We start from the raw sequence: 288,358 nt of genomic DNA, 5'->3' as shown, positions 1-288,358 counted from the left end.
TGCTGTGTCCGTCCATCCCCCCCCGCCCTCCCTGCTGTGTCCGTCCATCCCCCCCCGCCCTCCCTGCTGTGTCCGTCCATCCCCCCCCCCCCCTCCCTGCTGTGTCCGTCCATCCCCCCCCCCCCCCTCCTGTGTCCGTCCATCCCCCCCCGCCCTCCCTGCTGTGTCCGTCCATCCCCCCCCCCGCCCTCCCTGCTGTTTCCGTCCATCCCCCCCCCGCCCTCCCTGCTGTGTCCGTCCATCCCCCCCGCCCTCCCTGCTGTGTCCGTCCATCCCCCCCGCCCTCCCTGCTGTCTACGCCCATCCCCCCCCCCCGCCCTCCCTGCTGTCTACGCCCATCCCCCCCCCGCCCTCCCTGCTGTCTACGCCCATCCCCCCCCCCGCCCTCCCTGCTGTCTACGCCCATCCCCCCCCGCCCTCCCTGCTGTCTACGCCCATCCCCCCCCCGCCCTCCCTGCTGTCTACGCCCATCCCCCCCGCCCTCCCTGCTGTCTACGCCATCCCCCCCGCCCTCCCTGCTGTCTACGCCCACCCCCCCCGCCCTCCCTGCTGTCTACGCCCATCCCCCCCCGCCCTCCCTGTCTACGCCCATCCCCCCCCGCCCTCCCTGCTGTCTACGCCCACCCCCCCCCGCCCTCCCTGCTGTCTACGCCCATCCCCCCCGCCCTCCCTGCTGTCTACGCCCATCCCCCCCCCGCCCTCCCTGCTGTCTACGCCCATCCCCCCCCGCCCTCCCTGCTGTCTACGCCCATCCCCCCCGCCCTCCCTGCTGTCTACGCCCATCCCCCCCGCCCTCCCTGCTGTCTACGCCCTCCCTGCTGTCTACGCCCTCCCTGCTGTCTACGCCCATCCCCCCCCCCGCCCTCCCTGCTGTCTACGCCCATCCCCCCCGCCCTCCCTGCTGTCTACGCCCATCCCCCCCCGCCCTCCCTGCTGTCTACGCCCATCCCCCCCCGCCCTCCCTGCTGTCTACGCCCATCCCCCCCCCGCCCTCCCTGCTGTCTACGCCCATCCCCCCCGCCCTCCCTGCTGTCTACGCCCATCCCCCCCCGCCCTCCCTGCTGTCTACGCCCACCCCCCCCGCCCTCCCTGCTGTCTACGCCCATCCCCCCCCCCCCCGCCCTCCCTGCTGTCTACGCCCATCCCCCCCGCCCTCCCTGCTGTCTACGCCCATCCCCCCCCGCCCTCCCTGCTGTGTACGCCCATCCCCCCCGCCCTCCCTGCTGTGTACGCCCATCCCCCCCCGCCCTCCCTGCTGTGTACGCCCACCCCCCCCCGCCCTCCCTGCTGTGTACGCCCACCCCCCCCGCCCTCCCTGCTGTGTCCGCCCATCCCCCCCCCGCCCTCCCTGCTGTGTCCGCCCATCCCCCCCCGCCCTCCCTGCTGTGTACGCCCCCCCCCCCCGCCCTCCCTGCTGTGTCCGCCCACCCCCCCCCCCGCCCTCCCTGCTGTGTCCGCCCATCCCCCCCCGCCCTCCCTGCTGTGTCCGCCCATCCCCCCCGCCCTCCCTGCTGTGTACGCCCATCCCCCCCCGCCCTCCCTGCTGTGTACGTCCACCCCCCCCCCCCGCCCTCCCTGCTGTGTCCGTCCATCCCCCCCCGCCCTCCCTGCTGTGTCCGTCCATCCCCCCCCCCGCCCTCCCTGCTGTGTCCGTCCATCCCCCCCCGCCCTCCCTGCTGTGTCCGTCCACCCCACCCCCCCGCCCTCCCTGCTGTGTCCGTCCATCCCCCCCGCCCTCCCTGCTGTGTCCGTCCATCCCCCCCGCCCTCCCTGCTGTGTCCGTCCATATCCCTGCTGTGTCTGTCCATCCCCCCCCCCGCCCTCCCTCCCTGCTGTGTCCGTCCATCCCCCCCCCGCCCTCCCTGCTGTGTCCGTCCACCCCCCCCCGCCCTCCCTGCTGTGTCCGTCCATCCCCCCCGCCCTCCCTGCTGTGTCCGTCCATCCCCCCCGCCCTCCCTGCTGTGTCCGTCCATATCCCTGCTGTGTCCGTCCACCCCCCCCGCCTTCCCTGCTGTGTCCGTCCATCCCCCCCGCCCTCCCTGCTGTGTCCGTCCATCCCCCCCCGCCCTCCCTGCTGTGTCCGTCCATCCCCCCCCCCCCCTCCCTGCTGTGTCCGTCCATCCCCCCCCCCCCCCTCCTGTGTCCGTCCATCCCCCCCCGCCCTCCCTGCTGTGTCCGTCCATCCCCCCCCCGCCCTCCCTGCTGTTTCCGTCCATCCCCCCCCCCGCCCTCCCTGCTGTGTCCGTCCATCCCCCCCGCCCTCCCTGCTGTGTCCGTCCATCCCCCCCGCCCTCCCTGCTGTCTACGCCCATCCCCCCCCCCCCCGCCCTCCCTGCTGTCTACGCCCATCCCCCCCCCCCGCCCTCCCTGCTGTCTACGCCCATCCCCCCCCCGCCCTCCCTGCTGTCTACGCCCATCCCCCCCCCGCCCTCCCTGCTGTCTACGCCCATCCCCCCCCCCGCCCTCCCTGCTGTCTACGCCCACCCCCCCGCCCTCCCTGCTGTCTACGCCCACCCCCCCCCGCCCTCCCTGCTGTCTACGCCCACCCCCCCCGCCCTCCCTGCTGTCTACGCCCATCCCCCCGCCCTCCCTGCTGTCTACGCCCATCCCCCCCGCCCTCCCTGCTGTCTACGCCCATCCCCCCCCGCCCTCCCTGCTGTCTACGCCCATCCCCCCCCCGCCCTCCCTGCTGTCTACGCCCATCCCCCCCCGCCCTCCCTGCTGTCTACGCCCATCCCCCCCCGCCCTCCCTGCTGTCTATGCCCATCCCCCCCCGCCCTCCCTGCTGTCTACGCCCATCCCCCCCCCCGCCCTCCCTGCTGTCTACGCCCATCCCCCCCGCCCTCCCTGCTGTCTACGCCCATCCCCCCCGCCCTCCCTGCTGTCTACGCCCATCCCCCCCCGCCCTCCCTGCTGTCTACGCCCATCCCCCCCCCGCCCTCCCTGCTGTCTACGCCCATCCCCCCCGCCCTCCCTGCTGTCTACGCCCATCCCCCCCGCCCTCCCTGCTGTCTACGCCCATCCCCCCCGCCCTCCCTGCTGTCTACGCCCATCCCCCCCCCCGCCCTCCCTGCTGTGTACGCCCACCCCCCCGCCCTCCCTGCTGTGTACGCCCACCCCCCCCGCCCTCCCTGCTGTGTACGCCCACCCCCCGCCCTCCCTGCTGTGTCCGCCCATCCCCCCCCCGCCCTCCCTGCTGTGTCCGCCCATCCCCCCCCCCCCGCCCTCCCTGCTGTGTCCGCCCATCCCCCCCCCCCGCCCTCCCTGCTGTGTCCGCCCATCCCCCCCGCCCTCCCTGCTGTGTCCGCCCACCCCCCCCGCCCTCCCTGCTGTCTACGCCCATCCCCCCCCCGCCCTCCCTGCTGTCTACGCCCATCCCCCCCCGCCCTCCCTGCTGTCTACGCCCATCCCCCCCCGCCCTCCCTGCTGTCTACGCCCATCCCCCCCGCCCTCCCTGCTGTCTACGCCCATCCCCCCCCCGCCCTCCCTGCTGTCTACGCCCCCCCCCCCGCCCTCCCTGCTGTCTACGCCCATCCCCCCCCCGCCCTCCCTGCTGTCTACGCCCATCCCCCCCCGCCCTCCCTGCTGTCTACGCCCATCCCCCCCCCGCCCTCCCTGCTGTCTACGCCCATCCCCCCCCCGCCCTCCCTGCTGTCTACGCCCATCCCCCCCCGCCCTCCCTGCTGTCTACGCCCATCCCCCCCCCGCCCTCCCTGCTGTCTACGCCCATCCCCCCGCCCTCCCTGCTGTCTACGCCCATCCCCCCCCGCCCTCCCTGCTGTCTACGCCCACCCCCCCCGCCCTCCCTGCTGTCTACGCCCACCCCCCCCGCCCTCCCTGCTGTCTACGCCCATCCCCCCCCGCCCTCCCTGTCTACGCCCATCCCCCCCCGCCCTCCCTGCTGTCTACGCCCACCCCCCCCGCCCTCCCTGCTGTCTACGCCCACCCCCCCCGCCCTCCCTGCTGTCTACGCCCATCCCCCCCCGCCCTCCCTGCTGTCTACGCCCATCCCCCCCCCGCCCTCCCTGCTGTCTACGCCCATCCCCCCCGCCCTCCCTGCTGTCTACGCCCATCCCCCCCGCCCTCCCTGCTGTCTACGCCCTCCCTGCTGTCTACGCCCTCCCTGCTGTCTACGCCCATCCCCCCCCCCGCCCTCCCTGCTGTCTACGCCCATCCCCCCCGCCCTCCCTGCTGTCTACGCCCATCCCCCCCCGCCCTCCCTGCTGTCTACGCCCATCCCCCCCCGCCCTCCCTGCTGTCTACGCCCATCCCCCCCCCCGCCCTCCCTGCTGTCTACGCCCATCCCCCCCGCCCTCCCTGCTGTCTACGCCCATCCCCCCCCGCCCTCCCTGCTGTCTACGCCCACCCCCCCCGCCCTCCCTGCTGTCTACGCCCATCCCCCCCCCCCCCGCCCTCCCTGCTGTCTACGCCCATCCCCCCCGCCCTCCCTGCTGTCTACGCCCATCCCCCCCGCCCTCCCTGCTGTGTACGCCCATCCCCCCCGCCCTCCCTGCTGTGTACGCCCATCCCCCCCCCGCCCTCCCTGCTGTGTACGCCCACCCCCCCCCGCCCTCCCTGCTGTGTACGCCCACCCCCCCCGCCCTCCCTGCTGTGTCCGCCCATCCCCCCCCCCGCCCTCCCTGCTGTGTCCGCCCATCCCCCCCGCCCTCCCTGCTGTGTACGCCCCCCCCGCCCTCCCTGCTGTGTACGCCCCCCCCCCCGCCCTCCCTGCTGTGTCCGCCCACCCCCCCCCCGCCCTCCCTGCTGTGTCCGCCCATCCCCCCCCGCCCTCCCTGCTGTGTCCGCCCATCCCCCCCGCCCTCCCTGCTGTGTACGCCCATCCCCCCCGCCCTCCCTGCTGTGTACGTCCACCCCCCCCCCCCGCCCTCCCTGCTGTGTCCGTCCATCCCCCCCCGCCCTCCCTGCTGTGTCCGTCCATCCCCCCCCCGCCCTCCCTGCTGTGTCCGTCCATCCCCCCCGCCCTCCCTGCTGTGTCCGTCCACCCCACCCCCCCGCCCTCCCTGCTGTGTCCGTCCATCCCCCCCGCCCTCCCTGCTGTGTCCGTCCATCCCCCCCGCCCTCCCTGCTGTGTCCGTCCATATCCCTGCTGTGTCTGTCCATCCCCCCCCCCGCCCTCCCTCCCTGCTGTGTCCGTCCATCCCCCCCCCGCCCTCCCTGCTGTGTCCGTCCACCCCCCCCCGCCCTCCCTGCTGTGTCCGTCCATCCCCCCCGCCCTCCCTGCTGTGTCCGTCCATCCCCCCCCGCCCTCCCTGCTGTGTCCGTCCATATCCCTGCTGTGTCCGTCCACCCCCCCCGCCTTCCCTGCTGTGTCCGTCCATCCCCCCCGCCCTCCCTGCTGTGGTCCGTCCATCCCCCCCCGCCCTCCCTGCTGTGTCCGTCCATCCCCCCCCCCCCTCCCTGCTGTGTCCGTCCATCCCCCCCCCCCCCCTCCTGTGTCCGTCCATCCCCCCCCCGCCCTCCCTGCTGTGTCCGTCCATCCCCCCCCCCGCCCTCCCTGCTGTTTCCGTCCATCCCCCCCCCCGCCCTCCCTGCTGTGTCCGTCCATCCCCCCCGCCCTCCCTGCTGTGTCCGTCCATCCCCCCCGCCCTCCCTGCTGTGTCCGTCCATCCCCCCCCCCGCCCTCCCTGCTGTGTCCGTCCATCCCCCCCCGCCCTCCCTGCTGTGTCCGTCCATCCCCCCCCCGCCCTCCCTGCTGTGTCCGTCCATCCCCCCCCCCCCCGCCCTCCCTGCTGTGTCCGTCCATCCCCCCCCCGCTCTCCCTGCTGTGTCCGTCCATCCTCCCCCGCCCTCCCTGATGTGTCCGTCCATCCCCCCCGCCCTCCCTGCTGTGTCCGTCCACCCCCCCCCGCCCTCCCTGCTGTGTCCGCCCATCCCCCCCCCGCCCTCCCTGCTGTGTCCGTCCATCCCCCCCGCCCTCCCTGCTGTGTCCGTCCATCCCCCCCCTGCCGTGTCCGTCCATCCCCCCCGCCCTCCCTGCTGTGTCCGTCCATCCCCCCCGGCCTCCCATCCCCCCCGCCCTCCCTGCTGTGTCCGTCCATCCCCCCCGCCCTCCCTGCTGTGTCCGTCCATCCCCCCCGCCGCCCTCCCTGCTGTGTCCGTCCATCCCCCCCGCCCTCCCTGCTGTGTCCGTCCATCCCTCCCAGCCGTCCCCAGACGCAGCACCTGACACTCACACGGACCTGACACACACGCACACATTCACACGCAGCGCCTGACACACACAGTCGCGCAGCGCCTGACACACACAGACGCGCAGCGCCTGACACACAGACGCGCAGCGCCTGACACACACAGACGCGCAGCGCCTGACACACAGACGCGCAGCGCCTGACACACAGAGACGCGCAGCGCCTGACACACACACAGACGCGCAGCGCCTGACACACACACAGACGCGCAGCGCCTGACACACACAGACGCGCAGCGCCTGACACACACAGACGCGCAGCGCCTGACACACACAGACGCGCAGCGCCTGACACACACATGCGCAGCGCCTGACACACACAGACGCAGCACCTGACACACACACAGCAGCACCTGACACACACAGCAGCACCTGACACACACACGCAGCACCTGACACACACACGCAGCACCTGACACACACACTCACGCACCTGACACATGCACTCACACGCAGCACCTGACATACTCACACGCAGCACCTGACACACACACACACACACACACATGCAGCACCTGACACACACACGCAGCACCTGACACACGCAGACATGCAGCACCTGACACACGCAGCACCTGACACACGCAGACACGCAGCACCTGACACACGCAGACACGCAGCACTTGACATGCAGCACCTGACACACACACACACGCAGCACCTGACACACACACACACACAGCACCTGACATTCAGACATGCAGCGCCTGACACATACACACACGCAGACATGCAGCGCCTGACATGCAGCACCTGACAGACACACACACACCCACACACACAGACATGCAGCACCTGACACACACACACACACACAAATATGCAGCACTTGACACACCCACACACATACAGACATGCAGCACCTGACACACACACACACAGGCAGCACCTGACACACACACACACAGACGCAGCACATGACACTCACACGGACCTGACACACGCACACACTCACACGCAGCACCTGACACACACACACAGACGTGCAGCGCCTGACACACACAGGCACGCAGCACCTGACACACACACACAGACGCGCAGCACCTGACACACACACACAGACGCGCAGCGCCTGACACACACACACAGACGCGCAGCGCCTGACACACACACAGACGCGCAGCGCCTGACACACACACACAGACGCGCAGCGCCTGACACACACAGACGCGCAGCGCCTGACACACACAGACACGCAGCGCCTGACACACGCAGCGCCTGACAGACACGCGCACTCACACGCAGCGCCTGACAGACACACGCACTCACACGCAGCACCTGACAGACATGCGCACACGCACTCACACGCAGCGCCTGACAGACACACGCACTCACACGCAGCGCCTGACACACACGCGCACTCACAGGCAGCGCCTGACACGCACACACACTCACACGCAGCGCCTAACACACACACGCAGCGCCTGACACGCACATACTAGTGATGAGTGGGTTCGGTTCGTCGGAATCCGGACCCCCCGAACTTCACCCCTTTTACACGAGGCAGGTTCGAACCTTCCCGCCTTGCTCGGCTAACCCAAGCGCGCCCGAACGTCATCATCCCGCTGTCGGATTCTCACGAGATTCGGATGTCTGCATTCGTGGAAAGGGGTCCCATGTGTAAACATGGGACCCCTTTCAGTCCGTCTGGTCCGGGTGTTCGGTTTGTTGTTTTGCCAAGTACGTGGATTTAATCTGGAACCTGGATCAGGTGAGTATAATTATCTTTTATTTTCAGGTACCCGTGGATTCTACTTGGAGAAGAGGACCGACTGCTTCGTGTCAACATAGGTAAGTATGTGTGTGTCGGCAGGTGTGAAATAAAGTTATACTTTCACGGTGTCTGTGTCCTGTTTTTATTTGGGTATTTTTTTCCCAGTAGAACTACAGGTACCAGCGGGCCCGTTTTTCTCCCGCATGCTGGTACTTGTGGTTCTCAAAGTACCAGCTTGCGGGGGAGGCTTGCTGGGACTTGTAGTACTACTGGAAAAAACAATATTCTTTCAATTTTCTCAAGGCTATCAGCCTCCCATCCGCAGCCCTTGGATGGGGGGGGACAGCCTCGGGCTTCACCCTTGGCCCTTGGGTGGCTGGGGGGGGGGGGATCCCTTGATTGAAGGGGTCCCCACTCCCCCAGGGTACCCCGGCCAGGGGTGACTAGTTGGATATTTAATGCCACGGCCGCAGGGCACTGTATAAAAGTGACCCCCGGCTGTGGCATTATCTGTCCAGCTAGTGGAGCCCGATGCTGGTGTAAAAAATACGGGGGTCCCCTACTCTTTTTGTCCCCCGTATTTTTTGCACCAGCACCAGGCGTAGAGCCCGGTGCTGGTTTTAAAAATACGGGGGATCCCCTGTCCGTTTTCCCCCCGGATTTTTAGAACCAGGACCGGCTCGAAGAGCCCGAGGCTGGTTATGCTTTGGAGGGGGGACCCCACGCAATTTTTTTTTTCCGGGTTTTTTACATTCCATTTAAAAAATAATAATAATAATCTTTTAAAAAATATATAAATAATACTTGTGCCTCCAAAAAAGAGAAACCAAGTACCTAATCCCTTCTAATATAGATATGCTATTACCAAAAAAACAACAACTTTTATTTATTAGATTCCGCCTGCAAAGTGTGACGGATTGAAAATGACGAATTTACTGTTTAAAAGCACTGTTGTCGAATTTACAAACTTCAATTGAATATACTTTTGTCGAATTGCTGCATTTGTACCATTGCAGAAAAGTCGAATTTGTCAAATGACGAATTTTAAAAAGTCGAATTTTGAAAGCCTGTAAGAATAGGCCCCCGCCCCCTTCTTCACATCAGCCGTCCCCTTCTACCCCTGTACCTTGCTCTCTCCTGTCTGTGTTCTCTCCCGTCTGTAGGACTAGGCCCCGCCCCCTTCTTACCCTCCAGTGACTGCTCTCTCCTGACAAGTGGACCAGGCCTGCCCCCTACACGCTGCTGGTGTCTTCATTGTTACTTGGTCTGGAGCTCCGTTGGGGAGAGAACTCACGTGAGCTCATTAAGAATGAGGAACTGGGATGTGCACCTGACACACACGCACACACGCAGCACCTGACACACACGCAGCACCTGACACACACGCAGCACCTGACACACACGCAGACACGCAGCACCTGACACACGCACACACACACACACGCAGCACCTGACACACACAAACACGCAGCACCTGACACACACACACACACGCAGACATGCAGCGCCTGACACACACATGCAGCACCTGACAGACACGCACACACAGACACGCAGCACCTGACACACACACGCAGCATTTGACACACACACGCAGACACGCAGCACCTGACACACAGACATGCAGCGCCTGACACACGCAGACATGCAGCACCTGGCACACACATGCAGCACCTGAAAGACACACACACACACACAGACATGCAGCACCTGACACACCCCCACACACACAGACATGCAGCACCTGACACACCCACACACATACAGACATGCAGCACCTGACACACACACAGGCAGCACCTGACACATATATACATGTGGCATTTAACGCACGCACGCACAGCACCTGACACACAATCATATACACACGCAGCACCTGCTACTCACACATATATACACATGCAGCACCTGCCACTCCCACATACATGAACAGCACCTAACACACACATATATACATGCAGCACCTGACACACACATACACGCGCAGCACCTGACAGTCGCACACATGCAGATGCGACACCTGACACAAACACATACACTCTCAACACCTGACACCCACGTGGCAGCTGACGCATACAAATGAAGCCCCTGAGATACACACATATACACGTGCAGCACCTGAGACACACACACACACACATGTATGTACACGCGCGGCTCCAGGCACACACATACGTACGTACACGCGCGGCACCTGACACACACGTACATACACGTGTGGCACCTGACACACACACACACACACGTATGCACACGCGTGGCTCCTGACACACATACACACATGTACGTACACGCGCGGCTCCTGACACACACACATACACATATATGTACGTACACGCGCGGTTCCTGACACCCACACACATGTACATGCGCGGCTCCTGGCACACACACACGTACACGTGCGGCACCTGACACATACACGCGTGTACGTACACACATGCACAGCACCTGACATACACATGTAGGTACGCGCCACCTGACACACACACACGTACACGCACGACACCTGACACACGTACGTACACGCACGGCACCTGACACACACGTACGTGCACGCACGGCACCTGACGCACACGTACATACTAGTGATGAGTGGGTTCGGTTCGTCGGAATCCGAACCCCCCGAACTTCACCCATTTTACACGGGTCCGCCGAGGCAGGTTCGAACCTTCCCGCCTCGCTCGGCTAACCCGAGCGCGCCCGAACGTTGTCATCCCGCTGTCGGATTCTCGCGAGATTCGGATGTCTGCATTCGTGGACATGGGACCCCTTTCAGTCCGTCTGGTCCGTGTGTTCGGTTTGTTTTGCCAAGTACGTGGATTTAATCTGGAACCTGGATCAGGTGAGTATAATTATCTTTTATTTTCAGTTACCCGTGGATTCTACTTGGAGAAGAGGACCGACTGCTTCGTGTCAACATAGGTAAGTATGTGTGTGTCGGCAGGTGTGAAATAAAGTTATACTTTCACGGTGTCTGTGTCCTGTTTTTATTTGGGTATTTTTTTCCCAGTAGAACTACAGGTACCAGCGGGCCCGTTTTTCTCCAGCATGCTGGTACTTGTGGTTCTCAAAGTACCAGCTTGCGGGGGAGGCTTGCTGGGACTTGTAGTACTACTGGAAAAAACAATATTCTTTCAATTTTCTCAAGGCTATCAGCCTCCCATCCGCAGCCCTTTTATGGGGGGGACAGCCTCGGGCTTCACCCCTGGCCCTTGGGTGGCTGGGGGGGGGGGACCCCTTGATTGAAGGGGTCCCCACTCCCCCAGGGTACCCCGGCCAGGGGTGACTAGTTGGATATTTAATGCCACGGCCGCAGGGCACTGTATAAAAGTGACCCCCGGCTGTGGCATTATCTGTCCAGCTAGTGGAGCCCGATGCTGGTGTAAAAAATAAGGAGGACCCCTACTCTTTTTGTCCCCCGTATTTTTTGCACCAGGCGCAGAGCCTGGTGCTGGTTTTAAAAATACGTGGGATCCCCTGTCCGTTTTCCCCCCCGGATTTTTAGAACCAGGACCGGCTCGAAGAGCCCGAGGCTGGTTATGCTTTAAGGGGGGACTCCACGCAATTTTTTTTACGGGTTTTTCACATTCCATTTAAAAAATAATAATAATCTTTTAAAAAAATATATAAATAATACTTGTGCCTCCAAAAAAGACAAACCAAGTACCTAATCCCTTCTAATATAAATAGATATGATATTACCAAAAAAGAAAACTGCAAAAAAAACATGTTTTTACATTTTTTTATTAGATTCCGACAGCAAAGTGTGGCGGATTGAAAATGACGAATTTACTGTTTAAAAGCACTGTTGTCGAATTTACAAACTTCAATTGAATATACTTTTGTCGAATTGCCGCATTTGTACCATTGCAGAAAAGTCGAATTTGTCAAATGTCGAATTTTTAAAAAAATCGAATTTTGAAAGCCTGTAAGAATAGGCCCCGCCCCCTTCTTCACATCAGCCGTCCCCTTCTACCACTGTACCTTGCTCTCTCCTGTCTGTGTTCTCTCCCGTCTGTAGGACTAGGCCCCGCCCCCTTCTTACCCTCCAGTGACTGCTCTCTCCTGACAAGTGGACCAGGCATGCCCCTACACGCTGCTGGTGTCTTCATTGTTACTTGGTCTGGAGCTCCGTTGGGAAGAGAACTCACGTGAGCTCATTAAGAATGAGGAACTGGGATGCTTTAATTTTATTGTGAGTAGTGTAGTGTGGTGATGTAGTATGTTGTATGGGGGGTATAGTGTAATTATGAAGTGCAGCATATGGGAGGGCTATAGCATAGTGATGTAGTGTGGCATATGGGGGGTGGTAGCGCATAGGCGTGCGTACAGGGGGTGCCTGGTGCGCACAGGCACTCCCTAATGTCCAGCACCGCTGCACGCCACGCTTGCTGTAGCACAGTGATCACTGAGTGTGTGATCGGTGGAGCCTAGCCTGCAGCTCATTTCCGTACCTCCCACCACCGATGCGCCCGCCCCCCCTCTGCCTGCTGCTAATACTATGCTGAGTGCATTAGTTGGCGGCCTCACTGGGGGGACTGGCGTCACCTTGCAATGTGACTTGGTGATGTCCGCCCATGCTCTCCTCCCGCCCACCTGTGCTTTCCTCCCGCTGCGGTCTCTCAGTCCTAGTGTGCCGCGGCCGCCACACCACTGGGGACTGGGAGCCGCCGGCAGACACATTCTGCTGAGACTTACTTGTCAGTGCGGGTTCCGGACGGCAGGCGGCGGGTGGGAGGGCAGACGGGGAGCAGGTGTCACAAGGAGTGTGTGGGTAACTAATTCACAATACTTCCGCTCAACGTGGCACTGCTGGTCCTTCATCTCCCATGTCTCTTCACCAGGTGGCGGGCGGCACGGAAATTAAGTGATGTGTTGTGCAGCAGTCAGTGTGAAGTGACTGTGAGTAACACTGGTGGTGCTGATGATGCTGCTGCAGAATCGGGAAGCAATTAATTCATAAATATAATGTACTCTATCAATGTATTATACATACATAAACATGGACATACGTGTATTTGTGTATACATGTATATACATGAGTGTGTGTGTGTGTGTGTGTGTGTATATATATATATATATATATATATATATATGACTTGGGGTTTGTTTTATTAGATAGAGCATGTCCCAGTGAAGTGCCTTTTGGGGTTGTGGTTTTTCAGAAAGTTACAGGTTTTTTTTAATTAAGAGAAATATGCCCCATTAGAGATCGGGCATTTCAATTTGTTGCGCCTGCACAGTGGCCGCCAGCAGGGGGTGTATTAGAGTGCCTTCACTTGAGAGCCGCAATATGGCCGCCTTCTCCCCGGTTATTCTGTAAATAGGAAAATAACCTCACAGGTTCACATAGGGCAGAGTTGCCACCACTAGTGCAGGGCTGTAACGTACAGTACTAAGGAAAAGCCATATACTAAAGCGGCACGGTGACCTCACCCCTCTCAGAGATACCAGGGCGCAGCACACTGTACGGGGTACACTTGGTACACACACCTGTTAGCTCAGGGCAGCACTATAGGACCCTCCTGTAATGCTGTGCTGGAGGCGTGTAGTGATCAGGGCACTGGGAGACTGGCTGGCTGGTCTCCGTCTCTGCTGCCTATAGAACTTCCACCTCTGTTATATATCAGGGCTGCTCTCCTGTGTGTTCTCTTCCTCTCCTACTTCACACTGGAACTAGCCGCCCAGAGAACGAGAGGGCAGCGGCTGACATCAGAGAGGGTGCAGCAATCTGTGTGGGCAGAGCCCCTCACAGCAAGGTGTCCTTTTGCTGTGCCCCATGTAATCACTGTGATCCATACAGACTCTCACCCTGGTAAGCTCTCTATTTATTATTTATTTTTGTACACTGCAGCATGCTCGAGGGAAGGGAGCAGGCACCCCCCCACCCCCACCCCACCGCCACTACTCCTCCGCCAGCATCACTGCCGAGCCGGTCAGTGTTCCGGTGGCAATGAGCAGTAGGCAGCCACCAGCAACAACAGCCAGGAAGCTGTTACTCCCGGCAGCAGTAGCGTCAAGCTGCAATTCAGCCAGCGGCACGATGATCCGGGAGACAGTGGCAGCACAGGGAAGCAGTACCCCCTCCAATCGCAGCACCAACCTGGAGACTGAGGCAGCAACCCACCCCCAGCAGCAGCACCACCCTGATGATAGGTAAGATGCATTTTGGGGTCACAAGAAGGTGGCCGGAGTAGTGGCTGGCTGTGGTCACACCCCGGGCAAAAGTGATAGTGATTTCAGTGTTCCCTTGCGCGGGGATTGGATGTGTAGATGTATGGAGGCTATGTTTGTATAGATGTGAGCGGCAGTGTGCGGATGTATGAGAGCGGCAATGTACGGCTGTATGAGTGCGATGGTGTGCGGCTGTAAGAGTGCGATGGTGTGCGGCTGTAAGAGTGCGATGGTGTGCGGCTGTAAGAGTGCGATGGTGTGCGGCTGTAAGAGTGCAATGGTGTGCGGCTGTAAGAGTGCAATGGTGTGCGGCTGTAAGAGTGCAATGGTGTGCGGCTGTAAGAGTGCAATGGTGTGCGGCTGTAAGAGTGCAATGGTGTGCGGCTGTAAGAGTGCAATGGTGTGCGGCTGTAAGAGTGCGGCAGTGTGCGGCTGTAAGAGTGCGGCAGTGTGCGGATGTATGAGAGCGGGGTTGTACGGATGTATGAGAGCGGCAGTGTATGGATGTATGAGAGCAGCAGTGTACAGTTGTGTGAGAGCGGCAGTGTATGGATGGCAGCATCATGGGGAGGGATGTCAGAATGCTGTTATAGGGTTCCTAATACAAAATGGAATCCGTATAGTGGGCGGGGCTGCACCATGGCACCACGTTGGGCATGATGGGCAGGTAGTGCGGCAAGCACACCCAAATTGGCGTCTGACGTCGCCCGCAGTCCACACTGTTGTGAGGAGTCAGAGTTAATTTTGACTGTGTAGTGTACTCACAGAGGACCTACCGCCCGTCCCCTCCTCGCATCTGAGCAGCAGGTCAGTCTCTTATTTTCTTTTTAATCAGGAGAGGCCGAGTGAACTCTGAGCAGGGGGGCAGAGCTACATGGGACCCAGAGGGGCTGCTGTGCTGTCAGAGAGGAAGAGAGAGATGAAGCTACTGCAGATCCCCAGCTGATTGTGAGGTGCCGGGTTGAAGGGTGATGTGATCACCCTTCTCCCTCGCTGCAGCTGGGGACCGCATCTAGGCTTCCTCCATCGAGTGCATGCGGCGCAGCAGTGGGCAGCGTGTAATGAGTTTGTCTGACTCATTATACTGCTGCCTGTTGTGGACACCTCCGTCCGTACGGACTGGTGTACATGCCCAGCACAGAGGTGACAGTGTTGGTAGAAGTGCTGCCCAGCTCTGACCCTGCAGGCCTCCCTGATCTGGCTGCGGCCGCTGCTGCTGTGGCCTGAAACCCCTGCCGGTCCCCTCCATAGACTTCCGCCTGGCCAGCGCTGAGGTACTAGGGGTAGCCCAGCTGCGGGAAGGGTATGTCTCTGGCTTTCTCTCCGGCAGGGGAAGGTGACAGCGGCGGAGGAAGTGCTGCCCACCTCAGACACTACAGGCCTCCCCGATCCAGCTGCGGCCACAGCTGATGCTGCCAGAACCCCCTGCTGGTCTCCTTTGTTGACTGCCGCATGGCCAGTGCTGAAGTACTGGGGGTAAGCCAGCTACGGGAAGAGTGTCTCTGCCTCTGGCTCTCTCTCTCTGGCAGGGGAAGGAAGGGCTGATTCTCTGGCACAACAGGGAGGGCTGGGCTGCAGGAACACAGCACTGGAAGAAACAGGAGGCCGAACTCATGACCAAAAAGTGAGCAGTGCAGTGATCAGCCCCCTAGTCTTTCCCTCTCTCTGGGTGCAGAGCTGTATTCTACAGAGAGAGCTGGGATGGGAAGAAGGGGAACGGCACTTGACATACACATACACGCGCAACCTGACACACACATACACGTGCGGCACCTGACACACACACACGTAGCATCAGACACAATAAAATAAACATGCAGCACCTGACCCACACATACACGCGCAACACCTGACACACACACATATACACGTGCGGCACCTGACACACACACGTAGCATCAGACACAATTAAATAAACATGCAGCACCTGACACATGCATATACACGCAGCACCTGACACATACATATACACGCACACCATCAGACACACACATACACATGCAGCACCTTACTCACACACACATAGACACGTGTAGTACCTGACGCACACACATGTACACGCGCAGCACCTGACGCACACTCATGTACACACGCAGCACCTGACGCACACTCATGTACACGCGCAGCACCTAATGCACACTCGCAGCACCCGACGCACACTCATGTACACGCGCAGCACCTAATGCACACTCATGTACACGCGCAGCACCTGATGCACACATGTACACGCGCAGCACCTGACACAGACATACGTATTCATGCACAGCACCAGACCTACCCTTGTACACACGCGGAGCACCTGATACTCACACACATATACACCCGCAACACCTGACACACATACACGTGCGGCAGCTGACGCATACACACGCACCATCAGACACACTCGTATATACACGCAGCACCTGACACACATACACACACACACACAGGAGCTGATACACAGGCAGCACCTGACACACACACACACACACACACACATATACACGCGCAGCACCAGACACCACGCACTCACACGTACAAGCAATGCATTTCACGCCTACCTCCAGCCTCAGTCACAGGCTGCTGCCGCCTACCCCCCTCCCTGCATCAGCTGCAAAGGCAGCAAAATATTTTGACCAAAGTCTAAAGGCCCATACACATTAAACGATGTCGCTCTGTGAGCGACATCATCTAATGTTTCCCCCGGCCGGCGGCCAACTGTACACGCTGAGCGATATGACCGCTCATATCGCTCAGTGACGTCACGCCCCCGCCAGCCCTGCATGAAGGTCGTGGACGACAGTCCACATCCTTCATGCATGACCTACCGACAGCGACGATTGTTGCCGACCCGCGGGGCCGCGCATCGTTCGTCGCTGGCGGCATACACACTTAACGATAAAACGAGCGACATCGCTCAAGGAGGGGGAAAATGAGCGACGTTGCTCATTAAATCGTTAAGTGTGTATGGACCTTAAACAATTCGGTTTGGTTAATAAAATAATTTTGCACAGAACAGTGATGTTATACGAACATTTTCATTAAACATTTAAAAAATCAAATGTTTATTCTTACAGTGAAATTTTACATTTCTGAATAAAAAGAATAAATTTAAAAAAAGCGATGAAATTCCATAGACAAAAAACCTTACGGTTTCACATGTCCCATTAAGGCTTCTTAGACATGATCGAAATTTCAGAAACCTGTTGTAACTCTTCCACTCAAACTCCAAAAAGCAATGAAATTCCGATCATTAAGGCTGACGCCTTAATGGACGTGTTCCTTGCGCAATACAGATATGGTATGCCATCACAGCCTGTGGGTAAGTGCAGATTCAGCACTCTCACAGAGTGAGATTGCTGTCACTCACACAATGGTGGAGCTGCTAATTCACAGATTTGTGTGCTCATTGGAATACACACATGCAGTCTATGCAACTGAAGGTCTGAGCGGAAGACAAAGCTGCTCAGATGAGGTAAGAGTGTTGTTGATTGGAGGGAGGAGAGCGGTGTGGATGGGGGAACAGAAGTGTGTGGATAGAGTTGAACACTAAGCAGCACTGATGGGGGGGACAAAGAAACACAGGGGGTAATTCAGACCGCAGCAGCAGCAATCGCAGTCTGAATTAGTTTGTGAGGTGCGCACGTGCAATGGCCGCACTGCGCGTGCGTACCCCAGGAGCCCAGTGAGATGCTATCAGCATCTCACTGGCTGCGATCACCCTGCCTGATTGATAGGCAGAGGTGGTTGCGGGGAAGGAGGGGGGCGTGCAAACAGCGTTAGCATGCCATTGGCAGGGCATGGTCTGCACAACGGAGGCGTTTCCAGACCACTGGGGGGTGGGCTGTAGCGGTTATCCCCCTGCCAAGAGCACATGATCCACGAAATTTACCTTCAGGATGTCAGCTACATGAATGGGGTAAGAGTGGTGTGGATAGGGGGTAGATTAAGCAGCAAGTATGGGAAGGGAGACAGAGCGGTGCAGATGGGTTGAAAACACTGGCATGGATGGGTAGAAAACTGGTGCAGATGGGAGAGAAAATAGTGTGCCATGTACTGAAGGAGGCAGAGTGACGTTGAAGAAGGAAACACTGAGCAGCACAGAGAGAAGGGAACGGTGGTACAGACAAGGCACAGGTGGGGAAAGACAGATGGTGCAGATAAGTTAGTACAGACTAGCACAGATGGGAGAACACAGCAGTAGGGATTGGGGAAGACAGGGCAGCATGGGGGTGTATAGGGGAAGTAAGTGTAGATGCATAGACCGTAGATAGGGTATTATAGTTTTAGCAATTAACCAAGATGTTTGAGGGAGCTAAATGTGTATACTATGTGAGATGGATGTATGGAGTCAGAAGGATGTTGTAACAAGGTGGGATGGTTGTGACCGAATGGGATGGTTGTGGGCACTGTGTGGGATGGGAGCACCACAAAACTGCTCAGACCTTCAGTTGCATAGACTGCATGTGTGTATTCCAATGAGCACACAAATCTGTGAATTAGCAGCTCCACCATTGTGTGAGTGACAGCAATCTCACTCTGTGAGAGTGCTGAATCTGCACTTACCCACAGGCTGTGATGGCATACCATATCTGTATTGCGCAAGGAACACGTCCATTAAGGCGTCAGCCTTAATGATCGGAATTTCATTGCTTTTTGGAGTTTGAGTGGAAGAGTTACAACAGGTTTCTGAAATTTCATTCATGTCTAAGAAGCCTTAATGGGACATGTGAAACCGTAAGGTTTTTTGTCTATGGAATATATATATATATATATATCTGTCAATAGAACATATATAGGGGGCGCTCCATAGTGCATAAACTTTTTTTATTCTAAAAACACACAAAGTGCTAAAACAACTGTTTCTCTAACGTCCTAAGTGGATGCTGGGGACTCCGTCAGGACAATGGGGAATAGCGGCTCCGCAGGAGACAGGGCACAAAAATAAAGCTTTAGGATCAGGTGGTGTGTACTGGCTCCTCCCCCTATGACCCTCCTCCAAGCCTCAGTTAGGTTTTTGTGCCCGTCCGAGCAGGGTGCAATCTAGGTGGCTCTCCTAAAGAGCTGCTTAGAAAAAGTTTTTTAGGTTTTTTATTTTCAGTGAGTCCTGCTGGCAACAGGCTCACTGCATCGAGGGACTTAGGGGAGAGAATTTCAACTCACCTGCGTGCAGGATGGATTGGATTCTTAGGCTACTGGACACCATTAGCTCCAGAGGGAGTCGGAACACAGGTCTCACCCTGGGGTTCGTCCCGGAGCCGCGCCGCCGACCCCCCTTACAGATGCTGAAGATTGAAGGTCCGGAAACAGGCGGCAGAAGGCTTTTCAGTCTTCATGAAGGTAGCGCACAGCACTGCAGCTGTGCGCCATTGTTGTCACACACTTCACACCAAGCGGTCACGGAGGGTGCAGGGCGCTGCTGGGGGCGCCCTGGGCAGCAATATTTTATTACCTTAAGGCAAAAGAATACATCACATATAGCCATTAAGGCTATATGTATGTATTTAACCCATGCCAGTTATCTAAATCCACGGGAGGAAAGCCCGCCGAAATAGGGGGCGGGGCTTATTCTCCTCAGCACACAGCGCCATTTTCCTGCTCAGCTCCGCTGTGAGGAAGGCTCCCAGGACTCTCCCCTGCACTGCACTACAGAAACAGGGTAAAACAGAGAGGGGGGGCATTTTTTGGCGATATACTGGATATATTTAAGCTGCTATAAGGAACAACACTTATATAAGGTTGTTCCCATATATATTATAGCGCTTGGGTGTGTGCTGGCAAACTCTCCCTCTGTCTCCCCAAAGGGCTAGTGGGGTCCTGTCTTCGATAAGAGCATTCCCTGCGTGTCTGCTGTGTGTCGGTACGTGTGTGTCGACATGTATGAGGACGATGTTGGCGTGGAGGCAGAGCAATTGCCGATAATGGTGATGTCACCCCCCAGGGAGTCGACACCGGAATGGATGGCTTTGTTTATGGAATTACGTGATAATGTCAGCACATTACAAAAATCAGTTGACGACATGAGACGGCCGGCAAACCAGTTAGTACCTGCCCAGGCGTCTCAGACACCGTCAGGGGCTGTAAAGCGCCCTTTACCTCAGTCGGTCGACACAGACCCAGACACAGACACTGAATCTAGTGTCGACGGTGATGAAACAAACGTATTTTCAAGTAGGGCCACACGTTATATGATCACGGCAATGAAGGAGGCTTTGCATATCTCTGATGCTGCAAGTACCACAAAAAGGGGTATTATGTGGGGGGTGAAAAAAACTACCTGTAGTTTTTCCTGAATCAGAGGAATTAAATGATGTATGTGATGAAGCGTGGTTTAACCCAGATAGAAAAATGCTAATTTCAAAAAAGTTATTAGCATTATACCCTTTCCCGCCAGAGGTTAGGGCGCGCTGGGAAACACCCCCTAGGGTGGATAAGGCGCTCACACGCTTATCAAAACAAGTGGCGTTACCGTCTCCGGATACGGCCGCCCTCAAGGATCCAGCAGATAGGAGACTGGAAACTACCCTAAAAAGTATATACACACATACTGGTGTTATACTGCGACCGGCCATCGCCTCAGCCTGGATGTGCAGTGCTGGGGTCGTCTGGTTGGATTCCCTGACTGAAAATATTGATACCCTGGATAGGGACAGTATTTTATTGACTATAGAGCAATTAAAGGATGCTTTCCTTTATATGCGAGATGCGCAGAGAGATTTTTGCACTCTGGCATCGAGAGTAAATGCGATGTCCATATCTGCCAGAAGGAGTTTATGGACGCGACAGTGGTCAGGTGATGCGGATTCCAAACGACATATGGAAGTATTGCCGTATAAAGGGGAGGAATTATTTGGCGTCGGTCTATCGGATCTGGTGGCCACGGCAACTGCCGGAAAATCCACCTTTTTTACCTCAGACCCCCTCCCAACAGAAAAAGACACCGTCTTTTCAGCCGCAGTCCTTTCGGTCCTATAAGAACAAGCGGACAAAAGGACAGTCATATCTGCCTAGGGGCAGAGGAAGGGGTAAGAGAGGGCAGCAAGCAGCCCCTGCCCAGGAACAGAAGCCCTCCCAGGGTTCTGCAAAGCCCTCAGCATGACGCTGGGGCCTTACAAGCGGACTCAGGAACGGTGGGGGGTCGACTCAAGAATTTCAGCGCACAGTGGGCTTGCTCACAGGTGGACCCCTGGATTCTGCAGGTAGTATCTCAGGGTTACAGGTTGGAATTCGAGAAGTCTCCCCCTTGCCGGTTCCTAAAGTCTGCTTTGCCAACGTCTCCCTCAGACAGGGAGACGGTATTGGAAGCCATTCACAAGCTGTTTGCTCAGCAGGTGATAGTCAAGGTACCCCTCCTACAACAGGGAAAGGGGTATTACTCCACGCTATTTGTGGTACCGAAGCCGGACGGCTCGGTAAGGCCTATTCTAAATCTGAAATCCTTGAACCTGTACATACAGAAATTCAAGTTCAAGATGGAGTCACTCAGAGCAGTGATAGCGAATCTGGAAGAAGGGGACTTTATGGTGTCCCTGGACATAAAGGATGCTTACCTGCATGTCCCAATTTGCCCTTCACATCAAGGGTACCTCAGGTTCGTGGTGCAAAACTGTCATTATCAGTTTCAGACGCCTCCGTTTGGATTGTCCACGGCACCTCGGGTCTTTAGCAAAACTGTCATTATCAGTTTCAGACGCCTCCGTTTGGATTGTCCACGGCACCTCGGGTCTTTACCAAGGTAATGGCCGAAATGATGATTCTTCTGCGAAGAAGAGGCGTATTAATTATCCCTTACTTGGACGATCTCCTGATAAGGGCAAGGTCCAGAGAACAGCTGGAGGACGGAGTAGCACTAACCCAAGTAGTGCTGCAACAACACGGGTGGATTCTGAATTTTCCAAAATCTCAGTTGACCCCGACAACACGTCTGCTGTTCCTGGGAATGATTCTGGACACGGTTCAGAAAAAGGTGTTTCTTCCGGAGGAGAAAGCCAGGGAGTTATCCGAACTTGTCAGGAACCTCCTAAAACCAGGGACAGTGTCTGTACATCAATGCACAAGAGTCCTGGGAAAGATGGTGGCTTCTTACGAAGCGATTCCATTCGGCAGATTCCACGCACGAACTTTTCAGTGGGATCTGCTGGACAAATGGTCCGGATCGCATCTGCAGATGCATCAGCGGATAACCTTATCGCCACGGACAAGGGTGTCTCTTCTGTGGTGGTTGCAGAGTGCTCATCTGTTAGAGGGCCGCAGATTCGGCATACAGGACTGGGTCCTGGTGACCACGGATGCCAGTCTGAGAGGCTGGGGAGCGGTCACACAAGGAAGAAACTTCCAGGGAGTATGGTCAAGCCTGGAGATGTCTCTTCACATAAATATACTGGAGCTAAGAGCGATTTACAATGCTCTAAGTCTGGCAAAACCCCTGCTTCAGGGTCAGCCGGTGTTGATCCAGTCGGACAACATCACGGCAGTCGCCCACGTAAACAGACAGGGCGGCACAAGAAGCAGGACAGCAATGGCAGAAGCTGCAAGGATTCTTCGCTGGGCGGAAGATCATGTGATAGCACTGTCAGCAGTATTCATTCCGGGAGTGGACAACTGGGAAGCAGACTTCCTCAGCAGACACGATCTACACCTGGGAGAGTGGGGACTTCATCCAGAAGTCTTCCACATGATTGTGAACCGTTGGGAAAAACCAATGGTGGATATGATGGAGTCCCGCCTCAACAAAAAACTGGACAGGTATTGCGCCAGGTCAAGAGATCCTCAGGCAATAGCTGTGGACGCTCTGGTAACACCGTGGGTGTTCCAGTCAGTGTATGTGTTCCCTCCTCTGCCTCTCATACCAAAAGTACTGAGAATTATACGGCAGAAGGGAGTAAGAACGATACTAGTGGCTCCGGATTGGCCAAGAAGAACTTGGTACCCGGAACTTCAAGAGATGCTCACGGAGGATCCGTGGCCTCTACCTCTAAGACGGGACCTGCTTCAGCAAGGACCGTGTCTATTCCAAGACTTACCACGGCTGCGTTTGACGGCATGGCGGTTGAAGGCCGAATTCTAAAGGAAAAAGGCATTCCGGAAGAGGTCATTCCTACACTGGTAAAAGCCAGGAAGGAGGTGACTGCACAACATTATCACCGCATTTGGAGAAAATATGTTGCGTGGTGTGAGGCCAGGAAGGCCCCCACGGAGGAATTTCAACTGGGTCGATTCCTACATTTCCTGCAAACAGGATTGTCTATGGGCCTCAAATTGGGGTCCATTAAGGTTCAAATTTCGGCCCTGTCGATTTTCTTCCAAAAAGAATTGGCTTCAGTTCCTGAAGTCCAGACTTTTGTAAAAGGAGTACTACATATACAGCCCCCGGTTGTGCCCCCAGTGGCACCGTGGGATCTTAATGTAGTCTTGGATTTTCTCAAATCCCATTGGTTTGAGCCGCTCAAATCGGTGGAGCTGAAGTATCTCACATGGAAAGTAACCATGCTACTGGCCCTGGCTTCAGCCAGGAGAGTATCAGAATTGGCGGCTTTATCATATAAGAGCCCATATCTGATTTTCCATTCGGACAGGGCAGAACTGCGGACGCGTCCTCATTTTCTGCCTAAGGTGGTGTCAGCGTTTCACCTGAACCAGCCTATTGTGGTGCCTGCGGCTACTAACGAGTTGGAGGATTCCAAGTTGTTGGACGTGGTCCGGGCATTGAAAATATATACTTCAAGAACGGCGGGAGTCAGAAAGTCTGACTCACTGCTTATATTGTATGCACCCAACAAGATGGGTGCTCCTGCTTCAAAGCAGACGATTGCTCGTTGGATTTGTAGCACAATTCAACTTGCACATTCTGTGGCAGGCTTGCCACAACCTAAATCTGTCAAGGCCCATTCCACAAGGAAAGTGGGCTCATCCTGGGCGGCTGCCCGGGGAGTCTCGGCATTACAACTCTGCCGAGCTGCTACTTGGTCAGGGGCAAATACGTTTGCAAAATTCTACAAATTTGATACCCTGGCTGAGGAGGACCTCGAGTTCTCTCATTCGGTGCTGCAGAGTCATCCGCACTCTCCCGCCCGTTTGGGAGCTTTGGTATAATCCCCATGGTCCTGACGGAGTCCCCAGCATCCACTTAGGACGTTAGAGAAAATAAGAATTTACTTACCGATAATTCTATTTCTCGTAGTCCGTAGTGGATGCTGGGCGCCCATCCCAAGTGCGGATTGTCTGCAATACTTGTACATAGTTATTGTTACAAAAAAATCGGGTTGTTATTTGTTGTGAGCCGTCTGTTCAGAGGCTCCTACGTTGTCATACTGTTAACTGGGTTCAGATCACAAGTTATACGGTGTGATTGGTGTGGCTGGTATGAGTCTTACCCGGGGTTCAATATCCTTCCTTATTGTGTACGCTCGTCCGGGCACAGTATCCTAACTGAGGCTTGGAGGAGGGTCATAGGGGGAGGAGCCAGTGCACACCACCTGATCCTAAAGCTTTATTTTTGTGCCCTGTCTCCTGCGGAGCCGCTATTCCCCATGGTCCTGACGGAGTCCCCAGCATCCACTACGGACTACGAGAAATAGAATTATCGGTAAGTAAATTCTTATTTTTACATTCGTACCAGACGGCAACCAGTGTGGGCTGGTTACCACGTGATTCCAAATAATGATCAATGAGTGAAGCTGGAACAAGTGTCAGTCAGTCGCAACAGAAACCTCCACCCGCCGGCAGCTGATTTCCCTGGGACTCACGGGCAGGAATCACATACGTCCGCGACTCCTCATTCGGCAATAACAATGATCCTCAACGTCACTAGACTCCGCCTCAACGCGTTTCGTAATCGACTTCGCCCTCTGACGATGCCCACACTGGTTGCCGTCTGGTACGAATGTAAAACAGTTGTTTTAAGCACTTTGTGTGTTTTTAGAATAAAAAAAGTTTATGCACTATAGAGCGCACCCTATATATGTTCTATTGACAGATATCTTTTCTCCGGAGGAGTTCGGATTGTTTGGAGGGGAGCCGCGGTCCTGAAAGTTACTAGGTATAAGTATATATATATATATATATATACTAGCGCTAATACTCCGTACTGCATTAATCAGCGCTATATCATACATGTTTTTATATATATATATATATATTATATATATATATATATATATATATATATATATTTATACACACCAACAAATATAAAACCACAGCACTCACCACCCCAGAAGCGGGGTGCAGTGTCTGCACTCACCACTCATAGGGTGTGGTGCATGTAGCCCATGGCCACCTACTTAAAAATATACAAACAGAAAGTTCAGCACTCACCAAAGCAAGCTCACTTGGTGGCCATGGGCTACATGCACCCCACCCTATGAGTGGTGAGTGCAGACACTGCACCCCGCTTCTGGGGTGGTGAGTGCTGTGGTTTTATATTTGTTGGCCACAAGCTTTGTTCATGCACCCCTATGCAAGCCCAATTATCTTAAACCTGGGTCAGCTGTTCCTTAGTACTTTATCAGCCAGTGTCAGGTGACTAGTGTACCTTTAAAAGCCATGGAGTATATGGCAGATACACATTAAACCAAGTGGGCATATTTGCAGTTATATTATGTGTGATACAGTCGCTAGGTTTTAATTTTTGAGACTCTGTGATAGTGTAGGACCTGCATGAAGGTGGGGTACCTTGGCGAGCGGTTTGCAGGCTTCCGTGCATTGGCCAATTCACTAACTAAACCCCCATCATTTATTTATTGATGTTGTGAAAATAAGTGAGCTTGCTTTGGTGAGTGCTGAACTTTCTGTTTGTATATATTTATTTATTTATTTTTTTAAACTAAAATCATTTTGGATAAGGTTAAATTAATGTTCTTCACCTAATTCACTCATATAAAAACCCGACAATTTCGGTGCAGTTTTTGGGGAAGAAAATCGTCAGTTAAGTGGTGAAAAGAATGGTAATACAAAATAGTAAAGCCATCCGGGCCTGGATTCTTCCCAGAAGGCGTTTCCTTAAGGGTCTGTTTTAATTCTGGAAGGGAGAACGGGGAATCCAATCGGGCACTATCATTATCAGACAGCCTTGGAAGTCCCGAGTTGCAAAGATATTTATCCACCAGATCTATGGTAGCCATCAAGGTTTCCGGGGACTTGGGGTCCTGGAGGTTATACAGTTCAGTGTAGTAGGAGTGAAATGTATCGGCGAGTCCAGTGGTGCAAGTAGAAATATTTTCTTAGTGGTACTGAGTGCCAAAAAATGGGCACGATCATGTGTTGTGAAAGGCGTGGTCACATGCTGCTAGTGGGAGTGGCTACATGACACTAGCGGCGTGGCCACACGACACAGCCCTTTTTTGGGGGAATCTGGAGGCAAGGCTAAAAATATACAGTAATGCCGCCAGTATAATAGAAATATATAGTGATACCTCCAGTATATTAGAAATATATAGTAATGCCCCCAATTTAATAACAATATATAGTAATGCCTCCATTATAACAAGAAAATACAGCCACTGTCGCACTCCCAGTAACCATGACAAAGTGGGAGGAGCTGTCATGCTGCCAAGTACCATGGTCTTGTTGCTTTGTGGCACATTATAATTGTGGAAATGGCAAAGTGTGTGGCAGGTGGTACTGCGTACCCGCTGCCAAATTCTTAAGGGTACTCCGTACCCGAGCGTACCCGCATACTTGTACCACTGGGCGAGTCCCTCCCGTGTCTGCTATCGTTTGAATGTGTAGGGTAGCTCTTTGTGAACACAGCGCTCTAGCTAGTAATTTCTCCAGTTTGTTACCCCGTTGAAAAAAACGGTTTCTGCATATCCTATAGTCCAGTGATCTCCAACCCGCAGCTCGCGAGCTACCGGTAGCTCGCCGTAGTATTTTCGGTAGCTCACAGAGCGCATGGGCTTGGGCAGCCACTGGCACTCCTCCTCCCTTCATTTTTAATATGGTGCCGGTCGTCAGCCAATCAGAGCTCGTGGACCGGCAGTGGCGGCACCTGATTGGCTGCCGGACCGCGAGTTTTGATTGGCTCACTTACCGACCCCATATTTTAAATGCCTGTCGCCACCGAAGACTGTCACCCTCACCGCAGCCGCTCTCCGGACTTCACAGGAGAGGCGCGCGCTGCACTCTCCCCTTCCGTCCCTCATACAGGAGGAGCAGCATCGGCGGCAGTAGAAGAAGCCAACAAGGGTTAGCACTGTGTGGGGCACTGTATCGGACACTGCGGGGGTGGGGGGGGGGGCATTTTATCTGGCGCTGCGGGGGGCATTTTAAATGGCTATGTATCTGGCACTGGTGGGGGCGTTGTATCTGGCACTGCTGGGGGCATTATTTGTGTATCTGGCACTGCTGGGGGCATTATTTGTGTATCTGACACTGCTGGGAGGCATTATTTGAATATCTGGAATAGCTGAGGAGCCTTATTTGTGTATCTGGCACTGCTGGGGGGTATTATTTGTGTATCTGGCACTATGCGCAGGAGGGCATTACTTGTAGTTGTGAGGCACACCCACTTTTGTGAGGCCACACCCACTTTCACAGGAAAGCATGCGCATTGGGGGGAGGGGGTAGCTCCTTCAGAGGTTTTATTTTCCGAAAGTATCTCACACCCCAATTAAGGTTGGAGACCACCGCTATAGTCCTTCCTGACATCCTCAAAAAGCAAGGCGTTAAGGGCTGACCTCATCTCATTGAGCTCAGTTAGGAGGTGGGGGGGACGGGTCTGTTTTATGAGCAGTCTCAAGGTCTTTCAGCTGCTGGAGCAGGGCGTTTTTTTCCCTAGTTTTTCCGTTTTCCTCAAGGATCCTAATTGGTTTCATTTACCGTGCAGGACGCATTTGTGTGCCTCCCACACCATGACTCCGGAGACATCCGGACCCTCATTGATCTCAAAATAATCTTTGATGGCCTCAGTCAATTGAGGCATAAATCATGAGTCCATTAAAAGTTGCTCATTCTGTCGCCATGTACAGTGTTTGAAATAAGGGTAGGATGTCTCCAAAGTCAGGGAGACAGGAGCGTAGTCTGACCAGATGATCAGCCCAAAGGCCCTCATTCCGAGTTGATCGCTCGCTGACGTTTTTCGCAGCGCAGCGATCAGTTTACTACTGCGTATGCACCGCAATGTGCACGCGCGTCGTACAGGTGCAAACAGCATCGTTGATGTACAATGCTTCTAGCGACAAATCCATTCGCACAACCGATCGCAAGGAGATTGACAGGAAGAGGGCGTTTATGGGTGTCAAACTGACCGTTTTCTGGGAGTGGTAGGGAAAACACAGGCGTGTCCAGGCGTTTGCAGGGCGGGTGTCTGACGTCAATTCCGGGACCGGACAGGCTGAAGTGATCGCACGGGCTGAGTAAGTCCAGAGCTACTCAGAAACTGCAAAAAACTTTTTCATCCCTCTCGGCTGCACAAGCGTTTGCACACTTGCAAAGCGAAAATACACTTCCCTAGAGGCAGCGACTATCTGATTGCTACTCTGCAAAAAATAGCTAGCGAGCGGTCAACTCGGAATGAGGGCCAATGTCGGTATCCCAGATTAAATGCAAAAACCGATGGGGCTGTAAAAAATAATCCACTCTGGAGTAGATAGCATGTGGCCAAGAATAGAACGTATAGTCTCTATCCCCCGAATGCTGGAGCCGCCACGTGTCGACTAACTGGTGTTCATGAAACACGCGGTGGACTTTGCAATGCGAAGCTAGTGATGGCCTGACCGGTGAACCAGAGATGTCCATCTCCGGCTGAAGAGACCAGTTTAGGTCACCACCCAAGATCGGGATACCCTCAACCAGGGAGGCAACCCGATTCAGAACTTTCGACAGAAATTGAGGTTGTGATTGATTGAAGACATACATTTTGATAAAAGTATACAATTGTTCAAACAGTTTACATTTACATTTAACTAGGAGTGTTCCGTCCTCCTCCAGGACTTTATCGTTTGGATAACAGAATAGAAACCTCCAGAGATTTGCTTTTGCTATTATTATTATTATAGAAAGAAAATGGTTAGTTGCGGTATTTAAGAATAGGGGCAGCTCCGGCTTTAAAGTGCGTCTCCTGAAGAAATGCCACATCAGCCCTGAAGACAAAAAGGTCGCTGAGTACTCTAGAGCATTTCTCAGGGACGGGAAACAAATTTAATGGTCGTTGCCTTAGAGTCAGCCACCATTGTCTATAGTGCAGAGAGCAAGACGAAGGTTGTCAAATAGGGCATCAACTCCGCTAGAGCAAAGGATAGCACAAGGGGGGCAGGGGGAAGAAGAGAAAAGGAAAAGAAAAAAAAAATAGCAGAAAAACGAGTCAAAAAATCTACCATATTCAGCAAAATACAATACAAAACAACCTGCAAAATACAAGTACAACACACAACCGCCACTCAGGAGTTCGGACGTGCTAGACACGTCGGAGACCAAGAAAACTAGGGCAGTGAGGGGGTAACTGGTGGTCGGTGACGACACCAGCCCTAATATCGAAATTTGTATAACCAAGATAGAATTAAGTAACTTCTCAAACATGTAACAGGTGGGAGACACGGGGTCAAGCAATTATTACAAGACCCTTCCACCTCAAGTGGGCCAAATAAATGGCCAACCAAAAACCATTGTCAGGCCAGCGAAACTTAGCTTAGGACAGTAGAATCTCTGTAAGAAAGGCAGCAGATCTCTTGATACTATTGGGAGACCTTCACTTTTATGTTGCCGTGGAAGGTATGCGTTGTTCCCTAAGTGGTTTTGGATTGCGCTGGACAAGGTGCCAATCATTGTCGGGGTGAGAAAGTTCCGGTGGGACAGAGCGGACCAGGGGCTCCTGCCAGTCTGGGAGGGTGACTTCCGGAATGTCGAGCGTTCGGCAAAAAGGGGGCAGGTCTGAGTCTTTAAGTGTATGGAGCTTCCCATTATGCAAAACTTGCAGACTGAATGGAAAGCCCCATCTGTACTTAATTCCCATCTTACGGAGTTCTAAAGTAAGCGGTTGCAGAGCGCTACGTTTTTGAAGCGTCGACCAGGAAAGATCTTGGAAAATCTGGATGCGTTGATCGTCAATCTCTACGACATACAGACTGCGAACCTTGCGGAGAATATCCTCTTTCTGTGAGAAGTAATGTAGGCAGCAAATTATATCCCTTGGCCGGTAAGAGGGAGCCCCCCTGGGACTTAAGGCCCGGTGAGCCCTGTCAAACTCAATTGCGGAAGAAGGGTCCTGGCCCAGGAGCTCATTGAAGGTCCTTGTAAAGAAATCGTTAAGTCCCTGGGGTGGGATGTCTTCTGAGACCCCTCTAATCCGTAGATTGTTAGGTTTTCCACGATTATCCAAGTCGTCAAGGCGCTCTTGAAGTTGTTGGATGTCGGTCGCCTGTCTGACGACTGTAGTTCTGAGAGCATTGTGGGCTGCAGCAGAGTCAGAGGAGAAACCTTCCAATGAGGTGAGTCGAGATCCAATGAGAGATACCTCAGACTGAACAGATGCGATCTCCGAGCGAACTGTTTCTCTGAGACTGCTCTCCAGGCAATCAAAATCTTGCTTTGTCGGCATGAAACTGAGTAGGTGCAGGATCTGTGAAACAATCGCCGTCTCTGGCGTCATATGAGAGACCACCACCTGATCACCGTCCCGAGAGGGCAAGTCCGAGACAATTGAAAGGCGTGGGGTGGAGGTCACAGAAGTATCATCAGCAACATGGGCAGAGCCCTGAGGGAGGAGGAACTGCCTCATGTCAGTCGAGGAAGGGGTTCCCATTAAATGTGCAGGAGATTCCTTGTGCGAGGAATTCCCCACCCCTTGTGGGCCTGTCTTTTTAACGCCCCTTACCATGAGGCAGTAGGGTACCACCGAGGGAACATCTGTATGTGTTACGTGATTAGAGAAGCATGAAGTCAGGGCCAACCTCAGCACATTCCCCCAGAAAGAATCGTGGCTAGCTGGGCATCATACGTAGGCAGATGCTCCTGGAGAGCGAAATAATCACAACTTGTCACCAGATGGCATCAGCGTGACATATATGAGAAACTGTGGCAGAAACAGGGAGACCTCCAGGCTGCATTAGTGCACAGAAACAGAGGCGTACCTGGTGCAAGGGTATATACGTGCCATACACAGCAGGAGAGCAGAGTATGTATATGGAACTGCCTGGGGAATGGGGAAAAAGGGGAGGGGGGGTCACAAGCTGGCAATACAGGAGGATGGGCAGCCAAGCAAGTTCTGTGGGCAGGAGGAGAGGGTGGGAGAACAGGGGATATGGAGTTTGCACTCCCTGACTCACCACCCACCGTTCTGGCTGCTGCAGAGGCACATACAGGCTGCAGGTGGTGGGAGGTGCTGGTCACGGCCCAGCCAGTGACCGCTGCACCTCTGAAACTGCTCGGCCGTACAGCGAGATGGAGCCGGGAAACCCAGTCAGCAGAGGACAAGGTGTCCGCCTTGCACCGGTCCTCCCTGCGGGGCGGCAGCGCAGGAGCAGAGAGAGATGGGAGCCGCTGTCCAACTCACGGCAGTCTGGAGAGCCGGACCCGCAGGAGCACTTCAGTTGCACGCCGGGTCTTCTCCTACGGATTCCCACCCACAGCCGCACGGAGTCTAGGGAGAGACAAGATGGCGGCCACCGCACCTCCCCGGGAGTCCGGCCGCTGGGAGTATTCTCATCTGTGGGAAAGCACAGCAGGGGTGATTGGCAAGAGCACCCGAGGCAGACAGGGCCGCCGACCGTCTAGGAGCCGTCGGAGAGCAGGTAGTGGGGCAGCCAGGTGGTGTAGCGAGAGGGCCGGCGGAATAGGCTAATCGAGGACCCGGCTTACAGTAACGGGGTAGGCCGCAACTTGCCGCAACTTGCAGAGAAACCTAGAGCTTCTTCCGGCTCCCCGGCCCCTATTCCGGTTAGAAGAGTCAGTGCAGGACCCTATAGGGCTGAGGTAGGCACACTATACGCGTGGCTAGCAGGGCAGGGGAGATTGTTATATTGCACCTGTATCAGGAGCTCCAAGAGTGCACGTCCACTCCTGATGCCTGCCAAGCCATGCCCCAGTCCTCCCGGCTCCCCCTGTGTAGCGTGACGTGAAGAGGTCACACTGTCCACTCCTGATGCCTGCCAAGCCATGCCCCAGTCCTCCCGGCTCCCCCTGTGCAGCGTGACCTGAAGAGGTCACACTGTCCACTCCTGATGCCTGCCAAGCCATGCCCCAGTCCTCCCGGCTCCCCCTGTGCAGCGTGACGTGAAGAGGTCACACTGTCCACTCCTGATGCCTGCCAAGCCATGCCCCAGTCCTCCCGGCTCCCCCTGTGCAGCGTGACGTGAAGAGGCCACACTGTCCACTCCTGATGCCTGCCAAGCCATGCCCCAGTCCAGCGTGACCTGAAGAGGTCACACTGTCCACTCCTGATGCCTGCCAAGCCATGCCCCAGTCCTCCCGGCTCCCCCTGTGCAGCGTGACGTGAAGAGGTCACACTGTCCACTCCTGATGCCTGCCAAGCCATGCCCCAATCCTCCCGGCTCCCCCTGTGCAGCGTGACCTGAAGAGGTCACACTGTCCACTCCTGATGCCTGCCAAGCCATGCCCCAGTCCTCCCGGCTCCCCCTGTGCAGCGTGACCTGAAGAGGTCACACTGTCCACTCCTGATGCCTGCCAAGCCATGCCCCAGTCCTCCCGGCTCCCCCTGTGCAGCGTGACGTGAAGAGGTCACACTGTCCACTCCTGATGCCTGCCAAGCCATGCCCCAGTCCTCCCGGCTCCCCCTGTGCAGCGTGACGTGAAGAGGTCACACAGTCCACTCCTGATGCCTGCCTAGCCATGCCCCAATCCTCCCGGCTCCCCCTGTGCAGCGTGACCTGAAGAGGTCACACTGTCCACTCCTGATGCCTGCCAAGCCATGCCCCAGTCCTCCCGGCTCCCCCTGCGCAGCGTGACCTGAAGAGGTCACACTGTCCACTCCTGATGCCTGCCAAGCCATGCCCCAGTCCTCCCGGCTCCCCCTGTGCAGCGTGACGTGAAGAGGTCACACTGTCCACTCCTGATGCCTGCCTAGCCATGCCCCAGTCCTCCCGGCTCCCCCTGTGCAGCGTGACGTGAAGAGGTCACACTGCACAAACAAACAGATAATTACAGAGAAATAACTCCCTGTAAAAAAGGAAGCGCTGTCTATACCAATCAAAAGAGACAACTCAATATAGAAATGTAAAAACTCTATATTTATACAATATTTCTTTTATTCATAAAAAAATAAGATTTTACTTACCGATAAATCTATTTCTCGTAGTCCGTAGTGGATGCTGGGACTCCGTAAGGACCATGGGGAATAGCGGCTCCGCAGGAGACAGGGCACAAGAATAAAAGCTTTAGGATCAGGTGGTGTGCACTGGCTCCTCCCCCTATGACCCTCCTTCAAGCCTCAGTTAGAATACTGTGCCCGGACGAGCGTACATAATAAGGAAGGATATTGAATCCCGGGTAAGACTCATACCAGCCACACCAATCACACCGTACAACTCGTGATCTGAACCCAGTGAACAGTATGATAGAACGAAAAAGAGCCTCTGAAAAGATGGCTCCCAACAATAATAACCCGAATTTTTGTAACAATAACTATATACAAGTATTGCAGACAATCCGCACTTGGGATGGGCGCCCAGCATCCACTACGGACTACGAGAAATAGATTTATCGGTAAGTAAAATCTTATTTTCTCTGACGTCCTAGTGGATGCTGGGACTCCGTAAGGACCATGGGGATTATACCAAAGCTCCCAAACGGGCGGGAGAGTGCGGATGACTCTGCAGCACCGAATGAGAACACTCCAGGTCCTCCTCAGCCAGGGTATCAAATTTGTAGAATTTAGCAAACGTGTTTGCCCCTGACCAAGTAGCTGCTCGGCAAAGTTGTAAAGCCGAGACCCCTCGGGCAGCCGCCCAAGATGAACCCACTTTCCTTGTGGAATGGGCTTTTACCGATTTTGGCTGTGGCAGGCCTGCCACCGAATGTGCAAGCTGAATTGTACTACAAATCCAACGAGCAATCGTCTGCTTAGAAGCAGGAGCACCCAATTTGTTGGGTGCATACAGGATAAACAGCGAGTCAGATTTTCTGACTCCAGCCGTCCTGGAAACATATATTTTCAGGGCCCTGACCACGTCAAGCAACTTGGAGTCCTCCAAGTCCTTAGTAGCCGCAGGTACCACAATAGGTTGGTTCATGTGAAATGCAGAAACCACCTTAGGTAGAAATTGAGGACGAGTCCTCAATTCTGCCCTGTCAGAATGAAATATTAAGTAAGGGCTTTTATATGATAAAGCCGCCAATTCTGACACACGCCTGGCTGAAGCCAGGGCTAACAGCATCGTCACCTTCCATGTGAGATATTTTAAGTCCACAGTGGTGAGTGGTTCAAACCAATGTGACTTTAGGAAACTCAACACAACATTGAGATCCCAAGGTGCCACTGGGGGCACAAAAGGAGGCTGTATATGCAGTACCCCTTTTACAAATGTCTGAACTTCAGGTACTGAAGCCAGTTCTTTTTGGAAGAAAATCGACAGGGCCGAAATTTGAACTTTAATGGACCCCAATTTTAGGCCCATAGACAGTCCTGTTTGCAGGAAATGGAGGAAACGACCCAGTTGAAATTCCTCTGTAGGGGCCTTCCTGGCCTCACACCACGCAACATATTTTCGCCAAATGCGGTGATAATGTTTTGCGGTTACATCCTTCCTGGCCTTGACCAGGGTAGGGATGACTTCATCTGGAATGCCTTTTTCCTTCAGGATCCGGCGTTCAACCGCCATGCCGTCAAACGCAGCCGCGGTAAGTCTTGGAACAGACAAGGCCCCTGCTGGAGCAGGTCCTTTCTTAGAGGTAGAGGCCATGGTTCGTCCGTGAGCATCTCCTGAAGTTCCGGATACCAAGTCCTTCTCGGCCAATCCGGAACCACGAGTATAGTTCTTACTCCTCTCCTTCTTATGATTCTCAGTACTTTGGGTATGAGAGGCAGAGGAGGGAACACATACACTGACTGGTACACCCACGGTGTTACCAGAGCGTCCACCGCTATTGCCTGAGGGTCCCTTGACCTGGCGCAATATCTGTCTAGTTTTTTGTTTAGACGGGACGCCATCATGTCCACCTTTGGTTTTTCCCAACGGTTCACAATCATGTGGAAGACTTCTGGATGAAGTCCCCACTCCCCCGGGTGAAGGTCATGTCTGCTGAGGAAGTCTGCTTCCCAGTTGTCCACTCCCGGAATGAACACTGCTGACAGTGCTATCACATGATTTTCCACCCAGCGAAGAATCCTTGCAGCTTCTGCCATTGCCCTCCTGCTTCTCGTGCCGCCCTGTCCGTTTACGTGGGCGACTGACGTGATGTTGTCCGATTAAATCAATACCGCCTGACCCTGAAGCAGGGGTTTCGCTTGACTTAGGGCATTGTAAATGGCCCGTAGTTCCAGAATGTTAATATGAAGAGATGTTTCCATGCTTGACCACAAGCCCTGGAAGTTTCTTCCCTGTGTGACTGCTCCCCAGCCTCTCAGGCTTGCATCCGTGGTCACCAGGATCCAATCCTGAATGCCGAATCTGCGGCCCTCTAGAAGATGAGCACTCTGCAACCACCACAGGAGGGACACCCTTGTCCTTGGTGACAGGGTTATCCGCTGATGCATCTGAAGATGCGATCCGGACCATTTGTCCAGTAGATCCCACTGAAACGTTCTTGCATGGAATCTTCCGAATGGAATTGCTTCGTAAGAAGCAACCATTTTTCCCAGGACCCTCGTGCACTGATGCACTGACACCTGGCCTGGTTTTAGGAGGTTCCTGACTAGCTCGGATAACTCCTTGGCCTTCTCCTCCGGGAGAAACACCTTCTTCTGGACTGTGTCCAGAATCATTCCTAGGAACAGAAGACGTGTCGTTGGAATCAGCTGCGATTTTGGAATATTTAGGATCCACCCGTGCTGACGTAACACTACCTGAGATAGTGCTACTCCGACTTCTAACTGTTCCCTGGACCTTGCCCTTATCAGGAGATCGTTCAAGTAAGGGATAATTAAGATGCCTTTTCTTCTAAGAAGAATCATCATTTCGGCCATTACCTTGGTAAAGACCCGAGGTGCCGTGGACAACCCAAACGGCAGCGTCTGAAACTGATAATGACAGTCTTGTACTACAAACCTGAGATACCCTTGGTGAGAATGGTAGATTGGGACGTGGAGATAAGCATCTTTGATGTCCAGAGACACCATATAGTCCCCTTCTTCCAGGTTCGCTATCACCGCTCTGAGTGACTCCATCTTGAATTTGAACCTTTTTATGTAAGTGTTCAAGGATTTCAGATTTAAAATTGGTCTCACCGAGCCGTCCGGCTTAGGTACCACAAACAGCGTGGAATAATACCCCTTTCCCTGTTGTAGGAGGGGTACCTTGATTATCACCTGCTGGGAATACAGCTTGTGAATGGCTTCCAGAACTGCCTCCCTGTCGGAGGGAGACTTTGGCAGAGCAGACTTCAGGAACCGGCGAGGGGGAAACGCCTCGAATTCCAGTTTGTACCCCTGCGATACTACCTGTAGAATCCAGGGATCCACTTGCGAGTGAGCCCACTGCGCGTTGAAATTCTTGAGACGGGCCCCCACCAAGTCTGAGTCTGCTTGTAAAGCCCCAGCGTCATGCTGAAGACTTGGCAGAAGCAGGGGAAGGCTTCTGCTCCTGGGAAGCGGCTGCATGGTGCAGTCTTTTTCCCCTTCCTCTGCCCCGGGGCAGAAAAGAGTGGCCTTTTGCTCGCTTGTATTTATGGGAACGAAAGGACTGAGTTTGAAAAGACGGTGTCTTTTTCTGCTGATGTGAAGTGACCTGGGGTAAGAAGGTGGACTTTCCAGCCGTTGCCGTGGCCACCAGGTCCGAAAGACCAGCCCCAAATAACTCCTCCCCTTTATACGGCAATACTTCCATATGTCGTTTGGAATCCGCATCCCCTGACCACTGACGCGTCCATAACATTCTTCTGGCAGAGATGGACATAGCACTTACTCTTGATGCCAGGGTGCAAATATCCCTCTGTGCATCACGCATATATAGTAATGCATCCTTCAAATGCTCTATAGTTAACAATATATTGTCCCTATCCAGGGTATCAATATTTTCAGTCAGGGAATCCGACCACGCGACTCCAGCACTGCACATCCAGGCTGAAGCGATTGCTGGTCGCAGTATAACACCAGTATGTGTGTATATACTTTTTAGGATATTTTCCAGCCTTCTATCAGCTGGTTCTTTGAGGGTGGCCAATCAGGAGACGGTAACGCTACTTGTTTAGATAAACGTGTGAGCGCCTTATCTACCCTAGGGGGTGTTTCCCAACGTGTCCTAACCTCTGATGGGAAAGGATATAGTGCCAATAATTTATTAGAAATTAGCAGTTTTTTGTCGGGAGAAACCCACGCTTTATCACACACCTCATTCAATTCATCTGACTCAGGAAAAACTATTGGTAGTTTTTTCACCCCCCACATAATACCCTTCTTAGTGGTATTTGTAGTGTCAGAAATGTGCAATGCCTCCTTCATTGCCGTGATCATGTAACGTGTGGCCCTACTGGACATTACGTTGGACTCATCACCGTCGACACTAGACTCAGTATCTGTGTCTGTGTCGACCCACTGAGGTAACGGGCGTTTTAGGGCCCCTGACGGTGTCTGAGACGCCTGGACAGGCACTAATTGATTTGCCGGCTGTCTCATGTCGTCAACAGTTTTTTGCAAAGTGCTGACATTATCACTTAATTGTTTAAATACGATCATCCAGTCAGGTGTCGACTCCCTAGGGGGTGACATCACTAACGCAGGCAATTGCTCCGCCTCCACATCATTTTCCTCCTCATACATGTCGACACACACGTACCGACACACAGCACACACACCGGGAATGCTCTGATAGAGGACAGGACCCCACGAGCCCTTTGGAGAGACAGAGGGAGAGTCTGCCAGCACACACCCAGCGCTATATATATATATATATATATATATATATATATATATATATATATATATATATATATATATATATATATATATACACACAGGGATAACCTTATATAAGTGTTATTCCCTTATAGCTGCTGTTTATATTGTCATTTGCTGACAATAGTGCCCCCCCTTCTCTTTTTTACCCTGATTCTGAAGCAGGACTGCAGGGGAGAGTCAGGGAGCCGTCCTTCCAGCGGAACTGTGAGGGAAAATGGCGCTTGTGTGCTGAGGAGATAGGCTCCGCCCCTTCACGACGTCCTTATCTCCCGCTCTTTTGTGTAAAAATGGCAGGGGTTAAAATACATCCATATAGCCCAGGAGCTATATGTGATGTATTCTTTTGCCACCTAAGGTATTATCATTTATATTGCGTCTCAGGGCGCTCCCCCCCCCCAGCGCCCTGCACCCTCAGTGACCGGAGTGTGAAGTGTGCTGAGAGCAATGGCGCACAGCTGCGGTGCTGTGCGCTACCTTAGTCTGAAGACAGGATTGTCTTCTGCCGCCGATTTCACCGGACCTCTTCGTCTCTTCTGGCTCTGTAAGGGGGACGGCGGCGCGGCTCCGGTGACCCATCCAGGCTGTACCTGTGATCATCCCTCTGGAGCTAATGTCCAGTAGCCTAAGAAGCCCAATCCACTCTGCACGCAGGTGAGTTCGCTTCTTCTCCCCTTAGTCCCACGATGCAGTGAGCCTGTTGCCAGCAGGACTCACTGAAAATAAAAAAATAAGATTTTACTTACCGATAAATCTATTTCTCGGAGTCCGTAGTGGATGCTGGGGTTCCTGAAAGGACCATGGGGAATAGCGGCTCCGCAGGAGACAGGGCACAAAAAGTAAAGCTTTTTCAGATCAGGTGGTGTGCACTGGCTCCTCCCCCCATGACCCTCCTCCAGACTCCAGTTAGGTACTGTGCCCGGACGAGCGTACACAATAAGGGAGGATTTCGAATCCCGGGTAAGACTCATACCAGCCACACCAATCACACCGTACAACTTGTGATCTAAACCCAGTTAACAGTATGATAACAGCGGAGCCTCTGAAAGATGGCTTCCTTCAACAATAACCCGAATTAGTTAACAATAACTATGTACAATTTATGCAGATAATCCGCACTTGGGATGGGCGCCCAGCATCCACTACGGACTCCGAGAAATAGATTTATCGGTAAGTAAAATCTTATTTTCTCTATCGTCCTAGTGGATGCTGGGGTTCCTGAAAGGACCATGGGGATTATACCAAAGCTCCCAAACGGGCGGGAGAGTGCGGATGACTCTGCAGCACCGAATGAGAGAACTCCAGGTCCTCCTTAGCCAGAGTATCAAATTTGTAAAATTTTACAAACGTGTTCTCCCCTGACCACGTAGCTGCTCGGCAAAGTTGTAATGCCGAGACCCCTCGGGCAGCCGCCCAAGATGAGCCCACCTTCCTTGTGGAGTGGGCCTTTACAGATTTAGGCTGTGGCAGGCCTGCCACAGAATGTGCAAGTTGGATTGTGCTACAGATCCAACGAGCAATCGTCTGCTTAGACGCAGGAGCACCCATCTTGTTGGGTGCATACAATATAAACAACGAGTCAGATTTTCTGACTCCAGCTGTCCTTGCAATATATATTTTTAATGCTCTGACAACGTCCAGTAACTTGGAGTCCTCCAAGTCACTTGTAGCCGCAGGCACTACAATAGGCTGGTTCAGATGAAATGCTGACACCACCTTAGGGAGAAAATGCGGACGAGTCCGCAGTTCTGCCCTGTCCGAATGGAAAATCAGATATGGGCTTTTGTAAGATAAAGCTGCCAATTCTGATACTCTCCTGGCAGAAGCCAGGGCTAGAAGCATGGTCACTTTCCAAGTGAGATATTTCAAATCCACCTTATTTAGTGGTTCAAACCAATGAGATTTTAGAAAGTCCAAAACCACATTGAGATCCCACGGTGCCACTGGAGGCACCACAGGAGGCTGTATATGCAGCACTCCCTTAACAAAGGTCTGGACTTCAGGGACTGAAGCCAATTCTTTTTGAAAGAAAATCGACAGGGCCGAAATTTGAACCTTAATAGATCCCAATTTGAGACCCATAGACAATCCTGATTGCAGGAAATGTAGGAATCGACCCAGTTGAAATTCCTCCGTCGGAGCACTCCGATCTTCGCACCACGCAACATATTTTCGCCAAATTCGGTGATAATGTTGCACGGTTACTTCCTTCCTTGCTTTAATCAAAGTAGGAATGACTTCTTCCGGCATGCCTTTTTCCTTTAGGATCCGGCGTTCAACCGCCATGCCGTCAAACGCAGCCGCGGTAAGTCTTGAAACAGACAGGGACCCTGCTGAAGCAAGTCCCTCCTTAGAGGTAGAGGCCACGGATCTTCCGTGATCATCTCTTGAAGTTCCGGGTACCAAGTCCTTCTTGGCCAATGCGGAACCACTAGTATCGTTCTTACGCCTCTTTGCCGTATAATTCTCAATACTTTTGGTATGAGAGGCAGAGGAGGAAACACATACACCGACTGGTACACCCAAGGCGTTACCAGCGCGTCCACAGCTATTGCCTGCGGATCTCTTGACCTGGCGCAATACCTGTCCAGTTTTTTGTTGAGGCGAGACGCCATCATGTCCACCATTGGTCTTTCCCAACGGGTTACCAGCATGTGGAAGACTTCTGGATGAAGTCCCCACTCTCCCGGGTGAAGATCGTGTCTGCTGAGGAAGTCTGCTTCCCAGTTGTCCACTCCCGGGATGAACACTGCTGACAGTGCTATCACATGATTCTCTGCCCAGCGAAGAATCCTTGCAGCTTCTGCCATTGCACTCCTGCTTCTTGTGCCGCCCTGTCTGTTCACATGGGCGACTGCCGTGATGTTGTCCGACTGGATCAATACCGGTTTTCCCTGAAGCAGAGGTTCTGCCTGGCTTAGAGCATTGTATATTGCTCTTAGTTCCAGAATGTTTATGTGAAGAGACGTTTCCAGGCTCGTCCATACTCCCTGGAAGTTTCTTCCTTGTGTGACTGCTCCCCAGCCTCTCAGGCTGGCGTCCGTGGTCACCAGGATCCAATCCTGTATGCCGAATCTGCGGCCCTCCAATAGATGAGGACTCTGCAACCACCACAGAAGAGACACCCTTGTCCTTGGAGACAGGGTTATCCGTAGGTGCATCTGAAGATGCGACCCTGACCATTTGTCCAACAGATCCCTTTGGAAAATTCTTGCGTGGAATCTGCCGAATGGAATTGCTTCGTAAGAAGCCACCATTTTTCCCAGGACTCTTGTGCATTGATGTACAGACACCTTTCCTGGTTTTAGGAGGTTCCTGACAAGGTCGGATAACTCCTTGGCTTTTTCCTCCGGGAGAAAAACCTTTTTCTGAACCGTGTCCAGAATCATCCCTAGGAACAGCAGACGAGTTGTCGGCATTAACTGGGATTTTGGAATATTCAGAATCCACCCGTGCTGTTTTAGCACTTCTTGAGACAGTGCTAATCCCATCTCTAGCTGTTCTCTGGACCTCGCCCTTATTAGGAGATCGACCAAGTATGGGATAATTAATATGCCTTTTCTTCGAAGAAGAATCATCATCTCGGCCATTACCTTTGTAAAGATCCGAGGTGCCGTGGACAATCCGAACGGCAGAGTCTGAAACTGATAGTGACAGTTTTGTACAACGAACCTGAGGTACCCCTGGTGTGAGGGGTAAATTGGAACGTGGAGATACGCATCCTTGATGTCCAAGGATACCATAAAGTCCCCCTCTTCCAGGTTCGCTATCACTGCTCTGAGTGACTCCATCTTGAACTTGAACTTCTTTATGTACAGGTTCAAGGACTTCAGATTTAGAATAGGCCTTACCGAGCCATCCGGCTTCGGTACCACAAAAAGAGTGGAATAATACCCCTTCCCTTGTTGTAGAAGAGGTACCTTGACTATCACCTGCTGAGAGTACAGCTTGTGAATGGCTTCCAAAACCGTCTCCCTTTCGGAGGGGGACGTTGGTAAAGCAGACTTCAGGAAACGGCGAGGTGGATCTGTCTCCAATTCCAACCTGTACCCTTGAGATATTATCTGCAGGATCCAGGGATCTACCTGCGAGTGAGCCCACTGCGCGCTGTAATTTTTGAGACGACCGCCCACTGTCCCCGAGTCCGCTTGAGAAGCCCCAGCGTCATGCTGAGGCTTTTGTAGAAGCCGGGGAGGGCTTCTGTTCCTGGGAAGGAGCTGCGTGTTGTTGTCTCTTCCCTCGACCTCTGCCTCGTGGCAGATATGAATAGCCCTTTGCTCTCTTATTTTTAAAGGAACGAAAGGGCTGCGGTTGAAAAGTCGGTGCCTTTTTCTGTTGGGGAGTGACTTGAGGTAGAAAGGTGGATTTCCCGGCTGTAGCCGTGGCCACCAAATCTGATAGACCGACTCCAAATAACTCCTCCCCTTTATACGGCAAAACTTCCATATGCCGTTTTGAATCCGCATCGCCTGTCCACTGTCGCGTCCATAAAGCTCTTCTGGCCGAAATGGACATAGCACTTACCCGTGATGCCAGTGTGCAGATATCCCTCTGTGCATCACGCATATAAAGAAATGCATCCTTTATTTGTTCTAACGACAGTAAAATATTGTCCCTGTCCAGGGTATCAATATTTTCAATCAGGGACTCTGACCAAACTACCCCAGCACTGCCCATCCAGGCAGTCGCTACAGCTGGTCGTAGTATAACACCTGCATGTGTGTATATACTTTTTTGGATATTTTCCATCCTCCTATCTGATGGATCTTTAAGTGCGGCCGTCTCAGGAGAGGGTAACGCCACTTGTTTAGATAAGCGTGTTAGCGCCTTGTCCACCCTAGGAGGTGTTTCCCAGCGCTCCCTAACCTCTGGCGGGAAAGGGTATAATGCCAATAATTTCTTTGAAATTATCAGCTTTTTATCAGGGGCAACCCACGCTTCATTACACACGTCATTTAATTCTTCTGATTCAGGAAAAACTATAGGTAGTTTTTTCACACCCCACATAATACCCTGTTTAGTGGTACCTGTAGTATCAGCTAAATGTAACGCCTCCTTCATTGCCAAAATCATATAACGTGTGGCCCTACTGGAAAATACGGTTGAATCGTCACCGTCACCACTGGAGTCAGTGCCTGCGTCTGGGTCTGTGTCGACCGACTGAGGCAAAGGGCGTTTCACAGCCCCTGACGGTGTTTGAGTCGCCTGGACAGGCACTAATTGATTGTCCGGCCGCCTCATGTCGTCAAACGACTGCTTTAGCGTGTTGACACTATCCCGTAGTTCCATAAATAAAGGCATCCATTCTGGTGTCGACTCCCTAGGGGGTGACATCCTCATATTTGGCAATTGCTCCGCCTCCACACCAATATCGTCCTCATACATGTCGACACACACGTACCGACACACAGCAGACACACAGGGAATGCTCCTAACGAAGACAGGACCCACTAGCCCTTTGGGGAGACAGAGGGAGAGTTTGCCAGCACACACCAAAAGCGCTATATATATATCAGGGATAGCCTTATAATAAGTGCTCCCTTATAGCTGCTTTGTTATATCAAAATATCGCCATAAATTTGCCCCCCCCCTCTCTGTTTTACCCTGTTTCTGTAGTGCAGTGCAGGGGAGAGACTTGGGAGCCGTCCTGACCAGCGGAGCTGTGAGAGGAAATGGCGCCGTGTGCTGAGGAGATAGGCCCCGCCCCTTTTCTGGTGGGCTCGTCTCCCGCTATTTAGAAAAATCAGGCAGGGGTTAAATATCTCCATATAGCCTCTAGGGGCTATATGTGAGGTATTTTTAGCCTTTATAGGTATTCATTTGCCTCCCAGGGCGCCCCCCTCCCAGCGCCCTGCACCCTCAGTGACTGCCGTGTGAAGTGTGCTGAGAGGAAAATGGCGCACAGCTGCAGTGCTGTGCGCTACCTTTAGAAGACTGCAGGAGTCTTCAGCCGCCGATTCTGGACCTCTTCTGACTTCAGCATCTGCAAGGGGGCCGGCGGCGCGGCTCCGGTGACCATCCAGGCTGTACCTGTGATCGTCCCTCTGGAGCTTGATGTCCAGTAGCCAAGAAGCCAATCCATCCTGCACGCAGGTGAGTTGACTCCTTCTCCCCTCAGTCCCTCGCTGCAGTGATCCTGTTGCCAGCAGGAATCACTGTAAAATAAAAAACCTAGCTAAACTTTTTCTAAGCAGCTCTTTAGGAGAGCCACCTAGATTGCACCCTTCTCGGCCGGGCACAAAAATCTAACTGGAGTCTGGAGGAGGGTCATGGGGGGAGGAGCCAGTGCACACCACCTGATCTGAAAAAGCTTTACTTTTTGTGCCCTGTCTCCTGCGGAGCCGCTATTCCCCATGGTCCTTTCAGGAACCCCAGCATCCACTAGGACGATAGAGAAACCTAAATTAAACTTTTATTCTAAGCAGCTCAGGAGAGCCACCTAGCCTGCACCCTTCTCGTTCGGGCACAAAAATCTAACTGAGGCTTGGAGGAGGGTCATAGGGGGAGGAGCCAGTGCACACCACCTGATCCTAAAGCTTTTATTCTTGTGCCCTGTCTCCTGCGGAGCCGCTATTCCCCATGGTCCTTACGGAGTCCCAGCATCCACTAGGACGTCAGAGAAATGTATATAATGCTGCAGCATACAATAAAATACATTAAATCAACACATGATCAACATACTTTTACATTTCATTGAGGCTCATAAATATGGATTTTTAGTCCCACTTAATAAAACATGTCCACATTGGTAACTTGATGGATCGTAGCATGAATTTACTTTTATCCAATATATACTGTATGGCCACTGTTTCAATGTCCAGTAGACTGAATATAGGACAACTTGAGACAACTTAATGGAACTCTATACTCACAAGTCCCAATTCCAATTTGATTCCTATTTTAAATGTGTGCACACATAAATAAAACGTCGTGGTAATTACCATACAATTGGCCCTACCATCACATCCGGATAAATGGTGCTTGTATTAATCCAGAATCAGGCTCCCTCTGCTGGTGCTCTGCCCGGCATGCAGAATATCTGGAGTCCTCTCTATTACATCTCACTCAGATCACTCACAGTGTTTGGGCTCCCTCTGCTGGTGGTTGACCCATATTGCTGATACACTGGATGACTGCTCCGTAATACAAGCTGGTATATTTCAACAATTTCAGGGGTGATGATCACAGGCTCAGTCACTACGAAAACGCATTTCTCCACCTTATAATCACCTCAGCGGCTTCCTCAATTCGCACAGCCAGCCTCCCGCCACCCTCTGCACAGACCTCACCGCACTGGAGGAAGTAACCTACCCACCCTCCCAGGTACCATGGTGGTCAGTTATGTGTGCAGGGAGGGGCGTGGGACACAGGAAACAAACCAATCCCGGGTATCCCGGAAATCCCGGGATTGACCAATTTTTAATCCGGATACCCAGGATTGAAAGAATGGCCTGTGACTGGCCTCCTACAACAGAGCCTTTGTGATTAATTTCACATAACAGGAAACAAACCACACCAAGGGGCTGATTCAGTGGTGGGCGCTATAGCAGAGCAGCTGCGCTATATTGAATGCAGCATCTTTACAAAGTATGCTAGACGCATAGGTTCTCTAATCCACTATTGTGTCCGAATACACAGCATCGGATCAGCTGCTGGACCACTAGATATCTAGGTAACCGTCACGTCCCGCCAAATCACGCTGCTGGGGTCAGTGAAGCTGCTTCCTAGGATGTAGCCACTTTCTTCTGTACACCCAGAAAATGCTGCTGACATACCAGTTTTCTGGAACTCTCCCCGTTGCCACCATAAACACCAGCAGCATGTAATTCATACTGCGCATTTTTGGACACTGTGTGACAGTGCGACATCATATCCCCAGATCTGCACGTGCAGAGTGCGGCTCCTGCACTTGCGCAGATCCACACCCATTATCCAACTGGGAAAATACTCAAAGTGGCATCCTCTTAATCGGCCCCAACGACCTAAAAAATAATGTCTTCATTTTTAGAAATAAAATAAGCAACTTTTCAGTTGAATTGCTCATCATGGCATGTAATTTTTTCCAATGTAATCTCTGCTCACATTACGATTCTGAAAATGATCCACAACAAACTGATTGACTGTCTTTGCCATTTGTTAGCGGTGGAAAGAGAGACTCCCATTAGAAAGGGCAGTACAGGTTGTCAAATCTGTAAACCATGCAACGTCTCTGGCCCATCCCATGAAAAAACTTAAGCAGCACTGACCATAAGCACACATAAGACCTGATTCAGAGCCACACAACTACGTCAAGGTTCACAGTTGAGAAATATTTTGCAACTGCACAAGCACAAACATTTCTAAGACGTCCTACACAGAGTGTACACACAAAGATGCTGTTGTGAACAGGACAGACGGCATCAGAAATGTTGTGGAAATGTGATGGGCATTCCTGGGCAAGAGACTGGGAGGTGGCTAGAAATTCATGCTAAAATGGTCCATTCAGTGGGCGTATTATGTGGGAGCTGTGGTTGTGTCAAGGGGGGTAATTCCAAGTTGATCGCAGCAGGATTTTTGTTAGCAATTGGGCAAAACCATGTGCACTGCAGGGGAGGCAGATATAACATGTGCAGAGAGAGTTAGATTTGGGTGTGGTGAGTTCAATCTGCAATCTAAATTACAGTGTAAAAATAACGCAGCCAGTATTTACCCTGCACAGAAATAAAATAACCCACCCAAATCTAACTCTTTCTGCACATGTTATATCTGCCTCCCCTGCAGTGCACATGGTTTTGCCCAATTGCTATCAAAAATCCTGCTGCGATCAACTTGGAATTACCCCCAATGTTCACTGGTGCACAGCCGCAGACATAGATGGCCATAGTCAAATATAGAAACTTCACCTGTAATAGGGCAACAGATGGTGGTGTATAAGCAGAGGTTAAAGTGAGCCGAACAGGGCAGAACTGTGTTCCGTCAGCTCCATTTGGAGACAGAACCAGGTCCGCCTCCTCCAGCCCATCTAACCCAGGAGCCGGTGAGCAGGAAGATGCCAGGTGCTCGCTGAGATTGTGTTACCAGTGGGCACCCGGCTCCTTCCCTACAGCAGCAGCCGGAGCGGCTGTGTGAGAGATGTCTTCCATAATTTTGAGGAGCGGGCGGCAAGGAAGGACGGCAGCGGTCAGAGGCAGGAGTGGGGCTTGGTGATTATTGTATTTTGTTTTTCTCTAACGTCCTAGTGGATGCTGGGGACTCCGTCAGGACCATGGGGAATAGCGGCTCCGCAGGAGACAGGGCACAAAAGCAAGCTTTTAGGATCACATGGTGTGTACTGGCTCCTCCCCCTATGACCCTCCTCCAAGCCTCAGTTAGGTTTTTGTGCCCGGCCGAGAAGGGTGCAATCTAGGTGGCTCTCTTAAAGAGTTACTTAGAAAAAGTTTTTAGGTTCTTTATTTTCAGTGAGTCCTGCTGGCAACAGGCTCACTGCATCGAGGGACTTAGGGGAGAGATTTTCAACTCACCTGCGTGCAGGATGGATTGGATTCTTAGGCTACTGGACATAGCTCCAGAGGGAGTCGGAACACAGGGCTCGCCCTGGGGTTCGTCCCGGAGCCGCGCCGCCGACCCCCCTTGCAGACGCTGAAGATGAAGAGGTCCGGAACCAGGCGGCAGAAGACTCTCAGTCTTCATCAGGTAGCGCACAGCACTGCAGCTGTGCGCCATTGTTGTCAGCACACTTCACACAGCGGTCACGGAGGGTGCAGGGCGCTGGGGGGGGGCGCCCTGGGCAGCAATGTATAATACCTGTATGGCGAAAAATACATCACATATAGCCCTTGAGGCTATATGGATGTATTTAACCCCTGCCAGATATCTAAAACTCCGGAGAAGAAGCCCACCGAAAAGGGGGCGGGGCCTATTCTCCTCAGCACACAGCGCCATTTTCCCTCACAGAAAGGCTGGTGGGAAGGCTCCCATGCTCTCCCCTGCACTGCACTACAGAAACAGGGTTAAAACAGAGAGGGGGGGCACTGATTTGGCGATATGTATATATATTAAAATGCTATAAGGGAGGAACACTTATATAAAGGTTGTCCCTGGATAATTATAGCGTTTTGGTGTGTGCTGGCAAACTCTCCCTCTGTCTCCCCAAAGGGCTAGTGGGTCCTGTCCTCTATCAGAGCATTCCCTATGTGTGTGCTGTATGTCGGTACGTGTGTGTCGACATGTATGAGGAAAATATTGGTGAGGAGGCGGAGCAAATTGCCTGTAATGGTGATGTCACTCTCTAGGGAGTCGACACCGGAATGGATGGCTTATTTATGGAAATTACGTGACAATGTCAACACGCTGCAAGCCGGTTGACGACATGAGAGGGCCGGCGAACAAATTAGTATCTGTCCAGGCGTCTCAAACACCGTCAGGGGCTGTAAAATGCCCATTTACCTCAGTCGGTCGACACAGACCCAGACACGGACACTGATTTCAGTGTCGACGGTGAAGAAACAAACGTATTTTCTTTTAGGGCCACACGTTAAGGGCAATGAAGGAGGTGTTACATATTTCTGATACTCCAAGTACCACAAAAAAGGGTATTATGTGTGAGGTGAAAAAACTACCTGTAGTTTTTCCTGAATCAGATAAATTAAATGAAGTGTGTGATGATGCGTGGGTTTCCCCCGATAGAAAATTATTGGCGGTATACCCTTTCCCGCCAGAAGTTAAGGCGCGGTGGGAAACACCCCTCAGGGTGGATAAGGCGCTCACACGCTTATCAGAACAAGTGGCGGTACCATCTACGGATAGGGCCGTACTTAAGGAGCCAGCTGATAGGAGGCTGAAAAATATCCTAAAAAGTATACACACACATGCTGGTGTTATACTGCGACCAGCGATCGCCTCAGCCTGGATGTGCAGAGCTGAGGTGGCTTGGTCGGATTCCCTGACTAAAAATATTGATACCTTTGACAGGGACAGTATTTTATTGACTATAAAGCATTTAAAGGATGCATTTCTATATATGCGAGATGCGCAGAGGGATATTTGCACTCTGGCATCAAGAGTAAATGCGATGTCCATATCTGCAAGAAGATGTTTATGGACACGACAGTGGTCAGGTGATGCAGATTCCAAACGGCACAAAGATGTATTGCCGTATAAAGGGGAGGAGTTATTTGGGGTCGGTCCATGGGACCTGGTGGCCAGGGCAACTGCTGGAAAATCCACCGTTTTTTACCCTAAGTCACATCTCTGCAGAAAAAGACACCGTCTTTTCAGCCTCAGTCCTTTCGTCCCTATAAGAGTCATATCTGCCCAGGGATAGAGGAAAGGGAAGAAGACTGCAGCAGGCAGCCCATTCCCAGGAACAGAAGCCCTCCACCGCTTCTACCAAGTTCTCAGCATGACGCTGGGACCGTACAGGACCCCTGGATCCTACAAGTAGTATCCAAGGGGTACAGATTGGAATGTCGAGAGGTTTCCCCCCTCGCAGGTTCCTGTAGTCTGCTGTACCAATGTCTCCCTCCGACAGGGATGCAGTATTGAAAACAATTCACAAGATGTATTCCCAGCAGGTGATAATAAAATTACCCCTCCGACAACAAGGAAAGGGGTATTACTCCACACTATAGGGTGGTACTGAAGGCTAGGTGAGACCTATTCTAAATCTGAAAAATTTGAACACTTACAAGGGTTCAAATCCAGATGGAGTCACTCAGAGCAGTGATAGCAAAGAACAAGGGGACTATATGGTGTCCCGGGACATCAGGGATGCTTACCTCCATGTCCCAAAATTTGCCTTTTCTCACCAAGGGTACCTCAGGTTCGTGGTACAGAACTGTCACTATCAGTTTCAAGACGATGCCGTTGGATTGTCCAAGGCACCCCGGGTCCTTACCAAGGTAATGACCGAAAGGAGGATTCGTCTTCAAAGAAAATGGACGACCTCCTGATAAGAACAAGGTCCAGAGAACAGTTGGAGGTCGGAGTAGCACTATCTCAAGTAGTTCTACGACAGCACGGGTGGATTCTAAATATTCCAAAACCGCAGTTGTTCCGACGACACGTCTGCTGGTCCTAGGGATGATTCTGGACACAGTCCAGGAAAGGGTGTTTCTCCCAGAGGAGAAAGCCAGGGAGTTATCCGAGCTAATCGGGATCCTCCTAAAACCAGGAAAAGTGTCAGTGCATCATTGCACAAGAGTCCTGGTAAAAATGGTGGCTTATTACGAAGCGCTTCCATTCGGCAGATTTCACGCAAGAACTCTTCAGTGGGATCTGCTGGACAAATGGTCCGGATCGCATCTTCAGATGCATCAGCGGATAACCCTATATCCAAGGACAAGGGTGTCTCTCCTGTGGTGATTACAGAGTGCTCATCTTCTAGAGGGCCGCAGATTCGGCATTCAGGATTGGATGCTCGTGACCACGGAGGCCAGCCTGAGAGGCTGGGGAGCAGTCACACAAGGAGTGTGATCAAGTCTGGAGAATTCTCTCCACATAAATATACTGGAGCTAAGAGCAAATTTATAATGCTCTAAGCTTAGCAAGACCTCTGCTTCAAGGTCAGCCGGTATTGATCCAGTGGGATAACATCACGGCAGTCGCCCACGTAAACAGAAAGGGCGGCACAAGAAGCAGGAGGGCAGTGGCAAAACTGCAAGGATTTTTCGCTAGGCGGAAAATCATGTGATAGCACTGTCAGCAGTGTTCATTCCGGGAGTGGACGACTGGGAAGCAGACTTCCTCAGCAGGCACGACCTCCACCCGGGAGAGTGGGAACTTCATCGGGAAGTTTTCCGCATGATTGTGAACCGTTGGGAAAGACCAAAGGTGGACATGATGGCGTCCCGCCCGAACAAAAAATGGGACAGGTATTGCGCCAGGTCACGAGACCTTCAGGCGATAGCTGTGGACGTCCTGGTAACACCGTGGGTGTAACAGTCGGTGTATGTGTTCCCTCCTCTGCTTCTCATAACCAAGGTATTGAGAATTATAAGACATAGAGGAGTAAGAACTATACTCGTGGCTCCGGATTGGCCAAGAGGGACTTGGTAACCGGAACTTCAAGAGATGCTCACAGAGGACTAATGGCCTCGGGAGCTAAGAAGGGATTTGCTTTCAGCAAGTACCATGTCTGTTCCAAGAGGAACCGTGGCATCGGCCTTTAAGAAAGGACCTGCTCCAGCAGGGACCTTGTCTGTTCCAAGACTTACCGCGACTGCGTTTGACGGCAGGGCGGTTTGAACGCCGAATCCTAAGGGAAAAGGCATTCCGGAAGAGGTCATACCTACCCTGGTCAAAGCCAGGAAGGAAGTGACCGCACAACGTTATCACCACATGTGGTAAAAATATGTTGCGTGGGTGAGGCCAGGAAGGCCCCACGAAAAAATTTCAACTAGGTCGATTTCTGCACTTCCTGCAAACAGGAGTGTCTATGAGCCTCAAATTGGGGTCCATTAAGGTTCAAGTTTCGGCCCTATAGATTTTCTTCCAGAAAGAATTGGCTTCAGTTCCTGAAGTCCAGACGTTTGTCAAGGGAGTATTGCATATACAGCCCTTGTGTGCCTCCAGTGGCACCGTGGAATCTCAACGTAGTGTTGGGATTCCTCAAATCATATTGGTTTGAACCACTCAAATCTGTGGATTTGAAATATCTCACATGGAAAGTGACCATGCTGTTGGCCCTGGCCTCGGCCAGGCGATTGTCAAAATTGGCGGCTTTGTCTTACAAAAGCCCATATTTGATTTTCCATTCGGACAGGGCAGAACTGCGGACTCGTCCCCAGTTTCTTCCTAAGGTGGTGTCAGCGTTTCACCTGAAACAACCTATTGTGGTGCCTGCGGCTACTAGGGACTTGGAGGACTCCAAGTTGCTAGACGTTGTCAGGGCCCTGAAAATATATATATATATATAATTCCAGGACGGCTGGAGTCAGAAAGTCTGACTTGCTGTTTATATTGTAGGCACCCAAAAAGCTGGGTGCTCCTGCTTCTAAGCAGACTATTGCTCGTTGGATTTGTAGTACAATTCAGCTTGCACATTCTGTGGCAGGCCTGCCACAGCCAAAATCTGTAAATGCCCATTCCACAAGGAAGGTGGGCTCATCTTGGGCGGCTGCCCGAGGGGTCTCGGCTTTACAACTTTGCCGAGCAGCTACTTGGTCAGGGGCAAACACGTTTGCTAAATTCTACAAATTTGATACCCTGGCTGAGGAGGACCTGGAGTTCTCTCATTCGGTGCTGCAGAGTCATCCGCACTCTCCCGCCCGTTTGGGAGCTTTGGTATAATCCCCATGGTCCTGACGGAGTCCCCAGCATCCACTAGGACGTTAGAGAAAATAAGATTTTACTTACCGATAAATCTATTTCTCATAGTCCGTAGTGGATGCTGGGCGCCCATCCCAAGTGCGGATTGTCTGCATTACTTGTACATAGTTATTGTTACAAAAAAATCGGGTTATTATTGTTGTGAGCCATCTTTTTTAGAGGCTACTTCATTGTTATCATACTGTTAACTGGGTTCAAATCACAAGTTGTACGGTGTGATTGGTGTGGCTGGTATGAGTCTTACCCGGGATTCAAGATCCTTCCTTATTGTGTACGCTCGTCCGGGCACAGTACCTAACTGAGGCTTGGAGGAGGGTCATAGGGGAGGAGCCAGTACACACCATGTGATCCTAAAAGCTTGCTTTTGTGCCCTGTCTCCTGCGGAGCCGCTATTCCCCATGGTCCTGACGGAGTCCCCAGCATCCACTACGGACTATGAGAAATAGATTTATCGGTAAGTAAAATCTTATTTTTTTTTTGTGTGTAAGCGGCGCAAATCTACTAAGGGGGCATACCTACTTGGGGCTAACTACTGAGGGGGCATACCTACTAAGGGGGCATACCTACTGAGGGCGCATACCTACTGAGGGGGCATACCTACTGAGGGGGCATACCTACTCAGGAGGCATACCCACTGAGGAGGCATACTAACTACTGAGGGGACATACCTCCTGGGGGCATACCTTCTGTGGGGGCATGACTACTGGAGGCATACCTACTGAGGGGGCATAACTACAGGGGGCATTATTACTGAGGGGGCATATTTATTGAGGGCAATACTACTGGGGACACTACTAATGAGGGCATTGCATAGGGGGCACTTAATGAGGGGTGTCACTCCTGGGGACATAAAGGGCACTACTATTGGGAGCACTACTACTATGGGCTCTACATAAGGGGCATTAGCACTGTAGGCACTGCATAAGGGGCACTACTACTGTGGGCATTATGTGTATTAGGGGTGCTACTACTGTGGGCTTTGTGTATAAGGGGCACTAATGTGTGTCATAACATGAATAAGGGACACTACTATGTGGTGTAATGTGAATAAGATTGTGCTACTGTGTGGCGTAATTTGAATTGTGGATACTATTGGGTAACCATGCCCCTTTCGTTTTGCGTCCACGCCCCTTTTTATGGTGGTGCGCACCTGCAGCACTTGCAAACCCTTTATTGCACAGGCACTAGGGTGGGGGGTGTGATGAGTTCCACCACCGCTCTAGGACCACTTTAAGCACTGCACATAAGGATGCACCAATCAATATTACAGCATGCACAGATGCTAAAAGAGGGTATTCTCAGACCTTGCACATTCGACACAAAGGCTGTGTACACAAGGGAAGGAGTATGTAGCAGCATTTGCATAGAACTGCAGGTGGGTATACGCCAATGGATGCTGCTGCGTGCCACTCAAAATCAGGTTCAAGAGACTCTATAAAACATGAGGTCTAAACAAAATACAATAAAACATAAAAGTGAACAGACTGCACTTTTACACATAGCCACATCCATAGTACTTGTTTTATGGAAATGATTAACTGCTTCAGAACACTTTCTAGTTTCTACATACAAACATGCCAATCATAGTGGGAAACGCACAGTTGTTGAAAGGGAATAATCCAATGGTATTTCAGAAAGTAAATGAACGCTCCTTTACTAGTTTATAGCATACTGAGCTGTTCAAATATGCAATAAGGGTTTGGTCTTACTAGGTAAATTCTGACTTCAGTTTACAATATTCCCTTTACATTGTGCTCCTGATCTCTGTACATTAGTCAGAGAAATAAACAGTATTGCAATTCCAGAAACAAAATGATTATGTCGCCGCTGCGTGGGTAATCCCCCGCAATACTCATTCTGGTATCTCTCTCTTAGAATGACCATCACAAACATAAAATAAAAAAATAAAAAATTATTACTATAATGCATTTTAAATGGTAAATTTATACTTTTTCTTTACATTTCCCCAATAACTGTAATCTTCTTGTTATATTTTTACATGTAGTGGAAAGTGAAGTCTTCATATGGTCCTTCAGTTTCACATGACATGTTCGAGGTGATACAAAAAATAGGGACCAAATTGTGACTGACATAGGAGACGTGTAAGCAGCTCTATTTGAAGGACATCCCTCATCTTACCTAAAGGCTTAAATAAACAAGTAAACATAAAAAAATCACTGAAACAATGTAAGACACCCATGAGTGGGAATAGCTGTGGCAGCGCTGCTGGCATTCTGACGGTTGGGATCCCAGAGACAGTATTCTGACTGCCGGGATCCCGCCAGCATCCTGACTACATCCCGAAATAAAAATATATATACGATACGGCTTGACAGACTAAAAGTAATAATAATTTAAATAACTCCCAAGTGTAAACCAATGTACAGATAAAATCTTAAAGGGAAGACATTCAATTAAAACAGCACAATAGATGAATAAATGTCAACCACTGGTATAGCAAGCAATTTGTGTAGGTCCCCAATGGTCGAGAAGTACAGAATCTAATTGATCAACTAAACAATATAAAATCTCAGAAATACAATGAACTGAATAGGTGGTGTATAGTGGATATAAAATAACCATCTAACTGTGTCCTGTTAATATCAGATAACATTGTTACTACTGATAGTCCTGTACAAAACCATTTAGAAAGAAGATTCTTGCATAAAGGCCCTCATTCCGAGTTGTTCGCTAGCTAGCTGCTTTTAGCAGCATTGCACACGCTAAGCCGCCGCCCTCTGGGAGTGTATCTTAGCATAGCAGAATTGCGAACGAAAGATTAGCAGAATTGCGAATAGAAAATTCTTAGCAGTTTCTGAGTAGCTCCAGACTTACTCAGCCATTGCGATCAGTTCAGTCAGTTTCGTTCCTGGTTTGACGTCACAAACACACCCAGCGTTCGCCCAACCACTCCCCCGTTTCTTCAGACACTCCCGCATTTTTCCCAGAAACGCCAGCATTTTTTTGCACACTCCCAGAAAACGGCAAAGTTTCCGCCCAGAAACACCCACTTCCTGTCAATCACAGTACAATCACCAGAACGATGAAAAATCCTTGTAATGCCGTGAGTAAAATACCTAACTTTTGTGTAAAATAACTAAGCGCATGCGCTCTGCGAACCTTGCGCATGCGCAGTAAGCGACTAATCGCAATATAGCGAAAATCGGCAACTAGCGAACAACTCGGAATGACCCCCATTGTTCGTGCACTGCTGACGGTGTCACCTCCTGGTTAGATGAAATCTTTGCAACAAGTACTGGTCCAAATAGGTATGGTAAATCCAAAAGGTCCAATGGGTGGTCCAAATTATGTGTTTAGACCAATTCTGAGGAAACATTTAAAACACCCATTCCAACAACTTCACTTGGACCAACCAAGAAGCAGTACTGTTATTTTGTTCATGCTCACCTGGTACAGACTGGCCTGACAAGTCTCATCAATATGCACATCAAAATAACACAAATTATATAAAAAAAATATGGGAAATTATATATAAATTATTTGATTATATGTTGTGCACATATACCTTTCTTTTAATGGTAGAACAGTGGTGCCTCAGAGCTCTGTCTGTGGTAGCCAACTGATGGAACGGGTGCTCTGCCTGTGGGTGTTGGTTGCACATGGTTTTTCCTCCAATAAATGTTTATTAGTTTTAACATACAAAGACAAAGATGCCAGGCAGGCATTATAAGTTAATACAAAACAAAATGTTTGTCGTCATACAGAGAGCAGAGATATACAAAGCAAACCAATATAGTCTCAGCAGAGTAAATTATCTCAAGTAGCCCAGATGGAATGCCATTCAAACATCAATGTCAACCAATACAACAGTAAATGCAAACATACATAAAAAGAGTAGGAGAAAATCCAAGATAAAGGAGAGAAGAAAAAAAAGGAAAGGGGAAGTCAAAAGAGGGTAAGAAGAAGGTTGGGGGTATGTGGTGCCCCTGAATGTTATTCAAACAATTAAGAGGATAAACCTCCCAGTGCAAAAATCGTCCATGTGAGACCATCATGGCAGGGTGTATTTTAGAATTCAAACCTAAGACATATTCAATAAGTACGGTGGGGAGGATTTAAAGTCAAGCCATGGATACCATGTAGCTGAAAAAGACTGAAACCTCTCCAGCGTCACTCTTAATTCTTCCATTGACATATACATGTCAAGTCTATTAAACCACTCCTTCATAGTAGTAGGGGTAATAGATCACCACCGAAATGGGATGACCGCTTTAGCATCACTGTTAAAGAACTTTAAGAGGGACTTCTTATAAATTGTCATAAAGCCAGGGAAAACATTAAGAAGCCAAAACACAGGTTCAGAAGGAACCTCTGAACCCAATATCAACCTAGAGATGGAGATAACCTTATTCCAGAAAGGGCAAAGTGAACAGCAATCCCACCAAATATGTAATGGTGAACTAGAGATGTGCGGCGGGCACTTTTCGTGTTTTGTGTTTTGGTTCCATGCTCATGTTTTGGATCTGGATTGGTTTTGCCAAAACCACCCTTTTGAGTTTTGGTTTTGGATCTGGATGATTTTTGAAAAAAACATAAAAACAGATAAAATCACAGAATTTGAGGGTAATTTTGATCCTACGGTATTATTAACCTCAATAACATAAATTTCCACTCATTTCCAGTCTATTCTAAACACCTCACAATATTGGTTTTAGGCTAAAAGGTTGCACCGAGGTGGCTGTATGACTAAGCTAAGCGACACAAGTGGGCGGCACAAACACCTGGCCCATCTAGGAGTGGCACTGCAGTGGCAGACAGGATGGTGGATTTAAAAAATAAGCCCCAAACAGCACATGATGCAAAGAAAAAGAGGTGCAATGAGGTAGCTGGATGGCTAAGCTAAGCGACACAAGTGTGCGGCACAAACACCTGGCCAATATAGGAGTGGCACTGCAGTGGCAGACAGGATGGCACTTTAAAAAAACTAGTCCCCAAACAGCACATCATGCAAAGAAGTAAAAGAGGTGCAATGAGGTATCTGTATGACTAAGCTAAGCGACACAAGTGTGCAGCACAAGCACCTGGCCCATCTAGGGTTGGCACTGCAGTCCCACTGCATTAATGGCGGATAGCGGACGCACGTCTAACACCAACATAGCTGTCAAGGCCTCAGTTATCCGCTTTGCAACAGGATGACTGCTGTCATATTTCATCTTCCTCACAAAGGACTGTTGTACAGTCATTTGCTTAGTTGAAGTAGTACAAGTGGTCTTCTGACTTCCTCTCTGGGATGACGATCGACTCCCAGCAGCAACAACAGCATCGGCAGCAGTAGGAGTAAGTGCTTCTTGATCTTTCCCTATTTTATCCTTCAAATTTTTGTTCTCCATTATTTTTCTGGAGTTATATAACAAAATGCAGCAAAGGAGAGCGTACCTCTACACCACACAGGGCAAACCCTGTAAAAATTATTTGGATTAAATATTAATAACCCCTTTATATGGAGTAAATAATATACAGCACAGGAAAGCACCACTGAACTTATATGGCAGCATCACTGGACTGGATTTATACGGCAGTACCACTGGACATATACGGCAGTATCACTGGATTTATACGACAGTATCACTGGATTTATAAAGCAGTATCACTGGATTTATATGGCAGTACCACTGGACTGGATTTATACGGCAGTATCACTGGAATTATACGGCAGTACCACTGGACTTATACGCCAGTACCACTGGAATTATACGGCAGTATCACTGAAATTATATGGCAGTACCACTGGACATATAGGCAGTATCACTGGATTTATAAAGCAGTGCCACTGGATATATACAGCAGTATCACTAGACATATACAGCAGTATCACTGGACTGGATTTATACGCCAGTACCACTGGACATATACGGCAGTATCACTGGACATATATGGCAGTATCACTGGACTGGATTTATACGGCAGTACCACTGGATTTATACGGCAGTACCACTGGACATATACAGCAGTACCACTGGAATTATATGGCAGTATCACTGGATTTATACGGTAGTACCACTGGACATATACGGCAGTATCACTGGACTGGATTTATACGGCAGTATCACTGGACATATACGGCAGTACCACTGGACATATACGGCAGCAAAGGGACACCACCACTGGACTGATGCAGGACAACACAGCACCACTGCAATGGACTGGACTTATACAGCAGCACTGGACATATGGCAGCAGAGGACACCAACACTGTGACTGGACTGATGCAGCACAAGACACTACCACTGTACTGATGCAGGACAACACAGCACCACTGCACTGTACTTATACTGGAATCACCACCCCACTTTCCCTCCCGCACAGGCACTGATGATGGAGACACGTCCTCTCGCTACACTCTCCTATGCCGTCGACGCCCGCCTCCTTATATGGAATCCAAAACCCGCCAGCGGGATGCTGTTTTGCCTCGTCCTGGTTTCCAAGTCAGGCGGGAAAACCCGTGCTGGAATCGGATCCGGGCTCGGGTAGTGAAGTTCGGGGGGGTTTGGTTCTCAGAGAACTGAACCCGCTCATCTCTATGGGGAACCCATGTCACTGTTACAGCACTAGCAAGTATCCGGTACCACAGTGAATATTTTGTTCAATGTGAGTGGACATCTGTACCAAAAGGAGAACACTTTAAATTTGGAGAACACTTTATATTTGAGTCTCTATCACGGAATAGCTAATTGAACTAACAAAAGTAGCCTGGAAACTCCTTTTCCAATCTGCCTCTGTTAGGTCAATCTGCAGGTCCTGTTCCCATTTTCTCGTGTATTTGGGGAGATCCGAAAACTGATGTTCAATCAGATGCCTGGAGCATCTTGAAAGAAAGTGTGGCAGACGTGAAGAATCCAGGCACATGGGCCAGTATTTACTAAAAATCCGAGTTTGGACGATTTGTGTTTTTTTTTCTAAGTCCCAATCCGGGAATTCACTAAGCAGAAAACTTTGCAGTGTCTGATCTATTCGTAATGGTTTGATTGGCAAAGTTCTGAAATACGAATGAATAGACCATCGGTCAAACGCGGCTGTTATTTCATACAATACGGGCATTCACTATTCATTCGTATTTGGGTGTTAGTCTCTGAGTGCTCAAGTGCGGGTCTATTTTTTTTCGATTCGTTAAAAAAAGCTGCAAAAAAATAGACCTGCTTTTTCCAGTCGAGTTTGGATAACTATGCACGGATCAGTGAGATCTGTGCATGGTTATCTATGGGAAAGGGTTTGTTTAGTGTAAAAACTGAAAAGAAAATTGCGTGGGGTCCCCCCTCCTAAGCATAACCAGCCTCGGGCTCTTTGAGCCGGTCCTGGTTGAAAAAATATGGGGGGGAAAATGACAGGGGTTCCCCCATATTTAATCAACCAGCACCGGGCTCTGCGCCTGGTCCTGGTTCCAAAAATACGGGGGACAAAAAGCGTAGGGGTCCATGGATGGGGGGGACAGCCTCGGGCTTCACCCCTGGCCCTTGGGTGGCTGGAGGGGGGGGACCCCTTGATTTAAGGGGTTCCCACTCCTCCAGGGTACACCGGCCAGGGGTGACTAGTTGGTGATGTAATGCCAGGGCCGCAGGGACCTATATAAAAGTGTCCCCCGGCTGTGGCATTATCTCTCTGACTAGTGGAGCCCGGTGCTGGTTCAAAAAATACGGGGGACCCCTACGCTTTTTGTCCCCCGTATTTTTTGCATCAGGACCAGGCGCAGAGCCCGGTGCTGGTTGATCAAATATGGGGGAACCCCTGTCAATTTTTTCCCCATATTTTTTCAACCAGGACCGGCTCAAAGAGCCCGAGGCTGGTTATGCTTAGGAGGGGGGACACACTTTAAAAACCTTTTTAAGGTACACAATGAAGCCCTGCACGGATCTCACAGATCCTGCCGGGATTCCTTGTGTTTTGTCAGGCAGTGTTTTACTCATCACTCCCGTAAAACACTGCCTGATATTACGAATCACATCGACATCGGAAAATACGAATTGTGAAAAGTCGGCAGCTTAGTGAATGACCATATCAGGATTCAAAAAGTTGCAGTAAAATGCACCCAATACCATTCGAGTTCAAACACCCTTCAAAACGGCCAAAACACGAATCTTTGTAAATATACCCCATGGTCTCAAAAATGGTCAGGGGTCTAGTGGCAGCCATTCATAGTCTACACCCAGTTACAAAGTGCTTCAACTGCAAATACCTCCAAATCTCTGAAGATGGTAGGTGCCATTTAGACTGCACTGTAGGGAAAGGGAGAAATTCACCTCCATCCACCAGCTGGCCGACACGTGTCACACCATGTAGTTTCCATAGAGCAAAACGACCTCCAGATATTCCCAGGGGAAAGTCAGGATTGCCAAATAGCAGAGTTAATGGGGAAAAATTTTGAGGACACATACGGGAAAATTCACGATCTGTTCCAACAAGCTAATGTGGGCCCAATGGTGGGGTGAGAAATGACCGGGACCTTAGAAGTACAGGGGTATTGGCCTATTAGTGTCGGCAGGGTTTCATTTTCTATAATGACCCATTGTTTGATATCCATCTTCCTAGACCATTCCATAACCCCACTTAGAATATTGGCATCGTAATACAGTGAGAAATGAGGTAACTAGCCCTCCCATATGTCAGCGGCGGAAAAGGATGTTATGCTGGAAGCGTGGCCTTTTATTGCCCCACACAAATTCCCTAACTGCATTATGTAAATCTCGAAACCATGTTTTTCAGTAATCAGGTTAGGGATGGATCCCAGGTGTCACAAGACCCCTCCATGAAGACCCATATAATCCTATAAAACGCCTTTTCAGCATCAGTAGACAGCATCACTATTGGGTTGGGACCTATAGAGGCTAAGTGTATTAGATCAATTATTGTAGTTGTGTTGTCACGTGCCTCTCTCCTGGGCACAAAGCCCACCTGGTTAGAATGAATCATGTTAGGGTGTAGCAATTTCAACATATTGGCCATCAATTTGGCATATAGCTTAATATCTGTGCTGAGAAGGGAGATTGGGCAACAGCTGGCACATTGTGCCGGGTCTTTGCCTTCTTTTGGAATGACCGTCATGAATGCTTCCAATGCCGGGTGGTCTTCAGTATGCCGAATGTCGGGATCCCGGCGCTCAGTATACCGACACCGGAATCCCGACACCTGGCATACGACAGCTATTCTCCCTAGTGTGGCGCAGCGTGGCAAGCGCAGCGAGGCCGCAAGGGGCTCCTTTCCGCTCACCCCGCTGTCGGTATGCCGGTGGTCGGGCTCCCGGCGCCGGTATGCTGGTCGCCGGGAGCCCGAGCGCCGGCATACCGTACTACACCCCCAATGCCTGAGGTGAAAAACTACTCACTTGAGTAATGGCATTGAAAGCAGCCAACATTTTGGATAGGAGAGAGTCTTTGAAAACTTTGTAATAGGAAATAGTGAACCCATCGGGACCCGAACTCTTCCCAGATGGCGTCTCTTTAAGGGCCTGCTCTAACTCAGGAAGGGAGAAAGGAGAATCACATTTTTTTCTTTTTAAGTGACCTAATGCTGTAGTCTCAGCTAATAGCAGGAGTGCTAAAAATCATCTGAAATTAATTTCACACTATCATACTCCTTCAAGTTCTGGCCTAAGTATACCCAAGGCAAATGAATTATAACATTTCCTACACACAACAGTGTATGGTTTTATGCACATGGTATTTATCCAAGTCATATTGAGGTTTTAACTTGCTCTTGTCTATCCCTTATTGTGTTTCCAGTGTGTGTTTCAGTACCAATATAAACCAGTTTTAAAGAACAGTTTTCAATAGTGCAACATATTTTTAATTTGTTGTATGCGCCATCAAGCCTATCTGCGCCTCGAGGATTGGCAAGGCATTATCTCTGAGTAGCTCTACCTAACATGAGGGTGAATGTGTGTGTGTGTGTGTGTGTGTGTGTGTGTGTGTGTGTGTGTGTGTGTGTGTGTGTGTGTGTGTGTGTGTGTTGGGGGAGTTCCATCACACTCTAGGAATACTAGAAGCCCTGGCTTTCAACTTCTTAGCATGTACTGTCGTCCTTTATTATTGCCATCTCAATGCTGGATCAAAAATGAGCTAGAAGGATCCCAAGTGGGCAGCAATGCTAGAAGTCTATGCCAACTGCTGCTGCCCAGTATCTCCGGGGCAGGGCCGGCTCTACCATTAGGCAGCTTTAGGTAGCTGACTAGGGGCACCGTCCTCTGGAGGGCACCACTTAATTCATCTAACAAAAAACTGAATGACATGAAAGTGACCTCCTCCTTTTACACTGCGCTGGCCACTGCTGTGGGTCTAGTCAGGTACAGCCGCCACTATCAGGCTGCACCACATAATGTCTCAGCATTTCCTCTGTGCTGACACATGTAACATAAAGTCATGTGAAGGCACATAGGGGAGGATGTAACTGTGGATCCCGGGGGGCACCCCTATGTCCGCTTCTCATAGCCCTGATGCACCTCCTCCAGGCCCCTAGATCCCGGCTCTCCATCAGCAAGCAGCATCTGACTACATGTCACCTCACAGCAGCGTTGCTGTAATACTGCTGCTGCCTGTAAGAGGAACCAATTATCAGGGAAAACAAGGAAACAACTTTTAGGTAAGTAACCCATGGGGGTTCTGCAGGACCACAGACAGTGCAGATCTTACAGCCTGATGGGTGGTTTGCACTTGTAAACAGCATAATAGGGAAAACACAGGCACTAGGGCACAATGCAATACATGTGGAGGTAGGGGGATCAGTAATGAACTTACATATGGGGAATGGAACACAATAAGGAGCAAACAACTATATATATGTGTGTGTATGTATACTCATATAATTACATATCCCCACCAGACCACATATGCGGATGCATATCTCGGCACTTAGCGAAAATGTGAAATTGTCCTCAGTGTACTATACAATCCTTAACATGCCGGCTAGCGTGTATACATAGGAAGAAAAAATGGTCGCCACTCAAGGATTTGAAAGTAAAAGTATACTGCGAACAAAGTCACAAAATGTTGTGACTTCGATTACAATATACTTTTTCACCTTAAAAGTCCTTGAGTGTTGTCCCTTTCCTCTGTATATGTATAATGATGCAATTCACCCCAGCCCACCTAGTGGCAACCTGCATCTACCCTCCGAGAGGTGGTGGTGTTTTGTTTTTTTGCAGGTTAGGGGGCGCCAGGCTGAAGCTTTGCCTAGGGTGCAGAGAGACCTTGCACCGGTTCTGCTCCGGGGAACTGAGCACAACAGTGAGCAACAATTCAAAATACTGTAGGATTCTTCAGGGCAAGTTCACAAACAGACCGGAAATAATGAAATGCCTTTGCTGCACAAAACATGTCTGATCCCTATTTATAAAGATAGGGAACATAGTTTTCAGCACGTCTATCAGATTTGGAAACATTTCATAATCTACAGCCATGGCCAAAAGTTTTCAGAATGACACAAGTATTGGTTTTCACAGAAGCTTGCTGCATCAGTTTTTATGATGGCAATTTGCACATACTCCAGAATGTCATGAAGAGTGATAAGATGAATTGCAATTAATTGCAAGGTCCCTCCTTGCCATGACAATTCACTTAATCCTAAAAACAACATTTCCACTGCATTTCAGATCTGCCACAAAAGGACCAGCTGACCTCATGTCAGTGATTGTCTCTTTAACACAGATGAGAAGGAGGACAATGCTGGAGATCACTCTGTCATGCTGAATAACAGACTTTAAAAGGGTGTTGCTTGAAATCATTGTTCTTCCTCTGTTAACCATGGTTACCTGCAAGGAAACGTGCAGTCCTCATTACTTTTCACAAAATGAGCTTCACAAGCAAGGATATTGCTGCTAGTAAGATTGCAACTAAATCAACCATTTATTGGATCATCAAGAACTTCAAGGACGGAAGTTCAATAGTTGTGAATAAGGCTTCAGGGCGCCCAAGAACGTCCAGCAAGCAACAGGAACGTCTCCTAAAATTGATTCAGATGCGGGATCAGGGCACTACCAGTGCAGACCTTGCTCAGGAATGGCAGCAGGCAGGTTTGAGTGCATCTGCACGCACAGTGAGGCGAAGACTTTTGGAGGATGGCCTGGTGTCAAGAAGTGCAGCAAAGAAGCCACTTCTCTCCAATAAAAACATCAGGGACTGACTGATATTCTGCAAAAGGTACAGGGATTGGACTGCTGAGGACTGGGTTTAAGTCATTTTCTCTTATGGATCCCCTTTCAAATTGTTTGGGGCATCTAGAAAACACGCTTGTCCGGAAAAGGAAAGGTGAGTGCTAGCATCAGTCCTGTGTCATGCCAACAGTAAAGCATCCTGAGACCATTCATGTGTGGGCTTGCTTCTCAGCCAAGGGAGTGGGCTCACTCACAATTTTGACTAAGAACTCAGCTATGAATAAAGAATGGAAACAAAACATCCTCCCAACCATCCAAGAACAATTTAGTGATGAGCAATGCCTTTTCCAGCATGATGGAGCACCTTCCCATAAGGCAAAAGTGATAACTAACTAAGTGGTTTGGGGAACAAAACATCAACATTTTGGGTCCATGGCCAGGAAACTCCCCAGACCTTTATCATATTGAGAACTTGTGGTCAATCCTCAAGATGGGTGGATAAACAAAAACCCACACATTCTCACAAAGTCCAAGCATTGATTAGGCAAGAATGGGTGGCCATCAGTCAGTATGTGGCCGGAAAGTTGATTGACAACATGCCAGGGCGTATTGCAGAGGTCTTGAAAAAGAAAGGTCAACACTGCAAATATTGACTCTTTGCATAAACTTGATGTAATTGTCAATAAAAGCCTTTTGTCAGAATCTGTGCGACTGCTGGACCCGGACTAGGGTTGGTTTCAGGGATTACTCTGAAGCTGTGGAACGGATTGAGGTTTTTTAATATAGTTTCTCCGCATACAAAATATGGCAGTAATATGGCTAATGGAATATTAACCACTTGCCTGGCATGGTCGCATCAGAAGCGACCATGCCTGCAAGTGCTTTATCTGACCTGTTCGCACAGGATATGGCCAGTCAGATAAATTGTGTTAGCAGCGGCAGGGAAACTTCCCTCCACTGCTGCTGTCAGAGGGACCGGAAGGTCCCTCTGCCTTCCAGCACACAGTGTTGCTGTGCTGTTAATCATTGCTGATTGGTCAGCACGGCAGGATCCCCCACCCCCAGAGGCTGCAAACAATAGCAGCCGCTGATAAGTGTAAATCATCGCACCCAAGCCACCCCCAGACCCCCCTATGTACCTAGCAGCTGTCCGGGATCTTAAAACTAAAGTCGCAATGTTACCGACGATCGCTATGTTCTCGATAGATGTTTCAATGTTTGAATGAAATATTATTATTTTTTAAACTAATTTTTTTTCTTTAACTAAAATCATTTGGATAGGATTAAATTCATGTTCTTCACCTAATTCACTCATAAAAAGCTCCGACAATTTCTGAGCGTTTTTTTTGGGGGGGAAAAAATCATCAGTTAAGTGGTTAAAGAAACAATAATAACAATAGCAAGGAAGTCAGCTGGATGCTTGTCCACCGATGGAACTGAGAGATGGATATTCGATTACAGATGCTGAGATCTACTTGCTGTTGGGGTTAAGATGGTGATCTGAAGAGAAGATGTATAATTGTAGAAGCTGTGGTTTCAGAGCTGGTATACAGCAACCTGGGATGACTGTGAATGCATGAACACTGAAGTTCAGCCGGCAATGGAGCACAGATGAGTTAGCGTTCTTGAAGAACAAATAGAAGTAGAAGAAGAGGAGCCAGGACTCGACTAATCCTGGAGCTCTGGGATGCTGAAGACTTGGAGAGCTTGCGGAAGCTGTAAACCCGAGGTATGGCTTATCCTGAGGCACTGGCGTGCTGAAGACTTGTAGAGTTTGTAGAAGTTGTAAAGTTGGGGCATGGCTTATCCTGAAGCACTGGCGTGCAGAGACTTGAAAAATTGCCAGAAGTTGTAAAGACGGAGCACAGCTAATCCTGAAGCACTGGCGTGCAGAAGACTTGAAGAAAATTGCCGAAACTGGGAAGCCGGGACACGGCTAATCCTGAAACACTGGGGTGCAGAAGACTTGATGAAGCTTGCAGAAACTGGGAAGCTGGGACATGGCTAATCCTGAAGCACTGACGTGCAGAAGACTGAGAAGCTTGCGGAGAGTATGAAGCCAGGACACGGCTATCCGAAAGCACTGGACTGCAAGCAGGGCAGAAAAGCTGGTGACCAGGACTCAGCCACAGCCAGAGTCAGCGAGAGTAGATGGAGTTACTCTGATGTCTTTAAAATGCTGAAACAGGAGTCTCTGTGGGAGCCCTACACAGGCTGAGGACAACAAAGCACTGACAAAGATTCAACTCAGGTTCACTAGCTTTTTACCTGAGCCAGGCAGAGGATTGGCTGGTTCACTCACGTAACTGCAATCAGGCTCCTGTTTGGTCCGCAGTCTGATCCGCTGACCGGACCACTATGGCTGCTCCTTGGAGTGGCATCTGTGGAAAGACTAGCACCGGTGACGATGGCGGTCGCTGCGGAGGATCACGGTCACCGCGGCCAGCAATGAGGATGCGTATGAGGGCATGAGTCCAGCTCTGAGATGCCCGGATGCCGCAGGACAAACGGACCAAAGCAAAGCCTGGGAGATTGGTAAGACTGCATTTTGTGACACCTTTGACTTGTCATTTTACTTCAGTATAACATAGCAACATCTGACAAAAAGGTCTAAAAACACTGAAGCAGCAAACTTTGTGAAAACCAATACTTGTGTCATTCTCAAAACTTTTGACCATGCCTGTACATGTAGAAGTAAAACTGGCCTGTAGTATAATATAATGAGTCCCTGTATTATTATAAGTAATATAAGTTCTAAGCTGTCCTTCATTATGGCATTAAAAATGTTTGTAAGGTTTCACAATTATTATCAGATAACTGTTGAATGAAGGCTCCACATCGGCCATCTGAGCCTGGTGCTTTGAAGGTTTAAGCAATTTTAAAGATTTGCATATTTCTCCAATTATTATAGCTTTACGAGCTTCTGCTTACTGACTCATTATTCAAGGAAGTTGCGTATTATCTCAGAAGTTATCTTTTGTAATATTAATAGGGGCCTGTTTATTATTATTGTTACCTTTAAAAGTAATTTCTCATTATGAAACAGCTCTACCCGCTTAATCCTCAATACTGTAATACAACTCGGCTTCCTCTAGCCCTTTCCAACTTATAGCCTCTGTTAAAAAAAATATTTTAGATTTGTTGAACAGCTGTTCACTGCCTGCAGTATTGTTTTCAAACAGAGGGGGAGCTCTATCAAACCATCGAGAGAAATAAAGTGAAGTAGTTGCCCATAGAAACCAGCTTCTGTCATTTTATACTGTACTAGATAAATGATCAATAGAACATGATTGGTTACTATGGGCAACTTCTCCACTTCATCTCTCTCAAAGGCTTGATTTATCTTCCCTAGAGTTTTTTTTTTTTTTTATATATATAGTAAGTTCCATATTGGTTGATGGGCTCTAGTATGTAAAAACAAATAAACTACCCTGATCACACTATTGGCGTACAAGATCACATAGCTTTTATTAATTGGAAGTAAATCGGGAAAGGGGTGGTCAGGAAAGCATTGTCATCTGTAGCCAAGGGCGTAGCTACCATAGGTGCAGGCAGTGCAGCTGCTGTGGGGACCAGAGCTGAGAGAGGCCACCTTCCCTGTCACAGTTACATGTGTCATATACATTTTTCTAGTGATGAGCGGGTTCGGTTTTACTCGGTTTTACTCGCTTTTACTCGGTTCTCAAAACGGCATCTTATTGGCTCACGGATGTCACGTGTTTTGGTTAGCCAATAAGATGCCGTTTTGAGAACCGAGTAAAACCGAGTAAAACCGAGTAAAACCGAACCTCGCTCATCACTACATTTTTCACCATTGGGTGGTACGTAATGGTCCTTTCAAACTTTTTCCTTGGGGCCTGCAATATAGGTATGCCCCTGGACCTGCTCATTGTAGTGTGGTATAAAATGAACTGGAGGGCATTTTAATGTTATATAATATGAACTGGGGCACTGTAATGAGGCACAATATGAACGGGAAGCACTATATATCATAATGTGAATTGGGGGTACTGTGCGGGATAATGTGTACTAGCAGCTCTGAAATGTGACATAGGGTGAACTTAAGTATTACTGCAATTCATAAAAGAAACTAGGGCACTACTAATGGGCGTAACAGTAAATAAGGCTCTACTATTGTTCAGAAAATGAACTAGGGCACTATAATAGGGCAGAAAATTAACAACTGCTGCAGAGAAGTGTCTCTCTAGAAGCATTGGGACGGGGGCCCCTTCAAAATGTTGCTATGGGGCCCACAAAGTTCTGGCTATGCCCCTGTCTGTAGCCACACATTCTTATATAGTGCAGCACATTCCATGGCGTTTTACAATTGGAAACAACAGTGATAGAACAAACCGGGTAATAAAAGACAGACAGAGGTAGAAAGGCCCTTATTGCAATCTTACTATCTATAGGGAGAATAGACATTGATACACAAGGCCAGGTGCTATCTATTGCAAAGGTTCTTGGTGGGTTATATGATACTAGGTGATTCATCGCGCCCTACGGGCGCTCTTCACACCGTCGTGAGGGGCTATGCCCCCTTAACCCTTGCATGCTCTTGGGGCGTGCAATAGTTGTATTATATGGAGTATTACCTCCAATCATAATTGTGTGAGTAGTTAAATATTGCAAGAACAAAGGGTGTGCGATGGTTAAGGGGTTGTAGCCCCTTGCAACAGCGTGAACAGCGCATGCAGGGCCTGATGAATCACCTAGTAGGTGCTGTGGTTGGGGGAGTGGTGGGTGCGGGGGAGACGCGGATGGGGGAGGGAGGCCGGGAGAGCTGTCGTTCGGGGAGAGGTGGTTGCGGGGGTGGAGCAGGTGGGGGAGGGGCTGGTGCGGTGGTGGGGGAAGGGCGGGTACGGGTCTGGAGCCACCGCGGGTGGGGGAGGGGTGGGTGCAGGGGTGCTGCGGGTGGGGGTCCGGAGCCACCGTGGGTGCCACGGATAGGGCCCGGAGGTACTGCGAGTAGGGGAAGGGCGGGTAATGCTTCTCCTCCTGGAAGCAGCTAGGCTGCTGTCCTCCCTTTGGCAGTGGCTCTCCCGGAGACTCGCACAGCAGCCAATCACTATTGTAGCGCCGGTGTCCCAATGCACCGCATTACAGGTAAGAAGATGCACTCAATAAACTACAGCTCCCAGCAGCCCTTAGCGCCTGAATGCTTCGGTGCTAAGGGTTGCTGGGAGCTGTAGTTTATTTAGTGCGTATACTTCCCTGTAATGCGGCGCGTTGGGACGCCAGCGCTAACAATAGTGACTGGCTGGCAGAACTGACTGACTCGCTGAATCAATGTAAAAGGTGAGAGTGCTGTGCAGTGTCAGTGTCAGCGTCCAGACATTACCCTCCGTGATATCTCCCACTCTATCCATTACATTAGCCATCTCGGGGCTTCCAGGCCGGCCGGCCAGGTGCTGTGTTGCGGAGTCAGGGCCTCTGGGGATCTGTGCGCGGCTGTGGCGGGAAGGCACTTCTGTGACATCACCCGCAGAGGAGGCTCCGGGGCTCAGAGAGTATGCTTTTTTACTTGAAGAGTAACTCCCAGCCAGCACAGCTCCTGCGGCTGGCCGGGAGTTACTCGTCGCTGCCTGGATGCAGTGGCTGTGTGACGTCACACAGCCACTGCGGCCCGCCCATCTCACACAGCCGGACCGCGGCCACAAAACCGCGGGCAAACGCTGCCTTGCTGCCCCCTTCTGCCCAGCAACCGCCTCTGCCTATCAATCAGGCAGAGGTGATCGCTAGGCAACGACAGCCGTTGGCTGTCAGCCATCTGCCGGCGCACTGCCGCGCCAGTGCAGTTCTGACCTGATCGCTGCACTGCGATGAACTGCAGCGAGTGATCAGGTCAGAATGACCCCCATAGGATGCTGCAGTAAATGTTTTTTCCCCCCTATCTACAGTGCAGAGACTTGCTGCAGACGCAGTGACATACACTCCAGCTGTACCTTTTTGGCAGGTACAGGACCTTTTTTTTACGGTCAGTACCAATTTTTGGCTCTCCAAACTTCCATTGAAAGTATAGGAAAAGGGGAGTGGTCACGCCACTGTACCCGTGGCCACGCCCCTTTTCGAATTTGTAACAATTTTTATGTGTAAATTGTCGGGGGGTATGTTGCTGCAGATGCAGTGGGCCTATTTTGGGGTGTGGAGCAGGAGCTGCAGCTCCATCAGCCCCACTGTTAATCCTGCTCTGGGAACACACAGCAAAGGGACAGAGCCTCCCATTGGATGTAACCTGTGTAAGAGGGCGTTTCTCGCCCAATCAGCTGTGGACTGGGTGTGATAGACCTGCTGCTAACCCAATGAGAGCTCCTAGCCACATACAGTCACAGAGTGACAGATCTGGGCAATTATATAGGAGATAGTCACACAGCATATTTGGCTCGAGTTCAGGAGGATGTGAAGTGAATAAACACAAAATGTGTGAGGTAATGTGAGGACTGCATAGAGGGGATGTAATTGAGTATGATAGCTTATGAAGGCTACAGTATGTGTGTGGTTCTATGATTCGATAAGCTTGCCGGAAGAGGTGATTTTTCAGGGAATGCTTAAAGATTTGGAGACACCGGGCCGGATATAATGAAGTCCGAGTTGACCAGAGGTGCGGGTTTCCAGCCGAACTCTGACTTTTTTTTTTTTAAATCAGCAATCATTTACAAGGTATGGTTTTGCCTTGTACGTCATTGCCAACTCTGCTACCAACTCTGAATAACACCCGTGGTTTGGTATTCTATAATTAGATGAATAAGAGCATGATCTGACTATCCTCTTGATGAGAGGGAGGGTGAGCAGGAGCTACTTAACCAGGCCCGGGCTGGCAAGAGGAGCCTTGTGGGGGGGCCAGGTCAATAGCACATTTGGCAGGGAGGGAGAGGTGTTACGCACACCAGTGCTAACAGGAGTATACCGGTGTATGAACAGAGAGGGATGCGAGGCAAAACGAACTCACAGACAGTATAACACAACATACACAGGAGGTGATGGAATAACTAATAAACACAAAATGAACGGGGAAGCCCAAAGGCTCAGGAATTGGGTGTCTCCCTAGTGTCAGGAATGCTCAGATGAAATAGAGCGGACAATGAAGCGAGATGTAGTGATTTAACATGTGGAGCACCCAAAATGATGTTGCTAAGAGCAACAGGAAAAACCCCAAAGGGTTACCAACGGGTGTGGGAATAAACTCCTTGGTCAGAGATAGAAATATAGACACAAGGAGAGTATCCACAATCCTAACCCCCACTTGCAGGGCACAGGTTCAGCTTACTGCCACTAAACTGACACCTGGACGCCCTGCACAGTGAGGGAGGATTAAGCAAGCAGGTCTGCGAGTACAGCCACAAACCTGCTGGGTTCACAGAATAGCAAAAGAACCCCAGCAGGTTAAACAACTGACTCCAGTCTTACTGCTAGGTCCGGATTGGCAGAATGAAGTGCCGAATCCCAAGGCCTATTCGCAGTAAGCAACAAGTAAATACAAAGTCACACAGTACTAGCTAACTCTCTGGAACTGACTAACAAACAAAGATTCAGCAGCATTTGCCTAGCCTGAGAGGATGGTTTATATAGCAAGTGCTGTCCACGCCCCACTCAGACCTCAAAGACTGTGAGCACAAAACCAGCGCCGGATTCCCTGCCGTGCACAGAGCCTGTAACTACTACACAGTAAAAACCCGGACCGGAGTATCAGCTGCGCTCAGGTTACTTCGCTAACACTTGCCTCCCGGTTGCCATGGCGACGTGGCAGTACAGAACAGGAGATCCTAACAAGAGGACAGCAGCAGTATCTTTTCTTCCAAATCCCCCCACCCCCTCCCGTGGATCTGCCCACTGGATGGGGATGTCATTTTTTTTTAAAAAATGATTTTGGGGAGGGGGCTTGTCCACGCCTCCCCTGATTTAGCTTTTGTTCCCACAGTACTCAGGTCTGTCTCTGCACTTGATGGCCCTGAATGGCTTAATGCTTACTTCAATTATGTTGGTTATTAAAGCAACAGATACCAACACAATCAATTTGTAAAAGCAATATGCATCTCTGATAAGGAAGACAATTCAACATCTAGTGGAGGTCTGGCTCTGTTCTACAGTTGTGTCTAGGCAGAGCTGACAAGAAATCTATAAAGCCCCTGTACTACAGATGCAGCCAATTATGTTGGGGTATAACAAGCCCTCTTTACATGCTAAGACAACAGCTGGAGGGGGAATGGTCCTGTCATCATGGGGTAGTGGCAGCATGGGATCAGTAGAAATAAATTGATTCTAAGCAACTTCCATTCTATGTATCACTGTATTTCCACTAGGGCAACTCTGCATAACTCACCCTTCCATCGACATGCCCTCACTGAGCACGGATTACTTGAGAATGCCGCAGTGCACTCCAGTTATGCGCCTTCAGTTGCAAATCCCTTTCATAATGCATCCCCCATAGGTGCATAGGCTCCATTCTGTGGCATGTACAGTGTAAAAGCACCAGATATGCTTTGCAATCGGGTGTATGTTCAACTCTGCTTCAGCCTCTATGGCAGTGGTTCCCAAACTTTTTTGAATCATGGCACTCTAGAGTATCTGATTTTTTTTCACTGCTCCTCTAGGCCGCAAGTTTCTTATTGAGAAATTTAGAAAAAAATATTAAATGAAGTAAAGCATGTTTAAATGTCATCCTTAGGGTCAGTTATGTGGTGAGGGACAGGATTCACTTTTGTTTGTCCACATAGTTTATGATTGGCAGCCACAAGCACTAGTATTGCCTATTACATTGACAATAAATAGTTTGAATTGGTCCTTGACCACAAACCTGAGGCACCCCTGCAAGTGTCCCACGGCGCCCCAGGGTGCCACGGCACACAGTTTGAGAACCACTGCTCTATGGGGTTGATTAGTGGATGCATCTGTGGCCGCTTTCTGTATAGATGTTGCAGCCTGCATAAGAGTTTATGCTAATGGAAGTCTCATCATTTGCATACTACAAATCTGTGTGACTGCATGTGGAAACCTATCCCGAGCACTGTGTTCGCAGCCATCATCATAAGCATAATAATAAAAATAAATGATTAGCGTAGGGACCTACACCAGCACAATGGTGTGTGGAAGAGATCCGGCTGCAACAGACATCCCCTCTGGACACCACAATTGGCTTACACACCTGGGACACCGACCACGAGACAGAAAATATTTGTGCTGACAAGTTACTGCCCATTCCACGGGTAGTGTGGCCTCCCAGCAGATGGGCCAATCTTTATGCACAAGCGATAGCCATCTGATTGTGGATACCATATCCGGCACGACCACAGAAGCAGATGCCTTATTGTTGGTGCATGTGCAGTATGCTGAAATCCTCGAGATTCGTGGGCATTGCGACTGAGAACTGGCCTAAGTGATAAGCAATAATCAATTAGGAAATACAATTCAGGTGCATGAAAGGGAGGGGATAGTCTGAGCTCTTATATTACCCAGAAGGGTTGTTATCATTATTATTATTATTATTATTATTAGTAGTAGTACCTGGGGCGGGTCTGGGGTGCGGTTCCCCCCGGATTGGTGGGACTGGGCTGCTTTGGGGTAACAAACTGCAAGATCTTATTTAGCACCCCCTTAACACATTTATTAATCCTTCTGGTCTTTTAATTACATTTTCACTAGTATATTAATTTTTGTATATAGATTTTGTTTTCCTTTTATTAACACATACTAACACTTTACCTTCTTGCATTGTGCTGTCCTGGGGTAGCTGGCCTTTGCCGGTTTGTGGGGTTCTACACCCCAGACCTAGAGTTAGGGACCACCAGCATCAGAGGAGCCTTGTCGGGGCCTGGTGGCTTATCATACGTTTGCAAACTGTATGTAACTAAGACCTCTGGATTTCTATTATATGTATATATATATATATATATATATATATATATATAATTCCACAGATAACTGGCACTCATGGACTAAAAAACGGACAATACTCAAGTACAGGTGGTCTTGACAAAGGGAATAAAATCCCAAAACGTTGACAGCAAGTACTTGAGTATTGTCCGTTTTTTAGTCCATGAGTGCCAGTTATCTGTGGAATTCTATGCTATTGAAAACCATGGCACCGTGGCATTTACAGCGGAGTGCCGGACACAAGTTGCATTATATATATATATATATATAGTCTTTCATGTCTTGGTACAGGTACAGCTTGGTGTACTGGGGGACACCAGGGGTTTATCCCCAATGTATTTCTAGCTCAGACTACCCCCTCCCTTTCATGCACCTGAATTGTATTTCCTAATTGATTTGAGCAACTTACATTTTGTTCCTTTAATGATTCAGGAAGAAGCATTATTCTGAGTTTCTTGTACGGTATCTGTTCTCCAAATCATCTGATTTACTCTGCATCTGCTTTTGTAACATAAGGCAACATCTTCTGACATACAGAAACTTTCGGATATTCCTCTCCCACTCTGTGCTAGAATTAACCTGCATGGGTGGCGACTTCCGGTTCCAGCTCCCATGTGATCGGGTGCCTGGTGTGAGAGCTCCGCTGCTACCCCGGCCAGCACAGCACGCAGCTCCGCGTTCGCGGCTCCAATCCCGCCGGTTCCCGCAGCCTCGGTGAGGGGAAGGTCTCCTCCACCTTATAGAGAAGTTTCTCACTTCTCCCATGCCGGCAAAGCAGCAAAGATCCCGCTCTGAGCGGCGCCGGGCAGAATCCAACATGGCCGCCGCACCGGACACACTGGAGGGCACACAGCAGCTGTATGATAGATCTCGGCCTGCCTCTCCTGACCCTGCAGCCCCAGTTTCATATGAGGATGTAGTGAAAGCAATCCAGGTTACAATGGGGCCCCTCATGGACGCGCACGCTGCTAAGCTGACGCAGGTGGCACAGGACATTAAGTCTCAGATGAAACAGCTGTCCCAGAGGGTATTATCCGCTGAGCAAAGATTGGGGGAAGTATTCCAAGACGTGGCAGAATTTAAAACGAATGCTGACACTATGCAGAAATCTCATTACCAAGTTAAGAATAAATTAGACCACCTGGAAAACAGGTCGAGGAGGAATAACCTCAGGATCATGGGCCTAGCAGAATCTCTTAAAGGGCCAGACCTATATCGTTTTTTACAAGTGTCCCTCCCGGAGTTGTTGGAAATCCAAGACACATGTGCAGACATGATAGTGGAGAGGGCCCACCGCTTAGGACCGCCCAGGTCGGGTCAAAACGTGAGGCCACATGTGGTGATCTTTCGCTGTTTAAACTTTCTTCATAAAGAAGCTATTTGGTCTGCTTCCAGGAGACACAGGACTCTTGCATGGGATGGTGGGGACATTCGTCTCTTTCAGGATTACTCTGCAGAAGTGTCCCGAGCTCGCAAGGATTTCTCCCAGATTTACTCTCGCCTGGTCCAGGAGGGCAGGAAGTTTGCACTGTTGTACCCTGCACGTTTACGGCTCTTTGAGGGGGACTCCTTTCGTGACTTTTCTAACGTAGCTGACGCAGCTGGTTATCTGTCTGAAGGAAGGAAATCGGGACATTCGTCTTCTCCTACTTCTCCACATTCCACATCATAGGCCCTGAGATGGGGGTTGCATGCGTTACTTGATGGATGGCCTGGGAGTTCCGGCCGGGACTGCTCATATGCCTGCTATATGTATGATACCCAGGAACGGAGAATAACTGCCTAAATGATTCTCATCTAGTTTATAAGTACCAGACACCCTCTTTTTATTAGCCTCAGTTTAATTTGTTTAGTTGGGCTGGGTGGAATCTGGGATTCTCATTTATCTCTTTGAATGTCGCTATTGGCCGGAGTGTGCTAGGGGTAAGCACGCCATGTTTGAAGTTAGCCTTACAGATTCTTATATGGCTGGAATTTCTTATTTCTTGGACGGTGGAGGCGAGATGTTGCCTCTTGTCCGGTTTTGTCTTTTTTTGGTTTGTTGTTACCCTCTTTGTGTCTTGTCTTGTTGCCCCTGTATGTCTGCTCAAGCGTCGCGGTGAATGGAGCAGTGGTGGCTGGACCACCACTTCCTTTATGTACTCGTCATCACTTCATTGGGTCTATTTAGATTAGCTGCATGTCGTCTCTAACAATTAGCACATGGAATGTGGGGGGTATTAACTCCCCGGCTAAGAGGAAAAAATTCTTATGTATCTGAACAAGCTCCGCATGGATATAGCATTCCTGCAGGAAACGCACCTCCTCCCTCTAGAGATAGCCAAACTTAACACACTTCGGTGGACAGTGTTGGCCTCGGCCCCGTACTCCTCTAAGGCATGGGGGGTGGCCATACTGATTAGATAGTCACTATCTCATACTGTTCATTCTGTAAAGGTTGACCCGCAGGGTCGGTATGTTATTGCAGACGTCACAATAGATTGCACACACTTATTGCTATGTAACATATATGCTCCGAATAACCGCCCCAAAGTATTTTTCTTAGATATGCTGAGCAAACTATATGGTCATGTAGATTCCAACATTATGCTAGGGGGGGATTTCAATGTGGTTTCATCTCATGTTTTGGATAAGAATGTGGCTTCGAGTTGGGGGATTAGCACCCCGAAAGTGGGTATTCAGTATTTAACACGCCAGCTGCGGGTGGTGGATGTGTGGAGAGCGTGCTATCCGCTAGAATGGGATTATACATGCTTATCAGCGGCGTATGGTACGCTCTCCCGCATTGACTACCTGTTGTTGTCAGAACATATGTTCCCTAAGGTTATGGATGCTGGGATCGACGCTATTAGTATTTCGGATCATGCCCTATGTTGGATGAAACTGTCGGTGCACGTAGATAAGGGCCCGGTGAGGCAGTGGCGGTTCCCGGCACATCTGGCTAATTCATTGAAATTTCGTAACATGTTGGAAGCAGCATGGCTAGACTATAAGAGTAATAACGCTAGTTGTGAGTCAGAGAAGCCTCTGACGTTCTGGCAGGCGTCTAAGCCCGTCATGAGAGGGGTTATTATGTCTTACTGTGCACACAGGGATAGGCAATTAGACGGCTCATACTTGGAAGCCCAGGCGAACTTGACGACTTCCTTTCAAAGGTTTAAGCAATCTTCAACCCCAACTAATAGGGCTGATTATAATAATAAAAAGGCCGTTTTTGATAATATTCTGAACCACTTGGAAGCCAAGCACACTTTTTATAGGAATGCCTCCTTTCATAGATATGGTAATAAACCGGGTAAATTAATGTTCTTCCTATTGAAAGGGCGTCACTCTTCTTCGGTAATTAAATCCCTCCGCACTAGTGACGGTACTAGAGTCCGGACTAATGCCAAGATAACAGAGGTGTTGAGTTCTTTTTATTCCCAACTGTATTCTCAGCCTCCTAGTAACTTGCTCAATAAAGAGGCCTTTTGGGCTAATATGAGTTTACCTCAGATGACTGACAGCCAGGCCTCTTCCCTTAAGGCACCCGTCTCGGGGGAGGAGGTGGAGAGGGTGATTAAGGCATTGAAAACTGGAAAGGCGCAGGGACCGGACGGCCTCTCCAATGATTACTACAAAATCCTATTGCCCCATATCCGGGACACATTGCAGGTATTTTTTAATGAATTGCTCTCAGGTCAGGCCCTGCCTAGTTTCTTTAACTCAGCGTTCCTTAGGGTGTTGCCGAAGCCAGGTAGGGATCCGGAACTCCCGGAATCTTATAGGCCTATCTAGCTGCTTAATATGGACTAAAAGTTGTTTACCAAGATATTAGCTGACAGGTTGAAACTTGTATTGCCCTCTATTGTCCACCCAGATCAGTCGGGATTCATTTGGGGCCGTCAGGCGGTTGTCAATATTAGAAAAGTTTTAACAGTAATGCAGAGGTTACAGTCTTCCTCGGATATGGGCTCCAATGTCATCCTGTCACTCGACGCCGAAAAGGCATTTGATATGGTGACTTGGGACCATTTATTTGATACCCTATATAGGTTTGGGGCCCCGTCTGCCTTTGTAGAGGTGTTGGTACGCTTATACAAAGATCCTGCCACGCAGGTGTTAGGAAATGGCTATATTTCTTCCCCCTTCTACATCCAGAGAGGCACCCGTCAGGGCTGCCCCCTATCCCCACTGCTATTCGCTCTGGCCCTGGAGCCACTGGCGATAGCCCTCCGTGACGTGTCTTCCTTTAGAGGCATTTTTGTGGGCAGGCTGGAGGTTAAGATAGCACTGTTTGCTGATGATATGTTGCTATTTATCGCTGACCCCAGCAGATCAATAGGACCTATAGTCTCCATCATTGATAACTTTGGATCCTTTGCGGGTTACAAGGTTAATCTTTCCAAATCGGAACTAATGCCTCTATCGGGAGATGCTTCTTCTTTCAATATGCATCCAGTTCTATCCCAGTTTCCTAGGACCCAGGGGCTCTTAAGAATATGGGGATAATGATCCCCACGTCATTGGAACTGTTATATACAGTTAATGTTGCACCGGTCCTGACGGCTGTCCGTGTTCTCCTAGACAAGTGGGTTAATTTGCCTCTGTCCTTGCTGGGGAGGGCCACGGTCCTTAAAAGCGTGGTGTTCCCGAAACTCTCATATGTATTGCAGATGCTGCCATTTTGCCTTACAAAAAAAGATTGTAAATCTGTAAACTCCATGTTCTCTAAATTTTTATGGGGAGGGAAGAAACCTAGGATTTCTTATGCTAAACTTCAGTTGCCAAGGGCGGAGGGGGGGCTGGGGATTCCAGACTTGGAAGCGTTTAGTAGAGCAGTGATATTCCGTTATGTCACGGACTGGTTATGGCAGCGTTCCTGCTTTACCAATTATACATTGGAGGAGGAACTGTTTGCCCCCAACTCTCCTAGCGCCCTCCTTCACACCCCAAAGAACAAACTGCCGGCATCACTTAAGACGAATATTATCCTTTCTGACACTCATGGAGCCTGGCACTATTCCAATTCCAAATTACATAGACACCCGACCTCCTCCCGTTACACAACTTTCTGGGGGAACCCTTGCTTCAGCCCTGGGCTGGAAAATGCTAACTTTAAGCAGTGGCGGGAGCGGGGAATTTCGTCTATTGGAGACGTATTTGACCCTGGAGGACGACATATGCTGTCCTTTGAGGAATTGAAGTCCAGATATGGTATAGCGAATTCAAATTTTTATATGTACCTGCAAGCCCGACATTTTGTCACTACTATGGCTGTCCCTATGTCCTCGCCAGACATACAGGATCCGATAGCCACTCTCCTCACTCTCACGAATGCCTCTACTTATCGTCTATCATATTATTATGATCATTTACGGGTGGGGAGGGCGGAAAAACTATGGAATTGTACGGTTTCTAATTGGGAGAGGGATATACCAGATTTCCCGGCGCAATCAATCCTACTGAAATCCTGTCAGTATACATTTAAATATTTACACTCGGCTCAGCTCCAGGAAGTATATTTTAAGTTACTACACAGGGCTTATATAGCCCCAGCCCAAAGAGCACATATGATCCCGGATGGGACTAGTGAATGCTTAAAATGTCATGTGTCAAGGGCCTCCTTCTTTCACTGCTTTTGGACCTGTAGGAAGATTGCTACGTTTTGAAACAAAGTTATTGTATTTATTAATAGAACTCTCTCATTGGGGGCTGCCAGAGACCCCATAGCCTGTCTATGCAACTGTTTTGAGGGCTGGCCTCTTGGCCCAGATAGGAAGCGAGTCACGCCCATTCTCACGGTCATTCTCACGGTGGCTAACAAAGTTATTCTGAATCATTGGACGAAAAAGTCGTCTCCCTCTTTAGGGGAATTAAAAAATGTGCTTTTACGGGTTCTCTATTTCGAGCGCCAAGCCACTTTGCCAGACATTGAGAGGGGTGTTGCTTGCTTTTATTCGAAATGGGAGCCTTACATTGACAGTCTAGACATTGATACACAGGGCCATATTGAAAGGCTCTTTGAAAATACCTCCTGGATTCTTTATAAACGTGTGGATGCTAATTGATATAAGTATATAGGGGGTCATTCCGAGTTGTTCGCTCGCAAGCTGCTTTTAGCAGCTTTGCACACGCTAAGCCGCCGCCTACTGGGAGTGAATCTTAGCTTCTTAAAATTGCGAACGAAAGATTCGCAATGTTGCGAAGTTGCGATAAGACATCTCTGTGCAGTTTCTGAGTAACTCGAAACTTACTCGGCATCTGCGATCAGTTCAGTGCTTGTCGTTCCTGGTTTGACGTCACAAACACACCAGCGTTCGCCCAGACACTCCTCCGTTTCTCCAGCCACTCCCGCGTTTTTCCCAGAAACGGTAGCGTTTTTTCACACACACCCATAAAACGGCCAGTTTCCGCCCAGAAACACCCACTTCATGTCAATCACATTACGATCACCAGAACGAAGAAAAAACCGTGAGTAAAATTCCTAACTGCATAGCAAATTTACTTGGCGCAGTCGCAGTGCGAACATTGCGCATGCGCACTAAGCGGAAAAACGCTGCGATGCGAAGAAATTTACCGAGCGAACAACTCGGAATGACCCCCCATACTTTGCTGTTTTGAGGTTGATGAGTTCATAGGTTGTTGGTACTGTATGAACTCCACGCGACTACAGAGTGAATTGTCTTGTCTTGTCTCCCCTCTTCCCCTCTCCCTTCTTGTCTTTCCCCTTATTATTTTATGATGTTTATAGATGGGTGATAATAGCTTACAGCGTACAAGTACAGGATGTGCGGAATTAGGAGGCACGAGTTGCAAGGCACTACGATACCCGCAGATCTGATATTGCGGGGATGTATGTATGTATTTTTGCCCTTTCTATACTTTTTCATTATGACTTACCAATGTATGTAACTCTTTACATTATGAAAATATGAAAATAAAAACAGTTTTACAAAAAAAAAAAAACCTGCATGGGTGGCTCAGATTAACCTGTAGCCCTTTGATGGTTTCCGCAAAATTATTTGGCTTGTGCCAACATGCATAACCCCATAGTCTCCTGCGTGACCTTACACATCGCGGTAGCAATGTGATTGACAGCGGCAGGCATCATCATTGCGGCGATTGGGGAGGCAGGCCGTCCTGAAGGAGGCAGGCTGCACTGTCAAGGGTCAACCTTAGTTTCGATGGGTCCGCAGTCTAATTGAGGATGCATCGGGAGGCGGGCTCACTCATGTTGGGTGGCCTTGCCCTGTGCTGGGCAGCCCCCAGCATGTGAGATGAACGCAGACCTGGCTGCGGATGCAGCGATCCGCGTTCATCTCTGAATAACCCCCTTGATCACCAAGACCAGCGAGCACTTCTAAGTGTTGTGAACATACCACCTAGGTGCATCAGGGCAAAATCAAAACAACTTGAAGAGCTCACTAAGTATTCTGCATATTAGTGGAAAGTTAGGGAAGATACATGCCACAGTCTAAGTGACAGTCTTATAAGCACTGCTACTTATGTGGTAACTTACATTATCAAAAGCACAATAACATAACTGAACACGTGCAAACACATAAGCTGATACTGGCAGATCAATAACAATCTGAGACAGATATTGGGGTATATTCAATTAGGGTCAAAGACAGCAGTTTTCGACTTTTTAAGGTCGAATAGTGATTCGACCTATTCAATCCCTGCAGTTTTTATTTGACAAGTACTTTTGAGTGAAACGGGGCCAAATTCGACAGGAATGGACACTGCCGTGAGGTCTGGCGGCTGTGAGACATCCTTCTGCAGCGCTGCTCTACTCTGTCTGCCCGCGGCTGTCCCCACTGGTCTCCCCCCTCTCCTGTCCCTCATCTCAATTTGACTTTTGAAAAGTCGAATTGAGATGAGATTGAATAGGGGTTGTTGGATCCATTCCGACAAATGCATACCAGAATGGATCCAACCGTAATTGAATATACCCCATTATCTACTGGATCCTGAAATCATGTCCAAATGACCACAGATTTATAGAATGAACAACATTCCATTTAACTAAGAATTATGGCTAACTCAGTCACTGATCATCGCTTTTCCATTATCTACTAAAACCAAACTTCTTGAAAGCATATTTAAAAGAAACCGTCTCCTACCACAGCCAGAATTCATACAACTGTAAGGGGTCTATCCAATTACAGTATATGCCAGTTTGTTTTATGAAATGCACATAAATCATAAGAATGCGCATACCCGAGAAACATGAGATGCAATTAGAAATGCCAATTTGCGGTAGTCGCGGCAAAGCTGTGTGACTTTTCTTCAAAATGCGACCTGGGAGAAGTGCATGAAAAATTGGGGAATCCACCCCACAAAACTCACATGTTGACCCTGCCAAGTGCTTATTTATTCATTAGGAGGGGCATATCAGAGGTTCTACACTGTGGGCCTAATTCTTATTTGTACATGAATCCGATGGTTGTGAGAGCGACGTTGAAGAACTCTGATTGAAGAAAGGAAATGATGATTTGAGAGCGATGTTGAAGAACTCTGAATGAAGAAAGGAAATGATGATTTGAGAGCGACGTTGAAGAACTCTGAATGCTGGAGACTGGGAACACGCTTGTAATGCTGGACTGGGAACACACTTGTATTGCTGGAGTCTAGGAGCACACTTGCAATGCTGGAGACTGGGAACACACTTGTAATACTAGAGAATGGGAGAACATATGGAACGCTGGAGAGTAGGAACACAGAGGGCTTGAGAACACTCCTTCCTGAAGCAGCAGCGTGAGCCTGGGGTAGCTGTATAGCGACGATACTCAGGCGCTGGAGCTTTGCCCAGCGCCTCCTTTTGAACTGCCCGCCCTGCAGCCGATTGGTGGGGGGAGTCTGGGTCACCATAGGCCCGTCCCGCTCATGTGGACGTCAGGCACAATGGCGGCGCCCATGCCACGGAGAGCCGCCGGCCGCCGGAGCCTGCCAAGGGGACTGCGCCGGAGAGACAGCACCCGGCGGTGAGGTAAGCGCGGCAGCCGCCGCTTACCGCTGGTGACAGCAGCCATATGGGTCTGAGAGCTAAATTGTGCAAGTCTGAGCTTCTGTAAAGTGTGGCAACACTCGTGGGGACAAAAATATTGCCCGCAGTTGGATTGACCCCTATAATTGTGAATCAAACTACAGTTCAGAACACTCATGCATAAACGTTTGATCTCCCTGTAAGAGACAAAACTGAAGAATAGCCAGGCATATAACTGACACAAAGGCAGCTAGAGTCCCATACCAATAAATAAAAACAAATACACACACACACTTTTGTTATACCAAATCATCATGTATTCTGGGAGGCAATCAATTTGTCGGGATCCCGGTGGTCAGGATACCGATGCCGGAATCCCGACAGCCGGCTCACAGGGGCTATTCCCACTCGTGGGTGTCCACAACACCCATAGAGTGGAAATAAATCCTGTGGCAGGCGCAGCGAGCCGAGCCCACAGCATGGCGAGTGCAGCGAGCCCGCAAGGGGACTTGTAGTGCTCGCCCCACTGCCAGCATTCTGGCGGATGGGATTCCACTGTCGGTATACTGACAACCGGCTTCCCGCCCGCCGGCATTACGTTTGTACAGTATTCCTGGTACTTTAATTTCTATTGGCCTGTGTGCATTTCCTACACGTTCCAATTACACTGCTAATAATGCTAGAAAACCTGCGTCTCTATACACAACAGGGTACGGTGCCAGTCTCTTGCAGTGATTTGTGTCCAGCTATCAGTGGAATATCCAGCTGTATCTCTTGTGTCAGTCTGTGTGCATGGCTGCGAGTCACTGTCACTGCAATGGTCTTTGTGTGACCGTGGGTGTGGTATGCTTCTAGGTTGCAATATAGTTGAATTTCCAGTTCTGTGCGAGTTGGTTGAGGGGACAGGAGTGACAAGGAAACAGACTTGTACTGGTGGAAAGGACACTGCATGGTTCTGGTGAGCCTCTTGTTGTTCCTATATTACTGTATGTTATACATTTATTGAGGGTTTCAATGCAGAGGGGATGATAGTGTGTATGTACTGTACAATTATCACTTACAAGTAGTGTGATAAGGGATTAGATCTTCTGTTCTGAGCACGTTGTTAGTATTCTACAGAAATGTATAATAGTATATATATAGACACAGAAAAGTTCAGGAATAGTTTCCACAGCACACACAATGCCCATCATATCTGGAATTGTAAGGCTCAATTGTGGATTTTCTTAATTGTGACAGAGTTCTCTCCTTAGTATCATAGGTTGTATGGCTGTAATCATCTTGGGGCTTTTACAATAATCTTATGGCCGCTGGCTTGTACAGTACAGTTGATGTATATGTTACTTTACTGTCCATGAATAATATAGAAATAATCTGGCATAACAGTACTTATTTTTCCATTTTACTTTTCTACAGTCAGCCATTGAAACTTCTTTTTTTTTGTTTTTAATTGGTTTTAAACTGTTTTTAAAAAAAAAATATATATTTTGGGTAATCACAGTGAGTATTTTATACCTAAATAGTTTTTTTCTTAATACATAGCTATTAACGTCATAACAATAAGTCTAACCGGTTCAGCTGGTAACTACATTACACCTTGAGTCAACAGCAATAAGTGACTGTCTATAAGTTTGCTACACATTAAATATGTTTACAGGTGTTAAAATTCCACTGCACAAAGTGTACAAAGGGAGTATGGACCTCATACAGTAAGGATTGCAAAATTGTAATTCGCAATCCGGCCATTTATCGAATGACTGTGCATACTCAGCGTTCGCATTTCGCATGCGCAAGTAAAAATAGCGACAGAAATTGCATAAACATCGTAATCGCAATGCAGCCGCTGTTTGACTGACAGGTAGCCGGCATTTCTGGAAGGAATTCTGCCATTTTCTGGGTGTGTCTGAAAAAACGCAAGCGTGAACCATGCGTTTTTAAGGAGGACCTCTGATGTCAGCGATGACCACTTCCAGTCTTTTGTGTCGCAAGAATTGTGGATGACCTTGCCTGGCGCAGATAGGAAAAATCTTTGATGTTCCGGGAATTGTGTATGGTTTTGCGATCAGCGCGCATATTGCGATGCATTCACAATTTCTACAATGGGTGTTTTTTCACTATTTCTGGGCGGCAACTAATGTATTTGATCGCAGCAACTGCTTTTTAGCAGAAATTGCAATCCTTACTGAATAAGGTCCTATGTACGTGCATGTGTGTCTCTTTCCTAATCTATCTATCTATCTATCTATCTATCTATCTATCTATCTATCTATCTATCTATCTATCTATCTATCTATACACACACAGTCAACATTGTTATTGTTTGGAAATGTCCACAAAGGAGCCTATTTATGATGCCATGCAATTTTGCTGATAACTATAATTTCTTATTACCACATATTGCGACAATGAGTAATTACTTTTTGGGGCAACTTTTACTGGGACACAGGCGTCAATTTCATTTCGTCCCATCAAAGAATAAAAAGTGAATTGCTAGCTAGTACCATGAATTTACTGCCAGATTCTGACCCGTCTGGCCTAAGCAGCATGTGCAGCCTTTGGGAACTGCATTAAACTAATCAACGCCTAGTAAATTGGGCATTTTAGCAGTCCCAATGGAAATCCATTGTGAATTGTAATTGGTAACAGTGGAACTGCAGCATCTATTTCTGATATCTGCAGTGGTACCCCCCTTGTTACATAGCCTCATCCTATATAAAACGTTAATGGTGCTCTTCAACTGTATGGGGGGAATTCAAGTGTTTTGCATGCCGGTGGCCACTAGATGGTGCCTGATGGAGCAATTCAAGTGTTTCTCCGTTCAGGCACGCACAGCCGCCGGCGCTGACATTACTGCTATATTGCTGTCATTTTGACGGGCTGGTAACTGCTTAAATATTGTGGATGTTCAGCAAAACGAGTTCAATAATAGGCCTCAGGTATTCCATGCAGCAACTATCTACTTGTTTGTATTTATATAGCATCATATATAAACAAGAATTGGGTTTAGGTGCAAAAATGCATGGTACATGCTAACCTGTGTATCTTATAAACAGTCATTTTTAATGTGTCTGTGTGCCTAGTATTTACTAGAAAACATATGATGGCAATGTGAGTAAAGAAAAAAATACAAGCAAACTGACTCTACAATCTACATGTCAAGTTTCTTTCACAAATGACATTGGGGGTCATTCCAAGTTGATCGCAGCAGGAATTCTGTTAGCAACTGGGCAAAACCATGTGCACTGCAGGGGAGACAGATATAACATGTGCAGAGAGAGTTATAGGCCCTACACACTGGCCGATTTTCTGAAAGATATGAACGATCTCGTTCATAAATGAACGAGAACTCGTTCATATCTTTCAGTGTGGAGACTCCAGCGATGAACGATGCGCGGCCCCGCGCTCGTTCATCGCTGGTCTCCCGTCGGCTGTGCATGCAGGCCAATATGGACGATCTCGTCCATATTTGCCTGCACTTCAATGCAGCCGCGTGACGGGGGGAGTGAAGAAACTTCACTCCCCCCGTCACTGCCCCCCCCGCCGCCGGGTCGCTCGTCGGCCGTATCCGCCGTCGGGCAGCTCGGCGGCGGGTCGGCCAGTGTGTAGGGCCCTTTAGATTTGGGTGTGGTGTGTTCAATCTGCAATCTAATTTGCAGTGTAAAAATAAAGCAGCCAGTATTTACCCTGCACAGAAACAAAATAACCCACCCAAATCTAACTCTCTCTGCAAATGTTATATCTGCCCCCCCCTGCAGTGCACATGGTTTTGCCCAACTGCTAAAGAATTTCCTGCTGCGATCAACTTGGAATTACCCCCTTAATGGACAGATTGCACACTGGTTAGCATTCCTGCCCCACAGCACTAGGCTGAAGGGTTCAATTCCAACCTGTCCTTACCTGTGTGTGAATTTACATATTAGCTGCCGTCTAATGTACACTAACACGTGTGTGTGTGTGTGTGTGTGTGTGTGTGTGTGTGTGTGTGTGTGTGTGTGTGTGTGTTTGTGTGTGTTAGGGAATTTTAAGATTGCAAGCGCCTTTGGACCAGGGACTGTTCCATATAAATCTTCCTTTAAAGCATTGCATAATATATAAACACTGTAATTAGAAAGGTTAATAAATACATTGATAAGCAAGAATGTAACACTACAAGATTTTATGATCACCCCAAATATCCTTTCTTGAGAGACAGGTTTCCTATCAAATATGGTAATAATAGCAAATCACCGAATTTTGCCAGATTACAGGAAATATTTATTAAGGGCTTTTTTTTTTTAAATCTATATTTTTATTGAAGCAATGTATACATCATAGTACACTGGACATAATGCAGCATAATGTGTACATACTCATAGCTAGGAAGGCCCAACATGGTAGAATACAACAGACAAATTAAGCATGAGTGTTATATTGATAGATGGACATATTGTCATTCAGTCAGAGAAAAAAGCAAACATAAGTAGGCCCAATAGATGACAAACTATACTAACATTCCAGGTTGTCGTCTAGGTAATTCACCCAATGTCTAGAAAGAAAGTGGATTGCTAAACTTGGAAAGCGCCATAGGGTGTTCTACCTGCCTGTACAGAGTGAGTAAGGGACAGCGAGACTGGGGCATGGTCTGAAATTAAGATATTGTGGATATCTGTATGGTGTACCAAGGCAAGCTTGGAGTCACTTAGTATATCTAGTTACAATTAATTAGACTTGAGAAAAAAGCATACAGCTGAATAAGTAATCTGTAAAAAAAAACAGTGTGCAACCATTATCCTGAATTATTAGTTTAGTTGGGCACATCAAAGCAAACCTAGTATTGTTGTCATGTAGTAATTTGCAAAAATGAGAGAACCCCTTACGCTTTTGGGACACGGAAGCCAAAAGATCCTGAAATATCAGGATACAGGTGTCATTAATAGTGAGATGTGGGTGTTTGCAATAAGCACCAAAATGTTATTTTAGCAATAAATTTTGCTATGGGCTTGGAGGCTGTTATTAGGGTGGTCAGGGCCAATGCGAAGTGCTCGTTCAATGTGGGTGAGCAATGAGCCTTCTTGTGCACTAATTGCCCATAGAATAGTAGTAGTAGAGGGAAGAAACGGATAACTGAGCATCCCCAATGAGCTCTGGAATACTATTATTATTATTATTACCAGTTATTTATATAGCGCACACATATTCCGCAGCGCTTTACAGAGAATATTTTGCCCATTCACATCAGTCCCTGCCCCAATGGAGCTTACAATCTATATTCCCTACCACATGTACACACAGACACATTCACGCTAGTGTTAATTTTGTTGGGAGCCAATTAACCTACCAGTATATTTTTGGATTGTGGGAGGAAACCGGAGTACCCGGAGGAAACCCACACAAGTACGGGGAGAATATACAAACTCCGCACAGTTAGGGCCATGGTGGGAATCGAACCCATGACCTCAGTGCTGTGAGGCAGTAATGCTAACCATTACATCATCCGTACTGCCCCAAATGTAGTGTATTGTAGATGAAGAATGCGCCTGAATGTGCAGTGATCACATAGCACCATTATTATCGTATGCAAAGCTGCTCAGTGTTGCGACTGTTTATGTAAAAGTGTAAAAGTGATCGACACCTCCCGTCTTCTAGTATGTAGCTCTTATGTATTTTGCTATGGCTACAGAGCTGATATAAACATAACATAATAAACTATATAAACCAAATAGGGATAGTGCATTGTTTATATTAGATTACTAACCAGTGTCAGACAGGGCACTTTGTGTCAGGTGTTTTTTTTTTATTATGTGGGCAGAAATCTAGCATAATGTTCAGTGCATGTACAAAACAAAGTTACCTGACGGCGCACAAACTATTTTAATCAGCAGCACTCAAAGAGGTACATTGTCCAGCCTGTTCAATTGGTGATGGCAGCACTGCAGATGTGACATGCCAGTGACAAGTCTGTGGCCATCCATACAATAAATGCTAAGAATTGTCAATTATTTACAAAATGATCACAGCTACTGGCTTATAATAGAACCGCTTGTATCAATCCATGTACATAAGATTACCTTATTAATGGCCTAATCTAATTTTTACATCAGCCTCTGCCACTTGCTTAAAAGACGGGAAATATTTACATGGAATGTAAAAACAACGTATATCCCTCATTTGTTGACCTCATAAACATCAGCTTAAATACATATTTTCCTATGACAGAAGGTAGTAAATGACTATTTAACAGTCCGGATATTTGATAGTAACACACAAGAAGATTTGCCTGCAAAATGATTTTCAAGTTCCTTTTTCTATATACATATGTCACAGCCCATCAGTAGTACCATGTGTGAGGCTAATTGGTGACATCTGCTGAAATGATCTACTTAAAATACTAAGGTGTGGGCTATTTCACTGCAGTGATGTGTAGCATATGATACAATACGCATACTGTGTACGTCTTTTATGAGACACTATAACTGATATAAAAATATCACTTGTATTGTTGTAAAAAGTTTTAATCTCTCAATATTTAGGGGCTCAATCAAAATATGCCCAGTGTTTAAACAGGAAAGTGTTACTTTTTTGTCACATGACACAGTCACCTGCACACAGGGAGGGGGGCAGGAGGGGGGTGGTGGTGGGGGAAGCTTTGCTGTGGGCTGAACACACTGGAATACCAATGGAACATAAGTTATTTCACCCATGCCTACTTTCCAAGTCATCAATCTTGGCTTGTAAAGCCTAGAGAGCTGCAGCTTGGGTGTCAGAGATTTGAAGGGTAACTGTAAGAACATTCGATATGGGGGGAAGGAGCGGTATTAGCGCACATACGCTTCCCACTCATGTATGACAGCCACGGTGTGTGCCCAGTGATCTTATAGATGGCATGCCGATATGTGAGGGCAATGGAAGAACAATCAGCAGCGATGATGGTTCTGACAGCTGCAGGTGGTGATGCCCTATCTCCACAGCAGGGACAGAGCTGTCCATGGCTGTGGCGGGTGCCAGATCCAGACTGCAAAGGCGCTCTTGGGTGAGTAGCGAGATCCCGCAGATGCGCAGAGGAGCTGGCCAGGCAGGAAAACGCATCGAAATCAGCACTGAGCTGATGCGCTGTGTGCTCAGCAGGCACCGCTCAGCAGACACGATGTTAAAACATATTGTCGATATCCCTTTCTGCTTCATCTCGGTAATGAGGCAAAGCAGAAGCATTATAGCAGCATGATCTGAACCGCTATAATACATTGAAGGTATACGTTTAATTTGCCAGCTGTCGAGACGCCGGAATCCCGACAGCTGGCATTGGCGGCAGCCGGAATACCGGCACAACTGGACTATTCCTACTCATGGGTGACCACCACACCCATAGAGTGGTATTAGAACCTGTGGCGAGCGCAGCGAGCCCACAAGGGGACTCTTTCCATGCTGCTGGCATACTGGCGGCTGGGATGCCACTGTCGGTATATTGACGGCCTGCATTCCGGACACCGGTCATCATACTGAACCCACATTTACACCCGAATTGCTTGGAACTGATCTTCAGAGTCGCTAACCCTCTGTTCTAGCGAATCTAATAAATAATATTTATTTCTCTATCGTCCTAAGTGGATGCTGGGGTTCCTGAAAGGACCATGGGGAATAGCGGCTCCGCAGGAGACAGGGCACAAAAAAGTAAAGCTTTACTAGGTCAGGTGGTGTGCACTGGCTCCTCCCCCTATGACCCTCCTCCAGACTCCAGTTAGATTTTGTGCCCGAACGAGAAGGGTGCAATCTAGGTGGCTCTCCTAAAGAGCTGCTTAGAGAAAGTTTAGTTTAGGTTTTTTTCTTTACAGTGAGTCCTGCTGGCAACAGGATCACTGCAACGTGGGACTTAGGGGGAAAGTAGTAAACTCACCTGCATGCAGAGTGGATTTGCTGCTTGGCTACTGGACACCATTAGCTCCAGAGGGATCGAACACAGGCCCAGCCGTGGAGTCCGGTCCCGGAGCCGCGCCGCCGACCCCCTTGCAGATGCTGAAGCGTGAAGAGGTCCGGAAACCGGCGGCTGAAGACTCCTCAGTCTTCATAAGGTAGCGCACAGCACTGCAGCTGTGCGCCATTTTCCTCTCAGCACACTTCACTGGGCAGTCACTGAGGGTGCAGAGCGCTGGGGGGGGGCGCTCTGAGAGGCAAATATAAACCTTATACAAGGCTAAAAATACCTCACATATAGCCCATAGGGGCTATATGGAGATATTTAACCCCTGCCTGACTGGAAAAATAGCGGGAGAAGAACCCGCCGAAAAAGGGGCGGGGCCTATCTCCTCAGCACACGGCGCCATTTTCTGTCACAGCTCCGCTGGTCAGAACGGCTCCCAGGTCTCTCCCCTGCACTGCACTACAGAAACAGGGTAAAACAGAGAGGGGGGGCACATTAATGGCTATATATATATATATATTAAAGCAGCTATAAGGGAGCACTTAATATAAGGATATCCCTTGTATATATAGCGCTTTGTGGTGTGTGCTGGCAGACTCTCCCTCTGTCTCCCCAAAAGGGCTAGTGGGTCCTGTCTTCATTAGAGCATTCCCTGTGAGTTTGCGGTGTGTGTCGGTACGTGGTGTCGACATGTATGAGGACGATATTGGTGTGGAGGCGGAGCAATTGCCAAATATGCAGATGTCACCCCCCAGGGGGTCGACACCAGAATGGATGCCTTTATTTGTGGAATTACGTGATGGTTTATCTTCCCTTAAACAGTCAGTTGAGGACATGAGGCGGCCGGACAATCAATTAATGCCTGTCCAGGCGCCTCAAACACCGTCAGGGGCTGTAAAACGCCCTTTGCCTCAGTCGGTCGACACAGACCCAGACACGGGCACTGATTCCAGTGACGACGGTAGAAATTCAAACGTATTTTCCAGTAGGGCCACACGTTATATGATTTTGGCAATGAAGGAGACGTTACATTTAGCTGATACTACAGATACCGTAAAACAGGGTATTATGTATGGTGTGAAAAAACTACAAACAGTTTTTCCTGAATCAGAAGAATTAAATGACGTGTGTGATGAAGCGTGGGTTGCTCCTGATAAAAAGTTGATAATTTCAAAAAAGTTATTGGCATTATACCCTTTCCCGCCAGAGGTTAGGGCGCGCTGGGAAACACCCCCTAAGGTGGACAAGGCGCTCACACGCTTATCCAAACAAGTGGCGTTACCCTCTCCTGAGACGGCCGCACTTAAGGATCCATCAGATAGAAAGATGGAAGTTATTCAAAAGAATATATACACACATGCAGGTGTTATACTACGACCAGCTATAGCAACTGCCTGGATGTGCAGTGCTGGAGTAGTTTGGTCAGAATCCCTGATTGAAAATATTGATACCCTAGATAGGGACAATGTTTTACTGTCGTTAGAACAAATAAAGGATGCATTTATCTATATGCGTGATGCACAGAGGGATATTTGCACACTGGCATCTCGGGTGAGTGCTATGTCCATTTCAGCCAGAAGAGCCTTATGGACACGACAGTGGACAGGCGATGCGGATTCAAAACGTCACATGGAGGTTTTGCCGTATAAAGGGGAGGAGTTATTTGGAGTTGGTCTATCAGACTTGGTGGCCACGGCTACTGCCGGGAAATCCACTTTTTTACCTCAAGTCACTCCCCAACAGAGAAAGGCACCGACCTTTCAACCGCAGCCTTTTCGCTCCTACAAAAATAAGAGAGCAAAGGGCTTGTCGTACCTGCCACGAGGCAGAGGAAGAGGGAAGAGACACCAACAGGCAGCTCCTTCCCAGGAACAGAAGCCCTCCCCGGCTCCTGCAAAAACCTCAGCATGACGCTGGGGCCTCTCAAGCGGACTCGGGGACAGTGGGGGGCCGTCTCAAAAATTACAGCGCGCAGTGGGCTCACTCGCAGGTAGACCCCTGGATCCTGCAGATAATATCTCAGGGGTACAGGTTGGAATTAGAGACGGATCCTCCTCATCGTTTCCTGAAGTCTGCCTTACCAACCGTCTCTTCCGAAAGGGAGAGGGTGTTGGAAGCCATTCACAAGCTGTACGCTCAGCAGGTGATAGTCAAAGTACCCCTATTACAACAAGGAAAGGGGTATTATTCCACTCTATTTGTGGTACCGAAGCCGGATGGCTCGGTAAGGCCTATTCTAAATCTGAAGTCCTTGAACCTCTACATAAAAAAGTTCAAGTTCAAGATGGAGTCACTCAGAGCAGTGATAGCGAACCTGGAAGAAGGGGACTTTATGGTATCCTTGGACATCAAGGATGCGTATCTACACGTTCCGATTTACCCCGCACACCAGGGGTACCTCAGGTTCATTGTTCAAAACTGTCACTATCAGTTTCAGACGCTGCCGTTCGGATTGTCCACGGCGCCTCGGGTCTTTACCAAGGTAATGGCCGAGATGATGATTCTTCTTCGAAGAAAAGGCGTATTAGTTATCCCATACTTGGACGATCTCCTAATAAGGGCAAGGTCCAGAGAACAGCTGGAGACAGCTTTAGCACTATCTCAAGAGGTGCTAAGACAACACGGGTGGATTCTGAATATTCCAAAATCCCATTTAATCCCGACAACTCGTCTGCTGTTCCTAGGAATGATTCTGGACACGGTTCAGAAAAAGGTTTTCCTTCCAGAGGAAAAAGCCAAGGAGTTATCCGATCTGGTCAGGAACCTCCTAAAACCAGGAAAAGTGTCAGTACATCAATGCACAAGAGTCCTGGGAAAAATGGTGGCTTCTTACGAAGCAATTCCATTCGGCAGATTCCATGCAAGAATATTCCAAAGGGATCTGTTGGACAAATGGTCAGGGTCGCATCTGCAGATGCACCTGCGAATAACCCTGTCACCAAAGACAAGGGTGTCACTTCTGTGGTGGTTGCAGAAGGCTCACCTATTAGAAGGCCGCAGATTCGGCATTCAGGATTGGATCCTGGTGACCACGGACGCCAGCCTGAGAGGCTGGGGAGCAGTCACACAAGGAAGAAACTTCCAGGGAGTATGGACGAGTCTGGAAAAGTCTCTTCACATAAACATTCTGGAACTAAGAGCAATCTACAATGCTCTAAGCCAGGCGGAACTTCTCCTGCAAGGAAAGCCGGTGTTGATTCAGTCGGACAACATCACGGCGGTCGCCCATGTAAACAGGCAGGGCGGCACAAGAAGCAGGAGTGCAATGGCAGAAGCTGCCAAGATTCTTCGCTGGGCGGAGAATCACGTGATAGCACTGTCAGCAGTGTTCATCCCGGGCGTGGACAACTGGGAAGCAGACTTCCTCAGCAGACACGATCTTCATCCGGGAGAGTGGGGTCTACATCCAGAAGTCTTCAACATGTTAATAGACCGTTGGGAAAGACCAATTGTAGACATGATGGCGTCTCGCCTCAACAAGAAACTGGACAAATATTGCGCCAGGTCAAGAGATCCACAGGCAATAGCTGTGGACGCACTGGTAACTCCTTGGGTGTACCAGTCAGTGTATGTGTTTCCTCCTCTGCCGCTCATACCAAAGGTATTGAAGATCATACGGCAAAGAAGAGTAAGAACAATACTAGTGGTTCCGGATTGGCCGAGAAGGACTTGGTATCCGGAACTTCAAGAGATGCTCACGGACGAACCGTGGCCTCTACCTCTGAGAAGGGACCTGCTACAGCAGGGTCCCTGTCTTTTTCAAGACTTACCGCGGCTGCGTTTGACGGCATGGCGGTTGAACGCCAGATCCTAAAAGGGAAAGGCATTCCAGAAGAAGTCATTCCTACCTTGATTAAGGCACGGAAGGAAGTCACCGTGAAACATTATCACCGCATTTGGCGAAAATATGTAGCGTGGTGCGAGGATCGGAGGGTTCCGACGGAGGAATTCCAACTGGGTCGTTTCCTACATTTCCTGCAATCAGGATTATCTATGGGTCTCAAATTGGGATCCATTAAGGTTCAAATTTCGGCCCTGTCAATATTCTTCCAAAAAGAATTGGCCTCTGTCCCTGAGGTCCAGACTTTTGTCAAGGGAGTACTGCATATACAGCCTCCTGTGGTGCCTCCGGTGGCACCGTGGGATCTAAATGTAGTTTTAGATTTCCTCAAATCCCATTGGTTTGAACCATTGAAAAAGGTGGATTTGAAATATCTCACATTGAAAGTGACTATGTTACTAGCCCTGGCCTCTGCCAGGAGAGTATCTGAATTGGCGGCTTTATCTTATAAAAGTCCTTATCTAATCTTCCATTCGGATAGGGCAGAACTGCGGACTCGTCCGCATTTTCTCCCTAAAGTGGTATCAGCATTTCATCTGAACCAACCTATTGTGGTGCCTGCGGCCACTAGCGACTTGGAGGACTCCAAGTTGTTGGACGTTGTCAGAGCCTTAAAAATATACATTGCAAGGACGGCTGGAGTCAGAAAATCTGACTCGCTGTTTATATTGTATGCACCCAACAAGTTGGGCGCACCTGCTTCTAAGCAGTCGATTGCTCGTTGGATTTGTAACACAATTCAACTTGCACATTCTGTGGCAGGCCTGCCACAGCCTAAAACTGTAAAAGCCCACTCCACAAGGAAGGTGGGCTCATCTTGGGCGGCTGCCCGAGGGGTCTCGGCATTACAACTCTGCCGAGCAGCTACGTGGTCGGGGGAGAACACGTTTGTAAAATTTTACAAATTTGATACCCTGGCAAAGGAGGACCTGGAGTTCTCTCATTCGGTGCTGCAGAGTCATCCGCACTCTCCCGCCCGTTTGGGAGCTTTGGTATAATCCCCATGGTCCTTTCAGGAACCCCAGCATCCACTTAGGACGATAGAGAAAATAAGAATTTACTTACCGATAATTCTATTTCTCGGAGTCCGTAGTGGATGCTGGGCGCCCATCCCAAGTGCGGATTATCTGCAATACTTGTACATAGTTATTGTTAACTAATTCGGGTTATTGTTAAGGAGCCATCTTTAAGAGGCCCTTTCTGTTGTCATACTGTTAACTGGGTTTAGATCACAAGTTGTACGGTGTGATTGGTGTGGCTGGTATGAGTCTTACCCGGGATTCAAAATGCCTCCCTTATTGTGTATGCTCGTCCGGGCACAGTACCTAACTGGAGTCTGGAGGAGGGTCATAGGGGGAGGAGCCAGTGCACACCACCTGACCTAGTAAAGCTTTACTTTTTTGTGCCCTGTCTCCTGCGGAGCCGCTATTCCCCATGGTCCTTTCAGGAACCCCAGCATCCACTACGGACTCCGAGAAATAGAATTATCGGTAAGTAAATTCTTATTTTTTTTATATAGAGTTAGCATCAATTTTGACTAGTGCTTTATCAAAGAGAGTTTGTATACTTTCCAGGTTTTTTTTAAATCAAATGTATAATAATTTTAGAAAATTCCTATGCCATTTCCGTAGTGGAGGGGTGGCTAGGGGATACATCTTCAAATGGAGAATTGGCAGAGGGAGGAGGATAGGATTTCCCTGCGGCTTTAGTGGTCCTGCTCATACTGGGTGTTAGCAGAAGGAGTTGATGAATTATTAGCCGTGTGCTTATGGATGTATTTGTCCAGACCACGCCCCTCGGAACACAGTTTTGAGTTTAGGGATGGGGCGATGGGAGAAGTTGTACAACAGAAATAATTACTCATTCTATAGCAGTATAGCTATGTAGCAAAGGGGGTAATGAAAAGATAGGAAGCTACTCAAAGAAGGTATAGCATTACAGTGTTACAGATAATACAATGCCCAAGGAGGAAATGAGCAAATATAAAGCTTAAACAAGTATCAGAAAAAGGAACTAAGCTTAATATAATAACCAGCACAATAAATGTCTCCCTAAGCTGTGTAGATGAAGGGGAGCACAAAGTGAGTAAGCCATTAAACAGGCAGATGGTTAAGAATTTGATGCCTGCTGGAGGGAGCGGAGCAAAAAAGCAGCCATACTGGATGGCCCGCCCACCGGAAGTTTTTTTATATAGCGTAGCATACCATTGCGCTTTACAATTGGAACAAAAAAAAAACAGAACAAAGCTGGGTAATCACAGTCATAGGTAGAAAGGAATGAAATAAAAGGTGCCTTGAACTTTGCACCAGCTTAGAACTGCCAGTCTTGTTCTATATTGTTAATGGGACCAGTATTTCACCTCCATGATGCACATCAGAGAAGATAATTTCTAAGAGAAATTCCAGCATTGTATAAAAAAAGCTTCACACACACTAAACTACCACATAATGAAGACAGTCCTGATGTCCACTCAGTCGCACTAAATGATTAATTTAAGTAATAAATTAGGGTAAAAAACTGAAATGTTATTTTCATTGCAAGGGATATTACTAAATGATAGGGGTCGAACTTGTGTACAGTAGTCCTCTGGAGATCTGCTACCCTTGTCTCACACATACTGTAGGTGCACTTCAAGTCTATACAGGCTTTCCTAATAGTGGATTGTGCGCTTTTAAGTGAGCTGGGTGAACAGACATATTTTATGGGGTACATTAAGAGTGCTTTGTAAAGGGCGCATTTGAAAAGAGATGTAAGCTAGTTATAGGGGCGGGTTAAGAGAGGAGAGGGCCAGTATGCAGGCCCCATCCTCTCTGGGGGTGGTCTTCAGTTTGCCGGCTGTTGGGATCTCGGCACACAGTATACCGGCGCCGGAATCCCGACACCTGGCATACCGACACCTTTTCTCCCTCTTGGGGGTCCACGACCCCCCTGGAGGGAGACTAGATAGCGTGGCGTGCTACCGCAGTGTGGCGAGCCTGCAAGGGGCTCATTTGCGCTTGCCCAGCTGTCGGTATGCCGGCGGTCGGGATTCCGGTGCTGGTATGCTGGCCACCGGGAGCCCGGCCACCCGCATATCATACTACACCCCTCTCTGGTACTCTACGCATGTGCAAGTAACAAAGGTTACACAACTGACATGTTTGATCTTGGCATATACTGATCTAATTATGTTTGTGGAGTCTGAGGAATGTGAGACTCTAAAGATAATCTCGTGCAGATTCACCATAGCCATCTGGTAGTCACTTTAAGAACTTTCCACTCAAAACCGCCAGATAACTAACAAGCTTCTTTAATTAAGCTGTGCGTTCTACCGCCAACATGGAATGGTCTTCATTTTATTCCCTAGCTGCCAACTACATGGCACTCGTCAGAGTCCTGGTACCTGAGGCACCTAGCCATCAGGCACTGCATACAAGTGACTGAATTGGGACAATTTGCCAATATTGCTGCTGATGGCTATGGGACTGATTTGGAGTTGCACGCTGTTTTAGCGTCTTTTGCCAGAGTAGCGTCTGCAACTTTATGCTAATGCTAGAACACACTCTTTCCCTGGTGTACAACTGTGCATCTGAATGTGCGCATCTCCTTTACCCTTATGTGCCGATATGGGAGTCTGGCAGATCTCGTGAGGGTGGCGTTTTTCTGTCTGGAATAAAGCAACGTTCTAATAGTGCGGATGTACAGACTTCCCTCTATGTGTTTCTATTAACGGAGTGTGTCGGAATATATGTTTGGGAACTGTTCCAATTTCAAGGTTATTTTTCAAGTAATAAAAAAAAAATGGATTTCTTAGGTGTTCCAAAAAACACTCTGTTCAATTAAAATAACAAATTATATATATATATATATATATATATTTATTTATATTCCAGTTGACCTTTGACAGACAGTAGTTCAGAAAGAGAGCATTACTAAACAAAAGGCCAAACGAAATAAGCTGGAGTACACTAAGCACAAAGGAATTTAAAATGGTATAAACAGTAGAATAAGATGATCACGCCTATTTACTAATGACGTGCAAATATGCATAAAGTGCAGTAACCCACCAGCAACAATCAGGCATAAGCTTCATCAGTCTAATGCAGTGATGGCTAACCTTGACACTCCAGCTGTTGTTGAACTACACATCCCAGCATGCCCTGCATCAGTTTTAGCATGGCCAAATAACAAAACTGTAACAGGGCATGCTGGGCTATGTAGTTCAACAGCTGGAGTGTCAAGGTTAGCCATCACTGGTCTAATGCAAGCCTGTGTCTGATTGGCTGAGCTAGATTTCTACACGTTTTTGTAAATTAACCCTTTTGTCTGATCTCTGCTTTAATTAATAAGATATCTCCCTTGACATTGTTGTTAGAGAGTGGTGATACTATCTGTCATAATAGCTCAACTTCAACTTTATTGTAAAGGAGTGTTCATCTGTATTTATATATAATAACTCAGTGGCGTAACTAGAAATTTTTCTCCCCCAAGCCAAAAAATTCTTCGGCGCCCCCCCCCCCCCCCCTCCTTCATGCTACATAATTGGGAGCAAGAAAGGGATAAATATGCGCGCGCCTAAGGCGCGCGCGTCAAAATAAGGGGTGTGGTTTCGTTGGAATGGGCGTGGTTTCGCATAAAGGGGCGTGGCATTGCAGGAAAAGACTACCTTATACCCCAGTTCTGCAACCTGCACGCCCATACGTTGGCCACCACAGGAAAGAAAAATAATCCTGATTCATGCCCCTTACATTATTTGTCATTTTTCCTCATTATAGTAATGCCCAGTATACATTATGCCACATACTGCAATGCCCTTAGACATTATTCCACACACAATAATGCACGACACAATATGCACACACTGTAATGCCCCCGACACATTATGCCACACACCGTAATGCCCGTGACACATTATGCCACACACCGTAATGCCTGTGACACATTATGGCAGGAATCGCAATGCCCGTTATACATTATGCTACACACTGCAATGCCCCTGATACATTATAGCACATACAATGTCTGTGACACATTATGACACACACCACAATGTCCGTGATACATTATACCACAATGCCCGTGATATAGTATACCATACACCGTAATGCCTGTGACACATACCGCAATGCCCTGCCCGTTACACCCTATGCCACACACCGCAATGCCCGTTATGTATTATGCCACACTGCAATGACCCTGAGACATTATACCACATACCACAATGCCCGTGATATAGTATACCACACACCGTAATGCCTGACACATTATGACACACACCGCAATGTCCGTGATACATTATGCCACACACTGCAATGACCCTGAGACATTATACCACATATCACAATGCCCGCGATATAGTATACCATACACCGTAATGCCTGTGACACATAATGACACACACCGCAATGTCCGTGATACATTATGCCACACACCGTAATGCCCATTACACATTAAGTCCTACAGTAAGGCTTCTAATTACTTTTCAATTACCTGCTCGTTGTCAGGGGTTTCATGCACTGGGTGTCATGCTCGTTGCCAGGGGTTTCATGCTCTTGGTTCCATGCACGGTGCCAGGGGTTTTCATGCTCAGGGTGTCATGCTCGTTGCCAGGGGTTTCATGCACTGGGTGTCATGCTCGTTGCCAGGTGTTTCATGCACTGTGTGTCATGCTCGTTGCCAGGTGTTTCATGCACTGTGTGTCATGCTCGTTGCTAGGGCTGTGCTCCCAGTGCCACATATGTCCCCAGTGCCAGATATTCCCCCACGGTGCCAGGTACTCACATGCCCCAGTGCCAAATATAGCCCCCCCCCCCATGTGCCAGGTACACATATACCCCCCCAGTGCCACATATGCCCCCAGTGCCAAATATTCCCCCCCAGTGCCACATATGCCCCCAGTGCCAGATATGCCCCCAGTGCCATATATTCCCCCCCAGTGCCAAATATGCCCCCAGTGCCATATATTCCCCCCCAGTGCCAAATATGCCTCCAGTGCCAGATATGCCCCCCCCCCAGTGCCATATATGCCCCAAGTGCCAGATATCCCCCCCCCCACAGTGCCATATATGCCCCCGGTGCCAGATATTCCCCCCCTCAAGTGCCATATATGCCCCTAGTGCCATATATGCCCCCAGTGCCAGATAATGCCCCAGTGCCAGATATCCCCCCCTGCCAGATATTCCCCCCCCAGTGCCATATATGCCCCCAGTGCCAGATAATGCCCCAGTGCCAGATATCCCCCCCCCTGCCAGTTATTCCCCCCCAGTGTCATATATGCCCCCAGTGCCAGATAATGCCCCAGTGCCAGGTATCCCCCCCCTGCCAGTTATTCCCCCCCAGTGTCATATATGCCCCAAGTGCCAGATAATGCCCCAGTGCCAGATATCCCCCCCCTGCCAGATATTCCCCCTCAGTGCCATATATGCCCCCAGTGCCAGATAATGCCCCAGTTCCAGATACCCCCCCCCCCCTGCCAGTTATTCCCCCCCAGTGCCAGATAATGCCCCAGTGCCAGATATCCCCCCCCTGCCAGTTATTCCCCCTAGTGCCAGACATCCACCCCCCCCGCCAGATATTCCCCCCCAGTGCCAGATAATGCCCCAGTGCCAGATATCCCCCCCCCAGTGCCATATATGCCCCCAGTGCCAGACAATGCCCCAGTGCCAGATATCCCTCCCCTGCCAGTTATTCCCCCCAGTGCCAGATATTCCCCCCAGTGCCAGATATCACCCCCCCCCCCCCCCGCCGCTTTTTGGAGGGACACGGAGGGTACAGCCTCTCCTGTGTCCCTCCTGCTGCATCATCTCCGGCGGCCGCGGGTCTAATAGGGGGAAGTGCCGGTTCGTGAGCCAATTAGAGCTCACGGACGGCACTTCTCCCTATCAGACCCGCGGCCGCCGGAGATGATGCAGCAGGAGGGACACAGGAGAGGCTGTACCCTCCGTGTCCCTCCAACAAGCGGCGGAGGGAAGGAGAAAGCAGACTGACATGCGGACGCTCATCCGCATGTCAGTCTGCTGTAAATCAGTGGCGCCCCCGCAGCCCTCGCCCCCAAGCCACCGCGAGGACTGCGGGGGCAGTAGTTACGCCACTGTAATAACTACATAAACATATGAGGTGGAAAGAAGCTCACTGGGCAAGGGCAGAAGCCAAAAGCTAATTGAGGTGCGAGGGAATTAAAACATCAATCTCTAGATTATTGTTACATTTATAAACATGAATAAATGCTGCCAATTTGTGTCACGCTCTTGCATTGATAGAAACCACACTGTACATACACTTACAGTGTCCCCGGGACCGGGCTCTGTGACAAGAGGCCATACAGGCGATGAGAAAGAAGTAATCCAATACACAGTGTACTTCTGGGATTACATCCATCTGCCTATTGGTTAATGCGGTTACTCCAGCCCACCAGAGAAAGAGCACAAAATCCCTCTCGGCTGGGATTGCAGTTACTGATATAGGCCCTCATTCCGAGTTGATTGCTAGCTGCTTTCGCAGCGCGGCGATTAGGTGAAAAAGCTGCATTTCTGCGCATGCGTACCGGCCGCAATACGCACGCGCGAAGTACCTTCACACAAAACTATGCAGTTTTACACAAGGTCGAGCGACGCTTTTCTGTCGCTCTGTTGATCGGTAGTGATTGACAGGAAGTGGGTGTTTCTGGGTGGTAACTGGCCGTTTTCCAGGAGTGTGCTAAAAAACGCAAGCGTGTCAGGCTAAAATGCAGGAGTGCCTGGGGAAACGGGGGAGTGGCTGGCCGAACGCAGGGTGTGTTTGTGACGTCAAAGCAGGAACTAAACTGACTGAGGTAGGGAGTAGGTCTGGAGCTGCTCAGAAACTGCATGAAAATTTTTACGAGCAGTTCTGCTAACCTTTCGGTCGCACTTCTGCTAAACTAAGCTACACTCCCAGAGGGAGGCGGCCTAGCGTGTGCACTGCTGCTAAAAGCAGCTAGCGAGCGATCAACTCGGAATGAGGGCCATAGACCAATAGCAACTGTTCTATATTTTAGTGAGGAATGTGGATTAGGAACAATATGGGGCAGATGTATGAAGCCAGGAGACGTGATAAAGCAGTGATAAGTGCAAGGTAATAACGCACCAGCCAGTCAGCTCTTGTCATTTTTCAAATCCGTAATGATTGGCTTGTGCGTTATCTCCTTGTACTTATCACTGGTTTATCACTTCTTTATCAATTCTCCAGGTTAACACATCTGCCCACATGAGCTATCCATAGCTTTCTCTTTTTAACCCCAAAACCACTTGTTGCTCTTTCTTCATATCTGCCCTCTTTTAGGGTCTCTTGTACAGCTCTGAATTATGCACTCCTTCGAATTGTCTTCAATTGGTGTCTGTAATTTATAGTAACATTCTCATGCTATGCACAGTGAGCTGTTTATGGTGTTTATCTGTGAATTATAACTTGTGTTTTACACAAAATGTGCCTATAAATGAAAAATTGGATATTTGGCTTTGCATTAGTTTGCTGGTCACACTAAGTAGGTCATTGTTTACTGGGGCTGGTTTACTAAAAAAAAAGTGCAAAAGTGAAGTAACAAATTTACCTACTGCTTCTGTGACTTCACATGTAATTTATTTGCAAACAGATCCCATGATTGTATAGCACTGGATGGTTGTGGCATACGTGACCGGCGGTCTCAGCATACGGTCGCTAGTATCCCGGCAGCAGAATGCCGGTGGGGGTCGAGTGCAACAAGCCCCTTGCGGGCTCGGTGGCATTCTATTCCCACTCTATGGGTGTGGGAATAGTCCCTGTTGGTTGGCATGCAGACCGTCAGGATCGTGAGGGGGTGGGATGTAGGGGGAGGTATTGTGAGACCGCTGGATAATATATTGGTGAGGTAAAAAGGGTCAATAATTCCAATTTGATCCACCTACAGTAGTACAAGTTAGACTGATGGAAGTGAATGTCTGGTTGTGTACTACGTGTCAAGCTGTGTACACACTATACAATATATTGGGCAATCTCACCATCCGCAATGGATCGCAATGAAAATCTGATAGTGTGTACCCCTGATTCATCCTTTGATGAACTGTATGGCTGCATTTTCCCACCTGATGTGCTGCACGCTAGATTGGACAATGCAACGTACAATGCAGTGCGGTAATATTAATCCTGTAACTATACATTGTGTCATCATACAGCAGAATGTGTATTCTGTATGTGCACCATAGCAAGATTGCCAGGCTATTCAAGACTGTACCCAGTTTTAGACGATCATTATTTTTATTATGATAGATATGTAAGGCAACACAGCTTCCAGCAGTGCCAGTCAGTAGTTACTTAGGACATACATAAAAACACAGATATACAAGGAAGACAAATAAATACAGACATGGAAACAAAGGGTAGGGAGAGCCCTGCTCAAGAAATTACATTCTAATAGCAAGAAAGCACAGCTGAAATAAAAGAGGAGCAACTGTGGCTAGTGAGACAGGTGCGAGTGTGCATTAGTATGGGTAGGGTAGCTGGGCTTAGGGTAAACTCTAATAGACAGGTCTTCAGAGAGTGTGCAAAGATGTGAATGCTCTAGTATGGGTAGGGTAGCTGGGCTTAGGGTAAACTCTAATAGACAGGTTTTCAGAGAGTGTGTAAAGATGTGAATGCTATGGGAAACTGATCGGGCGCTGTAAGAATTCCATCACTGGGTTGTGGCATGGGAGAAGTCTTACAGACGAGACTGAGAGGTGGTTACCGGAAGTTGGAAGGGAACAGGGTCAGATTTTATTTGGCTGGAGACAATAAAGTGAGGGTGGAGTGAGGACTGTAGGAGAAAGTGGACAGAGTGTACAGAATTTTGTCTTTGGCGTAGGAGGCAAAGCCATTGGCTGTGAGGGAGGATGCAGGTAGGCAGAAGATGGAAAAGTGGCAAAGGTGTTTAGAAGACAGGGTGGAGGATGTTTGCTTTGCCAGTGAAAGAGCAGTGCTGTAAGTGTAGAGGAATCACTTCTACTGTAGTAAGTCATGCCACAAAACAGATGATGATCTCCGCATATATTAAAAGGCAGCAGCATCGCCCCTCTACAGATGTGTCCTTCCTCATCTAGCTTCTGTACATAATGAGTCAGGGTACATCAGAGCCAGCAGTTCCTGTGCAGGTCTGCCAGCGCGAACAAGACGCACAAGTAGACTTTGGTGATTAAAATGATATGCGGCGTAACTATATTGTGTAATGTAGCATTTCATATGCAGATACAGCTTAAGTCGTACACAGAATATAGTCATACCACATATCATATTAATCAGCATTGTCTGCTTGTGCATTTTATTTACATAGTGATGCGAATAAGACGCCTTTTCAGATGGAAAAATGCACAAAAAGTAAACGTGCTCATGACTAGAAGGGCTGTTTAATGTGACTGCAGCAACAATGAGGGAGGACACATCTGTACATCCGCTATGGAGAAAAGTCGTCATCACTATCTGTGGACATTTGTGCCACCCATATCCTTTGCGCAAAAGATCCATCTGAAATCATAATATCTCTGCATACGCTCACCTCTGAACAGCCCGCAATCCCATCTACATACCCACGGCACTATCATCCATGACACTGCTCAGCTGCCACCCAGTTACATCCGTTTAGCAAGTGGAGATGCGACTGACTTCGCACAAATATAATGTATATCCGCAGAAACACTTGGACCCATGTGCAGTGAGAAAAATCGCGATGTGGATGCTGTGTGCGCCAATCTGAATCAGGCACTATGGTACTGATTCAGATTAGTATGTAAATCAGATGGTTTACGTACTAAGCCGATATTTGCGGGTCTACGCATGTACAAAACGGAATTGCTTGCAGCCCCCCTTAGCAGCAATAAGCGTTTGGGGGTGGAGTAGTGAGGGCGGCGACTAGGTCTATTTTACAAAACAGGGACAAGTCTAGATTTTCTTACTGGAAGAAAATGGACTTCATAGACCTGACTGATGAGAAAACTCCAGCTTACGCAGACTGGATGAGTGCTCGCACATCGGAAGCAGCACACGAATCGCAGATGCATGCAGGTGTCTGTTTCCTACTGCTGCATTTGCATTTCAATCGCATGGTATTGCTGTGTGGCTTCCTTGCGGCTGTGCAATAAATGAGAAATGTGAATACGACCCTAAGTGTGGTGGTCGGAGCTGCAATGTCTGTTGCTTAAGTGAATGTTTTGCTGTAGAACAAGGCAGCCTGATCAGTGCAGGGTAGGGTAGACATAGGAGAAAGTCATTTTAATTAATATGAGAAGTGGATCAGGTCATGGGTCTGTATTTAAGTGGTGCTGCGAATGTGTGGATTTGGAGTAATTCAGATCTGATTGCTGGGCTGCGCTTTTTGCAGTCCTGCGATCAGATAGTCGCTGCCTATAGGGGGAGTGTATTTTCGCTGTGCAAGTGTGCGTTCCTATGTTTTAGCAGAGCTGCTAAAAATCAGTTTGTGCAGTGTCTGCGCAGCCCAGGACTTACTCTTCCTGTGCGATAGAATCCTGCTGATCGGGGCCGGAGCTGACGTCAGACACCCTCCCTCAAAACCCTTGGTCACTCCCTGTAAACGGTCAGTTGCCACCCATAAACGACCTCTTCATGTCAATCACCTTGCATACACCCGTGCAAATGGATCCTTTGCACCATCCCGTTGCTGACCGGCGATGCCCGTTGTAGCTGTCCGACGCGCCTGCGCATCGCGGTGCATACGCATGAGCAGTTTGGACCTGATCGCCCGCTGTGCAAAAACGCACAGCAGCGATCAGATCTGAATTACCCCCTTGGTTGCAGAGGGGGTAATTCAGGCTGAAAAGAAGAATGTGGTCAGAAAACAAGAATGTTAAGTTGGAGAAAAGAAGAGATGATGCAGAAGTGGCCACACAAGTTCTTCATTGAGTGGAATGTGAAATCCACTGGGAGAGACCAAAGTAAGAAGTGAGCTAATATTAGAGACAGTGGGTTATTAATTATTAACTGGAAGGATCGCAGGCAGGTCAAAGGAGAAGGAATAAGTGATGCAGACAGTAAATTGTCAAGGAATTAAGAAATGGGGATATGGCTCCCTATGTCTGTAATGTAATGTATGCACCATGTAACATGTGCAAGGAAAAACCTGTCCGGCAGCAAGTCATACTGGGAGTTGTAGTTACACAATAGCTGCAGAATCACAAGTTACCAACCGGAGGTATAAGAAATATTTCCTAAGTTATTATACAGCCATAGTAGTGCAGTTCATCATTATCACATTCTCAGGAGTTAATGTTTCTCTGTGCTGAAGTCAGTAAATAGTGACTGACTCATTACAGTGGTTACTTTGATTATGGTTCTCAAACATACTTGCCTACCCTCCCGGAATGGCCGGGAGGCTCCCGAAAATCGGGTGACCCTCCCGGCCCCCCCGGAAGAGCAGGCAAGTCTCCCGATTACAGTGGTCCCCCCCTGCCCGGCTGCCCACTTAGCGAGTGAAGTGGGCGGTCCGGGCAGGCGATGACACGATTCTTGTTGAATCGCGTCATGCAAGCCACGCCCCCACTGTATAATGCCGGTAATTGCGGCATTGCACAGTGGGGGGCGTGGCTTGCATGACGCGATCCAGCAGCCACGCCCCGTCCCTCCTCTGGCCCCCCCTCATGTCCGCCTCCGGCGCGCCCCCCACCTCACATCAGCTCACTGCCCGGCGTGCCCGCCCCCCTGCTAAGCCGACTGGCTGCTCTCTCCCGGAGAGAGCAGCCCAAAAGTCAGCAACTATGTTCTCAAACCTTCAAGGCACCACAGCAGTCAAGGTATTAAGGATATCCATGGTTAGGCAAAGGTGACTTTAATTCATATCTTAGTCAGTTGATAATACCATCTGTGCACAAGCAGTGACATCCCTAAAACCTGGACTATTTGGGTGCCTAGAGGACCGCATTTGGGCATAGAGGAAAAGTAAATAAATGCTTAGAGAATTATGAGATTTCCTGCAAAACCAGCACACAGGAGGGTGTGAGAGCTGCAGGTCCGGCTGTGTGGGTAGAAGGTGAGAGCAGATATACTGTGATGTCTGCATCAGGAAATGGGAACATTTGGTATGTTTTGTGCTGTAACCAGTACTGTGGAACATTACCCATGAGTCTCAGCCAGCAACACAACACTGAATGCCATGCACAACTATGGGTCATAACTTGCTGATAACAGAATTTATTTCTGCCGTCATCAAATGTGCCCTCATGGATCTAGCCCATACCTCCCAACTGTCCCGATTTTCGCGGGACTGTCCCGCAGTCTTACCCGCGGGCCGCAGCGTCCTGCACTGGGGGGGGGGTTTGTCAGTTGGGAGCCTCCTGTCACAGCTGCTCTGCTTAGCAGACGTCTGTTCAGTGGAGACAGGGGGACTGCCCCCTCACTGACAACAACAGGGGTGTGGCTATCGATCTGCCGTGAAGCCATGCCCCCTTTTTCATAGGCTATGCCCCCTTTTCAGGCGCGCGCAGAGGTCCATCTTCGTTGATTTCAAATGTTGGGAGGTATGATCTAGCCGCAAAACACCATGCAGCGGGAGATGCCTGTCACTAGTGACTGACAGATCCGGTGCAACTCCACTAATGGGCCTAATTCAGACCTGATCGCTAGCAGGCGATCAGATAGTCGCCGCCTACAGGCGGAGGGGGTAATCGCTGTGCAGGTGTGTGATCGCTTGTGCAGGAGAGCTGACAAACAGAAGTTTGTGCAGTCCTTGCACAGCCCAGGACTTACTCTTCTGCTGCGATGATCGGGGCCGGAATCCTCCCTCCAAACACCTGGACACTCCTGCGTTTTCCCAGACACTCCTCTAAAACGGTCAGTTGCCACCCACAAACAGCTGTCAGTCACCTTGCGATCACCTGTGCGATCGCATTTTTCGCACCATCCCGACGCTAAATGGTGCTCCACGTCGCTGCGGATCATTGCCCCTGTGCATTGCGGTGCATACGTATGCGCAGTACAGACCTGATCGCCTGCTGAGCAAAAACGCACAACAGCAATCAGGTCTGAATTAAGCTCAATGGGGGTAATTCCAAGTTGATCGCAGCAGGAAATTTTTTAGCAGTTGGGCAAAACCATGTGCACTGCAGGGGAGGCAGATATAACATGTGCAGAAAGAGTTAGATTTGGGTGGGTTATTTAGTTTCTGTGCAGGGTAAATACCGGCTGCTTTATTTTTACACTGCAAATTAGATTGCAGATTGAACACACCACACCCAAATCTAACTCTCTCTGTACATGTTATATCTGCCCCCCCCCCCCCTGCAGTGCACATGGTTTTGCCCAACTGCTAACAAAATTCCTGCTGCGATCAACTTGGAATTACCCCCAATGTACGCACATTCAGAGACTCATTTTATTTTAGTGTAGATCTATAGTACGAATACCATGTTGCATCTGGTAGATACAAAAAGATGCCCGATGCTAGCATAATCTAACGGTACCTGGCATGCCAAGAGGGGCTGTTTTTGTCGCGACTGCAGTAAAGATATATGAGGACACATTTGCAGGAAGGGGTGGTCTTCAGTTTGCCGGCTGTCGGGCCCTGGCGCACAGTATACCAGCTCCGGAATCCCAACAGCCGGCATACCGACACCATTTCTCCCTCTTGGGGGTCCACGACTCCCCTGGAGGGAGAATAGATAGCGTGTGTAGCGCGCCACCGTTGCCGCAGCGAGCCCGCAAGGGGCTCATTTGCGCTCGCCACGCTGTTGGTATGCCGGCGGTCAGGATTCCAGCGCCGGTATGCTGTGCGCTGAGACCCCGACAGCCGGCATACCATACTACACCCGCAGGAAGTATTTACTCCGCTGAATGCAGCAATAAAATGGTGTTTTTTTACTACACTTACACCCATCACTGGTTCATAATGAAACTACATATCCCAGCATGACTTGACACAGTTTCAGGATGCCCTAAAACTAAACTGTGGCAGTGCATGCCATGCTGGGATGTGTAGTTCCACAGCAGCTGTAGGGCAGCATGTTGAATACCCCTGGTGTAGTGGGAGGACTTATACTGACAGCAAGTCTTGGCATGGGGGAAAGGTGGCAACATTTTCTCCACCTCCTAAAAGAGGTAATTCAGATGTTTCCAGGAATAACCAAATGCATACATAATGCTGTACATAGCAATTGTGGGAGGAAACATGCCAATGACTTGGTAACAAAGCAAAAATAATAAAGTTGTTTCTGAGTTTGCATAAGGGCTTATGCTCAGTTTTAGGACAGATTCCAGGAATACTTGTCCACTGAGCTGCTGCATATAAGCACGGCATGTATTATTACTGTGTTCCCCAGAGCACTACAACACAATCATGTCATGTCATGTTTACTCTACTCTATTATAAAACTCTTTATTGCCTTTCCAATGCACCCATAAATATCTCCCGACTATTTGTTGAAGCTGGAGTGGGCTGTCCCTATTGGGAAGGAGGGACAGAGCCTCAAACTAAGACTGCCCTGTCCAAATCAGGATAGTTGAGGAGGTAAGTTCGTCTTACAGAAATATTTACTTAAAAACATAAGCAATTAAAATTGGTGGTAAAAAGTGCATCTAATAATCCAAAGGCCAAACTTGTGGCCAGACATGAGTACAGATGGAAGGAATTGTGGGAGAAAACTGCACCCCATGGGGCCTCGAACATTCATTTGCACACATACGGATGCAGTCATCATCCCATCATTTTTACAGCTCTGTCTGATTGGATGTTGTCATCACCACACACTACATTCCAATATCAGTTGGTCAAAAACAACACAACTGGGGAAATGTAAAGGTGCTTTGAGCTGGAGGCATCCTGTCTCCTTTTAGAAAAGTGAGGGTGCATGGTTGCTAAAGTACTGTATGTCAACTGAAGGTAGATCTTAAGATACAGATGTGGTGTTCTTGTGGTAAGAAAGACATAGTCAGATGGTGTTAGTAATAATATAATATACTGTTTGAGTCTCACTGTGTGATCAATATGTGAAGGGATCCCCTTTTCAGTGGACTTAGCGATGTCCCGCAATGCAGATAACTGATGCCGGTTGGTCAGTGCAGTCTTCTCCTGAGATCACACGTGTGCCCAAAAGGTCAGGAGATGGTGTTTCCTATGGGTTTCAGCCTGTGGGGCAGCTAGCCCTGTGTGGTGATATGATGTGTGTGTGCTCGTGCTTGAGAGAGCTAAAGCACCAACCAATCAGTTCTTGTCACATTTCAAACACAGCTAAAGTCCCAACCAATCAGCTTCTAACTGTCATGTTAAAGGCTTTACCCAAGCTTTGATAAATCCTCCTCTACAAGGTGTAGCACAAAATCCTCAAGTGCGTCTCGATCTTCAAAGATCATAGGTTTCCTTCTTTTCGTACACCTAGATACACTTGTTGCATGCAGAGGTGTTTCCCTAGGGAAAGTTGCTGTGATTGCTCAAGCGTTTTTTTGTGTGTTTTTTTTAGCCGAAGTCGTGTCTGTGACTTAAGGCTAGGACCAGGACTTCCCCTGGTGTACAAGCGGGCCTCCGAGTGTGCAAGGACTAAGACGCCCGCTTCATGCGTCTTCAGATGCTACTATCAGGGGTGGTATTCATGTGACCGGAGGTCGGGTGACCGACAGTCACATGACCTCCTCCACCATCCCGACCGCTCACTATCCCGATGGTCGACCAACAGGGACTATTTCCACTCGTGGGTGTCCACGACACCCATAGAGTGGGAATAGAACCCGTGGCGACCGCAGGTCGCCACCGAGCCCGCAGCGTGGCAAGCACAGCGAGCCCGCAAGGGGTTTGCTGCACTCGCCCCTCCCCGCCGGGATCCCGGCGTTGGTATGCTGGCGGGATCCCAACGTCGGTAAGCTGACCGGCGGTCTCCTGACCGCCGGTCAGCCGTACTACACCCACTATCAGACGACACCAAAACTTACACCTGCCCAATGCTAGTTGCTTGTCCACCATCAGAGTATGGCCTACAGTGTTAGAAGATAAGCATCTCAGTATACAACCACTTTGGCATCACACCCACGACACTCCCATAACACACTATAGGGGATATGTACTAAGCAGTGATTAAAGTGGAGAAGTGAGCCAGTGGAGAAGTTGCCCATGACATACAATCAGCATTGACGTAACATTAATACAGGTTGAGTATCCCATATCCAAATATTCCGAAATACAGACTATTCCGAAATACGAAATTTTTTGAGTCTATGATAATGAAACCTTTGTTTTCTGATGGCTCACTGTACACAAACTTTGTTTAATACACGTTATTAAAAATATTGGCTAAAATGACCTTCAGGCTGTGTGTATAAGGTGTATATGAAACATAAATACATTCTGTGCTTAGACTTAGGTCCCATCACCATGATGTCTCATTATGGTATGCAATTATTCCAAAATACGGAAAAATCCGATATCCAAAATACTTCTGGTCCCAAGCATTTTGGATAAGGGATACTCAACCTGTAATTTGCATACTTTAAAAGTATACAGAGCAGCCGATTGGTTGCCATGGGCAACTTCTCCACTGGCTCACTTCTCCACTTTTATCACTGCTCAGTACATGTCCCCCTATAAGACACCTAGGGGTATATTTACTAAGGTCCCGATTTTGACCGAGATGCCGTTTTTTCATCAAAGTGTCATCTCTGTAATTTACTAAACTCAAATCACGGCAGGGATGAGGGCATTCGTAATATTTTGGAAGTCCTAGGAAAAAATCACGAATCAATACACCATCGGTCAAATACGCCTGCAATTTGCTAGAAATCGGGAATTTACTGAAAAGTGCAAAACACAAACACTGCCGACAATAGCCAAACACTGCCGTGATAAAATACAAATCGTGAAAAAGTGCTAAAAAAAACCAGACCTGCTTTTTTATCCCGTGTTTGTATAGGCATGCACGGATCCATGAGATCCGTGCATGTTTTTCAGTGGGAAGGGGGGGGAAATGTTCTACATTTTCAGAAAAAAAATTGCATGGGGTCCCCCCTCCTAAGGCAAACCAGCCTCGGGCTCTTTGAGCCGATCCTGGTTGCAGAAATATGGGGGAAAAATGGACAGGGGTTCCCCCATATTTAAGCAACCAGCATCGGGCTCTGCGCCTGGTCTTGGTTCCAAAAATACGGGTGACAAAAAGAGTAGGGGTCCCCCGTATTTTTGAAACCAGCACCGGGCTCCACTAGCTGGACAGATAATGCCACAGCCGGGGGTCACTTTTATACAGTGCCTTGCGGCCGTGGCATCAAATATCCAACTAGTCACCCCTGGCCGGGGTACCCTGGGGGAGTGGGGACCCCTTCAATCAAGGGGTCCCCCCCCCAGCCACCCAAGGGCCAGGGGTGAAGCCCGAGGCTGTCCCCCCCATCCAATAGGCTGCGGATGGGGGGCTGATAGCCTTTGTGAAAAGTGATTGATATTGTTTTTAGTAGCAGTACTACAAGGCCCAGCAAGCCTCCCCCGCAAGCTGGTACTTGGAGAACCACAAGTACCAGCATGCGGCGGAAAAATGGGCCCGCTGGTACCTGTAGTAGTACTACTACTAAAAAAATACCCCAAAAAAGACAATACACACACACCTTGAAAGTATAACTTTAATACATCCATCCACACCTCCATATACACATACTTAACTTATGTTCACACGCAGGTCGGTCCTCTTCTCCAGTAGAATCCATGGTGTACCTGTAGAAAAAATTATACTCACATAATCCAGTGTTTTCGGCTCCTCTGTAAATCCTTTTGTAATCCACGTACTTGAAAAAATAAAAAAACGGATACCCGACCACGAACTGAAAGGGGCCCCATGTTTTCACATGGGACCCCTTTCCCCGAATGCCAGAAACCCACTCTGACTGATGTCTAAGTGGGTTTCTTCAGCCAATCAGGGAGCGCCACGTTGTAGCACCCTCCAGATCGGCTGTGTGCTCCTGTACTGTCTGACAGGCGGCACATGGCAGTGTTACAATGTAGCGCCTATGCGCTCCATTGTAACCAATGGTGGGAACTTTCAGGTCAGCGGTTGACCGAAAGTGACCTCACCGCTGACCTGAAAGTTCCCACCATTGGTTACAATGGAGCGCATAGGCGCTACATTGTAACACTGCCGTGTGCCGCCTGTCAGACAGTACAGGAGCACACAGCCGATCAGGAGGGTGCTACAACGTGGCGCTCCCTGATTGGCTGAAGAAACCCACTTAGACATCAGTCAGAGTGGGTTTCTGGCATTCGGGGAAAGGGGTCCCATGTGAAAACATGGGGCCCCTTTCAGTTCGTGGTCGGGTATCCGTTTTTTTATTTTTTCAAGTACGTGGATTACAAAAGGATTTACCGAGGAGCCGAAAACACTGGATTATGTGAGTATAATTTTTTCTACAGGTACACCATGGATTCTACTGGAGAAGAGGACCGACCTGCGTGTGAACATAAGGTAAGTATGTGTATATGGAGGTATGGATGGATGTATTAAAGTTATACTTTCAAGGTGTGTGTGTAATGTCTTTTTTGGGGTATTTTTTTAGTAGTAGTACTACAGGTACCAGCGGGCCCATTTTTCCGCCGCATGCTGGTACTTGTGGTTCTCCAAGTACCAGCTTGCGGGGGAGGCTTGCTGGGCCTTGTAGTACTGCTACTAAAAACAATATCAATCACTTTTCACAAAGGCTATCAGCCCCCCATCCGCAGCCTATTGGATGGGGGGGACAGCCTCGGGCTTCACCCCTGGCCCTTGGGTGGCTGGGGGGACGGGACCCCTTGATTGAAGGGGTCCCCACTCCCCCAGGGTACCCCGGCCAGGGGTGACTAGTTGGATATTTGATGCCACGGCCGCAAGGCACTGTATAAAAGTGACCCCCGGCTGTGGCATTATCTGTCCAGCTAGTGGAGCCCGGTGCTGGTTTCAAAAATACGGGGGACCCATACTCTTTTTGTCCCCCATATTTTTGGAACCAGGACCAGGCGCAGAGCCCGATGCTGGTTGCTTAAATATGGGGGAACCCTTGTCCATTTTTTTCCCATATTTCTGCAACCAGGATCGGCTCAAAGAGCCCGAGGCTGGTTTGCCTTAGGAGGGGGGACCCCACGCTATTTTTTTTAACATTTAAACTTTATTTTTTTATTTAACAAAGTGCACAATGAAGCCCAGCACGGATCTCTCAGATCCGGCCGAGATTCATTGTATTAAAGTCGGCAGTGTTTTACAAGTCACTCACGTAAAACACTGCCTAAAAAAACGAATGACATCGACATCGGAAAACCCGAAAATGCAGAATACGGCAGCTTAGTAAATTAGTTGTAATCAATTCAAAAAGTTGCATATTTACACTTTCGATGTCATTCGTGATTGAACTTTGACCTCAAACGGGAAAACACGAATCTTAGTAAATTTACCCCCTAGAATCTGAATAGTCACTGCCCAATAAATTCCCAATACACTGACTGGGCTTGATTCAGAGATGAATGCAATGTCATACGATGTGAAGCATTTACCACTATGCATGTAATGTTGCACTTAGCATGTTCCATGATGACGGTAGCAGTGAGGATTTATTTGCAAAGTCAGAGAGCATTTGTGGGGGGTAACAGGGGAGGGACCTCTCAGATGCAGGAGTGACTGTTTTGGTGGCATGTCACAATGTATGACTGTACTCCTGTATGCACTTACAATGGCTACAGCTACTTACTTCTGACAGCCATGCTGCGTGAAGGTTGATTATCGACCGATGTGCATCCAAAGTCTGCTTCCTTATACGTATGCGGTGGATCTGAGACCCCTCCAGTGGGTGTTTCAATGCAAATTCCAGTAGCTGCAACATTGCATATTTCTGCACAGCTGCTGCATACTAAATTGCAGCACAGCATTTACGTACATCTCTGAATCAGGCCCTCTGTGCGTCTCAATCGCTATTGCAACTCTGTGCATATACACACTGGGACACAAGCACTGTGCAACTTTTTAGCTACTTAGTTGCATGCGCATTTGAAAAACATTAACCCTTAGGGATTAATTCCGTATTTCCCGAATTGCACAGCAGCTGCGACTGTTGTCCATTTGTTCTGAGCCACTATCTGGACTGGGACAATGGGGGTCATTCAGACCCGATCGCACGCTGCCTTTTTTCGCAGCCGTCAGGTCGGGTCTGAACAGCGTATGCGTATGGTCCGCAATGCGCAGGCACGCCGGCTAGCAGCAACGGATTGAACGTAGAAAGCATTCGCAGCGGCAAACGCAAGAAAATTGACAGGAAGAGGCCATCTGGGGGTGTCAACTCACCGTTACTGCGCTGTAAGAACTAAAGCTGGCCTGGAGGTGGTCGTAGGGCTCCCCTAAATGACCTCAACAGGTCAATAAACGTGAAATGAGATAGGACCACTCCCACTTGGCGCTAGTCTGTCACATCAAAATTCATAAATTAATATATGAATATAGCTCCACTATATTTATAAAATGAAGCATGTACAGAGTGTTATATTAAAAACAAACAAATGTTTAATTATGACAAACACTAAGGGGTATATTCAATTGAAGTCGGATCCATTCCGACATGCATATGTCGGAATGGATCTGACAACCCCTATTCAAATCTCATCTCAATTCGACTTTTTCAAGTCGAATTGAGATGAATGACCCAGAGGAGGAGAGGGACGGGGAGCTGCGGGGAGACCAGTGGGGGACAGCCGCCGGCAGCCAGAGGAGATTAGCGCTACAGTAGCACTGCAGAAGGATGTCACACAGCCGCCCAAGCTCACGGCAGTGTCCACCCGGCTCCAGCAAGCTTGCTGGAGCCGGGTGGACGCTGCCGTGAGCGGCACGGCTGTGTGACATCCTGCTGTAGCGCTGATCTCCTCTGGCTGCCCGCAGCAGTCCACCATCTCCCTGCGGCTCTCCCCCCTCTCCTCCTCTGGGTCCGCATCTCAGTCCGACATCTTTTGATGTCGGACTGAGATGGTCGAAAAGGGAGCTATTTTCTGCCGATCCACGTGCATTTCAAATTTTTGAACTTGGTTGGAACCCCTTCCGACCTAATAAGAGTCGAAAACTGCCGTCTTTTCGACAGACGGCAGTTTTCGACTTCAACTGAATATACCCCTAAATATAATTGGTCAAAAATTCAAATGGTGAAACAAATCCTACCAAGATGGAGATGGGAGCCGCAAGTATAGCATGCAAGGTATTCCCGGGAAAAACACCCTGCATATGGCTCCGTGGGGTTTGTTTCCCAATGAAATGTTGAGTCCAAACGTCCTTGGAAGTCCGGGGGCACTGGCAGGCAAACACAGACGCGTTTCGGGGCATCGCCATCTTGGTAGGATTTGTTTCACCATTTTAATTTTTGACCAATTATATTTAGTGTTTGTCATAATTAAAACATTTGTTTGTTTTTAATATAACACTCTGTACATGCTTCATTTTATAAATATAGTGGAGCTATATTCATATATTAATTTATGAATTGTGATGTGACAGACTAGCGCCAAGTGGGAGTGATGATACTATAATGTCTATGGAGCAAAAAAAAATTTATACAAATCAGCGATGTATGAGAACATACAGTACATTTCACATGCAGGTGCAGTACAGAAATATAAAACATGCACAAAAGACATACAGTAACCCCACCAAAAAAAATTCCAAATCAAAATGAACACTCTATCAGCTGTATTCTCCTGGTATATATATTCGTTTCCCCACACGGTCTCAATGATATGATCCCTCTATCTTGCTTCAACTAATCACCAGTTTCCCCACACAATTCTTTTGAATTAGTTAGGTCTACTTATATGGGTTAACTGTATATGGTCATTTACGTACAGCTATGACTTTATGGTTCTGTAGGCTTTCAACATACACTCCTTTCTTATGTCAATTGGTTCTTAATATGACAGATTAATATGTAGTGCACTATGTAATACATTATGAGCTCTATATCGTGTGGTTAGGCGCTACTTCTCATGCTCCCCCGCTCCCCGTGTATACACTCCCGGGTTACCATGGTGATGGGACGCACGGACGTCAGCCGCTTTTGCGGTGACGTCACTTTCGGGTGCCGCTTCCGGACCTCCGGGCCGATCAGCATGCACACCTGGACACAATTGGTGAGGGTTATAAGGTGAGTTTCTTGCAATGTTTATCTGTATCCTGACGAAAATTCTCCTGAATTGAAACGTTGATACGTACTGCTGTGGTATTGTCTTCATTTGAATCCAGCCGTGAGTGCCGCTTCTCCTTTGCATATGTGTCTGTGATTTCAGTTGCTGAGGGCACCGGGCCAAATGTGTGTGATTATGTGAGTGCCGGTCCATGACTCTATATATATATATATATATATATATATATATACACTGCTCAAAAAAAATAAAGGGAACACTAAAATAACACATCCTAGATCTGAATGAATGAAATATTCTTATTAAATACTTTGTTCTTTACATAGTTGAATGTGCTGACAACAAAATCACACAAAAATTATCGATGGAAATCAAATTTATTAACCCATGGAGGTCTGGATTTGGAGTCACCCTCAAAATTAAAGTGGAAAAACACACTACAGGCTGATCCAACTTTGCTGTAATGTCCTTAAAACAAGTCAAAATGAGGCTCAGTAGTGTGTGCGGCCTCCACGTGCCTGTATGACCTCCCTACAACCCACACAAGTGGCTGAGGTAGTGCAGCTCATCCAGGATGGCACATCAATGCGAGCTGCGGCAAAAAGGTTTGCTGTGTCTGTCAACGTAGTGTCCAGAGCATGGAGGCGCTACCAGGAGACAGGCCAGTACATCAGGAGACGTGGAGGAGGCCGTAGGAGGGCAACAACCCAGCAGCAGGACCGCTACCTCTGCCTTTGTGCAAGGAGGAACAGGAGGAGCACTGCCAGAGCCCTGCAAAATGACCTCCAGCAAGCTACAAATGTGCATGTGTCTACTCAAATGATCAGAAACAGACTCCATAAGGGTGGTATGAGGGCACTACGCCCACAGGTGGGGGTTGTGCTTACAGCCCAACACTGTGCAGGACGTTTGGCATTTGCCAGAGAACACCAAGATTGGCAAATTCGCCACTGGCGCCCTGTGCTCTTCACAGATGAAAGCAGGTTCTCACTGAGCACGTGACAGACGTGACAGAGTCTGGAGACGCCAAAGAGAACGTTCTGCTGCCTGCAACATCCTCCAGCATGACCGGTTTGGCAGTGGGTCAGTAATGGTGTGGGGTGGCATTTCTTTGGGGGGCCGCACAGCCCTCCATGTGCTCGCCAGAGGTAGCCTGACTGCCATTAGGTACCGAGATGAGATCCTTAGACCCGTTGTGAGACCATATGCTGGTGTGGTTCGCCCTGGGTTTCTCCTAATGCAAGACAATGCTAGACCTCATGTGGCTGGAGTGTGTCAGCAGTTCCTGCAAGACGAAGGCATTGATGCTATGGACTGGCCCGGCCGTTCCCTAGACCTGAATCTAATTGAGCACATCTGGAACATCATGTCTCGCTCCATCCACCAACGCCACGTTGCACCACAGACTGTCCAGGAGTTGGCGGATGCTTTAGTCCAGGTCTGGGAGGAGATCCCTCAGGAGACCATCCGCCACTTCATCAGGAGCATGCCCAGGCATTGTAGGGAGGTCATACAGGCACGTGGAGGCCACACACTCTACTGAGCCTCATTTTGACTTGTTTTAAGGACATTACATCAAAGTTGGATCAGCCTGTAGTGTGTTTTTCCACTTTAGTTTTGAGGGTGACTCCAAATCCAGACCTCCATGGGTTAATAAATTTGATTTCCATTGTTAATTTTTGTGTGATTTTGTTGTCAGCACATTCAACTATGTAAAGAACAAAGTATTTAATAAGAATATTTCATTCATTCAAATCTAGGATGTGTTATTTTAGTGTTCCCTTTATTTTTTTGAGCAGTGTATATATATATATATATATATATATTGTGACAAGAACACTGGGATAGTGTTTGAGGGCAGGTATATTTGTCCCAGGTTCTTGTCTTACATGTTTTAGAAAATGTTAACTTCTAGGAAAAATGCTTTTTGTTTTGTCTGAACCTTTTCAGTTTGCTGTAAAAGCTGGGTAAAGGCTCTGAGAGAGAGATAAGGCGAGTTCTAGACATTGGGCCCAGTTCGGGTCTTTGGCCTCACAGAGGGCTAATCAGGGTTTCAGCTGTGTAAGTGTGTTATAGTGCTGCTAACCTGATTAGTATGGGCAGACTGCCTGGGAAGGCTGAGGGATCTGTGTGTGAGAGACACGCTTTCTGATGCAAGTAAGCTATACAGTATGTACTGAAGAACTCCGTGTTTTGTTTAGTGACAGTTAGGAATATCTTATGTTTAGTTAGTGCCGGACAGGCAAGGTATTTTTATTTTGGGGTTTGTTTTATTTTCTGTTTCAATAAAACTGGCCGGGGTCAGTTGTACCAGAAACTGGACTTGTGTTGTTCCTCAGCTGCTGCGTGCTACCATATTCCCCAGGAAAAGGCGCCTTGCACCCCTACAGTGTTACAACTTGGTGGAGAATGCGAGCAACCCCGTTCTGCGCATAAGTGAAAGCAGCAGCTTTGTGAGGCCTGCAGAAAACGGTGGTTTATGCAGATACAGCCCAGTGTGAAGTTACTGAGACTCACCCCTGAGGGTTTGATATATGTCTTGGGTGAAAGCAGCTACAAAGCCGCCTGAAAAATCTGTCGACATGGAGGATCTGCTTAAAGCCTTGCTGCAAGCTACAGCGGCTCAGCAGGAGGCCAACCGACAGCAGCAGGTGGCAATGGAGGAAAATAGGAGACAGCAGCAGGTGGCTATTGACGAACTTTACCGGCAACAGCGTCAGGATAGAGAGGCCTTAACAGAAGTGGTGCAGAGCCTTGCAGCCCGGATTGGAGATGTGGCCGTCAGTGCTCCGACCAGCTCTAGTTCTATACGGGCCAGTCACTTCTTGCAGAAAATGACAGAGGCTGACCGATGTGGAGGCCTACTTGACCACGTTTGAAAGGACTGCAGAGCGTGAGAACTGGCCAAAAGCACAGTGGGCCAGTCTGCTGGCACCTTTTCTGTCAGGTGAGCCCCAAAAAGCGTACTTTGATTTAAGCCCTGCTGAGGCTCGGGACTATGATAAACTAAAGACTGAGATCCTGACCCGCCTGGGAGTCACGCTGTCAGTACGAGCACAACGGGTGCACCGTTGGGTGTACGCCATGGAGAAGCCTCCGCGCTCTCAGATGCACGACCTTATTCAGCTAACAAAAAAATGGCTACAGCCAGAGACATTAACTGGTCCCCAGATGGTTGAAAGAGTCGTCATGGACCGCTACTTGAGATCTTTGCCCATGGTCCTGCGCAAGTGGGTGAGCCATGGAAACCCGGGTACTGCTGACCAATTAGTAGACATGGTAGAGCGGTATTTGGCAGCAGAGGAACTACTGATGACCACCCAGCAACCCATAGATCCTCGACAGCGCCCTTCAGTAAAGACTGGTAAGACTGTTCCGTGGGAAAACGTTGCTGGGCGGTTAAGAGAACGCAAGGCTGGAGAGACTGTAAACACTGGCCCTGGAGACAGGCCAATGGGGCTAGAACGGTCTATGTTGCCCAAACGGGTTGATAATCGTGTGGTTAAATGTTTTAGATGTGGTATGCCAGGTCATGTTGTTGCCAATTGCCCAGTCATGCAAGAACCCATGCAATGTGATGCTGCCTTTGAATGTCGCAGAATGTCTTTCTTTGCTAGGTTAGCCTGTACTGTGGTACCTTCACCTGAGCTGGAAAAACAAATGTGTGATGTGTTCTTAGAGGGTAACCGGGTAGAGGCCTTGCTAGATTCAGGAAGTTTAGTTACCCTCGTGAAAGCTGGGTTAGTGAACCCCTTAAAGGTCCAGCAAATACCTATTGGGGTAACTTGCATACATGGGGATACCCAACATTATGCCACTGCTGAGGTGAATATAGAAACTTGTTGTGGGTCAGCAATGGTTAAAGTGGGACTGGTCCCTACCTTGGTGCATGAGGCCATAATAGGGAGGGATTTTCCTCATTTTTGGAAACTGTGGGAATCACGGTTATCAACAGATGTGAGAAGTAAAAAGCCAGTTGATAATACCGGTGATTTTATGGATGTACGTGGGTCTTCGGAACTTTCTGGCCCTTTGCCTTTTGCTAGTTTGGCTGGGGAAGTGACAGATGGGGAGTCCAGTGAGGACCCTCTTGCCGGGAACAGAGACATAGTAGTTAGAACTGAAAGCGTGCCTGACCTGGAGGTAAAGAAGGATCTGTTTGCGTCTGAACAGTTAAAGGATCCTACCTTAATAAAGGCTAGAGAGAATGTTAAGATTGTTAATGGGGAACCTGTGGTACCAGGTGACAGGGTTACGTATCCCCACATGGCCATCTGTAATGAGCTCTTGTACCACATTGTCAAAAGGGGTGAGGATGTGGTAGAACAGCTGGTAGTTCCCCAGCCTTATCGGAGAACGGTACTAGATTTAGCTCATAGTCACGTTACCGCAGGACATTTAGGGGCAGAAAAAACCACTGAAAGAGTTTTACAAAGGTTCTTTTGGCCAGGGGTTTATAAAGAAGTGTCTGAATATTGTTCTTCCTGTCCTGAATGCCAGTATCATGCCCCTAGACCCCATTTCAGGAGCCCACTAGTTCCCATGCCTATTATAGAGGTCCCGTTTGACAGAATAGCCATGGATCTCGTGGGGCCCTTGTTAAAGTCTGCTCGGGGCCATCAGTATATCCTGGTAATTATGGACTATGCCACTCGATATCCTGAGGCTGTCCCTTTACGCACTATCACAACCAAGGCGATAGCTAAGGAGCTGGTGCAGGTATTTAGTAGAGTGGGAATACCAAAAGAAATTTTGACTGACCAAGGTACTCCATTTATGTCAAGGATCATGAAAGAATTGTGCAAGTTATTTAAGGTCACTCACCTCAGGACGTCCATCTACCATCCCCAAACTGACGGGTTGGTGGAAAGGTTTAATAAAACATTAAAAAGTATGTTAAAAAAGGTTGTTGAGAGAGATGGGAAAAACTGGGATTGTTTGTTGCCCTACTTGTTAATGGCCATCAGAGAAGTTCCTCAGTCCTCTACGGGGTTTTCTCCGTTTGATTTGTTGTATGGTAGACACCCCAGAGGGTTGTTGGATATTGCCAAAGAGACGTGGGAAGGACAGCCCACTCCTTATAGAAGCGTTATTGAGCATGTAACACAAATGCAGGATAGGATTGCAGCCGTGGTACCTGTTGTCAGAGAGCACATGGAACAGGCCCAAAGTGCTCAACAGAGGGTCTATAACCGGAGTGCCAAGATACGGGAATTTGCTCCTGGAGATAGAGTTCTTGTTTTGGTACCCACTGTGGAAAGCAAATTCCTAGCTAAATGGCAGGGTCCATTTGAGATTAGGGAAAAAGTGAATGAGGTTAATTACAAAGTATACCAGCCGGGAAAGAGAAAACCCGAACAGATTTACCATGTTAACTTAATCAAACCCTGGAAAGATAGGTTGTCTCTGTCAGCGGAGCCTTGCCCTTCGGTGTCTTCACCCCGGTTGCTTCCCGCAGTGAAGGTGTCAGAGACATTATCAGCTGATCAGAACAATCAGGTTAAAGAATTTCTCATCCAAAATAGGGAGGTATTTTCAGAGCTGCCTGGCCGAACGACCATAATAAAACATGACATTGTCACAGAACCAGGGGTCAGGGTTCATTTAAAGCCATATAGGATTCCTGAAGCTCAGCGAGAAGCTATTTCTAAGGAAGTTAAAACCATGTTAGAACTTGGAGTCATAGAGGAGTCTAACAGTGAGTGGTCCAGTCCCATAGTGCTCATCCCGAAGCCCGACGGTAGCATACGCTTCTGTAATGACTTTCGTAAGTTAAATGAGGTGTCCAAGTTTGACGCATACCCCATGCCCCGTGTGGATGAGCTTGTAGAAAGGCTGGGAACAGCCAGGTTTCTCACCACATTGGACCTGACCAAAGGTTACTGGCAAATACCTTTATCTGATAGCGCCAAAGAAAAAACAGCCTTTTCGGTTCCGGAGGGGCTGTACCAGAATAAGATGTTACCCTTTGGGTTGCATGGGGCTCCAGCAACCTTTCAACGGGCGATGGATAAAATTTTGAGGCCCCATAGAAAATATGCAGCTGCCTATTTGGATGATGTGGTAATTCACAGTACAGACTGGGGGTCCCATTTAGTTAAAGTACAAGCAGTACTGGACTCAATCAGAGAGGCAGGGTTAACTGCTAACCCAAAGAAGTGCTGCCTCGCAATGGAGGAGGTCAAATACTTGGGCTTCACCATAGGCAGAGGTCTGATTAGGCCCCAATTGAATAAAGTTGATGCTATTCAAAACTGGCCTCGTCCAGTGAATAAAAAACAGGTAAGGGCTTTTTTGGGAATTACTGGGTACTATAGACGGTTTATTCCTAATTTTGCGACCACAGCGGTGCCGTTGTCAGACCTTACCAAAGGGAAGCAGTCAAATGTGGTGAAATGGAACCCTGATGCAGAAAAGGCGTTCCAAGCGTTAAAAGTGGCTTTGTGTTCACAACCGGTGTTGATAACACCAGATTTTTCAAAAGAATTTGTGGTACAGACAGATGCCTCAGAGGTAGGGATAGGTGCTGTGCTGTCCCAAACCAGAGATGGGGACGAACACCCTATCATTTATTTGAGTAGGAAACTCAATGAGCATGAAAAAAGGTATGCCATTGTGGAAAAGGAGGCTTTGGCCATTAAGTGGGCACTAGATACCTTGAGATATTACCTCTTGGGTAGACAATTCAGACTAGTGACAGACCATGCCCCTTTAAAATGGATGTATGTAAATAGAGGCAAGAATGCTCGTGTAACTAGATGGTTTCTAGCGTTGCAGGACTTTAAGTTTACTGTCGAACATAGACCGGGAACACAATTGGCCAACGCAGATGCATTGTCTCGCATCTTCTGTTTGGGGGCTACAAGTGTTCCGGCCCCTAGGTCGAAACAGGGGAGGGGGATATGTGACAAGAACACTGGGATAGTGTTTGAGGGCAGGTATATTTGTCCCAGGTTCTTGTCTTACATGTTTTAGAAAATGTTAACTTCTAGGAAAAATGCTTTTTGTTTTGTCTGAACCTTTTCAGTTTGCTGTAAAAGCTGGGTAAAGGCTCTGAGAGAGAGATAAGGCGAGTTCTAGACATTGGGCCCAGTTCGGGTCTTTGGCCTCACAGAGGGCTAATCAGGGTTTCAGCTGTGTAAGTGTGTTATAGTGCTGCTAACCTGATTAGTATGGGCAGACTGCCTGGGAAGGCTGAGGGATCTGTGTGTGAGAGACACGCTTTCTGATGCAAGTAAGCTATACAGTATGTACTGAAGAACTCTGTGTTTTGTTTAGTGACAGTTAGGAATATCTTATGTTTAGTTAGTGCCGGACAGGCAAGGTATTTTTATTTTGGGGTTTGTTTTATTTTCTGTTTCAATAAAACTGGCCGGGGTCAGTTGTACCAGAAACTGGACTTGTGTTGTTCCTCAGCTGCTGCGTGCTACCATATTCCCCAGGAAAAGGCGCCTTGCACCCCTACAGTGTTACAATATATATATATATATATATATATCTTGTTCAGAAAGGTGCGGCACTCCAATGATTTGCACTCACGGTACACATATGATACAACGTTTCAATGCCCTTTATTCATGTGGCATTTTCGTCAGGTAAACAACTGAAAGAACATACATCTTACCTTAAATAGATATCACCCTGTGAAACACGAGGACGCCGTAGCGGGACTCCACGCCCGCCAACAGGCGCACTCAAAATGACGTCATGGCGTCCAGAGAGAGACGCCAGGCAACTAGTGTGAACCCGTCACCATAGAAACAAACAACATAAATAAACAGCAGCACAATGTAACACAGTTTGCTTCGGTTATTAGACTAGCCAAATAAAGTGCATAAAATGCATAAACAATGTCACAAATAAGAAATATAATCAAACGGATACATATACTGTAGTAGCGCTCCCATTAAGAATTACATAAGAGCACAATTACATATTAGTACACCTGTAAAACAAAATAGCAGAGCAGCAAGCTGACCATCCATGAATGTATATAGTTAAACAAGCATCTAGTTACCACAGACCCAAATACCATATATTTGGGTCTGTGGTAACTAGATGCTTGTTTAACTATATACATTCATGGATGGTCAGCTTGCTGCTCTGCTATTTTGTTTTACAGGTGCACTAATATGTAATTGTGCTCTTATGTAATTTTTAATGGGAGCGCTACTACAGTATATGTATCCGTTTGATTATATTTCTTATTTGTGACATTGTTTATGCATTTTATGCACTTTATTTGGCTAGTCTAATAACCGAAGAAAACTGTGTTACATTGTGCTGCTGTTTATTTATGTTGTTTGTTTCTATGGTGACGGGTTCACACTAGTTGCCTGGCGTCTCTCTCTGGACGCCATGACGTCATTTTGAGTGCGCCTGTTGGCGGGCGTGGAGTCCCGCTACGGCGTCCTCGTGTTTCACAGGGTGATATCTATTTAAGGTAAGATGTATGTTCTTTCAGTTGTTTACCTGACGAAAATGCCACATGAATAAAGGGCATTGAAACGTTGTATCATATGTGTACCGTGAGTGCAAATCATTGGAGTGCCGCACCTTTCTGAACAAGCTGTTTATCTCTCTGTGAGGGCACCCAGTGTGATATTACTGTAAGTGGCTGTGCCGGACCCTTGCCGTTTTTTATATATATATATATATATATATATATATATATATATACTGCTCAAAAAAATAAAGGGAACACTTATACAACACATCCTAGATCTGAATGAATGAAATACTCATTAAATACTTTGTTCTTTACATAGTTGAATGTGCTGACAACAAAATCACACGAAAGTTATCAATGGAAATCAAATTTATTAACCCATGGAGGTCTGGATTTGGAGTCACACTCAAAATTAAAGTGGAAAAACACACTACAGGCTGATCCAACTTTGATGTAATGTCCTCAAAACAAGTCAAAATGAGGCTCAGTAGTGTGTGTGGCCTCCACGTGCCTGTATGACCTCCCTACAATGCCTGGGCATGCTCCTGATGAGGTGGCGGATGGTCTCCTGAGGGATCTCCTCCCAGACCTGGACTAAACCATCCGCCAACTCCTGGACAGTCTGTGGTGCAACGTAGCGTTGGTGGATGGAGCGAGACATGATGTCCCAGATGTGCTCAATTGGATTCAGGTCTAGGGAACGGCCGGGCCAGTCCATAGCATCAATGCCTTCGTCTTGCAGGAACTGCTGACACACTCCAGCCACATGAGGTCTAGCATTGTCTTGCATTAGGAGGAACCCAGGGCCAAATGCACCAGCATATGGTCTCACAAGGGGTCTGAGGATCTCATCTCGGTACCTAATGGCAGTCAGGCTATCTCTGGCGAGCACATGGCCGGCTGTGCAGCCCCCCAAAGAAATGCCACCCCACACCATTACTGACCCATTGCCAAACCGGTCATGCTGGAGGATGTTGCAGGCAGCGGAACGTTCTCCTTGGCGTCTCCAGACTCTGTCACATGTGCTCAGTGAGAACCTGCTTTCATCTGTGAAGAGCACAGGGCGCCAGTGGCGAATTTGCCAATCTTGGTGTTCTCTGGCAAATGCCAAACGTCCTGCACGGTGTTGGGCTGTAAGCACAACCCCCACCTGTGGATGTCGGCCCCTCATACCACCCTCATGGAGTCTGTTTCTGATCGTTTGATTAGACACATGCACATTTGTGGCTTGCTGGAGGTCATTTTGCAGGGCTCTGGCAGTGCTCCTTCTGTTCCTCCTTGCACAAAGGCGGAGGTAGCGGTCCTGCTGCTGGGTTGTTGCCCTCCTACGGCCTCCTCCACGTCTCCTGATGTACTGGCCTGTCTCCTGGTAGCGCCTCCATGCTCTGGACACTACGCTGACAGACACAGCAAACCTTCTTGCCACAGCTCGCATTGATGTGCCATCCTGGATGAGCTGCACTACCTGAGCCTGTGTGGGTTGTAGACTCCGTCTCATGCTACCACTAGAGTGAAAGCACCGCCAGCTTTCAAAAGTGACCATTTCATCAGCCAGAAAGCATAGGAGCTCAGAAGTGGTCTGTGGTCACCACCTGCAGAACAACTCCTTTTTTGGGGGTGTCTTGCTAATTGCCTATAATTTCCACCTGTTGTCTATTCCATTTGTACAACAGCATGTGAAATCGATTGTCAATCAGTGTTGCTTCCTAAGTGGACAGTTTGATTTCACAGAAGTGTGATTGATTTGGAGTTACATTGTGTTGTTTAAGTGTACCCTTTATTTTTTTGAGCAGTGTATATATATATATATATATATATATATAAGCAAAAATACTCTTATCTTGCGCTGTGAGGTTGCAGCCCACCGAAACAGACCTACTGTTAGCTAGGTCCAAAAGAAATACTCTTCCAAACAATGAATCGGGGGCGCTACCAATCACATCCCATTACACCAGCAATACAAATGACCACTTATATAGTTAATAACAATTTATTAAAAAGCACAATTTGCTATTAGAGATAACCCTTTCAAATGCACAGATTAGTGTCAAAGATGAAATGAAGGGTATTCTCTCTTCAACCCTGACGCGTTTCGTCCTTTACGGACTTCTTCAGAGGGAAGATCAAAATAGTCATAAAAAAGGACATCTGTCAGCAGTACAACAAGGGTCCAAATGATTAAGAACAAATGAATGGGTAACCCACTTTGGGTGAAATTTGATAGAGAATAAAAAACCTCCACAGAAGATAATCAGGTTCACATATGCTCCTGTGCTCTCCCAAAGTGCAAGTCATATATATATTAGTGATGTCCACCGGAAATTTTTCGGGTTTTGTGTTTTGGTTTTGGATTCGGTTCCGCGGCCATGTTTTGGATTCGGACGCGTTTTGGCAAAACCTCCCTGAATTTTTTTTGTCGGATTCGGGTGTGTTTTGGATTCAGGTGTTTTTTTTTACCAAAAACTCTCAAAAACAGCTTAAATCATAGAATTTGGGGGTCATTTTAATCCCATAGTATTATTAACCTCAATAACCATAATTTCCACTCATTTCCAGTCTATTCTGAACACCTCATGCCTCACAATATTATTATGGCTAAGCTAAGCGACCCAAGTGGCCGACACAAACACCTGGCCCATCTAGGAGTGGCACTGCAGTGTCAGACAGGATGGCAGATATAAAAAATAGTCCCCAAACAGCACATGATGCAAAGAAAAAAAGGGGTGCACCAAGGTCGCTGGATGGCTAAGCTAAGCGACCCAAGTGGCCGACACAAACACCTGGCCCATCTAGGAGTGAGTGGCACTGCAGTGTCAGACAGGATGGCAGATTTAAAAAATAGTCCCAAAACAGCACATGATGCAAAGAAAAAAAGAGGTGCAATGAGATAGCTGTGTGACTAAGCTAAGCGACCCAAGTGGCCGACACAAACACCTGGCCCATCTAGGGGGTAAATTTACTAAGATGGGAGTTCTATTTAAGATGGGATGTTGCCCATAGCAACCAATCATATTTCAGGTATTATCTTCTAGAAGGTGCTAGATAAATGAGAAGTAGAATCTGATTGGTTGCTATGGGCAACATCTCATCTTAAATAGAACTCCCATCTTAGTAAATTTACCCCTAGGAGTGGCACTGCAGTGTCAGACAGGATGGCAGATTTAAAAAATAGTCCCCAAACAGCACATGATGCAAAGAAAAAAAGAGGTGCACCAAGGTCGCTGGATGGCTAAGCTAAGTGACCCAAGTGGCCGACACAAACACGTGGCCCATCTAGGAGTGGCACTGCAGTGTCAGACAGGATGGCAGATTTAAAAAATAGTCCCCAAACAGCACATGATGCAAAGAAAAAAAGAGGTGCACCAAGGTCGCTGGATGGCTAAGCTAAGTGACCCAAGTGGCCGACACAAACACGTGGCCCATCTAGGAGTGGCACTGCAGTGTCAGACAGGATGGCAGATTTAAAAAATAGTCCCCAAACAGCACATGATGCAAAGAAAAAAAGAGGTGCAATGAGGTAGCTGTGTCACTAAGCTAAGCGACCCAAGTGGCCGACACAAACACCTGGCCCATCTAGGAGTGGCACTGCAGTTTTCTAGCGAGAGGATGAGTGCTTCCATCCTCATGTGAATCTGAACCACTAGCAATGAACATAGGCCAGGGCCTCAGCCGTTCTTTGCCACTCTGTGTCGTAAATGGCATATTGGCAAGTTTACGCTTCTCATCAGACGCTTTTAATTTAGATTTTTGGGTCATTTTACTGACCTTTTGTAGTATACTTGACGACACAGAGGTAGAGCAGTGGACTACTGTACCGTACTGCTATATATATACTGTTGGTCGGCAAAATTCTACACTGTCCTACTATATACTGCGCACAACTAAAATGCAGCACAGGTATGGATGCATAGTATACTTGACGACACAGAGGTAGAGCAGTGTACTACTGTACCGTACTGCTATTTATATATACTGGTGGTCACAGCAAAATTCTGCACTGTGCTCCTACTATATACTACAATGCAGCACAGATATGGAGCGTTTTTCAGGCAGAGAACGTAGATATTTTCAGCATACTGAGCACAGATATTTGCAAGCACACTGAGCACAGATATTTGCAGCACACTGAGCACAGATATTTGCAGCACACTGAAGACAGAAACTGAGAGAACGCAGCCACGTCCTCTCGCTATCATCTGCAAAGCACGAGTGAAAATGGCGGCGACGCGCGGCTCCTTATATAGAATACGAATCTCGCGAGAATACGACAGCGGGATGATGACGTTCGGGCGCGCTCGGGTTAACCGAGCAAGGCGGGAAGATCCGAGGCTGCCTTGGAACCATGTAAAATTGGTGAAGTTCGGGGGGGTTCGGATCCCGAGAAACCGAACCCGCTCATCACTAATATATATATATATATATATATATATATATATATATATAAACACACATACATTTTCAATTGGGCATCTAGTTAAATAATGTAGTAAATTCTGTGAGCATGATGATGACCAGTCACTAGTGAGCCATAAACCAATTACAAGTGTATATTTTTCACGAATGATGCAATTTTCCACTTTTACATATTCTATGGTAATGATACTGTAGGGGTTATACACGTCCACACAGCTCTGACCACATCCACACAGCGCTCCTATAGGCCCTTGAATACATTCAGCCCCAGGCACACATGGCCCTTATACAGCCTTGCTTAATTGGCAACTACATTGCAAATACCAAATTACATTGATCTCTTATAGTGATCTGGATTGGATGTTAGAAGAATGTGTCTCTGTGGCTGATTTGGCATGAGAAGAGCATGGAGTGGGGTACCCTAAGCTGAGCATGGCGCACCACTCTCCTGACTACCACACACATAGATACAGCTGATGTTTATTAGGAGTACCATGCATGAGTGCAGGTATATAGGCCCTCATTCCGAGTTGTTCGCTCGGTAAAAATCTTTGCATCGCAGCGATTTTCCGCTTAATGCGCATGCGCAATGTCCGCACTGCGACTGCGCCAAGTAAATTTGCTATGCACTTAGTAATTTTACTCACGGCTTTTTCATCGTTCTGGCGATCGTAATGTGATTGACAGGAAATGGGTGTTACTGGGCGGAAACAGGCCGTTTTATGGGCGTGTGGGAAAAAACGCCACCGTTTCCGGAAAAAACACAGGAGTGGCCGGAGAAACGGGGGAGTGTCTGGGCGAACGCTGGGTGTGTTTGTGACGTCAAACCAGGAACGACAAGCACTGAAATGATCGCAGATGCCGAGTAAGTCTGAAGCTACTCAGAAGCTGCTACGAGGTGTGTAATCGCAATATTGCGATTACTTCGTTCGCAATTTTAAGATGCTAAGATTCACTCCCAGTAGGCGGCGGCTTAGCGTGAGCAACTCTGCTAAAATCGCCTTGCGAGCGAACAACTCGGAATGAGGGCCTTAATGTGAAAGCAGACATTAAGCATACCTTTTGGCACTGGGATTAGTAGCACAAATTGTATACACATAAAAAGGTGTAATGATTCCTCACGCTTATCCTGTAAGGCAATTACTGCATTAGAGCATACACTTCAATTTCACAGTGGGACAAGTAGTTTGGGCACCTGCCTAATAGCATCCACTCCTTCAGACACTCAATATAATAACATAGTGACTACATAGCAATGCTGTCAGGCCTTCATTTAATCCACCATCTAATGGTGTGTCTACTTTTCAGAAGCAGTGGAAAAAAATATTTTAGTTTGCACAGCAAGATTATTAAAGTGGGATAAAGGGATGACCCTGAGCAAGCTGCAAACTGATACTTTTCCCCAGGCTCATGTCCCGCCAGTGGCGACATTCAGCTTTGAGCGCAATGCATCATCATTGCTGTAGTGTGATATCATGCAACCCACCTAGAACCTTTGCAATCCAGTGGACAAATATGCGATAGTGCCTTTCCTTGTGTATCAATGCCTATTTCCCTATTGTTTGTAAGATTGCGATCAGGGCCTTCCTACCTCTATGACTGTTTATTACCCAGTTTTGTTTTATCATTTTGTCCAAGTGTAAAGCGCAACAGAATGTGCTGCGCTATAAAAGAAACTGTTAATAAATAAATAATAAATAAATCTTCCATTTTCCTGTAGCGCATCAGCAGAAAAAAAATAAAATTTCCAGGCACGTTTCAACCAATGTAAAAATCTTTCTGGTAAATTCCAAAAACACATAAAATACCACATATACAAGTTTTGACGTCTAGTTAGCTTAAGTCATAATGAGTCTGAAATGAGCATGGTTTTGCAAATGAAAGGAAAGGTTTATTTGATTAAAGAATTTGTATTCCCAGCTGCCTGCAAGCCTAGGGGCAGTTCCAGTTTGCTGGGGCATACCTGAGTTCTGTAGGCACTGTCAGCGGGGCTGGCTTCTCAGGCGGCGCGCGGGCAGCGGCGGAGGTGGGCTGCTGCGCCGGGTCCGAGGGCAGCAGTAGCGGCGGTGAGGGGTCCGCTCATGGCGGCGGGACGCCGCTGCAGCGGGTCGCTCTTGCTGAGCTGTTGCTAGGAGACATGGGGCAGTGAGCTGTGTGGCTATGTAGAAAGGTCTGCATTATTGGGCGCCGCCATGTTGGAGACCAAGTTTGAGGCATAGTTCTTGTTTCCTGTTTCTTCCAGCCAATCCAGGGGAAGTTCTCCCTATAAAAGGGGGCTGGTTTAGGACAGGGACGCCAGTGCTTCAAGTTACAACCCTGTTGTAGGTGCTTTAACCTGTGCTCCCAGTATTCTTGCCGTATTCTGGTTATTCCTGACCCTGCTTGGCCGGTTCTCTGTTGCTGCTGCAGCCCTGCCATTCCTAGCCTGCTGCTGCCTGTGGAAGCGCTCCTGGAAAACCTGGTCCAGTAAGACTCTTTGGACACGGTCGGTCCCGGGTCTTCTGCCTCGCCTTTCAAGCCACACTCCACAGATCTTCATCTCCAGCCACGTCTTTAACCACCATCCACAGTTCCGCAGTTCATAATCTACAGTCTCGCCTTTCAAATCACAGTCCACAGTTCTTTGCCTCCAGCCACGTCTATAACCACTATTCACAGTTCCGCAGTTCATTATTCACAACCTCGTCTTTCAAGCCACAACCCGCAGTTCTTTTTCTACAACTACGTCTTTAAGTTATCGTTCACCAGCCAGTTCTCTACCTCAGCCCTGTCCATAAGAACTACAATCCACTGACTCTTAGCTCCGTCTACATTCTTCATTGCCCCTTGTCCCATGAGAAGGAACTATATCCAACCCCCTCATCTCGTTCATCCACAGCCAACTACCTCCTTGGGCAAGTCTCAGCTGCCGGATCCTCAAACCTCGCTAGACGTGACAGGCATACATCTTGAAATGAGTAAAGTAAGTAGATGACCATCTAGACCAGTGATTTGCAATCTTTTGCAGTTTGCGGCACACCGAACAAGATCTGAAAATTGCCAAGGCAAACCATCTGTACCCCACGGTAAAACAACACACACACGGGGAAATAAAACAAACATATATTGGTCTCAAAGGGGAAACACACACACACATTGTCCCCAACAGTAATTAAAATAATGCACTGTCCCCCACAGTAATTATACACACTGTCTGCAACAGTAATTCCACACATTGCCACCCATAGTAATGCCACCACACACACTGTCCCCCTATAGTAATGCCACCACGCACACACACTGTCCCCGTGTAGTAATGCCACCAAACACACACTGTCATGCCACCACACACACACTGCCCCCCTGTAGTAATGCCACCACACACACTGTCCCCCTGTAGTAATGCCACCACACACACACACAATGTCCCACTGTAGTAATGCCGCCACCACACACAGACACACACACACACACACACACACACACACACACACACACACACACACTGTCGTGTAGTAATGCCACCACACACTGTCCCTCTGTAGTAATGCCACCACACACACACACTGTCCCCCTGTAGTAATGCCACCACACACACTATCCCCCTGTAGTAATGCCACCACACACACACACACACAATGTTCCCCTGTAGTAATGCCACCACACACACACACAATATCCCACTGTAGTAATGCCGCCACCACACACAGACACACACACACACTGTCGTGTAGTAATGCCACCACACACTGTCCCTCTGTAGTAATGCCACCACACACACACACTGTCCCCCTGTAGTAATGCCACCACACACACTATCCCCCTGTAGTAATGCCACCACACACACTCTGCCCCCCTGTATTAATGCCAACACACACACACACACACACACACACACACACACACACACACACACACTGTCCCCCTGTAGTAATGCCACCACACACACACACACGCACACACACACACACACTGTCCCCCTGTAGTAATGCCACCACACACACTGTCCCCCTGCAGTAATGCCACCACACACACACACACTGTCCCCCTGTACTAATGCCACCACACACACATTCTGCCATAGTGAAAATGCACTGGCTCCATAGAAAAGAAAAAGTAAAAAAAAAAAGGTCCAAACCTCTTAATGTTCTTTTCTCATACGTCCTAGAGGATGCTGGGGACTCCAAAAGGACCATGGGGTATAGACGAGATCTGCAGGAGACATGGGCACTTTAAGACTTTAAAAGGGGTGTGAACTGGCTCCTCCCTCTATGCCCCTCCTCCAGTCCTCGGTTAGATTCTGTGCCCAGAGAGACTGGACACACACTAGGGGAGCTCTCCTGAGTTTCTCTGGAAAATACTTTTTTTTTAGGTTTATTATTTTCAGGGAGCACTGCTGGCAACAGGCTCCCTGCTTCGTGGGACTGAGGGGAGAGAAGCAGACCTACTTCTGTGAGTTAAAGGCTCTGTTTCTTAGGCTACTGGACACCATTAGCTCCAGAGGGTCTGATCACTTGGTATAGCCTAGCTTCTCGTTCCCGGAGCAGCGCCATCGTCCCCCTCACAGAGCCCGAAGAAAGAAGCCAGGTGAGTAACCAAAGTACAGAAGACTCAGGGCCGTTTCCTGGGGCAGGCGTGCAGTGCAACCGTCACTCCCCCCCCCTCCCCCCCCCGAGTGGAGTACAGAGGGGGATCCAAGTTATGAAGAGGGAAAGGCCGGCGCGAGAAGCGACTGGTGAGGCGGGCCGAAGAGCGGTAATCGCCTCTGTAAGTATTCTCTCTCTCTCTCTCTCTCTCTCTCTCTCTCTCAATGTGTAAAATGGGGACACCTGCAGTAATGTGTGAAATGGGGACTCTTGCCTGCCGTACTGTGGGGATTTAATGTATTAAGGGCATTGCGGTGTGTGGCATAATATGGTGCAGGGGGCATTACTGTGTGGGGCTCAATATGGTAGAATTTTTTTTTCCTGTGGTGGTCGTGATCTGTTGGAGCAGGGTCAAAAACTGGATTGTGAGGTAGTCTTTTCAGACGAGGTCATGCCCATTTAAATGAGGCCACACCCATTTAGATGAGGCCACGCCCCCTTGTCGGGTGCGCGCACAAGTTTTTTCTTTTTATCTAGGTGTGTGTGTGTGGGGGGGAGGCACATTTTTTAATGTCATGGGGGGGGGGGCGCATTTTTAAATCTCGCACTGGGAGCCAAATTGGCTAGAAACAGCCCTGAGAAGACTTCACTAAAAACGGCAGAAGACTTCAGTCTCAGAGGTACCGAGCATCGGTCACGCTGCGCGCCATTGCTCCCACACACAAGCGGCACTACAAGGGTGCAGGGCGCAGGGGGGGCGCCCTGGGCAGCAATAATACCTCAAGTTCAGCCTGGCAAAAGTAATATACAGTGCATAGGCACTGTAAACAGACCCCCGCCAGTATAAAAATATAGCGGAACATAAGCGCGCCATTACGGGGGCGGGGCTTGGTCCTCCCAGCTCAAATCAGCGCCATTTTCTCTCCACAGTGAGCTGCAGAGACGCTGGTCCTGGCCTCCTACACTTCTGTGACAAGCAACAGGGTGCTAAACGTGGGGGGGGGGGGGGGCACAGCAAATTTGGTGTTGATTATCATTTATAAAAAGCGCTGACAGTTCAGGGGCATTATATATACTTTCAGACCGGGATAGGCGCTGGGTGTGAGCTGGCAAACTCCCTCTGTGTTTCTCTAATAGGCCTTATTGTGGGTCTGTCCCCTATAGCCCAGTGTGATAGTGGTGTCGGTACGAGTGTGTCGACATGTCTGAGGCTGAAGGCTCTTCCCAGGAGGAGGCAGGAGTGGGGACAGAACAGTGTGGGGGAGTGAACCTGTCGGCACCGACGACTGCTGATTGGGTAAATATGTTGAGTGCCTTGAATGCAAATGTGGCTTTAATAAATAAGAGATTGGATAAATCTGAGGCTCAGAACCAAACATGGAGACAATCCATGGAGGATGCTTTATCCCAAACGCAGGCTCCCTCAGGGTCACAGAAACGTCCGTTTACCCAAATAGCAGACACAGATACCGACACGGATTCGGATTCCAGTGTCGACTATGGTGATGCCAGGTTGAATCCTAAACTGGCTAAGAGCATTCAGTACATGATTGTGGCAATAAAAGAAGTGTTACATATCACGGAAGACCCTGCTGTTCCTGAGACAAGGGTCTGTATGTTTAAAGGAAATAAACCTGTGATAACGTTTCCTCCCTCTCATGAACTGAACACTCTTTTTGAAAAGGCTTGGGAAATTCCTGACAAAAAGTTGCTGATTCCCAAGAGAATTATTATGGCATACCCGTTCCCCTCTGAGGATAGGAAAAAGTGGGAGTCAACCCCCAATGTGGACAAGGCGCTAGCACGGCTGTCCAAGAAGGTGGCGCTTCCGTCCCCTGACACAGCGGCCCTAAAGGATCCTGCGGATCGTAAGCAGGAAACTACTTTGAAATCTATTTATGTCACTACGGGTACGCTGCTCAGACCTGCCGTGGCATCGACATGGGTGAGTAGTGCAATTGAAAAATGGGCAGATAACTTATCATCTGATTTGGACACCCTGGATAGGGATAGCGTTCTTTTGACACTGGGTCATATCAGGGACGCTGCAATCTATCTAAGGGAGGCTGCGAGAGATATTGGCCTCTTAGGATCAAGGGCCAATGCCATGGCAATCTCGGCTAGGAGAGCATTATGGACTCATCAATGGAATGGTGATGCTGACTCTAAGAGGGCTATGGATGCTCTGCCGTATAAAGGTGGTGTTTTGTTTGGTGAGGCCTCGCGGACCTGGTATCTACAGCTACCGCGGGTAAATCATCTTTTCTACCATATGTCCCTGCACAACAAAAGAACACGCCTCTTTATCAGATGCAGTGCTTTTGGTCTAATAAATTCAAAAAAGGACGAGGGTCCTCCTTCCTTGCTGCTAGAGGTAGGGGAAGGGGAAAAAAGTCGCCGGCTGGGGCAAGCTCCCAAGAGCAGAAGTCCTCCCCAGCTGCTGCCAAACCCACCGCATGACGCTGGGGCTCCGCTGCTGGAGTCCGCACCGGTGGGGGCACATCTTCAACTCTTCAGTCAAGTCTGGGCTCGTTCGGCCCTGGATCCTTGGGTGCTAGAAATAGTGATCCAAGGGTACAAACTGGAGTTTCAAAACGTGCCCCCTCACCGATTTTTCAAATCGGCCTTACCAGCTTCTCTTCCGGAAAATGGAAGTAGTATGCGCTGCGATACAAAAGCTGTGTCTGCAGCAAGTTATTGTCACGGTTTCCCCGTCACAACGTGGAGACGGCTTTTATTCAAGCCTGTTCGTGGTCCCAAAGCCGGATGGCTCGGCCAGACCGATTCTGAACCTAAAATCCCTCAATTTCTTTCTAAAAAAATTCAAATTCAAGATGGAATCTCTCCGAGCAGTGATCTCCAGTCTGGAAGGGGGGGATTTTATGGTGTCAGTCGACATAAAAGATGCCTACTTACATGTCCGATATATCCTCCACATCAAGCTTACCTGAGGTTTGCTGTTCAGGATTGTCATTACCAATTTCAGACGTTGCTGTTTGGTCTTTCCACGGCTCCGAGGATTTTCACCAAAGTAATGGCGGAAATGATGGTGCTCCTGCGCAAGCAGGGTATCACAATTATCTCGTACTTGGACGATCTCCTGATAAAGGCGAGATCAAAGGAGCAGTTACTAAGAAATGTTGCGCTCTCCCTGACAGTCCTGTAACAACATGGTTGGATCCTAAATTTGCCAAAGTCACAGTTGGTCCCGACAACACGGCTGTCATTCTTGGGCATGATCCTGGACACGGAACTGCAGAGAGTGTTTCTCCCAGGGGAAAAAGCTCTGGAAATCCAGAACATGGTCAAGAAGATTCTGAAACCGGCAAGAGTGTCGATTCATCAATGCACTCTGGTGCTGGGGAAGATGGTGGCAGCCTGCAAAGCCATTCCGTTTGGCAGGTTCCATGCCAGGGTGTTTCAGTGGGACCTGTTGGACAAGTGGTCCGGGTCTCACCTGCACATGCACCGGAAAATAATCCTATCTGCCAGGACCGGAGTATCTCTCCTGTGGTGGCTCCAAGAGGGATGCAGGTTCGGGATCCAGGATTGGGTCCTGGTGACCACGGATGCAAGTCCCTGAGGCTGGGGAGCAGTCACACAGGGTGGAAAATTTCCAGGGAAAATGGTCAAGCCAGGAAGCTGGTCTGCACATAAACATTCTGGAATTAAGAGCCATCTACAACGGCCTTCTACAAGCTGAACATCTTCTTCGCGGTCTGCCCGTCTTGATTCAGTCGGACAACATAACAGCAGTGGCGTACATAAACCGCCAGGACAAAGAGCAGAGCGGCGATGGCGGAGGCCACAAAAGTTCTCAGCTGGGCGGAAAAACATGCAAGCGCTCTATCAGCGGTCGGCATTCTGGGCGTGGACAACTGGGAAGCAGACTTCCTCAGCAGACACGATCTCCATCCAGGAGAGTGGGGTCTTCATCAAAAAGTCTTTGCAGAAGTGACAAATCATTGGGGAATTCCTCAAATAGACATGATGGCATCTCGCCTCAACAAGAAACTTCAGAGATATTGTCCAGGTCGAGGGACCCTCAAGCCAGTGCAGTGGACGTCCTGGTGACACCGTGGGTGTTTCAGTCGGTATATGTGTTCCCTCCACTTCCACTCATTCCAAAGGTGATAAGGATCATAAGAAGAACAAGGAATCAGGTGATACTCATTGTTCCAGATTGGCCACGGAGGGCCTGGTATCTGGATCTTCAGGAATTACTCATAGGAGATCCCTGGCCTCTTCCTCTAAGAGAGGACCTGTTGCAGCAAGGGCCGTGCGTGTTCCCAGACTTACCGCAGTTGCGTTTGACGGCGTGGCGGTTGAACGCCAAATCCTAGCTCGGAAGGGTATTCCCGGTGAAGTCATCCCCACTCTACTTAAAGCTAGAAAAGAAGTAACGGCGAAGCATTATCACCGTATTTGGAGAAAATGTGTGTCTTGGTGTAAATCCAAGAAGGCTCCTACGGAAGAATTTCCGCGGTATCGTTTTCTCCATTTTTTGCAAGCAGGTGTGGATGCGGGCCTAAAGTTAGGCTCCATTAAAGTGCAGATTTCGGCCTTATCGATTTTCTTTCAAAAAGAATTGGCCACCCTTCCAGAGGTTCAGACTTTTGTGAAAGGAGTGCTGCACATCCATCCTCCATTTGTGCCCCCGGTGGCACCATGGGACCTTAACGTGGTGTTGCAGTTTCTTATGTCACACTGGTTTGAACCTTTACGAAAGGTTGAGTTAAAATTTCTCACTTGGAAAGTGGTCATGCTTTTGGCCTTGCCGTCCGCAAGGCGGGTGTCGGAATTAGCGGCTTTGTCTCACAAGAGCCCCTATTTGATCTTCCATGAGGACAGAGCGGAATTGAGAACTCGTCAACAATTTCTGCCAAAGGTGCTTTCTTCATTTCACATGAACCAACCTATTGTGGTGCCTGTGGCTACTGAAGCCTTGGCTGATTCAAAGTCTCTCGATGTAGTCAGAGCTTTGAAAATGTATGTAGCCAGAACGGCTCGTATTAGGAAAACAGAGACTCTGTTTATCCTGTATGCTCCCAACAAAATTGGGGCTCCTGCTTCTAAGCAGACTATTGCACGCTGGATCTGTGATACGATTCGGCATGCTCATTCTACGGCTGGATTGCCGTTACCGGATTCGGTGAAGGCCCATTCTACTAGGAAGGTGGGCTCATCTTGGGCGGCTGCCCGAGGAGTCTCGGCGGTTCAACTTTGCCGAGCAGCTACTGGGTCGGGTTCAAACACTTTTGCTAAGTTCTACAAGTTTGATACCCTGGCTGATGAGGACCTCATGTTTGCTCAATCGGTGCTGCAGAGTCGTCCGCACTCTCCCGCCCGGTGTGGAGCTTTGGTATAAACCCCATGGTCCTTTTGGAGTCCCTAGCATCCTCTAGGACGTATGAGAAAATAGGATTTTAAAACCTACCGGTAAATCCTTTTCTCTTAGTCCGTAGAGGATGCTGGGTGCCCGTCAAATGTGCGGACTCTATCTGCAGTACTTGTTGATAGTTATTGCTTTGGTTACACAAAGGTTGTGGTTTGGTTATGTTCAGCCTGTTGCAGTTTTTGGTTCATGCTGTTAACTGGTATTTTCTTAAAAGCCATGTTGTACGGTGTGTTGTGGTGTGAGCTGGTATGTATCTCACCCTTAGTTTAACAAAAATCCTTTTCCTCGAAATGTCCGTCTCCCTGGGCACAGTTCCTATAACTGAGGTCTGGAAGAGGGGCATAGAGGGAGGAGCCAGTTTACACCCCTTTTAAAGTCTTAAAGTGTCCATGTCTCCTGCAGATCCCGTCTATACCCCATTGTCCTTTTGGAGTCCCCAGCATCCTCTATGGACTAAGAGAAAAGGATTTACCGGTAGGTATTAAAATCCTATTTTTTTTCACTCAGCGGAGGGAGAGGCGGGAGCAGTGAGAAGCGGAGCAGCACGGGCGGGATGGCAACGTGGTGTATGTGACCTATGAGTCACACCACATCGTAGGGGTCACTAGCCGGGCTGCGGAAGAGCTGCCTGCACTGCCCGATAATGATACTGTAAGCGTATAGTATCACTATTGGGCAGCTCTTCAGCACACACGTCAGCGTATACAGGCCCTCATTCCGAGTTGTTCGCTCGCTTGCTGCTTTTAGCAGCATTGCACACGCTAGGCCGCCGCCCTCTGGGAGTGTATCTTCGCTTAGCAGAATAGGGAACGAAAGATTAGCAGAACTGCTACTAAATAATTCTTTGCAGTTTCTGAGTAGCTCCGGACCTACTCACAGATTGCGATCACCTCGGTCCGTTTAGTTCCTGGTTTGACATCACAAACACGCCCTGCGTTCGGCCAGCCACTCCCCCGTTTCTCCAGACACTCCCGCGTTTTTCCCTGACACGCTTGAGTTTTTTTTGCAAACGTCGGGAAAACGCTGGGTTACCACCCAGAAACGCCCCTTTCCTGTCAATCATTTACCGATCAGCAGTGCGACTGAAAAGCGCCGCAGAATCCACAGGAAATCTGCTAAGCTTTTAGTTAAATAACTAAGTGCATGCGCCCTGCGTGCCTTGCGCATGCGCAGTTTGCAACCAATCGCAGCATAGCGAAAATCAGCAACGAGCGAACAACTCGGAATGACCGCCACAGTGCAGACGGCAGCAGATGGGTCCGGGCAGCAGGCATCTCTGGCGGTGGCGGCACATATGACAACCGCTGGCGGCACATCAATGTGCCACGGCACAGCGGTTGAAAAACACTGATCTAGACACTGGTGCAAAACCAAGGCGTCCTTTGCTTTCTTCTGACTAGGCGATGTACTGACCGGTCAATATAAAACAGACAATGCAAGAAATCTAATCATACGGAATCCTGCAGTAAGTGTACATTATAGACCTTATTCAGAACGGAAAGTAAATGCAACATTTATTTTAGCATTGCTCATCTTTTCCGACATGATGAAACTCGGTGAACACATACAATTAGAGGATCAGAGTGGATATGGCAAGGCGGCACATAAATGCTGCCAAAGTACAGTAACAGAGAGAGGTGTCAAGAGAATGATGAGAATTGAGCACAAAGTGGCTGCCGCATAAAAGTGATAGTGTCTACCTGGAGGGAACAGACTTGTGTGGGTACTGTAACCCTTGTGTAAGCTGCGGTAGATGATGATGACAGATGCAGGGCTGTGTCTGATTGGATGAAAGTGAGATTGACACACCAATAAATACAAATGCAGAGAAATAGCAATAACCTACATAAAGTATGCTTCATACTGTGCTGTGGAACGGAAGCCTACCCGTATGGTTTTAAGCATTAGTCTCTCATCATTTCAGATGTTACTGTAATTATTACCTGCACTATACAAACTCTTTCGTGAGAAAACAGAAACAGAGAAGACTGTATGGCAACAACATGGGATGACAGATGAGACTGGGAATATATGGCTTGGGTTCCGGCCTTTTATCCTGTGAGGAAGTGACTCCCTTCCTTTAAGTTCCAACACACACAACTCGCCCTCCTTACTTTATTATAACAATACAATGTTATTCTAGTGTACAGCGTGACAAGACGTCTTGTGAGAGATTGCCAGCTTCTCAGGTTACTAGGTACAGTCTGCCATCACTGTATACATGCAGCAAATGTTTATTGTGGTCTGTGATCTTTTGTTGATGTATTGTGTTGTCACTAAGATATATCTTCTAGTAATGCAAAGAAGTTGCGTATTGTGTTCTGTTGTGTCATAGGAGATGTATAACAAACCATATGTATAAAACCTGAACTGAGATATAAGAAAAGGTTATTGTTAGCAGATTACTTGTGTGTATAATACAGATCTGATATATTATATTAGGTCCTGTGCTCTGGAAGGGGAGCTCTTCCTCTCTCCAACCACAACCATGGCTAAAGGCACAAACTCAACCCACACAACCGCTGCTAACACCGTCCACACTACTGCCGCCGCCTCAGGGATCTGGTCCTGGATAGACAGCATTTTGAACCGTATTCCCTGTAAGTATGTGATGGGGACACTGGGTTACAAAGAACACTGGGGCAGATGTATTAACCTGGAGAAGGCATAAGGAAGTGATAAACCAGTGATATGTGCAAGGTGATAAAGGCACCAGCCAATCAGATCTTAACTGTTAATTTACATATTGGATCTGATTGGTTAGTTCATTTATCACCTTGCACATATCACTGGTTTATCACTTCCTTATGCCTTCTCCAGGTTAATACATCTGCCCCACTGTGCCTCTTCTGTATGCCAACTAATCAATGTTGCCTTTCTGATTGTTTATCTTCACCCACTTGTCTTATGGCCACAAACTCTTCTGTCAGTACCACGATGGGCTATCTACACCCTAGGAGGTGTTGCTCTCTTCCTGATCCTCCTCCTGATCATCTGCTGTTGTTGCTGCTGCTGCCGAAAGAAGAAAAACAAAACCAAAGACAAAAAAGAAAAGATCCAACTAATTTCTCCAAAGGCAGATCTCAATACAAGCATGGTAAGTTAAAGATGCACTCCCTATTATTATTATTCTTTAGTTATATGGTAGCACAAGGATTCCACAGCGCCTAACAAAGTACATAAACAAATAAGCAAAAAAAGACAACAGTGGCTTACAGTACAAAACAAGTACATGGTTAGAGATTCCACAGCTTCTGTAGTGATAGTGTGAACACACTAGGCGATATAGTAAACAATAATGCTCATTTTTGCCCTCCTGAGCAATATCATATCTATATCTCCCAGTGTGTATACTGCTGACGACGGCCGAGGTGTGGCCCCGAACCTCCGTGTCGGCCGTGCATGCAGCTCAATTTGGACTCATCGTTAGGGTGGCCAATCCCGGGATCGGGGGGATCCCAGGATTTAGGCCAAAAATCAGCCGGGATTCAATCCCTGGGATTTCAGGGTCAGGCGGCCCTTTGTGTTTTTAATGCCGGGCAGCGTTGAGCATCCTCAGGAGGCTCAGACGCTGCCTGGCTCCCCATGCACAGTGTGACGTGAAGTCAGAGGTCACGCTGCACAGTCAGCCGAGCCCGAAGGAAGTGGCCCACCACCGTAGTATGGTGAGTTATGTGTGCGGTGCGGGGTGGGTGGGGAGAATGGGGATGGGTGCACCCACAGGAAAAAAGCCAATCCCGGGTATCGGCATTGAAAAATGGTCGATTCCCAGGATATTCGGGATTGGCTTTTTTCCTGTGATTCCCGATACCCGGGATTGAAAAAAAATGGCCCGGGATTGGCCACCCTACTCATCGTCCAAAGCTGCATGCACAGCCCGGTCGCAGCATGACGTCACTGTACAAATACCAACAGCAGCATCCGGACGGTCAGAATCCCAACACTTTTTAGAAGATAAGCTAACCATCCCTACCCGCAGCCTAACCCCCCCCAAACCCTCACAGCCTAACCCTAATCCTATCTGACATACTTCAGTTAGGGATTCTTAGTGTGTTAGCGGAATTCCGGCGCCGGTGTCCTGACTGCCGGTATCTTGAACGCTGGGATGCCAATAACATCCCATTTATACTGGCCACTACATCTTTGACAGCCATCAACGTCTCCGTGCCCGTGGCCGAAATACACAAGCAAAGTGTGTTGATTATTTACTCATAAGTGAATCTGTGCATTCTGCACATTTACAGGAGGGTGTAATATTCGCTAATACTCTCACTAAGCAAAGAGCATGCTAGGCAAAGATTTCTGGGTTCTCCAAGTGATTGAAGACATATATAATGACATTTGAGATGGCCTGTTTTATACGCTAGTCCTCACAGTATGTCATTAGTTCTTTTGAAGTTATTAGAGTAGTGCAATACTGAGGGCTCCATGTGCTGACATACTGTACATAAATACAAAGCGACACCATACAGTATGTATTATCTGGTTATTATATACAATCCAGCTCACAGCAAAACATAGCAGTGCTGATCTCAAGATGCTGGAGTAGGCAAGGAAGCTGCACACACATGCCACATGGAAAGTACACCCTAGCACCACCTCAGCTAAATCCCTTGGACACGTTTCCAGTCAGACAGCTGTATAAACTGACCAAAGCGGCAGGTATAGAGGGATGACTGAAAACATGTTGCTTTTTCCTCAATATCTGCCCTAGACCATAGACCCTGAGCAGTGAATATACTGCACTAGAAGTCAGTGACGTGCGGTGGGGCACGTCCCTGCTAGAAATGCCATGTTACTTTATTTATACATTTTATGCATAAGAAGTTTTTATACGCAGTTGATTTGTTTAAAGCGAATACAGATTGGGGAGCATAGTCTGACAAATATGCACCCACTTACCAAATAAAGACTGAGAGTCTGGTATTGAAATTTATCAAATCAACAACTGTAATGTTTGTCTGCATTTCAATGTAATATTTGTCCATTAGACCTTAGAAGCACATCCATTTGGGGTAATTACACAGTGCTCCATATCTGCTTACAGGTACAGCCAGGTATCGGAGGACTGCCAGGAGCACAGGAGAATGTGTACCGTGGACAGCTGCAGTACTCCGTGGAGTATAACTTTCAGAAGGAGGAGGTAGGTCACCATAAAGGAAAGAGAAGGCCCCAATCCTGGGATCCGGTCTCTAGGTCGACACTATCTAGGTCAACCACTATTGGTCGACAGTAACTAGGTCGACAGGGTTTCTAGGTCGACATGAGTTTTTCATGATTTTTTCCTTTTTTTTAACCTTTTCATACTTACCGATCCACGTGGACTATGATTGGAACGGTAATCTGTGCCGAGCGAAGCAAGGCACCTTGCCCGAAGCATGGCGAGCGAACACGGTGCACTAACTGGGGTTCCCAGTCACTCTATGAAGAAAACGACACCAAAAAAACATAAAAAAACCCGTCAAGCTTTTGACCTGTCGACATAGACCATGTCGACCTAAAAACCCTGTCAACCAATAGTGGTCGACCTAGACACTGTCGACCTATTACTATCTACCTTCCATACCACACCCCTAATCCTACACCTATCACTAACCAGATGGTCTACAGTATTGAATCATGTATTTTTATGTGACAGAAGGCAATTCATATAATAGGATCTAAGTGATGTTTTGCAATATTAAGGCACTTGTTCTCTGGAACTACAGATGTGTCCACTGACATCTAGCCTCCCTGCACGTTAAACAGCCCTTCTAGTTACGCCATGCTGTGACTTGGTAGCGCCGAGCATATTTAAGTGCAACTTTTTCCATTAAAATGCGTCTTATTCACAAACAAATGTGAATATGACACACAAGCAGCTTATGCTGATTAAAATATGCGGCATGCCGATATTTTGTGCGCGACCACGGCTATATCTGCATACGAAATGGTATGTTACTGTTTTTTCCTAGAAACCAGTGTAATATACCATTTTGTATGCAGATACAGCCACAGACGCACACAGAATATAGGCATGCCGCATATCATTTTTACCATCAGGGTCTGCTTGTGCGTCCTGTTCGTGTAGCAATGCGGATAAGACACATTTTTGGCAGAAAAAGAGGCCAGACGCTAACGGAGTAGCACGGAACCTGTCCGCTCACTCACACCAGACATCTCCCGCTACGTGGCATACTGAGGCAAGATGTATGAGGACACATCTGTACCTGATGGTTTCTTATGGCTTACTGCTATTTGATGCCCTATAAACTATTGCATTTCAGTTGAAAAGCCATTCCATTCATTAAGAGTCCTTAAATGATGACTTGGCTTACTTAAGTAGAAGCTGCCTAGCTAAATGTGAAAACGAAGAACAGGTTGAATGCCACAGATGCTTGTATAGGACTATAGCACTGACTCTCCCTGAGGACAGATATTCCATATTATGCATTCAGTGTGTAATGGGTAAGTCAAACTCACTACAAATAAAAAGGGGTCATGGTTATATTTGGAGTTTGCATTCACTAGAACAGGATTTTATAATAATCTCTATAGAATATGTCAAATTTGACCATAGTTTGGTTAAAACCTTTTCAGAAAATATACAAAACTAAAGCATATCCCTGTGTCTCTTCTAATGCACTGGAATTAATGTGAAATGTCACTTTATCAAAGGAATCATATGCATACACTAACTTTATTAAGTAAATATGATAAAGGCAATACAATGCATACAAAAAAAAACCCATTCCTTTAATAAATATAATGAACTGACACCATTGCTGGGTGCTGTTCAATACAGATCACTATTGCGGTGAAGCAAGCTGCGTCCCTGAAGGCTATGGACATTGGAGGGACATCAGACCCGTACGTTGTCGTGTTCTTAACAAACGATACCCGCAAGAAAAATGAGACCAAAGTGTATCGCAAGACACTGAACCCTACTTTCAATGAGAACTTCACTTATAAGGTACAGTATGAAGAACATATCCAATATTATAAGGCCAGAAAAACAGGAATAATACAAAACGACGGGGATACAAACACAGTATATAATCGGAGTGAGCCCGGTGATCTATACATTGTTGTAAGATATGTCATTACTGGTTTTGTAATGTAAACACAGTTGCAGACCATACTATAATGGAGGTTTGGGACAGAATAGGAAATAAGACACAGGATATATAAATTATTGGAAAATAATCAGTTTTCAATTACACCAAATTTCAAGGGACAATGGGCCAGATTCAGGTTGGGTCACTAATCGCGAAATGATGTGCAAAAATGACTAAAATGTTGCGCCCGCAGGAAATGGGAATGCCTCTACCTGTCAGTCAGGCAGAGGCATTCGCGGGGTGGGGGCGGCAACGCTCTGTTTCCTAGGTGAAGCGTTGTGATGGAGGAGAAACAGGACCGGTGTAATCAAAACGGGGCTACGTCACACGCAGCTGCCGCGATCAGAAAGATGCCAGTGGGTCTCCTACGGGCGCAGCCAATAAGCTGAGCAGGCAGGAGACACCCTAATTTCTGCTAACAAGCAGAAATTGTGGTGCAATTGCAATTTATTCTTGATCAAGGAGGGGGGAGGGGGGGTTGCCGCGGTCAGCATGCGATGGGCGGCCCCCAGCATGCGATCACAAGGATTGCAAATTCGCTACTTAGCAGAATTTGCAATTCTTACTGAATCTGCCGCAATATCCCTATTTTCCATGTCAGCTCAGTGAACATGTTATAAAGGGGATCTATAACATGTTCACGCATGTGAATGCATTCTGTACATTCACAGATAACTGTTTTACATTCTCCTGCTCTGTATAAGTAGAACTGGCCTAACCTGGAGAAAATATGCACGTTGTAAAATCCAGATAAGATAATCTCAGTTTGTATCTCGGTGGGGTACAGCTTTTATACCATTCAATTCCTGATTCTGAAAAGTAGAACAAAACCATATACTAGCTAAACTGTGAAATAGTAATTACGATAAGAAAAATAAGAATTTACTTACCGATAATTCTATTTCTCGTAGTCCGTAGTGGATGCTGGGAACTCCGAAAGGACCATGGGGAATAGCGGCTCCGCAGGAGACTGGGCACAAAAGTAAAAGCTTTAGGACTACCTGGTGTGCACTGGCTCCTCCCCCTATGACCCTCCTCCAAGCCTCAGTTAGGATACTGTGCCCGGACGAGCGTACACAATAAGGAAGGATATTGAATCCCGGGTAAGACTCATACCAGCCACACCAATCACACCGTACAACCTGTGATCTGAACCCAGTTAACAGCATGATAACAGAGGAGCCTCTGAAAAGATGGCTCACAACAATAATAACCCGATTTTTGTAACAATAACTATGTACAAGTATTGCAGACAATCCGCACTTGGGATGGGCGCCCAGCATCCACTACGGACTACGAGAAATAGAATTATCGGTAAGTAAATTCTTATTTTCTCTGACGTCCTAGTGGATGCTGGAAACTCCGAAAGGACCATGGGGATTATACCAAAGCTCCCATACGGGCGGGAGAGTGCGGATGACTCTGCAGCACCGAATGAGAGAACTCCAGGTCCTCCTCAGCCAGGGTATCAAATTTGTAGAATTTAGCAAACGTGTTTGCCCCTGACCAAGTAGCTGCTCGGCAAAGTTGTAAAGCCGAGACCCCTCGGGCAGCCGCCCAAGATGAGCCCACTTTCCTTGTGGAATGGGATTTTACAGATTTTGGCTGTGGCAGGCCTGCCACAGAATGTGCAAGCTGAATTGTACTACAAATCCAACGAGCAATAGTCTGCTTAGAAGCAGGAGCACCCAGCTTGTTGGGTGCATACAGGATAAACAGCGAGTCAGATTTTCTGACTCCAGCCGTCCTGGAAACATATATTTTCAGGGCCCTGACTACGTCCAGCAACTTGGAGTCCTCCAAGTCCCTAGTAGCCGCAGGTACCACAATAGGCTTGTTTAAGTGAAACGCTGAAACCACCTTAGGGAGAAATTGAGGACGAGTCCTCAATTCTGCCCTGTCCGTATGAAAAATTAGGTAAGGGCTTTTATAGGATAAAGCCGCCAATTCTGAGACACGCCTGGCTGAAGCCAGGGCTAACAGCATTACCACTTTCCATGTGAGATATTTTAAGTCCACAGTGGTGAGTGGTTCAAACCAATGTGATTTTAGGAACCCCAAAACTACATTGAGATCCCAAGGTGCCACTGGAGGCACAAAAGGAGGCTGTATATGCAGTACCCCCTTGACAAACGTCTGAACTTCAGGAACTGAAGTCAGTTCTTTCTGGAAGAAAATCGACAGGGCCGAAATTTGAACCTTAATGGACCCTAATTTTAGGCCCATAGACAGTCCTGTTTGCAGGAAATGCAGGAAACGACCCAGTTGAAATTCCTCTGTAGGGGCCTTCCTGGCCTCACACCACGCAACATATTTACGCCAAATACGGTGATAATGTTGCACGGTTACATCCTTCCTGGCTTTGATCAGGGTAGGGATGACTTCATCCGGAATGCCTTTTTCCTTCAGGATCCGGCGTTCAACCGCCATGCCGTCAAACGCAGCCGCGGTAAGTCTTGGAACAGACAGGGTCCCTGCTGGAGCAGGTCCTTTCTTAGAGGTAGAGGCCACGGGTCCTCCGTGAGCATCTCTTGAAGTTCCGGGTACCAAGTCCTTCTTGGCCAATCCGGAGCCACGAGTATAGTCCTTACTCCTCTCCTTCTTATGATTCTCAGTACCTTGGGTATGAGAGGCAGAGGAGGGAACACATACACTGACTGGTACACCCACAGTGTTTCCAGAGCGTCCACAGCTATTGCCTGAGGGTCCCTTGACCTGGCGCAATATCTGTCCAGTTTTTTGTTGAGGCGGGACGCCATCATGTCCACCTTTGGTTTTTCCCAACGGTTCACAATCATGTGGAAGACTTCTGGGTGAAGTCCCCACTCCCCCGGGTGGAGGTCGTGTCTGCTGAGGAAGTCTGCTTCCCAGTTGTCCACTCCCGGAATGAACACTGCTGACAGTGCTATCACATGATTTTCCGCCCAGCGAAGAATCCTTGCAACTTCTGCCATTGCCCTCCTGCTTCTTGTGCCGCCCTGTCTGTTTACGTGGGCGACTGCCGTGATGTTGTCCGACTGGATCAACACCGGCTGACCCTGAAGCAGAGGCCTTGCTTGACTTAGGGCATTGTAAATGGCCCTTAGTTCCAGGATATTTATGTGAAATGACGTTTCCATGCTTGACCACAAGCCCTGGAAATTTCTTCCCTGTGTGACTGCTCCCCAGCCTCTCAGGCTGGCATCCGTGGTCACCAGGACCCAGTCCTGAATGCCGAATCTGCGGCCCTCTAGAAGATGAGCACTCTGCAACCACCACAGGAGAGACACCCTTGTCCTTGGAGACAGGGTTATCCGCTGATGCATCTGAAGATGCGATCCGGACCATTTGTCCAGCAGATCCCATTGAAAAGTTCTTGCGTGGAATCTGCCGAATGGAATCGCTTTGTAAGAAGCCACCATTTTTCCCAGGACCCTTGTGCATTGATGCACTGACACTTGGCCTGGTTTTAGGAGGTTCCTGACTAGCTCGGATAACTCCCTGGCTTTCTCCTCCGGGAGAAACACCTTTTTCTGGACTGTGTCCAGAATCATCCCTAGGAACAGCAGACGTGTCGTCGGAATCAGCTGCGATTTTGGAATATTTAGAATCCACCCGTGCTGTCGTAGTACTACTTGAGATAGTGCTACTCCGACCTCTAACTGTTCCCTGGACCTTGCCCTTATCAGGAGATCGTCCAAGTAAGGGATAATTAAGACGCCTTTTCTTCGAAGAAGAATCATCATTTCGGCCATTACCTTGGTAAAGACCCGGGGTGCCGTGGACAATCCAAACGGCAGCGTCTGAAACTGATAGTGACAGTTCTGTACCACAAACCTGAGGTACCCTTGGTGAGAAGGGCAAATTGGGACATGGAGGTAAGCATCCTTGATGTCCAGAGACACCATATAGTCCCCTTCTTCCAGGTTCGCTATCACTGCTCTGAGTGACTCCATCTTGAATTTGAACCTTTGTATGTAAGTGTTCAAGGATTTCAGATTTAAAATAGGTCTCACCGAGCCGTCCGGCTTCGGTACCACAAACAGCGTGGAATAATACCCCTTTCCCTGTTGTAGGAGGGGTACCTTGATTATCACCTGCTGGGAATACAGCTTGTGAATGGCTTCCAATACCGCCTCCCTGTCGGAGGGAGACGTTGGTAAAGCAGACTTCAGGAACCGGCGAGGGGGAGACGTCTCGAATTCCAATTTGTACCCCTGAGATACTACCTGCAGGATCCAGGGGTCCACTTGCGAGTGAGCCCACTGCACGCTGAAATTCTTGAGACGACCCCCCACCGTACCTGAGTCCGCTTGTAAGGCCCCAGCGTCATGCTGAGAACTTGGCAGAAGCGGGGGAGGGCTTCTGTTTCTGGGAAGAGGCTGCCTGCTGCAGTCTTTTTCCCCTTCCTCTGCCCCGGGGCAGATATGAGTGGCCTTTTGCCTGCTTGCCCTTATGGGGACGAAAGGACTGAGCCTGAAAAGACGGTGTCTTTTTCTGCTGAGAGGTGACCTGGGGTAAAAAGGTGGATTTCCCAGCCGTTGCCGTGGCCACCAGGTCCGATAGACCGACCCCAAATAACTCCTCCCCTTTATACGGCAATACTTCCATATGCCGTTTGGAATCCGCATCACCTGACCACTGTCGCGTCCATAACCCTCTTCTGGCAGAAATGGACAGCGCACTTACTCTTGATGCCAGAGTGCAAATATCCCTCTGTGCATCTCGCATATATAGAAATGCATCCTTTAAATGCTCTATAGTCAATAATATACTGTCCCTGTCCAGGGTATCAATATTTTCAGTCAGGGAATCCGACCAAGCCACTCCAGCACAGCACATCCAGGCTGAGGCGATTGCTGGTCGCAGTATAACACCAGTATGTGTGTATATACTTTTTAGGATATTTTCCAGCTTCCTATCAGCTGGCTCCTTGAGGGCGGCCGTATCAGGAGACGGTAACGCCACTTGTTTTGATAAGCGTGTGAGCGCCTTATCTACCCTAGGGGGTGTTTCCCAACGCGCCCTAACCTCTGGCGGGAAAGGGTATAATGCCAATAATTTTTTAGAAATTAGCAGTTTTTTATCGGGGGAAACCCACGCTTCATCACACACCTCATTTAATTCATCTGATTCAGGAAAAACTACGGGTAGTTTTTTCACACCCCACATAATACCCTTTTTTGTGGTACTTGTAGTATCAGAAATGTTCAAAACCTCCTTCATTGCCGTGATCATGTAACGTGTGGCCCTACTGAAAAACACGTTTGTTTCCTCACCGTCGACACTGGAGTCAGTGTCCGTGTCTGGGTCTGTGTCGACCATCTGAGGTAACGGGCGCTTTAGAGCCCCTGACGGTGTTTGAGACGCCTGGACAGGTAATAACTGATTTGCCGGCTGTCTCATGTCGTCAACAGTCTTTTGTAAAGTGCTGACGCTATCACGTAATTCCTTCCATAAGACCATCCAGTCAGGTGTCGACTCCCTAGGGGGTGACATCACTATTACAGGCAATTGCTCCGCCTCCATACCATTTTCCTCCTCATACATGTCGACACAACGTACCGACACACAGCACACACACAGGGAATGCTCTGATAGAGGACAGGACCCCACTAGCCCTTTGGGGAGACAGAGGGAGAGTTTGCCAGCACACACCAGAGCGCTATATATATACAGGGATAACCTTCTATAAGTGTTTTTCCCTTATATAGCTGCTGTAATGATTAATCTGCCAAATTAGTGCCCCCCCTCTCTTGTTTTACCCTGTTTCTGTAGTGCAGGACTGCAGGGGAGAGTCAGGGAGACGTCCTTCCAGCGGAGCTGTGAGGGAAAATGGCGCTTGTGTGCTGAGGAGATAGGCTCCGCCCCCTTCTCGGCGGCCTTTCTCCCGCTTTTTTAAGGAAAAACTGTCCGGGGTTAAATGCATCCATATAGCCCAGGAGCTATATGTGATGTATTTTTCGCCATCTAAGGTGTTTTTATTGCGTCTCAGGGCGCCCCCCCCCAGCGCCCTGCACCCTCAGTGACCGGAGTGTGAAGTGTGCTGAGAGCAATGGCGCACAGCTGCGGTGCTGTGCGCTACCTTATTGAAGACAGGACGTCTTCTGACGCCGATTTTCCGGACCTCGGTGCAGTGAACCTGTTGCCAGCAGGACTCACTGAAAATAAAAAACCTATACTTAAACTTTTTTCACTAAGCAGCTCAGGAGAGCCACCTAGTGTGCACCCTTCTCGTTCGGGCACAAAAATTTAACTGAGGCTTGGAGGAGGGTCATAGGGGGAGGAGCCAGTGCACACCAGGTAGTCCTAAAGCTTTTACTTTTGTGCCCAGTCTCCTGCGGAGCCGCTATTCCCCATGGTCCTTTCGGAGTTCCCAGCATCCACTAGGACGTCAGAGAAATAACCTTAGTAGGGGCATTTAAGTCAATTGTCACATAAATTAGGAGTATTATTTTACAGATTTTTTTATTAGTAAAATCTCAGCAAAAAAGCAGACACTTTTCATTTTTCCAATTCAGCAAATCCTTGAATCCAGAAACGTAACCGTGTCACCTGTAATGAGATATTTGTAGTGAATTTGTGCCCTAGGGCCACAGGATGTATTAGTAATCACATGAAGGGACAGGCGCACCGATAGGAGCCCATCCTTGCGATGTGTTAGCAGAGATCGCTAGCGTTTACTCTTTTGGGACCCCAGTGCGGTACTGCTCAGACTTCTGACCGCGAGTGAAGAGTGTCCTATGGGAACCTCTCCCAGTAAACTCTGCAGACTTTAAACTATAGGCTACAATGGCTGACGGTATCTGAAGATGTCATTAGCCACAATGCCAAGGTCTGGGATGCTTCTCATTCCTGAGTTTAGTAAATCCGGCGTTTTTGCGGTTGATAATGCTGGATCACAGCAGATATCTCTGATAGTCGTTGCGGACTCTGTACATACATTCTGGGAATACTTAATATTTGTGGATACATCTGCAAAATGGGTGTTTTGGGGGATATCCACTGGCGTTTCTATAATGGGTGCAGTGTGTGCGGTGCACATGGGCCCCTGAGTCCAGAGGGGACCCACATTGCACCCATATTTTTAATACTCACCCTTCTGGAGTCCCGCGACGATGTCACCGGCGCTGTTAAAACCCTGTGAAAATGGCGCAGCGCCCATTTTCATGGAGTTCGGCACTTGTGCAGTAGAGAAATCTCTGAGAAAATGTCCGCTGCGCCATTTTTTCGCAGATCTGCGCATGCGCAGTGGAATCTGAACCCCCCCAGTGCTCAGACTCTACAACGTTCCTGCAGGGAGGAGGGGGCCCGTACGGAGGAGGCAGCACACAGGAATCCTCCTCTCTTAAAGCGCCCCTGGGGATATCCCACAAATATTGATAAATAGGCCCCCTAATGTGAAGCCACATTGTGCAGCCTAACTCCACCATTGTGTAAAGTGTTAACAACAGCAAATGAAGTCTGAAATTTGACGTAATGTATAACAAATGAGATTTAGGAGCCTATTTATCATAGTATATTTGTAGGATTTAGCCTAAACACACCGCAAATATTAAGTATCACCAGATGTAACAAGGAGAGATCGCAGCAGCTAATCTCTGACATATGCTGCGGTGCCTCTATCTCTGATAGTGCCAGCAGCCCCTATAGATTACTATGGTGGCTGCTGTGCTGCCGGATTTACCAAGCTCTGGATTGTAAAACATTCCAGAGTAGACTATGGGCTAACTTTCATGGGGGGGGCTTTTCAGAGAGGGACTCAAAGGATCCCTCCACGGTGGTTCCCACTTGTGCTGACGGAGACTCAGTAATAGCACATGCAGACAAATAAAAATTACTTATTTCCGCAAACGGGATGTAATGGCATGTTATTGCAGCCCCGCTCATCGTGTGCTCGCTATTAGTTACATAGGACACCACCACAGTGTTGAACTGTAAAAAACTAACTGTTGGAGTCTGATGAAATGCGAACACGCTGCCCGGCCTGACGGACTGGGCTCCAAAGAAAGTCAGAAAATTCCAAGTCTGGGAGTGTGAGCACACTGATGTGCAATGTTGTCAGCGACGGTGTCCAAAAGGTCGTGAAGCCAAAAACATAGTTTCACAGTACCAAGTCTAGGAGACTCACGTACGTGGTCACGATGACCCAATAGGAGTGACCAATGATCGGATTTGGAATATACAAACAAACTAGCCACCCCTGGAGAATGACAAATGCTGTTGGATAGAATGAGAAAATAAGAGTCGAGAGGAATGCTGAGCAACCTTCCGAATTTGTGGCGAATTACTTACTGGAACTCCAATGAGAAAACCTGGCATACTGAACAGTGTTGATGGTGGAGACCCTCGTGCTGAACGTTATGCAGCACCCGATCGACAGTCTAGGTCCAGACAGAGCCGCCATAACCGCAGAGCGTAAGATTTGTGCTTCAGACTCCTCAAGAAAACTCACTGGAGTAAGATGCCAAACTACCTCAAGAACTGAATGCATTGACAAGGTATCAGTTGAGCTGTGATTGAGAAGTATGAGAACCGTGCGATGAGGGTTAGAATATACCACAATATAATTGAGACAATTGTCCTAGGTTTAGCTAGTGGGTCTCTAAAAGATGCTGAACCCGAAACAGGAATCGGTTGAGCCAAACTTGCAAACGCCGTGACCACCGTGGGAGCAAGTTCCACTAGCAAACATAGGGCCTACTTCAGTAAGGATTGCATTGGATCTCATGCTGGGGGCCGCCCAGTATGCTGACCGGCACCTCCCCCCGTTGAACAAGCAGAAATTGCGAACACAGCACAATTTATGCTTGCAGGAGGCCCTCTGCCATGTTCTTGATCATGGTGGCTGCATGTGACGTGATCATGCCCCCATTTGGCTGCCTGCGCCTCTCGTTCGCGCCGCACCGCCCTTGCAACGCTCTGGCTCCACCCTGGAAATGGAGCGTTGCCCCCAGCCAACCCAATTGACAGGTAGAGGCGATCGCAATTTGCGATCCAACCTAAATTAGCCCCATAATCTATTAATGGAGAACAGGAGATTCAGCACTATCTAGGTCGCTATGATGTAACTACTTTCCTGCGCTGACTGAATAGACCAACAGCCAACCACCTGACAATCCATGTCGAGGGAGCGGCGCACAGCAACCATGAGGTCTGTCATGCCCTGAGAATAAGTTTAACAGGGGTCATAAAAATCAATATCAACTTGTACACTGAGGATGATATGCTTAAAATACTATGTCACAGTAGGCAACTGGAAATCACAGTTAGGTGGTATATACTAGTGTGACAGACAGCTCTGCAGAATGTGTACTAGAGTACCCCTGGTAAAGTAACTGGAGTACCCCATCGCAAAGACGTGAAGAACTCAATACAGTCAGGGCCTCGCTGGTAATCGAACCCACAACCTCCGCGCTGTGAGGCAGTAATGCTAACCATTACACCCACTGTACCGCCTTTGCAACTGCATGACTGCAGACTAAGCCGTAGTAGCGGGCCATACCCGTAAAATAAATTGTACAAATGGCAGATGAACACATGTTGTACACTGGCTGGCACAGAACCAGCGTAATATACAGTCTAATTCAGGCTTTTTCAACCAGTGTGCCGCGACCAGTTGCAAGGTGTGCCGCGGAGCCAGCAGCTTCCTCTTCTTAGAGGATCAGTCATGCTCCGGCCATGACCTATGTCTTGGTGACGCGGCGGTGTGATATCATAGGTCACGGCCGCCGCATCACACCACTCAGCCAGCCCACCCGCCTGCATACTTATCTTCCAGTTCAAGCCTGCATCCACAGTTTTCCTTGCACACCCACATCCACACCTGCCCGACCGCCCGCTGCTCAGTATTCGCAGTACTCCACTATGAACAACCCCTGCCACTGAGGGACAGCTGAGCGGTAGGGGCTAATATGTGTTATGTTATTTCTCCTGTGGGGAGCAATAGGATTTATGGGGGGGAACAATGTGAATAATTCATGTGGGAAGCAATAGGATTCATGTAGGGAGCAACTTGATTTAAGTGGGGAGCAATGTGATTGTTTTTTTCTGTGTAGACCAATGTATGTGTGGATTTGTTTTTTACTATGAGGGCCAATGCGTGTTTTTTGTTTTTGTTTTCCTGTGGGTGAACTGATGGTGTGCCTTGGCAATTTTAAAATATTGTTCGATGTACCGCGAGTAAAAAAAGGTTGAAAATCACTGGTCTAGATACTCAGAGGTGAGGGAGACACAGCAATATGTACTGATAAATACACATAGATGAGTGTGAGACACAGCAATATCTATAGCGTACATAAATACGCATAGGTGTGAGTGACAAAGCAATATGTATGGATAACCACACATATGTGTCAGACACAGCAATACATAGCAATATATACTGATAACCACACATAGGAGACAAACATAGGGCTTAATTCAGACTGGATTGCTGCAGCGGCATAACCGCAGGCGTGTCAGGACCATTTCGGGGGAGGGCGGGCCGCGGCGGTTGCGTGACGTCACAGGCAGCTGATGCGATCAGGGGACGCGGCCTGCCAGCGCGCAGGAGCTGCACTGGCAGGGAGCTACTCGCCAGGTGCAAAAGCATCGCAGCCGCGAACTGCTTTTGCACCTGTGCGGGGGAGGGGGCAGGGCACAACATGCGGGTCGGACTAGCCCTGTGCTGGGCGTCCCCCTGAATGTCAGAGTAAATGATCGTAGATATGCTAAATTTAGGACATCTACGATCAGATCTGAATTAGCCACATCGGCAGCTATACAAACATTTGGAACGTAGCTTGTACGTAACAGAGTAGCGGCAGGGGCGAGGAGTGTGCCTCCTGTGAAAGTGCAGACTCACCAGTCCTGTCATAAGCTTTGTGCAGTCCCAACTGTACGGGTGAGTGCAGCAATTAAGCTCCGCCCCTCTAGGCACCACGCTTCCTGGACACAGTGTACTTCACTTAATAGGGAAAACACTGGTCCCAGCCGACTAGTCAGACAGCCTGTAACGTGCACTCCCCCTCCCTGCTTGGGAGTAAAGCTGCCGCTAGGGATCCAAGAGAAATAGCATCTGCCATTCAGGACAGCTCTGGGCGCCTGGCACCCTCTAACAGGTTGTTGGCATGCACTGTCCATGGGCACCCTGTTAGAATGCAAGGGGACAGCGGTAGAGTGTGCAAAGCAGGGTAAGGCAGAGGATAACCCTTTCTTGAATATGAAAAACAGTAATAAGAACCCTATGGTGGGTGTTACACTGACACAATGCTCTTCACCATGTAATAAAGATCTTGAGCTGTTTCTTCACATGCCACTAATTCAGATGTAATAACGGACCTACTCTAGATATGTAACACATTATCTGAGAATTTTTACATTCTGTAATGTTCCTTGTGTGGATTGGAGTAACACAGTGTAATATACTTCAGGTCCTACAGTCAGAGATACAAGAAACAGAGGCCGTGATGCAGGTTTATGACTTTAACCGTTTCTCCAAGCATGACGTGATCGGGGAGGTGCGGCTGCAACTTGGGGACATGGATCTGCAGCATGTCATTGAAGAGTGGAAAGAGCTGGAGGCAGCTGGCAAATCAGAGGTGAGGGCGCAGTTACACTGGTACGGAGCCACATCCTGGGAATATTGTCAGCACATACCAAAAATACACAGAAACGTTTACTGCGCATACTTCTATTTATTGCTGAAATCTTTTTACAGTATGAAAAACTCGGAGACATCTGCTTCTCATTGAAATATACCCCTGTGACTTCTAAACTCACTGTTGTCATCCTTGAGGCTAAGAAAATCAAAATAATGGACAATGATGGATTGTCAGGTGATATTTTGAAAATAACATACACAGAGAGATTGAATTATATAGCATCCATTGGTTTACTTAAGAGTGTGATGCTTGCCGTGGTCTTACCTTGTAGAGATTTTTATGTAAAACAAGCATGATAGTTGTCACAGAGAGTTTCATACATGTATTATAAGTTGTTAATGGCTAGAAATAAAGGGGGAAGGGGGGGGGGAAATTCAGTTGTTTGCACCAGAGGTTGTCATTGCCGGGCGCCCAACAAAGCCATTCAATTGTTGCTCCGTTCAGGCGCGAGAGCTGGCGGCCCTAAACGGCACTTTTCATGTAACACTGATTACTTTAGATGGGTTTCGATGCTTTACGAGGCTAAACCCGGCCTGTTTGGGTAAGACTAGCGCGATAAAAAAAACATTTGTATGGTGCCCCCCACTCTCCGTTCACTTTAGACGGGAGATCGGGCACGCATAAACAATTGAATTGCCCCCAAAGAGTCAAACAAATATATGAAAACTAGGCTGCTTTCAAACCTTTTCCCATCCACTTGTGCCCTGCATGCAGCTCCCACCTCATGTGCAGAGCAGTGTGACATATAGACTCTCTCCAAAATGTATTACCTGAGTGTGATAGTGACCCAGAATTAGTACAGCCCCACCAGAATGAGGATAGATGACACTGTCCTGCTCTTACCTGTTCTCGCAGCTTTCACTACAACCTGCTGCTTCTGGTGTCTTTAGCTCAGTTACCACTTGTCTGGATCCTGATATTTAGAAGCCCTATTTGTAAAAAGGAATAGGAGCATAAAGTATGGTAATCCTAGAGCGGCGTAAACACTCAAGGCCCCCTGTTCGCCAACCACTATTTGTTACATGCATAGTTCCCACATTCAATACATAGGCCTCCCGCCTATTTTTTCTCAACCTCTCTATCCCAACAGACCCATATGTGAAAGTGCAGCTTGCTCTGAATAAGAAGAAATGGAAGCGTAAGAAGACAGGAGTGAAGAAGAACACCTTGAACCCATACTTTAACGAACAATTTACCTTTGATGTGACGCTAGAACAAATTCAGGTGCGGCATTTATTCATAGGTACAAGCACCGGCTGCTTCACCAGTTACACTTGGATAGACCTGGTTACAAGATAGGAGCGATTACCAATAATTTGCAATATTTATACAATACTGGGGGTCATTCCGAGTTGTTCGCTCGCAAGCTGCTTTTAGCAGCTTTGCACACGCTAAGCCGCCGCCTACTGGGAGTGAATCTTAGCTTCTTAAAATTGCGAACGAAAGATTCGCAATTTTGCGATAAGACATCTCTGTGCAGTTTCTGAGTAACTCGAGACTTACTCAGCATCTGCGATCAGTTCAGTGCTTGTCGTTCCTGGTTTGACGTCACAAACACACCCAGCGTTCGCCCAGACACTCCTCCGTTTCTCCAGCCACTCCCGCGTTTTTCCCAGAAACTGTAGCGTTTTTTCACACACACCCATAAAACGGCCAGTTTCTGCCCAGAAACACCCACTTCCTGTCAATCACATTACGATCACCAGAACGAAGAAAAAAACGTGAGTAAAATTCGTAACTGCATAGCAAATTTACTTGGCGCAGTCGCAGTGCGGACATTGCGCATGCGCACTAAGCGGAAAATCGCTGCAATGCGAAGAAATTTACTGAGCGAACAACTCGGAATGACCCCCACTGTCCAAACTATGCAAACAGGGAGGTGGGGAGTGGGGGCTATTTATGAAAATGAGGCTAAGAAATAACTGGTAAAACAAAATAGATAGAACTATGTCAAAACATTATTTTTAACCACTTGCCTGGTGTGGTTTCCCATGCCAGGCTGGGCTTTCCATTTGATGTGACCAGTCAGAAAGCCCACTGTACAGCTGCTGGAACATAATCTTCCAGCAGCCACCAGTCTCAGAGAGACATCCAAGTCGCTCTGTATAGTGGTGCACGCAAGGGAGGTTTCTGAGTACCCGAAACCCCCGCCCCCCAGACTTTTTTTTGTTCTATTTCTGCAGTGGATGCCATTTTGTTAAGCACTGCCCCTTCATGGCTAAATACTGCGATCCGCGGGGCAATAGAGAGAGGGCGGTGTCAATAAGACATGATTCTAGGAATCATGTCGTATTGGCTCTGCCCCCCACTGGAAGACCAGCGATGTTTTGCAGCAAGGGGGCGGGGACTAATCAGTGGTGCCCGATTCTGCCTGCAGCTGTTGATTGGTGAGTGAAATGGGGAGTGTGTGTGATCAATGTGTGACATACACATTTATGCTATGTGTCTCATATATATATATATATATATATATATATAAATAAAACAATATATATATATATATATATATATTTGAGATGTGCGGGTTCGGTTTTACTCGGGGCTCGAAACGGCATCTTATTGGATCACGGATGTCACGCATTTTGGATAGCCGATAAGCAAAACCCGAAATACCCGAGTAAATCCGAACCCGCACATCTCTAATATAAATATATATATATATATATATATATATATATATATAAAATGTAAAATTATATATATATATATATATATATATATATACACACATACATACATACACACACACACACACACACACACACACACACACACACACACACACATCCGTATTATATAAAATGAAAGGGGGCCTTCACACCCACAAGAGGGAACCATGGTCTCATGCACTCAGGGAATGGCTGCTGATAAGAATATGGCATTTACTCTGCTACTATGAATTGTGCTGCGGTTTGCCATGGTTCCCTCTCCATGCACTTATATACTCTTGGTTGCTATGCTCCTATTTTGTGATAACAGAAAAAAAGGGAAAGAGGGCTGCGCTGTCAGAGGAAAGAACAATACCATTCACTAAGTGTATAAATTTTAAAACAATTTATTAAAAAACAATAACTCATTAAAAAAGACAGTATTTTGTGCAAATAAGCCAATTATAAGCAAGATGTATTTTTGCCAATTATATATGATGGATGAAGTTTAGCCCAGGTAATGATTCAGGACTGATGTTTTATATTCTGTAGGATCCGTTCCACATTTTGCCCATAGATGATATGTCCAGTTTGATTCCACTGTAAAGAGTCCCTTTTAGATGGTATTATAGAGAGTCCAAAGGAAAGTTCCATATGCCGCTAGAGGGTTATTGCAATGTCCCATGTATGGTGGGTACCTCATGCAGTGCGGAGATTGAATGGTGCCTCTCTAGGACTCCACTGGATAGCTGGTAAGCGATGTGGGCTGGTTCGGGTCCAATTCAGGGTTGTCCTGTTCCAAAGGGTAAATGCCTGACGCGTTTCGCTGCATAGACCTTGCAGCTTTTTCAAAGCTGAAAAAGCTGCAAGGTCTATGCAGCGAAACGCGTCAGGCATTTACCCTTTGGAACAGGACAACCCTGAATTGGACCCGAACCAGCCCACATCGCTTACCAGCTATCCAGTGGAGTCCTAGAGAGGCACCATTCAATCTCCGCACTGCATGAGGTACCCACCATACATGGGACATTGCAATAACCCTCTAGCGGCATATGGAACTTTCCTTTGGACTCTCTATAATACCATCTAAAAGGGACTCTTTACAGTGGAATCAAACTGGACATATCATCTATGGGCAAAATGTGGAACGGATCCTACAGAATATAAAACATCAGTCCTGAATCATTACCTGGGCTAAACTTCATCCATCATATATAATTGGCAAAAATACATCTTGCTTATAATTGGCTTATTTGCACAAAATACTGTCTTTTTTAATGAGTTATTGTTTTTTAATAAATTGTTTTAAAATGTATACACTTAGTGAATGGTATTGTTCTTTCCTCTGACAGCGCAGCCCTCTTTCCCTTTTTTTCTGTTATCCTATAGGGAGTGACTACCCTAAAAACCGGCTGCTGCTTAGCCAAGCACCTCGCCTCACAGTGCCCGAATACCCCTGGGTATTTTGTACCTTATTCCCTATTTTGTGACAGACTCTTTTGGACTTGCGGATGTGCCGGCTCCCTTTAATTCTACCTGCAACATTATAGGAAGTTTGGCAATTCACGTTTGTATTACTGGAGTGAGTGCAGACTGTAACAGACACACACATATATATCTAAAGTGTGTGTTTGTTATGGAACCCCCCATATAAATCCTCTGTTTGCCCCTGCTGTACCCATGGCTCCTTCCTTAGTATGTCCCAATCACTGCTGGCCACAGTAACCGGGCATCCCTCCCACCAGTCGATTGGAAAGCAGATGAGAATGACTACAGTGTAAATGGAGGAGCCGCGGCTGCACTTGCAATATAGCAGTCACATCTGTTGTCGTTCCCCGCCACCCTGTCTGTCCTGATCTCTGTAGCTAGCATTGATCAGGCAGTGAAGTGACAGCCTTTTTCCAGGCATCACCATGACTGCAGCAGTGATTGGCGATCCTCAGGAGTGCCCACCCACTATTGCGGGCTTCTCTTGCTGGACTTGTTTTACAGTTAAAAAATTATATATATATTTCAAAGAGTGAGCACAAACAGGTTTTGAATTAAGTCCTTCTGTGGAACTACAGGTCCAAGGCTGGACTAACGAGTTCAATAGTAGACTGAAAACTCTCAGACAAGTGACGTCTCTAGCAGTCTATCTGCACGCTGCCACATGCATCAGCTGTCGTCCACCCCATACACCCGTCTCCAAACGGGGAAATGTTTGTCTAGAAAAAATGAAATTGTGGGGGGTGCCAATAGTGCATTAAAAAGAGTAACAATTTAATAAAACATCATACACAACATATCCAATTGAGTGCGTACCAGAGATAGAGGTACAATCACCGCTATTTAAACAGTATAAGAATAATCATAAAAAGACGGGATTCACCACTGCATTCTGCGGGGTTCAACGTCCGTCAACAAGCCACGCCCCAATGAGTTTCGTCAAAGGGCCAGGCTTAACACTTCCCATAGAGCTCTTATATCTTGCAAACACGTTTGCATTTTCCAATCAATGTTGTTCACGATCAGGTTTGAATGGTTACCAAGTGACAATGGAGATTCCTCCAAGTAAGAATAACAAATACAAAAAATAAAACTATCAAAACATGTCTTATATGGATACATCTCATATATGTAAGTGCAAGCTTCTTGATATAATTTTACAAAAAATAGGATTTTAGTACCTACCGGTAAATCCTTTTCTCCTAGTCCGTAGAGGATGCTGGTGACTCCAAAAGGACCATGGGGTATAGACGGATCCGCAGGAGCTTGTGCACACTATAAAGACTTAAAGTGGGTGTAAACTGTCTCCTCCCTCTATGCCCCTCCTCCAGACCTCAGTTAGAAACTGTGCTCAGGAGAGGTGGACATTTCGAGAAAATAATTTATAATTTAAACACAGTGAGTGTTATACCAGCTCACACCACAAACATACCGCAAGACATGGCGTTCAATAGAATACCAGCCCACGGTATAAAAAACATACAGCCATATGCTGAGAGAATATGCAACACAACCTGTGTGTCAACACAACCAATAATAAGAAACCGCATGCAACGGCATGAACAACATCAGCGACAACCTGACAGAAAGGAAACACCACAAAGTGCAACCATAACCAATAACTGCAGACACAGTACGCACTGGGACCGGCGCCCAGCATCCTTTACGGACTAGGAGAAAAGGATTTACCGGTAGGTACTAAAATCCTATTTTCTCTTACTTCCTAGAGGATGCTGGGGACTCCAAAAGGACCATGGGGTCTATACCAAAGCTCCAGACCGGGTGGGAGAGTGCGGACAACTCTGCAGCACCGATTGAGCAAACATTAGGTCCCCATCAGCCAGGGTATCAAACACATAGAGTTAAGCAAAAGAATTTGAACCCGACCAAACAGCCGCTCGGCAACGGTAAACCGCCCGATACTCCACGGGCAGACGCCTAAGAAAACCCATCTTCCTAATAGAATGGGTCTCCACCAACAACGGTAACGGTAAACCAGCCGTAGAACCAGCACACCTAATCGTATCCCAGATCCGGTGTGTAACAAACTGCTTATACACAGCTGCCCCAAACATGTTGGGAGCATACCGGACAAACAGAGTCTTTGTCCTCCCAATATGAGCCAAACCGGCGACATAAATATTCAAAGCCCCGACTACATCGAGAGACTTTGCAGAAACCACAGGTTTCTGCGAAATACTTAAACCACTTCTTGGCAGAACTATTATACGAGTTCTCAATTCCGCTTCATCCACAGGAACGAGCCAACAGGGCCTCATGTGAGACAAAACCGCCACTTCCAACACCCGCCTTGCGGACACCAAAACCAATAACAAGACCACTCTACAAGAGAGAGACAGTAACACAACCTTTAATAAAGGTTCCAATCAGTGTGACACAAGAAACGCAACACCACGACAAGTAAATAGAAATCGCTGCCCAGGGCCCAGCCCCCCACCCCCCCTGCACCCTGCACCCTCGGAAGCCGTTGGTGTGTGGGAGCAAAGACGCGCAGCGCGATCGCTGCGGCACACTGACGGGGTGACATACCCGGTGTCCAGGCAATGAAATATGTCCCTCCGCCAGCGATCTAAGTCAGTATATGCCACCCAGGGCGCTACCCCCCCCAGCGCCCTGCACCCTGCAAGAGCCGATGGTGTGCGGGAGCAGGGAGCGCAGTGCTACCGCTGCTGCTCCCTCCGTTTCGCGGCACACTGGCGGGGTGAACATACCCGGTGTCCGGGCACCTAAATATGTCCCCCCGCCAGTGATCCAAACCTCGGCAACATGCCGCCCAGGGCGCTCCCCCCCAGCGCCCTGCACCCTGCCAGAGACGTTGGTGTGTGGGAGCATGGAGCGCAGCGTTACCGCTGCTGTTACCTACGTTACTGAAGTCTTCTGCCGTCACTGAAGTCTTCTTTTCTTCCAATACTCACCCGGCTTCTTTCTTCTGGCTTCTGTGAGGGGTTGACGGCGCGGCTCCGGGAACAAGCAGCTAGGCGCACCAAGTGATCGAACCCTCTGGAGCTAATGGTATCCAGTAGCCGAGAAGCAGAGCCTTTAAACTAAGAAGAAGTAGGTCCTGCTTCTCTCCCCTCACTCCCACGCTGCAGGGAGCCTGTAGCCAGCAGGTCTGCCTGAAAATAAAAAACCTAACATAAAGTCTTTTAGAAAAACTCAGGAGAGCTCCCCTAGTGTGTGACCCATCACTACTGGGCACAAAGTCTAACTGAGGTCTGGAGGAGGGGCATAGAGGGATGAGCCGGATCACACCCACTTTAAGTCTTTATAGTGTGCCCAAGCTCCTGCGGATCCGTCTATACCCCATGGTCCTTTTGGAGTCCCCAGCATCCTCTAGGACGTAAGAGAAAAGAAAGATAAAAAGTAAAGTATGAATTATGTTTTATATATTGAAAAACAGGTACTGGAAATAAGGGCTCATAAGGCAGATCTTCCGGTAAAACAAAACAGCGTCTTTTATTAGCATTAGACATTGTGCACAGCATACACAGGCTTAGGCCTGGTCACGCAGGTACATAACTGAATATAAGCAAAAAGTTCTAGCACTCCTTGTGCTCAGCAGTCACTCTGCTGCAACTCCTTGAAGCCACCCATGCCATGCTCTCCTGGCACTACAAACTATACCATACTCACTGGCCCCTAAGAGGCATCAGCACCCCGTGTAGTGGGTTAATGGGAGTTTTAAACTCCTCTACTGCTTCTGACTTCCTGCTGGCTCTGGGTGAGCTGGAAAACCCGTACTTTTGTTTTTCCACTTGAAGCTGTATAAAGCAGAAAGCCGTAAGTCATAAAATTACTACTGCAGGTGCAGAATGTGCAGGTCTTGTTTTCTTCTTGCTTGGCGGGAGCTGATCCCACCAGAATGTGGACAACTGTGTTGAGACACAAGCCCTCCCACCACTAACTATATATATATATATATATATATATATATATATATATTTATATATATATATAGTCAATCGAAAATCCACACTCACATCCTGATTAATCCATCAATGAGGTGCTCCACAAAGGTAATATCATATATACCTATTATAGATTATTTACTAACCAGCAAAGTTAGGAGAGGGCACTCTCCAAATATAAAGATTAAAAAGTCCAATTTATTAATTCATCAAAGTTCATCTTACGATGTAGCAGAGTCTGCGTTTCGGCCCCCAGCAGGGGCCTTTGTCAAGACAGATATCGCTGACAACCTCACAGCATGGAGACAAGGGTGTGTGTGTGTATATATATAAATATATATATATATATATATATATATATATGATACCAATAACCTTACAGAGAAGGAAAGGCGGCACTCGTATGGTCTTGTAGTAGAATCAAAAGAGGTGCTATTTATTAACACAACGTTTCAAGGCTAGCAAGCCTTTTCATCAGGTGCACCTGATGAAAAGGCTTGCTAGCCTTGAAACGTTGTGTTAATAAATAGCACCTCTTTTGATTCTACTACAAGACCAGATGAGTGCCGCCTTTCCTTCTCTGTAAGGTTATTGGTATCGTATGCAATTGTATTTGGGAAGGCACCCTGGCATCACAACAGGTCCCGGAGTGCCACTTCTACATGCAACTATATATATATATATATATATATATATATTTATTGTGCGTCCGGGAAGTGTTCACAGCGCTTCACTTTTCCCACAATTTGTTATGTTACAGCCTTATTCCAAAATGGAATAAATTCATTTTTTTCCCCTCAAAATTCTACAAACAATACCCCATAATGGCAATGTGAAAAAAGTTTATATTAGATTTTTCCAAATGTATTAAAAATGCTAAAATACTAAGAAATCACATGTACATAAGTATTCACAGCCTTTGCCACTGATCATCCTTGAGATGTTCCTACAGCTTAATTGGAGTCCACCTGTGGTAAATTCAGTTGATTGGACATGATCTGGAAAGGCACACACCTGTCTACATAAGGTCCCACACTTAACAGTGTATGGCTGAGCACAAACCAAGCATGAAGTCAAAGGAATTGTCTGTAGACCTCCGAGACAGGATTGTCTTGAGGCACAGATCTGGGGAAGGGTACAGAAAGATATCTGCTGCTTTGAAGGTCCCAAATGAGCACAGTGTTCTCCATCATCTATAAATGGAAGAAGTTCGGAACCACCAGGACTCTTCCTAGAGCTGGCTGGCCGTCTAAACTAGGTGATCGGGGGAGAAGAGCCCTCATCAGGGAGGTGACCAAGAACCCAATGGTCACTCTGTCAGAGCTACAGCATTCCTCTGTGGAGAGAGAACCTTCCAGAAGGACAACCATCTCTGCAGCAATCCACCAATCAGGCCTGTATGGTAGAGTGGCCAGACGGAAGCCACTCCTTAGTAAAAAGCACATGACAGCAGGCCTGGAGTTTGCCAAAATGCACCTGAAGGACTCTCCAACCATGAGAAACAAAATTCTCTGGTCTGATGAGACAAAGATTGAACTCTTTGGCGTGAATGCCAGGCGTCATGTTTGGAGAAAACCAGGCACTGTTCATCACCAGGACAATACCATCCCTACACTGAAGCATGGTGGTGGCAGCATCATGCTGTGGGGACATTAATCAGCGGGAGGAACTGGGAGACTAGTCAGGATAGAGAGAAGATGAATGCAGCAATGTACAGAGACTTCCTGGATGAAAACGGTTCATCTTTCAGCAGGACAAGGACCCTAAGCACACAGCCAAGATATCAAAGAAGTGGCTTCAGGACAACTCTGTGAATGTTCTTGAGTGGCCCAGCCAGAGCCCAGACTTGAATCCGATTGAACATCTCTGGAGAGATCTGAAAATGGCTGTGCACCGACGCTTCCAATCCAACCTAATGGAGCTTGAGAGGTGCTGCAAAGAGGAATGTGCGAAACTGCCCAAAGATAGGTGTGCCAAGCTTGTGGTATCATATTCAAAAATACTTGAGGCTGTAATTGCTGCCAAAGGTGCATCAATAAAGTATTGAGCAAAGGCTGTGAATCCTCATGTACATGTGATTTATTGTTTTTTTATTTTTAATGAATTTGCAAAAATCTAAAAAAAAACAAAACGTTTTTCACATTGTCATTATGGTGTATTGTGCGTAGAATTTTGAGGGAAAAAAATAATTTATTCCATTTTGGAATAAGGCTGTAACATAACAAAATGTGAAAAAAGTGAAGCGCTGTGAATACTTTCCGGATTCACTGTATATATATGCGGTGCGCATATATATATATACAGTGCATCCGGAAGGTATTCACAGCGCTTCACTTTTTTTCACATTTTGTTATGTTACAGCCTTATTACAAAATGGAATAAATTCATTTTATTGCTGCACTGACCCCACTATAACAACTGTACCTGCTCCTCCCCCGCCACCACTCCCCTCCTTCCTGATCCTCCCCCGCTTCTCTCCATCCCTCTGCCACCTTTCCCTCCATCAGATACATCACCTCTATACAGTTTTTTTACATTTTGTTTCTTTAAACTACAAACTATTTTTTTAAATGTTCCCAAAATTTTAATTTTTTTTCATTACATTATATGAATAGCTATTTATAACTGTATAGAGAGAGAGAGAGAGAGAGAGAGAGAGAGAAAGACGACAGTAAGTAAAAAATTATCCGCACTCTGGATCTAGAATTTATTCTACACCCAGTGAATATGAATGTCACTGACCTGGGTTGGGGATGTTGTAGACTCGGGGGTTCTTCCGATGGTCGGGAATAGTAACCACAGGGGGGTCAGAGTAGGGATGGTCGGATATAGGATTTCCTCATACAAGACTCAATTAGTTAGGTTCGGTAAAAGAATGCTGAGGAACTTTATTAAAGAAAGGGAGCAATACAGCGGCACATGAAAGAACGTGAACTTGTAGGCAATGCCAAAAAGTTACTGAAGAATTCATGAGCAATGATGAAGGACACTGAAGAATTTGTGAGCGATGTTTAAAGACACTGATGAATGAAGAACTTGTGAGCGATGGTAAATGACACTGAAGAATTGGTGAACAAAGTTTTAAAGACACTGATGAATGAAGAACTTGTGAGCGATGGTAAATGACATTGAAGAATTGGTGAGCGGAATTTAAAGACACTGATGAATGAAGAACTTGTGAGGGATGGTAAATAACAATGAAGAATTGGTGAGCGATGTTTAAGGACACTGATGAATGAAGAACTTGTGAGCGATGGTAAATAACACTGAAGAATTGGTGAGCGATGTTTAAGGACACTGATGAATGAAGAACTTGTGAGCGATGGTAAATAACACTGAAGAATTGGTGAGCGGTGTTTAAGAACACTGATGAATGAAGAACTTGTGAGCGATGGTAAATAACACTGAAGAATTGGTGAGCGGTGTTTAAGGACACTGAACGCTGGAAGCACTAAGGTTGGTTCGGCCCGCAGGCCTTGCTGAATCCAGGGAGCGCTGGCAACTGCACTGCAGAGGAACACACTAGTTGCTCGGATCACTGGAGACTGTGCTGCAGGAAGGCACCCTGAATGCTAGGTGCAAAGGAGTATAGCTGCTGGGAGACACACTGCGTACGGGAGCTCTGGCATCCACTTCAGAAAAGAGACGATACTCAGGCACCGAGGCTCTGCCCGGCGTCTGACTTTGAATCTCCCGCCTCCGCTGGATTGGCGGAACAGTCTGATGACGTCACCTGCTCCCCGCCCACGTGATGCCGGGTGTCATGGCGACGCCCCTGCCCCGGAGAACTGCCGGGAGCCGCGCCAGCCAGACACCGGAGCCCGTGGACCACCGAAGGCGGAGGCCGCAACACAGACCAGCAAGCACGCAGGGGTAAGCGCGGCGAACGCCGCCTCTGGCGTGTGACAGTACCCCCTCCTCCAGGAGTGGCCCCCGGACACTTCCCAGGTTTTGTTGGATGTCTGGAATGGAAAATCCGCACCAGTCGGGGAGCCATAACTTCTGTAGCCTTGACCCAGCTCCTCTCCTTGGGGCCAAAACCTTTCCACTCCACCAAATACTGTAGATTCTTGTGAAGATAACGAGAGTCAAGAATAGCTTTGATTTCAAAGTCCGTTCCAGCTTCAGTCTCTGCAGAGGTTGGCCTCTGGGATTTTGAATGGAACCGGTTTAAAATAATGGGGCGAAGGAGAGACACATGGAAGGAATTTGGTATCCGGAGGTGGGAAGGCAATCCCAATTTGCAGACAACCGGGTTCAGGACTTGTAACACGGGATAAGGACCAATAAACCTCGGACCGAACTTCATAGTGGGCACCCTTAACCGAAGATTGCGGGTAGAGAGCCATACCCTGTCACCAACCTTATATTGGGGAGCTGCTCGTCGCTTCCTATCCGCAAAGAACTTATAACGGCTGGAGACTCTCTTGAGATTAGCATGGACTCGACTCCAAATTTGACTGAAGTGCCGGAGAGTAGAGGCTGCAGCAGGAACATCCTCCGGAGGACAAATGGGTAATTCAGGAACTTGGGGATGAAAACCATAATTAATGAAAAATGGGGACTCACCGGTCGAAGAGTGGTACAGATGATTATGGGCAAACTCGGCCCATGGCAACAGTTCCACCCAATCATCTTGCGAGGGAGAGAGGTAAACACGGAGAAAAGTTTCTAAATCTTGATTGACGCGTTCAGTTTGCCCATTGGTTTGTGGATGATAAGTGGATGAAAACTTGAGTTTTATTTGTAAGACTATACAGAGGGCTCTCCAGAATCTTGCAGTGAACTGTACCCCCCGATCAGAGACGATTTCTTGAGGTAACCCGTGCAGGCGGAAATGTTCCCGGATAAATAACAAAGCCAACTTGGGAGCTGATGGTAACCCGGTCAAAGGTACAAAATGTGCCATCTTAGAGAAACGGTCTATAATTACCCAGACGGTATTGTGACCCTTGGAGAGGGGTAATTCAGTGACAAAGTCCATAGAGATATGGGTCCAAGGCCTCTTAGGAATGGACAGTGGATGCAACAACCCCGCAGGAGGCAAATGAAGAATTTTGTGCTGAGCACACTGAGGACATGAGTTGACATAACTTTGAATATCCTTCTTCATAGTGTCCCACCAGTAAGATCTTCGTAGAAACTCCCACATCTTTTGAACTCCAGGATGACCGGAAAACTTGGAAACATGAGCCCACTGCAACAACCTTGGTCGTAATTTAGCTGGCACAGACATTCTCCCAGAAGGAGGACCCAGAGCGGTGGCAGCTGCTGAAATAGAAACTGGACTGAGAATCAAAGCCTTTCCAACAGGGTTCTCCTCATCTGAAGCCGTCAAGGAGCGAGATAAAGCATCAGCTTTGGTGTTAAGCATCCCGGACCGGTACTTAATGACAAATGAGAATCGAGTGAAGAGCGCCCATCTAGCTTGACGGGGATTCAAGCACTGAGCTGTCTTGAGATACAGCAAGTTCTTGTGATCGGTATAAATCGTAATTAGGTGTTTAGCACCTTCCAATAGATATCTCCATTCTTCCAGGGCAGATTTTATTGCCAAGAGTTTCTGATCTCCGATGGTGTAGTTTCGTTCAGCAGGAGAGAACTTGCGAGAATGGAAACCACATGGATGCAACTTCCCGTCAGAGGAGTGCTGTGAGAGCACGGCACCGATGCCGACCGAGGAAGCATCGACCTCCAAGAAGAATGGTTTTGAAAAATTCGGTTGCTGGAGTACCGGAGCAGACTTAAAGGCTGCTTTCAACTGAGCGAACGCTGCTACAGCTTCAGAAGACCAGTGACTTGGGTCAGACCCCTTTTTGGTTAGAGCAGTAATAGGTGCCACAATGGTAGAGAATCCCTTTATGAATTTCCGGTAGTAATTCGCAAAACCCAGAAACCTTTGTACCGCTTTCAAAGAAAGAGGCTGAGTCCAGTCCCGAAGAGCAGTGAGTTTTTCCGGATCCATACGAAGCTCCGTACCTGAGATGACGTAACCAAGAAATGAAATTGAAGGAACCTCAAAGGTACATTTGGAGATCTTACCGTAGAGATGATTCCTTCGTAGGCGAAGAAGTACCTCCTTGACCTGAATTCTATGCTCCGTGAGATTCTTAGAAAATATCAGAATGTCATCCAAGTATACCACTACACTTAGGTATAACATATCTCGGAAGATTTCATTCACAAAACCTTGGAAGACGGCAGGGGCATTACTGAGCCCAAACGGCATTACCAGATATTCGTAATGCCCGTCCCTGGTATTGAAGGCCGTCTTCCATTCGTCCCCCTGTCGAATACGGATCAAATTATAAGCTCCCCTTAAGTCGAGCTTCGTGAAGACATGGGCTCCGCGAACCCTATCAAATAGTTCCGTGATGAGCGGCAAAGGATATTTGTTCTTAATGGTGATCTCATTTAAGCCGCGGTAGTCAATGCATGGCCTCAACCCTCCGTCCTTCTTCTTCACAAAGAAGAAGCCTGCTCCCGCCGGAGAAGTAGAGGGGCGAATGAATCCTTTCTGCAGATTAGACTTGATATAGTCCGACATGGCTTGGGTCTCGGGCAATGACAAAGGATAAATGCGCCCCCGGGGTGGCATCTTCCCTGGGATGAGCTCAATGGGACAGTCCCAGGGTCTATGGGGTGGTAACTGATCGGCCGCCTGTTCCGAAAACACGTCTGCGAACTCCCGATAGGCCTCCGGAATGAGCTCCTCATCCGACTTGGAAGATACGAGCGGATAAACAGGAGTGAGACAATTAGAATGACAGAATTAACTCCAAGATACTATTTGTGACGACTTCCAGTCGACATGAGGGTTGTGTACTTTAAGCCAAGGAAGACCAAGAACCAGATCATGTGGCATCTCCCGAATCACTAGGAACTCCAGATGTTCTTGATGTAGAACTCCAACCTGCAGTTTGATTGGCACTGTGCGACTTGAAGTAAGACCATTAGAAATTTTGGTACCATTGATGGCAGTCAACGTAATAGGTCGTTCGATGGGTTGTAACTGTAAACCCAGTTTTTGAACGCAAGAAAGAGAAATAAAATTCCCTGCAGCCCCGGAGTCCAGCAGGGCCTTAACAGGTTTGGCTAAAGACCCAGAAAACAAGGACACGGAGAGTAAACAGTCCACTGTCGGAGAAGGTTTAGATGTAACCCCTAACTCGACTCCTCTGGAACAAGCTAGGACTGCCCGTTTCCCGGACGGGACTTACAAAACTTGAGAAAGTGATCCGCAGCTCCACAGTAGAGACAGAGTCTACCCTCACGACGGCGCTGTCGTTCTTCCGGGGATAGCCGAGATCAATTAATTTGCATAGGTTCGTCTGGACTTGGAGTGATCGTTTGCTTAGTCGGGAGAGACCGGACTCTGGATCGTTCAGTCCGACTACGTTCACCACCTCGTTCCTGCATACGAAGATCCACCTTTACACAGAGTGAGATCAACTCTTCTAAGGAATCTGGCAAGTCCCTAGTGATCAGTTCGTCTTTTAGATGGTCAGAGAGTCCATTCCAGAAAGCGGCCCAGAGAGCATCATTATTCCAGCGCAGTTCCGAAGCTATAGTTTGGAAATGAATCACATACTGTCCCACTGAACGGGAGCCTTGTCGGACTCGGAGCAAATCCGAAGAAGCAGCGGTCGTTCTACAGGGCTCATCAAAGATCCTACGGAATGACGTGATAAAGTTGGTGTAACTGGACACCAACGGGTCAGAACGCTCCCATAACGGAGACACCCAATCCAACGTTGAATCTTCAAGCAAGGAAATAATGTATGCCACCTTGGACCGGTCTGTGGGAAAGTTGTGTGAGAGAAGTTCAAAATGTACCTCGCGTTGGTTGAGAAAACCACGGCAATTCTTTGGATTCCCGTTATAGCGAGAGGGAGTGGGGAGCTGAAGGCGTGACCTGGTTCCGGGCAAGGATTGAACATTACCAGGGACAACTACTGGAGCGGGTACTGGAGCTGGAGCCGGGACTACTGAAGCCAGAGAAGCCTGAATTTGATCCAGCCGACCAGATAACTCCTGGAGATACTGCATCACTTGGCTTTGTGCCGTCTCATGACTTTGAACTCGGGAAACCAAATCCTGGATGGCGCTTGCCCCTGGGTTCCGATCCCCCGGGTCCATGTGGCCTGAGTATACTGTCACTGACCTGGGTTGGGGATGTTGTGGACTCGGGGGTTCTTCCGATGGTCGGGAATAGGAACCACAGGGGGGTCGGAGTAGGGATGGTCGGATATAGGATTTCCTCATACAAGACTCAATTAGTTAGGTTCGGTAAAAGAATGCTGAGGAACTTTATTAAAGAAAGGGAGCAATACAGCGGCACATGAAAGAACGTGAACTTGTAGGCAATGTCAAAAAGTTACTGAAGAATTCATGAGCAATGATGAAGGACACTGAAGAATTTGTGAGCGATGTTTAAAGACACTAATGAATGAAGAACTTGTGAGCGATGGTAAATGACACTGAAGAATTGGTGAACGAAGTTTAAAGACACTGATGAATGAAGAACTTGCGAGCGATGGTAAATGACATTGAAGAATTGGTGAGCGGTATTTAAAGACACTGATGAATGAAGAACTTGTGAACGATGGTAAATAACACTGAAGAATTGGTGAGCGATGTTTAAGGACACTGATGAATGAAGAACTTGTGAGCGATGGTAAATAACACTGAAGAATTGGTGAGCGATGTTTAAGGACACTGATGAATGAAGAACTTGTGAGCAATGGTAAATAACACTGAAGAATTGGTGAGCGGTGTTTAAGAACACTGATGAATGAAGAACTTGTGAGCGATGGTAAATAACACTGAAGAATTGGTGAGCGGTGTTTAAGGACACTGAACGCTGGAAGCACTAAGGTTGGTTCGACCCGCAGGCCTTGCTGAAACCAGGGAGCGCTGGCAACTGCACTGCAGAGGAACACACTAGTTGCTCGGATCACTGGAGACTGTGCTGCAGGAAGGCACCGTGAATGCTAGGTGCACTGGAGTATAGCTGCTGGGAGACACACTGCGTACGGGAGCTCTGGCATCCACTTTAGAAAGGAGACGATACTCAGGCACCGAGGCTCTGCCCAGCGTCTGACTTTGAATCTCCCGCCTCCGCTGGATTGGCGGAACAGTCTGATGATGTCACCTGCTCTCCGCCCACGTGATGCCGGGTGTCATGACTGCGCCCCTGCCCCGGAGAACCGCCGGGAGCCGCGCCAGCCAGACGCCGGAGCCCGTGGACCACCGAAGGCAGAGGCCGCAACACAGACCAGCAAGCACGCAGGGGTAAGCGCGGCGAATGCCGCATCTGGCGTGTGACAATGAAATACAATATTTTTTGACATAATCTCCCTGCTTTTCAATACACTTTGTCCATCTGTCAACAAGCTTTCGTATTCCCTCATTAAAACATATTTTAGGCTGATCAGGAAGCCACGAATGCACCATCAGACATGAAAATTGGGGCTTAATTCAGACCTGATTGGTGCTGTGAGTTTTCACACAACAGCGATTAGGTCTGAACTGCGCACTGCGGCGCCAGCGCATGCCAGACAGCCGACGGCTGTCTCAGCCCTGAGATCGCCTCTGCCTGATTGACAGGCAGAGGCGGTCGCTGGGCAGGAGGGGGCGGGCCGGCGGCATTTGGCCGCCATTTAGGGGGCGTGGTCCGGGCAACGCAGGCGTGCCTGGACTATTGGGGGGACAGGTCGCGGTGGCTGCCTGACGTCACACGCAGCCACCGCGACCCAGGCAGCGACGTGTAGCTCCAGCCAGTGCGCAGGAGCTGCGCTGGAAGGGAGCTACTCTTCAAGTACAAAAGCATCACCGCTGTGCAATGCTTTTGTACTGGTGAAACGGGGCAGGGCCTGACATGAGGGGCGGCCTAGCCCTGTGCTTAGCGTCCCCCCACATGTCAGAGAAGCTGATCGCTGATGTGCTAAATTTAGCACATCTACGATCAGGTCTGAATTAGCCCGTTGGTCCTCTTACGGCTTCTTTCAGGGTATCAAACAGGTTATAGTCCAATCCAACAGAATCAGTTCACATGCACGCTCTATGTTTTCATCAGTCATGGACAGGCCATCTGACTCCGTCATCATGGCTGACACTTAAGCGACCTTCTTTGAAATTCTCTATTCATTCATACACACTTCTTTGCGACAAAACACTTTCTCCATACTATACACAGAATCTTCAATACATATAAGCACCAGATATACCCTTAGACCACAAAAAAAGAATCACTGCACACTGCTCTTCTTTAGTGTAAATCACAATTTTTTCTTGCACTGGAGTCACAAATGAACTGTCGTAACACGGTCAAACCTGCACAGCAGTGACTGGGAAGTTTTAATACAACTGGAGAGAGGATAATTTTTGACTCACTTGTGTATGTGTGTGTGTGTGTGTATGTATCTCTACTATCTAAAAGTGAAAATTTGTCTCTCTGTCTTGCTATACAAATCCACAGTTTACAAGCGAAGATTGTGAAATTTGACATACGAGCATATTAAAACACCGCGGAGGCAACTAAAAAATGTAGAAATCCCTAGCATCCCTAGGGGGGGCGGGGGGGGGGGGGGGAGAAAGCAGCTCAGAGTGTATCAGGAGAAAGCATAACTCCGGAATTGCTGGACCCATGTACTCACAAATTGGTACACATATGCCTCACAGTCTGGGAACAAACACTGTGGGGGGGGGGGGGGGGGGGGGGGGAGGGGGGGGATGCATAACTCTGGAATGCCTGCAGCAATTTACAACAAACTTGGTACACATATGACTTACACTCTGGGAACAAACACTGTGGGGGTCAGATACCCCTAGGGGTGGGACAGCAGCACAGATTATTTCAGGAGACAGCATAACTCTGGAATGCCTGGAGCAATTTACACCAAAAGCAGCAATTTACAACAAACTTGGTACACATATGACTTACACTCTGGGAACAAACACTGTGGGGGTCAGACACCCATAGCACCACTGGGGATGGGAAACCAGCACAGAGTATGTCAGCAGACAGCATAACTGTGGAAGGCCTGGAGCACTTTACACCAAACTTGGGACACATCTGAATTACAATCTATCAACAAACTCTGCTGGGGTTAGACACCCCTAGGGGTGAGTCTGCAGTACAGAGTATTTCAGGATACAGCATAACTCACAAATGCCTAGACAAACTTGCTACACATATGAATTACAATCTGGAAACAAACACTGGGGGTCATTCCGAGTTGTTCGCTCGCAAGCTGCTTTTAGCAGCATTGCACACTCTAAGCCGCCGCCTACTGGGAGTGAATCTTAGCTTATCAAAATTGCGAACTAAAGATTAGCAGAATTGCGAATAGACACTTCTTAGCAGTTTCTGAGTAGCTCCAGACTTACTCGGCATCTGCGATCAGTTCAGTGCTTGTCGTTCCTGGTTTGACGTCACAAACACACCCAGCGTTCGCCCAGACACTCCTCCGTTTCTCCAGCCACTCCCGCGTTTTTCCCAGAAACGGTAGCGTTTTTTCGCACACACCCATAAAACGGCCAGTTTCCGCCCAGAAACACCCACTTCCTGTCAATCACATTACGATCACCAGAACGAAGAAAAAACCTCGTAATGCCGTGAGTAAAATTCCTAACTGCATAGCAAATTTACTTGGCGCAGTCGCACTGCCGACATTGCGCATGCGCATTAGCGACTATTCGCTCCGTTGCGACAAAAAAAATACGAGCGAACAACTCGGAATGACCCCCACTGTGAGGGTAACACAACCCTAGCACCCCTAGGGGTGGGGCAGCAGCACAGAGTTTTTTAGCAGACAACATAACTCGGCAATGCCTAGAACAATTTACACCAAACTTGGTACACATATGACTTACACTCTGGGAACAAACACTGTGGGGGTAACACATCACTAGCACCCCTAGGGGTGGCCCAGCAGCACAGACTATTTCAGGACATGCATAATATGTCAGTGATGATTTACTAAATGTTCTATTGTTTTGAAGTTAAAAAAATAAAATGCCACCAAAGAAAACAGCTACAAATGGTGGAAATAAAAACAATTCCACAAGGAATAAAATGTTAGCGGCAACCTGTGTGTTTAATCTTTACATTGATATTTGTAAACAAACATGCTTAAAATCCCAGGTAACGCCGGGTACTCCAGCTAGTACACACACACACAAAATCAGGTTTAAGTAGCTATCATTTACCTATTTTGATAATAATGAAAAGAGAGAACATAAAAACTATTTTTTAAGGACATTTGGGGAAAAATATTAGCCAGGTAAGTGGTCAAAATACTTACCGGTGAAAAAAATGCTTTATTCAAATAACATTATTTCATTGATCTTCTTCTGCAAAGTTTTTTAAATAGAATTTGTTTACAGTATGTCTTTGTGAGACCCAGTGAATCTTGCTGCTGTCTGTGACCTGACCTCAATATATAACCCTTTTTACCATAGAATGGTGTTTTTGACTGTAGATTAATAGACCTCCTAGTATTGATGACAATTGCAGGCTGTGTGTATGACACATATTTTCTTTCCTCCTTCAGAACGTGGACCTTATAATCTCTGTGTGGGACCATGATAAAGTCAATAAAAATGAGCAGATCGGAAAGGTACACTTAGGCTGCCGAGCTTCAGGAAACGCCTTAAGGCACTGGTCGGACATGCTTGCACATCCTCGAAGACCCGTAGCACAGTGGCACAGTCTTCAGCCATCAGAGGAAGTTGACAAAGTTCTAGGACTTAAACATAATTTCAAACTCCCTCTTCCCAACAGATAGAAGAGTGCATATTGGGGGGTTCCGGAGGCTTTCATCATCAACCACTGAATGACCCAACTAACCTAGACCTCAACAATTCTCTATCTTACTAAGAGTTCCATCTTCTAACAGTGGAGGTCTTGACAGCAAAATGGTCGGCATTGCTGTGGTAAACATGGGGTGTGGCCATGCTGTCAATGAGCTTGACCACACCCCCAGTGCAAAATGGTCTTTAAACATGTCTTTTGTTTTTATGCGGCATGCTGTGGGCACACCTGCATCCACAACACATGGCAGTGCAAAACCCCCCAACCCACCTGAAAAATTGGGACAAAAGTCCTGATCGCAGGACCTCAGGACACTTGGTAGGTATGTATAAACATATGATACATCCATATGGTATATCCATGATGTACAACTCAAAAAAATTCAGAACAACATACAGAGATACTCATATAGTATAAATGTCTGCATCTTTATCTCAGATTCCAACACAAAGATTCAAAATTTCCCACCTAGGACCAGAACATATGCACCATACATTTATTTATTAGATACTCCCTTGCAGAACCATCACTTAACCAGTAAGGTCATCCACCTGAATCTTACGATAGTCACAAATATATATACTGTATATATATATATATATATATATATATATATATATATATATATATATATATAAAATATATATTCCTTATGATAGAATATTAGGTGTTGGACATAGTTACAGTCACTATGTATGAAGTAGAAATGTTAGTTCACAGCCATAAGCATTTGCAGACTCAGATGCCGGTAGTCTATTCTCCATTTGCGGCCAAGATGTTTGGCTGCACACATCACGATAGAAAACCATACACACGGCAATATTCCTGCACTATTCATAGGGTGTGATGTAGGTGGTCCTGAAGTGTCGCCCTACCAATGTCATTTGCCACCAACGCTGCTGTCTGAATTGACACTAGAGGGACTGGTTGCACGATTATTCAATAGACAGGGAATCTTGTGGCTATAGGAGACCTACCTTCCCCGTGAGCACAATATTATTTAGGTGTCCCTTTGACCAGTCAGTCATGTAATCACATTTATTTTTTCAGGCCCCACACTGCAAATCATCAACCCATTTACTATATTTTGGCATGTAATTAATACTGTAGATGACAGTGCTCCTACATTCATATTATCCAATCCTATGTCAATAAATGATATATTTACAATTGACTGTTCACAATAACATAATTAGGGTATGAATTATAATGCTTTTAAAGGCCACAACCTGACATTGTCTCTGTTCTCAGTGTTAGCAAAAGAAAAAAAATTACATTCTCCTGCAGGGTCCACAGGATAAACATTGGGATATGGGGTAGCATCAGTGGATAGTCACCAACGATCAAAGCTTTCGGCCTCCCAGAATGCAAAGGGCCAGTACCCTATATCCTCGCCTCCTGGCTCAGGCAATTCAGTTATTTTGTTGGTGCGGCAGAAGCCTGACCACGATCTTTGGGCTGCTGATTTTGGCAGCCATAAGCTTGTTATTTATTTTATTTTTATAGTCTTACGTTTTTTGAGCGAGTTTTCTAAAAAGCGTCTTACACGCACCTTAGAAAGAGTCGCTCCAACAACTCTCCGGCGGGTCACGACAACACTTACGCATGTGCACAGCGCTGTTTCGGCGGCCATCTGTGTCGGATGTACTAACAAGTCCAACGGACATTACCAGGCGGTGGCCGGAGCACGGGGAGAAGGTAAGGCGTCAATTCCGCTTAGCGAGCGAGACGCAAGACACAGCCGCACTGTTTTCGGGAAGGAGACTACCGAATAGTGGCCAACGTGGCTGCCACCTTGGGTGCACAAGCGCTCCCAGGGATCATAGGCTTCAGGAATTAGCGTGAGGCCGCGATCCCTGGGGTAGATGTCAGCAGTGGGGAGTAAGACGCTTCCCTGGCCGCCCCTCCCCCCGGTTCATGACCAGTTTCCTCCGAGTTTCCCGCCATGAACTGATTTCCCGCTTCCGTCTGAGATGTAGTAGCGTTGTCCGACTGTGCTTGGATCGCGTGATCCTTGAGCAGAGGAGAGGCCTGAAGCAGAGCATTGTAGATCGCCCGAAGAGCCAGAATGTTGATTGGAAGGAGGGCTTTGTGGGCTGACCACCTGCCCTGGAACTGTGCCCCTTGGGCGACAGCACCCCATCCTCGCAGACTCGCATCCGTTGTGAGGAGGGTCCAATCCTGAATCCCAAAACTCCAGCCTGGAGGACTGCAGCCACCACAGAAGGAAAATCCTGGTCTGAGGTGACAGCCGAATCATCCGTTGCATCTGTAGATGTGATCCGGACCACTTGCTTAGGAGATCCAACTGAAATGTTCTGGCATGGAACTTCTCATATTGGATCGCCTCATAGGAGGTGACCATCTTCCCCAACAATCTGATGCAAAGATGGATTGATGGATACACGAGCAGGTCAGAGCACCATATGGACCATCTCCTGAAGTGTTTTTGCCTTGTCCTCTGGGAGGAACACCTTCTGGGCCACCGTATTCAGCAACATCCCGCTAAGTCGGTTCCAGGTGGGACTTCTGTAGATTGAGACTTCACCCATGGCATGACAGACGTTGGATAGTGTGGTCGATATGGAGCAATAAAAGCTCCCTGGATCTTGCTTTTATCAGAAGATCATCCAGGTAAGGAACAACATTGACCCCCTAGACCCGGAGTTGAAACATTATCTCCGCCATCACCTTCGTGAATACCCTCGGAGCTATGGACAGGCCAAAGGGTAGTGCCTGGAACTGGTAGTGATCGTCCAGTAGGGCAAATATCAGATAAGCCTGATGAGGTGGCCAAATTGAAATATAAAGGTAGGCGTCCTTGATATCCAGGGAAACCAGGAACTCCTGTTCTTCCAGACCCGCAATTACTGCCCTCAGGGATTCCATTTTGAATTTGAAAACCTTTAGGTAAGGATTCAAGGACTTTAGATTCAAAATGGGCCATACCGAGCCGTCTGTCTTTGGAACCACAAACAGGTTGGAGTAATAACCTCCGTTGTGGTATCGGTACAGGAACAATGATGTGGGACTGGACCAACTTTCGGATGGCCTGTTGCAACGTAACTTGCATATACTCCAAAGCTGGTAGGCTTGATTTGAAAAATCGTTGGGGAGGAGCACCGTCGAACTCCAGCTTGTAGTCCTGAGAAATTATGTCCCTCACCCAGGTATCCTGGCAGGAGCTTTCCCAGATGCGGCTGAAGTGACGCAGTCAGGCTCCCACCTCGAGATCTCCTCGGGGGGTGGGTGGGCACCGTCATGCTGAGGACTTAGTGGAAGCAGAACTGGTGTTCTGTTCTTGAGAACCGGTGGTTGCAGGTCTTTCTGACTTACCTCTGGCACCTCTATTTGCATTGGAGGCACCTCTGGCCCTAGAACGAAATCTGTTAGACCGAAAGGACTGAATAGACAGCCCCGGGTAGGAACGCCTAGCCGGCTGGGCCCCAGGGGGGAGAAACGTGATTTCCTAGCAGTGACTTTGGAAATCCACGTATCCAGCTCAACCCCAAAGAGCCATTCCCCTGAAAATGGGAGGGATTCCACACTGCGCTTTGATTCTGTGTCCGCTATCCACTGACGCAACCACAAAGCCCTGCGCGCCGACACTGCCATGGTAGATGTCCTACCATTAATATTACCCATCTCCTTGAGCGAGTCACACAGGACGCGTGTAGTGTCCTGAATGTGCTTGAGGAGAGTCACCATAGTGACCAGAGGCATACCCCCGGAAAGGCACTCCTGAATCTGAGTAGCCCACGTGTGAATGGCATGGGTCATCCAGCAACCTGCTATGACAGGCCTCTGCGATATACCTGCTGCCATGTAAATAGATTTGAATGTAGTCTCTATCTGTCTGTCCCCAGGATCCTTCATAGTAAAGGAGCACGGGGCAGGCAGCACCACCTTTTTGGACAGTCGAGAGACTGATATGTCAACCCCCGGAGGTTCTTCCCAGAATTTCCTACCATCAGGAGCAAATGGGAAAGTGCGCAAAAACTTTTTGGACACTTGGAATTTTTTGTCTGGATTTTTCCAGGCCAACTTAAATAGGTCATCTAATGCTGCAGAATCAGGGAAAGTGACATTAGGCTTGTTGTGTGTAAAGAAAAATGACTGCTGTGATGCAGCATCCTCTAGAGGGAGCTTTAACATGTTCCGTACAGCCAGAATGAGGGGTTCAATACCCTGAGCAGAATCTGTATCCCCACTAATGGGATCTCCCCATCCTCCTGTATATCCTCCTCTGAATCAGAGAGTAGGGCAGGTAAACCACGCTTTTGTGGACTTGCGTGAGAGATGGAGGGCTGTGTAACATCTGCCCTAGCAGCTCAGTCTGCAACAGCCTGTTGTAGTAGCTGAGTTTTCTGAACATTAGCAGTGAGTTGTGATGACATATCAGACATCATAGTTTTAAGCGCCCCAAGCCAGGAGGGCTCTGGACCCTCTCCCCCAGCCCCCTCACTGAGTTGTGAAGAATGGCTGCATTGTTCACATGAAACAGAATCAGTAGATAAGGGAGAGAATCTAGTGTGGCATACACTACAGAGTTTGCGTTTACCCATGTTTCACAATAATCATCACAATGACATACACATACACACAGACAGACAGTAATACTGATTAAGCCTGCCCTTACTGTATGTGAGAGGAGACACACAGAGAAAGATACCAGCACACCCCTAGCTGTACAGTCCCAGTGAGGCTGTCTGCTAATTATATTACAGTGAAACACTAGTAAATTCTGTCCTGTAGAGTACAGATTGTGTACTCTTTGCTACACCCTGTACCAGTTTTCCAGCGTGTCTTGGGAGTCAGGAAGAGCTGTGTGTGCTGATTGCTGCTGCAGTAAGTAGAGGAAGGCGCCAAAATGCCTGTGGTCCCACTCTGAGGTAGCTCCGTCCCCCCAATGGTGCCGGAGATACAGCGTTTATTTATACTGGCGATGTCTCCAATCATGCTTAAAAACATTGCACCAGTGCTAGTTTAAGCCATCTTGAGCCAGTTTACATGGGGGACTCTAGCGGGTCCCCCCCAGGAGGGTCCCATATGCCGCACCCGCATTTAGCTGCACTTTGTACCGGGGGACCCCCCTAGTGGGGCCCCGGCTTGTACTCACCACAGACGTCACCTTCAGGCTAGTGTTAGGGGTGTGCGACATGCTGTGATTGCGACAGCCAAGGCGCAGTGCCCTGCTGGACAAACAACCTCTCTGGACGGTGGTACTGCAGCGGGGAAGCGGCTCTGCACCTCGCAAGGCCGATGACCATCCCCCCCTTAACTCCCACGGTGCAGGTATGCTATTGCTCAAACAGCATACCGAAATTAATAAAAGTTTAAAAGGAATTGAAGAAAACTCTCTGGAGCTGCAGAGATATGCATCCTCTCTTGAGGTCACTTTTTTCTAAACTGCCTGTGGGAGGGGGCATAGAGGGGAGGAGCCAGCACACCCAGTGAAGAAATGTGAAGTGCACCGGCTCCTTTGGACCCCGTCTATACCCCATCGTACTAAGTTTCCCCAATATACCTTATGGATTCTCGAGAAATAGCACTTTAGCTGTCAGCTATCGGAGATCAGCTGACTCCAAAGGTTCAAATGGAGGCTCCTGATGAGCAGTCAACACTACAGACAGAGGGACATAAGGAGGTTGTATGCGAATGAGACCCTGAAGAAAGGTACATACATCAGTGAGTGACGCAATCTTGTGTTGGAACCAGACAATGGAGAAACGTGCACTTCGAGAGAGGAAAGATGTAAGCCTAAATCCAAACCACGTTGCAGAAACTCAAGTTTTCTTGATGTTCAAAAGACAGTTGCATCATAACACTTGGCAGCGCACCACGTAAAGTAAGGTGCCATACTGTACTTTATAACAGATCCGTGCTGAGGCAGGATTACGAGCCTGAAGCATAGTTTGAATCACAGCCTTTGAAAATCAGACATGGAGACATGGGCCCTGAGATAGAAGGTCCCATCACTGAGGAAGTTGAAGGGGTTGCCCCACTGAGAGGCCCTGGAGATGGGAGAACCAATGCCATCTGGACCACCAGAATGAGGTCTCCTCCTTCTTGTTTAAACTTGTGAAGGACACAAGGTAGAAGGTTTGGGAACCGAATACTGGAACCTTGTGGTTGTGACGTGAGGCCATGACATTGGACAGGTGGTAGGCCCCACCTGTCCACCAGAAGTTGGAAGCCGTCTGGGTGAAGAGCCCACTTTCCTGCATGAACATCCTGATGACTGAGGAAGTCCGCTTCCCAGTTGAGTACGCCTGGAATGTATACAGCTGATATGGCCAGTAGTTGACATTCGGCCCATCTGAAAATTTAGGACACTTCTTGCATCACCATCTTGCTGCGAGTGCCTCCCTGATGATTGATATATGCCACTGTTGTAACGTTGTCTGACTGAACCTGGACTGGTTTGTCTTGGAGTAGTGTGTGGGCTATAGCCAGCACCCTGTAGACCGCCCTCAACTCCAACACACTGATTGCCAATTGAGACTCTGCTAGGCTCCAACGTCCCTGAAATGAATGTTGTTTGGTTACCACTCCTCAGCCGCGAAGGCTGGAATCGTGAGCAGAACCCATTGGGGGACCCAGAAGGGATGTCCCATGTTCAGTTGCTGGTAGGTTGTCCGTTCCGCCTGGAGTCAGTCTTTGCAGAGGACGAGAATGAAACTGCACAAATTCGACCATGTCGAATGTTGACACCATTAGCCCAGGGATTTGAATTGCTGAATGCATCAACACTCAAGGATGGTGAAGGAAGTGTTGTATTTTGTTCTGCAGTTTCAAAATCTTGTCCTGGGATAGGAAAAGTTCTTGACTGTGAGAGTCCAGAAGTGCTCCCAGATACAACATCCATTGGGACGGAGTAAGGAAGGACTTTTTCCAATTTATTAGCCATCCGTGACGTTGCAGGAAAGCTACTGTCACAGTTGGAGATTACTGAGGAGGAGTGTAGTATGAGTGGCCGGCGATCGGGATCCCGGCGCCCAGCATACCGGCGCTGGGATCCCGACCGCCGGCAGTGGGGTGAGTGCAAATGAGCACGCGTATTTATTCTGCTTCCAGGGGGTTGTGGACCCCCAACAGGGAGAATATTTGTCGGTATGCCGGGTGTCGGGATTCCGTTGCCGGTATACTGAGCGCTGGGATCTCAACAGGCGGCATACTGAATACCACCCCTGAGGAGAGCATCGTGTGAGTTTGAGGGTCAGCAGATCGACGAAGGTATGCTGCCATGACAGCCATGACTTTGGTAAAGATTCTCAGTGCCATGGATAGGCTAAACAGCAGTGACCGGAACTGATAATGTTGGTTGCATACAGCAAGCAGCAGGAATTGCTGGTGGGAAATAGCAATAGGAACATGCAGATATGCATCCTGTATATCCAGGGAAACCATGAAGTCCCCAGGTTCCATGACCAGAACTATGGATTACAGGGTTTCCATGTAGAACTTGAAAACCTTCACAAACCTGTTTAAAGATCTGAGGTTGAGAATTGGCCGGTGTGACAGAGTGGGCTTTAGTACCAGAAACAGGGTCGAGTAGTAGCCTCTTCCCCGTGGGGACCAAGGTACCGGCACTATCACTCATGAGCGTAGAAGTGAATTGACCCCGTTTTGCAGTATCTGAGCCTTTTCCTGATCTGGCGGAATGCTCCTGGTGAAGTACTGTTGAGGGCGGCGTCCCTTAAATGAGACGGCCTACCCGTGAGAGACTACATTCTGCATCTAAGCGTCTGAAGTAGTCTTGGTTCAAACCTGCGCAAAGTGCAGAGGTCGGCCTCCCATCCTGAGGTCCCCTAGGGGGGGCCAGCCTCATCAGGCTGTAGGCTTGTCAGGCTTATGCAGCTGATGATTGTGTTGGAGATAAGCCTCCTCTAGCAAGTCCATTCAATCGTCTATATGATACCGGTAGGTTACCAATGCATTGGGAATCCCAGGAAGTAGACAACACACGCAGTTATGTCCACCAAATGAGACTGGCTCTACTTTATTTAACATAACATTATATAAAGAAAAAGGGTACTTGCATGAACACTTGATACACGTCACATTTTAAAAACAATAATGCATCTCTTCTCATAAGTCCTCAGGATGACACCCTCATACGTGTCCTTCAGAAGAAGTCTAAACACAAGAGACTGTCTAATGACATGTTTTCAAGACTTATAGCTACGACCTTGCTTCGCACAGAACGTACTAACTGTGAAATGTCAGTATTATTATGATTTATACAGCAAAGCATACTTCTACTTCTCTACATCATGGCTGCTACATAACAAAATGGCTGAAACTGCTTAAGCTAAATACATCTCTCTTCATCAGTCCCTCCTTTTCATAATAAAATGACATTACAGCTGATAACAATATGACATTACAGTAGAGCTACAAGGCATCACACAAACTCTACCTACAAGAGACTAAGCAAACAGTCTAGCTATAATGGTGCTAAAGGTTATGTCCCCGTAGGGCCGTGCTTGTCACTCTATCCCACGGAAGGTAAAGAACCGTTCACATCATATCCATTAAGGTAGACTGCTCACGGCTCCTTCTTGCCAAGCTCTTCTGTAGTTTCTTAAACTTGGAGGATTCGAGTCTTGAGTTTACAGACTTTTTGCAAGCTGAAAAACAAAACAGTATCTTAAGACACAGATATATGCAAATTGCTAAGCCAACAATTTCGAATAAAAACATTAAACACCCAACAATCCATCCTCTAATTCCACTAAACCAATTTATGTGTCTAAGTGCATAAAATGGAGTAAGCCCCCTTTTAAGCTGCAATGGTAGTCTGGTACTGTGTACACATACTGTGTACTAAGTCTGGAGACTCAGTCTGCCCCGTTAGAAGCCGTGCGTCTCTGTACCCTAATGCCGCAATAATGGCTTAGTACTCACCACTCTTCTATCTTCTGGCTCTGTTAGGGGTGGTGGCATGCTGCGGGAATGTACGCTCGGCGTGGTGGGGCTTGAGAATAGTTCCCTCAGGAGCCAGCATTCTATCAGCAGGGAACAAGACCATTAACTCTTAGTGGGGTTGGGCTGTCCCCCCCCCACCTCCCTAAATCTTAAGAAACAGGCTGGCTGGTGCCATCCAGTCCTGCCTGAAGATAACAAACTTTTAAAATAAATGCAGAAAACTCTTCAGGAGATTCCAGAGATGTGACCATCTCCGTCAGGCACATTTTTTAAACTGAGTCTGGTAGGAGGGGCATAGAGGGAGGAACCAGCACGTTATCAAACTTCTATAGTGCCCATGGCTCCAAGTGGACCCATCTATACCCCATGGTACTAAATGTATTCCCAGTATTACCTAGGACGTAAGAGAAATAACGTAATTTCCTGAGATGTAGCATCCCTTCCCTTCTACTGAAAACCAGGGGTATTTTCAACCCAGTGCCTGCCCATCCACATTATCTGTGTCTCAAATGCTCCATGTAAAACTGGGCATCCTCCTGGCCCATATCACAATAAAGGAAAAGAATATGCATCAACTAAATGTTAGTAACTCATTCTTGCAAGAATATCTGTACGTATCCAAAAACAATAACATATGCTTCTAAAGGTGGGTACACACTCTATATCGCTCATTTTCCCCCTCCTGAGCGATACTGTTTACTATATCGCCCAGTGTGTATGCCGCCGACGTCGAGCGATGCACGTCCCTGTGGGTCGTTAACAACTCTCGGCCTCGGCCGTGCATGCAGCTCAATTTGGACTCATCGTCCAAAGCTGCATGCGCCGGTCGACTGCGGCATGACGTCACTGCGTGACATCGTTATTTGCTAAAGCTAGGAACAGAACTGCTTTCCAGCTCATATATTTTAGTGTAACACACAAACACACTTAAAACCTTAATCAAGTGCTTAACCTACAATTCCTGCTCAGCCAGTAATGTAGGGGATACTCTACCCTAAAAAATTAGATTTTAAAAAGACAAAGGAAAATTTTGCAGCACACAGGAATTGTGAAATTCTTACAATTTATTTAAAACATATAAAATATGTATCAATGATATTTATCAAACAGTATATAAATGACCACCGGCCGGAAGAATAATTAAAATGGTTAGATCTAACTAAATGTTTCTTCCAGTAATAGTAATGTCCTTTCTTATAGAAGGTATTTCCAGCTTTTTGGTTAATAGCAAAAAAGAATACTATATCCAGCTGCAGAATACTTCAAAAGTTTATATTGTTACTATGAAGTTGGAAACATAGTAACACTCTCACTTTAAGATTATTTATTTGATTCTTTGCACCATCAAGCCGAAATCCACTTCTGCACTGCGCTGTGTTTAAATGCTGAAGCAGCTATAATTAAAAGGTCCTCTGGAGATGACTGCACTACAGGGCTAACGCGCCAGCAGCCGGAGGAATCTTTCCAGCAGAACGAGGAAAACCAGTGGTGAGACCACAATAATATGTTTTAAAATGTCTGACCAGGGCCCTCATTCCGAGTTGTTCGCTCGCAAGTGAATTTTAGCAGATTTGCTCATGCTAAGCCGCCGCCTACTGGGAGTGAATCTTAGCATCTTAAAATTGCGAACGATGTATTCGCAATATTGCGATTACACACCTCGTAGCAGTTTCTGAGTAGCTTCAGACTTACTCGGCATCTGCGATCAGTTCACTGCTTGTCGTTCCTGGTTTGACGTCACAAACACACCCAGCGTTCGCCCAGACACTCCTCCGTTTCTCCAGCCACTCCTGCGTTTTTCCCAGAAACTGTAGCGTTTTTTCCCACACGCCCATAAAACGGCCAGTTTCCGCCCAGTAACACCCATTTCCTGTCAATCACATTACGATCGCCAGAACGATGAAAATGCCGTGAGTAAAATTACTAAGTGCATAGCAAATTTACTTGGCGCAGTCGCAGTGCGGACATTGCGCATGCGCATTAAGCGGAAAATCGCTGCGATGCAAAGATTTTTACCGAGCGAACAACTCGGAATGAGGGCCCTAATACATATAATTAATTAATTGAATGGACTACTTGCCACATGCTGGTTTTATTTGGAGCCTGTGGGGGTCATTCCGAGTTGATCGCTCGCTGCCTTTTTCGCAGCGCAGCGAACAGGTTACTACTGCGCATGCGTATGCACCGCAATGCGAAGGCGCGTCGTACGGGTACAAAGCGTATCGTTGCTGGGTGATGGATTTAACGAAAAATCCAGTAGCACAACCGATTGCAAGGAGATTGACAAAAAGAGGGCGTTTGTGGGTGGCAACTGACCGTTTTCAGGGAGTGTTTAGAAAAACGCAGGCGTGTCCAATCGTTTGCAGGGCGGGTGTCTGACGTCAATTCCGGGACCAAAAAGACTGAACTGATCGCAAGGGCTGAATAAGTCCAGAACAACTCAGAAACTGCAAAAAACTTTTTTGTCCCGCTTGGCTGGCTGCACACATCTTGCAAAGCGAAAATACACTCCCCCGTGGGCGGCCACTAAGCGTTTGCACGGCTGCTAAAAGTAGCTAGCGAGCGATCAACTCAGAATGACCCCCTATATACAGTATCTACAGCTACAAAACGCTTATGCTAATGCTGCTTTGATATAACAGCATAAGCATTCAATCCAGCTGGTGTCAGAGACATTGGGGGTCATTCTGACCTGATCACACACTGCAGTTTATCGCAGCGATCGGGTCTGAACTGTGCATGCACCGACTGCGCTACGATTGCCTCTGCCTGGTTGACAGGCAGAGGCGGTCGCTGGGCGAGGGGGGCGGGCAACGGTGGCGTTTGGCTGCCGTTTCGTGCGCGTGGTCCGGCCAACGCAGGCATGGCCAGACCGTGCGAGGGGCGGGCCGCAGCGGCTGCGTGATGTCACATGCAGCCGCTGCGGGCCGGGGAGCGTCGAGAAGCTTTCGCCCAGTATGCTAAAGCTGCGCTGGCCGGGAGCTACTCCTAAAGGGCAAAAGCCCAGCGCTGACATGCGGGGCAGGATAGCCCTGTGCTGGGCGTCCCCCCCGCATGTCTATGGTCGTGATCATAGCCCTGCAAAATTTTGCAGGGCTACGATCAACTCGGAATGAGGGCCATTGATACTAATTAGACAAACTGTTGCTAATCAACTGGCCACAGAACAAACAAAGTTACTAGACCTACTCAATGTTTATATTTCTACAGCTATGAAATAATGTTTCCAACTTAGTTATATAAACTTTTGAAGTATTCTGCAGCTGGATATAGTATTCTTTTTTGCTATTAACCAACAAGCTGGAAATACCTTCTATAAGAAAGGACATTACTATTACTGGAAGAAACAATTAGTTAGATCTAACCATTTTAATTATTCTTCCAGCCGGTGGTCATTTATATACTGTTTGATAAATACCATTGATACATATTTTATAGTTTTTAAATAAATTGTAAGAATTTCACAATTCCTGTGTGCTGTAATATTTTCCTTTGTCTTTTTAAAATCATATATTTTAGACTGCCCTTTCCAAAGTCTCAAAAACGTCCGGTCTCAAAAATTCTAACACCAAATTTAGATCCCACGGGGCCGTGGGAGGACGAAAAGGTGGTTGTATTCTCAACACACCTTGTAAAAATGTCTTGACCTCCTTCAAGGACGCCAGACGTTGCTGGAAAAGGATCGAGAGGGCCGAGACCTGTACCTTCAAGGATCACAATCTCAAACCACCATCCAAACCATTTTGGAGAAACCTCAACAGTCTAGTAAGGCAGAACTCTCTGGGGTTCCAACCCCTAGGCTGGCACCAGTTCATGTACTTCTGCCAGATTCTGTAGTAATGTGCCGCAGTGACTGGTTTCCTTGCCGCTAACATGGTAGGAATAGCTGATTTCGGGATACCCCTGTTTTTTAGTATCCTGGTCTCAAGAACCACGCTGTCAAACGTAGACGGTTCAGATCTGGGTGAAGGAATGGGCCTTGTTATAACAGGTTCTCCCTCTGCGGAAGTTTCCAAGGAACTTCTGCCAGGAGTCCCCTGAGGTGCAATTAAAATCACCCACGCTCTTTCCCATTTCACCAGATCGTATGTCCAGGGAATCGCCAGCGTGTCCACCGCCTCTGCTGCTGGATCCGGTGTCTTGGCCACATATCTTGGCAGCTGATGGTTGTTCCGATAGGCCATTAAGTCTATCTGCGGTAGACCCCACCTTCTTACCACTGCAACAAATACCTGTGGATGTAGACACCACTCCTCTGGATGCATATCTTGACGACTGAGGTAGTCTGCTTTCCAATTGTTCACTCCTGAAATGAAGACTGCCAACAGGATTATGTTGCGCTTTTCTGTCAAAGACAAAATCTTTGTGGCCTCTTTGTGGAGCCATGCAGCTTCTTGTTCCTCCCTGATGGTTTATGTATGCTGCCGTCACATTGTTCGACTGCACTCTCACGTGCTGAGCCCATAATAGGTCTTCCGCCAGAAGAAGTGCATTGTAAATGGCTCTTAGCTCCAGTACATTTATTGGAAGACTGCTCTCCTGCGGTGACCATCTTCCCTGAAACTGATGGTTGTCCAGTACTGCTCCCCATCCTCTGAGACTGGCATTTGTTGTCAAAATTTTCCAATCCCAGATTCCAAACCTCTTTCCTGTCGCTAGGTTCTTGCAGACCGACCACCAAATTAACGAAGTCCTGGCCTGGAGCGACAAGTGAATCCTTTGGTGAATAAGTAAATGCATGCCTGACCCTTGAGCAATCAGATTCAGCTGAAAGGGTCTGGAATGTAGTCTGTCGTATTGGATTGCTTCAAAGGATGCTACCATCTTCCCTAGAAGCCGTACACAAAGATGCAGAGAGATCGCCTGGTTATGTAGAACATGACGTACCATTTCCTTGATGTCTCGAACCTTGTCTTCTGGGAGAAACACCTTCAGATGTATTGTATCTAAAATGAGACCCAGGAATTGAATCCTCTGCATCGGTTGCAGATTGGATTTTTTGAAATTCACGGTCCAGCCGTGTCGAATCAGAAACTGATGAGTGATCTGAGCATCCCGGATCAACTGGTCCTGAGAGGGGGCCTTGATAAGAAGGTTGTTCAGATACAGTAATATCGTTATTCGTTACACCTAACGATCTCAATTTCACAACCAAGATCTTTGTGAAGACTCTCGGGGCTGATGATAAGCTGAACGGTAGAGCTCTGAATTGGTAATGAGTCTTGCCCACTGCAAACCGTAAATAGGCTTGGTGCGGGGTCCAAATTGGGACATGGAGGTACGCATCCTTTATGTTCATCGACACCATGAACTCACGTTGCCCCAGACCCGCAAAAACTGACTGTATTGATTCCATCTTGAATCTGTAAACCGTCAGGAAATGATTTAACATCTTTTAATTGAGGATTGGCCTGACAGACCCATCCGGTTTTGCACTACAAAAGATTTGAATAAAATCCCATTCCTCTTTGAGAAGTCGGGACAGGCATAATCCCTTCCGTGTGAAGTAACTTTTGAATAGCCGTGTCTAATGCCCTCGCTCTTTGAGGGCACCGAGAAAGGTCTGTCGTAAAAAACTGACTGTGAGGTCGGTTCAGAAAATCTATTTTGTATGTCTGGGAAAAAAAGATTTTAAACCTACCGGTAAATCTTTTTCTCGTAGTCCGTAGAGGATGCTGGGGACTCCGTAAGGACCATGGGGATAGACGTGCTCCGCAGGAGACATGGGCACTTTAAGAAAGACTTTAGGTATGGGTGTGCACTGGCTCCTCCCTCTATGCCCCTCCTCCAGACCTCAGTTAGAGAAACTGTGCCCAGAGGAGACGGACAGTACGAGGAAAGGATTTTTGTTAAACCAAGGCAAGATTCATACCAGCCCACACCATTCACACCGTATAACTTGTGATAAACTAACCAGTTAACAGTATGAAAAAACAACATAGCATCAGTCGGAGACCGATGAAAACAATAACATAACCCTTATGTAAGCAAAACTCTATACAAGTTTTGCAGAAGCAGTCCGCACTTGGGACGGGAGCCCTGCATCCTCTACGGACTACGAGAAAAAGATTTACCGGTAGGTTTAAAATCTTATTTTCTCTAACGTCCTAGAGGATGCTGGGGACTCCGTAAGGACCATGGGGATTATACCAAAGCTCCCAAACGGGCGGGAGAGTGCGGATGACTCTGCAGCACCGATTGAGCAAACAGGAGGTCCTCCTCAGCCAGGGTATCAAACTTATAGAACTTTGCAAAGGTGTTTGAACCCGACCAAGTAGCAGCTCGGCACAGCTGTAGTGCCAAGACCCCTTGGGCAGCCGCCCAAGACGAGCCCACTTTCCTAGTGGAATGGGCCTTTACCGAATTAGGTAGCGGCAATCCAGCTACTATAGTAGTATGTATCAAGAAGAAAGAAAAAAAAAAAAAACACGGGTAGGTGGTATACAATTATGGATGGACCAGCGACTGCCGACACAGAGGTAGCTACTGCCGTGGACTACCGTACTGTGTCTGCTGCTAATATAGACTGGATGATAATGAGATGAAATTAATATATATATATATAATATCACTAGTACTGCAGCCGGACAGGTATATATATTTATTATGTAATGACTGATGACGGACCTGCTGGACACTGTCAGCTCAGCAGCACCGCAGACTGCTACAGTAAGCTACTATAGTAGTATGTATCAAGAAGAAAGAAAAAAAAAAAACACGGGTAGGTGGTATACAATTATATATATATTATATACAATTATATATATATATATATATATATATATATATATATTAAACTGGTGGTGATTAATTAAACTGGTGGTCAGGTCACTGGTCACACTATCAGCAACTTGCAAGTAGTACTCCTAAGCAGACAATCACAATATATACTGGTGGTCAGTGTGGTCACAATGGCAGTGTGGCACTCTGGCAGCAAAAGTGTGCACTGTACGTTAAAATATGTACTCCTGCTCTCAGACTCTAACTGCTCCCCACTGTCTCCCCCACAAGTCAGATATACAGTCACACTATCACTTCAGCAAGTAGTAGTACTCCTCCTAATGCTCCCCAAAATGACTAAAGTAAATACTGTGTCTCTCTCTACTCTAGTCTCACTCTCTTCTCTATAAACGGAGAGGACGCCAGCCACGTCCTCTCCCTATCAATCTCAATGCACGTGTGAAAATGGCGGCGACGCGCGGCTCCTTATATAGAATCCGAGTCTCGCGATAGAATCCGAGCCTCGCGAGAATCCGACAGCGGGATGATGACGTTCGGGCGCGCTCGGGTTAACCGAGCAAGGCGGGAAGATCCGAGTCGCTCGGACCCGTGTAAAAAAACATGAAGTTCGGGCGGGTTCGGATTCCGAGGAACCGAACCCGCTCATCTCTAGTATCAACACACCACACACTCAGGGAATCCTCTTATCTGAAGACAGTTCCCCCACAAGGCCCTTTGGAGAGACAGAGAGAGAGTATGCCAGCACACACCCAGTTCTATATGACCCAGGAAAAAACACACACAATATGTTTACCTAGTTAGCGCTGTATGTATTTTGCGCCAAATATGTGCCCCCCCCCCTTCTTTAAAACCCTCTTTCACCGTGGATAAGCAGGGGAGAGTCCGGGGAGCTTCCTCTCAGCGCTGTGCTGTGAAGAAAAATGGCGCTGGTGAGTGCTGAGGAAGAAGCCCCGCCCCCTCGGCGGCGGGCTTCTGTCCCGCTCAAATATCTAAAAACCTGGCTGGGGCTCTTTATATATACAGTGCCCAGCTGTATATATATACTTTTGCCAGAAAACGAGGTTTATTGCTGCCCAGGGCGCCCCCCCCTGCACCCTGCACCCTTACAGTGACTGCCGTTTGTGTGTGCTGTGTGGGAGCAATGGCGCACAGCGTTACTGCTGTGCGTTACCTCAGTGAAGATCTGAAGTCTTCTGCCGCCTCTGAAGTCTTCTTTCTTCTCATACTCACCCAGCTTCTATCTTCCGGCTCTGCGAGGATGACGGCGGTGCGGCTGTGGGACGGACTGCGAGGGTGAGACCTGCGTACCGATCCCTCTGAAGCTAATGGTGTCCAGTAGCCTAAGAAACAGAGCCTAACATTAAACTAGGTCTGTTTCTCTCCCCTCAGTCCCTCGATGCAGGGAGTCTGTTGCCAGCAGGCTCCCTGAAAATAAAAAACCTAACAAATATACTTTCTTCCAGGAAACTCAGGAGAGCTCCCTGTAATGCACCCAGTCTCCTCTGTGCACAGTAGTAAACTGAGGTCTGGAGGAGGGGCATAGAGGGAGGAGCCAGTGCACACCCATACCTAAAGTCTTTCTTAAAGTGTCCATGTCTCCTGCGGAGCCCGTCTATCCCCATGGTCCTTACGGAGTCCACAGCATCCTCTAGGACGTAAGAGAAATAATATTATTGATCCAGACTTCTGGTGAGGTTTCGGCCCAGGTGTCCTGAAACCTTTCCAACCGTGTGCCACCATAGGAGACCCAAGGTGAGCTGGGAGACCGTCATGCCACGGTCTTGTCAGCAGTCCTATTTTCGGGCTGTGGACTGGGAATGGCCTCTGCCTCTGTTTCCATGAGCTTGACGCCAAAACCTCTTCCTCTGGCTCGAAAGGATTGAGACTTAAATTAATTGAACACCGCACCAGAGTAATATCTTCTGACCGGTTGAGTAGTTCTAGGATATGTGGTAGGCAGAAAAGTAGTTTTTCCCGCTGTTGCTTGTGAAATACACTAGTCTAATTCCGGACCAAATAAAGCCTCCCCTACAAAGGGGATCGCCTCCACTGCCTTCTTGGAATCTGAGTCCACTTGCCATTCTCTGAGCCACAGAATCCTTCTAGCTGATAAAGCCGAAGTCGAGATGCGCAACGCTATTCTGCTAGCATCCTTTGTAGCTTGGCAAACGTATGTGGCCGACTCATGGATATGCTCCGCTAGTCTAACTCTCTCTTCATGGCTGTTATCTTCCGCCACTGCCTGAACAATTTCACAAGCCCATGCTACAATAGCCTTATTTACCCAAGTACTGATAATCGTAGGTCTTTGTGATGCTACTGCTGCCACAAAAATAGACTTTAGTGCCGTATCCAACTTACGATCTGACACATCCTTTAGTGTAGTCACATTTGGTATTGGTAAGATTGTCTTCTTTGACAATCTAGCCAGGGAGGCGTCCACAATCGTAGTAACCTCCCACTTAGATATGACACCCTTGGGTAGTGGGTAATTAGCCGTGAACTTTTTGGGAATCTGGAAGCGTCTATCTGGCTGCTTCCATGCTTCTCCCATTTGATCCTGGAGAGTCTGAAGAATCGGAAAAACTGCTGTTTGCGGTATTTGAGACTCAAATAGATCTAAGACTTCCGGTTCCTTAACCTCTTCTTCCCTGAAGTCAAGGACCTGTTTTACCGCTTCAATAAATGCTTCTACCCCATGACCTCAGCACCCTACTCCTGAGGACTGACATCAATTACCGCCTCTACTGACTCCCCCTCATCCTCTATGAGACCCTCCCCTGACTCTTCCTGCAGGAGAGGGAGGGGTCTCTTTACCACTTTACGCATATTCTTTTCTACTTGTGTGGGAGAATAATTCTAATTAGTAATTCTTCCATAGTTTTGGAAAAACCTGCAGCCCATTCTAAATGTTGCTTGCGGGATTCCGCCATTTACTTAGAAGTATCTGCCAGGGCATTTTCTCATGACCCGGATGGACCACTGCTCCCAGGTTTAGCGTCCATTCCCAGACATGTGTCACAGATCCCAGAGCTGCCAACATTACAGTGCTCTTTTCTCCATATTTTGAACATACATAACAAGTTTTTGTGGTCTTGGTTGGTGCTTTAGACATGATAAAACACACACACACCAGCCAGTAGTGCTTTCACCCTATTAGAATAGGAGGAGAAAGACCGTAGGGATATAGGGAGCAATGAAAAAATTGGGAGTCACACAGCTGGAATTATGCTAAAATAAAAAATAAAAAATGATACTAAGAAAATTAGGAATAGTTCGTGCGCAATACTTTTAGCAGCTGGTAATGTCTCAAAGCCTCCTAGAGGTTTCCTTCACCCCTCACCAACACAGTGCACAACAGAAAAAATATAGAGACTGAGACTTAACTAGCGCTTCTTATTCCTGCTGGTGCTTATTCCACAGGCTTCCGTCACTCGTATTGAAGTGTCATAAAAAATATAAATATAAAGTGTATATAGTGAAATACCATTTTAATAGCATACATATATGACACACATCTTTAAAATACAAAAGGTCAGATATTGCACAGATCCCTTCATGCAGCAAAGGAAAGACAGGCTAATTACCAGATCACTCAGAACTGTTGTTAGACAGTTCTAAAAGCGCATGGAAGATGGTATAGGGATTTCCGGATAGTCCCACCACACACACGTTAGGTCTTACTGGATACTGGTCCCTATCGTCATGGAGATCAGGATTGGAGCCTCCATGACGATAGGGATGCCTACAGCAGAGGACCATGGGACTGGTAGTTTTTTCATGTATAGGGTCCAGCTGGGCGATTAGGATTCCCATTGGTGCTGTATGTATTTAAATAGCAGTCTGAATGAGGAGGTCAGCATTCAGACTTTTGAACCTTGATAAAGACCCCAGCCCGGGGTGGAAACGCGTTGGTTACCTCCTGACAAGCCTAAGGACGGACTTAAGGACCAGTATCCAGTAAGACCTAACGTGTGTGTGGTGGGACTATCCGGAAATCCCTATACCATCTTCCATGCGCTTTTAGAACTGTCTAACAACAGTTCTGAGTGATCTGGTAATTAGCCTGTCTTTCCTTTGCTGCTTGAAGGGATCTGTGCAATATCTGACCTTTTGTATTTTAAAGATGTGTGTCATATATGTATGCTATTAAAATGGTATTTCACTATATGCACTTTATATTTATATTTTTTATGACACTTCAATACGAGTGACGGAAGCCTGTGGAATAAGCACCAGCAGGAATAAGAAGCGCTAGTTAAGTCTCAGTCTCTATATTTTTTCTGTTGTAAAAAATAAAAAATGTTTTTAACCAGTCCGACGTTTACAACCCCCACACCACCAACTGTTGATACAGCTTGAGTTATCTGGGTGGAAATTCTGGTGCTCCTCTTCAGCAGGACCTGTCAGCAGTATCCCTTGGAAGACAAAACATATAGAGGGATACTCAATTGGTTGAAAAGTCAGTTGGGTGTCTGATTTTTCCTATCTAAAAGACAGGAAAAAACAGATACCCAACCGACTTTTCAAACAATTGAATTCCCCCCATAGTCTTTAATAAATTATTTCAGAAAGATATCAGAAGTTGAGTCTATACTAATCTCTTTTCCACCAGCCAGCACCCAGAATGGATAACCTGTCAGCATGTAACCGCAGTCCCTATCCACTGCACCTGAGGTAAAATACTAACAACATTACAAGGGATACGTTCCCCACCTGTAACAGGACCCTTAACATGTCCGCCCCCTCAGAGAAGATTTTGCGCTCTATCTGTGCACCTTACAGAGAAAAACAAAATGGCCAAAAATAGGATTTTAATACCTACCGGTAAATCCTTTTCTCTTAGTCCGTAGAGGATGCTGGGGACTTCGTAAGGACCACGGGGTATAGACAGGATCCGCAGGAGACATGGGCACACTACAAGACTTTGAATGGGTGTGAACTGGCTCCTCCCTCTATGCCCCTCCCCCAGACTTCAGTTAGAAAACTGTGCCCAGGGAGACGGACATTTCTAGTAAAGAATTTATTGTTTAAACACGGTGAGTGTAATACCAGCTTATGCCACGAACATACCTCAGAACGCGGCATTCAAAAAGAATACCAGCCAACGGCATGAACAATACACAGCCACATGCTGAGAGAATATGTAACACAACCAGTGTGTCAACACAACCAATAATAAGACACCGCATGCACAATGTCAGCAACAGCCTGACAGAACAGAAACACCACCAGAGTGTAACCATCGCCAGTAACTGCAGACACAGTACGCACTGGGATGGGCGCCCAGCATCCTCTACGGACTAAGAGGAAAGGATTTACCGGTAGGTATTAAAATCCTATTTTCTCATACGTCCTAGAGGATGCTGGGGACTCCGTAAGGACCATGGGGTTTATACCAAAGCTCCAGACCGTGCGGGAGAGTGCGGACGACTCTGCAGCACCGATTGAGCAAACATGAGGTCCCCATCAGTCAGGGTATCAAACTTGTATAGCTTAGCCAAAGTGTTTGAACCCGAGCAAGTATCCGCTTGGCAAAGTTGAGCCGGTGAGATTCCTTGGGCATCCGCCCAAGAAGAGCCCTAGTAGAATGGGTCACCACCAACTTCGGTAACGGCAATCCAGCCGCAGAACGAGCACGCCGAATCGTATCACAGAACTAGCGTGTAACAGACTGCCGAGACGCAGGCGCCCCAATCACGCTGGGGCATACTGGACAAACAGAGCCTCTGTTTCCCCAATCTGAGCCAAATTGGCGACATAAATATGCAAAGCCCTGACTACATCGATAGACCTTGAATCAGCCAAATCTTAAGCAACCACAGGCATCAAATAGGCAGGTTTCTGCGAAACACCGAAACCACTTTCTGGCAGAACTATTATTCAAGTTCTCAATTCCGCTCTATCAACCTGGAAGATCAAACAAGGGCTCTTGTGAGACCCAGCCGCTACTTCCGACATCCGCCCTGCGGACGCCAAAGCCAAAAGCAGGACCACTCTCCAAGAGAGAAATTTAACACAACGTTTCATAAAGGTTCCAAACATTTTTATACAAGCAAACGCAACACCACGTCAAGGTCCCATTTGTGGGGGCACAAATGGAGGTTGGATGTGCAGTACTCCTTCCACGAAGGTCCGAACTTCCGGAAAGATTGCCAATTCTTTCTCGAAAGAAAATTTATAAGGCCAATACCGCACTGAAATGGAGCCTAACTTTAGGCCTGCACCCACACCTGCTTGCAAAGAATGGAGAAGAACAACCCAGCTGAAATCTTCCGTAGCAGCCTTTTCGGATTCACACCAAGACACATATTTTCTCCAAACACGGGGGTAAGGCTTTGCCGTTACTTCTTTTCTAGCCCGAAGAAGTGTGGAACCGACTTCACTGGGAAAATCCTTTCTGGTTAGGATATGGCGTTCAACCGCCACGCCGTCAAACGCAGCCGCGGTAAGTTTTGATAGATGCCCTGATCTTGCTGCAACAGTTCCTCACGTAGAGGAAGAGGCCAGGGATCTTCTATGAGTAAATTCTGAAGAACTGGATACCAAGCCCTCCTCGTTTAGACCGGAACAAAGAGGATCACCTGAACCTTTGTTCTTCTTACGTTTATCACCTTCAGAATAGTGAAAACGGAGGAACACATAGACCAACTGAAAACACCCAAGGTGTCCCGAGGACGTCCACTGCTATAGCTTGAGTGTCCTCTGACCTTGAACAATATCTCTGAGATCTCTCCTTGAGGCGAGACGCCAACATGTCCAATTGAGGCACTCCTCAAATACTTGTCGCTTCAGTGAAAACTTCTCGATGATGACCGTATTTCTCCCGGATGGAGATCGCTTCTGCAGAGGAATCTATTTCTCCGTCGTTCACATCCGGAACGTAGACTGCTAATATAGCGTTGACCAGTCTTTCCATGGAAAACTTTTTTCGCCATCTGCCATTGCCGCTTTGCTCCTTGTTCTGCCCTAGCGGCTTACTTACACCACTGCTGTCAAGTCGTCCGACAGAATTAACACGGGCAGATCACGAAGCATATGTTCATTGAAAATTGCTCTTAATTCAAGAAAGCTTATTGCAGACAAGCTTCCCAGCTTGACTCATTCCTCTGGAAATACTGCCCTTGCACGGACTGCTCCCCAGTCTCGGATATCTGCATGCATGGACACCAGAATCACATCCTGGATTCCGAACCTTTGTCCCTCTAGGAGGTGAGAACTGAGCCGACACCACAGGAGCGAAAACCTGGCCATTAGGATTATATTTCGGCGCATGCGCAGGTGAGACCCGGACCACATTTCCAACTGGCCCCGTGAAAACCACTCTGGCATTTGACCTGCTCACCGAAAAGGCCTCCTAGGCCGCACCGATCTTCTTCATCAACGGAACATATTGATGGATTGTCACTGCAAATCTGATCCGACTCCGGATCCTCAGACCTCTTTCCACAGGAACACACAGAACTTCAACCGTTCCGTATCTACTTTGATACCCACCACCGATGCCTGCGTCGTTGGGAATAACAGCCTTCCCCTGTGTTGAAGAACAGTCAGAGAGAAAACAATGATTTGCACTTGTGTCTTGACATCGCCTTAATCAGGAGAGTGTCCCAGTACAGAACAACAATGGCTCTTACTATTGAAAGAATACCATTCCACTGCCATCACTCCGGTGAAATGGCAAAGACAATCCTGGATATCCGCCCAGATAATCTGTATGCGGAGAACAACACATTTAAACCTTTTAGTTTTTTTTTTTTTTAAATAAAACAAGACAATGCCCTGAACCTGACGCATCTCTGGGATGGCGTCGCGTACTACCTCCCCTTCCAGAAGGGAAACGGCAAGATCTATTAGAAAAATCAGTGAGGGGAAACATCTGTAACGCCAGAATGTCCCCCTTTGGATTCTATAATTAACTCACAGGTCCTAGTCTATTCCCGGACTGACTAAAAAGTAGTAGACGAGTACCCACCGGAGAGGGCTCCAGCAAGATAGACTTCAGCGACATGTGGTAGATGTGGTAGAAACAGAAAACGACATCCGCTTCTGCGAACCTAACAAGGCTGCAGAACTCTTACCTTTTCACCTTCCACTGTCTGCACAGAAAAGGAAAAAAGAACGGTATCGAACCTGTTAAAACGACTGCATCCCACAAAAGAATGCGTCACCAACCATTGTGAAGGAGACTAACTCACGAAGTTAGATTTACCAGCAGTATCCGCCGAGATTAACTGAACTGAGGCATCCCCAAACAGCGGTACACCGTCCAAGGAATAACTCCAGTATCTCTCGGAGTCAGCCTCAGCATTTCACCGGCCACACCTCCTGTATACGCACGGCAGCCTGCCGCAATGCTATAGAGAAGAACCAACATAAGGAACATCCCCTCTCTTTTTAGGGTAATTCTATCGGATGCCTTTCCGAATATAAACACTCCCTCATGTACATGTAATGCAAATAAGCCCAAAGCATATAAATAAAATATCACTTAGCTTCCTGTATGCGATCCTTTGTGACAGGGCCCCGTGTCGACGAGGAGTTGACTTTCATAGTATTCTATCCGCGGCGGGAAAAGAATAAACATTCGGACACCTTGAGAGGATCTGAGACCAACTCGTCACGGTCGACCTAGAGCTTTATCAACAGAGCAACCAGCACATGAAAAAAAAGGAATACTGTTACTTCAAAATTCATTATAGATCATAATATGAATATACATAATGAAATACACAATTACACACATCTCCTAAATATATATATATATATATAAAACATACATATAAGCGGATTATCCGGAACCTACGGGTCCCTAGTGACATTAATGTGTTCTGAATGTGTATGACCATGTACTGAATGCCCCAGGTGTGGATCTACCAGGAAACATTAAGGTCGACAGAAAACCTAGAATTCGTCGACAGCAGGGAGTAGTAACCAGGCAAAATAACATGCTTGCAACCCGGAGAGGTCCGAGGGAAGTATACATAAATCATTTTAATAACACTCCCCCACAAATACTACCATGTCTGCTAGAGCTACAGGCCCATGGAAACGTACCATACATATACACATAAATATATACAGGTATGAGGTAGTTACACATGTTAATTTACCAGTAATAACAGTTGGTGCCGACAGGGACACCCACCTACTACTGTGGTTCCCATACAGTGTTTACTTTTGATAAACATATAACTACCGACCAGCTAATACTGCATCAACAGGCGCCGGCGATGCCGACAGTGATCCCCACAGCCGGTTGTGTCGACATATGTGGACTAAAATGCTATAGTGGGTATATCTGACAGGGAACCCACAGATATATAAGCACAACACAAAGATTATATGACCATTTCTAAAATAGTGCTATATTTCCTCTATAAAGCACTAACAAACTGTGCCCCCCCCCCCCCCCCCCCCGTTTGTACTGTGTACGTTGCTTTTGGCGGGCACATTGAGAAAATGGCGCTAATTTCTGTTGTGAGGGCTAAGCCCCGCCCCTTCTCGGGGCACTTCAGCCCCGTTATAAATATATATATTTATGCTGGTAGGGGTCCGTATACAGTGCCTATGCACTGTATACATACTTTGCCAGCCTAATTTGAGGTAAAATATTTCCACCCAGGGTGCCCCCCCCCCACCCCCAGCGCTCTGCACCCTTGTAAAGCCGTTGGTGTGTGGGAGCAATGGCGCGCAGCGCGACCGCTGCTATGCATATACTGGCGGGGGTATCGTACACCGAATATTGATCTTGTGCCAGTGGAGAGACCATCAGTAACCTGCTGCCCTGGGCGCTCCCCCCCAGCGCCCTGCACCCTGTGAGTGCCGTTGGTGTGTGGGAGCACGGAGCGCGACCGCTGCGCTGATACCTCCGTTACTGAAGTCTTCTGCCGTCACTGAAGTCTTCTGTTCTTCTAATACTCGCCTGGCTTCTTTCTTCTGGCTTCTGTGAGGGGGGTGACGGCGCGGCTCCGGGAACAAGCAGCTAGGCGAAGTGATCGAACCCTCTGGAGCTAATGGTGTCCAGTAGCCTAAGAAGCAGAGCCCTTGAACTAAGAAGAAGTAGGTCTGACTTCTCTCCCCTCAGTCCCACGATGCAGGGAGCCTGTAGCCAGCAGGTCTCCCTGAAAATAAAAAACCTAACAAAAGTCTTTCCAGAGAAACTCAGTAGAGCTCCCCTAGTGTGTGTCCAGTCACTCCAGGGCACAGAATCTAACTGAGGTCTGGAGGAGGGACATAGAGGGAGGAGCCAGTTCACACACATTCAAAGTCTTGTAGTGTGCCCATGTCTCCTGTGGATCCCGTCTATACCCCATGGTCCTTACGGAGTCCCCAGCATCCTCTAGGACCTATGAGAAACTGGATTTTCTTTATTCATCTCGCAGCCCCTGATCCTTAACATATTCAGCTGCTTCCTGTGAAGACTATGCATGCCTGACCTGTTAGCTCGTCCTGCACGCCCACAGGGAGCCCCCAGTACCTCAGCATCTCACTGTACCAGAATCCTGTAATTACTATCCGGCTGCTTCCTGCTGCTGTCTGCACGCCTGACTCTCTCCTCCTGCTAGAAGCGCCATGACGGCCGCTCAGAAACTCCCATCCTGGCTGCCTGTGCTGCTCTGTCGCCGAGTCTCCGCTTCAGCGGTGACCTCAGCGGCTCTCCTCATTCAGCTGCACGCCTGTTAAAACTCACACTGTAAATCCTGACCGTGGGGAGAGCATTATCTGCAGATGGAGGGATTACCTGCCTTGCTGCGCGCAATGCCCCTGCTCAGTACTCACTGCTTGACGATTTTCTGAGTCAGAAGCTGATCCCTTCAACCGGGATCTTTGTCTCACAGTATACTTTAAGTATAGATTGTGGGAGCCTTCACACTTCTTTCATATAGGCTGGATCGGCCCACTTGTAAACTTAAAAGTGAAAAAACCTTTCATGGAGTAAGAGCTCCTTTCCTGTGCTGCTACCTCCAAGCACAATTTTTCAAACTGGGGGGATTGGGGGGCGTGAAAGGGGAGGAGCCAGCTGGGTTGTTTTTTTAACTACATTGTGCTACTTCCGGTATGCATCTTTAACACCCCAGCTGTCTAGTTCTCCAGTGTCCCCTAGACATCAAACATAGAAGTCACCACTAGGCATTGAGATTGCAACTCGCTGGAAATGCAGCTGAAACAATTGAAAAAAAAAAGCTTCTCTGGCTGGCGAGTCAGCTGCAGATGCTGCTATTTTCTCAGGCACAGTGTGTTATAGAACTAAAAAAATAATAATAAATAAAATGTATAGGGTCCCACAGTAGAGTACAGTAGAGTGTGGGGACCCCCAGAAATATTTATTATCTGCATTTGGTATTAGCAGCCAGTGCGGGTAACAGGGAGGACACGTAGCATGGGGTCTCCACCAGGGATGTGTGATGAGGTATATGGCTCAGGAGGCATTGGCTAGTACTAGAGCCAGATTTACACAAAATAAAGCAGCCAAAGGGTTTTATGTGGGCATTATACACAGGTGCAGCAGTATATACTGCAGCAAATTTGGTGAGTTTTCATCAGAGATGTGCAGAACAGGTAGGCAGGGGAAGCACTGTCTCACCTGCTATACATTTTTTACTCCAGAGTTTTGACAATAAAAACTATCAGAATAACGCACAGAAGATATTTCTAATACATTCTTTGTATTTTTCACATACTTTATATAGTCAAAACTCTGGCTTACACATTAGTATGACAGGAAAGGAGTGTCTCACCTGCCTCACCCCACGTCACTGGTCTCCACGCCATAGTGCCAACCAGCTATAGGCCAGTCAGCACACAGCTGGAATCCCTTGGGGAATGGTGTTTGTAAATAACAAAAGCAGGACCTCCCTAGAAACAGCCAGCCCTGTGCTGATCGCAAGGCTATTCCCACACACCTTGGATAGTGGCTATAGGGCTAATAAGTAGTGATGTGCACCGGAAATTTTTCGGGTTTTGTATTTTGGTTTTGGATTCGGTTCCGCGGCCGTGTTTTGGATTCGGACGCGTTTTGGCAAAACCTCCCTGAAAATTTTTTGTCGGATTCGGGTGTGTTTTGGATTCGGGTGTTTTTTATACAAAAAACCCTCAAAAACAGCTTAAATCATAGAATTTGGGGGTCATTTTGATCCCATAATATTATTAACCTCAATAACCATAATTTACACTCATTTTCAGTCTATTCTGAACACCTCACACCTCACAATATTATTTTTAGTCCTAAAATTTGCACCGAGCTCGCTGGATGGCTAAGCTAAGCGACACAAGTTGCCGACCCAAACACCTGGCCCATCTAGGAGTGGCACTGCAGTGTCAGACAGGATGGCACTTCAAACAATAGTCCCCACACAGCACATGATGCAAAGAAAAAAAGAGGCGCACCAAGGTCGCTGTGTGACTAAGCTAAGCGACACAAGTGGCCGACACAAATACCTGGCCCATCTAGGAGTGGCACTGCAGTGTCAGGCAGGATGGCACTTCAAAAAAATAGTCCCCAAACAGCACATGATGCAAAGAAAAAAAGAGGTGCACCAAGGTCGCTGTGTGACTAAGCTAAGCGACACAAGTGGCAGACACAAACACCTGGCCCATCTAGGAGTGGCACTGCAGTGTCAGGCAGGATAGCACTTCAAAAAAATTGTCCCCAAACAGCACATGATGCAAAGAAAAAAAGAGGCGCACCAAGGTCGCTGTGTGACTAAGCTAAGCGACACAAGTGGCCGACACAAACACCTGGCCCATCTAGGAGTGGCACTGCAGTGTCAGAAAGGATGGCACTTCAAAAAAGTAGTCCCCAAACAGCACATGATGCAGAGAAAAAAAAAGGCGCAATGAGGTAGCTGTGTGACTAAGCTAAGCGACCCAAGTGGCCGACACAAACACCTGGCCCATCTAGGAGTGGCACTGCAGTGTCAGGAAGGATGGCACTTCAAAAAAATAGTCCCCAAACAGCACATGATGCAAAGAAAAAAAGAGGCGCACCAAGGTCGCTGTGTGACTAAGCTTAGCGACACAAGTGGCCGACACAAACACCTGGCCCATCTAGGAGTGGCACTGCAGTTTTCTAGCGAGAGGATGAGTGCTTCCATCCTCATGTGAATCTGAACCACTAGCCATGAACATAGGCCAGGGCCTCAGCCGTTCCTTGCCACTCCGTGAAGTAAATGTCATATTGGCAAGTTTACGCTTCTTATCAGATGCTTTCAATTTTGATTTTTGGGTCATTTTACTGAACTTTTGTTTTTTGGATTTTACATGCTCTCTACTATGACATTGGGCATCGGCCTTGGCAGACGACGTTGATGGCATTTCATCGTCTCGGCCATGACTAGTGGCAGCAGCTTCAGCATGAGGTGGAAGTAGATCTTGATCTTTCCCTATTTTAGCCTCCACATTTTTGTTCTCCATTTTTTAATGTGTGGAATTATATGCCAGTATCAATAGCAATGGCCTACTACTATATATACTGCGCACAACTGAAATGCACCACAGGTATGGATGGATAGTATACTTGATGACACAGAGGTAGGTAGAGCAGTGGCCTTCCGTACCGTACTGCTATATATACTGGTGGTCACTGTCAGCAAACTGCAAAACTAAAATGCACCACAGGTATAGAATCTAGATGGATAGTATACTTGACGACACAGAGGTAGGTAGAGCAGTGGCTTTCCGTACCATACTGCTATATATACTGGTGGTCACTGTCAGCAAACTGCAAAACTAAAATGCACCACAGGTATAGAATCTAGATGGATAGTATACTTGATGACACAGAGGTAGGTAGAGCAGTGGCCTTCCGTACTGTACTGCTATATATACTGGTGGTCACTGTCAGCAAACTGCAAAACTAAAATGCACCACAGGTATAGAATCTAGATGGATAGTATACTTGATGACACAGAGGTAGGTAGAGCAGTGGCCTTCCGTACCGTACTGCTATATATACTGGTGGTCACTGTCAGCAAACTGCAAAACTAAAATGCACCACAGGTATAGAATCTAGATGGATAGTATACTTGATGACACAGAGGTAGGTAGAGCAGTGGCCTTCCGTACCGTACTGCTATATATACTGGTGGTCACTGCCAGCAAAATTCTGCACTGTACTCCTCCTATATAATACTGCTGGTCCCCAGTCCCCGCAATAAAGCAGTGTGAGCACAGATATATGCAGCACACTGAGCACAGATATGGAGCATTTTTCAGGCAGACAACGTATAATACTGGTGGTCACTGGTCAGCAAAACTCTGCACTGTACTCCTCCTAAATAATACAGCTGCTCCCCAGTCCCCACAATTAAGCAATAAGCACAAATATTTGCATCAACATTAATAAACGGAGAGGACGCCAGCCACGTCCTCTCCCTAACATTTCCAATGCACGAGTGAAAATGGCGGCGACGCGCGGCTGCTTATATAGAATCCGAATCTCGCGAGAATCTGACAGCGGGATGATGACGTTCGGGCGCGCTCGGGTTAACCGAGCCATACGGGAGAATCCGAGTATGCCTCGGACCTGTGTAAAATGGGTGAAGTTCGGGGGGGGTTCGGTTGCCGAGGTACCGAACCCGCTCATCACTACTAATAAGTGTTTATTTAACAATAATTTAAAAAATAAAAAAATGAAATAATAATAATAATGTATTTTTATTGGTGCACTACAGGTCCGAACTAAATGTAATGCACAGATTAAATGGCACTTGTAGAACCATAAGTATGATCTTGCTCTAGCAGAGAACGCCCAATGCCACAAAAAATATATACAGGTTGAGTATCCCATATCCAAATAATCCGAAATACGGAATATTCCGAAATACAGAATTTTTTGAGTGAGACCGAGATAGTGAAACCTTACCTGAGCCAGGGAAGGATCAGGATCACTGAGAGAAATTGCAGAATTTCCACTGAGTGATTGCCTAATGCACATAGCAAGGAGCACAATTACATAAACATGGGCCATAAAGGGTTCCCTGGTGACAGGTATTACTTGGAATAATGGGGGTCATTCCGACCCGATCACACGCTGCACTTCTTCGCAGCCTTGCGATCGGGTCGGAAATGTGCATGCGCGGCGGCTGCATTGCACAGGCGCGTTGTTGCCTGGCGTAAGCCGTTGCCGGGCAGTGACGCCACTGATAAAGATGGAAACCATCTTTGTTCATAGACTCCATATTGCTAAGCTGTTTATAATTGTTTATCAGATCAGAGTTGATATTGGAAAGAACTGCAAGGCGTTGCACTTTGAGTGAACTATATTGAAACCTTCTTATGATCTATTTTTATTACTTTTCTGAGTAAAATATAAATGTCAGTAACTAGACATATAGGCTTCACAGGTGTCCAGTAGTTTGCGGTATGGAAGGTGTGAAAACATAACTAGACATAGCATGTCTCACATTTAGCAAAATTCCCCTAACTAACCCATTTAAAAGCACATACAGTATAAAAAAATATAGACGTTGGCAAATATATTACGTATAAGATAGGAGTTTTATTAGCCAATAGGATTAAGCTTCGTGTCAGGAATCGACGACACCATATGTTAATATGTATCACTTTATAATGTACGGCTTGTAGGAAATAAAGCTCTCTCTGCTCTATTACTTTCCACGTTACACATGTGTGGCTAGTTATTACAAAGGTCACTTTGTGGACTGGTCACTGGCTGCAGCCGTGTATGAACCTGATGCTGACTGACTGAATGCGTGCTTGAACTTGGTTAAGCAAGGGGTGCCCTTTCCTGGGGTTACCTTTATCAATATGGAGGTCCCACCGAGATCCCACATCACCTGTTGAACAGCGGACGTCTGGGCGGACGGTTCCTGGACTGAGACTCAAAACCCATGCATGGTACGTAGAGATATTTCTCTGTAGAATCTCATTCCGTTAACTGTTCAATCTGTTCCGCTGGGAGACAGGGATCGGGATTGCGCGCACAAAGTTCACTCAGTAAACAGGTTGATTTTCTCATTTTCCTTCTATTCTCTTGCTTATATGTGCTTATATATGTTACAAAGGCGTATGAATCAATGAATGTGAGTGTGAATTTATCCTGAGTATTTAGAGTGTGTATACATAATCAACTGACGGGTTGTTAAACTGGATGTTGCTGCAGCTTCCTTCACTGGTGGTAGTGGCTCCTGGGACCCGTGTACTTGATCTGTATACCTCAAATAACAGGCGATTGGAGTGGCGTAGTTAAAACGTCCAATGAGTCTGGTCAGGTGATCCGGTGCGGTAGCGGTCCTATACGCATACTCAAGTGACCCATGTGGCATTTGAGGGCTGGAACACTGTCTTGTTTGTCTTATAAAGAGAATTAGAACGTAGGTTAAGTCATTGTTACTGCAGTATAAATGTAAAATAGTGTAGGGAGACTTTAGAAAGAACTCAGAGTTATGAAACAAACATGTCCCCTTGGTAAGTGTGTAGTACTCTTAGTAAAGGCGCACCAAGATCAGACATTTTATTTACATTATATTTGTAGTCCAGGAGAATATCCCCTATTTTCTGTACCTTGGGAAGAAGGATTTGATATTTTTGCACCAATTTGTTGCCACTTCATTCCTACAGTTAGAGACATTAGAAGGAAGTGGTCAGATATACTTTCTGAATTGAAAGATTCAGAGCAGTATATTGCACACAATATAAGAGTCTAAGTTGTACTCACAGTAGAATATCATTGCATCTGACTTGCATACCTTGTTAGTACCATAAAGCACGTCCTGTCGCTTTAAAAATTATAGCGTACAGAGTTAAGAAAAAAAAAATCAGGAACGGAAGTCGTGTAAAACTTTTTTTTCTCTCTCTCTTCCGTGAGCTGTAACCACAGACTAGTGCGAGCAATGAATGCAAGTTAAATGTCCTGTCAGGATTGAGTCTGCATAGCTATCATACATAAGTTAGGGGAGGGACATCCATTTGTTTTAAAAGCAGTAGTGTACTCTGCAGAAGAAGGGGTTTGGGAAAATAGAGAAAACCCAGATGATGTGTTCATATTGATGGGATGTCATTTCATTCCAAAGGATAGTGACATAGGTAAAAATTGGTTACAAATCACCTCTGTTCCAGGCAATTTTCCTCACAGTTATATCTCTGAGGATCCGTTAGATCCAGGTTACTGATATTTCCCGGATTTTGAATACTTACTGGCCATAAGAATGGGAAATACAAATACTTATCCTTCGGATGAAGCACCTCGGAGTGCCATGGACATTATGAAGAATGTACATGGTGAGCAATGCTTGAAGGGTATGAGACGATTGTTTCAACGGGCAGGAGTGACTACTGATGGCACTCTGGACCTGGATAGGTTGAAACAGATTAGAGTAACCTATGGGAGATATGTGAAGGATAATAAACTGGAGCGTAGGCTTGAGTTGTGGATTGACACGGGTGAATTAATTCAGTATGAAAAAGAGTTAGAAGAGGTAGACCAAATTCAGGAACAACTGTCCCTAATAAGTTTGGATGACTGGGATGATGTAGACACATCAAGACAGGAAACAATGAAACGTTGAAGTCCCAAGAAAACCAAAGGGTATCCTTACTGGGCATGTCCAAATTGTGGACATTGTAACCCACCAGATGACACAATATGTCCAGTTTGTCAGACACCCTGGTCTTTCAAATGTAAACCCTGTGAAGGACCAAATGTTAGGAAATCTGTTAGGTTTAGGAAATCTATCAGTGAATGGTTGCCATTACTTAAAAATAACAAACCTGCAAAATATACTTGGAGATGCGGATGCCCTAAACTTATACATTGGCAAACTAAAGAGTGCACAGCATTTAATGTCAAAAGACCAGGAGTGCATCCTAAACAAACTGGATGTGTGGTCTCTAGTCTGGCATCTGCACCACCAGCATATACTGTACCCGTGGGATCAGTCCCCTATGGATTGTATCCGGTATGTACACAAGATTCAATCACACCTGCTGTAGCAGCTGCGGGTGATAACGCAGCGCAGGCGGAGCAGCGCAGAACCACAACATGGTACAAGCCATGGACAAATTCAGAACTGTTAACAATAATTAAGGACATACCAGATATCAAACTTCAACCCATGGGGTTCCTTAAGCAGGTTAAAAGATTAAGAACAATTTATAATGCTACATGGCTAGATCTAGATGAAGTAACAAAAGCCTCTGCAGGAGATCTGATTGCAGGTCAAATAGAGCAAATGCAGCCTGACCCTCCAGGTGCAGCACTTGCCATACTTGCTGAAAACGAGCGCAAAGCTTGTGCTTCTGGCCAGACGTGGATAGAAAAATGTGAACTTTTCTGCAATCGCCTGGTAGAGAATGCACCAGCAGCACAAGAACACAGGCAAATTAAAACAGAATCAGTACAGCAGTACTATGATATCATGCATAGACGCCATACTGATCAAGGCTTTAATATGACAGCGCCTAGAGACATTAGAGTATTCAAGACTGCCTTCCTTAATGGCCTATCCCCCGCCCTAAAGGAAGAATTGTACCGTAGTAGGCCAGAAGCAGGGACTTTGGCTCCAGATGTGATGCTCACTATCTTGTGTGCCATTGAACATAATAATCAGGAAAAGGCTGACAAAAAGAAGTCAGTTTCACAGACTATTTATCTGGTGCAACAAGCACCAGGTAAATTCCAACAAGATACCAAAAAACAGGACTCTGATAGGAAATTCAGATCCACTGCTGAAACAGCAAGGAGACTGGGTCTGTGTTTTGCCTGCAATAAAAAGGGTCATCTTAAAAAGGACAGTCGCAAATGGAAAAATCAGCAAGCCAATTTGCAGAAACCATTTCAGAGCAGTCAAAATTCCCTAGACAAGCCCAAATCAGATTAGGAACACGTCCCCCGAGTGCCCACCTTTCCCTGCAGAGTATCTAAGGCAGGACCCCAATGTAATTTACCTCTAACTCTTGATGGAGGTCCAACCATCAGGTGTTTGGTGGACACCGGGGCAGCCAGATCTGTAATAAGGAAAGACTTAGTGCCAAAAAATCTAATTTCAGTTGACCACGTACCTGCTACAGGTTTACATGGTCAAACACAGTTCCTACAACAATCCAAACCAGTAAAAGTTTCTGGCCCAGAAGGTAAATCAGTTGTCACACAGTTTCTCATATCTGAGAATTGCCCAGTAAATTTGATAGGAGCAGATCTTTTATCTGCTCTAGAAGCCTGTATAATATTTAAAAATGGAACTGTGTCAATTTCAACTCATGCTTGTGACAACCAAAGAATTGCTTTTGATACTTACATGTTTGTCTCATCTCAGGAGTGTAACTCCTCAAGTACTTCACTTCCTGACTTGCTTCAAACATTACCACAGGACCTGTGGTCCAACAGTAAAGTAGATGTGGGTTTACTCCCAGTAACACCAGTGGCTATCAAATTGAAGCCCAATGTACTACCAGTTAAAATGAAACAGTATCCCCTAAATAGTGAACAGGTGGAAGCGATAGGGAAACAATTTGGGTATTATATTAAGGCAGGGGTCCTTAAGACATGCAGGTCCCCTTGGAATACGCCTCTGTTTCCCATTAAAAAACGTTCCCAAATAAATGATCAGCCCTCTTACAGGCTTATACATGACCTACGGGAGGTCAACAAAAGGATGATCATAGATAGTCCTATTGTTCCCAACCCGCACACGCTTCTCAACCAGATTCCAACTAGTGCTACAGTATTCACTGTTATCGATCTCGCCAACGCATTTTTCAGTGTGCCCATTACTGAGGATAGTCAGTTACTGCTAGCCTTTACTTTTAAGGGACAGCAGTACTGCTGGACAAGATTGCCTCAGGGAGAAGCAGTAAGTCCCAGTGGATTTAGCGAGGCTATGGCATTGGTCCTTCAGGAATGGGAACCAGAGAATGCGTCCACAGTACTGATACAATATGTAGATGACCTACTTTTGTGTGCAGATGACAGACAAAAATGTGAACAAGATACATATTCCTTGTTGTCATTTTTACACAAAAAGAATTGCAAGTTATCCAAGGACAAGTTACAGTATGCACAAGACAAAATACAATTTTTGGGTCATTGTATTTCTGCTAATGCTAAACACATTACTACAGAGAGGAGAAATGTAATTTCGTCAGTTAAACCTCCTCAGACACTTAAACAGCTCAGATCCTTTTTAGGACTGATCACTTATTGCAGAGAGTGGATTGTAGGTGCATCACAGAAACTACAAGTGTTATATGATGCCCTAAAGGGACAAAATGCACAAGGTGCATTACTCATGACACAAGAACAGCTAGATGCTTTTTGTCAGTTAAAAACAGACATAATATCAGCACCAGCATTAGGACTTCCTGATTATGCAAGGCATTTCAATTTGTTTTGTTGCTAAATTTCAGGCCATGCGCAAGGAATATTAACGCAGGTACATGGTGACAAACAGCGACCCCTAGCGTATTATTCAGTACAGTTAGACCCAGTCATACGGGCAGCACCAACATGTGTCAAGTCAGTAGCAGCAGCAGCAGCAGCGTTACTGTTAGACAAGGCTGCTGATATTGTTCTGGGTCATCACTTAACTGTACAGGTGCCTCACTCAGTGACTGAAATTCTGAACCAAGCGCAGACTAAACATTTATCTGCTGCTAGATAGACTAACCAAATATGAAGTAGCATTGCTTACACCATCCAATGTCACTATCAAACGTTGTACTTCTTTGAACCCAGCTACATTATTGCCGCTGGTTTCAAAAGAGGGGAATGGTGCGAGTGATGATGAAATGACAGGCACAGAAAACCAATCAAATTTTTCAATTTCTATACACGATCAAGAACATGATTGTATAGAGTTAATGAATCTTGAAACCGCAAGTACACCAGAAATACAGGAACATCCTCTACTAAATGCAGATTTACATTTATTTGTGGATGGCTCCAGGTACTATGTGGATGGGGAACCGCATACAGGTTTTGCAGTAACCACAGAAACAGACATCTTAATACAGGAACCCTTGCCATCAGGTAGTTCAGCCCAGGAGGCAGAACTTAGGGCACTGATAGCAGCCTGTATTTATGCTGAAGGTCAAACAGTTAACGTTTATACAGACTCAAGGTACTGCTTTGGTATTGCCCATGACTATGCAGTTATCTGGAAGAGCAGAGATTTTATAGGTTCTTCAGGAAAACCAATAAAACATGCAGACTGTATTAGGGCATTATTTGCTGCCTTTCAATTGCCAAAGAAATTAGCAGTTATAAAGGTCAAAGCGCACACTAAAGAGGATACTGCAGAGGTCAGAGGAAATGCTCTAGCTGATCAGGCTGCAAAAGCTGCAGCAGTCCAGCCTCTGCCAGACACTCAGGTGATGTTAACTGTCACACCAGAGTCATTAGACTTACAGTTATTGTGCAAATTACAAGCACAGGCCTTAGGCAAGGAGAAAAAGGATTGGGAAAAATTAGATGGGCGAATACACGGTGACAGATGGATGGTGGAAAACCGTATCTGTTTACCACGCTCACTTTACCCAGTCTTAGCACAAATATTGCATGGAAAAACTCACCAATCCAGAGATGCAATAGTGAGGATTTTAAACCAGAGTTGGGTAGCACCAGGTTTCACACAAGCAGCACAGGCTTATGTTGCAGGGTGTGTAACTTGTGCTTTACATAACCCAGGAAAGGTTGTGAAGGTACCAGCAAAAAGTACCCCACAAACTTGCTACCCCTTTCGGAGATTACAAATAGACTTTATCCAGTTACCTAAATGTTCTGGGTATGAAAATGTACTTGTGTGCAAAGACCTATTCTCTAATTGGGTTGAAGCTTGGCCTTGCAGAGCAGCAAATGCTAAAACAGTTGCAAAGAAGTTAATGCAAGAAGTAATATGCAGGTTTGGAGTACCTGAAGTTATTGAAAGTGACAGAGGTACTCATATTACAGGAGAGATATTGGGCAAAATTTTATCTGATCTAGGGGTTACCCAGGCCTTCCACACGGCTTATCATCCCCAAAGCAGTGGTCACGTGGAACGCACGAACTATACCCTAAAATTGAAGCTACAGAAATTAGTGGCAGAAACAAGTAAAACGTGGTTAGAATGCTTGCCCATAGCTCTTTTCTCAGTCAGAAATACTCCCAGTGGAAAGCATGGGTTAACACCGTATGAAATCCTTTTTGGTACTGCAGCTAGGACAGTCTGTTATTTCCTCAACAATTGCAACATGAGCATGGTGACTTAGCTCAGTATGTAATACATATACAACAGCAACTAACCAAAATGCACGACAAAGTTTTTGGTTCTATTCCAGATCCTAACAAGTCACAGGAAACGCATGAACTGAAGCCAGGTGATTGGGTGGTCACTAAGAAACACGTAAGAAAGTCTCTAGAACCAAGATTTGAAGGTCCATTCCAAGTCCTGTTGACGACAGCCACGTCGGTCAAATTGTGTGGAAGGGATTCGTGGGTACATGCATCACATTGCAAGAAAGTGACAAAGGAAGTATTATGCAATCACGATACACAATCAGAATGTACAGATATCATCTCATAAGCACCAGACCAGACATGGGTCTGTGGGCATGTATAATGTGTTATTCAGTCCTTATTGTTGGCATGGTTATCCTTATATGGTCATTAATACTTGATCCATACTATTATGAGGAGTCACGTGACAGGGTCATAAGTGGTAACCATACCAAGGGTAATGACACAAAGGGAAATATAAATTAATCAGTAATCCTCCCTATTTTATCAGAAATGTCTACCGTTATGACTTCACCAATTACTCCAGTAAATGCATATAAACCTAGAAGACGCAGATCAGTGGGTACAATAAGAAACAACTGTAAGCAAAAGACAGCAGTAGAAGAGTGTATTTATAGGTATTGTGGGCCTAATTCAGAGGCAACATGTGAAGAATGGTGCAAGGGTGACCCCTCACACATGGTACATACACACCCTCTCGATACCTACCATACATTACTGGGTAAAGGTGCAAACCTCACAGATTGTTGGATTTGCAGTCATGTCCCAAGAGTACAAGGAAATGTAGGATTTGTCCCAGTGCCCGTCACATATGACATGGTCAAAAATCGTGGTTGTGGAGAACACACTGCACCCCCTTATGATATGACCAAAGCTCCAGCTTTAATAGTAAAAAGTTATCATTTTACTAAAGAACAACAGGTAGTGTGTATAAATAAATCCGTAGGAGAAGAAACAGCCAAACGATGGGCAGGATGGGAACCTGATGAAGGGACTGATCTTACTGGAATAAAATTCTTGGGGGCCACAACAGGCTGTACACATATATTAAATATAGATAATCCAAAACACCTTTGGGCCACAATAGCAAAAATGGTAGGGTTAAATGTCTCTGAAACAGGGGACCAATTGCATGACAGGAAACCAGGAGAGGAATATCCTTGCGAACTCTTGGACGAAGCAATAATATATGCAGTGTGGGATGAGCCATACACTTTACCTAGTGGGATCTATTACATCTTTGGTAGACGGGCTTATAAATGGTTATCGTACAATGCTTTTGGAATATGTTTTATAGGTACACTCATTCCTGATGTAGTTACATTAGATCATGAGGATATGAAGGAACAATTTACATCCAAGGTAACACCCCCAGGCCAAAAGTTGACCAAACGTGAAGTCAAGACGATAAGCAAGAAATATAAGCATCTCTTTACCCTAAGTACAGGCTACAAACTGGGATTGGGTTTTGGAAACATAATTACATTTGGTACGTGGGGATCCACTGCAAATCAGAAAATGATCCAGGCCTTGGGGGATATAATTGACAATATCACTGAAATATATGATAGTACCTTTAGGTATATTGGACATGAGCTCCAAGCTTTCCGAACAGAATTTATTCAGCACCGCATGATTCTCGATTATCTTACAGCAGCTTCTGCAGGCTATTGTGTCACGTTACAAACTGTATATGGAATTAAGTGTTGTACTTATATAACTAATGCTACTAACCCAGAAGATTTTATTGATCAAAAGATGAATGAAGTAATACAGTTAAAAAATCAGTTCGCTATTGACCATAACTACACCAGTGTAATTCCAGACTCATACTTTTCTTGGCTTTCATGGTTAAATCCAAACAATTGGTTCCAGGGCATAGCAGGAATATTGTCCATTATTGCCAAAATGCTTGCTTTGCTATTAGTAATCTATATTGTTGTAAAGATTATTATGTGGATAATACAAAAGATACTTACACAAAGATCTTTTTCTGTCCGAGGTGTTCCTGAAACTGGAAAATCACAACCAATTAACATGGAACTTCTGGGAGACACCACCATATACAACTCCACTTCATTCTACTGTGATACCTGCCACACCAGATATACAGAAGCTTCCAGCTGTCCCTACTGTTATGATAACGTAATCTAATGAACTTTGCTGTCACAATATTGAGTCAAAAAGACTTTCAAGGACTATTGAGCAAGGACTATGGACATTATGATGATTCCATCTTCAAAAGATACCTCTGATTTATGAACTCTTATAATAATTTAGAAGTTAGAGATAAGAGAATAGGGAACATTGATTCTGCATGAGTATAGGGGTGTTGAATGGATTAGCCCATGTCTCGAGTGCCCTTAAGGCACACTTGATGTGAAAGTAGGTGTTCCTATAGAATCAATGGCCAGGTAAAGGAAGGGTAGAATAGAGGTAAAAATTGTAAACAAAGAGGGGAAATTGATAAAGATGGAAACCATCTTTGTTCATAGACTCCATATTGCTAAGCTGTTTATAATTGTTTATCAGATCAGAGTTGATATTGGAAAGAACTGCAAGGCGTTGCACTTTGAGTGAACTATATTGAAACCTTCTTATGATCTATTTTTATTACTTTTCTGAGTAAAATATAAATGTCAGTAACTAGACATATAGGCTTCACAGGTGTCCAGTAGTTTGCGGTATGGAAGGTGTGAAAACATAACTAGACATAGCATGTCTCACATTTAGCAAAATTCCCCTAACTAACCCATTTAAAAGCACATACAGTATAAAAAAATATAGACGTTGGCAAATATATTACGTATAAGATAGGAGTTTTATTAGCCAATAGGATTAAGCTTCGTGTCAGGAATCGACAACACCATATGTTAATTTGTATCACTTTATAATGTACGGCTTGTAGGAAATAAAGCTCTCTCTGCTCTATTACTTTCCACTTTACACATGTGTGGCTAGTTATTACAAAGGTCACTTTGTGGACTGGTCACTGGCTGCAGCCGTGTATGAACCTGATGCTGACTGACTGAATGCGTGCTTGAACTTGGTTAAGCAAGGGGTGCCCTTTCCTGGGGTTACTTTTATCACCACGAACGACGAAAGTGGTTGCAGCGGCGACCGCAAGAAGATTGACAGGAGGAAGGCATTCTGGGGCGTCAACTGACTGTTTTCTGGGAGTGGTGCGGCGAACGCAGGCGTGTCCAGGCGTTTGGAGGGCGGATGTCTGACGTGAATTCCGGGACCTGCATCGCTGGATCGAACGCACAGGGTAAGTAACTCTTACCCTGGTCTACTTCTACACAAATGTTTTTTTGCATAGCACGGCTGCATAAGCGTTCGCAGCCTTGCTATGCAAAAAAGGCCTCCCCCATAGGCGGCGTCTAAATAATCACACGGGCAGGAAAAAGTTGCTACGTGCGATCAACTCGGAATTACCCCACATATCAGAGAACCAGCAGTCATACACATTCAAGTTTTGTGCCTACTCCCAAAGATAGTGCCATTTGATGGTACACACGTCTGTGGCCAAATCTTGCAGATGACAGACCACCAGCCCTGCTTATGCCAGTATATGGGCACCTTAAACCATCACATATTTACATACTCTCACAAACAAGCATAACAATGAATTGTTTAATTGTTATGGGAGTCAGCAACTGCACACTGATGTTACTGTGCATTCTTTCCGTTGTGGCGTATCCTATTTCCATTTGGACATGGAAGCGTCTGCATTATTACAGTATACAGTTAGTACTCATCAAGCTGCCAGCACCCTGGCTAGTAAGCTATATCATGATAAGGTGACAACCAGGAGTACAGTACTAGCAGCAATTTTGATGTAGAAACCACATACTGATTTGTGAACAAACCCAAGTGCAGGAGAAATGCGCATCATATCTTCAGCAGGTCCTGTTTACACAGATGAGGCCACCATCAGGCACACATGGGCAATTTCTTCCCTCAGGTATTTCTTTCTCCACAGGCGATCTCTATTCTGGCTAACAATTACACAGACAGCAGAAGCGCCTCGGTTTACTCATTTCTGCTCCCAGAGTTCTCTCATTCACGCCCACCAGGCAGTCGGACAGCAGAAACTGGGTGGAACACAGGTGCCAGACAATTTTACTTTCCCCTATCCATCCTTACCAAGGTTATATCCTCTTTGTCTGCAGAGACATCTGCTATATAGACTACAAAACCATTTACTGACATATGTAGCATATTTGTTTATACTGCACATGGATTTAATTGTATGAATTTTCTCTATACAATGTTATATAGTTGAAGTTGTTTGGAAAATATACATTCTGTAGTATAAGCCTAGGTGGTACTATTATGAAACTGCCCAGACGTGAGTAAGCTGCCACATCCTGTGGAACTCTGCTAATAGGGCATCTTTTTTGCCAAAAATACCTTTTATTCACAATACAACTAGGACACATGAGCAGACTGTACCGATTAATATGATATATGACACTTGTATATTGTGTCACTGAGACTGTATACGGAAGACACAGAACTTGTACTGGAGAAAAAGCTGCAGTTGCTACACTGTAGCACTTCGGGTACAGATTCAGACACTCAGTCGCACACAGATATACAAGTGTCATATATCAAATTATTCAACGCAGTCTCCTCGTGTATACAAGTTGCATTATATTGTGAATTAAACGCATTTTCAGCAAAAAAGACACCGGATGCCAGAAGATTCTGACGTGACTGGGCGCTTTGCGTGACTGCAGTAAAGATGTATGAGGACACATCTGTATGACACATCGGTGGTTATTCTGAGTTGTTCGCTCGCTAGCTGCTTGCAGCAGCATTGCAAACGCTAGGCCGCCGCCCTCTGGGAGTGTATCTTAGCTTAGCAGAATTGCGGACAAAAGATTAGCAGAATTGCTACTAAAAATTTTCAAGCAGTTTCTGAGTAGCTCCAGACCTACTTCTAGATTGTGATCACCTCAGTCCGTTTAGTTCCTGGTTTGAAGTCACAAACACGCCCTGCATTCGGCCAGCCACTCCCCCGTTTCTCCAGCCACTCCTGCGTTTTTACCTGGCACGCCTGCGTTTTTTAGCACACTCCCTAAAAATGGCCAGTTTCCGCCCAGAAACACCCACTTCCTGTCAATCACATTACGATCACTCGAGCGATAAAAAAACGTTGCTCGAGCTTGTGCAAATCTCTAAAGTTTTGTGTTAAATTACTGAACGCATGCGCGCTGCGTACCCTGCGCATGCGCATTTTCCGTCTAATCGCTCTGTTGCGAAAAACGGCAACGAGCAAACAACTCGGAATGACCACCATCATGCGGTGATATCCAAACCCCTGAGATTATACATTACCAGTGTAAAAGATTGTTGGTCATTCTTCTTTCGGATGAACATAAATCAGGAATTTTGCACATAAAGTGTCTGTATGATATTTCCTAAATTCTCTTTTCTAAATATGTGGAAGACTTATGCAGATATTAAAACTGTTGCCCATGGCAATAGGTAATTAATATAAACTATGAATAATTGGATAAATATCTTCTGATTTTCCGAGTACTACTTATTCTGCGTCATTCTCTGTATCAGAGATATTAAACATGTGGCCATCCAGCTGCTGTGGAACTACACGTTCCATTAGGGCATGTGAAAACTGTGGCAGGCCATGCTAGGATGTGTACTCCCACAGCAGCTGGAGGGCCGCATGTTGAATAGCCCTGCTGTATGTATTAGGAGATTGAGAGATGATGTATTTTCGCACTACAGAGCACTCTGCTGACTTACTGTATTTGTAGAAAAACGAGATAGGAGCTGATAGGGTCTTTTATTACGGAGGCTAGGACAACCCTTTCTTGTCCTATCGCTCCCAGAACAAGTTTTGGACGCTGCTTTTAATTCAATAACTGATCAAAATAAATCTTCAAGCAATTTAGCATCTTTTGTCTTGAATTTTTGTAATAAACACTTTCAGCATTTTACTTGTGCAAATTAAAATGGGGATGAAGGGATAGAGGGCTGGATGAACACTCTACTACAGTACTTCTCAGATCCAGACCTCTGGATACACTGGCAGTGAATGTTTTCCATATCTCCTTGCTCTAGGCATATTCATTACTAACACATTTTATAAGATCTACAGACAGTTCTAATGATTTCACTTGTGATTATGTGAGAAGACCTGGAAACTGTGTCCTTCTGACACTGGTTCACCAAAAAGGCTCTTCGGTTTAATGACACATTCCAGTACGGGAATAAAGCATCACACACCCACACACACACAGCCAGCACCACTAATGCTACTTTCACTGTACAGGGGGGTACTCACGGAGAGATCCATGCTTAAAATCTAAGCAATCTGACTAGATTGCTTAGATTTTAAGCATAGATCACTCGTGTGTACCCCCTACAGTGATAGCGATGCGCAGCCCCTCGCATCGCTAACGCTGGTGCTAGACTGGCCTGCTGTGCAGGCCAATCTAGCACGTCGCTCATTTCACCCGCTGGGTGAAATGAGCGGCCCCCCCGTCTCCCCCTGCACGCTCAGCACACATCGCGCTGTGCTGAGCGGCGGGAAAGATGTGTGCTGAGCGGTTCGCTCAGCACACATCTCTCCTGTGTATAGGGCCCCTAAGACTGACATTTGCTAATTAAAACCCTAATCTTCTCGGTAGCGGAGGCATCTCTATATGCTCATATTCACCACACAATTTAGAAATGTGTACTTAGGATCTGCTTGTGATAAAGCATAATTATTATGTAAATTATATTGACTTCTTCAAAATTCTAAATAGACTATCCATCAAAATGGATAATATATAAATGACAGTATATATGAGAGAGCAGCAAGCTAAGGCCATCACATGACTCCAGGCCTCCAATCACGTAGCTGGATCCATTACTTTCAAACGGTAAGTGGCAGTTATTTCCAACCGACATCTCTGCAGAAGACAGTGTCCAGTGTGATGAAGCAGGAGATAGACCAGGAGATACAGAGGATGGAAAGAGCGAAGAGAGGCAGGAAGGAGACAACGCCAGAGCCCAAAAAGGAAGCACCTGAGCAGGAGTCTAGTGGAGACATGAAAAAAAGCAATTGGTTTCCCCAGCACCCTGAATGATAACAGTAACCAGATATAAATCCCACATGATAATAGAATTCAGAGATCTTCGTTACACATATTTGCGCAAATGTGTGGTTAAGCCCCAAAGCCGCATCAAGGCCTCTCTGTATATTTGGGGTCCCTAGCGCTATATCTAGGTGCAGGGTGTGGCACCCCAAAACACCAGAATGAGCCAGAAAGCCCAGCGTGGCATACCAGTGTAAAAAACTGTAGTGTTAATAAATTAGTATTTAGGAAGCCGAAGCTATAGAGAGGGTGATACAAACATGAAATGTAATTAAAATAGAGAAATAGGGTTAGAAAATTAATAAGTGAAAAGTGTTAATAGAATGTAAAGGTATGCCACACTAAAGCCATCCAGCTCAGCCAGTCCAGAGGCACCACACCTCACACCTCCATTACCCCAATCTGGGTCTAATATTAACCAGCAAGGAGCCACATGATAATGGCTCCTTACTAAAATATGTCTAAGCTAAGAGCTACCTACCTTGGAGCAACCCCATAATGCTCCATGTGGCATGTCAGGGCCTGCACCTCCTCCTAATGCAGGAACCTCTCTGCCTCTCACAACAGACATATAGATTGGTAAATGCTCAATTAGCTTAGTGATATCACTCAGGTGCTCGAAAGGAAGGGGTATTTCTGAGCAAGAAAAAAAGCAATTGGTTTCCCCAGCACCCTCAATGATAACAGTAACCAGATATAAATCCCACATGATAATAGAATTCAGAGATCTTCGTTACACATATTTGCGCAAATGTGTGGTTAAGCCCCAAAGCCGCATCAAGGCCTCTCTGTATATTTGGGGTCCCTAGCGCTATTTCTAGGTGCAGGGTGTGGCAGGGTCTAGTGGAGACATGCAGGAGCCAGGTCAGAAGAGGCAGAAGATGGGCAGGAAGAATCGAACATCAGAGCCTACCAAGGAAACACCGGAGCAGGCATCTAGTGGAAAGATGCAGAAGCAAGAACAGACGTCCAGAAAGAGGGGCAGGAATACAACACCAAAAAATTCCGGACAGGAAGAATCCACGATAAAGAGAAAGAGAGCGGCAAGCAAGGATGAAGATCAGCCAATCCCAGGTAGGGGGAGGGGTGGGGTCATCCATTAGTATGGGCAGTTGTAGGGCCCAGCAGTATCATAGACACACAAATGTAGTTGGATGTCTTTTCAATTTAGTTCAATTTCATACTGTCAACATTTTATATTGAAACTATTTTATATAAACAATATTAATTGGAATTAATGATCTTTTATGTAATTTACACTGATTTAATCTGAATAACTGTTCTAACCAATAAAGACATTTAAAAAAAAATACAGATTAGTAGAAACATGGTGCTGTAACCCATAGCATAGTTCAGTTTGATAAATGGGCACACATGATTTAAGGCTGCTAGGAATGTAAAATGCCAGTACCTGTTTGGCATCTCTTATACACTTGCACTTCTTTCTAGCGTCCCCTCATCTGGACTTTTCTGATACAGGTTGAGTATCCCATATCCAAATATTCCGAAATACGGAATATTCCGAAATACGGACTTTTTTGAGTGAGAGTGACATAGTGAAACCTTTGTTTTTTGATGGCTCAGTGTACACAACTTTGTTTAATACACAGTTATTAAAAATATTGTATTAAATGACCTTCAGGCTGTGTATATAAGGTGTATATGAAACATAAATGAATTGTGTGAATGTACACACACTTTGTTTATTGCACAAAGTTATAAAAAATATTGGCTAAAATGACCTTCAGGCTGTGTGTATAAGGTGTATATGAGACATAAATACATTCTGTGCTTAGACTTAGGTCCCATCACCATGATATCTCATTATGGTATGCAATTATTCCAAAATACGGAAAAATCCCATATCCAAAATACCTCTGGTCCCAAGCATTTTTGATAAGGGATACGCAACCTGTACTAGATCCTGCAATGCACATTGTGTAACAGGATAGCAGCAGTGACATGACACAACCTAAATCCTGGTCCTCTTCTATCTTTCACCATTCATTTGTATCTCTCAAAGGAATCCCCTCCTAAAAGACAAGGGTCCAGAATCCATTATACGGTTTTCATTCATTCGATATACATCTAATACAATTATATTTGATCTCTGATCTCACTGTATCATTCATTCGATATATGTTTGGCACAAATATATCTGACTGCTTTGAGAGACAAAATTCTTAATGTATTTGACTGGTTATATATGTTATGATTACTATATATAGACTAATGTTTAGATATTACACAGTCCAAATCCTGATAAATTCTTGTTTGTATTTGTGTGATGAGCGGGTTCGGTTCCTCGGAAACCGAACCCCCCTGAAGTTCACCCATTTTACATGGGTCCGAGGCATACTTGGATTCTCCCGTATGGCTCGGTTAACCCGAGCGCGCCCGAACTTCATCATCCCGCTGTCGGATTCTCGCGAGATTCGGATTCTATATAAGCAGCCGCGCATCGCCGCCATTTTCACTCGTGCATTGGAAATGTTAGGGAGAGGACGTGGCTGGCGTCCTCTCCGTTTATTCATTGTTGATGCAAATATTTGTGCTTGCTTATATCTTAATTGTGGGGACTGGGGAGCAGCTATATATTAATAATAGGAGGAGTACAGTGCAGAGTTTTGCTGATCAGTGACCACCAGTTTTATCCGTTCTCTGCCTGAAAAAAACGCTCCTTATCTGTGCTCAGTGTGCTGCATATATCTGTGGTCACACTGCTTAATTGTGGGGACTGGGGAGCAGCTGTATTATATAGGAGGAGTACAGTGCAGAGTTTTGCTGACAGTGACCACCAGTATACGTTGTCTGCCTGAAAAACACTCCATATCTGTGCTCAGTGTGCTGCATATATCTGTGCTCACACTGCTTTATTGTGGGGTCTGGGGACCACCAGTATAATATTATATAGGAGGAGTACAGTGTAGAGTTTTGCTGACCAGTGACCACCAGTATACGTTGTCTGCCTGAAAACACTCCATATCTGTGCTGCATTGTGTAGTATATAGTAGGAGTACAGTGCATAATTTTGCTGACCACCAGTATATAATATATAGGAGTACGGTACAGAAGACCACTGCTGTACCTACCTCTGTGTCATCAAGTATACTATCCATCCATACCTGTGGTGCATTTAAGTTTTGCACAGTTTGCTGACCACCAGTATATAATATATAGCATTACGGTACAGTAGGCCACTGCTGTACCTACCTCTGTGTCGTCAAGTATACTATCCATCCATACCTGTGGTGCATTTCAGTTTTGCACAGTTTGCTGACCACCAGTATATAATATATAGCATTACGGTACAGTAGGCCACTGCTGTACCTACCTCTGTGTCGTCAAGTATACTATCCATCTAGATTCTATACCTGTGGTGCATTTCAGTTGTGCAGTTTGCTGACAGTGACCACCAGTATATATAGCAGTACGGTACGGAAGGCCACTGCTGTACCTACCTCTGTGTCATCAAGTATACTATCCATCTACATTCTATACCTGTGGTGCATTTTAGTTTTGCAGTTTGCTGACACAGTGACCACCAGTATATATAGCAGTACGGTACGGAAGGCCACTGCTGTACCTACCTCTGTGTCGTCAAGTATACTATCCATCTACATTCTATACCTGTGGTGCATTTTAGTTTTCCAGTTTGCTGACAGTGACCACTAGTATATATAGCAGTACGGTACGGAAGGCCACTGCTGTACCTACCTCTGTGTCGTCAAGTATACTATCCATCTAGATTCTATACCTGTGGTGCATTTCAGTTGTGCAGTTTGCTGACACAGTGACCACCAGTATATATAGCAGTACGGTACGGAAGGCCACTGCTGTACCTACCTCTGTGTCGTCAAGTATACTATCCATCCATACCTGTGGTGCATTTCAGTTGTGTGCAGTATATATAGTAGTAGGCCATTGCTATTGATACTGGCATATAATTCCACACATTAAAAAATGGAGAACAAAAATGTGGAGGGTAAAATAGGGAAAGATCAAGATCCACTTCCACCTCGTGCTGAAGCTGCTGCCACTAGTCATGGCCGAGACGATGAAATGCCATCGACGTCGTCTGCCAAGGCCGATGCCCAATATCATAGTAGAGAGCATATAAAATCCAAAAAACAAAAGTTCAGTAAAATGACCCAAAAATCAAAATTAAAAGCGTCTGAGGAGAAGCGTAAACTTGCCAATATGCCATTGGCAAGGAACGGCTGAGGCCCTGGCCTATGTTCATGGCTAGTGGTTCAGCTTCACATGAGGATGGAAGCACTCATCCTCTCGCTAGAAAACTGCAGTGCCACTCCTAGATGGGCCAGGTGTTTGTGTCGGCCCTTGTGCCGGCCACTTAGCTTAGTCACACAGCGACCTTGTTGCGCCTCTTTTTTTCTTTGCATCATGTGCTGTTTGGGGACAATTTTTTTGAAGTGCCATCCTGCCTGACACTGCAGTGCCACTCCTAGATGGGCCAGGTGTTTATGTCGGCCACTTGTGTTGCTTAGCTTAGCCATCCAGCGACCTCGGTGCAAATTTTAGGACTAAAAATAATATTGTGAGGTGTTCAGAATAGACTGGAAATGAGTGGAAATTATGGTTATTGAGGTTAATAATACTATGGGATCAAAATGACCCCCAAATTCTATGATTTAAGCTGTTTTGTAGGGTTTTTTGAAAAAAACACCCGAATCCAAAACACACCCGAATCCGACAAAAAAATTTCGGTGAGGTTTTGCCAAAACGCGTTCGAATCCAAAACACGGCTGCGGAACCGAATCCAAAACCAAAACACAAAACCCGAAAAATGTCCGGTGCACATCACTAATTTGGATACACCTTGATGTTACAATAATCTTATCTAGATATGCTCCATATGTATATGAAATGGATTTTGGACCATTATACTGAATAATCTACCTGTTTTACTAAACCATATAGAATTGGAGTCTTCATCATCGGTTTAAGATCCCTTGTATTATATACTTTATGAACACAAAAGAGATCTGAATTGTAATTTTCACCTTGAAAAGTCTAATTTGGCAGGATATTGTGGTAATTATTTCATTGCTCATTTTTTAACCAATTACTTGTACATTCCTCTATGTACTTTTAAAAGGTTTCAATAATAGTTTGATTTCATATCTATATTACATATCTGAATTATGGGCACGATTCAGGTTGGATCGCTAATCGCGATGGCAATGCGGTGGTAACGCTCCGTTTCCTAGGTGGAGATGGAGCGTTGCAGGGGCGTGGCTTCTAAACGAAGTGGGGGCTGTGTGGCGCGAACGGGGCGTGATCGCGGCGGCTGCGTACTGTCACACACAGCTGCCGTGATCAGAAAGATAGCAGCAGGCCTCCAGCGGGTGCAACCAAGCTGCGCCGGCAGGAGGCTACCCCATTTTTTTACGATCAAGCAGAAACTGCGGTGCAACCGCAATTTCTGCTTGGTCAAGGTCGGGGCGGTCAGCATGCTGGGCGGCATTGCCCTGCGATGGGCGGTCCCCAGATTGTGTTCACATGGATTGCAAATTCTGCTACTTAGCAGAATTTGCAATCCAACCTGAATCAGGCCCTATATATCAGAAGAGTGCCCAGGAAAAAAGATTCTCTTACTTCTTTCAGCTTCTTTGTATAAATTAAAGCCAACGGTGATGCCAATTGGTCTGGAGAAGGTTAGAAACATGTTGGGAACACCCCACCTTGCGGGTCTAGCCTCTATTGTTCCTCTAGCCCTGGCTAGTCACGCCTAGAACTGGTTAGTGAAAAGTTGAGGGGAAACCCATGCTATTTGTCTTCAACAGTATTTCCACTACCAGACTAAGCTTAAACTTTTTTATTTTTTAATAGTTGTCACTTTTTTTACAATTTAAAAAATAAACCCACCTGCGCAGATCTTAAGGATGTTAGGGATCTGTGCAGTGCTTTAGAAAGATCCCTCATGTCAGAGGCAGGTCATTTATTGGGGCAAGCTTGCAACGGGTTCTACATCCGCTGTTAACAGTGTTTGTAATGGGTTCTATACCTGTCACTTAGTAAATCTGGGGTTTCTATTCTTCGTATTGATGGTCATTCAATTATCTATTATAAAGTGTGGTCTCTCTGTGGATTTGAGCTTAGCAGACTGAGGGGGAGATGTACCAAGCAGTGAAAAGAGTGGAGAAGTGAGCCAGTGGAGAAGTTGCCCATGGCGACCAATGAGCATTGAAGCAACATTTATAATTTGCATACTATAAAAGTATACAGAGCAGCTGATTGGTTGCCATGGGCAACTTCTCCACTGGCTTACTTCTCCACTCTTTTCACTGCTTAGTACATCTCCCCCAAACTACAGAAAAACCAAAACCAAGAGATTACAAACACCACCCAATTTTACCCTAAATATAATAATGGTTTCTTTATGGATCTATAGAACTTACTTTACTTGGTACAATATTAGATACAATGTTTAACTATACTTGATCTAAAGGAATGGATGTTAACATGAATTTCACAAATGGGAATAAAGACACAAATACCTTCAGGCTGTTTATAGGACATTTTGGTAGGACATAAAAATTCCACATACTGATATATTAAGTAGAAAAACAATGTGTTTTATATCCAGTGCCAAACTGGGACATGTAGGGACCATCAGGGGAATGTAACAGCTGGCATCTATGTCAGCTCAATGCCACTATAGGGGTCCAGCCAGCCCCCGGCGGTGATGTGATTAGTCACCAGAGAGGCATACCCAGCAACTACAGATCAGCACACACAGGAATTGTCTTGTTCACTAGTGAAAATCTGGCTTTCGTGCTTTAATTTGCATGAGGATCCCTCACCGCCAGTTCCTTATAACACAAATGCATGTGTTTATGTGATTTAAGCTTGATGTATAAGATACAAGCAGTATAAAAAATGCACTATTTAGTTGCTCAACAAAATATTAAAATCAAAAGATTGTGCACAGCTGCCATCCTCACATTCAGTTACGTGGCACTGGTCAGGGCTGTGTCTCTAGTCATCCACATAGCTTCTGGGTGGCAGCACCAAAACTTCTTGGATTCTGGTAAAAGTATAAGAAATACATAGGGGTGAAGAGGTGAGAACTGGAAGAAATAGGCCAGAGAAGGTGCAGGGCAATATCTAAAGTCTGAGGGGCACATTGGAAATATTTCTGGTGGGTGGGGGCAAATATTGCTTCACACAGGGCAACAGCACATAGTATGGATCACACAGGAGAAGGGCAGAGAGCCTGGACAAGAAAAGGGAAGGACTGAGGCGCGCCTACCGACAGGAGAAGGGCAGTGAGTTTAACACAAATAGGTGAAGGAGAAAGAGCCTGGACCAGACAGTGAAAGGGCAGAGAGACTAGAGCAGACATAGAACAGACAGCTGTGGTCACAATCAGGGAAAAGGCAGAGAGGCTGGCACAGCTGGGAATGGGAAGAAAGGTTGGCACAGGCTGTTCCCTGACACGCTCCATAAGAGAAATGCTAGTAATATGTGTGCCACTCAGCAAAGATGTTCCAGCACCTAGTTTATTTTATTTTGACCATAATAATACATTTACAATGAAAAAGAAAACATGGAGAATAAAGAGATAATTGGGAACGGGCAGTACGGATGGTGTAATGGTTAGCATTACTGCCTCACAGCACTGAGGTCATGGGTTCAATTCCCACCATGGCCCTAACTGTGGGGAGTTTGTATATTCTCCCCGTACTTGCGTGGGTTTCCTCCGGGTACTCCGGTTTCCTCCCACAATCCAAAAATATACTGGTAGGTTAATTGGCTCCCAACAAAATTAACCCTAGCATGAATGTGTGTGCGTGTACATGTGATAGGGAATATAGATTGTAAGCTCCACTGGGGCAGGGACTGATGTGAATGTCCGAATATTCTCTGTAAAGCGCTGTGGAATATGTGTGCGCTATATAAATAACTGGTAATAAATAAATATATAAATAAACAGTGTGTATAATAAAGATACAGTTAGGAGCTGGAGGTTACTGTACAATGAGCCCTGGTGTTTCCGATTAGCATAAGTATATTCAGCTTATACGAGACCTACACTGTGTTTTATTTTGTGGTCCCAATAATCCTACTTCAGTAATCATATTACCGTGTCCTTATTAGTGATGAGCGGGTTCGGATCCTCGGAATCCGACCCGCCCGAACTTCACCTTTTTTTTACACGGGTCCGAGCGACTCGGATCCTCCCGCCTTGCTCGGTTAACCCGAGCGCGCCCGAACGTCATCATCCCGCTGTCGGATTCTTGCGAGACTCGGATTCTATATAAGGAGCCGCGCGTCGCCGCCATTTTCACACGTGCATTGAGATTGATAGGGAGAGGACGTGGCTGGCGTCCTCTCCGAGTCCGTTGTATTATATTAGAACTTAGTTAGTTATAATTGTGGGGAGGATTGGGGACGGGGAGCAGCTGTTAGGGAGTACAGTGCAGGGTTTTGAGTTTAATCCGTTGTTTCTCTGCCTGAAAAAAAACGCTCCACCATATCTGTGCTCACTCAGTGTGCTGCACTGCTGCATGATATATCTGTGCTGAGTGCACTGCTCACACTGCCTAATTGTGGGGACTGGGGAGCAGTTATAGCAGGAGTACAGTGCACAGTTTTGCTGACAGTGACCACCAGTCCAGTATACGTTTGTCTGCCTGAAAAACACTGTGGTGTTTTTTTTTTCTTTCTTCATGCTAGTTTGTTCAGCAGTCTGCTGACACTGCAGTGTCCACCAGGTCCGTTATACAGTATATTATATATATAATTAAGCACTAAGCAGCAGTACGGTAGGCCACGGCTGTACCTACCTCTGTGTCGACTCGTCACTCGTCGTCCATAAGTATAAGTAATACTATCCATCCATCTACATTGTATACCTGTGGTGTTTTTTGTTTTTTTTCTTCATACTAGTTTAGCAGTCTGCTGCTGACACTGTCCACCAGGTCCGTTATACAGTATATTATATTTATATATAAGCACTAAGCAGCAGTACGGTAGGCCACGGCTGTACCTACCTCTGTGTCATCACTCGTCCATAAGTATAAGTAATACTATACTATCCATCCATCTACATTGTATACCTGTGGTGTGTTTTTTTTCTTTCTTCATACTAGTTTAGCAGTCTGCTGACACTGTCCACCAGGTCCGTTATACACACAGTATATTATATTTATATATAAGCACTAAGCAGCAGTACGGTAGGCCACGGCTGTACCTACCTCTGTGTCGTCAGTGCACTCGTCGTCCATAAGTATAAGTAATACTATACTATCCATCCATCTACATTGTATACCTGTGGTGGTTTTTTTTTCTTTCTTCATACTAGTTTAGCAGTCTGCTGACACTGTCCACCAGGTCCGTTATACAGTATATTATATTTATATACAAGCACTAAGCAGCAGTACGGTAGGCCACGGCTGTACCTACCTCTGTGTCGTCAGTGCACTCGTCGTCCATAAGTATAAGTAATACTATACTATCCATCCATCTACATTGTATACCTGTGGTGGTTTTTTTTTCTTTCTTCATACTAGTTTAGCAGTCTGCTGACACTGTCCACCAGGTCCGTTATACAGTATATTATATTTATATATAAGCACTAAGCAGCAGTACGGTAGGCCACGGCTGTACCTACCTGTGTGTCGTCACTCGTCGTCCATAAGTATAAGTAATACTATACTATCCATCCATCTACATTGTATACCTGTGGTGTTTTTTCTTTCTTTCTTCATACTAGTTTAGCAGTCTGCTGCTGACACTGTCTACCAGGTCCGTTATACAGTATATTATATTTATATATAAGCACTAAGCAGCAGTACGGTAGGCCACGGCTGTACCTACCTCTGTGTCGTCACTCGTCGTCCATAAGTATAAGTAATACTATACTATCCATCCATCTACATTGTATACCTGTGGTGGCTTTTAGTTGTGCGCAAAATATGGAGAACAAAAATGTGGAGGTTAAAAAAATAGGGAAAGATCATGATCCACTTCCACCTCGTGCTGAAGCTGCTGCCACTAGTCATGGCCGAGACGATGAAATGCCATCAACGTCGTCTGCCAAGGCCGATGCCCAATGTCATAGTACAGAGCATGTAAAATCCAAAACACAAAAGATCAGTAAAAAAATAACACAAAAATCAAAATTAAAAGCGTCTGAGGAGAAGCGTAAACTTGCCAATATGCCATTTACGACACGGAGTGGCAAGGAACGGCTGAGGCCCTGGCCTATGTTCATGGCTAGTGGTTCAGCTTCACATGAGGATGGAAGCACTCATCCTCTCGCTAGAAAAAAGAAAAGACTTGCGGCAAAAGCACAGCAAAGAACTGTGCGTTCTTCGAAATCACAAATCCCAAAGGAGAGTCCAATTGTGTCGGTTGCGATGCCTGACCTTCCCAACACTGGACGGGAAGAGCTTGCGCCTTCCACCATTTGCACGCCCCCTGCAAGTGTTGAAAGGAGCACCCGCAGTCCAGTTCCTGATAGTGAAATTGAAGATGTCAGTGTTGAAGTACACCAGGATGAGGATATGGGTGTTGCTGGCGCTGGGGAGGAAATTGACAAGGAGGATTCTGATGGTGAGGTGGTTTGTTTAAGTCAGGCACCCGGGGAGACACCTGTTGTCCGTGGGAGGAATATGGCCATTGACATGCCTGGTGAAAATACCAAAAAAAATCAGCTCTTCGGTGTGGAAGTATTTCAACAGAAATGCGGACAACAGGTGTCAAGCCGTGTGTTGCCTTTGTCAAGCTGTAATAAGTAGGGGTAAGGACGTTAACCACCTCGGAACATCCTCCCTTATACGTCACCTGCAGCGCATTCATAATAAGTCAGTGACAAGTTCAAAAACTTTGGGCGACAGCGGAAGCAGTCCACTGACCAGTAAATCCCTTCCTCTTGTAACCAAGCTCGCGCAAACCACACCACCAACTCCCTCAGTGTCAATTTCCTCCTTACCCAGGAAAGCCAATAGTCCTGCAGGCCATGTCACTGGCAAGTCTGACGAGTCCTCTACTGCCTGGGATTCCTCCGATGCATCCTTGAGTGTAACGCCTACTGCTGCTGGCTCTGCTGTTGTTGCTGCTGGGAGTCGATCGTCATCCCAGAGGGGAAGTCGGAAGACCACTTGTACTACTTCCAGTAAGCAATTGACTGTCCAACAGTCCTTTGCGAGGAAGATGAAATATCACAGCAGTCATCCTGTTGCAAAGCGATTAACTGAGGCCTTGACAACTATGTTGGTGTTAGACGTGCGTCCGGTATCCGCCGTTAGTTCACAGGGAACTAGACAATTTCTTGAGGTAGTGTGCCCCCGTTACCAAATACCATCTAGGTTCCACTTCTCTAGGCAGACGATACCGAGAATGTACACGGACGTCAGAAAAAGACTCACCAGTGTCCTAAAAAATGCAGTTGTACCCAATGTCCACTTAACCACGGACATGTGGACAAGTGGAGCAGGGCAGACTCAGGACTACATGACTGTGACAGCCCACTGGGTAGATGTATTGCCTCCCGCTGCAAGAACAGCAGCGGCGGCACCAGTAGCAGCATCTCGCAAACGCCAACTCGTTCCTAGGCAGGCTACGCTTTGTATCACCGCTTTCCAGAATAGGCACACAGCTGAAAACCTCTTACGGCAACTGAGGAAGATCATCGCAGAATGGCTTACCCCAATTGGACTCTCCTGGGGATTTGTGACATCGGACAATGCCAGCAATATTGTGAGTGCATTACATCTGGGCAAATTCCAGCACGTCCCATGTTTTGCACATACCTTGAATTTGGTGGTGCAGAATTATTTAAAAAACGACAGGGGCGTGCAAGAGATGCTGTCGGTGGCCAGAAGAATTGCGGGCCACTTTCGGCGTACAGGCACCGTGTACAGAAGACTGGAGCACCACCAAAAACACCTGAACCTGCCCTGCCATCATCTGAAGCAAGAGGTGGTAACGAGGTGGAATTCAACCCTCTATATGCTTCAGAGGATGGAGGAGCAGCAAAAGGCCATTCAAGCCTATACATCTGGCCATGATATAGGCAAAGGAGGTGGAATGCACCTGTCTCAAGCGCAGTGGAGAATGATTTCAACGTTGTGCAAGGTTCTGCAACCTTTTGAACTTGCCACACGTGAAGTCAGTTCAGACACTGCCAGCCTGAGTCAGGTCATTCCCCTCATCAGGCTTTTGCAGAAGAAGCTGGAGGCATTGAAGGAGGAGCTAAAACAGAGCGATTCCGCTAGGCATGTGGGACTTGTGGATGGAGCACTTCATTCGCTTAACCAGGATTCACGTGTGGTCAATCTGTTGAAATCAGAGCACTACATTTTGGCCACCGTGCTCGATCCTAGATTTAAAACCTACCTTGGATCTCTCTTTACGGCAGACACAAGTCTGCAGAGGTTCAAAGACCTGCTGGTGACAAAATTGTCAAGTCAAGCGGAACGCGACCCGTCAACATCTCCTCCTTCACATTCTCCCGCAACTGGGGGTGCGAGGAAAAGGCTACGAATTCCGAGCCCACCCGCTGGCGGTGATGCAGGGCAGTCTGGAGCGACTGCTGATGCTGACATCTGGTCCGGACTGAAGGACCTGCCAACGATTACTGACAAGTCGTCTACTGTCACTGCATATGATTCTCTCACCATTGAAAGAATGGTGGAGGATTATATGAGTGACCGCATCCAAGTAGGCACGTCAGACAGTCCATACGTATACTGGCAGGAAAAAGAGGCAATTTGGAGGCCCTTGCACAAACTGGCTTTATTCTACCTAAGTTGACCTCCCTCCAGTGTGTACTCCGAAAGAGTGTTTAGTGCCGCCGCTCACCTTGTCAGCAATCGGCGTACGAGGTTACTTCCAGAAAATGTGGAGAAGATGATGTTCATTAAAATGAATTATAATCAATTCCTCCATGGAGACATTCACCAGCAGCAATTGCCTCCAGAAAGTACACGAGGACCTGAGATGATGGATTCCAGTGGGGACGAATTAATAATCTGTGAGGAGGGGGATGTACACAGTGAAAGGGGTGATGAATCGGACGATGATGATGAGGTGGACATCTTGCCTCCGTAGAGCCAGTTTGTGCAAGGAGAGATTGATTGCTTCTTTTTTGGTGGGGGCCCAAACCAACCAGTCATTTCAGTCACAGTCGTGTGGCAGACCCTGTCGCTGAAATGATGGGTTCGTTAAAGTGTGCATGTCCTGTTTTTACAACATAAGGGTGGGTGGGAGGGCCCAAGGACAATTCCATCTTGCACCTCTTTTTTCTTTCATTTTTCTTTGCGTCATGTGCTGTTTGTGGAGTATTCTTTTGAAGGGCCATCCTGCGTGACACTGCAGTGACACTCCTAGATGGGCCAGGTGTTGGTGTCGGCCACTAGGGTCGCTTAGCTTAGCCATCCAGCGACCTCGGTGCAAATTTTAGGACTAAAAATAATATTGTGAGGTGTGAGGTGTTCAGAATAGACTGAAAATGAGTGTAAATTATGGTTATTGAGGTTAATAATACTATGGGATCAAAATGACCCCCAAATTCTATGATTTAAGCTGTTTTTTAGGGTCTTTTGAAAAAAACACCCGAATCCAAAACACACCCGAATCCGCCCAAAAAAATTCGGTGAGGTTTTGCCAAAACGCGTCCGAACCCAAAACACGGCCACGGAACCGAACCCAAAACCAAAACACAAAACCCGAAAAATTTCAGGTGCACATAGTTCTGTTAGACAATAAATGAATAATCTGTCTCTTATCTTACTCCACAAGGACCAAGCAGCGTCTCACCACCAGCCTGCCCCGAGGATAACTCTCAATCCATCAAGAGATACAACATCCGACGTGAGCTAGGCCGGGGCAGCTTTGGAGTGGTAAGTTTCATGACTTTATTATTATGGGTATCTATCGCATCTTAATGCATACCTCCCAACTGTCCCGATTTTCGTGGGACAGTCCTGTTTTTTGGGGACTGTCCCGCTGTCCCACCCGCGGGCCACAGTGTCCCGCGGTGGGGGGGTCAGTTGGGAGGCTCTGTCAATCGCTGCTCTGCTTAGCAGAGCAGCGGTGAATAGACGCTGTGCGCATGCGCACAGCGTCTATTCAGTGGAGTCAGAGGGAGAGGGGGCATGCCAGCGGCTCACAGAGCGCTGGGCATGCCCCCTCAGTGACGGAAACGGGGCGTGGCTCACGATCGAGGGTCCTCCCGTGAAGCCACACCCCCTTTTCATAGGCCATGCCCCCTTTTCGGGAGCGCGAGTGTCCCGCTTCACAAAGATACAAAGTTGGGAGGTATGTTAATGTAAATATTTTAAATTATTTTGTATATAATAAAATGTCAGAACGGTCATTTTCTCCTCATCAGAAACCACCTACCTGATCCTACTGTAAATATATGATTATTGAACAATTACGTTTCTAGCTGTGCCATAAAGGATAGCTCTCTATAGGTGAATGTAAGAAGTCTGCTAGGGAGATATTACATATTTGCTGGGTCCACCGTGGTTGGTTGTCTGTCTCATAGGTAACTGCATGAATGTGGGTGGGGCTAATGCAGGCCGTGTAACCACTGCTGCCCCTCATGCATTTCCATTAAGGAACTAATTTTACTATCTAACAATATGGATTTATAAAAAGTGCAAATAGTTCTTATTAATAATATTCATCATTTTTCCAAAAATGCATTACTAAATAAGAATATCCACCTAATTACAGAGACAGTACTTACAGGCAGTGTAGAGTCTGGCATCAGTGTGTGAGAGGTGCGGCTGCTGTGTGGTGGTGCCTGCTGCCGTGCAGGTGTAGACTCGGTACTCACCAGGCGCCACTCTCTCTCACCTTCAGGTACCGGAACCTTCAACGGACCTGGAAATCTTCAGTCGGATCCGGACACGGCGATTCCCTCTCGGAGCTGACCGACGACCGAGCTGAGGAGAGAATAAATAAGAATTTACTTACCGATAATTCTATTTCTCATAGTCCGTAGTGGATGCTGGGGACTCCGAAAGGACCATGGGGAATAGCGGCTCCGCAGGAGACTGGGCACAAAAGTAAAAAGCTTTAGGACTACCTGGTGTGCACTGGCTCCTCCCCCTATGACCCTCCTCCAAGCCTCAGTTAAGATACTGTGCCCGGACGAGTGTACACAATAAGGAAGGATCTTGAATCCCGGGTAAGACTCATACCAGCCACACCAATCACACCGTACAACTTGTGATCTGAACCCAGTTAACAGCATGATAACAGAAGGAGCCTCTGAAAAGATGGCTCACAACAACAATAACCCGATTTTTGTAACAATAACTATGTACAAGTAATGCAGACAATCCGCACTTGGGATGGGCGCCCAGCATCCACTACGGACTATGAGAAATAGAATTATCGGTAAGTAAATTCTTATTTTCTCTAACGTCCTAGTGGATGCTGGGGACTCCGAAAGGACCATGGGGATTATACCAAAGCTCCCAAACGGGCGGGAGAGTGCGGATGACTCTGCAGCACCGAATGAGAGAACTCCAGGTCCTCCTCAGCCAGGGTATCAAATTTGTAGAATTTAGCAAACGTGTTTGCCCCTGACCAAGTAGCTGCTCGGCAAAGTTGTAAAGCCGAGACCCCTCGGGCAGCCGCCCAAGATGAGCCCACTTTCCGTGTGGAATGGGCTTTTACAGATTTTGGCTGTGGCAGGCCTGCCACAGAATGTGCAAGCTGAATTGTACTACAAATCCAACGAGCAATCGTCTGCTTAGAAGCAGGAGCACCCAGCTTGTTGGGTGCATACAGGATAAACAGCGAGTCAGATTTTCTGACTCCAGCTGTCCTGGAAACATATATTTTCAGGGCCCTGACTACGTCCAGCAACTTTGAATCCTCCAAGTCCCTAGTAGCCGCAGGCACCACAATAGGTTGGTTTAAGTGAAATGCTGAAACCACCTTAGGGAGGAATTGAGGACGAGTCCTCAATTCTGCCCTGTCCGTATGAAAAATTAGGTAAGGGCTTTTATAGGATAAAGCCGCCAATTCTGATACACGCCTGGCTGAAGCCAGGGCTAACAGCATTACCACTTTCCATGTGAGATATTTTAAGTCCACAGTGGTGAGTGGTTCAAACCAATGTGATTTTAGGAATCCCAAAACTACATTGAGATCCCAAGGTGCCACTGGAGGCACAAAAGGAGGCTGTATATGCAGTACTCCCTTGACAAACGTCTGAACTTCAGGAACAGAAGCTAGTTCTTTTTGGAAGAATATCGACAGGGCCGAAATTTGAACCTTAATGGACCCTAATTTGAGGCCCATAGACAGTCCTGTTTGCAGGAAATGCAGGAATCGACCCAGTTGAAATTCCTCTGTAGGGGCCTTCCTGGCCTCGCACCACGCAACATATTTACGCCAAATACGGTGATAATGTTGTACGGTTACATCCTTCCTGGCTTTGATCAGGGTAGGGATGACTTCATCCGGAATGCCTTTTTCCTTCAGGATCCGGCGTTCAACCGCCATGCCGTCAATCGCAGCCACGGTAAGTCTTGGAACAGACATGGTCCCTGCTGGAGCAGGTCCTGTCTTAGAGGTAGAGGCCACGGGTCTTCCGTGAGCATCTCTTGAATTTCCGGGTACCAAGTCCTTCTTGGCCAATCCGGAGCCACGAGTATAGTCTTTACTCCTCTCCTTCTTATGATTCTCAGTACTTTTGGTATGAGAGGAAGAGGAGGGAACACATACACTGACCGGTACACCCACGGTGTTACCAGAGCGTCCACAGCTATTGCCTGAGGGTCCCTTGACCTGGAGCAATATCTGTCCAGTTTTTTGTTGAGGCGAGACGCCATCATGTCCACCTTTGGTTTTTCCCAACGGTTCACAATCATGTGGAAGACTTCTGGGTGAAGTCCCCACTCCCCAGGTGAAGATCGTGTCTGCTGAGGAAGTCTGCTTCCCAGTTGTCCACTCCCGGAATGAACACTGCTGACAGTGCTATCACATGATTTTCCGCCCAGCGAAGAATCCTTGCCACTTCCGTCATTGCCCTCCTGCTTCTTGTGCCGCCCTGTCTGTTTACGTGGGCGACTGCCGTGATGTTGTCCGACTGGACCAACACTGGCTGACCCTGAAGCAGAGGCCTTGCCTGACTTAGGGCATTGTAAATGGCCCTTAGTTCCAGGATATTTATGTGAAGTGACGTTTCCATGCTTGACCACAAGCCCTGGAAATTTTTTCCCTGTGTGACTGCTCCCCAGCCTCTGAGGCTGGCATCCGTGGTCACCAGGACCCAATCCTGAATGCCGAATCTGCGGCCCTCTAGGAGATGAGCACTCTGTAACCACCACAGGAGAGACACCCTTGTCCTTGGAGACAGGGTTATCCGCTGATGCATTTGAAGATGCGATCCGGACCATTTGTCCAGCAGATCCAACTGAAAAGTCCTTGCGTGGAATCTGCCGAATGGAATCGCTTCGTAAGAAGCCACCATCTTTCCCAGGACCCTTGTGCATTGATGCACTGACACTTGTCCTGGTCTTAGGAGGTTCCTGACTAGGTCGGATAACTCCCTGGCTTTCTCTTCCGGGAGAAACACCTTTTTCTGTACTGTGTCCAGAATCATCCCTAGGAACAGCAGACGTGTCGTCGGAATCAGCTGCGATTTTGGAATATTTAGAATCCAACCGTGCTGTCGTAGTACTACTTGAGATAGTGCTACTCCGACCTCTAACTGTTCTCTGGACCTTGCCCTTATCAGGAGATCGTCCAAGTAAGGCATAATTAAGACGCCTTTTCTTCGAAGAAGAATCATCATTTCGGCCATTACCTTGGTAAAGACCCGGGGTGCCGTGGACAATCCAAACGGCAGCGTCTGAAACTGATAGTGACAGTTCTGTACCACAAACCTGAGGTACCCTTGGTGAGAAGGGCAAATTGGGACATGGAGGTAAGCATCCTTGATGTCCAGAGACACCATATAGTCCCCTTCTTCCAGGTTCGCTATCACTGCTCTGAGTGACTCCATCTTGAACTTGAACCTTTTTATATAAGTGTTCAAGGTTTTCAGATTTAAAATGGGTCTCACCGAGCCGTCCGGCTTCGGTACCACAAACAGCGTGGAATAATACCCCTTTCCCTGTTGTAGGAGGGGTACCTTGATTATCACTTGCTGGGAATACAGCTTGTGAATGGCTTCCAATACCGCCTCCCTGTCGGGGGGAGACGTTGGTAAAGCAGACTTCAGGAACCGGCGAGGGGGAGACGTCTCGAATTCCAATTTGTACCCCTGAGATACTACCTGCAGGATCCAGGGGTCCACTTGCGAGTGAGCCCACTGCGCGCTGAAAATCTTGAGACGGGCCCCCACCGTGCCTGAGTCCGCTTGTAAGGCCCCAGCGTCATGCTGAGGACTTGGCAGAAGCGGGGGAGGGCTTCTGTTCGTGGGAAGAGGCTGTCTGTTGCAGTCTTTTTCCCCTTCCTCTGCCCCGGGGCAGATATGAGTGGCCTTTTGCCCGCTTGCCCTTATGGGGACGAAAGGACTGAGCCTGAAAAGACGGTATCTTTTTCTACTGCGAGGTGACTTGGGGTAAAAAGGTGGATTTCCAAGCCGTTGCCGTGGCCACCAGGTCCGATAGACCGCCCCCAAATAACTCCTCCCCTTTATACGGCAATACTTCCATATGCCGTTTGGAATCCGCATCCCCTGACCACTGTCGCGTCCATAATCCTCTTCTGGCAGAAATGGACATCGCACTTACTCTTGATGCCAGAGTGCAAATGTCTCTCTGTGCATCTCGCATATATAGAAATGCATCCTTTAAATGCTCTATAGTCAATAATATATTGTCCCTGTCCAGGGTATCAATATTTTCAGTCAGGGAATCCGACCAAGCCACCCCAGCACTGCACATCCAGGCTGAGGCGATTGCTGGTCGCAGTATAATACCAGTATGTGTGTATATACTTTTTAGGATATTTTCCAGCTTCCTATCAGCTGGTTCCTTTAGGGCGGCCGTATCAGGAGACGGTAACGCCACTTGTTTTGATAAGCGTGTGAGCGCCTTATCTACCCTAGGGGGTGTTTCCCAACGCGCCCTAACCTCTGGCGGGAAAGGGTATAATGCCAATAATTTTTTAGAAATTAGCAGTTTTTTATCGGGGGAAACCCACGCTTCATCACACACTTCATTCAATTCATCTGATTCGGGAAAAACTACGGGTAGTTTTTTCACACCCCACATAATACCCTTTTTTGTGGTACTTGTAGTATCAGAAATGTTCAAAACCTCCTTCATTGCCGTGATCATGTAACGTGTGGCCCTACTGGAAAATACGTTTGTTTCCTCACCGTCGACACTGGAGTCAGTGTCCGTGTCTGTATCGACCTGAGGTAACGGGCGCTTTAGAGCCCCTGACGGTGTTTGAGACGCCTGTACAGGTATTAACTGATTTGCCGGCTGTCTCATGTCGTCAACAGTCTTTTGTAAAGTGCTGACACTATCACGTAAATCTTTCCATAAGACCATCCAGTCAGGTGTCGACTCCCTAGGGGGTGACATCACTAACACAGGCAATTGCTCCACCTCCACACCATTTTCCTCCTCATACATGTCGACACAACGTACCGACACACAGCACACACACAGGGAATGCTCTGATAGAGGACAGGACCCCACTAGCCCTTTGGGGAGACAGAGGGAGAGTTTGCCAGCACACACCAGAGCGCTATATATATACAGGGATAACCTTATATAAGTGTTTTTCCCTAATATAGCTGCTGTATATATTTATATGCCAATTTAGTGCCCCCCTCTCTTGTTTTACCCTGTTTCTGTAGTGCAGGACTGCAGGGGAGAGTCAGGGAGCCTTCCTCCAACGGAGCTGTGAGGAAAAATGGCGCCAGTGTGCTGAGGAGATAGGCTCCGCCCCCTTCTCGGCGGCCTTTCTCCCGCTTTTTTATGGAAAAATTGGCAGGGGTTAAATGCATCCATATAGCCCAGGAGCTATATGTGATGTATTTTTTGCCAAAAAAAGGTGTTTTATTGCGTCTCAGGGCACCCCCCCCAGCGCCCTGCACCCTCAGTGACCGGAGTGTGAAGTGTGCATGAGAGCAATGGCGCACAGCTGCGGTGCTGTGCGCTACCTTATTGAAGACAGGATGTCTTCTGCCGCTGATTTTCCGGACCTCTTCAGTCTTCTGGCTCTGTAAGGGGTCCGGCGGCGCGGCTCCGGGACCCATCCATGGCTGGGCCTGTGATCGTCCCTCTGGAGCTAATGTCCAGTAGCCTAAGAAGCCCAATCCACTCTGCACGCAGGTGAGTTCGCTTCTCTCCCCTTAGTCCCTCGGTGCAGTGAGCCTGTTGCCAGCAGGTCTCACTGAAAATAAAAAACCTACTTTAAACTTTTACACTAAGCAGCTCAGGAGAGCCCCTTAGCCTGCACCCGTCTCGTTCGGGCACAAAAATCTAACTGAGGCTTGGAGGAGGGTCATAGGGGGAGGAGCCAGTGCACACCAGGTAGTCCTAAAGCTTTTTACTTTTGTGCCCAGTCTCCTGCGGAGCCGCTATTCCCCATGGTCCTTTCGGAGTCCCCAGCATCCACTAGGACGTTAGAGAAATATACCTTAAAGGGGGTATCGACCCTTCTTCCTCTGGAACAGGGGATACCCCAGGGGTGACCGCGACCTTCACCGGTTGGGTGAATGGTCATCACCGGCACGAAGCCTCAGCCACCCAGATTTCACACACTCGCGCTCTCGCACGTAGTGTGATGAAAAGGATTCTCACGTCCGTGAGCAATCCCGATTCCGGCGCTCGGGGACAGACAGGGGACAAACTCACACAGATGTTACTCACCGTCAGTTTCGCACTGCGAACGTCTTCTTCTCTTACAGGTCCCTGTAAGGAGATAAACAAACAAGCAAACAGCCGTGCAGGGCCTAACTCTAACCTAGTGTCACACCCTATACTAACTACAACGGCAGAGCCCTCAAACTAGCTCTTTGGGTGTGGTGCAACAAAACTAACACACTTAACGAGCTCACACATCGCCCCGCACGGTAACATACATCACGATACACAATGCAAGCGACGGTACGGTCCCTTTATCTACCCGACTCAGAACACCCAGTAGTGGGGGCCGCACAGCTCACCCACCTACCGTACTCTCTCCTTAGGGGCTCAGACCGAGCGGGCCTGCCTACTTAACACCTCAGGGTGGCCTGGGCCTAGCGCCCAGGGCCACCTGTACTCACCTCGGGGAAACACTGATTCACTGGGCCTAGCGCCCCCTAACTGCACACAGGCCGGAGGCCTGACTTCGCCCACGGGCCTAGCGCCCGCCTAACTTGCTGCCCGTTGGGTGACCGGGGCCTTGTGCCCAGGGTCACCTTATATGTACCTATTGACCAAAATACACTAGGGCCTAATGCCCTCTAACGTCCCCACAGGCCTAATGCCTGAACTGCCCCCGGGCCTAGTGCCCGCCTACTGCGGCGCTTTGAGGTGGCTTGGGCCTAATGCCCAAACCCCCTATCAATGTGGTCGGGTCTGGGTACTTGGGCCACGGGCCGGGTGGAACCCCGGCTGCACGTGGCCTTGGACCCAGAGAGCCGACCACGCTTGTGCCCACGGGCCGGGAGGGCCCGACTGAATGCCCACAGGCCGAGAGGGCCTGACTCTGCCCACGGGCCTAATGCCCGAACACCCGGTGGTCTAGGGAGGAGCGGGTACAGGGGCACCTGAAAAGGGCCTACCTGACCCGCTGGAAGAGGCACCAGGGGGGAGCTTCGTCAGCTCTTCGCTTCCCACCCCTGGTGACCTCTCCGGCGCTCTCCTTCAATCTTCGGCCGCTGGCCCGTCCTGGCCAGCGGCGCCGCCGTCGCCTCGCCGCGTCCAGCCGCCGCTGGACATCCTCCAGCCGCCGGGCGTCTTCCGGCCTCTTCCGCGGCCACCCGAACTCCGACCACCGCGACCAGTTCTTCCGGCTCCTCCGCGCGGCGTCTCTCCTCCAATCTTCGGCCGCTGGCCCGTCCTGGCCAGCGGCGCCGCCGTCGCCTCGCCGCGTCCAGGCCGCCGCTGGACATCCTCCGGCCGCCGGGCGTCTTCCGGCCTCTTCCGCGGCCACCCGAACTCCGACCACCGCGACCAGTTCTTCCGGCTCCTCCGCGCGGCGTCTCTCCTCCAATCTTCGGCCGCTGGCCCGTCCTGGCCAGCGGCGCCGCCGTCGCCTCGCCGCGTCCAGGCCGCCGCTGGACATCCTCCGGCCGCCGGGCGTCTTCCGGCCTCTTCCGCGGCCACCCGAACTCCGACCACCGCGACCAGTTCTTCCGGCTCCTCCGCGCGGCGTCTCTCCTCTTCGCGCTCTTCCGCGCGCCCTTTTCTACCGGCTCCCGCCCGGCGTCTGACGTCAGGCGCCGGGGGCGGGGCCTGTGACGCGGCGAGCGCCGATTGGCTCGCCACGCCTGCTCCTGATTGGCCGGCGCCCCGCGAGCCACGATTGGCTCGCTGGAGGCGCCGGATTCAAAAAGCCGCGGGCGGCACTTCTGATTGGCGGCCCGAGCGGCGCCAAGTTTAAAGCGCCACCGTGCCGCTCCCCGCCGCCGACAGCCTGGTGCAGGGAAACATCTGATCCCTGCACCAGACACCCGCCGCCGCACACTCAGCGCTGGGGACAGACAAGCTGCCCCAGCGCTGCCCCCAGCTAGGGACAGCAACACGGATGTGCCCACACGGCACATCTTTACAAGTCAGTGCGTAGAAACTTCTTAGGGGCCCTTTACAGCAAGGAAAATCAGAGGTAAAAAATTGCACTCAGCAAACTAATCTGAAAAGAAAGCATAAATAAAAAGGAGTTTTTTTTTCAAGAAAGAAAGTTTCACTCTCTGGAAGGGAAATATTTATCAAAGTTTGGAGAAATATAGGGGAGTACTCAATTAGCTCCGACAATTTTGGAGCTATCGAATTCACTCCCTGTGTATGCAATTGCGGGCCATTTTCGCCTGTTTTTAAAAGAATTTTCGCCAATGCCTTTTCACTTTTTTAAGCGAGTAGGCATTGGCAAAAAATACCTCAAACTTGGCCCGCGTTTTCACCAACGCAGGTGCGAAAGCACGTGGATTCGCCGATCCACGTTTTTTGCTCTTGCCGAATTTTTCGCCTTGGCGAAAAACGGACGTTGCTGTTCAATAGGCCAAATCCCCATTTGCCCAAAAAACAGCGAAAAGTGGTGCCCCAATTCAATACATCCCCCCCACTAAGGACTAACCAGCTAACACCAAACTGCCATTCTGTATTTGAAAACCACCAGGAGCTCATTGGTTGGTACTTTATCTTTCTCCAAACTTTGATAAATCTCTCCACAGATGTGAAAAATCAGAGGGTGACATGGAGTTACTGGGCAACTAATCACTCGATGGTAGATGCAAACTGCGGACATCACTTATAAGCTACACAGACAACAGAAGCCGCTGTATTTCAGAATAAAAGCTTATTATAGGGTATATGTTTAATTTGCTGGCAGTCGGGATCCCGGCAGTCAGGATACAGACACCGGAATCTTGACAGCCAAAATACTTGCGCTTCAGGACTATTTCCACTCATGGGTGCCCACTCGCCCTGTTGCCGGCATACTGGTAGGTGGGATGTCGGTATACTGACGGCTGGCATCCCGGCCACCAGGAAGTCATACTGAACCCTATTATAATACAGCAGATATTCTATGGAGGAACAACCAGGAACTTGTAAAAGATCAACATTTAAAGCAGTATATTTGCAAATCAGCTGATCCAGATTTTAGTGTATGATTTTTTCAGCATGGCTTCCTGAATAGCTGTATATACCTCTATCCTGTTACAACTTTCTACATTCATAGGGGCACTCATTTGGACACCTACTCCTGAGGCATCTCTGTATTTCCCTACTGTGTCGCGTGTCTCACCTTGTACCATCTCTGTCTCTGACACATACAGGTCCTGCTGGCGTATGATAACATCACCCTGACGGATGTAGCCATAAAGGTCTTAAACAACAAAGAATTGTCAGAGAGAGAGGTGGCAAAGATACGGATAGAAAGAAGAGCCCTAGCAACATCATCAGGGAGCCCCTTCTTAGTACATGGCCTCCTGACATTCCAGACCAAGGTATTACCATGATTGTTACAGTGATCCATGTGGTCAGGTGAATGCTCTGTACTGTGCTAATGTGGGGGAGACAAAGAGCTTTCACAGAGGGCTATAGGCTGGATTTCCCACCTGCTTCGAGTATGTACAACTGGATTTTCAGTGATAATTTACAGATATGGCCTCATACACCTGCCCCATTTGTGCCATACATCTTCATACACCTGGCACAGTTCCCGTACACACAAAGTAACCTGCACGTAGGAAGCTGCTTCTTTCCTCATAGTTCCTGTTACTAATTTAGTTGTCCCTGAACTGTGTGCCTGGGCACCCTGGTGATGGCGCGAGGCTCTTGCAGTGGTGCCTCAGGTTGGTGGCCCAGGGCCAAATTAAATTTATGATCACAGTGATGGGCACAACCAGTGCTAGTGGCTGCCAATCAGAAGCACAACTTTACACCAAAACATAACTGACCCTAAGGATGACAGGTAGGCACAATTTACCTAATTTTATATTTTTCTTCTAAATATATCAATAAAAAAACTTGTGGGTCCATAAAACAAATGCTGATAGTCTATGGTGCTGTAATACAAGAAAGTCAGGGAACCAGTGGTCTAATCACACAAGGAGGGACACAAGCAGCTGAAGCAGTCACTTGGGAAATGTAATGGTGAGTCTGGACATTAGCAGTCTGTACTCAGTCAGGACAAGCTTGTATTATAACTATACACATTCCAGGCAGAAGCTGCACTGACATCACATCCTCATAGCAGGTAGTATAATGACCAGGGACATGTATGCCTTATGCAGGCTTGCCCACATGTATGTGCACAATGTACTCGCAGGCATTAGAGGTCAGAGGAGACATTTAATGTTGAATTCATTTATTACAAATCCCCCCATTCTGCCCGTACCCACACTGTTATACTGTAGGCCATGTGGATGGCATGTACACATTCACAGCTGGGTGTAAGAGGAGTGACATAATGTCACATGTCAGCTGTTACCAGGTGCCACACACACGTATAATCACATACAGGAACTGTCAGTGTGTAACAGATGGCAGAGAGGTGACAGAATACAGCAAACATGTAACCCTGTCCTGTCTGTGCCCTCCTACAGAACATCTTGGCCTTCGTCATGGACTACGCCAGCGGGGGAGACCTGTTTGACCTCCTGGAGGACAGAGGTCGTCTTGAGACCAAGGCTGTGACGTAAGAGCTATGCATGAGCTGGTGTAACTGTGTGATTGTGTGCAAGAGAAAATCTCATAGGGGCTTACACTGTAGGGAATGAGCTACATTATAACAGTGCAATCACTGGCAGAACAGCTGGCACTCTACTGACATCATGACACTTACCCTCTGATTACACCAGCACAGGGTACCACTGATTGTCTGTACACATCCAAATATTAGATGGATAAAGGGAAGAAATACTGTCAGGGCAGAGAACACACACAGCCACACATACATACATTGTACAATGTGTGTAATCCTGTCCCCACTTGTTGGACGCCCATCACTTTGTCTCTTCCGCCTATGATTCTATTCTACCTGTATTTGTCTTCCTTTCCTTTATCTATAGCTCTTACACTCTTCCCCAAACCACATATTATCTCAAAATCATGCCCATACAATATGCCCACCCCCCAATATGGCAGCAGCAACTAAGCAGCGGCAGCCTGGTACATTCACACCACAACACACAAGCTGCTTTGTAAGGATCTTATATCTGCATCTGCTGGTCCTACAAATACATTACCTGTACAGCAACCCGACAGATTCTGCACTATTACACAAGATTGATCAGAATCTTCCAAATGTCCTGTAAATGATATATACACTGTATGTACAAGACTAACTCTGTACCTACTCCAGAACAGGATCTGAGACGTTAATATATATATTATTTCTTTAACAGAGTCCTTGCTGCCGAGATAGTGTCCGGTCTCCAGTACTTTCACAGGATGGGCTTCATACATCGGTGACTATCTTTCTTTTCTCATTTAAATAAACATAGAAGATAATCTGGGATTCATGCACTTCCCTGAAGAATCTGTTCTTGATATGAGAAATAAATGATAGTAGTTACACCCTTATAAAACAAAACCATACTCAGCAATGCTAATGACTTCAATAAAGATTATTTTGGTAATAAGGATCTCTTAAATGTAAAATGCAGGTCAGTACAGTTATGTAGGAAAGGGGCATCTGTGCTATAAGCATACCACCCAACCCTCATTACGCCATGCTGCGTGAGATGCCTGGCGCAAGTGAGCCGCCAGGTCCCGTGCAACTCTACTGGAATAAGACATCTTTGCTGAAAATGCCTCTGAGTCGTAACACAATGCAACTAGGACACTGTGCTTATTAGATTAATATGCCGTGTCCTAGTTGCATTGTGTTACGACTCAGATGTGTCCTCAGACACATAGCAGATTGCTACATGTCTGAGGACACATCTGTAGCTTTAGTCACTTATGATGTTTCTCATATACGGTCTATGCAAACAAGTACTTAATTATTAAATATTTACTGTCCCTTTTACAAAGACCTTAAACCGGAGAACATACTCCTTCATGACGGCCATATTAAAATAGCCGACTTCGGGCTGGCGACAGAGAACATTCCTGGGGTCTCTGGCTACGCTGGAACAAGAGGCTACATTGCTCCAGAGGTGAGGCTATAACACATTAAGAGGTATACAGGTGCTAGCCATTGATATGGGGAATATGTAGTTAGTTGGATAAGGAGGAGAGAATGTCACATTACACTCTTACATCTTCTCAGTCATTTGGGGGGGAACGCCCGGATGGTCATAATTACCATGTAGCATGTGCAATGATGAAATCCCAAACCTGAGGATACCCAGGGTGTCCAACTTGCATGCACTGATCTAGGTAACTGTGTGCCCAGCGTGTCTGTCCCGGACAGTGTGACCCCAGCATGCCTATACATGGTATACATAACCTGAGTTTTCATTCATCTCACACATATGGTATCATCTGTCACTGTGACATCTGATGGCAGGCGTATTGTGCGCAGTTGTGCTCTTCTGTTTATACAATGTAATTTAGTGAACTGCTTACCTTTCATTCACAGATCTTAGGAGAGCAATATGATGAGGGAGTGGATTGGTACTCGGTCGGAGTAATCATTTTCCAGATGTCAACAGGGAAATCCCCCGACGAGTGCCATATCTCTGCTTTACAGGGCTGTGACCTAAGCCCCAACACGAGAAACATCATTGAAGAGGTGAGTGTGAGAAGATACTTAGCATTCAGCACTGTGTCCTGGTGGTCAGCGTCTGTTATTTCTATAGAACTCCCATTCTCTAGTATCTGTCACAGAGTTGGTCTATGAATGGTCATGTAGCTATATATGGGGAAACTATTACTTTTATTGGCTCCACGTCTCTGACACTCACAAACAAGTGGCAACTGAAGAAACTCAAATCCAGATCCATAAGTGCTGGAGGAGTCACCTTACCACTGACACACGCTACGGGTCACATGTGGTAGAACACCCACATTTTCCCAGTTTCACTGAAATTACACAAATCCAGTACAGAGAATAACCTGAAATGGTACCATAGAAAGCGGTAAGCTGCTAGAGGGTGGGGGAAAAAGAAGAATAGTGTAAATTCCCATTTTCAGGGAACAATTAATTGGGTAGGAACTTACAGCTGTTCAGCAGCAATGACAATGGCTTGTTTGGGCTATGAAGCACAGCCAGTGGGACACTAATGGATTGAATCATAATGTAATTTTACGGCTCATCAGGCAGGGTTTTTCCTACCACATTGACAACCCAAAGGGATGGTTCCTCTGGGTGTGGGGTTCAATTGCTATAAGCCAAAGCTGGGTGACTTATAAGGTGATACTTAATAAATAAACCTCTGTAACACCATCTGCCAAACACGAAGCAGGAAGTGTTATAGCCTGGGGCTCATTTGCTGGAAATGGAGCTAACGACATGTACAGAGTGATCAGAACCCTTAACCAAAAGTTCAACCACAACATTTTGCAGCACCATGAAAAACCATCTGGTCTACACTTACATGGTCAAGGATTCATCCTATAGCAAGATAATGACCAAACACACAACACCAGGCTGTGTCACTAGACTGTGTGAATGCTGGTGATATATATATATATATATATATATATACATACATACACACACACACACACACACACACACACACACACGGTGGCTACACTGATGACTGACATTTAGATTACATTCGGTCAAACAAAATGATTCTCTGATTTGCTTTTTATCTCCAATAGTTTATTTCATGTATGCGCTAATTTCAGAGTATAATGAGACATTAACCTGCAGGAATTTCAATACAAACTGGAAAAATGATGGTGCTCTAAACTTCTGACCAGTCGTGTATTCTACCCTGGCTCTATCCTAAACTAGATACACATCCTCTGATGAGGGTAAAATAATGCTATTCTTCTTTTCAACTAAAAACATATGTCTGAATAATATTTTGTCCAAATATGTGGTATAAGGAATCAAAATGCCGAACTGAAACTTTAACTCACGGTCCTCTTTTCAGCTCCTGTGTGATGACCCCGAGAAGCGTCTGGGAGGGAATGGTGAGATTCGTGAACATCCATTCTTTGCGGGTATCGACTGGGAGAAGTTAGAAGACCTGCAGGACCCATTCATGCCCAGCAAAGTAAGTGCACAGAACTGAAATGCAACGTATAAGAATATCATTAACTGCTTGTCATACAGTAACCTGTCATTACATTATAGGGATCATGGTAGGGATGGGCTAAATCCTTTCATTGGTAATGAAGAGGACGTTATACTATGTGACCATACACTGGGCTTTTACTACCAAATATTCTGATTCATGTGTGTCATAACAACACAAACCTGAGCATGTGTAACTGTGTGAGGGTGTGTGAAAGGGTTAATCAAAAAAAACCTAGGTATGTCTAAAACTGACCAAACTTCCTCATAATGATATCTCACACTGGCTATTAAATACCCATTTCTGCCACTATTAAGATTTAATACAAGAGTTCAACTACTTCTTAATTACTTTCTGATGTATCTCAAAATATAAAATCTACAAAAGATCTTACATCATTGGGAGTAATCAGGACCACAACCATGACAATGTGTAATACAGCAATAGTGCCACTGCTGTAATTGGTGATGCCGCCACTGGAGAAAAACATGTATTTGTTACACCGGCAGAAAATAATATGAGCATTTTTATGCATCTCTAGCTATAGATAGAGCTTAGTTATCTTATGTGTCTAGGAGATTGTTCCTCACTTATTTTATGTAATGTGTGTCTGACTGTCTTCTACCTGCACCCAGGAGAGAAGGAACCACCATCTCCCCAGACGCTGGAGGGATCATCACACAGGAGCTGCAGCCCTCCCTTCCATCCATCAGTAGCCGCAGAAAAACTTCAAGCCGCCAGAAGAACACCTGGCCCCACTGCCAGCCCAAATTACACAAGGTGGCAGAACATCGCCCCTTATTAAACACCTACTGTAGAGTATGTTCTCCAATGCCCAATAAGTACTGGAGACCGAGACATACAGTAGTAACATCCTCTCTTATGTCTTTTTTGGTAAGTAATGTTAGGTAAGTTTTTAGATTGTTTAAGATTTTAGAGTTTTTAAATTCAACTTTTTATAAATTTTATAATAGTCTGATTTACATTTATTTTTAAATACAACTTTTTATATATTTAAGAATAGTCATATTCACATTTATATTTTTAAATTCAACTTTATACTTTTTTTAAGTCATATTTACATTTGTATTTTTAACTTCAACCTTTTATACATCATTTAACAATAGTTATATTTACATTTGTATTTCTAAAGTTTTGCTCTTATTTTGTTTATTATAGTAGGTATGTTCATATTATTTAATTGCTACTAAATAATTTTATCAAATTTAATCTTAAAATTATTTATATATTGACTATTTATATAATCTATAACATCAAGGCGTGTGATTGGCTGGCTATGAGGGGCGGTTGGAGGCCAGAGCTACACTATGTAGACAAAGTGATTGGAACACACCACACAAGCGAAATGGTGTGCTTCTGTAGCAGTTACGGTACTTAAGGGGGAATGCAAAACATACCGCCAGCTGTTGTCCAGGAACTTGTGGGGTGTCTGCAGTAATCACTGCACATGGTGGACCTACAAAGTTCTGACATCAATACAATTTTGTTGATCTATTTGCTGTCAGTGTCCAATCACGTTTGTCTATATAGTGTATAACTAAAACACTTTATATAAATTTACATATATATTACAAATATATATGTTTACATTATCATAATTGGCTAAATGTTCCTTTTATGATCAAATTATTGGCTATAATATTAATAACTTACTATCAATACATTTTCATAAGATAATCTTTTTTACATTTGTATTTAAGTTTTGTGTTTATTATTTTTAGCAGGTATCTACATATGATTTCAGTGCTATAAAAATATCCAATCTATTTAATCATTTATATATTGAATATAAAACCTATAACATGAAAGGCGTGTGATTGGCTGGCTAGTGAGGGGCGGTTGGAGGCCAGAGCTACACTATGTAAGTGATTGGAACACCCCACACAAGCAAAATGGTGTGGTGTGAATAGCTAAGCATACCGTCTGCTGTTGTCCCGGAACCCGTGGAAAGTTTGCCAAGAAGGGTGTCTGCAACACATGGTGGACCTACAACAGGGCTCAACAAATCCCAGGGGCCAGGTAGCCATGGCCCCTGTATTTTGCCTGCATTGTGGCAGACATTTTTTGCACAGGAGTGCATGTGCTGAGTGTATGTCCGGCCTGCGCTGACTGCTGTGCCTGTCTGTCCATCCTGCTCTGTTTGCTATCTCTAAACTCCGGCTGCATAGAGATCTCTTGTGAGGGTTAGCTGCTTATTAATGTGGCTGCAGGGGAGGTGTTGATGTTTGCATCGGGGGGGGGGGGAAGGGGTCCAGCTGCACTGCAGTGTGGTTGCAGAGGGCTTATATGCCGGGGGGGCACTCGGTATGATTTACCACTGCTCGGGATACCAGATGTCATTATGCCATCATCGGCATCCCGAACAGTGAAGTGGCGGCAGGGGGGCGAGCGCAAGTAAGCAACTAGCGGGCTCGCTGCTCTCCCCACAAGTTCTATTCTCCCTCTATAGGTGTCGTGGAGGTCCATAAAGGGTGAATCACCTACCTCGCCGGTATACCGGCGGCAGTATTTTGCCCCTGTTGGGATCCCGGCGTCTGTAGTGACCGCCGTGATCCCAACTGTCGGTATGCGGTTGGTTACCCCCTTAGATGTGTGGCGCGGGGGTTGGTTTGCCTGGGGGTGGGGGGAAGCTGCTCAGTAATATGGCTGCGGCAGGGGAAGTTTCAGTTAGTTTTTTCCTTGGGGAGGAGTGGGGGGTGCTCTGGATTTTAGAAAATTTTGTCAAGCCCTAACCTACAAAGTACTCACATCAATACAATCTTGTTAATCTATTTGCTGTCAGTGTCCAATCACTTTTGTCTACATAGTGTATAACTAAAACATTCAATTATTTGAAAAGTGCATTTTAATCAGAGTTTGCTTTAGAATGTAAGCTCTCACGAGCAGGGCCCTCTTCCCTCATGTGCTTATCCTTTCTTACTTTAATAATCTTCAACTGCACCACATCCAGCAGTCTTCTGCCACCTGATACTTATTCCAGTTTCATCTGCTGATGTAACTATGTGTATTTACCCTGTACTTGTCCTATACTGTCATCAACTGTAAGTTGCTGTTTTCCTGTTTGATTATTTGTTTATGTATTCTGTAATTGGGCGCTGCGGAACCCTTGTGGCGCCATATAAATAAAGGATAATAATAATAATTATATATATATATATATATATACATACAGAGAAAGGGGTGGTGTCTAAGGGAGCTGAACCCAATGATATCTTCCAGAATTTGACCACAAATCACTTTAAAATATTTTTTTTATATATTTATATAAAAGTATTCAACAATCACAGTGAATAACAAATGGCTGACATAATCAAAATGCAGACATCAGATATGGACACCATACATTGCGGATAATTGGTAAGTCCACTTGGTTGATGAACTCAGATGGGACAATCATGTACAAGGCGAAACCATGCTTGATTGCCCCTTTAACCACTTCAGTTTTTTACTTTTTAGAATTTGGTCACACCTCCCAGGGCAGGGTTTTAAAAATTTTTTACCTGCGCGTTGCCAAAGGTTTAATGCGAGTTGCCAGGGGTTTCACACGCTGTGTTATGCTTTTTGCCAGGGGTTTTATGTTCTGGGATCCATGCTCATTGCCACGGGGAATGCTCGTTGCCTAGGCGTAGTTAGGGATGGCCATCGACCATCGATGATTCAAAATCATTGATGGTCTATGACTAATGCTGAATACTTTTACCATCCATGGGGAGAACCAGGTGGTTTCCTGCCATCGATGATTCAGTGCTACCGAATTGTTTTTGTTTTGTTTTTCCTCAAAGTGTCAGAGCACGGAGCTTAGCCCCGCCCCCTGACACCCACTAAGCCACGTCCCTGATTCTGATTTGTACAGTGGTGCAGGGATGATTAGCAATGGGTAAAACCATCGATGGATCATTCCAGATGGTTTTACACCACTGAGGTTATCAATCGATGGTGACCATCAATGGATAACCCACCGACGGCCATCCCTAGTGGTAGCATTTGCTGGTGGGCACTAGCCCGCCAGCACTAAAATACTCTTCCCCATCCTCCCTTGTACTCTGCTCGGCTGGCGGAATTTTGCAGAATGACGCAATTGCGTTATTCTGCAAAATTGCACCGGACGATCGGAGTGCAAGGAGGAAGGAGGGGGAGCAGTGGCATGCCCTGGAAAATTTCCGGGGTAGCCGGTCTGCACAGCGCAGCTGGCCCCAGAAATTTGGCTTCATGTAAAATATTTATTTTATGATCAAATGTATGCCTCTAATATTACTAACCTTCTATTTATAGATTTCCACAAGATAAATATAGTCCTATTTACAATTGTAGTTAAGGTCTGCATTTATTATCTTTAAGCTAATAGGTATGTACATATGATTTAATTGATAGAAAAATATCTAATCTATTTTAATATATTATTAAGTTGATCACTTATAGATTATAAAACGAGTTTTATGGTAAGAACTTACCCTTGTTAAAACTGTTTCTGCGAGGTACACTGGGCTCCACAAGTCTGGACAATGGGGTGTAGAGTAGGATCTTGATCCGAGGCACCAACAGGCTCAAAGCTTTGACTGTTCCCAGAATGCACAGCGCCGCCTCCTCTATAACCCCGCCTCCCAGCACAGGAGCTCAGTTTAGTTAACCAGCCCAATGCAGTAGCAGGAAAAGAAACGACAACGGTTAGTAGCCACATACACCACACTCTCACGACAGGAGAAGTGTCAGCGGCTAATTTTATGATCAAATGTATGCCTCTAATATTAATAACCTTCTATTTATAGATTTCCACAAGATAAATAAAGTCCTATTTACAATTGTAGTTAAGGTCTGCATTTATTATCTTTATTCTAATAGGTACGTACATATGATTTAATTGATAGAAAAATATCTAGTCTATTTTAACAAATAATTAAATTGATCACTTCTAGATTATAAATTTATATAACCTATAACATCAGAGGTGTGTGAGGAGGAGGCCGTAACCAAAACTAAAATGCTATATTTTATATAAATTTACATATATAATAATAAAAAAAAAAAAATTATATATAGAGAGAGAGAGAGAGAGCGAGCGAGAGACACAGATATATATATATATATATATATATATATATATATATATAATACAGAAGACCCAGCACTCCTCACGCTCCCCAGCGTAACAATGATGTGCTCCCGTGCTCTCACCTCCTAGGACTTGGATCCCATAGACAGCAATGGAAATAAGTGCAGCACTGGGAGTCTTTGCAATGAAGGTGAATAAACCGTGTCTTTATTTCATCAACGTTTCGGGGACGCAGCCCCTTCGTCAGGATAACCCCAAAGTGTACAATAGTGTGTTTAAATACCATTAAGAAGAGGAGGTACTCACCGCCGCCTCCAGCCACGCTGCCCGCGTCCCGGTCCTGACGTCACTCCGCCCACAGGAAATGATGCGGCTCCGGTCCGTGCGGCTAGCGCACTGGGGCTAGGGAAATAGTAACCATAGCAACAGGTTACACAAAGTAACAGCTGCGCTATCCCACTTAAAGTGCATCGTGCCCAACATACATCTAATTCATATTAGTCAACCCCGTATAAAATTGTATACATGTTGCAAATTAACCTCAACATCATAATAAGTGTAAGAATAAAACATGAGAATATACCTATATATCAATGCCTTACTGAATAGCACCAATAATGGAGGAATATACTAACTCTTCTAACCAATACAAACATTCCTTTCTAATTCAGTAATAGATAACATGATATATAAATGTAACACAATACATAAATAGAGAGACCTCTGTTCCAAGAGTACCTACTCAATTGATACGTAGCTAATGTTTAGCGATTAGGATACTAAGCACATTATTGATCATGGGTATAATGTAAATAATCATGAAATACCGTTAATAATAATATACAATAAAAAATAGAAGGAGGAGCCTGAGGGTACTTCTACCCCCTTCACTAGGTCTATCACAGAAAGCATTTGAGACTGAGTGCTTCATTTAGACCCCTGGGAAATTGGGTGTTGAGTACATAAATCCATTTGGATTCAGCCTGTAACAATTTCTTTGAGCGATCCCCACCTCGCAATGAAGGTGGGACTTGATCAATAATTTTATACCGTAGCGTAGCCATTCCGTGTTTTGCTTGCGCAAAATGGCGTGCCACAGGTTGATCGCTACTACTTGATTTAATGGCCTCACGTATGGCATACCTATGTTGTGCCATTCTTGTCTTGAAGGCACAATCGGTCTTGCCAACGTAGGCAAGTCCACAAGGGCAAGATAAGAGATATATAACGAATTTTGAATCACATGATAAGGGATATCTAATGCTATACTTTTTCCCAGTATGCGGATGCTGGAAACTATCCCCCTATAACATATAGCCACAGGTCGTACAGCCACTACATTTAAAACATCCATTCCTCCGTTTGAGGAAATGTTTGGGATTGCTTTTATTAAACGAGGAAATGTCAGTCTTGACCACAAAATCCCTGATGCTCCGCCCCCTAGAATAACTGGGCAGTAATCATGACTGATAGGCTTCACCCAAATCTCTGTCAGAGGAAATGATGGGCCACAGTTGCCTAGTGCGCTTAATTAGCTGTGTACTACTAGAATTAAACCTTGTTACCCAAGGAAACCTTCCTGTAAGTTGCTTGGGTGCATTAGGTTTCAATAGTTGCTGACGCGTGACATTCAATGCTTTTTGTTTAGCTTGTTCCAACAACCCTACTGGGTACCCCCTCTCAACAAATTTGTCTAGCATCTCATTCAGTTCTTTGTCTCTCAGTGACTGTTGGCTGTTAATCCTGCACACCCGTAAAAATTGTGAGTATGGGAGGCCTGTAATGGTGGATTTAGGATGGAAGCTGTCGAACCTTAGTAGGTTATTCCTATCGGTGGCTTTTGTGAATAACTCAGTGTTAATAACACCTTCAGTCAAGGTAATGCACACATCAAGAAAATTGATCTGCTTATCATTACTCTCCATAGTAAATTTGATGGGACTAGATGTGGCGTTATGTTGCTCTATGATATCAATCAGCTGACTTTCAGTACCCATCCAGAAGATGAGTACGTCATCTATATAACGCTGGTAAAGACATAACCGTGATGAAATAGCCACATCTTGTAAGAACAACTCCCTTTCCACTTCCCACATGAACGCATTGGCAAATGCCGGGGCCACAGCGCTCCCCATGGCACAGCCAGTGCGTTGAATGTAGAAGTGGTTGTCATACAGGAAATAGTTATGCGTCAACGTGAATTCTAGCAAAGACAGATAGAACTTAATATCTGGTCCTGTATATCTGGGATTGTTAGTTAAAAGGTGTTCTACCGCTGATAAACCCGCCCCATGGGGAATACAAGTATATAAACTTGTCACATCAATAGATGCCAAGACGATGTTACTGGGTAGAACCCCTAAACCCTCAAGAATACGTAAAAGTGATGACGTATCTTTCAAATGTGTTGGCGTATCCTGTATACATGGTTGGAGATAACTGTCACAATAGATAAAAACTGCTTCACACAATGAACCCCTGGCAGAGATGATAGGCCTGCCAGGAGGATTCACAGCATCTTTGCGAATCTTGGGGATCACGTAGAAGATAGGAACCACAGGGAAATCAATACACAGTGCCTTAGCCACAGCAGGAGTGATTATTGCAGCATCCACTGCCAACTTTAACATTTCATCCAATTCCTTCTTAAACTGACCAGTAGGGTCCCTAGACAATCTAGCATACGTAGAGTTATCTGATAATAACTGTGAACATTCTGCCTTATATTTTACTGTATCAACGCTACGGTATAAAATTATTGATCAAGTCCCACCTTCATTGCGAGGTGGGGATCGCTCAAAGAAATTGTTACAGGCTGAATCCAAATGGAATTATGTACTCAACACCCAATTTCCCAGGGGTCTAAATGAAGCACTCAGTCTCAAATGCTTTCTGTGATAGACCTAGTGAAGGGGGTAGAAGTACCCTCAGGCTCCTCCTTCTATTTTTTATTTTTAATTGTATATTATTATTAACGGTATTTCATGATTATTTACATTATACCCATGATCAATAATGTGCTTAGTATCCTAATCGCTAAACATTAGCTACGTATCAATTGAGTAGGTACTCTTGGAACAGAGGTCTCTCTATTTATGTATTGTGTTACATTTATATATCATGTTATCTATTACTGAATTAGAAAGGAATGTTTGTATTGGTTAGAAGAGTTAGTATATTCCTCCATTATTGGTGCTATTCAGTAAGGCATTGATATATAGGTATATTCTCATGTTTTATTCTTACACTTATTATGATGTTGAGGTTAATTTGCAACATGTTTACAATTTTATACAGGGTTGACTAATATGAATTAGATGTATGTTGGGCACGATGCACTTTAAGTGGGATAGCGCAGCTGTTACTTTGTGTAACCTGTTGCTATGGTTACTATTTCCATAGCCCCAGTGCGCTAGCCGCACGGACCGGAGCCGCGTCATTTCCTGTGGGCGGAGTGACGTCAGGACCGGGACGCGGGCAGCGTGGCTGGAGGCGGCGGTGAGTACCTCCTCTTCTTAATGGTATTTAAACACACTATTGTACACTTTGGGGTTATCCTGACGAAGGGGCTGCGTCCCCGAAACGTTGATGAAATAAAGACACGGTTTATTCACCTTCATTGCAAAGACTCCCAGTGCTGCACTTATTTCCATTGCTATATATATATATATATATATATATATATATACTGCTCAAAAAAATACAGGGAACACTAAAATAACACATCCTAGATCTGAATGAATGAAATATTCTTATTAAATACTTTGTTCTTTACATAGTTGAATGTGCTGACAACAAAATCACACAAAAATTATCAATGGAAATCAAATTTATTAACCCATGGAGGTCTGGAATTGGAGTCACCCTCAAAATTAAAGTGGAAAAACACACTACAGGCTGATCCAACTTTGATGTAATGTCCTTAAAACAAGTCAAAATGAGGCTCAGTAGTGTCTGTGGCCTCCTCGTGCCTGTATGACCTCCCTACAACAACTGGGCATGCTCCTGATGAGGTGGCGGATGGTCTCCTGAGGGATCTCCTCCCAGACATGGACTAAACCATCCGCCAACTCCTGGACAGTCCGTGGTGCAACGTGGCATTGGTGGATGGAGCGAGACATGATGTCCCAGATGTGCTCAATTGGATTCAGGTCTGGGGAACGGGCGGGCCAGTCCATAGCATCAATGCCTTTGTCTTGCAGGAACTGCTGACACACTCCAGCCACATGAGGTCTAGCATTGTGGGTTGCATTAGGAGGAACCCAGGGCCAACCGCACCAGCATATGGTCTCACAAGGAGTCTGAGGATCTCATCTCGGTACCTAATGGCAGTCAGGCTACCTCTGGCGAGCACATGGAGGGCTGTGAGGCCCCCAAAGAAATGCCACCCCACACCATTACTGACCCACTGCCAAACCGGTAATGCTGGAGGATGTTGCAGGCAGCAGAGCGTTCTCCTTGGCGTCTCCAGACTCTGTCACGTCTGTCACATGTGCTCAGTGAGAACCTGCTTTCATCTGTGAAGAGCACAGGGCAGTGGCACCAGTGGCGAATTTGCCAATCTTGGTGTTCTCTGGCAAATGCCAAACGTCCTGCACGGTGTTGGGCTGTAAGCACAACCCCCACCTGTGGGCGTCAGGCCGTCATACCACCCTCATGGAGTCTGTTTCTGATCGTTTGAGTAGACACATGCACATTTGTGGCTTGCTGGAGGTCATTTTGCAGGGCTCTGGCAGTGCTCTTCCTGTTCCTCCTTGCACAAAGGCGGAGGTAGCGGTCCTGCTGCTGGGTTGTTGCCCTCCTACGGCCTCCTCCACGTCTCCTGATGTACTGGCCTGTCTCCTGGTAGCGCCTCTATGCTCTGGACACTACGCTGACAGACACAGCAAACCTTCTTGCCACAGTTCGCATTGATGTGCCATCCTGGATGAGCTGCACTACCTGAGCCACTTGTGTGGGTTGTAGGGAGGTCATACTGGCACGTGGAGGTCACACACACTACTGAGCCTCATTTTGACTTGTTTTAAGAACACTACATCAAAGTTGGATCAGCCTGTAATGTGTTTTTCCACTTTAATTTTGAGGGTGACTCCAAATCCAGACCTCCATTGGTTAATAAATTTGATTTCCATTGATAATTTTTGTGTGATTTTGTTGTCAGCACATTCAACTATGTAAAGAACAAAGTATTTAATAAGAATATTTCATTCATTCAGATCTAGGATGTGTTATTTTAATGTTCCCTTTATTTTTTTGAGCAGTGTATATATACATACACACACACACTGTTATATGTTCATTTTGTAATAACATTAAAGAGGTCCGCAGTTTCGAATGTGAGCGTGTAAGGCCAATATCCTGGTGTAGGGGAACACTCTCCAGTACAGAGTGATGGGGAGCGCTCCCCAGTTCAGCGCATCAGGGAGTAGTCCCCAGTTCCAAAATTTCTACCTTTTCCTTTGGACGAGGATAATTCTGCTCGTGCCTCCAGGTTTGGGGATAAAGCTGATTCGTCACAAGTTGCTTCAAAAAATATTGGTCCAGCTTTTAGAGTGCTGGTCCGATTTCCAGCCTTCAGAGTATCGGTCCACTATCCAATCCAGCCTTCAGAGTGTCAAGTCCAACGTCCTGCTATCTATATTACTTTATTACTTGCATTTGTCGAGTGCTAGCTGGAAAACTGGAATCATCCTGTTTCAGGACATGTATAAGTAGTGAGATTTCCATCCCTGAACTATGGGGTAGATGTATGAATGGTCGTTATAGGGAGAAGTGGTATCAGCGCATGTTATGTACAGTGATACCACTTCTTCACCACGTATTACAGCGGCAGTACGTGCTACATGACATGGGTACCTATGACCATATTTGCACAACTACATAAAAGATAGCACGCCGAAATGCAGGAGCAATGTTTGATGACCGTACCGCCAACTGCAAATATTGATTTTGACAGCTGCAGGGGATGTTGCCCTACCGCCACAAGAGGGACAGTGCAGGCCCTGACTGTGGAGGCATTGAACTCTGGGCTGCACATGAGATCTCGCTCGTGCCCAGTAAGCTGGCCGAGGGCACTAGGCTGATGCGGTACAGGGGGTCTGTCAGGGATCGCTGGAGGAGGGAGTTTTCACTCCCCCTTTCCAGCTGCCGAGGTGTTCTTACATCTCGACACTATTGCATCCCGCATCGCATCGCTAAAGAGGCATAGCGGTAAGAGCCACGTGCCGGTTTCATACATCTGCCCCTATTTCCATAGACAGTTTTAATGTTAACTTTGGTGTTCTGTGTTCTGAAGTACCAGCTTTATTTTGCATTATACCCTGTGTGCCAATAAACATTACTGTTCCTTTATATTCAGTAGTGCTTGTATTGTTCCTGGCAAAGGCATACACCAGCCAAAGTCCCAGTGTACACTGATTATGTAGCTGTATAAATCAATCGGGTGGAAGTTGATATTCCGGCTGTCGGGATCCTGGCGCTCAGCATACCGGCGTCGGCATACGACAACTATTTTCCCTCTTGGGGTGTCCATGACACCCCTGGAGCGAGAATAGCTAGCGTGGCGAGCGCAGCGAGCCTGCAAGGGGCTCTACTGCTCTCGCCCCACTACCGGTATGCCGGCGGTCGGGATCCCGAGCGCCGGCATACCGTACTACACCCAATCAATCATATAAGCTGATTATATAGATGTAGAGACATAGAGCCTACAACCGCAAAAAATATGAAAAAGATGCGGGAGCATGCGCAGCGCCCGTCTTGCGCATGCACCGCATTTCTGTGGGGGGAGGGGGCAGTTGCGGGGCAGGGGGGAGGGCTGCAACACTCCGTTCCCAGGGCGGAGATGGAGCGTCGTGGGGGCGGCGATGGCGAAACAGGGGCGGCAGCAGGGAAACGGTGGGCATGACGAGGGCTTGATTGCGACAGCTGCGTGATGTCTAATTAGCAGAATTTGCAATCTTTACTGAATTAGGCCCATAATACACAGTAGCAAGGTCACTACTGTGGGGCATTCTAAAGAGATGCTTGTAATATCATTCATGATTATATATTATTTATTACCCATAAACATCATCCCGGAAAGTAAAAGCCTGCGGTGAGACCTGCTGCTAATTGAATTCCCCCCACAATCTAGATGCACAGAGCATTACAAAATGCAATCTGAATTTACCAATCTTGAAACATTAACTAGAAGCAGACTAACAAGAGAACATAATTTATCATAAACACATTCCTCAGAGATAAATTTAGTATCAAACACACAACCAAGAACAGACAGACCCACCACTCTGCGGCAGGTCCAGATGAAGGGCCACATGAGCCTGGGGCTGAAAGTGTCCAGATGTGTCCTTAGGCAATGTTGTTGTGGTGTCAGTCCCCTATTGTTAGCATGCATTTACAGGCACCTCTACCCGCTGTCGACTTCCGCATACATCTCCACCCGGTAGCAGGAGTACAAGCTCCCACTACCCCTTAGAATTACCTTCAGCAGAGTATATAACTCAGCGGGAGCACAGCTGCGCGATATAACTCCCCTGGCTGTGTCTACAATGTGCCAGTGGGCGCATGCAAACTGTGCCGCGGTATAAATTCCATATGCGAATGCCTAGCGGGCAACGATGGTTAAGGACACATCTGTACAAGGGCCTATATTGAAGAGGGGAGGAACTGTGACCAGTGCTGTGTGGGTGTGGCCAGAGCCATGTTGGTGTTTACACACCCTGCACTATTCGCCCCAATGTGTGCCTAAATACATATAGAAAGAGAGCATCATTTTGTTGGACAACTAGAAAAACTATTTAAATACTTAAGATTTATGGCCGGCTGTGTGGCCTGCTGGGTAGAGTAATGATGATGGGCCTATTTTTATGTCTTGGCCTGGAGCTGTAGCTTCATCCACCCCATTGATAATGTGTCCCTGCTCTGTGGGCACACAACACCAACTCTTTACCTCCTTCACACTAGACCACCGTCAGGGAGCATCCACTTATAAGAAACTCAGCCTTACCTACCAGAACAGGGGTGTGTGAATACTGAGAGGTACAGCAAATAGAGGAGCCATGCAAACACAATACCCAGCCCTAATAAACCAGGTGAATGAGACTATCAACAATAATGATAAACAACACGCACAAGAAGGAATTATGAGGGAACCATTTTGTAGATCTGGGTGCAGGTTTCCAAACCAGCAGGGACACAACTACAACCCCAAACAAATATTAAAGAAAACTAGAAGCATTAAGGAAGGAAGTAGGATACACAATGACAACACAAATGTCTAATGGGGTTATTCAGGTTTGTTGGCAAACCAAGAAAAGTTAGCAATTAGGTAAAACCATGTTGCACTGCAGGTGGGGCAGATATAACATGTGCAGAGAGATTTAGATTTGGGTGGGGTGTGTTCAAACTGAAATCTAAATTGCAATGTCAAAATGATGCTGCCCGTACTTACCCTGCACAGAAACAATAGAACCCACCCAAATCTAACTCTCTCTGCACATGTAACTTCTACTCCACCTGTAGTGCACATGGGCCCTCATTCCGAGTTGATCGGTCGCAAGGCGAATTTAGCAGAGTTACACACGCTAAGCCGCCGCCTACTGGGAGTGTATCTTAGCATCTTAAAATTGCGACCGATGTATTCGCAATATTGCGCTCACAAACTACTTAGCAGTTTTAGAGTAGCTCCAGACTTACTCTGCCTGTGCGATCAGTTCAGTGCTTGTCGTTCCTGGTTTGACGTCACAAACACACCCAGCGTTCGCCCAACCACTCCCCCGTTTCTCCGGCCACTGCGTTTTTTCCGGAAACGGTAGCGTTTTCAGCCACACTCCCATAAAACGGCCTGTTTCCGCCCAGTAACACCCATTTCCTGTCAATCACATTACGATCGCCGGAGCGATGAAAAAGCCGTGAGTAAAAATACTATCTTCATAGCAAAGATACTTGGCGCAGTCGCAGTGCGAATATTGCGCATGCGTACTAAGCGGAATTTCACTGCGATGCGATGAAAAATACCGAGCGAACGACTCGGAATGAGGGCCATGGTTTTGCCCAATTGCTAACTTTTTGGGTTTGCTAACAAACCTGACTAAACCCCTAAATTACTACATAGGGTGTTGCTAACTGGCTGGTCACAAGCGATGTCACAGAGCTATACCATAATTGTCCCTGACCAGGGACTTATATACGGTTCCTGAGCTCAGACAGTACCATGGACCCAAAGCAGAACCACTTCATACTTCCAGGAAGAGAACATTCTCACACATAAAATAAACTATGGCTTGAAGAGGAATACTACTTACAACGATAGAAACCAGGTCTGTCCCTAGCTATGAAAATATATTCATAAGCAGGTGAGTGGGCACTAACACCTGGACCGACCATAGCTATGCAGCGAACCTGCTTCTATGAAACAGGTACATAAATAACCTATTCTTCATATAGACAGGTACAGAACACTCACTGAACCATTTTATTCCATACACAGACAGGAAAACTCCCCGGTCACTACACCAAGGGGCAGACTTACTATCCAGTAGAGATGAGCGCCTGAAATTTTTCGGGTTTTGTGTTTTGGTTTTGGGTTCGGTTCCGCGGCCGTGTTTTGGGTTCGACCGCGTTTTGGCAAAACCTCACCGAATTTTTTTTGTCGGATTCGGGTGTGTTTTGGATTCGGGTGTTTTTTTTAAAAAACACTAAAAAACAGCTTAAATCATAGAATTTGGGGGTCATTTTGATCCCATATTATTATTAACCTCAAAAACCATAATTTCCACTAATTTTCAGTCTATTCTGAATACCTCACACCTCACAATATTATTTTTAGTCCTAAAATTTGCACCAAGGTCGCTGGATGACTAAGCTAAGCGACACTAGTGGCCGACACAAACACCTGGCCCATCTAGGAGTGGCACTGCAGTGTCACGCAGGATGTCCCTTCCAAAAAACCCTCCCCAATCAGCACATGACGCAAAGAAAAAAAGAGGCGCAATGAGGTAGCTGACTGTGTGAGTAAGATAAGCGACCCTAGTGGCCGACACAAACACCGGGCCCATTTAGGAGTGGCACTGCAGTGTCACGCAGGATGTCCCTTCCAAAAAACCCTCCCCAATCAGCACATGACGCAAAGAAAAAAAGAGGCGCAATGAGGTAGCTGACTGTGTGAGTAAGATTAGCGACCCTAGTGGCCGACACAAACACCGGGCCCATTTAGGAGTGGCACTGCAGTGTCACGCAGGATGTCCCTTCCAAAAAACCCTCCCCAATCAGCACATGACGCAAAGAAAAAAAGAGGCGCAATGAGGTAGCTGACTGTGTGAGTAAGATTAGCGACCCTAGTGGCCGACACAAACACCGGGCCCATTTAGGAGTGGCACTGCAGTGTCACGCAGGATGTCCCTTCCAAAAAACCCTCCCCAATCAGCACATGACGCAAAGAAAAAAAGAGGCGCAATGAGGTAGCTGACTGTGTGAGTAAGATTAGCGACCCTAGTGGCCGACACAAACACCGGGCCCATTTAGGAGTGGCACTGCAGTGTCACGCAGGATGTCCCTTCCAAAAAACCCTCCCCAATCAGCACATGACGCAAAGAAAAAAAGAGGCGCAATGAGGTAGCTGACTGTGTGAGTAAGATTAGCGACCCTAGTGGCCGACACAAACACCGGGCCCATTTAGGAGTGGCACTGCAGTGTCACGCAGGATGTCCCTTCCAAAAAACCCTCCCCAATCAGCACATGACGCAAAGAAAAAAAGAGGCGCAATGAGGTAGCTGACTGTGTGAGTAAGATTAGCGACCCTAGTGGCCGACACAAACACCGGGCCCATTTAGGAGTGGCACTGCAGTGTCACGCAGGATGTCCCTTCCAAAAAACCCTCCCCAATCAGCACATGACGCAAAGAAAAAAAGAGGCGCAATGAGGTAGCTGACTGTGTGAGTAAGATTAGCGACCCTAGTGGCCGACACAAACACCGGGCCCATTTAGGAGTGGCACTGCAGTGTCACGCAGGATGTCCCTTCCAAAAAACCCTCCCCAATCAGCACATGACGCAAAGAAAAAAAGAGGCGCAATGAGGTAGCTGACTGTGTGAGTAAGATTAGCGACCCTAGTGGCCGACACAAACACCGGGCCCATTTAGGAGTGGCACTGCAGTGTCACGCAGGATGTCCCTTCCAAAAAACCCTCCCCAAACAGCACATGACGCAAAGAAAAATAAAAGAAAAAAGAGGTGCAAGATGGAATTGTTCTTGGGCCCTCCCACCCACCCTTATGTTGTATAAACAAAACAGGACATGCACACTTTAACCAACCCATAATTTCAGTGACAGGGTCTGCCACACGACTGTGACTGATATGACGGGTTGATTTGGACCCCCCCCAAAAAAGAAGCAATTAATCTCTCCTTGCACAAACTGGCTCTACAGAGGCAAGATGTCCACCTCATCATCACCCTCCGATATATCACCGTGTACATCCCCCTCCTCACAGATTATCAATTCGTCCCCACTGGAATCCACCATCTCAGCTCCCTGTGTACTTTGTGGAGGCAATTGCTGCTGGTCAATGTCTCCGCGGAGGAATTGATTATAATTCATTTTAATGAACATCATCTTCTCCACATTTTCTGGATGTAACCTCGTACGCCGATTGCTGACAAGGTGAGCGGCGGCACTAAACACTCTTTCGGAGTACACACTTGTGGGAGGGCAACTTAGGTAGAATAAAGCCAGTTTGTGCAATGGCCTCCAAATTGCCTCTTTTTCCTGCCAGTATAAGTATGGACTGTGTGACGTGCCTACTTGGATGCGGTCACTCATATAATCCTCCACCATTCTTTCAATGGTGAGAGAATCATATGCAGTGACAGTAGACGACATGTCCGTAATCGTTGTCAGGTCCTTCAGTCCGGACCAGATGTCAGCATCAGCAGTCGCTCCAGACTGCCCTGCATCACCGCCAGCGGGTGGGCTCGGAATTCTGAGCCTTTTCCTCGCACCCCCAGTTGCGGGAGAATGTGAAGGAGGAGATGTTGACAGGTCGCGTTCCGCTTGACTTGACAATTTTCTCACCAGCAGGTCTTTCAACCCCAGCAGACTTGTGTCTGCCGGAAAGAGAGATCCAAGGTAGGCTTTAAATCTAGGATCGAGCACGGTGGCCAAAATGTAGTGCTCTGATTTCAACAGATTGACCACCCGTGAATCCTTGTTAAGCGAATTAAGGGCTCCATCCACAAGTCCCACATGCCTAGCGGAATCGCTCCGTGTTAGCTCCTCCTTCAATGTCTCCAGCTTCTTCTGCAAAAGCCTGATGAGGGGAATGACCTGACTCAGGCTGGCAGTGTCTGAACTGACTTCACGTGTGGCAAGTTCAAAGGGCATCAGAACCTTGCACAACGTTGAAATCATTCTCCACTGCGCTTGAGACAGGTGCATTCCACCTCCTATATCGTGCTCAATTGTATAGGCTTGAATGGCCTTTTGCTGCTCCTCCAACCTCTGAAGCATATAGAGGGTTGAATTCCACCTCGTTACCACTTCTTGCTTCAGATGATGGCAGGGCAGGTTCAGTAGTTTTTGGTGGTGCTCCAGTCTTCTGTACGTGGTGCCTGTACGCCGAAAGTGTCCCGCAATTTTTCTGGCCACCGACAGCATCTCTTGCACGCCCCTGTCGTTTTTTAAATAATTCTGCACCACCAAATTCAAGGTATGTGCAAAACATGGGACGTGCTGGAATTTGCCCATATTTAATGCACACACAATATTGCTGGCGTTGTCCGATGCCACAAATCCACAGGAGAGTCCAATTGGGGTAAGCCATTCCGCGATGATCTTCCTCAGTTGCCGTAAGAGGTTTTCAGCTGTGTGCGTATTCTGGAAACCGGTGATACAAAGCGTAGCCTGCCTAGGAAAGAGTTGGCGTTTGCGAGATGCTGCTACTGGTGCCGCCGCTGCTGTTCTTGCGGCGGGAGTCCATACATCTACCCAGTGGGCTGTCACAGTCATATAGTCCTGACCCTGCCCTGCTCCACTTGTCCACATGTCCGTGGTTAAGTGGACATTGGGTACAACTGCATTTTTTAGGACACTGGTGAGTCTTTTTCTGACGTCCGTGTACATTCTCGGTATCGCCTGCCTAGAGAAGTGGAACCTAGATGGTATTTGGTAACGGGGGCAAACTGCCTCAATAAATTGTCTAGTTCCCTGTGAACTAACGGCGGATACCGGACGCACGTCTAACACCAACATAGTTGTCAAGGCCTCAGTTATCCGCTTTGCAGCAGGATGACTGCTGTGATATTTCATCTTCCTCGCAAAGGACTGTTGAACAGTCAATTGCTTACTGGAAGTAGTACAAGTGGGCTTACGACTTCCCCTCTGGGATGACCATCGACTCCCAGCAGCAACAACAGCAGCGCCAGCAGCAGTAGGCGTTACACGCAAGGATGCATCGGAGGAATCCCAGGCAGGAGAGGACTCGTCAGAATTGCCAGTGACATTGCCTGCAGGACTATTGGCATTCCTGGGGAAGGAGGAAATTGACACTGAGGGAGTTGGTGGGGTGGTTTGCGTGAGCTTGGTTACAAGAGGAAGGGATTTACTGGTCAGTGGACTGCTTCCGCTGTCACCCAAAGTTTTTGAACTTGTCACTGACTTATTATGAATGCGCTGCAGGTGACGTATAAGGGAGGATGTTCCGAGGTGGTTAACGTCCTTACCCCTACTTATTACAGCTTGACAAAGGGAACACACGGCTTGACACCTGTTGTCCGCATTTCTGTTGAAATAGTTCCACACCGAAGAGCTGATTTTTTTGGTATTTTCACCAGGCATGTCAACGGCCATATTCCTCCCACGGACAACAGGTGTCTCCCCGGGTGCCTGACTTAAACAAACCACCTCACCATCAGAATCCTCCTGGTCAATTTCCTCCCCAGCGCCAGCAACACCCATATCCTCCTCATCCTGGTGTACTTCAACACTGACATCTTCAATCTGACTATCAGGAACTGGACTGCGGGTGCTCCTTCCAGCACTTGCAGGGGGCGTGCAAATGGTGGAAGGCGCATGCTCTTCACGTCCAGTGTTGGGAAGGTCAGGCATCGCAACCGACACAATTGGACTCTCCTTGTGGATTTGGGATTTCGAAGAACGCACAGTTCTTTGCGGTGCTACTGCTTTTGCCAGCTTGAGTCTTTTCATTTTTCTAGCGAGAGGCTGAGTGCCTCCATCCTCATGTGAAGCTGAACCACTAGCCATGAACATAGGCCAGGGCCTCAGCCGTTCCTTGCCACTCCGTGTGGTAAATGGCATATTGGCAAGTTTACGCTTCTCCTCCGACAATTTTATTTTAGGTTTTGGAGTCATTTTTTTACTGATATTTGGTGTTTTGGATTTGACATGCTCTGTACTATGACATTGGGCATCGGCCTTGGCAGACGACGTTGCTGGCATTTCATCGTCTCGGCCATGACTAGTGGCAGCAGCTTCAGCACGAGGTGGAAGTGGATCTTGATCTTTCCCTAATTTTGGAACCTCAACATTTTTGTTCTCCATATTTTAATAGGCACAACTAAAAGGCACCTCAGGTAAACAATGGAGATGGATGGATACTAGTATACAATTATGGACGGACTGCCGAGTGCCGACACAGAGGTAGCTACAGCCGTGAACTACCGTACTGTGTCTGCTGCTAATATAGACTGGTTGATAAAGAGATGTCGTAGTATGTATGTATGTATGAAGAAGAAAGAAAAAAAAACCACGGTTAGGTGGTATACAATTATGGACGGACTGCCGAGTGCCGACACAGAGGTAGCCACAGCCGTGAACTACCGTACTGTACTGTGTCTGCTGCTAATATAGACTGGTTGATAAAGAGATGTCGTAGTATGTATGTATGAAGAAGAAAGAAAGAAAAACCACGGGTAGGTGGTATACAATTATGGACGGACTGCCGAGTGCCGACACAGAGGTAGCCACAGCCGTGAACTACCGTACTGTACTGTGTCTGCTGCTAATATAGACTGGTTGATAAAGAGATGTAGTATGTATGTATAAAGAAGAAAGAAAAAAAAACCACGGGTAGGTGGTATACAATTATGGACGGACTGCCGAGTGCCGACACAGAGGTATCCACAGCCGTGAACTACCGTACTGTACTGTGTCTGCTGCTAATATAGACTGGTTGATAAAGAGATGTCGTAGTATGTATGTATGAAGAAGAAAGAAAAAAAAACCACGGGTAGGTGGTATACAATTATGGACGGACTGCCGAGTGCCGACACAGAGGTAGCCACAGCCGTGAACTACCGTACTGTACTGTGTCTGCTGCTAATATAGACTGGTTGATAAAGAGATGTAGTAGTATGTATGTATAAAGAAGAAAGAAAAAAAAACCACGGGTAGGTGGTATACAATTATGGACGGACTGCCGAGTGCCGACACAGAGGTAGCCACAGCCGTGAACTACCGTACTGTACTGTGTCTGCTGCTAATATAGACTGGTTGATAAAGAGATGTCGTAGTATGTATGTATGAAGAAGAAAGAAAAAAAAACCACGGTTAGGTGGTATACAATTATGGACGGACTGCCGAGTGCCGACACAGAGGTAGCCACAGCCGTGAACTACCGTACTGTACTGTGTCTGCTGCTAATATAGACTGGTTGATAAAGAGATGTCGTAGTATGTATGTATAAAGAAGAAAGAAAAAAAAACCACGGTTAGGTGGTATACAATTATGGACGGACTGCCGAGTGCCGACACAGAGGTAGCCACAGCCGTGAACTACCGTACTGTACTGTGTCTGCTGCTAATATAGACTGGTTGATAAAGAGATGTCGTAGTATGTATGTATGAAGAAGAAAGAAAAAAAAACCACGGTTAGGTGGTATACAATTATGGACGGACTGCCGAGTGCCGACACAGAGGTAGCCACAGCCGTGAACTACCGTACTGTACTGTGTCTGCTGCTAATATAGACTGGTTGATAAAGAGATGTCGTAGTATGTATGTATAAAGAAGAAAGAAAAAAAAACCACGGTTAGGTGGTATACAATTATGGACGGACTGCCGAGTGCCGACACAGAGGTAGCCACAGCCGTGAACTACCGTACTGTACTGTGTCTGCTGCTAATATAGACTGGTTGATAAAGAGATGTAGTAGTATGTATGTATAAAGAAGAAAGAAAAAAAAACCACGGGTAGGTGGTATACAATTATGGATGGACTGCCGAGTGCCGACACAGAGGTAGCTACAGCCGTGAACTACCGTACTGTGTCTGCTGCGACTGGATGATAAATAATGATATAAAAAATATATATATATCACTACTGCAGCCGGACAGGTATATATATTATATAATGACGGACCTGCTGGACACTGTCTGTCAGCAGAATGAGTTTTTTATAGAATAAAAAAAAAAACACCACACAAGTGAAGTCACACGACGAGTGTTTAACTTTTTCAGGCAATCACAACATAGTATACTACTAACTATACTGGTGGTCAGTGTGGTCAGGTCACTGGTCAGTCACACTGGCAGTGGCACTCCTGCAGCAAAAGTGTGCACTGTTTAATTTTAATATAATATGTACTCCTGGCTCCTGCTATAACCTATAACTGGCACTGCAGTGCTCCCCAGTCTCCCCCACAATTATAAGCTGTGTGAGCTGAGCACAGTCAGATATATAATATATACATAGATGATGCAGCACACTGGGCTGAGCAGTGCACACAGATATGGTATGTGACTGTCTTGTACTCCTGGCTCCTGCTATAACCTATAACTGGCACTGCAGTGCTCCCCAGTCTCCCCCACAATTATAAGCTGTGTGAGCTGAGCACAGTCAGATATATAATATATACATAGATGATGCAGGCATGCAGCACACTGGGCTGAGCAGTGCACACAGATATGGTATGTGACTGAGTCACTGTGTGTACCGTTTTTTTCAGGCAGAGAACGGATATATTAAATAAAACAACTGCACTGCTGGTGGTCACTGTGGTCAGTCACTAAACTCTGCACTCTCTTCTACAGTATCAGCCTCAGGTCAATCTCTCTCTCTCTCTCCTAATCTAAATGGAGAGGACGCCAGCCACGTCCTCTCCCTATCAATCTCAATGCACGTGTGAAAATGGCGGCGACGCGCGGCTCCTTATATAGAATCCGAGTCTCGCGATAGAATCCGAGCCTCGCGAGAATCCGACAGCGTCATGATGACGTTCGGGCGCTCGGGTTAACCGAGCAAGGCGGGAAGATCCGAGTCGCTCGGACCCGTGAAAAAAAACATGAAGTTCGGGCGGGTTCGGATTCCGAGGAACCGAACCCGCTCAACTCTACTATCCAGTGTTCTTTTCAAAGCTGTAGATAATCGGCTGCTTTACCAATGGATTTCAAAGGTTAATAGTAATTAATGCTAAGCAAGCCTGATTTAGCATCGATCACTATGGTCCTTTAAAATCCATCAGCAAAGCGAATGATTATCAGTGGCTTTAAAAAACACTGCATAATTAATTTACTCCCAAGACGCAAATAGATATTCATTAAGGAAAATACCATCCGGACAAGGATGTCATTGTATTAGTGCAATGGTTCCCAAACTGGTTGCCACAGAGCACTTACATGGGTGCCGTGGGTTGGTGGTCCAGTACCAAATAAAATTAGTTTTGGTGAATTTGATTGGCAATAGCCAACACTGGGTTTGCCCATCATTAACTAAGTGGACAAAGAGAAGTGCCGCCCTGCCGACCGCCACACGTCGGAACCTACGGATGACAGGTAAGCACAGTCTAATCACTATTGCTCAATAAGAAATGTTGGCATTGGGCTGCAAATGCTTCTACTCTAGGGCACATACAGGGAACCACTGTATTAGTGTATAGTACAGCTGGCTTAAAATATAATAAAGACACCATATTACCTACCCTACTGTCTGTGCGACCCTGAACGACAAGATACCTCAGTGTATCAGGTTATCCTTGGCTGTAATCGGCACATCGGTAACAGGGGCATCTGTCTCAACATCACTTCTGTACTAAATGCATGAAAATAATAACACATCAATCAGCCACTACACATAACGGGCAATATGCATTCATTACCATGATAAGAAGTACAGAATGAACAAAAGCTAATGATGATTTAGAGAGAAGAGGTTATACCCTGAGTCAGCAGATGGCAGCACAGCTGCAGCTAAGATGAACCTGTGGAACATACATACTGTAATACTAAATGCCAATGTAATCACATAGCAATAGATAATAATGTGCTCATTTATATTTGTTTCTATCCTTTAAAAATAAAGGTGATGGTACTAAAACTTAGAAACATAATAAACATAGAATTTGACGGCAGATAAGAACCACTTGGCCCATCTAGTCTGCCCCTTTTTTATTTTATCCTTTAGGCAATCTCAACTGATAAAGCTAAATATTTATCTTATAACATTCACTATATGTGGGTAAGAGACTCAGTACGCAATTGGCGTATGGGGTACCGTAAGGGTACGCACTTAGTGTAGCAGACGCTTAGCCATGGTCGAGACGCACATGCGACACGCTCGCTCACAGTTTAACGTTTGGTGTCGAGCACGCTATAGGCAGCCGACTACCGTAATGCTACGCAAACAGCGTAGCATACGCTCGTGACCACGAGGGGAACATGAGCGACGCAGACGCTCACGGGATGACACTCAGTAAACCTTGTATGCAACACAATGAAAGATTGAATTTGTACTGTAAACCTTGCTACTGAAATACTGTAGCGATATAACGCTGCTTAACCTTGATACAAAAGGCTGCTTGAGCGATTGAGACGCTCCGAATACCCTCAGTAATGTAATAAACACACAATACCTTGCTAAGGTTCCAACACCTTTACTAACAATATCTAGCTATGTAAAAAGGGTTAAACAGTTAACAGTTCATACACTACAGGCTAACATCAATATCTAAGCAGAATAACAACACATAAATATACAATAATGTTGTAATCCTATACAATAACAGAGAGAGAGAGAATATGGCAAATACAAACAGGGAACAAGTTGGTTACAGAGAATTACTTACACACACACTGGGGAATGATTCGCTGCGCAGTCCTGGTACCAGCTCCGAGTTAGTCAAGATGAAAACCGTTTGTGGAGTGAGAGACTGAGCTGGCCAGGCTGGCTGTTCTTTTATACACTGCGTACAGTACACTACAAAGGGACCTATAATCTCATTGTTCATTGGACACAGGAATGTCTCCCCACATCATAACAAAAGGTCATAGGTCAGTTTGAACAGGTGGGCTGTGACTATATCAAACTGCTCAGGTGGGAGGGAATCTCAGAATTCCCGCCGCATGGATAAGGAACCGCAAATATAGTAAATGTCCAGAAACTATTAATAGACATAACTATACGCAGGAGCGATTAATCTCTACCTAACCAGCACCGGATTGTTTCTAATAAAATGTTCTTTAGTTAGGTACCAAACACAACTGCTCAAACCCTGTCTGACCCTTCGTATCATAAAAAGAGGAATTCCTCTGTCCAGCGACCAGTTACAATAAACAAACTTACAGTTATTATTAAGGGGAACATTACCTATAAAACATACTATTTGGATTTACTATGTAACATTTGAGTCGCCCGCTAGACGCACACAAACTCTACCGTAAATGCACATACCACGCGTCAATGCGCACGGCCGTAGAAACTACATTACGCGACTGCGAATATGCGCACGCACGGGAGAGAATGTGCACGTGCAGCGGGCAAGCGCATGGGGTGAATATATGGCAGCGTGTAGCATGATATTTTTCGACTTTGACAGTCCACCCTTTGGCAGTCATCAATAACTGCCACTTCCTAAAACAGTTCAAAAAAGAAAAATATATGTCATCATGTAAATACCATTTTATGATTGGGTACAGGGAGGAGAGGAGAAGGTGGGAAAAAGCTATGACCTAGTGAGATAGTAGAAGCATGTGTGTATGAATCCATGTTTGAGGGGTCATGTACAGATGTAGCCACCTTTATCTTGACTGTTTCTCCGCCGAGACGGGCGTCTAGCCACGCTAATGCGATAGCTGAGTTTCATCACAGGCAGGCGCGTTGAGACGATCTAGATACTCATCATGCATTACACATCTCCACCACTGTGTCGCTAATGCTCCACTAATCCAGTACTTTCGATCGTACAGTATAGCGGCGGATTGATCTACAGCTCTGGCAATACTGTAGGCGTAACGGGAGGCGGTGGAAAAAGTATGGAGTATTGTACAGTACAGTATGTGTATGGAGACGCAACTACAGTAATTGTGTAAAAGGAAGAATGTACAGTACAATGCATAAACACCGTGCTTTTAAAATATATGAGCGTCTGAGTTCGCTAATGCATAATGGGAATGGAGGACTAGCAGGAGGCGGAGGAAAACACCGTGCTTTACAAATGCGAGCGTCCGAGTCCTCTAAGGCATAAACCAACAGCAATGGGGCGGGGGCCGGGCGCTGTTTGCAGTACTTTCACACATGAAATTGGAAATCTCTCATGAGGCGTCGTGGGCTAGGGGTGAAGGCTCCCACCTCCCTCGCTGGGAGTCCAGGGTTCGAGACCTGATGTGCTTTCTTTCTTTTTTTTTTTTTTTTCTGTAATAATGCACTGTATTATTTTATTTACATTGTAAGACAGTCAATGGAAGGATGCACACAGGTTTCACATAAATCAAAGTACATCTGCAGGAGCGATTCTTTACGCTAAATGCACCTAAACAGCGGGATGAAATGAGTGTATTCTGACGCTACCAACTGAGCAAAACAGTACTGTACAGTAGATCTTCAGCGTTTGTGTATTGCACAGGACCTGAATTTCCTCCCTGTGCAGGCCCCCAGGGGGGAAGGGCGATGGGGGTAGGGGGGAGACGATGGAAAATACTGTGCCTTTGAAATGCAATTACATGAGCGTCCGAGTACACTACGGCATACTGTAAACCAACACCAATGGGAAGGAAGTGCCAACCTTATTTTTAATGTGTTCCCGTGACATTCACTTTAAAAAAAAAAAAATTCTCTCCAATACAGTACATCCAATGGAAGGATGCACACAGGTTTCACATAAATCAAAGTACATCTGCAGGAGCGATTCTTTACGCTAAATGCAACCTACAGTACGGTACTGTAAGTGAGCAAAATAGTACTACAGTGGGCGTTTGTGTATTGCACATGACCTGCATTCCCTCCCTGTCTACTGCATGATCTGTGCAGGCTCCCATGGGGGAAGGGCAACAGGCTAGCAGGAGGCGGAGGAAAACACCGTGCTTTACAAATGCGAGCGTCCGAGTCCTCTAAGGCATAAACCAACAGCAATGGGGCGGGGGCCGGGCGCTGTTTGCAGTACTTTCACACATGAAATTGGAAATCTCTCATGAGGCGTCGTGGGCTAGGGGTGAAGGCTCCCACCTCCCTCGCTGGGAGTCCAGGGTTCGAGACCTGATGTGCTTTCTTTCTTTTTTTTTTTTCTGTAATAATGCACTGTATTATTTTATTTACATTGTAAGACAGTCAATGGAAGGATGCACACAGGTTTCACATAAATCAAAGTACATCTGCAGGAGCGATTCTTTACGCTAAATGCACCTAAACAGCGGGATGAAATGAGTGTATTCTGACGCTACCAACTGAGCAAAACAGTACTGTACAGTAGATCTTCAGCGTTTGTGTATTGCACAGGACCTGAATTTCCTCCCTGTGCAGGCCCCCAGGGGGGAAGGGCGATGGGGGTAGGGGGGAGACGATGGAAAATACTGTGCCTTTGAAATGCAATTACATGAGCGTCCGAGTACACTACGGCATACTGTAAACCAACACCAATGGGAAGGAAGTGCCAACCTTATTTTTAATGTGTTCCCGTGACATTCACTTTAAAAAAAAAAAAATTCTCTCCAATACAGTACATCCAATGGAAGGATGCACACAGGTTTCACATAAATCAAAGTACATCTGCAGGAGCGATTCTTTACGCTAAATGCAACCTACAGTACGGTACTGTAAGTGAGCAAAATAGTACTACAGTGGGCGTTTGTGTATTGCACATGACCTGCATTCCCTCCCTGTCTACTGCATGATCTGTGCAGGCTCCCATGGGGGAAGGGCAACAGGCTAGCAGGAGGCGGAGGAAAACACCGTGCTTTACAAATGCGAGCGTCCGAGTCCTCTAAGGCATAAACCAACAGCAATGGGGCGGGGGCCGGGCGCTGTTTGCAGTACTTTCACACATGAAATTGGAAATCTCTCATGAGGCGTCGTGGGCTAGGGGTGAAGGCTCCCACCTCCCTCGCTGGGAGTCCAGGGTTCGAGACCTGATGTGCTTTCTTTCTTTTTTTTTTTTTTTTCTGTAATAATGCACTGTATTATTTTATTTACATTGTAAGACAGTCAATGGAAGGATGCACACAGGTTTCACATAAATCAAAGTACATCTGCAGGAGCGATTCTTTACGCTAAATGCACCTAAACAGCGGGATGAAATGAGTGTATTCTGACGCTACCAACTGAGCAAAACAGTACTGTACAGTAGATCTTCAGCGTTTGTGTATTGCACAGGACCTGAATTTCCTCCCTGTGCAGGCCCCCAGGGGGGAAGGGCGATGGGGGTAGGGGGGAGACGATGGAAAATACTGTGCCTTTGAAATGCAATTACATGAGCGTCCGAGTACACTACGGCATACTGTAAACCAACACCAATGGGAAGGAAGTGCCAACCTTATTTTTAATGTGTTCCCGTGACATTCACTTTAAAAAAAAAAAAATTCTCTCCAATACAGTACATCCAATGGAAGGATGCACACAGGTTTCACATAAATCAAAGTACATCTGCAGGAGCGATTCTTTACGCTAAATGCAACCTACAGTACGGTACTGTAAGTGAGCAAAATAGTACTACAGTGGGCGTTTGTGTATTGCACATGACCTGCATTCCCTCCCTGTCTACTGCATGATCTGTGCAGGCTCCCATGGGGGAAGGGCAACAGGCTAGCAGGAGGCGGAGGAAAACACCGTGCTTTACAAATGCGAGCGTCCGAGTCCTCTAAGGCATAAACACAGCAAGTCTGCCTACGAGGAAACAGATTTGCAAAGTGGGTAGCGGCCGGTGACTGAGACGCTCTTTTATTCACATTCAAAAGTACCTGTACAGTATGCTCTGTGATTGGTGTAAGGATGAATGCGCCTATATTGGCACCAATCACAGCGGTAAGAATTCCTTTTGTGTGAATGTGAATAAAAGAGCGTCTCAGTCACCGCCCCGCTACCCACTTTGCAAAGCTGTTTCCTCGTAAGCAGACTTGCTGTGTGGATCTTCTCCGACCTTTCAGAAATCTCCTGATAATTTGCTCTCCGTTTCTGCCTTCGAAAACTTCTTCACAGGCCATACTGTTCCAGCTCATTGACACAGTTTCGTCATACAGTATTTGACCGGTAATTCTTTCATTTACGGTTTACAATTATTTATATACGTAAATGATGAATGTCCCTGTACATTGCTCCATGGCCTGTACAACTTATCCCGGTGTATTTTAAAATGTATACCATCTCTCACTCCATATTTGAGCGCTGCCACGTGCTGGGAGTTCACGGTCGGCGGCCATTTTGTCAGGTTGCTAAGCGATCCAGCTCGGTATACCGTAATGTGCATAGACCTCGCTTATCCCAATGTACAGTAATTGAGCTAGGGGATTGTGACGCTCCTTCAGCATTGCCCCCTGGAGTGTGAAATGTATGCCATACTGTATCTCACTCCATATCCGAGCGCTGCCACGTGCTGGGAGTTCACGGTCGGCGGCCATTTTGTCAGGTTGCTAAGCGATCCAGCTCGGTATACCGTAATGTGCATAGACCTCGCTTATCCCAATGTACAGTAATTGAGCTAGGGGATTGTGACGCTCCTTCAGCATTGCCCCCTGGAGTGTGAAATGTATGCCATACTGTATCTCACTCCATATTTGAGCGCTGCCACGTGCTGGGAGTTCACGGTCGGCGGCCATTTTGTCAGGTTGCTAAGCGATCCAGCTCGGTATACCGTAATGTGCATAGACCTCGCTTATCCCAATGTAATTGAGCTAGGGGATTGTGACGCTCCTTCAGCATTGCCCCCTGGAGTGTGAAATGTATGCCATACTGTATCTCACTACATATCCGAGCGCTGCCACGTGCTGGGGGTTCACGGTCGGTGGCCATTTTTAGTGTGCATAGAACTCGCTTATCCACATAGGCCCCTGTGTTTTTAACTACTATATTGAGATGCACATTTCTAGGCCTACAGTATTTAATATACAGTAAGCAGCATTGTTGTTAGGCAATAATTGAAGAATTTACATACAGTACTGACATGTACTGTATGTAATGCTTGTACATCATGTCAGTCGACCCTTATGCTGTACACTACTGTAAGTCTCACAGGGCCCATGCACTTCCAAGGAGGGTTATTTACTGTACTGTATCTGTTTCATACAGGAAACTAATTGCAGTCCATAACACTGAAGTTGTATTTTCAGTACTGTACAGTATACAATACTTAAATTTGAACATCAGGTACTGGATAGTAAACATGTACAGTATTAACTTCTATCATAAAACTCTTATGCATTTTCAGATGTGTAAATTTTAGACTACAGTATTCACAAATGTTTTCTCTCCATACAGGAATTATATTTGGACAACATGCCAGTAACTATCAACAAAACGATGAGCAAGATAATCGCCAACATGAAAAAAGAAAATAAAACCATCAAAGAGATCCATGCATGGCTCAAGGAAAGTGGCATTATAGTCACTTTAGAAACGGTGCGCTATCATGCATTCGAGAGAACAACGCCCAGATTTGTATTTCCTACAAAATGCACATGGTACGTACTGTACACTACTGTAATGTTTAAATGACTTGCTTTATACCATAAACAATTTTTTTGAAATAAAATAAAAACTTCATCAATTGTAACTGTGATTGTGCTGTTCATGAATTCATATTTTTCATACTGTATTGTACTGTAGGAGAGTGCAACAAATTGTGGAGGAACTAACTCGTGAGGATGATGAGCGTACTGCTCTGCAAATAAAACGAATTCTCCATTCCAAGTATGACCTGGACATATCGGCCACCAGCATCAGAAGGATGCGACGGAAAATGGGATGGACCTTTGGCGCAACAAGGTAAAATACTGAAAGCAGTATAAACCATACAGTAAATGCACTGTTAATAATCCCTTGATACGTGATATAATAATGCCATAAATCATTATACAGAGTGTGTACTTTATACTATATACAGTATGTGTGTGTGTATATACTGTATATACAGTATTCTATCCCAAAAGAGATACCTACTGTATAGGCACTCAGAGACAGCAATGAAGCATTGCCGGCTTATTGTGATGATTACATACTGTATACTGTGTGTGTGTGTTTGTGTGTATGTACAGTACAGTATGTATATATATATATTACTCTGTATGTAACTTAATGTACTGTATGTACAGTTTAATGTATACAGTAGGTATATAATACAGTATACTGCACATACAGTCTACTGTATATACAGTAATCTGTAAATCTGTAATTTCATAACTGTATCTGATTTCATTATTTTTGGCTCTTCACAGGATATCTCCAATGATAAGAGATGTGAATAAAGAAAAGAGAGTGGAACAGGCACGGCGATGGATTGAGAGTGGTGAAACATTTGATGATGTCATTTTCACAGATGAATCGTCTGTTGCCCTTGAGCGGTTCTCCAGAATGTCATTCAGGAAACGTAACCATATCTCTTTAAAACCACGCCCAAAGCATCCATTGAAAATCCATGTATGGGGAGGCATATCACGATTAGGAGCTGGTCCCCTATTATTTTTCGAAGGTACAGTACAGTACTATACTTTATTCTGTGCCTGTGTTCTGTAAAAATACATGTTGTACTGTAGAGTACGTGTAACTGCACAATAAAAGGAGTTGCTTATTAATGAACAACATTTTTTGATTTCTGTAGGAATCATGGATAAGAAATATTTCCAAGAAACAATAGTAGAGAAATGTATGGTGCCATTTGTGAATAAATATTACCCAACTCACCATAGGATATTCCAAGACAATGATCCTAAACACTCCGCCTCAGCCAAATTTATGGAAGAGAAAGGTATGAATTGGGAACGCACACCACCAGAGTGAGTATTCTTTCAACAGTGTACAAGTAAAATTTTGGATAGCACTCTAGTACTGTAAAAAAAATTTTTGTTTAATAAACAGTACAATATTGTATGTTTAATTTTCTCTATTTACTGTAATGTAATTAATTTTTTCTATACGCTTTTTTTTTTTTTTAATTAGATCACCAGACATGAACCCAATCGAATTAGTGTGGGCTCAATTGAAGAGGTACGTTAGGAGTGTTGCAAAGCCAACAACAAAACAGCAACTGGTGGATGGGATAAAGAAATTTTGGCTAGAAGTACTCACACCTGAACATTGTAATAATTATATAAATCACCTGTATAAAGTATTACCTGTTGTAGTTGAAAGAAATGGTCAAGCCACAAATATGTAGTTCTGTATTTTCTGTTTAAAATTTTAAATTGGTGCATTATTAAAAAAAATGATAAAATTGCCTTTGTCTGATTATTGCATAAACTAATGTAGAATATTATACAGTAGTAATGTTATTGATGTGTACTGTATGAACAGTTATTTTCAGTTTTATAAGTCCTGAATAAGAGTACTGTACATTTTGATCAGTGCAGTACATGGAATCGGATGTTGTAATACTTTATTTTTACATTAATATTGATGTTTTTCCAATAAATATTCAATTTTACAGTATGGTACAGTACAGTACATGAGGGTACCTGTACAGTATGATACGTCATTATGGGGGAGAAATACTGTATCCACTAAATGTACAGTAAAATGTTTTTTTCTTATTACAAACACACAAATGCATCTCAGATGGAAATATGCTATACACAGCAGACAGCTTATGGTGACAGAACTTCCCTACTGTATCCCCACCCATAGTCGTGGTATATTTTAGATTGCCTAATGAGACACTCCTGCAGCATTGCCAATGATTCATGTAAAACCTGTGTGCAAACAGTATCTGTATTGAATGCAAAGTACAGTAAGAGTACAGTATACAGTATTATCAGAGCCAAACCTGACCAACATGATGCCCTAGGCTAGATTTTGGCTGATGCCCTCTTGCACAGATGCTACGTAGTTCCGCCTCTAACCCTGCACCCCTTTCCCAGCACCATCACCCATTTTGGCGCTCCTACCCCCTATAATCTAAATAAGAACAATGTGCACATTTAGTGCCAGCCCAAAACAGTGTACAGTATGTTCTTGCTGGGAAGGGGCATGGTAACACAATAATACCCGAAGATGAAATGACACAACACAGTACTGCAACTTTATTCACATTATATCATGCAGTGGTGTCTCTTATTCTCATGACATCATATCATAGTACCACATTACTCCTAACAGTAATGCCCCTTATTCACATTACACCCCACCACATTCATCTTTATTTACATTAGACCACAGGTTCTCAAACTCAGTCCTCAGGACCCCACACAGTGCAGGTTTTGCAGGTCTCACAGAATCACAAGTGAAAAAATTAGCTCCACCTACTGTATGGACCTTCTAAAATGTGTCAGTTAGTAATGAATACATCTGTGCACTTGCTGGTTTACCTGCAAAACATGCACTGTGTGGGGTCCTGAGGACCAAGTTTGAGAACCACTGCATTAGACCATGCAGTAGTGCCCTTTCCTTATGTTACACCAGAAAATATTGTAGTACACCTTATACAGTACACATACAGTACAGTAATGCCACACATTAGTAATGCATTTCATATTTAAATTTTCTGATTTAATTTCATAGAGCCGCAGTCACTCACAGAATATAGGCATGTACTGTAGCATCTCATTTTATTCTGCAGAAGCTGATTATTCCCGTTTCGCTAGTTTGCCGCCTCTGTACAGTATATCACAATAGAAAAAAGTTATAGTGTCAGTGAAAAAAGCACCTCATGACAGATACTGTACACAAGCTCATGTCTAAATACTGTATACTGTAAGCAGTGACATTAAGGGGTACAGTACTGTATATGCAATTGCAGTCGAATTCCGGCAGGAATACGGAAAAAATGGACACGGGATCCCCCATCTTTTTAGAACCAGCACCGGGCTCTGCGCCTGGTCCTGGTGCAAAAAATAAGGGGGACAAAAAAAGCGTAGGGGTTCCCCATATTTTTTGAATCAGCACTGGGCTCCACTAGCTGGACAGATAATGCACAGCCGGGGGAGACTTTTATACCGGTCCCTGCGGCCATGGAATTAAATACCCAACTACAGTAGTCACACCTGGCCGGAGTACCCTGGAGGAGTGGGGGCCCCTTAAATCAAGGGGACCCCCCTCCAGCCACTCGATTATCTCTATCACCCCTGTGTATTGTAGCTAGGGGATTGTGACGCTCCTTCAGCATTGCCCCGTACCCTGCACAAAGCGGTCGTTTTGACAGTGTGCTATGCGATTGAGTCCGGTGTACCGTAATACTGTATGCAATCCTACAGTAGCTTATCCCTCCCCTGTGTATTTTGGCTAGGGGATTGTGACGCTCCTTCAGCATTGCCCCATAACTTGCACAAGGGTTCAGGGGCGGCGGCCATTTTGCCAGTGTGCTACAGTATGTCATCGAGTCCGGTGTACTGTACCATAATATGCATACTGTGTATTTTAGCTAGGGGATTGTGACGCTCCTTCAGCATTGCCCCATAGTCTGTACAATCTGGACTACTGTATTACTTGCTCCGTAGCCTAGGGCCTCTGTGGTCGTCCATGCCGCTGACTTCGTCCAGTCCGCTGC

The 288,358-nt window shown here is 47.2% G+C and overlaps 1 protein-coding gene across 5 annotated transcripts; it reads left to right on the top strand.

Annotated features, from left to right (window-relative positions):
• The first annotated feature begins 45,256 nt into the window (after window positions 1-45,256).
• LOC134968988 (synaptotagmin-1-like) lies at window positions 45,257-181,736 on the top strand. Of its 5 annotated transcripts, none has more exons than XM_063944680.1 (9): window positions 45,257-45,402; window positions 143,386-143,543; window positions 143,874-144,040; window positions 145,991-146,086; window positions 147,728-147,895; window positions 159,434-159,601; window positions 159,721-159,838; window positions 160,755-160,888; window positions 180,287-181,736. In XM_063944680.1, exons 2-9 carry the CDS (start codon window positions 143,432-143,434, stop codon window positions 180,518-180,520), a joined length of 1,197 nt encoding a protein of 398 aa, XP_063800750.1. In that variant the 5' UTR covers window positions 45,257-45,402; window positions 143,386-143,431; the 3' UTR covers window positions 180,521-181,736. The 5 variants fall into 5 exon arrangements, with proteins under 5 accessions (XP_063800750.1, XP_063800751.1, XP_063800753.1 ...); XM_063944681.1 differs by lacking the exon at window positions 45,257-45,402 and adding an exon at window positions 70,856-70,914; XM_063944683.1 differs by lacking the exon at window positions 45,257-45,402 and adding an exon at window positions 84,202-84,285.
• Window positions 181,737-288,358: the final 106,622 nt, after the last annotated feature.

This window comes from Pseudophryne corroboree, chromosome 11, assembly GCF_028390025.1.
Source record: "Pseudophryne corroboree isolate aPseCor3 chromosome 11, aPseCor3.hap2, whole genome shotgun sequence".
Taxonomy (NCBI): Eukaryota; Metazoa; Chordata; class Amphibia; order Anura; family Myobatrachidae; genus Pseudophryne; species Pseudophryne corroboree.
Note: the sequence above shows the minus strand (reverse complement) of the source record. Positions and strands in the feature narration are given on the sequence as shown.

What these genes read in the sequence shown, in the direction of transcription:
- LOC134968988 (XM_063944680.1), top strand. Translation starts at nt 143,432, where the DNA reads ATGGCTAAAGGCACAAACTCAACCCACACAACCGCTGCTAACACCGTC. An exon ending in ATGAGAACTTCACTTATAAG is followed by an intron (nt 147,896 to 159,433) that starts GTACAGTATGAA and finishes AATATACTTCAG; the next exon opens with GTCCTACAGTCAGAGATACA. An exon ending in AGGCAGCTGGCAAATCAGAG is followed by an intron (nt 159,602 to 159,720) that starts GTGAGGGCGCAG and finishes ATCTTTTTACAG; the next exon opens with TATGAAAAACTCGGAGACAT.